The 243,793-nt window shown below is 41.8% G+C and overlaps 1 protein-coding gene across 2 annotated transcripts; it reads right to left on the bottom strand.

Annotated features, from left to right (window-relative positions):
• Window positions 1–1,986: 1,986 nt before the first annotated feature.
• Window positions 1,987–126,981, bottom strand: LOC126281260 (transcription intermediary factor 1-beta). 2 transcript variants are annotated; one of them, XM_049980062.1, is made up of 15 exons: window positions 126,220–126,981; window positions 125,894–126,108; window positions 125,693–125,818; window positions 107,885–108,033; window positions 107,661–107,771; window positions 98,125–98,319; window positions 97,935–98,047; window positions 88,456–89,201; window positions 80,534–80,761; window positions 67,344–67,859; window positions 65,485–65,653; window positions 54,828–54,960; window positions 49,731–49,920; window positions 26,631–26,783; window positions 1,987–4,402 (listed from the first exon to the last, which is right to left on the bottom strand). In XM_049980062.1, exons 1-15 carry the CDS (start codon window positions 126,515–126,517, stop codon window positions 4,241–4,243), a joined length of 3,504 nt encoding a protein of 1,167 aa, XP_049836019.1. In that variant the 5' UTR covers window positions 126,518–126,981; the 3' UTR covers window positions 1,987–4,240. The 2 variants fall into 2 exon arrangements, with proteins under 2 accessions (XP_049836019.1, XP_049836020.1); XM_049980063.1 differs by having other exon boundaries at window positions 1,987–4,399; window positions 126,220–126,962.
• Between the last annotated feature and the right edge of the window lie 116,812 nt (window positions 126,982–243,793).

Here is a 243,793-nt window from a genome sequence, read left to right as displayed (position 1 = left end):
TCATTTGCGAATCAGTCTTTGAAATATACAATAGTGGTCAGTTGAAAATCCACTCTGTTCTCAAAGAGGATAAACAACAACTGTGGTTTGTCAACATAAGATGTGGGATTTCCAAGAAGTGCATCAATGATCATTATTTCATTGATGGGATTCTAAATAACCAAGAGTACCTACCTTTTCCTAATAGATACACTGTTGCAGCTACTGGAAAACATTCGATTGGACAAAAGGCAATTTTTATGGTACAAACATAACTCTGAAATACCATCCAATCTGCACAGTTAATTACAGACACCTCAACAGAACATTTGGAGGCCACTGAACTGGCCATTTTGTAAACAAAAAATTGCCTGCATGCTCACCAGATTCAAAATTTCTGGGTTTCTGTTGGAGGGAAAATTAAAATATGAGGTCTGAAAGAAAACACTGATGACTCCCAAAGACATGAAATGCCTTATAACATGGGCATGTGCTGTGATAAGTCCAAGTTCAACAAGTAGTATAGTCAGTCTGGAATTACTTTACAGCATGTATCAATGCTCAAGGTCAACATTTTGAGCGCTTGGTATGATGGTCAAAACAACAAACACACAAACCATACCTGAGATACATGTTTGCTTATACTTGGTACAGTAGGGCAAACGTTTGTGAGAGATTTTCTCCTGAAAGCTGAACAGTAGTTTGTGATGTAGTTGCCTTGTTGCTAACTGATAAAGTTTTACAAATGATATGCCACTGAAGTCTTCTTTGAACACACTTTCCAACACCATAGAAAAAGAATATGTATTCCCACAAAAAAATGAACAGACAGTATCATAACTTGGCAGCTCTAAACATTAAAAATTACTTGCTTACATCTTAAAATTCGACAAACAGTCTGCTATAACTTAACAAAAACCATACCCTGATATATAGGGTGTACCTAAAGTTTGGGAACACTTTCAGTTATTTATTGCACGAGAACCAAACATTGTACAGATATCATACATCTGTCATTTTGAAGCGAAACTCTTAAAGTTTTTTTCACGTATACCACCACAGCTTAGTTTGATAACTTGTCGATAGTTGGCGCTAGTTGCACACATGGCAAGTTCAGCTGTGGAGCGAGCTTTGTGTGTGTTGGAGTTTGACAAAAACAAGTGTGCTACAGCTGTTTAGTGGATGTTTAGAACGGAGTACGGTAAGAAGCCACCAACAAGGAAGGTCATTTACCACTGGCACAACAAATTCATTACGACAAGTTGCTTGTGCCCGGCAAAGAGAGGCAGACATCCCAGTGTGAGTGAAATGAATGTGGAGTGCATATGGCAAGAATTTGATTATCGTATTGACGTCTGCCAGGTCACTCATGGTTCGCATATCGAATTTTTGCAAAAAAACTTTCAAAGTGTCTTCAAAATGCAATATGTATGACATATGTACAATGTTTTGTTCTTGTGCAATAAACAATTGAAAGTGTTCCTGGACATTATGTACACCCTGTATTTATTTATGCTGGATGTATTTTGAGTGGCCTGCCTCAATCTGTCTGTATTACAGACAGAAAGACATGGAAAGGCAATGAAGGAAAATGGGGAAGACCTGGATGCAAATGGAAATGTTAGAGGAAAGAATTAAAAGACTCACAAGAGATGAGTATATGTTACATGAATGATTGCCTACTAGAATCCAGAGAGTTACAAACCAAGCAGCCCTCAACCGATGTAATCTGCAAAACAAAATTTTCTGTTGTTATTACAGTGTCTACAGCCATTTAATATTACTAGTAATCCTGGGGCAGTTGCCATTCTGTCAATGCAGGAAGCTGAAAAGAATTTGTAAAGGCGTTGATGGATATGTTATAAGCAAAAAGTGGCTCTTCGTTTGGCTGTGTATGTCTTCACAAAGGTAGGGGCTGGATCAGGTTGCAGAGGTGGGGTCTGCGAAAGTCCGGAAATGGGACAGCTCTGGTCTATTACAACAGTAAGTGAATAATAAAAAAGAGACTGGTAAGAAACATATGACTTATATTTTACTGGTCAGGACAGCAATTATAAATCAAACATCTCAGAGAAATAAACTTTCCTCTATGAAAGTAACATACTACAATTTCTTTGTTTCATGACTTAATGGATCACTCGATGTGATCGTATAAGTTAACTGGCAGTGACAACTGACTAAGAATTCTATATTCACATTTATATAAGTACTACAGTTTCCGTACAATTTAATCCTGTGTACATGCAGCAGCCATGATGATGTATAAAATCTTCATACTGAAGATCCTGTAGTAGAAACTGGGAGTGCTGTACGATAATGGGTGTTCTTTGTCTAACACTTTCTTACTGATGCAAAATGCGCAAAACTAAACATTGTGTGCAACCCACAACAAGAAACAACTGTTTCTTATCTCATTTGAATAACACGATAAATGTTATTTTCCTTTATACAAGAAATCAAAGATTAAAAGTATATTTCATTCTGATCTAGACTGGGATTCACAGGGAGAACAGTAAGAACCTCTTTCCCATTATAAATAATGATATACAAGTGAGCTAACAAAATGAATAAATTATGTTTCGTCTAAAGCCACAAGGATACTATATAACATGCTACTGAAAGTGTTGCTATTTTTAAGATACTTCTAGAACTACTGTATGAACTGCAACACTGATTACATTACAAATGCGTAACTCAGAAACCTATATGCTTTAAAACTGGCATACAGTACTGTATATATGTCATCTATACAAAAATTGTTCACTGTGAAATGATAAACATATGTGGACCATTTCCAAAATTAATATCACACAATTCTGTAACAGTAGCATGACAGCAAAACAATTTATCTATATACAATGCTACAGTTAAACAAACTAATCTCTTTAACATATGATTTTGTATACTGTTATCTTTGAAAATATAATAAAATAGCTGCTGTAACATAATTCTTGCCATTACAGCAACTCTCCAAAAAGTGATACACTTCATGAAAAATGAGCCATTACTCTACTCTTGATACAATTTTTCTAAAAGCCACTATATAATGCAATTACGATGCCATGTTTTGTGTGCTGAATACCTTGCACACAAACAGTTTATATATGTTACCTTTGTCATTACTGAATCTACTTCATACAAATCCACTGAATCTACAATTACTGACAGATTATGTAATCTCTTGTATATTTTCAGTTTCATGTTATTTATACTTATTGCTTTAGGGATTAACAAAGGACACTACTACTCCTATGAAAGCCTAATTTATAAAAGAAATAGGCAACAACAAAACATACTTCACTTAAAAGTATCACAATATGTTTTAAAAACAAGTTGTTATCAATCTATGAAGAACAAATAGTACAATTTTGAATGAGACACTAACAAAAAAGATTTACTGTATTGCAATGTTCAAAGCACTTAGCTTTAAAGTAGCTCAGGGTAGGAGGGCAATGCTAAAACGTGCTGGGATGGTAGCCATCAATGTCCTTACATTATATACATTACAACATGCACAAATGCACATAAATAACCACCACAGTGATAGTGGCTTCGAAAAAAAATTTGTACGAGATTCATTTATTTGTGGAGTGCTATTTCCTACAAATATTACAGAAATATATTCCAACAGAGAACTCCAGATGGCAAGACATATTTCAATTATCATACAAGTTATACTATAACACGGACAAATTGTTTAACATTGGTAGTACATTACTTCATAGTCAGTCAACAGCGACAGGGAATATATAATGCTTCTTGAAAAATATTCTACACCGTGTAAGTGGGGGAGTGAGGGAACTATGGAACAATCGAGAGTACAACTCCCAATTAAATTTAACATACAAACAAAATGTTTCACATTAACGACATTTCACATACACATAACAACTGACCAATGGAGCTATTACAGCAGTACCATCAGAATAGAATCAGGGAGAAAATACACATAAGCGCTTTTTTTTTTTAAACATAAAATGGTATTGCTACAATACTTTAAAAGTAGTCACTGTTATCAATATCACTACTGAGCAAATTCAGATTGGTCAAAAATGAAATGCCCAAGTTTTAGTGTTCAACAAATTCACTAAAATGGCTAAGATCTGACTGCATGATTCAATGGAAGTCTCCTATACCATCTTGCATTCCATCTTATTAGTAAACCATTCAGCAGTTTATATGATTAGTAATCACGTTTTTGGAGGGCCCTGCTGTAGGTGTGATCAAGCTGACAACTATATATAACATGCTCAGCGAGCAATCAATCTGATACTATTCGTCGTTGTCTCTTCTGAGGTGGAGATATGCAGTCATCATCAGAGCCTGCTGTTGTATCATATGCATACTGAGGAAGCCACTTCTGCAATAGGCTATCAAAAAATTCTTCTAAAGTTTTTGCATCTTGGTAAACTTGGCTCTCCTTCTGCAAAAGACAAAGAAAAGCATCTCTTCACAATTATTGTTACGTATTAGTTCCAAACAGTAAACTATAGCAATTTTCCAATATACATTTTTTTCATTTGTACAGACAGACTGCTATACACTCAAGTTGAGGAATATTCAATTACTGTTAACAAGTATCTTTTACAAGTCACATATTGGTTTTCTAATGAATACTATAAATTGAACATATGAGAGGAAACACACAGATTATGTGGACTGATCGTAATCTCAAAAGGGTGTGAAAATTTAGGGTGTGAAAATTTAGAATATCACATATTCACTATAACCTAAAGGCTGTAAATTCCTCAAGAACATTTTACTGCAGAGACCACTAGCAAATTAAAAATCCAACTCAAATGGTGAAGCATTGGGCCATAATAATGGCATGTTTGGGAAGCTGATACCATCTAATTATGATTACAAACATATCTAGTGCCATTTTAAGTTGTAAAGATGTGATTAGGAGCTGCATAAATAAATGGTCTGCGAGTACATACAAAATGTATCTGCAACTGCCAGAGCCAGACTTCACACAAGATTCTAATTAGGATACCAATAAATCCTAGAAAAACACTAAGGAGGGAGGATGGTGAGTATAAAGAGTCAGCACATGAGAGGAAGAGTCAGCACATGAGAGGAAGAGTCAGCACATGAGAGGCAGAAAGTATTCCTAAAAGACTCACTTCCAACAATGCGCTCTGCCAGATGATTCAGATCAAGATCCAGTCCTCATGAGGTACCGGTTTACAGGTAACCAATATTAGAACTGAGAATCTGGTAAGGAATATATGGACTTCAACAAAATCCGGTGGACAATGGGAATGTTTCAACTATTCAAGTCACCAGGTCTTTGTTGCAACAAGCAGGAGAGTGATTAATCACACTCCTATGCGGACTGTTTAAGAGTCAGTTTTGGTGCAGTTGTCATTCTTAATACTTGGAGAACAGTGAAACTTGTTTCCAGTATGGAGTCAAGCAGAATGATCATACAAGGCTAAGGACATGAGACTAATCAATCTGTTCTCCTTTCACCTAAAGACATAATAAAAACTGGTTAGCATGCATGTTGCAGAAAGAATGTGATTGAAGTTTCTCTAAATAAAAACCAACACTCATACTAAACAGACACATCACACAAAACAGCACTTCATCAACTTGTTGCAAAAGCACTACATTTCCAGGGAATGACACTCTGCATAATCCTGAATACTGTGAGGGCTCGCAGCAATACGAGCTTTGAACCTATGGTAAGAGTCACAGAAGGGCATGACATTAAGACCAACATAACTAGGTAGAATAGGTGGATTAAGACAGTGATGAGAAGACAAAAGGTCAAAGCCACCATGATAGATGTCAAACTGGTAATAAATACCACTAGAGGGTGTTTGCGAGACGGGATCTTGTCCCTGCTACCAGGGAACCTAGTGGTGAATAGACTCATTAAGGAGCTCAATGCTGGACTATTTTTGCCAAGGATATGCAGATGATTTAGTAATAGTAATATTTGGTACCTCCCCCCATGAAACATGGACCTTGCCGTTGGTGGGGAGGCTTGCGTGCCTCAGCGATACAGATGGCTGTGCCGTAGGTGAAACCACAACGGAGGAGTATCTGTTGAGAGGCCAGACTAACGTGTGGTTCCTGAAGAGGGGCAGCAGCCTTTTCAGTAGTTGCAGGGGCAACAGTCTGGATGGTTGACTTATCTGGCCTTGCAACATTAACCAAAACGGCCTTGCTGTGCTAGTACTGCGAACGGCTGAAAGCAAGGGGAAACTACAGCCGTAATTTTTCCTGAGGACATGCAGCTTTACTGTATGATTAAATGATGATGGCGTCCTCTTGGGTAAAATATTCCGGAGGTAAAATAGTCCCCCATTCGGATCTCCGGGCGGGGAGTACTCAGGAGGACGTCGTTATCAGGAGAAAGAAAACTGGCGTTCTATGGATCAGAGCGTGGAATGTCAGATCCCTTAATCGGGCAGGTAGGTTAGAAAATTTAAAAAGGGAAATGGATAGGTTAAAGTTAGATATAGTGGGAATTAGTGAAGTTCCATGGCAAGAGGAACAAGACTTTTGGTCAGGTGAATACAGGGTTATAAATACAAAATCAAATAGGGGTAATGCAGGAGTAGGTTTAATAACGAATAAAAAAATAGGAGTGCAGGTAAGCTACTACAAACAGCATAGTGAACGCATTATTGTGGCCAAGATAGACACAAAGACCATGCCTACTACAGTAGTACAAGTTTATATGCCAACTAGCTTTGCAGATGATGAAGAAATTGATGAAATGTATGAGGAGATAAAAGGAATTATTCAGGTAGTGAAGGGAGACGAAAATTTAATAGTCATGGGTGACTGGAATTCGTCAGTAGGAAAAGGGAGAGAAGGAAACATAGTGGGTGAATATGGATTGGGGCTAAGAAATGAAAGAGGCAGCCGCCTAGTAGAATTTTGCACAGAACACAACTTAATCATAGCTAACACTTGGTTCAAGAATCATAATGGAAGGTTGTATACATGTAAGAATCCTGGAGATACTAAAAGGTATCAGATAGATTATATAATGGTAAGACAGAGATTTACGAATCAGGTTTTAAATTGTAGGACATTTCCAGGGGCAGATGTGGACTCTGACCACAATCTATTGGTTATGACCTGTAGATTAAAACTGAAGAAACTGCAAAAAGGTGGGAATTTAAGGAGATGGGATCTGGATAAGCTGAAAGAACCAGAGGTTGTACAGAGTTTCAAGGAGAGCATAAGGGTACAATTGACAGGAATGGGGGAAAGAAACACAGTAGTAGAAGAATGGGTAGCTCTGAGGGATGAAGTAGTGAAGACAGCAGAGGATCAAGTAGGTAACAAGATGAGGGCTAGTAGAAATCCTTGGGTAACAGAAGAAATATTGAATTTAATTGATGAAAGGAGAAAATATAAAAATGCAGTAAATGAAGCAGGCAAAAAGCAATACAAACGTCTCAAAAATGAGATCGACAGGAAGTGCAAAATGGCTAAGCAGGGATGGCTAGAGGACAAATGTAAGGATGTAGAAGCTTATCTCACTAGGGGTAAGATAGAGACTGCCTACAGGAAAATTAAGAGAGACCTTTGGAGAGAAGAGAACCACTTGTATGAATACCAAGAGCTCAGATGGCAACCCAGTTCTAAGCAAAGAAGGGAAGGCAGAAAGGTGGAAGGAGTATATAGAGTGTTTATACAAGGGCGATATACTTGAGGACAATATTATGGAAATGGAAAAGGATGTAGATGATGATGTGCGTAAAGAGTTTGACAGAGCACTGAAAGACCCGAGTCGAAACAAGGCCCCGGGAGCAGACAACATTCCATTAGAACTACTGACCGACTTGGGAGAGCCAATCATGACAAAACTCTAAAAGCTGGTGAGCAAGATGTATGAGACAGGAGAAATACCCTCAGACTTCAAGAAGAATATAATAATTCCAATCCCAAAGAAAGCAGGTGCTGACAGATGCGAAAATAACAGAACTATTAGTTTAATAAGTCACAGCTGCAAAATACTAACGCGAATTCTTTACAGATGAATGGAAAAACTGGTAAATGCGGACCTCTGGGAGGATCAGTTTGGATTCCGTAGAAATGTTGGAACACGTGAGGCGATACTGACCTTACAACTTATCTTAGAAGAAAGATTAAGAAAAGGCAAACCTACGTTTCTAGCATTTGTAGACTTGGAGAAAGCTTTTGACAATGTTGACTGGAATACTCTCTTTCAAATTCTGAAGGTGGCAAGGGTAAAACACAAGGAGCGAAAGGCTATTTACAATTTACAGAAAGCAGATGGCAGTCATAAGAGTCGAGGGGCATGAAAGGGAAGTAGTGATTTTGAAGGGAGTGAGACAGGGTTGTAGCCTCTCCCCGATGTTATTCAATCTGTATATTGAGCAAGCAGTAAATGAAACAAAAGAAAAATTCGGAGTAGGTATTAAAATTCATGGAGAAGAAGTAAAAACTTCGAGGTTCGCTGATGACATTGTAATTCTGTCAGAGACGGCAAAAGACTTGGAAGAGCAGTTGAACGGAATGGACAGTGTCTTGAAAGGAGGATATGAGATGAACATCAACAAAAGCAAAACGAGGATAATGGAATGTAGTCAAATTAAATCGGGTGATGCTGAGGGAATTAGATTAGGAAATGAGACACTTAAAGTAGTAAAGGAGTTTTGCTATTTAGGAAGTAAAATAACTGATGATGGTCGAAGTAGAGAGGATATAAAATGTAGACTGACAATGGCAAGGAGAGCGTTTCTGAAGAAGAGAAACGTGTTAACATCGAGTATAGATTTATGTATCAGGAAGTCATTTCTGAAAGTATTTGTATGGAGTGTAGCCATGTATGGAAGTGAAACATGGATGATAACTAGTTTGGACAAGAAGAGAATAGAAGCTTTCGAAATGTGGTGCTACAGAAGAATGTTGAAGATTAGGTGGGTAGATCACATAACTAATGAGGAGGTATTGAATAGGATTGGGGAGAAGAGAAGTTTGTGGCACAACTTGACTAGAAGAAGGGATTGGTTGGTAGGACATGTTTTGAGGCATCAAGGGATCACAAATTTAGCATTGGAGGGTAATAATCATAGAGGGAGACCAAGAGATGAATACACTAAGCAGATTCAGAAGGATGTAGGTTGCAGTAGGTACTGGGAGATGAAGAAGCTTGCACAGGACAGAGTAGCATGGAGAGCTGCATCAAACCAGTCTCAGGACTGAAGACAACAACAACAATATTTGGTAAGATTGCAAGAATTGTTAGAATGTTGGCACACTGTGCTCTGAGTATTGTGTAAAACTGGTGTAGGAAACAGGATTCAAGGGTTAGTATCATTCTTGAGATAGCTTATCCAGACCAAGTACTGGAATCGTCAGCTCTTCAACCAAATTCCATCAGTAGAGGGAGTCAGTGAAGTACTTGGGAGTAGCCCTGAATGTGAAACGTACAAGCACCATCACAAAAAGAAAACTTATGGGGTGGAATACAATAGCAAGAAAGCTGGCTGCTTAGGAGCTCAGGAAGATGTAGAGATTGGCCTACCTAGTAATAATGAGTGGAATTAGCAACACTCCCACTGCCGAGTTGGATACCACACTCGACATGCCGCCGACCTCCCCCCCCCCCCCCCCCCCCTCCTTTTCCAATTAAATCACTGGGTTACAATGAAAGCTGCAGTAGAGATCTTTAGGATTTCCATAAACCCACACTAATATAATGAAAGTGGTAAACATAGCAGTGGTCTGGGAAATGCCAGCTGACTATACAATAACTTCCAGCTGCTTCAATAAACCTTTCTATGTAACCATAGGGAGCATGGAAGGGTGAACCACAATACTGTTCAGCTGATGTAGTCTGGTTTACTGACAGATCAAAAATGGGTGAAGGTGCTGGAGGTGGGGTACACAGTATGCAGCCTCAACTGAAGAGTGAAGTCTCACTAAGGAGGCTGCTGTGGTATTCCCAATCAGAGTATGCGCAGAGGAAAATCTACATAGGCATTACAAGGATTGTAACATGTACATTCATTCAGACAGTCAAGCAGCTGTGAAATCTGTGTCAGCCCCTGGAACAAGATCAAGTATCAGTGCAGAACATCATGAAATCTTTGTGAGGCTAGGGTAAAGCAACAGGGTAAACTTGCTGTGGGTTCCTAGTCACTCGGAATTAGTGGTTATGAACAAGCTGTTAGGCTGGCTACGGCATGCACTATGACTCTCTCAGTTGGACCGGAACTTACCTCAGCCATCATGAAGGCAAAGGTAAAATCTAAATTAAATGGCCAGATCAGGAGGTACTCAGGAGGTACATGTAGAACAGTGGACTACCCAAAAACAATCATGACAAGAAAAATGCCAAAATCATGTTTTAAAAGAAGTTCTGTAATCCTGGGCTTGAACAGGAGGCACATTAAACTCTCATTAGGTCTAATGACTGGCCTGTAAACTTCAGAAAACACCTGCACATGATGGCTACAGAGAAAGTTGCTTTAAGTGCAGTCTATATGTTATGGGGGACGTAACACATTATATTTAATCTTTCAATATGATGCACTGGAAGCCAAAAGACACAAAATATTTGAGCCGTAATTCATGAAGAAACTGTGGCAGCAAAGATGTATTAAAAATACTGCTACAACTCTTTAAGTGTGCTGGTTGTCTTTTCTAGACTGGCAGAGAGATACTACATAATAAACTCAGTCTCAGTGTAGGCAACAAGGTGCTACGACCACCGTTGTTTTATCTACCTGGTTAAATCAAATCAAACCAAACCATATCAGTCACCTGCTCAAATATTTTTTGTTCCTTCTTTAACAATCCATAGCCTAACATCTAATAAAAATTTAACAACATATACAAAGACATGTATGCACACATTGCCGCTGTCCCCCCTCCTCACGCGCGCGCATGGGAAGTCAGAGGGAGGGAGAGGGGGGAGAGGGAGGGAGAGGGGGGGAGGGGGAGGTGGAGAGGGGGAGGGGGAGAGGGGGGGGAGGGGGAGGTGGAGAGGGGGGAGGGGGTAAGGGGGGAGAGAGAGAGAGAGAGAGAGAGAGAGAGAGAGAGAGAGAGAGAGAGAGAGAGAGAGAGAGACTTCATTGATTTTCTGTAGAGGGAAATCATGCTTACAGACAAATTTATTATGGTCAGGTCTTTGTTTCAACACGAGAGGGATACCAGCCTTGTACTACTCCCATATACCAATAAACAGTCTGTAAATTACACAGAACTGATACGGATAAACAAACCCACATAACATAACATTTGTATTGATCTTTTGACATGGTGACTGGTTTTAAATGCGTTACCCACAAAACAAATTTTGAATTACATAGAACCCACACAACACAACAGTTGCATGTAAAAAAAAAGTACTGACATTTTTTTATACATTCACTACAAGTTTTTCATGACTCCAACACTTCAATACAGTAAGAACTTATCTATTATAAAGCGGTATACTATACACTGCTAGGGTTACAGGACATCAGCCAAAGACTGATAATGTAAGCCTCAACACTTTGTGCATAATGTAAACATTTATCAGAATGAAACTGACAAGCCTGATCATACTTTGGCAGTAGATAAAAAAAAGGGGTAGAATGCAAGGACAAAGACAGCATCTCACTTTAAGTACTCTAATAAAGCCCTGTAATTACATTTTTAATAGAGAACAGGAGTGTAAGAATGCATTCTTAAATAGAAACACAAACCTATTCACTTTTCTGGATATTCTGTAACATGCATTATTTTTCACACTAGATCGCGTGTTACTGTGACTGGCAATAATTTCTTTTCTTTTAAAAATAACTGTTCTCTGTTACACTTCTCTTGCTTTGCTGCCACCAAACTACACAGACATATACTTATGCAACCCCCCCCCCCCCCCCCCCCCACTCTCTCTCACACACACACACACACACACACACACACACACACACACACACACACACACAACCAATTCTGAAGCCTGTACACCAATTATCACAGTACACATCACATTAACAAAAGAAAAACCTATCCACACCTGATTTCAGTAGGGACATCTAAAACACTAATACATACATGCATTTCCCATTATTCAATAATGCACAAGCTTTCAAAGAATGCATTGATATGTTGTTGCATTGAAAGCACTCTCCCACTTCATACACTTGTACCGTTAACAGACAACAGATAAACAGCTTAACCACCTGTTAGTGCAACAAAACATGTTCTGTTGAAATGTAAGACTTTTTTTTTGGGCAGGGTAGGTTAGTGGAAATCAGTGAAGTGTTACATTAAGCACATGCACAAAATCTAAAATGCATTCATATTGTCCAATAAGGTAACATCCAGTAGTTTCACTGCTTGCTCTGCCATGGCAAGCCAACATGATTTCCCCTTTTAATTGTGGAGGTAGAAATGAAAAATTATGATGAATATAACAAGAGTCTACACACGCCTCTCAAAATGTCAAACACAGTCTGATGCTGTAATCAGGCAAGGAGGTTGGCATTGCAGAACAGTGTAGGGAGTATCAACAAAAAAGTGAATACACGGACAACTAAAAATTGTGATATGGTGAAGAAAGTGATGCTATTTAAAGAGAAACTCTTTCTCAAGTTTTTTCACAGAAGCAATTACATTAATGTTAACTCCTGGACTGAAGTAGTTACTGACTAAATCTAAGTACTGTGTCACAGATAGTTGTGTAACCCAGACCTTAAATAGAGAAAAAAATGTAGATGGCAAGTGTGAGATTCATACAAATGATGATACAAGGAATACCTTGCAGAACTGTGGAACATCAATATACTGTTACTGGCCAACGTTAACTAACCAAGTAAAACACGTTGGTGTAGCCACTTCAGAAGAATACAACACAAAACAGAACTATATGGTGGTACTTTACTTCAACATACGAGGTAGAAAATGATGATTAGGGACATTATTTACATTTGCATGTTGGCAAAGTCAAAAACAAGGCAGAGATGGCGAAATTTGGGAAATATCTAAAACAAATAGAAATGCTAGAACATTAGGTGGTAGAATGAAATCCCTGATAAAGGGTACATATTTACCTTCTCATTCTTTTTCCAGTCAGAATTTGAAACACAATGGATTTGTAAAACATTCGCATCTAGAAGTCATGGAATCCAGATGACAAAAATAAATAATGCCTGTGCTATTTTCTTGTTTCAAGTGCCCGAAGGCATCTAACAAAATTCTTGCTCTGGCCTGACCTTTTGGCAGCCTCTCAGTCACACATCCCTCTGAAAGCTCAGTTACCTGTGCCTTCACAAGAAGGAACCACAGTTGGTGTTGTATTGAGTGAGCCTATGAAAAGTGGGGCAGTATGCTTGTTCACAGGTTAATCACAGTTTACTGTGGAGTATGTGGCATGCCCCCACCCCTGTCACAAACAGCTAATATTGTGAAATGCGACAAAAATGAAACAAAACTTCCCAGTGCCTGAAAGATTCACAAAAAGGCAGTGAATCACTTGCATTTGTATTTCACTTCTACCATGCAAATGAATAATTCATTCACCATGCACAAGCCTTCAGTATATGTTTGCAAAACAAAAACAACAGAATAGGCATGATGAGATGGCTTCATCAACATAATAACGAACAGCTTCAGTTAAGGATGCAAATATGTACCTCTAAGTAGTCTATATCTACTGTAGGCAGCCTAGGTGGCTTACTATCATGCCTATACTGTCATAAAATTTTAAAAAACATTTATTTTTAGTAGTATTACTTGATTGAAGTCTTAATGTCATACCTTTACAGAAAGTGTCAATACTGATAATACAAGCAATGAATTCATATGTTAAACTTTACTGACTACACTTTGCCTCTCGTATAAATTTTCCTCTCCTTACATGAACATAGAAGTATAATAAGTAGTGTCGCAGCCAATCAATGTGACCATAACACTCAAATCATTATGTGGGGAATGTCTGTAGAATAGACAGGCCAAATACCAGAACCCATAGTCTTTACACAAACAATTTATCTGAATAACAGAAGACAATATTATGAAATGGATAGTTGCTAATCACCAATAGCAGAGATGCTGTATCACAGATAGGCACAACAAAAAGACTGGCAGAAAGTAAGCTTTCTTCGGCCAACAAGGCCTTCATTGGAAACCCCCCCCCCCCACACACACACACACAACCAACAACCACAGTCTTCTGGCTCCTGAGGCCTCTGCCAGTCTTTTTATTGTGCCTATCTGCACTGTATGGTGAGTAGCAAACATCCTTTTCATAATATTGTCATAGTCCACTCTGCACTTTCCATTGTTGAATAACAGAAGACATTTGTTACCAAGAAAATACAAATCATTATTTCCATGAAGATGACTGACTCTGTTAACAGATAGTCCTATCACACAGCACTACACATAAACAGCAAATCAATGTGTACATGCTGTATAGCTGTCGGTAAATATGACCCTGAATATGAAACTCGTAACTTCATAATTTCATTCAAGTCAAAACTGAGCTGCATTTAAAGAAAAAAATCAATTTTTAACCAAATATGCCTTCCAGCATGCACCAGACTCTGCACTGGAACAAAACTTTCTAACAGACTCCCTCTTGCATAATAAAACAAATGTGTACATGGAAAAACAATAAACCATATGCTGACTCTTAAGTCTACATTTTTATACAGAGCAATAGTTAATTTAGATTTTATTACTTCACTAACAATTAGAGTTTTGAAATGAATCAAACAATATTTGTCCTGAAAGTATGAAGCACTAAATAGATTATGCTCACTATGAAGAAAGCATTGTAACTTTTGAGATTATAACTACTGCCAAGTTAATGCTTACTGTTGAACTCTCTCAGTGAGCAGCATTAGAAACAATCTTGTTTTCTGCATGAAACTTCAATGGGGCATCAGAAATGAATGCAGAATGTATGGCATGTATTCTACGGAACATGATTCACTGGTTTCCTTAGTCCCATGAAACCACTTATTGGCTCTTAAGGTCCATAAAATGTGCCTTTGTCAGATGTGTTATAATATCAGAATATGGCTAGTCTCACATAGGGTACAAAAAGGAGGTACTGAGTTGACTAGTGAGGATCCATACACATACAGGGCATTTTCTCATGGGACATACCTTACCAACAAATATACATACTCAAATCAAGTTGGTGCTGTCCCTAAAAAGCCACTTGGGGACTATCTGTATCTCTTTTTGTAACTCTAATTCTCTACAAACAATACATTCCAGCATTATAATGCATCACACCATAGTGGACAAAATGCCCCCCCACCCAAAAAAAAAATTTACATGATGGAGAAATCCCTACACATTAAAATGCCGGAAAAATGTGGTCAACTATGAAAATAACATGGTCCAATACATTATCTATAAGTATATAGTTACTTCATGAATCAGTGTAAGTTTACATTGCTGTACTTTATCAACTGGATTCTCTATATTAATAACTACCTATTCCACAACTTCTGCCCATGTAGTGAAAAGCTTAATCTGTCCTCCTCTTGCATGCCCTGAACCTGCCCCCCCCCCCCCCCCCCCTCAATCCCACTTCTTTCCCTTATTACTCATGTAACTTTGTGTCTGAGTTCTACAGGTATTTTCAAAATTATTTCCCAGCTAATACAAGAGCTCAGTGTTGAGTGTAATGAAGAATTTTGTGGTATGAAACTCTCAGCCAAAACCCTTGTTAGTTACCATTTTTTTAAAGCAGAAGCATTGTTCCTTTTAACCAATAAAGTAGCATAATATGAGCCCCTTTTGTAAAAGCCATAGTCTTCTTGCAGCCATTCCTGTTACATATTGAAAACTAATGCAATTTAAGTGAAATTGGTTATCGACACCAACAAAGATTGCACATAAGCAGCCAAAGGTAACTGGTCTTTAAAGAGCTAGGACTGCAATATCTACCACCACATTGCAGTTGATAGTTTTTTCATGGCAATTAAACAAGACCTTTTTCCAAGCTAGAGCAGCAATATAGCAATATGAATGTCAGCTGCTTACCTTTGATGAAACCGCATTGAGATACACATGAAACGAAACAATAAAAATATTTGAGTGTACACACGTATGCATGACACAGACTTACAAAAATTCTCAAATGACTGTTGATTAATAAGAAATTGCAAAAAAAACTAGAGCAATTCCATGCAACTAGAATTGATCATTATCTTACAGGTGTGTACTGCAAAATTAAACAGAAGTGGTAACATCAAAAAGTAAGTGATAACTTTTATGAAAGTAAGAGACTTCACATGACTGTTACAAAGTGATATTCTATGACACAAATGCAGTGAATAGTAACCATCTGTAATCTGGATGCATGACTGCATTTTTGTCTCATGAGGTATCTAGTCCACAAATTTCAGCTTTGTGTATTGTATTATGAAAACAAATTGTGCACTACTTGGAAAAACTATAAAGCTGACATTTTGTGTAACTCTAAAATTGAATCTCTAGTAATTGTTTCATGCACATCTATTGTCCTTAACTGCAAAATTAAGACATCAGTCAGATGAAAACTGAAATTTTCAAAGCAGTTGTTGGTGATTTAGTTTGGTGTCACTTTAAAGACCAATCTTCTATCTTTGGTCTAAAATAATTCTCAGTGAAAATAATATATAGGCATTAATGGTAATGAAAATTTATATAATTTATTAGGAATATGTTTAGTTGATTTTTTTTTCAATTTAGAAGTGAGCCACACTATGCTGATCTGAAGACAATGGTGCTATCATGTTAATGATTTTTCTCTCTCTGTGCAGTAGAAAAATTACATAATTATCAATGAAAGAGACAAACTGTGGATGTTCAACAGTATTAATTTTTTTTTTTGAAGCGATTTTGGGCTTAGAAGGCCATCTTCAGGCTATTATCTTATTATGCACCATAATTACTCTCCACTGTCTGATAGAATAGCTCCTGGCATAATGCAGCTAATGTAAATAAAGTATTTATTTAGAAAGCGCGAGCAACAAGAATACTGAGCAAAGTAGATAATCACTTATGTTGCAAAGTTCTTTTCCATGAACTTTGAACTCCTACACACAACTTTCCCATACATTTTCTTCTAAATGATATTTATAGCTGATGATTAACGTCAGTTTCAGATCAAATGTGATTAATAGAATTACAATATAAGACACAGAAATGATTTTTTTATATGAAGAACCTGTAATTTTTTAACAAATTAAGAAGAAAAAGAGAGATTTTATCTTACATGTCAGAATAAAATATTTGATTATCTAAATCCAAAAGTTGAAAACTCCTGTTAACAGCCAAACAAGAAATGAAATTCATGGCAAAAGGGCCTTTTTCTTTCATCATGACAATATTAAACAAGAACTAGTAGATAGTCAGCAATAATGTTCTACCAGTGGTCTTTCTCTTGATTTCCTAAGCTCATTTAAAGCTCCTCATGCACAAAGAATAAATGACAGTGAATGAGTAAGAATTGTTAACACAGTGTACAGATGTAGTTCCTGAAGCAGATTCTCTTTGTAAACAAAACAAAACAGTATGATAGCAGGGAAACCTGGAGAACTAACCCCCGCCCCCCCCCCCTCTTCCAAGGAGCAAATAATGTGATCTGGAAAAACCACTAGTCTAAAACAATTGGCTCAGCCTTTGGCACATCCACTACCATAAATGGGGGAATGGTTCAAATGGCTCTCAGCACTATGGGACTTAACAGCTATGGTCATCAGTCCTCTAGAACTTAGAACTACTTAAACCTAACTAACCTAAGGACATCACGCAACACCCAGCCATCACGAGGCAGAGAAAATCCCTGACCCTGGCGGGAATCGAACCCGGGAACCCAGGCGTGGGAAGCGAGAACGCAACCGCATGACCACGAGAAGCGGGCAAATGGGGGGATATAGCATAATAATAATAATAATAATAATAATAATAATAATAATAATAACAGTAATCACAATAGTAAACTCTGTGTGGAACTCGACTAATCTGACATTCCCTGAACATTCTTCATGACACGGTCTATATACCAAAATCAATGTGTGATTAAATGACTGAACTTAAAACAGGTTGCATACAAAAAATTAAAAGTTATTGCCTGTTGCTATTTTCCTTCACCACTATCTAAGATTTCTGTTGCTTAAAGTGTCAAGTTTCACACAATATTATGAAAAGAATAGTTGCTACTCACCATATAGCAGAGTTTTATAAAAAGACTGGCAGAAACTAAGCTTTCGGCCAACAAGGCCTTCATCGGAAACACACACACACACACACACACACACACACACACACACACACACACACACACACAGACCACAGTCTTTGGCAGCAAAAGCCACACTATAAGCAGCAGCAGCAGCAGCAGCAGCAGCAGCAGCACATGATGGTAGAGGCAACTGGGTGGGGGTAAGGACGAAGCTACAGTGGGAAGGGGGAGGGATAGCAGGATAGGAGTGGGTGGTGGTGATAAACTGCTGGAGAGTGTGCAGGGACGAGATGGGGAGAGGGAGGGCAACTAGTTGCAGTTGGGAGGTTAGTCGGAGGATAGGGGAGAGGGGTAGCAGAAAAGGAGAGAAGTAAAATGACACACACTGTGGCCAAGAAACAGCTACACCACCCTGTTGCTGAGCATGCCACACAACACGACATTCTCTGTTTCAATGACCGCTTCACAGCCTGTGCCTCACGAACTCTTCCCACAGAAACAAGCTTTTCTGAATTGCGCAGGTAGGAACTCTCCCTGCAATATATCCTACGTTCCTGTAACCCACATGGCCTCAACCTGTGTTACTCATTGTCCTCACCCATCTTGCCCCTTCCCTGGTCACATTCCAGCACTTACACAGTCCTCTATTCCACCAACGCACCCAGTCTCTCTCTCTTCATTCTCTCCTTTTTCGCTATCCCTGCCCTCCTGTACCTCTTCCTCGCCCTCTGTTTAGCCTCCCGACTGCACCTAGCTGCCCTACCCTCCCTCCACCTTGTACTTGCACACTCCCTAGCAGCACGTCACTGTCCCCCACCCCTATCCTGCTATGCCCCCCCCCCTCCCCACTCTAACTTCCTCCTTACCCTCACCCAGTTGCCTCTCCCATCATCCACTGCTGCTGCTGCTCTTAGTGTGGCTTCTACTGCCAGAGACTGTGGGTCGTGTGTAAGAGTTGTGTGTGTGTGTGTGTGTGTGTGTGTGTGTGTGTGTGTGTGTGTGTGTGTGTGTGTGTGTGTGTCGTCTATTTTTGACAAAGGCCTTGTTGAGCGAAAGCTTATTTTGTGACAGTCTTTCTGTTGTGCCTATCTGCGAGTCAGCATCTCCATTATATAGTGAATAGCGACTATCCCTTTCATATATTGTTACATTCCACCTTGGATTTTCCATTGTTTGTTTCACACAATAAAAGTAGATGTAATATATCTGGTTCTTGACTTCCTTGTTTCATTGAATATATCCATTCCTCAGTATTTTCTATATGGACCTAATTGTATCAGACACTTTCATTTACTTCAAATTAAGAAAGATGGGAGCTGGTGGGGGAAAAAAAAAAAAAAAAAAAAAAATATTGCAAATGAGAAAGGAAGTAGAATGAGCAGAATCCTACAGTGCACCAGCACTTAGAAACATACTAAAAGTGAACCAACTTACAACAAAGGAATATGAAGACGAAGAAACAAATACATCCTCAGTAGATTACCCATTTTATCATCAGTTTACTTATTAGACACCACAGTAACTAACAATAGAGAGAAAATTCTATAACCATTTCAAGACTACTTTCCATATTTGCACAGTTGAAGATATGAATCAAAAACACAGATAGTTAATAATGTAAACAATAATTTCTAGAAATAATTCCAGATTATGTGTTTGCAGGCATTCAAGACTTTAAGAAGGTCCATGGAGATGATAGTGATTCAATAGAAATGATTAAAGACAGAGGTAATGGCATACAAAAGAAGATAGCACAATTGTGTACAGAATATATGCAGAAGAAGCTAATTTTTCAAAATGTGAACAATTTTGTAATTATTCTGCTTCACAAGAAAGGAGACAGGCTAGGCACAAAACTCTACAGACATATCTGCCTCCTCCTACTATTTACAAAGTATTCACAAAAATTATTGTGCACCACATATATATTAAAAAAAAAAATGATTTTGTATGAAGCCAGTCGTCCTCTGAAGTGGATATATCTGATGGTAGCTACTGTTGACTTTGGTGTTGGGTGTTCTGAATCCATATTTAGCATGGGTTTTTTGAATGATAATCCTTCTTTTGACAGATCACACATGAGCAGGTCACGGAAATAGCTAATATCCTGTTGTTTCCTTTACTATTTGTCTCTGATGTCCCACTTGCTCATCAGATACCCAGTGTGGTTGCTATTAATGAAATAAGTTATCCTTGAACATTTTTTAAAAATTCCTGGTGTTATTTTTGAAGTCCTGTTAATATCCATAAGTGAAACATAAGATCGTTTTGTTTTTACGAATTATTTTGGAGGCTTTTCCTGCATCTCTAGGAAAGTCTCCCATCTTTCAGTAGTTCTACATCTATTCCACTGAGTCAGCACTTTGGTTCAGTCCTCCATCATGCTATCACATGAAATGCTTCAGTGACCAACATGGGCATACCCAGCACAAACACAATACAGTACTTGCATATTGCTCTGCAACGCAAAAAATGTGACAGTTTAGTAACAACTGGACGACAGTTGGATATTTGATTAGTATTTACATTTAGGATGTGTATCTATAGCCATTTGCAATGAAATCTGGAAACTATATTGCTGTTCACTATTTTCTTTGTGACCAAAAACACCAGATTGCTCCAACCGTGCTGTACCTTCAATATCAAATGTTTTTCTAATGTTGCTGGCCAATGGCAATAAGCTCGGAAAAAAAGTTAATGCAGTAAACATTTTCATGTATAAAAGTCTCATATAAACCATACTCTCTAAGTTAAGAACATAGTAAATACTAGGTATTTGTGTGAAGTGGTAACACTGGTATATTTCATGATAAAGAAATTGAGTTTCTCAATAATTATGAGTTTTATTTTGTAAGGATCTGTGCTACATTTCCTCCAGCCCTCCCACTTACATGAAACTGGTTTTCAAACCGAACCCTACACCCTAAGTATAGATCCTGTGTGCACTCCAGGTGACCAGTAACTGGGATGAAAGTACCACGATACCCAATACGTTGCATTGACAAACATATATTGATAAGAAGTTGAGGACTCTTTTATGTTTCTTTCATAGTGAAATGATGGCAGTTAAATTGGTGCTCGAATGGTGAGGTGGGTGAGGCAAAGTCAATCAGCTGTGAGGGCAAGAGTTACAATGTTCAGCATATGCTGCAAGCACTTGCCTGTGTGAGGAAATGAGACCAAGTCGGTTAATTGTTGTGATGTAACAAATGGAATTTTCAGTTCATCAACAAATTGAGTAAAATAGTCTTTTCATTTGTCACCCTAGACACTTATTAATAAAGGAAATAAATTTCCTGAATGAGTCTGCAATCATTGCGGATTTTTGAAAAGCCATGTATTTTGCTGAATACATTTCATTACCCATAATATCATTTTGACTACTGCCATCATCAGATAAAAACTTAGAATTTATAAAAGAATATTCAGTGTCAGTTTCAATAAAATCTACAAATTTTACCAAATCTACAAATTAAATTGAATTATAGGCTTCACTGAAACGAACGATGAGTATTGTTTTACAAGTTCTAAGTTTAGATCTTTGATGGTGGTACGCTAAACAATGTCATAAACAAAGAAAAGCAGGGTGTCTGAGTTAAACGGATAATAATATAAAATGTAATAGCTTGAGACACAATCGAGCTATTTATTGGCGGGTTGCTTTTACAAGTACGGTAACTCAAAATGTTGCTTGTGGCAGTTGGTGCCATACGCAAACATGCATAACTGCTTTGTTCGCATAAATGAGCATCAGTAGCCCTTTGTAATCCACAGCAGATGATGTTCCATGTGCTTTCTGTCATGGAGCTAAAGTCTGTGACACTGATACAAAGTCGTTTTTTGCAAAAGTATGGACCGAAATCAAGTGACGAAGTTCCCACTTACATAACAACCAAGAAATGGAGCAAGCAGCTCTGGGAAATTGGGTGTTTACTTTTGATACTGGGCCATCATACCAATCATGCAGTTCCAGAGGCATCTGTTGAATTAATCTGCATGTTCTTCCAGCAGATTGTCAATCTAACAATCTGATAATCAAGTAGGCAGTTATCTGCCTCATTCTAGAGGACATTATGTCATGCATAAAAATTTGCACATATGGGCATACAAACTCCAACTTCATTACAAATACAGATTATATATCTACGTGCTACTAATGGTGCACGGATAGAGGTGTATTAGGTGCTAAAAAAAAGCCCTTTGAGTTAGATTCACATTCCATAAATGATTTTGCACAATAAATCATAATGTTGTGCAATGAGTCATTATACACTCACAGTGCAAATTATTTTTTTTCATATGGTTACTTTCTACATTTCTAAGGTCGTTCCTTTTCTCCCTACATACTACCTTTTACACATCATGATAAGAGAAAGTCTTCTAAGGAATAGGAGGAGATGTCACAGAGAAACTTTCTTAGTTTGTTTTCAAGGACCGACTGTGGAAGATGGCAGGTGAAAGCTACCACAAAAATCAGAGCTAAATTTATAAATTTATCCTTTTGAACTTCTCTTTTATTCCTTATTTTTCTTTTTTTGGAATAGAAGAAACAACTCTTTTGTTCTTTCCTTTTCCTTTTATGAAGTAGAAGAAGACTGTGATCTTTAATTGATTGGTACTGCCGCATCATGTATGTCAACAGTGGCTTCTCAAATTCGATCACACTCTTGTTTTCATCTAGGGATGATGTAGTACAGCATGAAAATCATGCAATTTTAGTTTCTATCACCTACAACTCTAATACATTTTCTTTGCATGGATATCATGAACCATGTTTGTGGTAAATGAATAAAAGACAGAGATAATAAAATATGATGACAATAATGGAGAACACAGTGCTGTAAAAAAAAAAAAATGAAGAACATACGAGAATGACAACAAGAAACATACAATGTGACAGATAGTAAAACCACAAAATAAGGGTGGAAGACTTGGGCACAACAGATTTGGAATTTTTAATAAAAATACATTAAATTTCTGATAAAAAGCTCAGTGATTACTGTGGCATGCTTTATCAACAGCATGTCACATTCAAAGAAGTTTTGAGCTTGCAGAAATTCAAAGTTCATGTGAATGGATGACATTTCGACTGGGCACATGTCAGCTATCCTCAATCGAGACTGAGGAAATCTTCACCTGTTCTGCAATTTACTAGTGTGCTATATGTATTCAGTACATGCTTTAAGATTATGATAACGGACTAACAACATTACCTGGTGGGCAGCACAATCGCTGATGGAATTGCAGAACTCAGACTCCTCAAAGTTACCAGTCACAAAGGCCACTGGTGTACTCTGTCATCGCAGTTTCAAGTAATTAGTGGAAATGATGCATTTCCATGCATTATTCATCAGGTTCCTGCTACCACGAGTCATTACATTTTCCTTAGATTCTTTAATAATGGAGTCTCAAAAGTATGTAGGTGTGGCCAAAATTATTGCATTATCATTCTACACTGAATGTTCGGTGGAGATATAACGTTCAGCAAGAGCAGATTTGGTTGGTCCCAAAAGGATAGTACAGCAATGATGTGTGGTACAGTATTCTTCTACAGTGTGTGAGGTCTGGCTCGTATAAGGCATACCACATTCACTAAGTATTTTCTATAGTCCAGCTTTCTGGAATAACAAATCATCCTTCACCGATTCTAGAAAGTCTGCAACCTTGGACGGTGGGCAGGAAAGCATTATTCTAAGGACATCTGATGTGTGCTGATAAATTATAGGCAGTGGAAATCTTCACCAGTCTTCAATGGCTCACCCAAGCACAATAAACAGGCACCCAGTTGAAATATCGTGGAGTGAAGTGAACTTTGACTTCCTGCAACCATGAAACTTCTTTGAATATTCAGCTTGTCAGGAAGATGTTCCTATAGAATTAAAAACTGATGTATTAACGGGTATGGGGAAGTCCACTTGGGATTGTTACCATTTGCTTTTGCGTTTCACAGTGGATTATGACCTTCAGTATGAATGGCTAGAATATTACTAAAATCCGTAAATATTTAAGACAATGCTGTTGTGTACCTGACAGAAGAGAATTCAACAAGGAACATAAAAGGATGGTTAAATATGTTTTGTTAATGGACCAAATATATGAAAGGAAAGGATATGGCTGACTCATGAAAATTATAGATGCAGGAATGATGCATTAATGTATGGCCACAAACCAGAGTTATGAGTCAATTCGCTTTATTTATCCAAGTATCACTAACAACAATATAGGATTTATCATCGTAATACAATGGAGACAAGTACTTAAGATATACATATGCACAGAGTATATAAGTATGCTTTTACAAGGATAGGGCACTCGTGAAACTGCTCACCTCCATCTGTTGTTGTTGTGGTCTTCAGTCCTGAGACTGGTTTGATGCAGCTCTCCATGCTACTCTATCTAATGCAAGCTTCTTCATCTCCCAGTACCTACTGCACCCTACATCCTTCTGAATCTGCTTAGTGTAGTCATCTCTTGGTCTCCCTCTACGATTTTTACCCTCCACACTGGCCTCCAATACTAAATTGGTGATCCCTTGATGCCTCAGAACACGTCCTACCAACCGATCCCTTCTTCTGGTCAAGTTATGCCACAAACTTCTCTTCTCCCCAATCCTATTCAATACTTCCTCATTAGTTATGTGATCTACCCATCTAATCTTCAGCATTCTTCTGTAGCACCACATTTCGAAAGCTTCTATTCCCTTCTTGTCCAAACTAGTTATCGTCCATGTTTCACTTCCATACATGGCTACACTCCATACAAATACTTTCAGAAATGACTTCCTGACACTTAAATCTATACTCCATGTTAACAAATTTCTCTTCTTCAGAAACGCTTTCCTTGCCATTGCCAGTCTACATTTTATATCCTCTCTACTTCGACGATCATCAGTTATTTTACTTCCTAAATAGCAAAACTCCTTTACTACTTTAAGTGTCTCATTTCCTAATCTAATTCCCTCAGCATCACCCGATTTAATTTGACTACATTTCATTATCCTCGTTTTGCTTTTGTTGATGTTCATCTTATATCCTCCTTTCAAGACACTGTCCATTCCGTTCAACTGCTCTTCCAGGTCCTTTGCTGTCTCTGACAGAATTACAATGTCATTGGTGAACCTCAAAGTTTTTACTTCTTCTCCATGAATTTTAATACCTATTCCAAATTTTTCTTTTGTTTCCTTTACTGCTTGCTCAATATACAGATTGAATAACATCGGGGAGAGGCTACAACCCTGTCTCACTCCTTTCCCAACCACTGCTTCCCTTTCATGCCCCTCGACTCTTATGACTGCCATCTGCTTTCTGTACAAATTGTTTATAGCCTTTCGCTCCCTGTATTCTACCCCTGCCACCTTCAGAATTTGAAAGAGAGTATTCCAGTCAACATTGTAAAAAGCTTTCTCCAAGTCCACAAATGCTAGAAACGTAGGTTTGCCTTTTCTTAATGTTTCTTCTAAGATAAGTCGTAAGGTCAGTACTGCCTCACGTGTTCCAACATTTCTACGGAATCCAAACTGATCTTCCCCGAGGTCGGCTTCTACTAGTTTTTTCATTCGTCTGTAGAGAATTCGAGTTAGTATTGTGCAGCTTTGCCTTATTAAACTGATAGTTCGGTAATTTTCACATCTGTCAACACCTGCTTTCTTTGGGATTGGAATTATTATATTGTTCTCCATCTGTTGGCAGATCTATTTCCCAATGCATCAAAAATATTGCTTTTTCAACTGGTAACTATTCATTTTAAATGAACTGGTAACAATTCAATTTTTGCCAATAAAGTTTTAAATTAATAATTGTTTTGAGGCATTTCATGTTGTACTAGTTATCAAATGAGAAGGATTTCAAAAGCAAATCCATATAATTAATAAAGAAATAAATTATACGCAAATGAAAATGTTAAGTGATTCCAAGAATTTATGAAGTTCCCCAACCCTTCCCAGTAGCTTCAGGTACTTTTAATGCGGTAGATTTCCTCTAACCCCTTCAAACTGCCCACTTAACATTCTGCAATCTTTGATTTTTGGGAGCTAAGCAGCAAAGTTTATGAAGCAACATTTCCCCACATAATTCAAATGCAAGTAAGTTGCAGGAAGAAGGCAATCACACAATTTTGAGGGCAGTATTATAAAATAAATACTCAAGCATTTCAAATCAGATTTTCTGGACAATCTTGACTGTGTAGCCAGTAGTGTGTTAACATTTACTATCTTGGAGAAGAACAGACCCAACTGCAGTGTTCTCTCTGGTTGGTAGTGTCTGCCACATCAAAATTTTGAAAACATCTTACAGCTGAAATGTTTCGTCATGGGTTATAGTTAAGTAAGATCAGCAAATTATCTACAGTAAACAGCAATTTTGTAATTATTTTGCATATAAATACCTTGCAGCCACACAAAATGGACTACTAACATTCACAGAAAAACAAGACTTTACCTAATGGTATTGGATATATTGTAAAGTGGAATTAAGTTACTTACCGGATTGAACAAATATGCATTGTTGAATATAAGACGAACATCAGCAACAAAATCACGCATGCTACTGTAGTGTTCTGGATGCGTCGAATCCAGTTTTCTCCTGATAATGTCTAATGACATTGGTTTTTTTATTTTCTCATGGTACTCCGTCACCTACAAACATAAAAAGCCACGAATAAAACATTTTACGTAGTACAGACATGACACAGGTAATTACAGTCCAACCAAAAGACGACAAAAATGTATTCACCATTTGCTGGCACAAGGCCTTAAAAATCGCTTGTGGTTCTCAACTGAATGCTAGCTTTTAGAGTCTTCACACTCCGTATATTTATTTATTAAAGCAGCATCTCATTTAGTCACACAAAGAATGCTATACAAATGTTTACATCCAATGTTCAGTGTCTCTCCCACAGTAATTCTCTGTACAATACATTTCGACTTTGTGGGTGGTGGTGGTTAGTGTTTAACGTCCCGTCGACAACGAGGTCATTAGAGACAGAGCGCAAGCTCGGGTTAGGGAAGGGTTGGGAAGGAAATCGGCCGTGCCCTTTCAAAGGAACCATCCCGGCATTTGCCTGAAACGATTTAGGGAAATCACGGAAAACCTAAATCAGGATGGCCGGAGACGGGATTGAACTGTCGACCTCCCGAATGCGAGTCCACTGAGCTAACCACTGCGCCACCTCGCTCGATACATTTCGACTTCATGCGAAAAATGAGTGTGCATCAAAGTGTAACAATTACCTAGCTTTCTGAGATGCTGGTAATAACAGTTCTACCACAAAAAATTTACATACAAGGTTTCATGATGGCTGTCCACCCCTCTGTACACCAAAGCTCTACCAGGACTTTTACTTTGTTCCCAGCATTTTTTGATTGCAATGCCCATCTGTGGGGCTACACTGCTGGCCACTGCTCATTTTGTTGGCAAATGTAAACTGCTTAATTGTTTTGTGTTATTTTCCACAGAAAATGTTTATGGTAAGTCAAGCTGAGGGCTTTTGAGATTTGGTGCAGTACAGGCTTGTTAGAAATTTCATGACAAAGTAACATATGAACACTTCTGGTCCCTAGCCAGACTATACCCAGGTTTGATCACATACAAGTAGTATCAGAACTACTCTCATTATTCTGTTGACAATGGCACATAACTCATAATGTGAATGTTCACAGAGTTGCCAAACACTTTCTGAAATGTTTCAAAGACTAACTACATCACGAACAGAAATAATGTGTTTTGTATCCTTCATGAGCAGCTTTGTCATCCTCCTGCAATTGTTTTGACATCAGCAAACGTGTGTCATGTTTATGTCAAAGACGACGAAAGTTATAAAATGAGCTTTACATGGTAACATACAATATTCACGATATGCAATGACAGCATCCAGTTAACAGATGTTTCAAACATAATGGGAGTTGGTGCCAAACTGATCATAATGGGACACACACACAGTTCCTCACCCCCGCCACCTACCCACTATCAATCACGCTCCACCATGGGAGAGGGCAGATGCTCCCTGAGGCCACAAGACTAGCTATATAAAATTGATACAGATGTGGAATATTTAAGGATGTTCTCAAAGTGAGCTAAAAATATTTATGTTTCAATTAATTCATGTTCTGTACAGAACATCTACTTTGGGTGTGACATGCACCAGTCAATTTTTGTGTTCTTCACTGTACTTCTCTCAGCATATGATAACGTTACAGCAGAACACAAAATTTATAAAAGAGGACCCATCTACAAAATGCCTCAATGGACAATTATACACTATGTAAAGAAAAGAACAAAACCTTGCACACACTTTAAAATTAAAAAAGAAAGCAGAGAACAATAGCATGAAACCAGGTCTTTCCTAATTTAGATTTAAGAAGCATAACTGAGATCAAAAATCAGATAGAACTCTACAACGTAATAAGATGGATTAAAAAATTTACTCACCAAGCATCGGCAAAACAGACACATAAAACACAGTTATAATTATGCTTTTATGTGTGTGTTCTGCCATGGCCTGCTGAGTAGATTTTTTACTGTATCCAATTACATTATACTGCCAAAAATTGATTGTTTTCATTGTTAGACAACAAAACTGCAGGTAATATAATGGGGATAACTTACTAAGAAATCAGGATCAAAGTGATGTGCAAAGAGGTGGAAGTAATAGATGAGGTATTAACCCCAGAGCAGGTTTGAATTGCTGCATGAAGAAAACATTTAACAAGTTAAGAGAACAGTTGTTCTATTCATCACAGAAGGAATCATATTTATATTTTGACAGTAGCTATATTTTTTTATCTTATTCAACTGAACATTCCTTAGTATGCTTTGTCAGTCATCTGTGCTGTACTATTTCTGATCTCATAATCTGCATTTTACTGAATGATAAGAAACAGAGAGGAATACAAGTTGCTGAATGTTTGCTCCTTACTGTTCACATCTTACCACGGTGTTTTGTCTTCAGATTTCCTAAAAATTAAGTGACATCCACATTTTTAGCACCAACACATACAATTCTTAAATAACAATTTGATGAGTGGAACACACAAATTGTATAAGTTATAATTTATCAACGACCATAGTCAGTTTTTGAAAATGCAAGAGCTGAATAATGAGAACTGTACGCATGGGCTCTTCTATCCATGATGGTACATCGGAGTGTATAGCCCCTCTCTTATTTCCACTCACAATAATTGGACAGAACAAATTATACGGTATAAGTGTTCATTAGAATAAACTTGACAACACGTACAGGCAGCACGCCAACTGTGGCTCCTGTCTCATCTGGGAGACATACACGCCCGTCCGCTACAGGGTCTCAAAGCTATCTGCCTCGGTCGTAACAACAGTGGCTAATTTTACCTGCGCGCGCAATGGACCTAGAACATCCACTTCCACACGTAGGTTGCAAGGTCTCCCGACAGGGAGCAGACTATACTGGACAGTCTGACCTGCCCAGTTTGGAAGCTGCCAGTAGATGGCTCTTGGAGTAAGAAGCAGAGTCCAAACATACTCCCACTCTAAAATGAGTTCTTTCATGTTTCAAAGAACTATAATTTTAACAAAAAATGGGGGGTGGGGGGGGGGGACAATAAAAATATAACTAGACACAATATCAACGCACATAAAACATGAATACACTAACAATTGGAATGAGAGCAGTTAGTCCACAAGAAACATCCACAGCTTCTCAAGCTGATCTTATGAGTTAAGAGGTTGTTCCAGTAAATGGTAATTTGGCAGTGGTGCTGTTATCATATGCCACTACACAGATCTGAGGGAACACTTGACTGATTCACTGCTTAGGCAGGGGACACAGTTTTGCTATAGGCCTTTTAATCTGCCCACTAGCAGTTTTCACCACACGCATACACTTATCAGGACCGGGAAACAGCTGGTCAATGACACCCAGCCTCCATACCAAGGGAGGCTTGCCATCTAAGCAACCTGTTGGCAGGAACTTCAATGACAGAAGGTTCAGGATGAGCATCAAGGGGCTGTCCAATTAGGAAATGACCAGGAGTGAGAGCAGCAGGAGGATGTAGGTCATCACAGAGAAGACATAATGGTCTTGAATTCAAGCATGCTTCTATCTGAATTAACACAGTTCTCAGTTCTTCAAGTGTCAGTATTGCATTGCTGATGTCACATCTGAGATGCGACTTCATGCATTTAATTCCTGCCTCCCAGAGGATTTTTGTCAAATGATGCTTAGGCAGTATGATAATAGGATGGCACTCATCATATGGTACATCAGCATTCATTAATCTTCCTCCCATAAAATACCTTCGGCATCAACAAACAGGTGCAAATCCTTAATTTGCTATTATGTGGAACAGGGGAACTAGCCTTCAACAAAGCAATCTCATTGCCATATTCACTATGTTGAGTTGTGCCAAATGCCCTTTTGGTAGTGTTTCGGCATTCCTGTGGAGTGAGTGGCTCAGTTATCTAGTCTGATTGTTATTAGTAAACCTCAGTGCATAGGCCAGAAATCTGTAACTTTTCTTGAATGATGAATATTTACACAGCAGTTTATCATCAAGTTTAATGACTGACACCAAGGATACTTGTATTCACCTTCTGTCGGGTGCGTCTTCTACACTAAGTGGAGTGCAGGTGTTGCAGTCGAGGTTGCGAATGGTTAGCCATGACAGACCAGACCACCACTCAACAAGTGAACTCAAAGCAGCTGGATTACTATCATGTGACAAGTGGTCAGCATGAATATCCTCCTTTTTGACGCATCACCAAGTGGCAACTGAACTCAGTTCCTGGATTTAGAGATTCTGTTGGCAACAAAAGTTTTCCAATGACCAGGACTAAGCTGCAGCAAATAGAGAACTATTGCGGAGTTCGTGGAGAAATGAATGGCGCCACTATCTATGATGTCTAAGGCATTGGCCACCTTGTGAATGAGTCTAGCAAGAAGCAGAGCACCACGTAATTCCAGTTGTTTTACAGGGCAACCAGAGATTTGGTTGCAGTGAATGAGACCAACGCATTGCTATTAGGAAGAACACATCTGACGTATACACATGCCCCACATGCCAACTGTGAAGCATCAAAAAAACTATGAATTTCTAATTTAACATACTGGGGGCAAGGAATGATCTTCCTGTTAATCAAAATACCATTTAGGGAAGGCAGTTGCACACAAGCAGCATTCCATTCATCAATGAGGTTGGATGGAAGAGTTTCACCCCAATCAAGGCTTAGTTGTCACAACGGCTGCAAGAACAATTTACATCTTATGACTGCTCGATCTAGAAGCCCCAGTGGGTCATACGTTGATGTTATTGTAGACAGGACATTGCACTGGGTAACCTTTGAGAGCCAATGACTCTTCAGTTGCACATGGCACTGGAATGTGTCAGAGCCAAGGTGTCATAATATCCCTAACGTTTTTATGGCTTGTTCGCCAGTAAGATGATAAGGCAAAGACATTTCTCTGTCCTGCACAGAAATTTTTTTCATGACCTTGTGACTCTATTGGAACACCATTTCATCAGTGGAAACCTCCCAGAAGCAAGTAGTTGAGTGAGCCTGGTTTGAAGTTCCTGAGCTTCAGCTTCCATAGCTGATCCACCTAAGAAGTCATCCACATAAAAGCTAGACATCAACACTTGTGATGACATTGGAAACCTGTTTTGATTTTCCAAAGGCAGCTGTTGAGGTTTCCATTTTCCAAAGGCAACTGTTGAAGACCTCTAGTGGCAAGAAAGGCCACAGGAGCGGTTCCATAAGTTAATTTATTATTTTCTCTGAAATGACTTTACTGAAAGAGGTACTTATAGTTACACACCTTTAATATAATCACCTCTGTTGCGCATGACCTTCTGCCAAAAATATGAAAGGCGCTTATGCCATCTGCACATCTATTTCTGCTGGTGTCGCTTATTGATTACCCTATGGCACGGATAATGTCATCTCTGGTGTTGCACTCGATCCCTTATAGTGGTTCTTTCACTTTGGCAAAAAGATTATAATCGCAGGGACACACATTGGATGAGTATGGTGTATGTTTTAGACTCTCGCACTGCCAGAGGCGCAAGAGGTCCTGAACAACAATAATGGTGTGACAGTGGGCATTGTCAAGCAGAATGATGGGGTGCTGCTCCATGAAATGTCACCACTTTTGCCTGAGCTCTGGATGAAGGTGGTGTTGCAGCAACATATAGTAGTAGGCAATGTTTACTGTCACCCTTGGTGGTAAAATGTGATGACATTACAATGTCACTATCATAAGCCACAATGAACATCACTTTGACTGCACTGGGTGAGCATGCATTTTCTGTGGATGAAGAGAACACTGGTGTCTTCATTCAGTGGGTTGGCATTTCAAGTTTGGTTCATATGAGTGCGTCCACGTTTCATCGATACTGATGCTGTGCTGAAGGAAGTCGTTACCTCTGCTTTGGTACTGGCCCAATTGTTGCACCTTGAACATTTCATGAGGGATCCAATGTGCTGCAGTTTGGTGGTACCCCAGAATGTGGACCACAGTTTTGTTACATACTGCAACTTCTGCTGCTAAAACTTGAGCAGTCCAGCGGAGATCAAAGTCCAACAAGGAAGCAAAGAGTTGAACTGTATTGTACACCACATGGAGTCGTCCTGTAGGGGTGATCCTTCACAGTATCTCTGCCTAATCTGAACACTTTAACCCATCATGTGACAGTGCTGTGGGACAATGCTGCATCACTACATGCTTCACACAGTCCCTGGAAATATTCTTCTGTACGCTAATCTCATGCCAGTTCAATTTTGAGCCAAGAATGTTACTCTATCTTTGTACACACGATGTTAGGGAGGTTGCGCTATTACTATGACATTCAACAGTCTTCATACTCCAGTACATTGAAGAGTTCTGCTCCTGCTTGCTGTACAAACTCTTTTCACAGGCCTCCATTGTGTCAACATAGGTGGTGACTCACCAACTCACCGTCTTGATGTTACAGCAATGTTACGTTGTATCCAGCCCTTGTTTAATGTAATTGGGCAGATAAAAAGTCTACTTCAACAAGTAGTGGTAGTAGGAGAACACACATACAGAGGTATTTCAGTTTTCAAGCTTTTGAGGCCAGTGGCTCCTTCTGACAGAGTGGTGGAAGAGGATGTAAGAGGGGTGAAGGAAAAGGACTGGTGAAGTTTAGAAAATGGGGAGAATTTGCAAAATTCTCCCAGAACAAAAGGACTTGGGAGACTTAAGGGACAGGATGAGAAGGAAAGACTGAGTGTTGGGAGATTGCACTGGACGAGATTTGAAAACCTGAGAGCTTAAAGGTTAAAGATAGGGTAATACACAAGACAGAGATTATTGCCAGAACATCGCGCATGAAATAATAAGATTGGAAAGCTAATTGCATTGTATGTGGTGGGGGAGGGGGATACAGAAATCAGAAAACAAAAGATATAGGAAACTAAAAGGGAGTGAAGGAAGGAATAGTTACTTTGAAGAAATGCTGGGACTGAAGAAATTAACGTAAATTAAAGCCAGATGGATCACAAGAATCAAGGCATGTCGTAACGTCAGTTTTCACTTGCGGAGTTATGAGAAAATGATCTCTGGGGGGAGAATCCAGACGGCACATGTTATAAAACGGACACCAATGTCATGACTGTCATGTTCTAGAGCATGCTCTGCAATAGGATACTGTGTGTTTCCAGTATAGGGTGTATATGTGGACAAGGAAAAGAATTCCTGGATGCACCGGTCAAAAATACACTTTATCCTGTGTGAAACAGCACTTTTTCTGTGTTAAGTGACAGAATACTTTCTGTCAGAACCATAAAACGTATTAACCCTTTGAATGGTTAAGGTTTTATATACAGTCATAGTCTTTTTGCACATGTTAACTTTAATATACATCACACAAATGTGCCAGTCAAATCTTAAATAATACGTAAACGCCTGAGCTTGAAATTCTGCTAAGTGGTTGGTCCTCACATTGTTGAGATTTAAATGATAATCAAACACACTGTGATTTAAGAAATTCAAAGCACATTCGCGCACATAATATAATTCATCTTGCGTAAAATGAAATTTACGTTGAAAGTACGGGTTTTCCACCACCATTCGCAATATTTGCCTGTGACCTGTTAGAATTTGTTTCAGCAGCTGTCAGAGTGTGCAAGAAAAAAAATGTTACTGTGTGGCCACAGAGACAATGATGTAGGAAGCCAACATGTTCATACCTCTATAGCATAGGGAGATCTTACATTATGTCATAAATGAAAGAGAACATCAGAGGGTACTCCAAGAGCAATGGAATTTTGTAAATCTGACTAAAATGCATAATTTGGCTGAAAGTGCACATTCATATGTCCAGGTTAACAAAGAAGTACGCTCCAACCTGATATTAAGCTTTTCAGTGTGATTTTCAGGCTGCAAATTTTCTTGGAGATCAGTACTGTATTGTCTCATATTTGGTCCTTTATTATGACATTATGCCACACATGCAAGGGGATAAAAACTGGCACTTGTAATTCAGCAAACAGTTGACACTAGCCAATAATGTGGAATAAAACACTTTGTTTGAAATAAATTGACTGCCTCTGTGGAAAAGAATATTAAAAGCTAAGTTTCTTCAGGAAATCGACAAAAATAAGTTCAGTGTTCCGCAAGGCAATTAATGCTTGACTGCCAAAAACCTGGAAATAAAATAAAATAACATATTTTAGCCTTTTCTAATTATATGAATTTATTTTAATTCACTTGCTAGATCTCGGCCACCAAAATTCGTTTTGGTTTCATTTGACGTAGACAGTTGTAAACGAAGAAGAAACAGCAAAATCACTAAACCTAAACATGGGTCATGTGGAGACTACCGCCCTCTGCGCTGCTACTTAGACTGCTCTGCACATGCATGAATCTGGCAGCTTGGGCTCGTCAGAAGAATATTTCAGGCTAGTGTCTGGCTGCTTGTTGCTACTGCTGATACAGCCAACAGCCGTACTTCAAGCAGCTCATACGTGACTCAATTGCGCTTGCACACGAGCCTGCTGGGAACTGCTCGAGTGAACCTAATGCAAATTGTTGTGATGTCATGGTCATCAGGAGCAGTTTGTTGTTATTAAGTATTGCATAGTCTTTGTCCTAAAGCCTTTGACACATTTTAGTGTTGGCAGGCACTCGTGTGCACTGTGTTTTGTTGTTGGAAATGGTGCATTTCCTCTGTAACTTAAGTCTATTTTGGTTTTCTTTCCATGGTTTATGTTTTATTGCTGCAGTATTATTCTGCAGTAGCAGTCTAAAGTAATACTATTTGTTAGAGTATCAGTTCTTCTCAGCCTAAATTACAAAAATTTAACTGAAAACTAAAACAATGAAAAATTTCCGGAATTCCAAAAAATTCCCGAGGTTTTCCTGGTTTTCTCCTTGATAAAAAAGTTCCCGGGTTTTTCCCGGATCCCCTGGGGTGTATACATTCTGCGTTATTTACGCTCTGCCTATGTCTGCTCATTATCATTGATAACTTATTGGTAGTCATGCCATTGCAAAAGCCCAAACAGTGTTTATGTAACAACTGATAAGCTGGTAAAAGACGTGTTGCTTCACAAATCACTCTCTCTTAGATAGTGTGTTTTGTCAGTTATATTACTGGATGTAATTACCCAAACAGCCTAGATCAAAAGAAGATTTCATAGTACATCACTCCCAATCCTGGTAATGTTGATCCCTCCAATTATCCTGGTCTTGAATGTATTAATCAGCCACTTCAACGAGGCTATGACTTCATAAAATCAGCCTTGAAATGAGATCCATTCTTCTGACATTTTGCCCAGCACAACTAGAATAGCTTATTGTAGATCTCCAAACCACTGCAGTATCACTGTCAGCCAAGACACTTCTTCAGCACCCATTTCCCTACTGTACAGCTCCTATCCCTGTGACCGTCCCTGCTCTAAGACTTGTCCTAGGCCAGCTGTTACGACAACCTGCACCTGTCCTGTAACTGTAAAAACATGTACTACCAAAGAGAGAGCCACCTGTGAAACGATACATGTTGGTATACCAGCTGTTATGTAAACACTGTTTGGCCTTGGCATGGCAATTACCAAATTATCAGTTAGGAGAATGGGCATAGGCAGAGAGTGCATACTGGCAATACACAGTAACCTGTTGCAGAGTATGCTCTACAACATGACAATCATGACCTCAGTGCCTGTTTCACCATATGTGCTATTTGGATTCTTCCCCCAGACACCAGTATCTCAGAACTCCACAGGTGGGAACTGGCATTACAACATGTCCTTTGTTCTTGTCCCCCACCTGGCTTCAATTTATGTTAATTTGTTCAGTCTCAGAATTTCTTAACATTAACTATTACTTTCCTTACTCCCTTTTAATTTTCTGTATCTTCTTTTTCTGACTACTATATTCCCCCCATCGCCCCTCCTTCCACCTACCACATACAATGCAGTTAGGTTTCCATTCTTATTACCCCATGCATCATGTTTCAGCAGTGCTCTCTGTCTTGTATATTACCTATCTTTCACCTTTAAGCTCTCAGGTTTTCAAATCTCATCCAGTGCAGTCCCCAACAATCCGACTTTCCTTCTCATCCTGTCCGGTAAGTTTCCCCTGATCTGGGGTTCTGGCCAACTTTTTTGAACTCTCCACATTTCCTAAACATCAGCAGTCCTTTTCATTCACTACTCTTCCTTCCCCTTTAACCTTTCAGCCAGAAGAAGAAGAAGCCATTGGTCCCAAAGGATTGTACATGTAAATACTTTTACACGTGTGTTCTGCTGCCACTGCTAGGTAAGTAGATTTTTGTATCTGTCCAATTACATTACAAGTTATACTTCATCATACAAATGGTTTCTTGAAGCGCACACAGGAGCAGAGAAGGTTTAAAGCTTGTTGATGAGTACACAAACACTGATCTCAGTTCAGTAAATATATTTAGCACAGAAAATAATTTACAAGCACACAATGTAGCGAAGAAATTTGATTCCTTTCTAAATAATTTTCACAAACGCTTTGAATCCGGTTTTCAATTATGGGAAGTTAAATGCCTGCCAGGAGAATAGCAGTCTTTTTAACTGTGAAAATTATCAATAATCAAAATATTAAACAACACTACAGCAACACAACAATATCCTAAATTGTCCTCACACAGACTGGTGTTGTGTAGCCTACTATAGGAAATGAAACTGGTATACTACTTCAGCAATATGATGTTTCACACTCTACAAAAAATTTCCATTTCATATAACACCTCTCCACTTTTCTTGGACTGGCACGATAATCATCATTGACATAAGAATTTTTACTACTTCTTTAACACCAACAGAGTAAATGGACTACATAATTGACAAATTACTGGTAAGTGTGAGAAATAAGTTAATGGCTCCACCAGATGAGCAATGTTTTTATTTGGCAAGTACGCAAATAGTTCAAAAATAATATTTTGGATCTTGTTGGAAATTAACTACTTACCACTTGCACATGAAACCTTGGCATAAGTATGAGTTGTTGTGAAATTATTTGATTTTTCTTCATTACAAAGTGTTATTTTGCTAAGCTTCTCATCTCAGATATTTCCAGAAATGCTTAAGATATGCAATTCTATCTTCACATTGGTGAATGATACAAGTTGTCACTAAACAATGTATAGTCTCTTGTGAAAGCTACATTAATTAGATATGTTGGTACCACATTTGCTTAAAAAAAGGGGGCCTAAAGCAATTTCTGTTATTAAGATAACAGATCTCAAAGAGACCAATTTATTCACATTTCACTCTCAAAAATTTGAGTGGTAGTTTCAGAGAAATTAGAATGATTAAAACTTGGGTTTTATTTCTTTTGAATGAAAAATTCATTTCAAATAACTCAGAGGAATGCAGATAGATGATATTGTTGGCAACTGCCAATACTCCGACAGGTGTTAACTCTATCTCTGTTTTTTGACAAGGAAGAGTACAGGATTCCAATACAATTTAAGAATAAACCTTCATCTCTATTTACAAGGTTATTTGCTAATTTAATTTCAACTGCTTCCTTAACAACACTATCCCAACAGCTTGAATCTATGCTAGAATCTCCATGTTGTTATATTCCACAGGATGATCGGTGCCAAGTTCTGCAATAGCCAATTTGCTTGGCTGTTGTAAGTGTGCATCATGCTTAAGATCAGTACCCCAGTCCTCTTTGATCCTGATAGTGTGAGCAATATATGGCATGCCACAACTGCAAGGGTACAATAGACATCCACCTTATGCAAACCGAGATCATTTTTAATGGAACTTGAAAGGACCATAATCTTAGAGGGGGTTTGGAAAACACATTTCACATCATATTTCCTCAAAACATGACCAATTTTGCCAGAAATGCACCCTGCATAATGCAGAAAGACTAATACCTTGATGCCAACTCCTTATTGTCATCATTCACCAAGTGCACAGTTGGTCGATAGTGCAATGCACACCTGACTGGTCTTTCAATACATGCATTCTGACAAAAAGTAAGCTCCAGATGGGTTACCTCAGCAGGAAACTCTCCGGGTTCAAATGATGTGGGTGCTGTGAACGAAGGTATGATGTTGCCCTTCACACTCTGTCAGATGGTGAAAGCTATCAGCCTGCAGATACAAATCACTGTGAATACGCTTCCTCTAAACAGCATGTCCCAACATGTCATTAACCTTCCTCCTGAATAACATATCAAGGAAGGGACGGCATCTATTGTGAAATGAATATTCAGGTGGACTGAATTCAGCTACTATAAAAAGTTGTTCAAATTCTCACTGCCCTGAGGCTAAACATACCTGGGGAAAAAAAAAACACTAAGTTTTCAAAACGGAGGCACATTCCTAAAAGTCTTTCATAAGCAAATTTGCAGTAACAGGTGACAACGAGCTTCTCATCACAACACTATCTGTCTGCTCATAGTACTGTTCACTGAATAAAAAGTGAGTGGAAGTCAACACTTGTCAAAATAGGTTTGTTAATTCAATACCAAACCTAACCTCAACATGACTACATGACTTCCCTGTTTCACTTTCGACTAACCTCAATTAACCATAACATATCAGGCAGAGGAATACGACTGAAGAGACAGACAACAATCAAAACTGATTGGCATATCAGAGTCATTCATCTAATTAACATAAGAAATCTGCCAAGTTCTTACTGTGATACTCAACCAACCAACTAGTGGGTTCAACAGAGAAGCAAGGCGTTTTGCTACACAATGTGTCAGAGCACCAATGTTATTCACAATCAAAGAGGAACCCCTTCTTTGTAGATATTTGGAACGCCATATAACTTCAGGGAAACAGCACTACATATTATGAGTCTTTATAGTTTCATGTGACAAGGAACTTTTCTTCAGAACACTATTAGTCTTTCTCTCGACACTTGTTGTGGGGTTGGCGACACTTGTGGGGTTAGCACCAGTTTTGTGACAAGCTGAATCAGCTAGTAAACACTACATCTTTTCACTGTAATCCTGCTTTTCCACAGGTAACGTAACACTATCTGAATCAGCTCTAAGTGAACGTAAAGCAGCCCTCTCTGCTGCTGTTATATTACTCTTGGGTGGGTGTGCTGCAGTTAGTGTATGGCATGCCTCCTTCTGAAACTCATCTGCAGCCTCAGAAGACAATTTACAAATAGCCTGTTCAACAAACTAATAAAATCAATCACTGGCAAATACTTGAGCACTGGTGCAAAATTTAAACCTTTTCCTAGCATGGGCGAGATTTATGATAGGACACTCAGATATAGTACCCTGAGCCATGGAAATATTCAGACTTCACCAAATGTCAGGTAGTTAAAAAATGAAATTCCTAGTCAGACTGCGAGCATGAAGCAACATCCAACCAATCACAAGAAAAAACTAACACTCTTGACTTTCTGCTCACATATACAGTGTTCAACTCTCTCTCTCTCTCTCTCTCTCTCTCTCTCTCACACACACACACACACACACACACACACACACACACACACACACACACACACACAAAACATTAGCAGCATCACACAAACAAAGATAATTGATGCTAGAATTTCTAACGTAAGTGAAAATTATTAAACAACAGGTGTGGTATCATTAACTCTGTCCCTCTTGTTTTTTGACAAGGGAGAGCGCAGGGTTCTGAGCAGAATTTAAGCAAAAGCCTCCACCTCTATTTACAAGGTTACTTCCTAATTTTATTTCAACTGCTTCCTTGATAACACTATCCCTGTAGCTGGAAGTGAATGCCAGTATCTTCATGCTGTTATGTTCCATAAGATGGCTGGTATCAATACAACGTTCTACAATAGCCGATTTTCTCGGCTGTTGTAAGCATGTGTGACCTTGTGCTCAATAGCCCTCTGCAAACCAAAGTTTTAAATTCCCTTGCATAGCACTTACCTGCTGCAGTTTTGTCTTGAAAGTGAGGGGTGGTCATTCATCAAACTATTGGTGGTTGTCGCCAATGTCACCCGATTTCATTTCCATAATTTATTTGAACATTATATGTGGCAGGAGAAACCCAGGTCTCACGTCAAATTGATTGACGTTCTTATGCAGAAGATCTTGTTATCATACAAAAATGTTGCATTTACCTGATGGGGAACTCCAGCTTCATGAAGCTGATAAGAGTTTCATTAGAAATTTGGAACAGTTGAGAAAAGTTTTCAATTTAAATTGATTCTAATCACACTTGGTTAAAAGTGATTGAACACACACACTAGCCCAAAGGACAGAGCACTGAAACTGAGATGATACAAGTGTCAAGTGTGGTAACAGTTCTGCACATTTCTGTCAGAGCACTCTAATAAATATGACAGTCATAAATTGAATGGATGTGTGAGACAGGAAACAGACATATAAGTATTGTTAAAGAGTACCTTTATATGGGAAAAAAAACTTGGGTTTTGATTCAAGATACACAATTGCATTGTAAAATTACACCAGCAAAACTAACTACAAGGAAATTACATACTGGTCATGAACACTAAAATGCTATTTGTATCATCAAGAGTTCAAAATATCCACCATCAACTGCAACACAAATTTTTCATCACTGGTGCAAGAACTGGACAGTATTGACTGAGGTGGCACAGTGGTAAGATACCAGACAAGCATTTTGGCAGATGGCAGTTTGGATCCCTGTACATCATTCCCCTAACTCATTTATGTAAATGAAGCAGTTGTTCCTTCATAAAGGACAGGGTGATTTCCTTCCCCAATTGAGATTTATGTTCCATGTCTAATGATGTTTTTGTCAACAAAATGCTAAATCCTAACCTTCCTTTCCTGCTCTCCTGTCCCTTTTCTTTTGACAGACTAAAGAGACTCCATCTATAGTTTGAAAATACTGCAAAAATGTGATGTCTTATGCCCTCTTGGGTCATCACAATACATAAGCAGACCTATTCTTTGAGTTTATCACACAAAAAAATTTTAGTTCTACCAAATCTGATAACCGTGCAGATCAACTGATAATTTCCTTCACATGCTATCCCGCAACACGAAAAGAGAGCCGACTGAGTGATTTCCTAGCCACAAGAAAGCAGTGAACTTTAACAGATATTTCCTCTGGGACAGCTGCTAACACTTCGGAACAAAATTATATTTACGTGGTTTCTTGAATGAAGTTACAGCCAGTTACATAATTCCCACCAACCAAGCCAAGCTCTCCCATTCCACAGCCTCTGATGTTCAACCTGCCTCGGCCATTGTAACTTCCACGCAGCCCAATAATGGACATTTCTTACATCCGACTTTCCAGGATTTGTAAGATACACTGAATCAGTAACATAATTTGTTGAAGAAAGAAGCTACAGTCCAGATGTTTCTTCTGAAATTCTACTGGTTTTATCTGCTGGCTGAAGCGGTCCATGATCTGAAATGTGTGTATGTTTGAATAAAATTATGATTGTCATTACTTTTAAATAACGTACTGCATTTTCTTGATTAACCATGCACCTAAACTGCAACTTTTTTTGTACATGGACTGTCTCCCGTGCAACTCTTCTGTGTGGGCATTTGTAGTTTTCTCAATACTCACTTTCTACCAAACAACAGAAAGTCCTTCTTCAAAAATATGCATATACAGACAATTATTGGACACTGTCTCTTTCAGATGTACAACCTGTCCAACTCTGGACATATCTGTCAAACTAAATAATGTAACCTGTTGTGATATTATCCTGAGTGCCATGGTCTTCTCTATTCCATGGAATGCAGCACGTCTCCTAGACGGAATGTCAAAGCATGGAATAAACTGCCAATCCAGCAGATATCACAATGCATAGAAAAAAAAAAAAGTTCTTGCCATCTAATTTTCAAGATGCGCAGCATCCAGACACACCAAAATACATGCACAAATAGAAAAACAAACTTCCATATAGTAGGCCATTCAAAATTACTTAACTTAAAAGAAATACTGTCACAGGTGGCAATCATCATTCATTGGTACTGTAGACATTGTGCAACACATTACTTTGCCAAAGGGATATGCTACACCGCATGGGGAAGTAACACGACTAAGATGAATGCTGTTTGTGCACAACAAAATGCAATCACGCAGGACTGAGTCATTACAGGGAATGATAATATCTCGAGAGCTTACATATAGATTAAGAAGCAGCAGCCACTAGAACATCCATTTCACTTTCTTGCTCGCTGCAGGTTTCTCACTTATGCTCTTTATACCATTCCACTGCCCATTCAATAAATTTTTTTTGTTCATTTACTGAACTGTTATTCTTGTTGGACAACATCTGTCACCCTAACTTTTTAATGTACAACTTACCTGTTCTCCTCACATTCCTTTTGCATAGCCCATAAAGAAGTAAAATATTTAACTTTTCTTGGTTTACACAAAACATTAGTTTTCTCCCTAAACAAATAAGTCCTTGATAAAAATGAACTACAGATAATATAAAGGATTTAACTTTTACAAGCTTTTAGAGCCAGTGGCTACTTCTTCTGGTAGAAGAATTGAAGGGGAAGGAAGAGGGGTGAAGGAAAAGCATTGGGGAGGATTAGGGAAAGGGGTACAGTTCAGAAAAGTCACCCAGAACCCCGGGTCAGGGGGCAGACTTAACAGATAGGATGAGAAGGAACCCCTTCCTTCCCCTTCAACTCTTCTGTCAGAAGAAGGAGCCACTGGCTCCGAAAGCTTGTAAAAGTTAAATCATCTTGTGTGTGTGTTCCCTGCCGCCACTTGGGGAGTAGATCTTTTATCTATCTGTTTATATCATATTATCAATGACTGATTATTTTCATTGTTATATTAGCACATGGAATACAGAATCAAAATTGAAAGCTACAATTCCTCTGCTACCACAGCAGTGCAACACTGTTTACTCCTTATCTGACACAACTTATTTCTTTATTCCGTTATGAAATTGCTGTGTTCATAACTCAAGAGGTACACAGGAACAGTTAATTATGAGTGTGTACGATATACTTTCAGTCATAATGATTAAATCACAGACTTCCAAGACACAGCAAAATTCTTTATATTAAATTGTATCAGGTACATGACTCCAATTCCACACATACGAGTGTCATTCGATAATTAAAGAGACAAACTGGTCTGGAGAAAAAAGTGTGTATTTTTACAAAACAATACTTTTCCTATTTTTCAACATAATCCTCTTGAACATTTGTGCAATTGTTCCAACGGGCTACAAACTTTTTTATTCCGGCTGCAAAGAACTCTGTATCTTGATGTTTGAACCAATATCCCACTAACTTTTTCACATTCTCGTTGTCTTGGAACCTCTTCCCACGTAATGTCTCCTACAGTGCACCAAACAAATCGAAATCACTAGGTGCTAAATCAGAACTACAAGAGGGATGAGGCAGCACTTCCCAGCCCATTATGTCAACTGCTTCATGAAATTTTCACCAGTTTCCAACACTGATGACAAGGAACACAAATTGTAGAATTTTAGAACATGTTTTTTGCTCGCGTATCATGTCATTTCTGGAAACCCAGAATCTACTCTGTAGGAATCAACATGGATTTCGGAAACAGCGATCGTGTGAGACCCAACTTGCTTTATTTGTTCACGAGACCCAGATAATATTAGTTACAGGCTCCCAGGTAGATGCTATTTTCCTTGACTTCCGGAAGGCGTTTGATACAGTTCCGCATTGATGCCTGATAAACAAAGTAAGAGCCTATGGAATATCAGACCAGCTGTGTGGCTGGATTGAAGAGTTTTTAGCAAACAGAACACAGCATGTTGTTCTCAATGGAGAGACGTCTACAGACATTAAAGTAACCTCTGGCGTGCCACAGTGGAGTGTTATGGGACCATTGCTTTTCACAATATATATAAATGACCTAGTAGATAGTGTCTGAAGTTCCATGTGGCTTTTCACGGATGATGCTGTAGTATACAGAGAAGTTGCAGCATTAGAAAATTGAAGCGAAATGCAGGAAGATCAGCAGATAGGCACTTGGTGCAGAGAGTGGCAACTGACCCTTAACAAAGACAAATGTAATGTATTGCGAATACATAGAAAGAAGGATCCTTCATTGTATGATTATATGATAGCGGAACAAACACTGGTAGCAGTTACTTCTGTAAAGTATCTGGGAGTATGCATACAGAATGATTTGAAGTGGAATGATCATATAAAATTAATTGTTGGTAAGGCGGGTACCAGGTTGAGATTCATTGGGAAGAGTCCTTAGAAAATGTAGTCCATCAACAAAGGAGGTGGCTTACAAAACACTCGTTTGACCTATACTTGAGTATTGCTCATCAGTGTGGGATTCGTACCAGATCGGGTTGACGGAGGAGATAGAGAAGATCCAAAGAAGAGCAGCGCGTTTCGTCACAGGGTTATTTGGTAAGCGTGATAGCGTTACGGAGATGTTTAGCAAACTCAAGTGGCAGACTCTGCAAGAGAGGCACTCTGCATCGCGGTGTAGCTTGCTGTCCAGGTTTCGACAGGGTGCGTTTCTAGATGAGGTATTAAATATATTGCTTCCCCCTACTTATACCTTCCAAGGAGATCACGAATGTAAAATTAGAGAGATTCGAGCACACACGCAGGCTTTCCGGCAGTCATTCTTCCCGCAAACCATACGCGACTGGAACAGGTAGGGAGGTAATGACAGTGGCACGTAAAGTGCCCTCTGCCACACACCGTTGGGTGGCTTGCGGAGTATAAATGTAGATGTAGATGTAGATTCAGGAAAAATGAGGCATTGCATATTCACAGAATTATTCTTGTTGCAACAAAGGGAATGAGAAAAAAGAATCAATACTGGCGTCAACACAGAACTAAGCAAGTGTTTTTCCCATTACTTTTGAAAGCATGTTTGATTTTGATTTCTGAGGAACCACTTTATTTTTTACTGCATGCTAATCAGTTTCCTCTCCAGGATGTTTTTTGAGAATTTTGTCAACTGTTCTAAGCATGGCTCAACAGAGGAGCTCATGATGGTGCACTTGGTCAGACTTTAAGAATGAAAGGAAAAAAGTCAACAGCAATTCCAAAATATTAAAATGTCACCACCACCCTTTCTGGAATATGATCGGAAATTTGAGGCTTGAAACAATTATATTCAACACACGGAGCAGCACTCCATTATGTACCACATATCAGCTGACGTAGAAACAAAAGCATTTTCAGTATCATATGCAGACCCCACTGATATTTCAACTCCTCCAGACACTGTCACCAGCCTGTAAACCTCTCCATTCTGCCATTAAAGATATTCTTGAGAAGTATCATGAGTCTCAAGTCCATGTTGTTGCTGCCAGACAGAGGATTTTTTTCAATGTTTTAGGAAGTTAAATCAAAATTATAAGGAGTGGAGTACTCAATTACAGGGCTTAACTAGAGAGTTTAAATTTCATTGTGGAGATGACGTGTTTAAGAAATCTTATGCATATTCTATACTTCAGGATATGCTTATCAAGCACTTCCCTGGTAATAAATTAAAGAAGGGCCTGCTTAGCCTAACAAATCCTTCTTTCCAAGACTGCCATTAATTTGGGCATATGAACAATTGCCTATAGCTGCTGAAACGTACAGTGCAAGGATGCTGATGTGTTCACTGCGAGTCAACAACCAGCATTGGCTAACTGACTGACGAGGACCGATCCAGAAAATACAGAGTGAGTACATTATTTGACTAGAGTGAGTACGTTATTTGACTGAAATAGGCAGTAAACAAGTTCAGAAATGCTGAATTACAATTTTATTCACACTGTGGTGTAAACCACAGAAGGGACACTTGTTTCTATCAGGTAACACATTGCAATTATTGTCAAAATACCAGACATAGGGCAGAGGTTTAAAAAACGAAGCACAACTAACAAAAACATCAGATGCTCAAACATACTGCTGTAGTCAACCATAAGAAGGCAAGTATCGTTCATAATTAACATATGCAAATTCAAAAACTTCCAAAGACAAAGTGTCATGTGAATGTCATATTTTCTGTCAGTAAAAAGTCATTATCTGAGTTGACAATGTGCTGATCAACTTTAGGATTGACAAAGGGTCATCAATTTCTAGTCATACTAGAAATTGGGATCACCAAAGTTAACAGGTTTTCAAAGTTAACCGTTCAGTTACAGCAATCAGCAGATTCCAGAGAAAGAACAATTTACAACAGATATTATATATAGACAGTTTACAAAACAAGCTACAATCTTAGTTCTAAATTCAAATGAAGCAACAAATTTGCTAGGCCTGGATCTCATCTATGCTTTGGGCTTCACCATTCATGAAGAAGTGAATCAAATTCAAACTGATGTTCTGAATGGGATTTAACACATCTGTTCCAAAAAGGTGATATTTTTGTTCGAAAGTAACAAGTAGAACTAAATGTTACAAGGCACACATGATGATGAAGTCAACTGCAGTGGCAAAATTCTGTGAAGCAAGCAACATTTCCTTTCCATTAAAAGATAAAATAAAGCAAAGAAAATGAAGTTATTGAAGCCACAACCATTAGCGAATGGTAAAGTAACAGAACTGCTCATGGTGCAAATCCAGAACCCACTTTATTACTGACTCTTATTCAATTCCCAAGGTGGAAAAAATGATGTCAAAATTAGTTGGTGATGTGCACTTTGCCAAACTGAATTTACAGAAGCATATTTGCAATCCCTTTGGTTGAAGGCACACAGAGATTTACGATAACAGTCGAAACACATTTTTTTAAAAACTAAGTGATCTAGTACCCATTAAAATGTACAAAAACAGGGGTACCTGATACATATACAGAACAGGTTGGCTGTGTACTATTTAAATTTAAATGTTCACGTGGTGTCACAATGGGCCATAAAAATCAAATCAGACTGCACTGCACTCACACGCTTAGAGGGAGACCTCCTACGCTGCCTTCTTTTACAAAATCAGAAGACCTGTATGCAGTCAGCTGTCTGAGGAACCTGCTGATGCTGATGGCAGCCGTCCCACCAGTGCAGCCGGCAATAGTGCCCAGCTGCACACAGCCGGCGAGGAACCGATGGAAGTGGATGCAGTGCTCATACTTCATACAAAAAAACATAAAAATGTTTAAGACTCGACCGGTCACCACCTCACAGTGGTACTGACTAGGTTTTTCACAGTGCCATGGGAAAATGCCAATGGAGGCAAGGTGAGTGCATGCACAGAATTTGCATTTGAATGGAAGCAGGATATTAATGAAGCCATTCAGCTTCGACGGCTTGCCCTCCAGGGAAGGTGATTTGTACATTGCTCAAGGGGTACACAGCAGTAACACAGAAATCCACCACCACACAAAAGCACATCACTTGCCAGCACCTCCTCAGTTCTACACAGCAGCCTTCAAGACTATCTCCTTCTTCCAAACCATGTCCGTCAGTGCATCATATCCATCTGCCGATAGGGTTGCCAGGTGCTATGGAGAGCACTGTCAACTGTGGCCTACTCTGCTTCTGCAAAATACGGGTGCACATGGAGATTCTTTTGCCAACACGGACAGAAGTCGATGCACCACTGACACTCGCTCAGTTCTGTCATAACTCTAACAGTTCCTCCAATTAGGCTATGGAGCATGGTTCTGGCAGTTCCGTTCAGAGGCTAATGCAGTTCCATCTCTTCTATACACAATTGTGAAGTTCTACAGTGATTACAATTCTCATATAGCAACCACTACTTACAGAGCAATAGGGAATAGTTAACTACATGTGTTAGATATAGGACTTCAATGCCATACATCCAACTACTAAAGAAGTTATGTACATTTATTGCAAATTTTCAATGTTAATAAACTATTGCATCTGACTATCCGAGGCTTTCAAGATGTCAAGTGAGGAAACTGTAAGTCGGTTTCCACATGACTGACGTTTTCAGAAGTCACCATGGTTGGTGTGGAAGAGATTTTTCTGCTCAAGATACCTCATCATGTTCAAGCTCAAAATATGTTCTAGGATTCTACAACACACAGATGTTAAAGACATTGGATGGTAGTTCTCGGTATTGGCCGCAAAATGAGGAAATCCACTGGTATAACCGAGCTTGACAAAGGACACAGGAGTAAGGTCCTGGCCCTTGAATGAGAATTTCAGAAACTTTGAAGCTGGTTAGTTATTGATGTGCCACTGTTGAGACAATTTATAGTGAGCGGTTGAAGGACAGCAAAACCATGACTAGTTGACTAGATGTTGGATGTCTATGACCCATCATGGAACATTGAGGTCAGAGGGTTGCCAACTCTGTAAAGCAGGATAAGGAATGATCTGTGGGAGATCTGATTACGGATTACACTGCTGGTGCAAGCACAAGTGTTTCAGAACACACTGTTCAGCGTATGTTGTCGATCAGGATGCTTCGCAGCAGACAATCACTATGTGCTCTCATGCTGACCCATAGACACAGTAAATTATGATTGCAGTGGGCATGGGATAATCCAAGGCTGCACTGTGGGTCAATGGAAACCTGTCACCTGGTCAGATAAGTAATGGGGAGAAGTATTATGCTACGGGGGATATTCATGCAGGCTTCCATTGAATCTGCAGTACTAATGGAAGACACTGTGACAGTTGTGGCTTAAGTGAACTTTCTTACTGATACCTACATCCATTCATGATCAATGTCTTCCCTGATGACAAAGGCATCTTCCAGCATGATAATTTCCATGCCTCAAGACTTGACTCATGCTATAATGGTTTGAGAAATGAGATTGTAGGCTCATATTGATGTCTTGGCCACCAACCTGATCTGAACCCAATGGATAGGAATGCTATTGGGCATCAGCTCGCCACACCTGCGCGCGCGCGCGCGCACACACACACACACACACACACACACACACACACACACACACACACACAGAGAGAGAGAGAGAGAGAGAGAGAGAGAGAGAGAGAGAGAGAGAAATTGGCAATAATTCTCTCTCAGGGACTGAGAAAACAGTATAGAGACAGAATGGAAAAATACATAGAAAGGAAGACCAGTACAGCTCCAAGAGTCAAACAAAAGTCAAACAATTAATAATATTTTTATTTGGCCATAGTTTGTAAGTACTAGCAATTAATAACAACAATTATTATTGTTTTGATAACCGCAGTACACGTAATATTTACTGTACATTTCGGTGACAAAAAGACGGCACTATCATAAACATGGGTACAAGAAAATATCTCACCTCTGGTCCCACAACCTCTCTGAAATGCAAGCTGGGTTCATACTGGCAGTAAAGTTCCAGAAGCATTCTCTCAGCTAGTTTCTGCTCAGATTTCGACAGTTCTCTCCCTCTAGGGTCCAATGAATTCTTCATGTTACTCAGGTAGTCCCTCAGCTCGGTACACAAAAGACATTGCCATGTTTCACTTTCCCTGTAGACAAAAGATAAATATATCTTATTTTGATTGTTTAACGTACACACAATTTTTCATTGTTTGACTACTACAGCAAAAATTTAAAAAATAATTGAAAGAACACGTCAAATGTATTGTGAAATGATTTTTCTAAAGTAAGAACCCAGATATACCAGAGAAACATTTGATGTGTTTTTGAATGATAGTCGAAATAATGTACAGCAGCTGAGACATTCTTACATTAGTGATGTAAGGAGACCACTGAGTGAAATTCCACAACACAAATTTCTTCTAGTACTCATTAAAAAAAAAAAAATTTTATGTTAAATGTGTTTCAAATGTTTCCCTTATCAACCATGATTCAGGCTTTCAGACAAATTACTTCACAAAAATTGGACCTCTTTTTTCTTTCCCAAAAGCTTTTTACTGTCAAACTTTGTTAGGATAGCATGAAATTAACATAAATACCAATCTGCATGACGAATTTGACACTGAAAGACCTAAGTCAGAACAAGAACCTCGAGAGTAGACAACATTCCATTAGAACTACTGATAGCCTTGCGAGAGCCGGCCATGACAAAACTCTACCATCTGGTGAGCTAGATGTATGAGACAGGCGAAATGCCCTCAGACTTCAAGAAGAATATAATAATTCCAATCCCAAACAAAGCAGTGCTGACAGGAGTGAAAATTACCAAACTATCAGTTTAATAAGTCACAGCTGCAAAATCCAACACTAATTATTTACAGACGAAAGGCAAAACTGGTAAAAGCCGACCTCGGGGTAGACCAGTTTGGATTCCAAAGAAATGTTGGAACACGTGTGGCAATACTGACCCTACAACTAATCTTAGATTAAGGAAAGGTAAACATATGTTTCTAGCATTTGTAGACTTAGAGAAAGCTTTTGACAATGTTGATTGGAATACTCTCTTTCAAATTCTGAAGGTAGCAGGGGTAAAATACAGGGAGCGAAAGACTATTTACAATTTGTACAGAAACCAGATGGCAGCTATAAAAGTCAAGAGGCTTGAAAGGGAAGCAGTGTTTTGGAAGGGAGTGAGACGTGGTTGTAGCCCATCCCTGATGTTATTCAATCTATCTACTGAGCAAGCAGTAAAGGAAACAAAAGAAAAATTTGGAGTAGGAATTAAAATCCACGGAGAAGAAATAAAAACTTTGAAGTTTGCCAATGACATTGTAATTCTGTCAGAGACAGCAAAGGACCTGGAAGCACAGCTGAATAGAATGGACAGTGTCTTGAAAGGAGGATATAAGATGAACATCAACAAAAGCAAAGCAAGGATAGGCCTCAGCTAGAGATGGTGATCTTGTGTGTGAGAGTAGCATTTGCATGATGTGTGTGTGTGTGTGTGTGTGTGTGTGTGTGTGTGTGTGTGTGTGTGTGTGTGTGTGTAGTCTATTCCCGATGAAGGCCTTGTTGGTCGAAAGCAACTTTCTGGCAGTCTTTTTGTTGTAGCTACCTGTGACTCAGCATCTCCGCTATATGGTGAGCAGCAACTATCCTTTTCATAATATTGTTACATTCCATCCTGGACTTTCCATTGTTTGATTTCCTTGTTAGGTATAGAATTACAATTACAGCATGTGTTTTCTCAACTAGACTTGAAAATTGTGGGAAAAAGTTTAGATACTCTAGAAATAACAGTTGATGAGCAGCAGGAGCAGATGGGACACTCCAGATACTTACCACATTTTTCTGTTACGACTAGGGACTGGCAAAATTCGTATTTTGCAATAAATGTGAAATAGATGTGAATTTTGCCTCAAAATGTGAAAGCACAAAATTATTTAATAGACAGTATTTTGTACCAAATTGTATTTTCTGCATATAAATATCGAAAATATAACCAATTTTCAGTTACTGGTTAAATCATCTGGCAAACCCAATTTGGAAATATAATGCGTGTAAGAACTTGTTTTCAAAATAGAAAGTGTACAAACGCAATGATGAATCAATGTGCACAATGATCTGGTGTCATTCCAATTGTGAACAGTTGAATGGTCTATTGAAGATAATGTCATGTAATGTGATGTAGCAGTACTCAATTGTGGCACCTAGCATTTTAAAACAAAGAAACCATACATTTGTTTGTTAGCCAAAGTTCAAAAGATGACATGTTGTGGAAACTTTTACTGTATCAAATTAGGTGGCGGATGTTTTGCACTGTGGTCGCATCAAATGCCGCTAGACATTGGATCTGAACTACATCGTTAACAATACACTGCTAACCTCAACAAACAATTGCCCATTGCTGTCTCCGAATGTCTTGTGTCATGCACTGCTTGTGGTTTTCTTATTTTGAAAAATGTGAAGTGACTAATCCTGGTCTATAACATATTTCAATTACCACCCTCACAACACTAGAAGAGATTGGTGATATCTGTAACAATGTCAGTCCCACTAAAGGGAAGCGGGGCTTGTTTCCCTGTATCTCTCCCCTCTTGTCTGACGGTCAAAATTCTGGTTTGTCTAGAAACTCTCTAAGATGGCAACACATTCAGATCACCAGTGAGAAAATGCTGCTGCTCTTCAACAGAACAATCATTCCTGATATACTGAATACAGCCAAACCCAGAAAATAAAGGCCATCTCGGAACAAAAAGTTTTGTGCAGAAGCAAACAATCCAGTCAAAAAGGTCCCAGTCGGCACTTTTTGTAAGAGTCAATTTCAAAGAACTAATGCTTTGTTCATCTTCACTCCATGATAACCTTTTATATTAGTGCATTAAAACAAAAAAGACGAAGGATAAAGTAGTATACGTAAGGAGTTCTAAAGACCAAGATGAGTCAGTATCCTTAAGGAACAGATATTAAACTGAAGGAGGACAAATGTTGCAACCATGGTAGACTGATGTCTGAACTATGTGAAGCTTAGATGGGAAAAGAGGAATATGTATTGGTGGAAAGAGAATAGAATGTATAAGATTTGCTGATGACATGGTATTAGTGGCAGAAAGTGAGTGGACAGGGAATAACATGCTGAAAGATCTGAATGAAGCTTGTGTCGAATATGGGATGCAAATAAACACAGCAAAAACAAAGAGTACGGCCATCAATACAAGACGCAGGCAGTCCAATATTAAAATATGACAATCTACCATTAGCCAAGTAAGTGAATTTAAATATCTTGGAAGCACAATAACTGAAGACTTGAGGTGTCACCAGGAGGTGAAAACTCGAATTGCCATAGCGAAGGAGGCATTCAACAGAAAGAAGGCTTGGCAAATGTTTTGTCTGGAGTGTGGGACCATACATGGGGCAGAAACATGGATGCTGAGACGAGAGGATGAAAAAAGGTTAGAAGCATTTGAGATGTGGATGTGGAGGAGAATGGAGAGAATAAGCTGGATGGAAAGAGTGAGTAATGAAAGAGTATTGGAAAGGGTTGGTGAGAGAAGATGTCTGCTGAAGGTAGTAAGAGGAAGGAAAAAGAACAGGTTGGGACATTCATTGAGAAGGGAGTGCTTACTAACAGATGCTTTGGAAGGATTTGTTTGTGGGGGAAGACAGAGAGGAAGAAAGAGATACAAGATGATAGATGACACACAGGGAAGGGGAAATTATGCAGACCTGAAGAGGATGGCAGAAGACTGGACAGCCTGGAGAACTACCATGTGAAAACCTGCCTTTTGGCAGAACACTGATTATGATGATGATGTGAAGTTCATGTGTCCTATTTCAAGACAATTATTGTAATCACGATAAAAAATGTTTGTTGTAATTGTTCTTCTGTGACTATGTCATGTATTTTATTTCGGGACAAGTATTGTAAGATCATTTTTGAATTCTGTAAATCACAGTATTGTATCTCAGAACAATCATTGTAATCATACAATAATCTTTAAGTGTAATTGTTATACTGTTGTAACTATGGGCAAAATAAAAAAAATAATAATAATAACCAAGTAATTGACACCACTCTGAAGGATAATGCCAATTTTTCAAAGGGGAGAGGCGTCACATCTGCAGCGAAAAATAAGTACTAGTAAAAATATCAGAGTTAACTAAATAAAAACAGAGTCTTAGCATAGGAACAGAAGCAAACACAGATAGGACAAATGACCACATGCTTGAGGTCCTAGGCCATGGACCAGAGAAGACCTGTGCAATAAATAAGGAAACAGATTTAAGGAAGGAAGAGCTAGGCAATAACACAAGAAGCTACGAGACAGATTTCATGAAGGGAATCCATAGATGACAATGGGATAAAAACTTCACTTAGCCTCTGGAAGATATCTGAAGAATAACACATAGCCAATAATGCTATGTGAAGCCTTTGAAGCTATGTCAAGGACTGGTAGGGTCAAAGAGGAAGGCGAACAAAAAGAGAGGACCAGAGCTGAGTCCAGAGCAAAGTTAGAAACATGTAGGCAGATTTGGCCAGGAGATGTACATGCTGAGAGATATGTCAGTAGACAGTACGGGTTAGATGGAGAAGCAGTCACGGACTGAAGCAGACAGAGTGTTTAGCTGAACTTGCTGCAAATAAGATAGTAACAAGGGCTCTGCTGGTCTTAGAATTTATATACAAGAGTTTCAGTAAGCGGACAGAATGGTGATAAAAGTCACTGTCATTGTGTAAGGACATGGCACCCAACATACTACCACCTCAGCTAGGGAAGTTAGCTTTGTAAATAATATTTGGAAATAAATCTGATGTCACTTATCCTCCTCGCTATCCTTCAATCCTGCACATGCGGTTCTGAAATTCTAGTCAGACAATCAGGTCCTCCTTCACTTTGATAAAATCGGCTGAATTCAGTTTATCATGAACCCCTGTTGCTCTATCCAAGATTGAGACAGACACGACAATGGCAAAAAGAACCACAAAAATGCTTTATATTTAAAAATATTTGTTCTTTTTGTTTTTATACATAGCATCACAAAAAATAACTCTTACGCAGGAATTGCTTTGAGATGAGGAATGTGGCAGTTAACGTGGAAGACCTTTGGACATTTGTCACAGCATACTAGCTCACCACCATCCATACACACAGCACACCAATCTTCATTCGGATCATCCTTCTGTGGTTCTGCAAAGAAAAAAAAAAAAAAAAAAAAAAAAAATAGTATAACCAAACTGGAACTATGTCATGAAGTAATATCACATCTTGTCTCAAATATGATGCAAACACATTAATAGTACAGTTCAACAACTGTTATTGACTGCACCTCGTTTCAAACTGTCCTCATCTATGTACTTCAAGAAGCTGCAGAAAATTATCATGGAGCTGCATTCTTTCATATAAAAAATGTTGACTGTTTAAAGCTTTTCAGTACAACATACATGCCGAGCACTATTTTTTGTATCATAATTTCATCTCCACTAAAATTTATAATCAACAGCCTGATTATAACCAATTTTTATGGTACCAATAAGACCCTGATGTGTATGACTATTCATTACTGCCAAATCACCTTACACCAAAACATTCAATGAGCTTACTGAACACATTATAATCACTGCACTACTGATATGAGTTGTATCAAAAATGTGCCCTCACCTTCAACTGGGGGGAAAAAGAAAGAAAGAAAAACGTGAGTTGCACAAAGTGCCATTCTTACTTATACAGCCCTACTTGGGCCACTCCATCTTTACCAGATTTCATACTGTATTTGACCCATACATCAGGGAAATTTTATCCTGACACTTCTAGGACACACAAAAAAGGTGTTTCTAATACTTAAATCTGAAGAGTACATCTGCAGTTGATGTAATATTTTTAGCTGCTATGAGATGTTTTCCAGAAACACCACAACAGAATACTGTTCCGTGCATACACGACTCATGATCTGAGTTTCTATATATTTTAGTGATATGCATAACTTGCTATTCACATTTTCCTTGCAGCAAACATCACACACATAATTAGTTGCAGCAATGCCTGAGGCATCAACTTATTATTCCTATGTGCCTACTTAATCACTGCAGTTTTCATCAACTAGAAATATTTTGAAGTTTACAACACACCCCTAAGGCATCTGCAATCTGAACTCACTGAGTAGTCAAATAAAACTGTCGACAAGATGAAACATGGGGACGAGATGAACATATTTGTTCCATTCGAGAAATATAGAGGCATCCTACAACTAAGACGTGATTTATGTTGTTCCTAAATTATCTGATTTAGTCGAGGAGAATTTGATTCTGCTGAAAGTATGCACAGTCTATAGTCAATGAGATTTGTGATGCACTGCATTAACTGCTACAACTAAAATACTTTATCACCAAGTGTGTTGTGAGTGACAACTGATGATTAAACAACATAGAGAGTTGAAACTCACATGTGTTATTTGTGAATGATGCCCTAGTTAGCCAGTTTTCTATCAAGCAAAGCACCTGAGTGTAACACAGGCTGTCTCAAAACTATCACTGTGACTTGCATTCACAGTCATCCCATCAAAACATTTAATAACTGTAAACACTAACATCCTTATAAGACATAATGTATTTTGCTCCCTAAGTTTTTAAGCTGTTCTTGGAGTAAACAACACATGGAAATCTACATCAGCTAATAGGGAAATTTTTAATTACAAGAGGAAACAGAAATATATGAATATTATAATGTCGTAATAGGTTACCTGAAAAATTGTTAATTAAACCAACAACTATGTTTTGAAGAACAATTAAAGCACCAATCAAAATGACTGTAATCAAAAAATTTAATTAAGTATAGCATTAGAATAGGTTAATGAGAATAGATAAAACTAACTGATGAAATCCTTCCAATCACCACCTACAACACATGCACCATCTATCCCACCAGAGGTGGAAGTATATGTGAAATCAGTCATGTGATCCACAAGCTAAGCTAAACCACAGTGCTGCATTCTATATTGGCATGACAATCAACAAGCTGTCTGTCGGCATGACCGACCACCGACAAACTGTGGAAAAGAAACAGCTGGCCACATAGTTGCTGAGCAATCTGCCCAATACAATGTTCTTCCTTTTAAAGACTGGTTCACAGCCTGTGCCAGCTGGAATGTTCAAATGAACACCAACTTTCCAGAATTGGTGGGAACTCTCACTGCTGTATATCCTATGCTCCTCCCCACCTCACCTAAACGTTTATTAGTCATTGTCTTACATCCACCTATCTCCTTCCCTGTTCCCATTCCAGCATCCCACAGCCCTCTATTCCACCAATGCACCAACAGTCTTTTTTTCCCTCTCTCCTTTTCCACTGCCACCCCCCCCCCCTCCCCCTGTCTATTCTTGTGACTGCACCTAGCTGCCCCATTCTCTCTCCAACTTGTCCCTGTACGCCCCCACAAGCAGTACTTTACCATCCCCCCACCTCTACCCAGCTATCCCTCTCCCTCCCCACCCCAGCATTTTTCTAACGCCCACCATCCAGATTGCTTCCCCCGGCATGCGCTACAGCTCGCAGTCTGGCCTCAGCAGACATAGACTGTGGTCATATGTGTGTGTGTGTGTGTGTGTGTGTGTGTGTGTGTGTGTGTGTGTGTGTGTGTGTGTGCTGTCTAATTCCAATGCAGGCCTTTTTCACCAAAAGCTTACTTATTTGGCAGTCTTTATGTTGTGTACGGTTAGAAAATTTAAAAAGGGAAATGGATAGATTAAAGTTAGATATAGTGGGAATTAGTGAAGTTCGGTGGCAGGAGGAACAAACCTTCTGGTCAGGTGACTACAGGGTTATAAACACAAAATCAAATAGGGGTAATGCAGGAGTAGGTTTAATAATGAATAGGAAAATAGGAATGCGGGTAAGCTACTACAAACAGCATAGTGAACGCATTATTGTGGCCAAGATAGATACAAAGCCCACACCTACTACAGTAGTACAAGTTTATATGCCAACTAGGTCTGCAGATGATGAAGAAATTGAAGAAATGTACGATGAAATAAAAGAAATTATTCAGATAGTGAAGGGAGACGAAAATTTAATAGTAATGGGTGACTGGAATTCGAGTGTAGGAAAAGGGAGAGAAGGAAACATAGTAGGTGAATATGGATTGGGGCTAAGAAATGAAAGAGGAAGCCGCCTAGTAGAATTTTGCACAGAGCACAACTTAATCATAGCTAACACTTGGTTTAAGAATCACGAAAGAAGGTTGTATACGTGGAAGAACCCTGGAGATACTAAAAGGTATCAGATAGATTATATAATGGTAAGACAGAGATTTAGGAACCAGGTTTTAAGTTGTAAGACATTTCCAGGGGCAGATGTGAACTCTGACCACAATCTATTGGTTATGACCTGTAGATTAAAACTGAAGAAACTGCAAAAATGTGGGAAATTAAGGAGATGGGACCTGGATAAACTGAAAGAACCAGAGGTTGTACAGAGTTTCAGAGAGGGCATAAGGGAACAATTGACAGGAATAGGGGAAAGAAATACAGTAGAAGAAGAATGGGTAGCTCTGAGGGATGTAGTAGTGAAGGCAGCAGAGGATAAAGTAGGTACAAAGACGAGGGCTGCTAGAAATCCTTGGGTAACAGAAGAAATATTGAATTTAATTGATGAAAGGAGAAAATATAAAAATGCAGTAAATGAAGCAGGCAAAAAGGAATACAAACGTCTCAAAAATGAGATCGACAGGAAGTGCAAAATGGCTAAACAGGGATGGCTAGAGGACAAATGCAAGGATGTAGAAGCTTATCTCACTAGGGGTAAGATAGATACTGCCTACAGGAAAATTAAAGAGACCTTTGGAGAGAAGAGAACCACGTGTATGAATATTAAGAGCTCAGATGGCAGCCCAGTTCTAAGCAAAGAAGGGAAGGCAGAAAGGTGGAAGGAGTATATAGAAGGTTTATACAAGGGCGATGTACTTGAGGACAATATTATGGAAATAGAAGAGGATGTAGATGAAGATGAAATGGGAGATACGATACTGCGTGAAGAGTTTGACAGAGCACTGAAAGACCTGAGTCGAAACAAGGCCCCCGGAGTAGACAACATTCCATTAGAACTACTGACGGCCTTGGGAGAGCCAGTCATGACAAAACTCTACCATCTGGTGAGCAAGATGTATGAGACAGGCGAAATACCCTCAGACTTCAAGAAGAATATAATAATTCCAATCCCAAAGAAAGCAGGTGCTGACAGATGTGAAAATTACCGAACTATCAGTTTAATAAGCCACGGCTGCAAAATACTAACGCGAATTCTTTACAGACGAATGGAAAAACTGGTAGATGCAGACCTCGGGGAGGATCAGTTTGGATTCCGTCGAAATGTTGGAACACGTGAGGCAATACTGACCTTACGACTTATCTTAGAAGAAAGATTAAGAAAAGGCAAACCTACGTTTGTAGCATTTGTAGACTTAGAGAAAGCTTTTGACAATGTTGACTGGAATACTCTTTTTCAAATTCTAAAGGTGGCAGGGGTAAAATACAGGGAGCGAAAGGCTATTTATAATTTGTACAGAAACCAGATGGCAGTAATAAGAGTCGAGGGGCATGAAAGGGAAGCAGTGGTTGGGAAAGGAGTGAGACAGGGTTGTAGCCTCTCCCCGATGTTATTCAATCTGTATACTGAGCAAGCAGTAAAGGAAACAAAAGAAAAATTTGGAGTAGGTATTAAAATTCATGGAGAAGAAGTAAAAACTTTGAGGTTCGCCGAAGACATTGTAATTCTGTCAGAGACAGCAAAGGACCTGGAAGAGCAGTTGAACGGAATGGACAGTGTCTTGAAAGAAGGATATAAGATGAACATTAACAAAAGCAAAACGAGGATAATGGAATGTAGTCAAATTAAATCGGGTGATGCTGAGGGAATTAGATTAGGAAATGAGACACTTAAAGTAGTAAAGGAGTTTTGCTATTTAGGAAGTAAAATAACTGATGATGGTCGAAGTAGAGAGGATATAAAATGTAGACTGGTAATGGCAAGGAAAGCGTTTCTGAAGAAGAGAAATTTGTTAACATCGAATATAGATTTATGTATCAGGAAGTCGTTTCTGAAAGTATTTGTTTGGAGTGTAGCCATGTATGGAAGTGAAACATGGACGATAACTAGTTTGGACAAGAAGAGAATAGAAGCTTTCGAAATGTGGTGCTACAGAAGAATACTGAAGATAAGGTGGATAGATCACGTAACTAATGAGGAGGTATTGAATAGGATTGGGGAGAAGAGAAGTTTGTGGCACAACTTGACTAGAAGAAGGGATCGGTTGGTAGGACATGTTTTGAGGCATCAAGGGATCACAAATTTAGCATTGGAGGGCAGCGTGGAGGGTAAAAATCGTAGAGGGAGACCGAGAGATGAGTACACTAAGCAGATTCAGAAGGATGTAGGTTGCAGTAGGTACTGGGAGATGAAGCAGCTTGCACAGGATAGAGTAGCATGGAGAGCTGCATGAAACCAGTCTCAGGACTGAAGACAACAACAACAACAACAACAACATGTTGTGTCTATCTGCGATTGAGCATCTGCACTATATGGTGAGTAGCAATTTATCCTTTTCATAATACTCTCATTATTCCATCATGAATTTTCCATTGTTTGATGAAATTTGTGTGTTTGATAACTTATAGGTATGTGAATAACATTAAAAAAGGAAGCTTGGTAATAAATATATAAATAATGTAATTTTCCCAATTGTCAGAAGCATATTTCTTTTTTTTTCCTCTTTTAACTACAGTTGAACATATTGCTTAAAAAGATGCTATTAGCTATGAGAAACTTAGCCATTGCCTTGTTGAATGGGCAGTTTTAGATAGTGCACACTGTAATGCCCTAAAACAACATTAACTTATATTAATACAATTAATGACCTAGTCTGGCTGCGCGAAGGTAGCATTAAGCACAGGTTGGCACAGATAAAAGTACCCCATGTAAGTACAAAGGAAATACAGTGAAATTACAGAAACCAAGAGCTGAACTGGACTAACCATTTATTTTACAGTGAAAAATACATTTACTGAAGACACTGAAAGTGACCTCCTGCCACATCAATACATAGCTATGCACGTCTAAGCATCTACATATATACTCTGTTAGCCAACAAGCGGTGTGGTGTGTGGCGGAGGGCACTATTTGTGATTTGTGCCAAAGTCATACCCCCCCCCCCCGTTCCACTCCTCGCGGATTGCGCAAGGGAAAAATGACTGTCTGAACGTCTCAGTATGAGCTCTAAGCTCTAAGTTCCCTTATCTTTGAATGGTGATCAAGTCGTGATCTGAAAGTTGGTGGTAATAATATATGCTCTACATCCTCAGCGAAGATCAGATTTTGGAATTTAGTGAGCAGCCCCTTCTGTTTAGTGTGTTTTCTATCTGCAAGTGTGTCCCACTTCAAACTTTCTATGAGACTTCTAACGCTCTTGCAATATCTAAGAGTACCAGTCACAAATCTTGACACTCTTCTTTGGACCTTCTCAATCTCTTGAATCAGACCCAACCAGTAAGGGTTCCAGACACACGAACAATACTCTAAGACTGGACAAACTAGAGTATTGTAAGCAATTTCCTTTGTTGAAGGTCTGCATCACTTCAGGATTCTACCAATAAACCACAATCTACAGTTCGCCTTGCCTGTTACTTGTGTAATCTGGATCATTTCATTTGAGATCATTTCGAATAGTTACACCCAGTTACTTGATGGATGTACCGATTCCAAAGATTGGGCATTTATTTTGTACTTGTACATTAGCGGGGATTTTCGCTTTGTTATACGCAGTAGGGTACACTTAACAATATTGAGAGATAACTGCCAGCCATTACATCACGCATTTATTTTCTGCAAATCCTCATTGATTTGTTAACAACTTTGTGTGATACTACTTTCCTGTAGACTACAGCATCATCGACAAACAGTCTAATGCCGCTGTCAATACCATCAACCAGACTGTTTATGTAAATCTTAAAAAGCAGCAGACCTATTACAATGCCCTGGGGCACACCTGATGTTACACTTGTTTCTGTTGAAGTCTCCGCATTCAGAATGACATACTGCTCTCTGTCTGATAGAAAAATTTCTATCCAACCGCATAGTCACCGGGCAGATCGTAAGCGCGCACTTTTTGGAGCAAGTGACAGTGGGGAATTGAGCTGAAAAGCTTTTGAAAGTCGAGGAATATGGCATCAATCTGGGAGCCAGTATCTACAGTCTGTTGTATATCATGCACAAAGAGGGCCAGCTGTGTCTTGCATGACCGCTGTTTCCTAAAACCATGCTGGTTTCTGCAGATGAGCTTTTCAGAGTCTAGAAAGTTCATTATGTCTGAACACAAAATATGTTTCATGATTCTACAATAAATCGATGTCAGTGGAACTGGCCGGTCATTATGTGCATCCAATCTTCTACCCTTTTTATAGATTGCTATGACCTAGGCTTTCTTCCAGTCATGTGAAACTTTCTGCTGTTCCAATAATCTCCGATAGATGATGCTATGGTGCTATATTTGTAGCATAGTCAACATAAAATCTTACAGGAATACCGTCTGGGCCAGATGCCTTCCTGGCGTCTAATAATCTTAACGGTTTTACAATCTCAGATGCACTAAACACTATGTCAGCCATCTTTGAATTTGTTCGATAATTGAAAGCATATTCAGATACACCTGGCAAAAAGTTTGGATATCAATGGGTGCAACTTCACAGTTGATGATGTCTTTCAGTTCCTGTATTGTGTGTGGATTCAGGCTCTTCTAGTGTCCCCATAGGGAATAATCACATGTTGTTAGATCTGGTGACCCGGGTGGCCATAAATGTTTGCTGACAATTCATTCTTCAGTGAAGACATCATGGATTCATTCCAAGGATACCTAAAACATGTAGCATGTTGCCCCTTCTTGCTGGAAGAAGCAGTACCATCTTTCGTATTCAGTGATTAGGATACAAACTGTATCAAAAATTTCCATATATGCAGCTGTGTTGAAGGTAGTGTCAAAAAATAATGGTCCAATGATGTGAATTCCTGTTAGACTACACCAAATGCTGATTTTTAATCATGGATTGGTTGCTGACACACAATGTTAGGGTTCTCCATTGCCCAGTATCTCACGTTCTGTGAATTCCCGTGACAGGCAAAATGAAACCATGCTTCATCATTCACGATGTAAAGGAAAGCGTCTAACAAACCTTCAGTGATGCTATTCAAAAGCCACCTGCAGTAATCTACACTTTCCTGACTGTCATCTTCCCATAATTTCTGCACAACAATCACACAATATCGCTTCAAATTAAGACTCTATGTGTACACTTCTTTGGACTCTGAATGTCTTTGGCAAATGTCTGCAGTAACTTCTGGTGTGCGAACTGAAGGAATTCTTTGTCATTTTAAATTTTGCGCAGATCAGAGGGTGCGTCAGTTTTTATACAGACTTTTATTGCTCTCTTTGCTGGTAGTCCTCTATCCAGATACTCGACAGTTTTGTGAGTTTAATTTATCGAACCTGTTTTCACATATGCTTCAACAATTTCAATTCTTTCTTCTATAGAGAAAGTCACTTTGCAGTCTGCAAAGAGAAATGTATTACTTGACTGATGTAATAAACTGAAATATTGACGTAAGAATGCTAACAATAAATTATTACACAAAACTGTGCATTTTCATTGTTGTTTACTGTATTTCAGAAGTCAAAACATTGCATGCACATTTAAAGGGGGTGGAGTACTTTTAACTGTGCCATCCTGTATCTACAGCCAGGCAACTTATGTGGCAGGCCACTGCATAGAGTTATGAATAAATTTCAGAGAACGAAGCAATGCAAGCAGCGGATGTCAGGAAAGTTGTCTGGAGGGATGAATGTTGGATGTTCCATATCGCATTGGTGTTTGCAGTGACATTTCATGGAAGTAATGGGAGTACTTTGTAACGCAAGTTAACATTTTTTTACCCAATGTAAATACTGTATGTGAATCGTGTGTGTGTGTGTGTGTGTGTGTGTGTGTGTGTGTGTGTGTGTGTGGAAAAAATAAGAAAAAGTCACATATGACATACATGTTTAGCTTGTCTTACAGCACTTCTCTTGAGAAGCTTAGAACACACAGTGCTGCATTGTTGGGACTCTTTGTCACAATTCTTTGTCATGGACTCTTTATGGCAGACTTCTTTGCCGTGTCGTGCAAAGGATCACGCCCACATCAAGGTTTGATTCAAGGAAGGCAGAAAGCCAAAAGTTGAGTAATCTGCTGTACTGCTGAAAGAAAATCCTGTATGTAACTCAAGCAAAGCTGCTGAAGTAATTTGATAATGAGGTGGTTATATCTTCGTAAGTAATCAACACTTATTACAATACTTTAAAGCTGAGTAACTCACTGTCCATTGTATGAAGAACTGCAGTGAATTAAGAGTGCAAGCTGTGAGTGTTAATGCGAGGGAAGCAGTAATTAGGTCTGAAATTGTCATCATATTTCTAAATGTGTATCTACACATCATTGTGATGTGAATGCTAGGTTAAAAGGCATAGTGGGAAAAAGTGATCCACCCGAGATTTGACTCCACGACCTTTCAGTTTCCAACGACATGCTCTATTGCTAGATCAACACACCAGGTGTGAATTTGATCCTGCTTGCTGTGTCCTCAAGGCACTGCTCCTCTCTCGAGTTATGGCAGCTGTTCACTAGGTGGCAATGGCACCATTTTCACAAAATAACTTTAATTCATCACAATTCACACAGTTTTGATGAAATATTTATAAATTACATACAAAGCATTTCTCTTGATCTATTAGTCAAAACCGGATCAAAATCCCTACAGCAGTTCCTGACATCAGCCTGTATATACAGACAGATGCATGCGAGAGACTTCAAAACACACACACACACACACACACACACACACACACACACACACACACACACACACAGAGAGAGAGAGAGAGAGAGAGAGAGAGAGAGAGAGAGAGAGCGCTACATTGTCATGGATGGTAGCCTAATTGTCCTCATTCGGCAGTCACCCACGACAACATAGCCACACGTGTGTGCGTGTGGATTGCATTAATCAGCTCTGAAGGAGGCACCCGTCCAAGCGTTCAGCAACAGACTCAATTTCATTTGTGTGTCTCCCGATCACTAAGGAGGAGTGGTTACCCTTATACCTTCCATTATTTGTACTTTATCCATGACTAGTCAGTATCATATTAAACTTGTAACAGGACGATTAGACAGTCATATGAAATCAGCTCCTCCCAAACACATGCATTTTAGCCACAAGCCCACTTTCATTGCTGACAATGAGTATTAACTCAAAGATCTTGAAAACAACACCCAAAGAGTAAATGCTTTAAAAGAGCTGATGCAAATAAAGCTACAAACAAAATAATCTTACTACAAGTACTCTAAACCATTTAGCACACAAAATTTTTCAGGAAGTCAAGTGTGTGCTAAAAAATATCAAAACAGCAATATTATTACAGAAGTAAATGAAAAATACTGGTGGTTTACAAGCATGAGTTCAGTACAAATAAGCTAAAAGCCTTGGGTAATAATTTTATTTCTTACTCACATTTACAACTTAGTAGCTAATGTGAAGACTGTGTCTAATACAAGTGATTTGAAACTGTTCAATAATTTTTATTATATTTTCTATTTAAGAAAAAAAGAACACAGTGACTTCAAAGTGCTTTTTAATACAAACCTTGCTCAAGACCACCATTTGAAAGTGGCAGCCCAGAGGTTTCATCGAGTCCAGTGGAGCTGTCTACCAGTGGTGCATCATTGGAACCTACTTTCTGTGTCTCAGGCACCACCTCAATACCATTCCGATCGAGCTTTGCTATTGTTGCCATAAGGTCATTAACAGATTCCTTAAAACAAGAAAGATAATGAGTGAAATTTTACACTGAAATGTGGTATCACAGAGAATGGCTAGAACATCAAACAAATACTATAATATAGTTCATAATTAATTTATATACATCAAACAGCCACATTTTTTTTTATACAAAAAAATTACAATCTAGGGAAAAAAAAGAGGGGGTGGGACAACTGAACTTTGCTTACAACATTCTTATTGCTCACTGAACTACATTTTAAGCACTGTACCCATCACAGCAGTCACTTCCACTGGTAACGTTTCTTCCGTTTTTGGAAAGCCTCCTGCAAAACACTTTCCGGGATGACACACAGGTGTTTTGTCACATTGCACACATTGTCCTGAATCTCCTCTGTGGTTTGAAAACAATGTGTTTTTTTCTTTTTTTCAACACAGTTTTAAGGTTAGGAGACAATAAAAAGTCTGCTGGGCCGTGGTATGGAGAATAAGGTGGACTATCAATGTTTTTCGAGATAGTGCAGATGAGGAGTGATGCTTAAGCTGAGGCAACTCAGGCCTGTTCCTCTGCACAGCATCCCTCAAACACATTAAAATTCTTTTGTGTACTTACTTGTTTACTATCTGATCAGGCAGTACAAACTCCTGATGGTAATTACCTTTGCATTAAAAAAAAACCACAATCAACTGACCAAAATCATCTTGATCTTTGTCCAAGCCATGCATACTTTTTGCAAACAAGGAGACTCTTTGTTCACCCGCTGTAAGCAATTGAATCTGCCAGCTGAGGCTCTATTTCAAAAGTTTGGTCTTTTTCTGAATGCTCCTCATGTCTTCACAATTCCCGACATTTTGTAACCCATTAACTTGGTTTAACCCTACAAAAAGAAGCCACAGGGGTTTGTGGGAGATGAACATGTAGTCAAAGGAACTGGCCAGCCTTTATGTTTCCACTGATGCATTAAACTGCTTAAGCACACACTGAAACGTACACAAATGCAATGCTGTGCCTGAAATACATCTTTGTACATACTGCTAAAAGTATGCAGTGTGTTGCCCAAGGAAGATTCACAGTTCACTACTGTATGTTTGTTTAGCAAAAACTGGATTTCAATGAGAAATCACCAACAATGCCAACTCTGATTTGACTGAGTATCTCTGCTGATATGATGTTTGACCATCTGGTCACACCTTTGGAAGCCTAAACATAAGTGGTTCACGTAAGTTATGAGAGATATATGCAAATGTTAACCAATACAGAAACCCAACATTCAAAGCATCTTTCTTGTTGCAATGATGGAGGTTAACTGGGTTCCCATCCGTCAAGCCATAAATGAAATATTCTGCTACTGGTTTTATTACTGAAGTACACAATTACCAACATCTATTCTAGCCTTTAACACAGATGGTAACATGGGTATTAAAGTGAGTGTGTGTGTGTGTGTGTGTGTGTGTGTGTGTGTGTGTGTGTGTGTGTGTGTGTGTGTGCGCGCGCGTTTTAGCTGACTTTTCAAAAAGTTCACTGAATTGCTTATTCAAACGTCATAGTAGCCATAACAGTCATTCTTATTATTTGAAAATTAGGGCTCATTTCTGGGAACAATATTGATTCAAATTCTGGTTAGTTTCAAACAACTCCAAAAGTCTTGCTCACTATTTTACAAACACACCACAAATGAAACAATACTGTGACAGTAGAATGTCCACTAAAAGCCAAAACTCACCTGACAGAGGTTATCGAGGCTCTTCTCTGTATCCTCTGAACGCCCCTGGCTGGGGCTAGGCGTCTTTGGTACAGAAGAGGTTACAGCTGATGACACCCTCCCCGACAGCTCTCCATTTTGATTTTGAGCGACTGCAGGCACTGTACCTCCTGTCACCCTCTGTGCCTGTGGCTGCACCTGTGACTTCAGCGTGATTTTGAAGGACTCGTCAACCGGCCCCTGTGGCTGTGCAGCTCGTGCTACAGGTGGGTAAGCATGTCCGTTGGCATTAGATCCAACGCCCTGTTGTGGTATGTGCCACTGCACACCAGAGTGTTGCATCATCTGCGCACTGGAACTGTGCGGGCTCTGGCCACGGGTGTGCGTGACGGACACTCCTGCTGCTGGCACAACATGCTGCATCCCCACTGCCTGCCGTTGCACTTGTCCTGCAAATGTGTGCCCCACATTCTGTGAGGCCATCCTGTTGTTTGGTATCTGCTGAGGCTGCTGCTGGTGGTGGTGCACAGTGTACAGCTGCAGAGGAAACATTACAGATTCCATGATATAGGCACCAATTTAAGTGACAGAAAACTAGTGGTACAATCAAGTGTGCCACTCTAAATTAGTAAAACAATTACAGCCACACAGGGTTATTGAAAACTTGAAGGTTGTGGATTCATTACTTAAACAAAAAGGGGTTTTAGGGATATAATAAATTACTTCAAAGTACTTACGGGCATATCGACAACTGCCGATATTTCGGCGGATGCACACTCCGCCATTTTCAAGGCAGTTGTCGAAAATTCAACCTGGCTGAATGCCCGCAAGTACTTTGAACATAGTTTACGCCAGGAGAAGCTCAGGTTGCACAATAAATTACTTATTTCCAAATGACAACATAGATCCAAAGGAATAATCTCATCAACACCCCTATCTTGCATAAAAATTGTAGAAGGAAGATTACTTCAGTTATTAATATAAATGGAAAATAAAATGAAATGTAGACACTATAACAAAAAGCCATAGAGGATGCGCTTCTTAATTCCAATGCCAAAACCTGTTAAAGATGGACAAAATCCTATTGAAAACCTTGAAAAAGTGGAAAAGTTTACAATAAATTCAACTACCTTAAACGTAATTAATAACAGTAAAATTTTATGATGTAAAATTATGACTGCAAAATTAACATTTTGCAAGCAAATTACACACACAGCTTACAGAAATTAAGAGTACTTATGGATTAAAATAATCTTCCTTCGTTGCCCATAACAAATTACATTTAAGAAGCAGTTACGATGAAATACATGTCTACAAATGACTTCCAATGAAGAAGAAATAATAATTTAATTTTTAATGCTGCATCATGTGCTAGCAAGGAAGGGCGGGTCGACAGATGGACGAACAGACGGTCACCCATATGTGCTCTTATCTCTCTCTCTCTCTCTCTGTGTGTATTTCCCTCCCCCCCCCCCCCCCATCTCCCTCCAGATCTACCTTATTGGTCATTTTTCTTGAAAATGTTGTATCCTTTCTTCTTTTGTCTGAAATGCATTGATTTAGAAAACTGATAGCATAGAGAAGAGAAAACCTTACACCCCGGAAGCTGGAGGAAATGGACTCAAGATCAGTATTTCCAATGGTAAGTGGGCACAAAATTAATGCCGTTGAACAGATGTATCAAAATGAAGTATTCTTGTAAAATTTTTTTTGCAATTTTTGCCAATTGGATAACACCATGGAGAGGGTAAAGAAGAAAGAAAAAACACCTCAGCTCAGTACAGCCGATAGAGACACAAAAAACAACCGAAAATTTAAGCTCCTAGCTTTCGGAATAAATGTTCCTTCATCAGGGAGGAGAGAGGGGAAAGAAAGGGAAGAAGGGAAAGTGGATTTAGTTACTCACAACCCAGGTTATGAAGCAACAGGGAAAGGAAAACAGGGAAGGTAGCAAGGATGGAGGCATGGTTGTCAGAGGGAAGCCAAAGATGCTTCCCTCTGACAACCATGCCTCCATCCTTGCTACCTTCCCTGTTTTCCTTTCCCTGTTGCTTCATAACCTGGGTTGTGAGTAACTAAATCCACTTTCCCTTCTTCCCTTTCTTTCCCCTCTCTCCTCCCTGATGAAGGAACATTTATTCCGAAAGCTAGGAGCTTAAATTTTCGGTTGTTTTTTGTGTCTCTATCGGCTGTACTGAGCTGAGGTAAGTACTGGCCAGCCCCTCTATCTCTTTGTTAGTAATTGTTTCACATCTTTATATGAGATTTTCCATTAATTATTTATAAAGAAAAAACACCTGTGGACTGGCAATATGCCATACCACCTCCAACAAAAATGTGGGAGATTACTGGCACTACAAAGCATGGCTTGCATTCCTTCATTGATAGTGACATCACTTCTGTCTAATGAGCAGCATTCTGGAGGTACACTATCACAGGTTTCTATAGTGATCTTTAATGTGTTTTTGTCTTTTGTTTAATTAGGAAATGTTCTATCACAGAAGGATTTTCTATGCGTAAGGCAGTTGGAGAATGTCACCAGAGTAACTGACAAGCTTTATGCAGAAAGAGATCAAGATTATACATTTTATCATGACTGTTTTTCAGTGTCTGTAGGCAAGGATTGGAAGTAGTGGTAATGTGTAAGCTTTCAAGCTTATAACTTGCAAGTTAGACTCTGTGTTAGATATGACAGAAGCACAGAGATACTTCCTGCAATAAATCTGAGGCCACATCTTTCCAGAAGAAGAATACCATGGGTTTCTGGAATAATCAGAAGTACTCGAGAACCCTACGCAATGGTGGTTTACTTCTATGTCACGTCCATATTCTACGGACATTAAGCAGAGATGATTTCCAGACTACAATCACATTCTGTAAATGCTTTCTAAATAAAAATGTGGAGTTTCTAACTTTCATATTGTGGACATAATTGGAGTGAACAAGCTGAATGTTGAAAGCAGTTTTCCTCATTGTCTGACAGGGTGATGCTATAGTGTGTACTGCCACTTAATGAGATTTACAATCTCTTCTTCAAGCACATTATAAGAAATGAGACTGCATTTTTTGTGGGAAATATGGCTTTCATGTATGTTCCCTACTACAAAAGCTTCAAGATGCCATATTCCAGTGGGACAATGCTTACGCTTATGCTGTGCAGGTTTTTCCTCATTGTCTTTGAACACTAAAATATTGCCTTTTTTGGGTGGTTCCCCCAGGCCTGATACCCACTGAACATACCTGGGATCAGAAATGAAAGTAATCAGTTAGTTACGTGTTCCAGGGATCACAATAATGTGGAACAAGTCATTTTAAATTCACATCATGAATTAATTTGTACACAGCTACATTATGAACATATCTCTCTCTCTCTCTCTCTCTCTTTTTTTTCTTTTTTTTTTAAGCAGAGATTTGGAACACCAATTGTAACAGTTGTAGCTTGTTTAGGAGATCAATACAGAGCCCTGTGATTCTGTCCTATGTTGAAAAAGAGGAAATTACGCAGTATGTCATCAAAATAAATTCTCATTTAACAACAAAAAGGGTATATATTACAATTTTAGGTGCATTTCAACCATCTTTGGAGCACAATTTAGCATCTGCTTCTCAGTTTTCAGCCTTTCTGCTCCACCACGCAAAGTGGTGCAGAAGTTAACACACTGGACTTTTATTCTGGAAGACGATGGTTCAAACCCGCATCTGGCCTTCCTGATTTAGGTTTTCCGTGATTTATCTAAATCACTCAAGGCAACTACCAGGATGAGTCCTTTGAAAGGATAAAACTGTGAAATCCCATTTAAAGTCACATCACAGTCCGAGGTCTAGGCTGATTCACAGTGTTCTGTACGTCAATATAGTTTAATTTTTGGTGGCAGTGAGACAGAAGGGAGCGCGCGGCCCCCTGCTGTGCAACTTTTAACGTGGTAACACACATAAGTCACAAGCAATGTCTATGAGATATTTCTGCCAGGACTTACGATCACTGACAAATAGGTGCCGAGATGATGCCCAGCAGTCAGTCAACATGCCTAAATCCAATTGCAGCTGACATTTGGGTCTGAGCAGGGTATCATACACTTGCTTACCCAGTCCCTAATCTCCTGTGAAACCAGCAAACAGAGGGCTTTTAAGTACCTGGCATTGAAGAAGTGGTAGATGAGCAGCTCTTTGATTGCTTGTGATAACTACCCATGTGTCTGTTGCAGTCATGCCAAGTCAATAATTCTTCCATCTCCTTGGTCAGTAAATCCACTGTGGTGGACAGCATATCACAAGTGGCCCATGTTATCAATTGTGACAACAAGTTGTTGAACGCCGGCGCCACTGTACTCACTGGTGCAGGCATTATAGCATCGAATATATTGTCAGCTAACTCTGCTACAGTGTCTAAAGGCATGTTGGTTTGCGATGCAATAATGGCTTTCACCTGGGATGCAAAAGACTGCTTCACAGTGTGCACAAAAGACTTACTAAATATTGTGAGGGCCTTCTGTTGCCTGTGTCTTATTGGTTTTGGACTTCTCTGATGTGTTCTTCCTATGAAGTGGTAATCCATTACTTCTCTGATGTGTTCTTCCTATGAAGTGGTAATCCATTGTATCAATTCTGTTTTTAAATTCCCATATGCTTCTGTCACAGGTGAAGTGGTGATCACACCTTCAATCTCCATTATGTACGTATGATCCAGATGGCTCATAATGATTGCAAATTTGGTTGTGTCTGCTGTTATTCAGGCATAGAGAAAACTTGCTTCCACATGTGCAAACCATTAAGCCAGGTTACGTGGCCAAAAGGGTGGCAAACAAATAGTGAGTTGAAACTTCCTGGCAGATTAAAATTGTGTGCCAGGCCGAGACTCGAACTAGGGACCTTTGCCTTTCGCGGGCAAGTGCTCTACCAACTGAGCTACGCAAGCACGACTCACGTCCCGTCCTCACACCTTTAATTCTGCCAGTACCTCGTCTCCTACCTTCCAAACTTCACAGAGGTTCTCCTGCGAAACTAGCAGAACTAGCACTCCTGGAAGACAGGATATTGTGGGGACATGGCTTAGCCACAGCCTGAGGGTTGTTTCTACAATGAAATTTTCACTCTACAGCAGAGTGTTCGCTGTTATGAAACTTCCTGGCAGATTAAAACTGTGTGCCGGGCTGAGACTCGAACTCGGGACCTCTGCCTTTGCCTAAATGGTGAGTTGTCATAACGAAGCCATGGGATCCGTCGACGCACACATCATGTCGAATGGGGATCCAGACTATTAGCCGCAGATATAGCAAAAGAGACTCTTCACACCAGAAGCGGTAGCACTTCAATCAAACACACAGAGAGTTGGTTAATAATAAATGTTACCTTGAGACATTTTACATGGAAGTAGAATCAACCTGAAAATTAGAACACACAATATTCAAAAGCAACTCCGTAACTAATCAAAAGCGAAATAAGAAACTACTCTAAGAGTAAGTGCACAAGCATCATAGATTACAGTGCCTCTGGCAGCTGGTGAAGAAGCACTTTGACAATGTTACAAAATTTTGTGCACAAACCATGTGACTTGCACTGCACTGTAGTGTCACTTCTGCACAACTGCAATTAAATACATGAAAACATAAAATGATAAAATGGAAGAAATTAAATCAAAGTTAATATGTAAAAGTAATTAAAACTACAAGCAAAAGGTGTCCAAAAGCAAAAAAGAATGACTGGAAGACCAAACAAGAACATGAAATAGTTAATACAATGATTAAAATGACAAATGATTAAAAATTTAAAAAATATTATTTATAAAATTACATTTGAATCAATTACTTACATAAAAATAAGTATCAAATTCATTTCTATAAAGATTTAAAAATAAATAACTTTAAAGGATCTGATGAGATTCGAACAACCAACTTTCCGCACACCACGGATGTACCTTTTTAACAAATAAGCCACTTTATGTAGTTTTAAAAATTTTAAAGGTCTAGAGCATGGAGGTCCCACCCTCCAGGACCCATGGATCACATGGAAGCTTGCACGCCTCAGCGATACAGATAGCCACACCGTAGATGCAACCACAACGGAGGGGGAATCGGTTGAAAGGACAGACATACATGTGGTTCCTGAACAGGGATAGCAGCCTTTCCAGTAGTTGCAGGGGCAACAGTCTGGATGACTGACTGGTCTTGTAACATCAACCAGTATGGCCTTGTAGTGCTGGTACTACAAATGGTTGAAAGAAGGTAAAATTAGAGTTGTAATTTTTCCTGAGGGCATGCAGCTTTACTGTATGGTTAAATGATGATGGCGTCCTCTTGGGTAAAATATACCAGAGGTAAAATATTCCCCCCATTCGGATCTCCGCACGAGGAATACTCTGGAGGACGTCATTATCAAGAGAAAGAAAACTGGCATCCTATGGATCGGAGCGTGGAACATCAGATCCCTTAACTGGGCAGGTAGGTTAGAAAATTTAAAGAGGGAAATGGATAGGTTAATGCTAAATATGGTGGGAGTTAGTGAAGTTCAGTGGCAGGAGGAACAGGACTTCTGGTCAGGTGAATATAGAGTTACAAATACAAAATCAAGTAGGGGTAATGCAGGAGTAGGTTTAATAATGAGTTAAAAAGTAGGAACACAGATAAGCTACTGTTGTTGTTGTCTTCAGTACTGAGACTGGTTTGATGCAGCTCTCCATGCTACTCTATCTAATGCAAGCTTCTTCATCTCCCAGTACCTACTGCAACCTACATCCTTTTGAATCTGCTTAGTGTATCCATCTCTTGGTCTCCCTCTACGATTTTTACCCTCCACGCTGCCCTCCAATACTAAATTGGTGATCCCTTGATGCCTCAGAACATGTCCTACCAACCGATCCTTTCTTCTGGTCAAGTTGTGCCACAAACTTCTCTTCTCCCCAATCCTATTCAATACTTCCTCATTAGTTACGTGATCTACCCATCTAATCTTCAACATTCTTCTGTAGCACCACATTTTGAAAGCTTCTATTCTCTTCTTGTCCAAACTATTTATCGTCCATGTTTCGCTTCCATACATGGCTACACTCCATACAAATACTTTCAGAAATGACTTCCTGACAATTAAATCTATACTCGATGTTAACAAATTTCTCTTCTTCAGAAACGCTTTCCTTGCCATTGCCAGTCTACATTTTATATCCTCTCTACTTCGACCATCATCAGTTATTTTGCTCCCCAAATAACAAAACTCCTTTACTACTTTAAGTGTCTCATTTCCTAATCTAATTCCCTCAGCATCACCCGACTTAATTTGACTACATTCCATTATTCTCGTTTTGCTTTTGTTGATGTTCATCTTATATCCTCCTTTCAGGACACTGTCCATTCCGTTCAACTGCTCTTGCAAGTCCTTTGCTGTCTCTGACAGAATTACAATGTCATCGGCGATCCTCAAAGTTTTTATTTCTTCTCCGTGGATTTTAATACCTACTCCGAATTTTTCTTTTGTTTCCTTTACTGCTTGCTCAATATACAGATTGAATAACATCGGGGAGAGGCTACAACCCTGTCTCACTCCCTTCCCAACCACTGCTTCCCTTTCATGTCCCTCGACTCTTATAACTGCCATCTGGTTTCTGTACAAATTGTAAATAGCCTTTCGCTCCCTGTATTTTACCCCTGCCACCTTCAGAATTTGAGAGTATTCCAGTCAACATTGTCAAAAGCTTTCTCCAAGTCGACAAATGCTAGAAACGTAGGTTTGTCTTTCCTTAATCTTTCTTCTACGATAAGTTGTAAGGTCAGTATTGCCTCACGTGTTGCAGTATTTCTACGGAATCCAAACTGATCTTCCCCGAGGTCGGCTTCCACTACTTTTTCCATTCGTCTGTAAAGAATTCGAGTTAGTATTTTGCAGCTGTGGCTTATTAAACTGATTGTTCGGTAATTTTCACATCTGTCAACACCTGCTTTCTTTGGGATTGGAATTATTATATTCTTCTTGAAGTCTGAGGGTATTTCGCCTGTTTCATACATCTTGCTCACCAGATGGTACAGTTTTGTCAGGACTGGCTCTCCCAAGGCCGTCAGTAGTTCCAATGAAATGTTGTCTACTGGGGCCTTGCTTAGACTCAGGTCTTTCAGTGCTCTGTCAAACTCTTCACGCAGTATCGTATCTCCCATTTCATCTTCATCTACATCCTCTTCCATTTCCATAATATTGTCCACAAGTACATCGCCCTTGTATAGACCCTCTATATACTCCTTCCACCTTTCTGCTTTCCTTCTTTACTTAGAACTGGGTTTTCATCTGAACTCTTGATATTCATACAGGTGGTTCTCTTTTCTTTAAAGGTCTCTTTAATTTTCCTGTAGGCTGTATCTATCTTACCCCTAGTGAGATAAGCCTCTACATCCTTACATTTGTCCTCTAGCCATCCCTGCTTAGCCATTTTGCACTTCGTGTTGATCACATTTTTGAGACGTTTGTATTCCTTTTTGCCTGCTTCATTTACTGCATTTTTATATTTTCTCCTTTCATCAATTAAATTCAATATTTCTTCTGTTACCCAAGGATTTCTAGCAGCCCTCGTCTTTTTACCTACTTGTTCTTCTGCTGCCTTCAATACTTCATCCCTCAAAGCTACCCATTCTTCTTCTACTGTATTTCTTTCCCCTGTTTCAGTCAATTGTTCCCTTATGCTCTCCCTGAAACTCTGTACAACTTCTGGTTCTTTCAGTTTATCCAGGTCCCATCTCCTTAAATCCCCACCTTTTTGCAGTTTCTTCAGTTTTAATCTACAGTTCATAACCAATAGATTGTGGTCAGAGTCCACATCTGCCCCTGGAAATGTCTTACAATTTAAAACCTGATTCCTAAATCTCTGTCTTACCATTATATAATCTATCTGATACCTTGCTACTATGAACAGCATAGTGAACAAGTTATTGTACAGAAGATAGACATGAAGCCAACAATTACCACAGTACTGCAAGTTTACATGACAATTAGGTCCACAGATGATAAAGAGATTGAAGAAATGTATGATGAAATAAAAGAAATTATAGAGAAGTTAAGAGAGGCGAAAATGTAATAGTCACGGCGGAATGGGATTCGGTGGTAGGGAAAGGAAGAGGAGGAAAAATACACTCCTGGAAATGGAAAAAAGAACACATTGACGCCGGTGTGTCAGACCCACCATACTTGCTCCGGACACTGCGAGAGGGCTGTACAAGCAATGATCACACGCACGGCACAGCGGACACACCAGGAACCGCGGTGTTGGCCGTTGAATGGCGCTAGCTGCGCAGCATTTGTGCACCGCCGCCGTCAGTGTCAGCCAGTTTGACGTGGCATACGGAGCTCCATCGCAGTCTTCAACACTGGTAGCATGCCGTGACAGTGTGGACGTGAACCGTATGTGCAGTTGATGGACTTTGAGCGAGTGCGTATAGTGGGCATGCGGGAGGCCGGGTGGACGTACCGCCGAATTGCTCAACACGTGGGGCGTGAGGTCTCCACAGTACATCGATGTTGTCGCCAGTGGTCGGCAGAAGGTGCACATGCCCGTCCACCTGGGACCGGACCGCAGCGACGCACGGATGCACGCCAAGAGCGTAGGATCCTACGCAGTGCCGTAGGGGACCGCACCGCCACTTCTCAGCAAATTAGGGACACTGTTGCTCCTGGGGTATCGGCGAGGACCATTCGCAACCGTCTCCATGAAGCTGGGCTACGGTCCCGCACACCGTTAGGCCGTCTTCCGCTCACGCCCCAACATCGTGCAGCCCGCCTCCAGTGGTGTCGCGACAGGCGTGAATGGAGGGACGAATGGAGATGTGTCGTCTTCAGCAATGAGAGTCGCTTCTGCCTTGGTGCCAATGATGGCTGTATGCATGTTTGGTGCCGTGCAGCTGAGTGCCACAATCAGGACTGCATACGACCGAGGCACACAGGGCCAACACCCGGCATCATGGTGTCGGGAGCGATCTCCTACACTGGCCGTACACCTCTGGTGATTGTCGAGGGGACACTGAATAGTACACGGTACATCCAAACCGTCATCGAACCCATCGTTCTACCATTCCTAGACCGGCAAGGGAACTTGCTGTTCCAACAGGACAATGCACGTCCGCATGTATCCCGTGCCACCCAACGTGCTCTAGAAGGTGTAAGTCAACTACCCTGGCCAGCAAGATCTCCGGATCTATCCCCCATTGAGCATGTTTGGGACTGGATGAAGCGTCGTCTCACGCGGTCTGCACGTCCAGCACGAACGCTGCTCCAACTGAGGCGCCAGGTGGAAATGGCATGGCAAGCCGTTCCACAGGACTACATCCAGCATCTCTACGATCGTCTCCATGGGAGAATAGCAGCCTGCATTGCTGCGAAAGGTGGATATACACTGTACTAGTGCCGACATTGTGCATGCTCTGTTGCCTGTGTCTATGTGCCTGTGGTTCTGTCAGTGTGATCATGTGATGTATCTGACCCTAGGAATGTGTCAATAAAGTTTCCCCTTCCTGGGACAATGAATTCACGGTGTTTTTATTTCAGTTTCCAGGAGTGTAGATAGGATGCAAAATGTAGAGTGGAATGGCAAGAAAAGCATTTCTGAAGAAGAGAAATTTCTTAACATCAAGTATAGTTTTAAGTGTCAGGAAGTCTTTGAAAGTATTTGTGTGGAATGTGGCACAATAAACAGTTTAGAGATAAGAGCATAGAAGCTTTTGAAATGTGGTGCTACAGAAGAATGCTAAAGATTAGATGGACAGATCATGCAACTAATGAGGAGGTACTGAACAGAATTGTGGAGAAAGGAAATTTGTGGCACAACCTGACTACAAGAAGGGATCAGTTCGTAGGATACATTCTGACACACCATTTTAGTACTGGAGGGAAGCGTGGGGGGGGGGGAGGGGGGGTCGGAGGGAGACAGACCAAGAGATGGATACAGTAAGCAGATTCAGAAGGATGTACGTTGCAGTGATTACTTGGAGATGAACAGGCTTGCACATGATAGAGTAGCATGGAGAGCTGCAATCAAACTCATCTTTGAACTGAAGACGATGACTACATTCTGAATTATCTTCTTGTCGATTACCCACAAATGAGGGCCCACAAGGGTGAATAGCTGCTGGGTGTGATAGTTGGGACCCTAACCTACACATAGTTAGTTTCAAAAATTCGATCCCACACTGGTGACTTTTCCTAGTAAGACAGTGGCCATAACACATGCTTTGTTCCATGCAACTGGCACTACTACCCCATTCATATGTATAAAGTTGGGCTCAAGCAGCTATCCATAGTCTCAGTATTGTGTTTCAACTTTCCATTGAACCAACTGTTCAAGTTCATCTCCACTACTGTTTAATAGAGCTGCTGGATATTGGAAAACACAGCACACATGTGTGTTAACTGTTGCAATATTTAAAGGGGGGACTGTGAGCCCTCTGTCATAATGTCTGTGGCACTGCGTCATAAAAGCTAGCATCCTGGGCCCATATGAAGCCTACAATAGGCCTCTGTTAAAGCACCAAACCTGCTATGCAACCTACAGAAATATTGATCTTTCCAACCAGAAGTTAAATATATGAGAAACATTCTTAAAAACGTAGCATCTGGTCAAGAAATTACTAAGCAAGGGGTATCTGATAACTATACCCATGACGTAAAAAAATCACAGAATAGTAATTAGCATCTGGGAGAAATATTATGTCCAACCCTGAGAGTAGTATAAAGGTCATGTATAGCTGAGTCAGAGTAAGTTGATCCCTGACAGCAACAGTGGACTGGATATGACAGCTTCATGGGCCTACATCAACCAGCAACATAACATGATTCTGTAAACGTCGCTGTAGCAAGGCCACTGTGTTGTCACAGCTCTGCAGGTGGCTACTGTTTGCACCTGCAGCCATTAGCACGTCATAGTTGAAAGCTGGCAACAGCACTACGAGCTGTCAGGGAACATCTTATGCTATCTCAACTAAAGGATAGTGCAATGCCGTACAAACCAGTCAGCCGCACCTTCTTTTTTCCTTCCCCGATACTTCATATATAATGAAGGGTGCTGCGCTATCACCATAATTAGTGGTAAGGCATCACACAGTGCTCTTTGTCCCCACCACCCCAACAACCACTACCTTTTGGTGGAAGTAGTTCAGAGCATATCTAGAGGCTAAGATGAAACACCCATCAAAGAACAATAGCTCAAATAAAATACGTGTGTGATTGACAGATTACACTGGTGGCAGGCACTGTTACTGGAGTGCAGCCAGTCATACAGCACAAGGCTCTGCATATATATACGAAACAGGCAACATAGCGAGCACATTGTGCTTGTGAATGAACTACGAATGGCTGTGCTCTACCAATCAAATTACACAAACAGCAGCCGTAAAGCTATAATGACTGCTCAGTTTACCGTCCAGTATTTGTCCATCATGACAGACTAAATAACTAACTGAAATCTGTAGTTCTGACTCAGTCATCAGGTGATTCAAGACAACAGCAATTTTATATTTCATCAATGTGAATTTCACATGGTAGTCATCTAATAGGGCAAAACTGCCTTATCATTACAGAAGAACTTGTGCACTGCTGGTATAAGCCAATACTTAAGAGAAATGTTGTGAAATACCATCTGTAAAACAAAACAAAAAGAACTGATCACATTTTACATTAACTGACATAGTAGCAAACACTTACAGGAGACCGTTAGGCCCCCCCAAATCACTTGCAACTGTGCCACGAGGAAGTGCAGATATAACTGTGGTGTTAAGTCAATGGAGGAAAAGAAAATGACATTATATTTTACAAGCAAGTACTAGATAGATGACAACGGTATTATTTTACAGCATCAAGGGTAGGCGCCTTGTCCTACATAAAAGAAGAACGATAAATATTCAATGCTATAAAGACATGCAAGAAGAACAGCACCAAACAACCAATAAAATGTGCTATAGAATGCCTCACATGGGATTACAACTTTCCTTTCAGTAACAAATTTTAAAATGGATGTTAAGACATTGCCCAGTAAGCATTTCAACACCTGTCCACAGTCCAAAACTCTCATCCCACTATTTTCACAACTGGGACAATCTGAGCAACGGCAATCCTGTTAACATTCGTAAATATTTGAAATATTATTTTTAAGCTAATAATTCTTAAGAGATATTTTTTGACAAGTGGCCCATTTCCTCTTTATTTTCCTAGAAGCTTATTAAAGCAAGTAAATATAATACACGGCATACCTGCTGCTGCGCAGAATACCGTGGTGGGTGCTGGTAGGCGTGTCCAACTGGGACACGATAAGCTGCGGGAGCTGCACCAACATGTTGTTGGACAGGTTGGTTTGACACACTAAGTCGTATCACTGGTGCACCACCACCTTGCTGATACACTGGATGTGACAGAAGGCCACGGAGATTAGCATTCACACCATCAGTGCCAAGCTGCTGAGGATGTGTTGAAGATGTAACCTGTTGCAAAAATGACAACTAAATTACAACTGTAGATCTTGGTACTTTTCACTGGGAAATTTAGCAACACTTTCTACTTTTTAAATGAGATTAAAATAAAAATTAACAAAATAACATTGTTGTTATTTCCTATTATGCTTCTAAAAGTCGGGTAGTTTCAGCATCTGACCACACATACCCCTGCCACTGTGTAGTTGTACTGTCACATACCAGCTAGTAAATCACTGCTTGAGCTACTTGTATGTGGTTGGTTTTGGCTTTGTTTTGTGAACTCATTGTACTCTCTAGTTCTGTACCAACTGTCCTGTATATTTATTGGCGCGCCAACACAAATGATCTGAATGAAGAGAAGTGATATACTTGCTTTATAAGCACAACAGCAACAATATTTTCCTAATGTCAGCAAAAACAGATCAGATCTAAGGCACAAAATTGCATATGAGCCCTAAGAAACACCTACTCCTTTACCTTCTGCAAAATGTTATTTTGAAGTTTAAAAAGTGTAATGACTGACAAATTTCTCTTGAAACAAAGGGGTACTGCCTCCTCGAGAGAGATATTTTTGTAGGCACTGTGCAAATCACCAAATTCAAGTATTTCTATTAGTCCTTGGTTCACCTCCAGGACTTCTCTTTCTTCTCTTCCTTTCCCCATAGCTGATGTGTAAGAGCATGCCGAAAAGTAATGACTCCAAATTTTTTATGTAAAACTCTTAATGAACATTATTAACATTCTACATCTTTACTCTTCATGCTGCATATCTGCAACCCTCTGTCACTAGAGGGCTATAACTTGTAACTTGGCGGTGAGTAACATAATTATGTTGGTGCGTGAGAAACAGTGAGCTGTAAAGGAGTTTTTAACTCAAAGAGGATTCTCCATACATGGAGCACCCTCTCCTTCACAATAATGCCATACCGCACACAGGTGCTGTGACCTGCAACAATCCACCGCCTTGGGTGCACTGTTATCGACCATCCTCCATAAAATCCAGACTTGGCCCCATCCAACTTTTCACCTGTTTCCAAATCTTAAAGAAAACCTTCCAACACTTCATTTTGATGATGATAAAGTGGTGCAAACAGTGGTGAGGTTGTGGCTCTGTCAACGAAGCCAAACATTCTGCAGCAATGGTATCGACAAGCTGGTCTCTTATTGGGAGAAATGTGTTCGTTGCCAGGTTGGCTATGTTGAGAAATAAATATGTAGACATAAAGAATAAAGACCAAAATATATAAAGTCATGAAGAATAAAGCCAAACATTCTGCAGTGATGGTCTCTTGTTGGGAGAAATATGTTCGTTGCCAAGCAGGCTACGTTGAGAAATAAAGGAGTTTAGACATGAAGAATAAAAATGTGGAGTGTTAATAACATTTGTGTTATGACTCGCCGATCTTTCAAAGTGCCACCGCGCATTTACGTGCGTCCTCTACATGCGGCGCTGTCTGCCAACAATGCAGCAGCAGCAGCAGCACCACCTAAGTGGCCAGCCAGCCAGCGGCCGCTAGACTTGGACTCAGTTATGATTTGACTGTTAAAGTGTATATACGTCTTACTCTGTTTACTTTATCTGTGACTTTCAAGTATCGCGCCTTCCTTGAAATATATTTGTTCAACTTGAAGTTATTACAACTGGCGACAAGGTAGTGATTTTTCTTTTCCATAGTTTGACCCACGTGTTTCCACGGCTACTTTAGACCAACTATTGCAAGGTCTCATAGAACAGCAAACATTTCTCAAAAATGCGAATCCTGATTTCGTCGCGGCATCAAATGCGAGGCATCTCTCGTTGTTGTCTCTGCCTACTTTTCCTCCTTATGATGACACGGTGGAAAACTGGTTTGATTACGAAAAACGTCATCGACAGCACTCCTTGGCATTCCATGTCGTGGACGAACAAATATGTAAGTCTCTGTTCCTTTCGTAGATTTCACCTCAAATGTCAGTTGTTGTCGCAATTGGATCCTTTGAAAGATCCTGCGTCTTTGTCCTTTGCTGAAATGTGCTTACTTCTGTCCATCTATTTTCAAAAGCAAACGCATGTGGTAGCCTCTCGTGTTGCCTTTTATCATTGTCAAAAACAACCAAATCAATCCTATCGCGCTTGGGCTGCTGAACTTCACGGCGTCCAAGAGAAAGTGTCAATTTGTTACTGAAGTTCACAAAGAATCCTACACCAATTCCACGGTACGGGATGCTATTAGCTGATTGGCGCCTGACATAGAAGTTAGGCAATGTGCCCTTCAGTTGGCAAATCCGACTCTAGATGAAGTTCTGTCCACCGCTCAGTCTTTTGAAATTTCTCGCGCCACTGGAGCGCAAATAGAGGCATGGGCCGAAGTCGGAGAAATACAACCTATGTGCGATGTTGACGTAGCGTGTGGCGTATCCCCGCCGGCCGACGTGGCTGCAGTAAGCTCCCAAGCGCAGCATCGTCCTAATCGTAAACAAACCTCTAAGAAACTGCAGCAAAACCCACGGCAACTTCCTTCATGTCCGTGGTGTTCACGAAACATTCACAAGAAGATTGTCCACAATGTTGGGCCGCGTGTCACAAACGCAAAAAAGGGTCATGTGTCAACCGTTTGCAAATCCGACTGCATACATGATGTTCATGAACATGGCGCTGATTCTGATTGTGTGTTGTCTGTCAGTTGTACTTCTTCCCTTTCAGGGAAGTTATTCCTCACTGTTCAAATACTTGGTCGAGATGTTCGCATGCAGGTGGACACTGGTTCTGCTGCCACTATCATCAATTCTCAAATGTATCTTCAGTTGGATTTTGGGACAATTTGATGCTGATGTACCTTACAAATCTGTCGTTCACATTGTTCCCATATTTATGGTCGACCATAGTAACGCGGGGAATCTTTTTGGTTTCAATGCCTTTCGCGTTTTTGGGTTCTTCATAGATGACTGTCAATATCATCTCTGATGCTATTCCTTATGCTCAGTTGGATTCCTTGTCGACAGCATTTTCGTCCCTTTTTTTCTCCTGGGTTAGGCCGTGCAAACGACTTAGAAGCTCATATCACGCTCAAACCCACTGCTCGTCCTAAGTTTTTTCGGGCTCGGCCTATTCCTGTGGCCCTTCACGATCAGGTCAAATGGGAGCTGGATCGTCTCACTGCTTCAGGGGTCTTGCTTCGTGTCACTTCCAGTGAGTGGTCCTCTCCTGTCGTCATCGTTGCTAAGCCAAATGGTGATATTTGTCTCTGTGGCGATTTCAAAGCCACTGTAAATGCTCAATGCCATATCAACACTTACCCTATGCCTCGACCTGAAGAATTGTTCACTAAACTTGCTGGAGACCAGTATTTTTCTAAACTTGACCTGTCGGAAGCTTATCATAAACTTCCTCTCGATGCTGCGTCCCGGCAGTTTCTGGTCCTTAACATGCCTTTCGGCCTCTATCAATACCAACGATTGCCATTCAGGGTTGCCAGCGCCCCTGCTCTCTTTCAGTGATTCTTGGAACAATTATTGCTCACTGTCCCTGGGTGTATAAATTACCAGGACGACATTGTTGTCACTGGCTCCACCACTGATGAACATCTTCAAAATCTCTGCACACTTTTTCATGTCTTACAGAATGCCGGTCTTAAGTGTAATCTACAGAAATCAAAATTTTTTCAGGCATCTATCACGTACTTGGGGTTTCAACTCTCTCGGGATGGTATTCGTCCGCTTCTGCAAACTGTTGCTGCAATCGATGCCCTACATCTGTTAAGGGACTGCAGGCCTTCTTGGGGAAAATAGCATACTATCACAAGTTTTTACCGTCTGCTGCTTCGGTGGTTCAGCTGTTGCATCGCCTGTTGCACAAAAACGTGTGTTTTCACTGGTCCGCATCATGTGATGTGGCTTTCCAGAAATTAAAGACTATGCTGAAACAGGCCCCGTGACTGACTACTTATCGACCTGGCCAACATCTTGTTCTTGCCATGGATGCCTCTCAATATGGGGTTCGTGCAGTCCTTGTGCACCGTTTTTACGCTGTATTCAGAAGGGTTAGCCAGATCGCCTGTCCGCTAAGACTTATGATCCATTGTGGAACTACTACGCTTTGCGTTACCGCCTCACAGCTAAGGATGGCGTTATCCTTCTTTCCACCAAAATTGCTTTGTCGCATATTGTGCTACCTGCGTCTTCGCGTGCTTCGGTCTTGTGCCTCCCTCACCAAGGGCACTGGGGTGTCTATCGCACAAAATCTCTGGTGCGCCGTTATATGCACTGGCCCAGCATCGACTCTGAAATTTCACACATGGTCGCTGCCTGCGGCCCTTGTGCGTCACAGGCCGCCGCCCCGAAGTCACCTTAGTCACCGTGGCCTTTGCCTGAGAAGCCCTGGGAGCGTATTCATGCTGACTTTGCGGGACCTTTTTTAGGTACTTATTGGCTTCTCTTTATTGACACCTACTCTTTCCTTTCATTGTCTGTTGCACGTCACCTGCCACCACAGCAACCACCAATGCTCTAGCTCGCATTTTCTCTTTGGAAGGCCTTCCCTCTACACTTGTTACTGATAATGGTCTGCAATTTGCCTCTTCCGATTTCGCGTATTTTTGTGCCTGCCACGGCGTCATGCATGTCAAGGCGCTTCTGTTCCATCCACAGTCAAACAGTGAGGCTGAATGACTGGTCCGCACATTTAAGGCTCAGATGAGGAAACTCCTGACTTATTCAGCTGATGATGTGCTTCTTCAATTTCTGGCTTCTTACCGTTTCACCCCCATGGGCGACCACAACCGGGCTGAGGTCTGACATGGCCAACAGCCTTACACGCTACTTCATCTTCTGCGGCCTTCCACCTCACGGCCGCGGGTGCCTTCACTTGGCCGGTTCACCGCCGACGACCTTGTATGGGTACGGGGATATGGCAGGTGGCCAAAATGGAGTCCTGGCCGCATCTTATGACACTGTGGCTGACGCCTGTATGAAATCCAGACAGACACGGGTGTTGCAGTGCGTGGTTCGGACCAGCTCGGCCTTGTGTGCCGGCAACACCTGTTCCAGATGCCGCTACACCCCTTTCAGCTCTACCTGACGCTCGGGATACTGGAATCTCTCATTACTCACAACACAGTCCTCTCACCATCATATCGTTGCCAGCACAAGAACTGACACCACCAGAAGACGTGCCCACGCAGGAACCAGATGACCATCAACTGTCAGAGCAACTCTACTCGTCTCCTCCTCCTACGGACGCGGACACATTGCCCATGTCTCCTGTTATAACAACTGGACTTGCCGCAATGAACAGATTGGTGCACGGGGCCCCAGCAGATTCGACCTCCACGTCTCCTGTCATCTCAACCCATTATCATCGGGGACATGTCTGTCCGTACGGGAAACCTCCTCCTCGAGGCTTTAAGGCCAGTCAGACAACGCCTATGGACGTTAAAAATCTACAGGCTACCTCCATCGAGACCTGTGCAAAAAATTCAAAGGGGGGAAAAGTGTTGTGCCTCGCCGATCTTTCAAAGTGCCGCCGCGCAGTTAAGTGCATCCACTACATGCGGCGCTGTCTGCCAGCCATGCAGCAGCAGTGCAACCTAAGCGGCCAGCCAGCCAGCGGCCGCTGGACTTCGACTCAGTTATGATTTGAGTGTAAAAGTCTATACACATCTTACTCTGTTTAGTTGTCTTCCTTGAAATATATTTGTTCAACTTGAAGTTATTATTTCACAAACATTTACTGTTTTCTTCTGTATTCTTTCTCAGTTCTGATTTGCAAGTTTCAGTGTGGTATCACTTATAAGGCTGATAAGGACACCCTATCATTTAAGGTGAAGTAAAAGGTTGTAAGTGCACTTTAAACCAGCAGCTGCTTGAAATAAACATTCTATTTTTGATCTAGACAATCTGCTGTTGGTACCTTCAGCAACGTTTTGTAGCAAATGTCATGTTAAATCAGATGTGTTTCTTGTTGATACTACCACTGCTTTGTTAAAGATTACAAGCTTGAGTTATGTCCGTTTCTATAACTAATTTTTTCTGCTATTAGCATGAGATTTACTCGTAGTTACTAAAAAGATTCAGCAAGTTAAGAAGTGAGGGATATGTTGAGTTTATATGATGGTTTTTATTTATATATACATCACTTGCACCTCTCTCATTTTTTCTGTTACTTCTGGTTTATCTTTTGATGTGATGAATAGCTGAAAAATATTTTCAGCAGTGGAGATACAGTGAATAACGAAGTCCTTAACTGATTAGCAGTACAGTGGCAGTAAAGAATAATGTACCAACATCAACTCTTATTTGTATTTCATGTTATATGGGAACACAAGATGCTGAAAAAAAAACACACACTTTGAATGAGGACCAAAGGATGGCTGCAGTTAGTGGGTGCTGGATGGACAAGGTAATTGTGCCACTCGGTGTCTATTATAGCAAGTAACAGATGGAACTACAGGGCATGGTGCATGTTCATCAGTGTAGGAGGTGCTGAAATTAAATAAGGAATACTGCCAATACCAGTTTTAATGCGTTTTCAAAACATACAATATTAAAATGTATTACCTCTGTGTAACCAGATGTTACCATATATCACTGAGACACTTCCGTAAGGGGAGAATACAGTTAATTGTATTTTTTATTAAGAAGGTATCAATGAGTCTGTTTTTAGAAGATCTCTCTCCTCTTTGCCTGGTTGGTAAATCAAGTAATACACAGCAATATGTTTCACACTTTGATTATTCACTTCCTTGTGAGGATGAGCCATCTGTCTGATTTACTTAGAAAACTTTTTTTTTATATATATTGTTATATGGGCATTCACATTTAAATATAGGAGTGAGACAGCCTTCACGTAGAAAATTATTTGTTCTCCATTACAGGTTGTAATATTAAACTTGGATGTCGTATGTTACTGCTTCACCAACTTTGACAGACATGAGGATTTTTGAGGCATTCTTTAGTAATAGATTAGGCAATGTGTATGGTTTGTTCTGTTTTATTCTGTAGGGTCAAGTATTCCTTGGTAATCAAATCTATCCGAAAGAAATTTTAAATAATTTTAAAAATGGGAAAGAATTAGTATGACTATTCATGTTCAATAATCAAACCATGATGTTCAAATCTTTCTTGACATTTAACTGTACTAAATTTCATTATAAAAGTCCATTGTTTTTGTTACCCTGAAAGTTGAGAGGTTTTCTGTTGGTGACAATATACACAACCTACCTAGTACGCCCCCCCCCTCCCCCACCCACCAACACAAACACGAAGTAATTACTCATGAAAGTTTTATAGAATGTTTCAAAATATTAGGATTGTTATAGCACTTCATGGCATTCAAACTGATTGGTATTCAGTATGTGAAGATACTGCTTAAGATGAGTGCTACTCAAAACTGTGTAGGCCAGTTACAAATAAAGTGTGTTCCTAACACAGTAAATGGTAGCTGCTCCTGTATACATCACATAACACCTTGACAGTTCTAAATCCTACTCTCTCTGATCAGTTATGTCTGTTGATACCAACACAGTAACATGTGAATTTTGTAGATAATTTCCAATATCGAGCTATAATAATAAAATTTCGAAGCGTGAGATTATGGCAGTAGCTCCATCCAGGACGACTAAATAAAATATCACCTAAGGAAAAGAAGTATATTGTAAAACAACGGGCTGAACATTTACTCTCTCTGAGGTTCCACTTAGCCTTAAAAATACAGAAGCTAATCTAACCTGCTGATGGTGGTTGGTCTGCATAAGTACTGGCACATGTGGTGGCTGCCGCATCATGTTACGACCGGGCGTTGGTCCCACTGGCACACTCTGGTGGGGAGACATTCGGCTGTGTGGGGAAATACGGTGATGGGGCTGTGGGCTGGGTCCTTGCTGCTGCGGCTGCTGATGCTGATGATGCAGAGGCGGCGGCTGAGGTTGCTGTCGCTGCACCTGCTGAGGGGTTTGAGGATACGGAGGAGGATTTCCAAGCACAGGTGGTGGTGCCAAGGGAGCCTGCTGATGAGGAGGTTGTACATGGCTTGACTGCACAGCTGGATGTTGCTGCTGATGTTGCTGCTGTGGAGACTGCGCGAGGTGCAGCGTCTGCTGAAACTGTGTATGCTGTGGCTGTGGAGATTGCTGAAGATGCTGATGTTGTTGCTGTGGTTGCTGCTGCTGGTGTTGTTGTTGTTGTTGTTGTTGGTGCTGCTGCTGCTGCGGCTGCTGTTGGTGTTGGTGTTGCTGCTGTTGTTGGTGCTGTTGCTGCTGCTGCTGCTGCTGCTGCTGTTGGTGGTGGTGCTGTTGTTGTTGTTGTTGCTGCTGCTGCTGCTGCTGAGGTTGGGGCGGTGGTGGTGGAGGTGGTGGCGGTGGGGGTTGTGGTTGCTGCTGTGGTGATTGAGACTGAGCTGGAGGCTGATGAGCTCCACTGCTTCCTGATGTATACATCCGACCATCCACCACTATCCCACCAATACTAGAAACCGCTGCAACAATATATTTGAAAAATGCAATACCCATAATCACTATGAACTGCAACAACATGAAGCACTGGTGGTACTGCAATGTGAGATGTGTTTTTTATATATACATAACAATGGAATTGTTAGAACAGATAACTTTTAACATTTAAAAAATGGCATCTCAGAGTATAAAGTACTTATAATAAGCTAAATATAGACAGAGTACTGATCAGTAGTGAAGGCTAGGGAAAAAACAGTTATGACCATTTTAAAAGGATTATCCCAGCCCCCAAGTGAACTAATTGAATGAACTATTGGTAAACCTACATCTGGAAAGATGGATTGGGAGGGGGGGGGGGGGCGGTTTGAACACAACTTCTCCCAAATGTGAGTCCAGTCTTCACCACAATATCACCTAACGCAGTAGTTTCAATTTTTATCCTTATTCTATGCACATAAAACATGCAGATAGAAGAGTTCCCTTTTACAGCACCCAGCTGCATCTCTCTCTCCTCTAACCCAGTCCTCTTATTCCAAGATGAAAAAAATTCCTCCATTCCAAATGATAGCTTTTGTGTTGTATTTGTATGTAACCCGTCTTTCCCACTGCTCAGCAAGTACCAATTTTTATTTGACTGGGATCAGAATTTTCCACCTAAATAGTTTTATTACTAAGTGAAACTCTGCCAGGGCTTTTCAGCAATACAGTACATGACATTAACCTCTGCACCACTGCATGTCTCGATCTCATTGGTGAGCAGAGGGGAAGCAGAGTTTCACACAATTACTGCTTGCATAGTTAGAGGTAATTTTGATAGAGTAATTTTTCAGTTCTGTTGACTGCAGGAACAGTATAGTCATTATATGTGTACTAAGCAAAGATGTCACTAATCCAAATTTTGGTCTGAAGATTATTGTTGAAGGTGGTCTGCTGTTGTCTTCCTCCGACTTTTGAAATGACTTACTGAGGTAGTTACTGGGGGACCTACATTTTAATGTGGACTCCAAATCGCGGTGAAACTAAGCATTTTCACATCAACAAACACTGTCAGAGGCAAAATATGTGGTCAGTGACAGATAAAAATCCTAGGACTGACTGGGAATAAAGAACAAATTGAATTTGTATCAAATAGCCAGATTAAATGCTCTTTACATAAGCTGAAATAATTTCAAAGCAAACACAAATAAAGATATATCAACAAAAATAATAAATTTTTGAAACCATAATGTAACTGGATAGATAAAAATCTACACATTAAGTAGTGTCTGCAGAACATACATACAAAGGTATTTAAATTTGCAAGCTTTTGGAGCCAGTGGTTCCTCATGCTGGCAGAAGGGTTGAAGCAGAAGAAAGGGGGTATAAAAGAAAAGGACTGGTGATGTTTAGGCAATGGGGAGAGCTCAGAAAAGATGCCCAGAACCCTGGGTCAGGAGACACTGGTCAGGATGAAAAGATAAGACTGATTGTTGGGGACTGCTCTGGACAAGATATGAAATACTGAGAGCTTAAAGGTCGGAGATAAGGTAATAAGCCAGACAGAGATTACTGACAAAACATAATGCACGAGTTAATAAGAGAGAAAAGTGAAGTGAGTAGTTTGTAGTAGATGTGAGGATGGGAAAAAATACACAGGTCATAAAACAAAAGATGTAGAAAATTGAAAGTAGCGAAGAAGGAAATGTTACCAAGAAGAAATTAACGTAAATTAAAGACAGGTGGATAGTGGAAACCAAGGACATGTTGTAACGTGAGTTTCTCTTACCTTTGTAGTTCTGAGTAGTGTCTGGGGAAGAAACCAGATAGCATGTGTGGTGAAACAGGCACCAATGTCACAATGTCATGTTGTAGAGCATGCTCCGCTACAAGATAATGTGTGTCACCAGTATGCACCCTCTGCCTACACTCATTCATTCTAACTGATAACTTGGTGGTAGTCATGCCAATGTAAAAGACCAAACAGTGTTAACATAACAGTTGGTATCTGACATGTTTCGTTTCATAGGTGGTTCTCCCTTTGATAGTACACATTTTTCCAGTTACAGGGCTCGTATAGGTGGTGGTAGGAGGGTGCATAGGGCAAGTCTTACAGTGTGGTTGTTATAGGGATGGAAGCCACAGCATAGGGAAATGGGTGCAGAGGGGAGCATAGCATCTGAGGAGAATATTGTGGAGATTGGGAGGGCAACATAAAGCAGAAAACTACAGTAGGCAGCGTGGGCAAAATGTCAAGACAGAATGGACCCCATTTTAGAGTATGATTTTAGGAAGTCATAACCTTGTCAAAGTAGCTGATTAATGTATTCAACACGAGGGTAATACTGAGTGATATGAGGTGTAATCCTAAGGATGCCTGTATGGAGTCTGCATCTAAACTAGACTCACCCAAAAATTGTGCCCGGCGGGTGCGGCTGCACTCCGCAGGCACAAGGCAGTGTAGTTCAGTGCCCCGTACTCAGCTGTGTGTCACTAGTGTCAGCATAGGTAAAAGGTAGTGGTAAAACAAGCAAACCATTTACTGTTCAGGTAATAATTAGTGTTCATGTGGCAGAATTACAGCACTAAACTTTAAAAAACAATATCCAAAACAAGAATAAAAGAACAACATAGTAGTTTTCTGACCCACAGGTTGATTCTATTAGTATTTCCCATGCGCACTCATACGTACAGTAGATGTCTTCTGAAATATAGATCAATTTCTTAAATGAACTCTTTTCATAAATATTCTATTTTAGAAATAATTTTACATAGGGGATATAGAGTCTCATTCTTCCTATTAGTAGTTACAACTAAATATGTTTGTTGTATTTATGCTACAGCTTTCTTTATCACTTTTCAGAATATAGACATCAAATCCTTAGTTTGCTATTTTGTACGCAATAATTTTAATTGATCAAGTTTGAAAACTTATCAAAAAAAAAAAAAAAAAATAGAATTAAGGTTGTAAAGACCTTTAATCCTTACAGTTAACATTGTTAAAGAAGACCATTAACTTTTTACATGTTTTTATTTTTTGAGGAAATGATTTTGTCTAGGTTTGGTACAATATTCCAGCAGACTGCTAACCTCAAAGAATTAGTCAAATTTTTATCGCTAAGTAGTGAATGGTTCTTAGTTTCAGCAAACTTTAAAAGGGAGAAAAAGTGCTCACAAATATACGTGAAACCAAACACTGAGGGATTGGCAGTGTGCTTGTGCAAAAAAGGGTACTTCACTCACGGAAAACAGCTGTAAAAGTTGTCCAAAGTTTTACACAAAAGAAAGCGGTCCTTCAGGTGGATATCGCACTGCAGGTCAATCAGCTCTAGTTGAAACACTTGTGAGACGTCCTCTGTCCGAAGGGAAAACGGGCAAACAAATATATGTAAGGCCGGTTGAAGCTCACTTATCTCCAAAAATCTGTTTTCAAACTCTTTTCATTCGCAAAAAATTTGAACATAATCTGAAAAATCTACATCTTCTTTAACGCCGTCTAATGCAGAAAAGTGTCCACAATTCTCCTTGTGCAACTGTTGTTGCCCACAAAATATTATTATTATTATTTTTGAAATGGTTGAATCCTCTGCCCTAAATCAACAACAAAGGGATTTTGACCTAGGAGTGAAATGTTCAAAGTATTTAAATGACCACTCAAGTCACTCAAAAATGCCAAATTCACCACCCAGTTAGGATCACTAAGTAATTCTTCTGGATGTCCTTTCATTTCCAACAAGGTATTGATTGTATCCCTCAAGGAGAAAAACTGATGAAGCACCTTCCCTCTGGTCAGTGATCTTGCTGCAGCATGGTAGGGATGTCCGGGTATTCCACTTCGATATCAGCCATAAATTTTTTAAATTGGCGATGTGTGAGTCCATGAGAGCGAAGATAATTAACCGTTGGAACAACTGTGTCCATAATATTTTTATGTTGATAATCTTCGCACAAAGTGTGTCCTGGTGTATGAGACAATGGACTGCCGCGAATAAGGAACAGCTGACTTCAGCCATTTTTGACCTGACGTAACCCAGGAGTCCAGTGCACATCCCTCGTAGAGCAGCAGCTCCATCCATTGTTACACTGGTAGGCGTTCCCATTTTAAACCCACTGACCAAACATGTTTTCCATGGCTAGAAAAATATCCAAACCCATGGTTGTGTCTTTTAATGGTAATGTACAAGGTAGAGAAATTCTTCGGTGACACGCAGATTGTCATCGATGCCCCGAATGCATTTGACGAGCTGAGATATGTTAGCAACATCTTTGGACTCATCAAGAGTGATAGAAAATTTAATGAAGTTTGCTTCTCTCTCCGTTAATTGCTGCTCCATATGTGAGGCCATATCTTCGACTCAGAGAGCAACAGTTTGAGGCAAAAGAGCTATTTTTTCAAATTTTTCCATGAGGTCTGCTGGACAAATAAAAGCCGCCGAGTCGACCAGGTAATCTTTGATGTGATTCCCAGCCACAAAGGGTTTCCCTGATTTTGCAATTCTCAGCGAGCATTTGTAACTTGTGCGAAAACTTTGCCCACCTGTTTCCTGCTCCTACCTCAGCAATAAAAAAAAAAAAAAAACAATTAATTTTGTACAATTCTGTTTTTAAAACACTATTATCATTTTAACATTTTACTGTTTCACTACTTGAAACCCAAATAAACAACTAACAAAAAAAGTTTGTTTTAGGTGCGTTACTCCTCACTTCCTCTGAAAAGCAGTCATAGATGCTAGCAAGGACAGTGGAATGTTGTCGCAAAATAAATTTTTATCTATTGGAATATTTGTGTTTTAATTAATTATAAACATAGATCAAACTACAACATATCTCTCTCTTCCCATCCATCAAAACACAAAAACAAAGAATGGCTCTTAATGTCACTTTGCTGTCCAAGAGAGTGTTTGCGATGGCTTTTCAGAAAGTGGGAAAACGTAATGCACCTGAAACTTATTCTAATGTTTGTGTGACAATTTAATGCAACCCAAATATAAAAATTAACCGAAATGTTCCTTGTTGCTGACAATCTGATATTCAATAACTGGCACATTGCTAAATGCCGTATCAGATTATAAAATACAGTTTTATTTATCATCTTTATAAATAATAAAGAGTCATACGATAGGAAAAACTTACTTCATTGTAATGCAGCTTGAAATTTTCTTTTATTTGTTCAAGCTTCAAATGGCGTTCCTCTAGCGACAAATTTTCGAACTGATCTTTGCAATGGGTATTAAAGTGCCGTTAAATCTAGTATTTTTTTTTAATACAAGTGGTTCCGATGGCATACTAAATATTTAGCATGATTTTCGACAGCAGTACAAAAAAAGTTAATTTCCTAGTCCGGTTTAAATATTCCTACTTTTTTTGTCTGCTGCTGTGGACCATTTATCTCGATCCGCTGTAGCCTTACATCTGTTGACTAACAGCTTTTTGTTGTATTAATGCCTTTGACTGCTGCTGGCGAGGCAGTCTGTCTCCCGTACGAAGCGCACGTACAGCGGCATGGCGAGGCACAGCGGGCAGACCGCACAGTCAGCAAAGCGGCATGGCTCGGCCACTGCCACAGCATACAAATTCACTTGGGGCACTGGCCTCTGACGATCGCGGGAGCTAGCACCCCAGGGGCACAGTTTGCACGAACCTGATCAAAACGAATACTATTTTGCCTTTAAGGGACAAACAAACAGATCAAGAGCACGGCCATGGGAAGCAGAAAGGATCCTTCATACGCCAACCTTTTCATGGGCCACTTGGAGCTGGCTTTTCTGGGATCCATATGCTTTCAGATCCTGGTTTGATTTACACGCATTGATGGCATCTTTGCCATGTGGGCTCATTGTGAGGCTGACCTGTTAAAATCCTTGAAATCTCTAAATACATTCTCCCAATTAAATTTCACACAACCCTATTTCAAATCCCATGCCACCTTCCTTGCTGCAGACCTCATCCTCAACTGAGGCTCAGCTACACTCTACTGTTCACATAAAACAAATTAGGATCACATCTATTGTCACTCAGTATTATCCTGATTTTGAATCAGCTATTTCGACAAGGCTTTGACTGCAAGAAATCATGCCTTAAAATGAGGTCCACTCTGTCCCACATTTTTGCCATCACACCTAGAATAGCTTTTTGTCGTCCTCACAATCTCTGCAGGATCCTTGTCAGACTTTATGCTCCTCCTGCACCCTATCCCATGGCTCCCACTCCTGTGACCATCCTCACTGTAACACTTGCCCTGAGCATCCTTACCACCCACTATACCTGTCCTGTAACTGGCAACAAATACACTATCAAACAGAGAACCACCTGTGAAATAACACATCATGCAACAGCTGCCATGTAAATACTGTTTGGTCTTCTACACTGGCATAAATACCATCAAGTTATCAGTTAGGATGAATGGGCATAGACAGAGGATGTATACTGGCAACACACTGAGCTGTGTCAACTGATATCGATTTCTCTTCCAGGTGACTTCCTCTGCCTGGCTTTTCCCCCGGTCGTCCAGTGGTGCTGCCACCACACTGCAGCCGATGGGCCAAATTTTCGTGGTGCAACACTCATTTGGAAAGGGCTGGGAGGAAGTGCGGGCTCGAACTGAAGCAATCAGGACAACGGTTGGCTGATTGTGCAGGAAGTGTCCAAAGGCTCAGTTCCATGAGAGACTGATGGCTATTGGTTTTCCATCAAAAGCATGTTGCTGCCACTACCTATATTGTTGCCTTCTGTCGAAATGACCTCTTACTAACAAGCAGTCAGTTCACGATTCACTTGCAACCTTTCCCCTTGCATGTGATTTTATCGGGAATGGGAACAACCATTGGTCGGTCGATCTTCTCAGTGGATGACAGTATTGGGTTTTTGGCTGGTTCTGGGTTGTGCGTGCCCCTGATTGCTTACAATTCATCCCTGTTGCTATACAATGACTGGTTTTAGCACACTTTGGATTGTTGACAAATGCCCAATTTTGGTAAGGTGCACTATTTGTCCCTAGTGAACTTTTTGAATGAGCAGTCAGACCGGTTACTGTCTACGTTAATCTAACACTAATATCATGTTGTCAGTTTTGCAGACTGGGCTAGTTAGCCATATTGTATGCCAACCCAGCTGCTGTTTTTGTACGAATGGCCAATAAATTGTCCCAGTGTGCTTCACCGGATAGCTGACTTGGCAATGAGAGAAGAGTGGGAATGGTTCTGGGCAGAGGCCGGTACTAGGACCTCATTGGGACAAATATTCCATGCCGATTTGCAATTGTGGGTCATCAGGCACTTAAGTTCTTATGCTTGTTGCACCACTCAGTCCTGGGGATCATCTTAATTTTCTGTTCATCATTAAATTTGCACTTGCCTGCCTCCCCTCATGGTACCAAGTCTCAAAATTGTGCATATAGGAAGGTTTCAAGTCATGAGACAGTTACTGAATTTCACCAAGTTAAATTCTATTGGTATAAGCATTTATTTGGAATTATCATCAATTTATGCTACTTGCTGTTTCTATTTTTAAATTTATTGTAATCCTGTCAGCCACCATCGTGGCCTAGTTGTTTTGAATCAGGGCATTTACTCACTTAAATTGTTTTGGAAGATTAGTAAAATATCTTGATCTATTTCTGTTAAAGTGCCCCCCCCCCCCCCCCCCCCCCCCGCTTTAAAGGGATAGTTCCAAACCTTCAGGGTCTCTGTATTGATCTTGATCTTGTTGTAGTACTTAAGTACTTAAAAATTTCTAAGCTTTCTGGTGTTGGATAATTATTGATTTTGGTCTTCTTGTAAATTATTTTCAAAGAGAGAATTTTAACGTAATTCTATGCCTCCTGGCACTCTGCCTTCTTCTTCTTCTTCTTCTTCTTCTTTTGGATACATTTCAAAGCATATTTTAAGCCCTTCGGGCACTCCATGATTATTGGTTGTTGTTAACTGGCTTTTTGCTTCATTGGGTTGTAAATGAATGAATGTAAATGAATGTTTTCACAAAATGAATCTAGAGGTTTTCAGCCACAAGTGGTGTTGAATCTGAGGCTTGGCCCTTCCACGAGTTCCTGCCACCACCAATGAAAGTCCATTTTACACACAATATCCTGTTGCACAGTATGCTATATAATATGACAGTCATTACATCGGTGCCTGTTTCAGGCACCAGTTTCTCTTAACTCTGCAGGTGGGAAAACGCGTTACATGTCCTTGTTCCCACCACCCACCTGGCCATACATTAATTTCTTCTAACTAGCTCCTCTTCACTCCCTCTTATTTTTCTGTATCTTTTATTTTCTGAACTGTCTATCTTTTATCTGCCCCCATCTCTACCACTAAAATGCACTTCATTTCCACACTTATTAACAGCTGCATGATATTTTGTCAGTGATCTTTGTCTTGCATATTATCCTATCTTCAACATTTAAGCTCCCAGTTTTACAAACCTTGTCTGGTGCAGTCCCCAACAATCAGTCTTTCCTTCTCATCCTGTCCAGTAAGTTGTCGCTGATCTGTGGTTCTGCGTGACTTTTCCAAACTACCCCCATTTCTTAAACCTCATCAGTCCTTTCCCTTCATCCCTCTTCCTTCCACTTAAACCCTTATGCCAGATGAAGATGCCACTGGCTCTGAAAGCTTGCAAATTTCAGTACCTCTATATTATGTGTATTCTCCTGTCTCTGCTTGTTGGGCAGATTCTTTAGCTATCTAATTACAAATAAAGATAGGGATCAGATTGTACCAATATGAGAGTATTATCACATGAAAAGACATATTTAAAAAAATATTAGAGTGAACGCTTACCTTTAATGAGTTCATTAACTTTCTCAGAGGACAAATGAATTCTAACTGGAATTTCTGGATTAGGAATATCAGCCCTTCTACTTTTAATCCTTTGTAAATGATTTGTGACTGCCCTGCAAGATTAAGACAATTTCATTTATTTTCTGGTAAACCTGAGTGCTTTATAGTATGAAAATAAAAAAAGAAATACCTTTTGCTAAAGAGCAGGGCCATATCACTGCTCTTATTAAGAGCATTTTTCACGAAATCAATGCAGTGGTCTGTTAACTGAGACAGCTGCTCCAGAGCAACCTTTTTATCCATTAGTGTATGCTGCTTATTATCACATATCTCATTCAACTGCAAAATCAATTGCTTTCCTCTGTGATTTATAGCCTTTGTCAGCCTGCACACAAAAAAAACAAATGTGAATGATAAGCTTGTCACTCAAATACAGTTACAGTTGTTTTCAGATATTTCTGATATTATGAACAATGGTGGTTGGTTTGTGGGATTAAAGGGACCAGACTACTATGGTCACCGGTCCCTTGTTCCATAAAAACCAAAACCACCAGAAGAGAATAAAAAAAACGAACAACAGGAAAGACAGCAGACGAAACAGGACATGAAATACTCTGACAGAGACCAGACAAAAATTAAAACACACAGTGTGACGGTGGTTGGCCGACCGTAGAGAAAAAGAGGAAAAGCCAACCACCAAGAACACTTTAAAAACTCAGTTTAAAATCAGAGGCTAAAAGCCAGAATCAACAATAAAAAACAAACACTCAGATTAAAGGATAAAATCCCCCTGCCCGAATAAAACGCAAAACCAAGTCCACCATGGCAGAGTCATCAGATAAAAGACCAGAGAGCGTGTCAGGCATTGCAAAAGTCTGCCTGAGCACGGTTAAAAGGGCGCACTCCGACAGAATATGGACCACCATCAAGGACGCCCCACAACGGCAAAGAGGGGGATCCTCACGACACAGTAAATAACTGTGCGTGAGTCGGGTGTGGCCAATGAGGAGCTGAGAAAGGACAACTGAGTCCCTGTGGTTGGCTCGCATGGATGACAGCCACACAGTCGTCTTGTCCTTGACGGCACGGAGTTTGTTAGGGGTGGTCAGACCGCGCCATTCAGCATCCCAAAACGAGAGAACTTTGCGGCGTAAGACTGCCCGCAAATCAGCCGCCAGGAGGCCAATCTCCAGAGATGGCGCACTGGTGGCCTCTTTCGCCAGGCGGTCAACAGTTTCATTGCCGGGTATACCAACATGGCCTGGGGTCCAAACAAAGACCACAGACCTTCCGCTATGGGTGAGAGTATGCAGGGACTCCTGGATAGCCATCACCAGACGAGAACGAGGGAAACACTGGTCGAGAGCTCGTAAACCGCTCAGGGAATCGCTACAGATAACGAAGGACTCACCTGAGCAGGAGTGGATATACTCTAGGGCACAAAAGATGGCGACCAGCTCAGCAGTGTAAACACTGCAGCCAGCTGGCAACGAACGTTGTTCAGAATGGTCCCCTAGAGTTAGTGCATAACCGACTAGACCAGCAACCATCGAACCGTCAGTGTAGACAACACCAGAGACCTGATACATGGCCAGGATGGAATAAAAGCGGCGACAGAAGGCCTCCGGAGGGACTGAGTCCTTTGGGCCATGTGCCAAGTCAAGCCGAAGGCAAGGGCGAGGCACACACCACGGGGGTGTACGCAGAGGGGCCCGGAAAGGAGGTGGAACAGGGAAACACCCAAGCCAGGAAAGAAGCTGTTTGACACGTACGGCGATCGGACAACCCAACCAAGGCCGACGTTCTGGCAGATGAACGACTGACTGCGGGAAGAGGACACGGTAATTTGGATGCCCAGGCAAGCTAAAAACATGGGCAGCATAAGCAGCCAGTAATTGTTGGCGTCGTAACCGCAGTGGAAGGACACCTGCCTCCACAAGTATGCTGTCCACAGGGCTGGTTCGGAAGGCACCAGTGGCAAGGCTATCCCGCTGTGGAGGATTGGGTCCAGCACCCGCAACGCAGATGGGGATGCTGAGCCATAAGCCAGACTCCTGTAGTCCAGACGGGACTGGATTAACGCCTGGTAAAGCCGTAGGAGAGTAGATCGGTCGGCGCCCCACCTGGTGTGGCTCAGGCATCGCATAGCATTTAGATGCCGCCAACACGCCTGTTTAAGCTGCCGAATATGAGGCAGCCAAGTCAACCGGGCATCAAAAACCATCCCCAAAAACCTATGTGACTCCACCACTTTAAGAAGCTCGCCGTCAAGATAATGCCGCAGCTCCGGGTGAACAGTGTCTCGCCGGCAGAAATGCATAACGCAGGTCTTGGCTGCGGAAAACTGAAAACCATGCGCTACAGCCCAAGACTGCGCCTTGCGGATTGCGCCCTGTAGCTGACGTTCAGCAGCTGCAATGCCAATAGAGCTGTAGTAAAGGCAGAAGTCGTCAGCATACAGGGAAGCGGAGACAGTATTTCCCACGGCCGCAGCGAGCCCGTTAATAGCTATTAAAAACAGACACACACTGAGTACAGAACCCTGTGGCACACCGTTCTCCTGGACTTGGGAGGAACTATATGAGGCCGCGACATGCACGCGGAAGGTACGATACGACAGAAAATTGCGGATATAGATCGGCAGAGGGCCCTGAAGACCCCATCCATGAAGCGTAGAAAGGATGTGATGATGCCATGTTGTATCATACACCTTCCGCATGTCGAAAAAGAAAGCAACCAGATGCTGACGGCGGGCAAAGGCAGTACGGATGGCCGACTCCAGGCTCACCAGATTGTCGGCGGCGGAGCGGCCTTTACAGAACCCACCCTGAGACGGAGCCAGAAGGCCTCGAGACTCCAGTACCCAATTCAAGCAGCGGCTCACCATCCGTTCAAGCAACTTGCAAAGAACGTTGGTGAGGCTAATGGGACGGTAGCTGTCCACCTCCAAAGGGTTCTTCCCTGCTTTCAGAATGGGGACAACAAGACTTTCCCACCATTGCTACGGAAACTCACCCTCGACCCAAATGCGGTTGTAAAGATCGAGGAGGTGTCACTGGCAGTCCACTGAAAGGTGTTTCAGCATCTGAGAGTGGATGCTATCTGGCCCAGGAGCGATATCAGGACAAGCGGCGAGGGCACTTCGAAATTCCCACTCACTGAATGGAACATTGTACAATTCAGGATGGTGAGTGTGAAAAGAAAGACTCCGACGTTCTATCCGCTCCTTAATGGAGCGGAAGCCCAAGGGGTAGTTGGCAGAAGGGGAATTCATAGCAAAGTGCTCTGCCAAGCGGTTTGCAATGACGTCGGAGTCAGTACAAACTGCTCCATTCAGTGAGAGCGCAGGGACACTGACAGGGGTCTGATAGCCATAGAGGCAGCGAATCTTGGCCCAGACCTGCGATGGAGTGACATGGAGGCCAATGGTGGACACATACCGCTCCCAGCACTCCTGCTTGCGTTGGCGGATAATGCAGTGGGCTCGCGCACGCAGCCGTTTGAAGGCGATAAGGTGGTCGATTGAGGGATGTCGCTTGTGACACTGGAGCGCCCGCCGGGGAGCTTTAATCGCTTCAGCGATCTCAGGCGACCACCAAGGCACAGACCGCTGCCGAAGGGACCCAGAAGAACGGGCAATGGCAGATTCGGCGGCAGTAATGATGCCGGTGGTGACCGATTGAACCACTACATCTATGGCATCATTCGAGAGAGGCTCAATAGTGGCAGTGGAGGAGAACAAGTCCCAGTCAGCCTTATTCAGAGCCCATCTGCTAGGGCGCCCAGAAGATTGACACTGTGGCAGTGACAGAAAGATCGGAAAGTGGTCACTACCACACAGGTCGTCATGCACTCTCCATTGGACAGACGGTAAGAGGCTAGGGCTACAGATGGAAAGGTCAATGGCGGGGTATGTGCCATGCGCCACACTGAAGTGTGTGAAGGCACCATCATTTAAGATCGAGAGATCGAGCTGCGCCAATAAATGCTCAACGATGGCGCCTCGACCTGTTGCCACTGACCCACCCCACAGATGGTTATGGGCGTTAAAGTCGCCCAGTAACAGGAAAGGCGGAGGCAATTGAGCTATCAGAGTAGCCAGGACATGCTGCGCGACATCACCATCCGGTGGAAGGTAAAGACTGCAGACGGTAACAGCCTGTGGCGCCCACACCCGAACAGCGACAGCCTCTAAAGGTGTGTGGAGAGGTACAGACTCGCTGTGAAGAGAGATCAGGACATAGATGCAGACGCCACAAGACACCCTTTCATAAGCTGCCCGGTTCTTATAATAACTCCGATAGCCATGGAGGGCGGGTGTTCGCATTGCCGGAAACCAAATTTCCTGCAGAGCAATGCAGAGGAAAGGGTGAAGGCTGATAAGTTCGCGGAGCTCGGCTAGATGGTGGAAGAAACCGCTGCAGTTCCACTGGAGGATGGTGTTGTCCATGGCTGAGAAAGGCTTGACGGGACTGGGAAGGGAGATTACGCCGCTGGGTCACCTGCTGCCTCCAATTCAGCACCTGTGATAGTGCTTTCCATGGCGTCTGATGGACCGGCGATATCGAGGTCCTCAGCGGACGCCAGAATCTCCACCGCATCCTCAGACGCAGAGCTGGAAGGTTGCGGTGGGATGGCTGCCACCGCGAGTTCCTTGGGCTGAGAGCTCTTCTTGGGTTTCTCACGCCGTTCCTTGGGTCACACCGACTGGGAGGGCTTCACCGATTCAGTCTCCGGGACGGAGGAGGATCGTGAAGCCCTATGACCAGCTGATTGCGGGCACTTACGCCATTGTCGGTCGTCAGGCTTCTCGCTGGCAGAAACCTGGGAAGGGAGGGACCCAAGGGACCCCTTGCGAGCGTGAGAAGCCAAAGAAGTTGGACACTTCTCCGGCTTAGAAGTGGGGTCGGACGTCCCCGATGGGTGGGATGGTGTTGCTCCTGAGGTAGGTGGTGCAGGAGCAACCCAGTGGGTAGAGCCCCCCACTGGCGAGGGGGCAGGAGGAGTTTTACTACTTGTCGATCCAGCCACAATTGGAGAAACAGACGGGGCTAGCACAGGTGTTGTAGCAGCAGAGTAGGAAGATGTCATTCTCACAGGATGGCGTCTGTCGTATTTCCTCTTGGCCTCAGTATAGGTTAGTCGGTCCAGGGTCTTGTATTCCATGATTTTACACTCTTTCTGGAAAATTCGGCAGTCTGGCGAGCAAGGTGAATGGTGCTCCCCACAGTTGACACAGATGGGAGGCGGGGCACATGGAGTATTGGGATGTGATGGGCGTCCGCAATCTCGACATGTGAGGCTGGAAGTGCAGCGAGAAGACATATGGCCGAACTTCCAGCACTTAAAGCACCGCATCGGCGGAGGGATATAGGGCTGAACGTCACATCGATAGACCATCACCTTGACTTTTTCCGGTAATGTATCCCCTTCGAAGGCCAAGATGAAGGCACCAGTAGCAATCTGATTTTCCTTAGGAATGCGCCGGACAATATGTACACTTCGGCACTCTAAATTGGCGCGCAGCTCTTCATCAGACTGCAAAAGAAGATCCCTATGGTAAATAACTCCCTGGACCATATTTAAACTCTTATGGGGTGTGATCGTAACGGCAACATCCCCCATCTTGTCACAAGCGAGTAACCGTCGTGACTGGGCAGAGGATGCCGTTTGTATCAGGACTGACCCAGAGCGCATTTTTGACAAGCCCTTCACCTCCCCAAACTTGTCCTTTAAATGCTGGACGAAGAACTGAGGCTTCAACCCTCATACAAACTAAGAAGCGGGGCGAATAACTGCTACTGTCATCCTGAGACTTACGTTCCTCCCACGGTATGGCCAGGGAGGGGAACGTTTTCGGATCGTACTTCTGAGCATTAAACTGAGCCCGAGAACGCTTAGAGACTGCTGGCGGCTGGCCACCAGCGAGAGACGATGTACCACGCTTCATTGCGGGTCATCCGCCCTGATGCCACCTACTCCGACCAAGGGCCCTCCCCACGGGCGCCACCCAGCCACGGCAAGAGCCACCTGGCAGGATGGCCGTTGCCGGGAGTCCCGATACCCCAGGAGGGTAGGTATCTACTTCTTGGCATACGTGGGGAGTTAACGGCGCAGGCATGGCGGCCCCACCACAACGGACTGGCTACCGTGCTGGATGTTAGGTAACATGTGGTCCATGGTCGCCGTCGGTGCAGAAAGAGGCACTGCACAGTGCAAGGTGTTATCTGCACGCACAAAAAGAGTCATGCCCAAGAGATGGAGAGCGGACAGGACTGCAGTTCAACGGTGTATAAGTTGGCGAAAGGTCTGATCGCAAGATGGACACAATGCACCAAGTAAGGCGCCCTTCCCCAATCGGCTCGCTCTTCGGAAAATTTTGAGAGATGGAGGTCAAACCTAACAGGGGACCATAATACAAGGCCGAAAAGTTTGAGACTCCTTTTAGCCGCCTCTTAACGACAGGCAGGAATACCGCGGGCCTTTGAACAATGACAAATCAAAGCATTTGCTGGAACTACAGCTGCAAGACACTGATATCTCAAACAGTTAACATTGCTCTGTTGCTCTAATGACATAAGTGTTTCCTTGAAGATGTGTGGAGAGAAACTAAACTTGAGATACATTCCTATCACACACAGATTATTTTGCTACAATGAGACAACCACTAAAGCAACTACTTCAAGAGACATCAATGTGTTTTGCAACAACAGGAAAGATCACTCTGTCTCCGTCTTTATTGAGTACTGATGTCCATCAGAGTCTTGTTAAATTATGTAAACTTTATCTGAAGAGACCTGCACACTTACAGTAGAACAATAATTGCTCTCAGTTCAACAATAATTGTTTTGCAACTGACAAAGACTGCCTTACAATTTGTAAGTTCTGATCAAATTTATTTGGCCACCAAGGCCATACTGAAAGATCTGACAGGGTCACAAGCAAAATGGCCATTGAGCTTCAACGGTACACTGTCACAACAGTAAAGGAATGTGGATGCAAAAAAGTATGGTATATGCTGCCGAATGCATTTGAAGAACACCTCAGCATAGGTGATTTTCCAGTCACCACATCATTATAGGATATGGCTGCTGAAATATGAGGTATTCCCAAAAAGTACAGAACCTCTGGCTGGCAGAAATATAATTACTGATCAGGAAGTATAGAAACCTAATCTCATTCATCTCTTTGGTAATGCACAAATTCCTGTCAGTGTTCCCACCTTTGTCAGAAGCACTTCTGGAATATGTCTTTTGAATGGTGATCAGTCAGATCGTCAGTTTGCACATGATCTTCTCTTGGTCATACTGTTTTTCTTAAAGGGCAATTTTCAGCTTTGGAAATAACCAAAAGTCACTCAGAGCTGTGTCTAGAGAAGAAGTGCCTGACCAACTACAGGAATGTTGTATTTGGTAAGAAAATTCTGAATCAGACATACTGTACAGCATCAAAAAGGCGCTGAAGGACCTCCGAGTTGTATTCCTTTGTGATGATCTGGCCTTTGAGAGTGTACTCATGATGCACCATTCCATAAAATTTGAAGGAAATAGTCAACAAGACCTTGCTGCAGTCCTAGCAAACTTTTTCTGGCCTCAGGGATGTCAGATGTTTCCACTGTGATGACCACATCTAGGTTTCTGGGTTGAACCTACAAACACCTACGACCAAGCAAGGTGTTAAGAAAGTTGGGGTGACTGCTTGCATTGTCCTGTGTGATTCCAGACAGCTTTGCTTCTGCTCCATTGTCAGCAGCTGGGGTACGAATTAAGCAGATACTCTCCTCATGCACAAGTCATTAGTCAAAATTATATGTACTTCTACAGTGCTTAACCCCACATAATTCAAAAGTTCTCGTACTGTGATATAGTGGTCTTCCATGACCAAACTCCCCACTTGCTCAATGAAATTGTCATTTTGGCTTGCTGAGTGTTTGCCTGAATGTGGTTTGCTGTTGACTGATGTACAGCCATCTTTGAAGAAGTTGTACCACTCTTTTATCCACGTGTCACACATAGTGTCAACCCCAAAAGCCTGTTGAAACTTGTGAAAGGTTTTCACTTAGATATCACCACACTTCTGGCCAAATTTGATGCAAAATCAATGCTGAATTTGTTCCATCATTTTACAACTTACTGGGATCTGAGAAGTGCTCACCATATGTCCTAACTCATAGACTGTCAGCGACTGATCCTTTTAACTGGTAGGGAAAAATTCACAGTAGCTATGAATATGTCCCATCAAATATTCACTGAAGAAAATACCTCGCGCCTCATTGGTTCAAGTGGGAATGAAAAAGTTTCAATATTTAATAGAAGGAGTATGATATAAAATGAAATGAATTAGACTCCAATGAGATGGAAATTGTTCTTTGTCATTCCAGATCTTTACAACCACCATCTCAGTATTTTTATGAAAATCCAACATCAGGTAACTTGGTTTTCTTGCAGAAATTTGACAGAACAAAGTGCCTGCAGGCCTCCATAATCACTTCCATTGTGACGTTAGTTATGATGTTACAAGACATCGCTAGTCTTCATGAGCAAGTTACATCAACCTATCACTTAATCAATCCTCACAAACAAGTGCTGAAATAGCAGAACAAAAGAAGGGAGGCCATTATTAGTAGAGGGCTCTCTTTGCCTGAGCACAAATGAGAAGGAATTACAGTGTACATAATTCTGTAGCATTCAGTACATCATGTGATGATCTAAAACTAGTGTCATAAGTAATTTTATATTGCAACATCATCCACAGGAATGGTATATGGCAACAATCCACAGACATATTTTAATAACATATTCGTGGATATGTCCCTCACATTCATGGAGACTGAGTGGAAAGACTAGCACACACTACAGCTGGTCTTAACATTCATATACAGCACAAGATGGTTGCCCAAATGGAAAAGAAACAAGGGACATCCCATGTCCATTGTCCAATGATAATCAAGAAGATCACATCAAACAGCTCACTACCAGAACTGTAGAAGCAAGAAACCTGGCTTTCATCTGTACTTCATTACCTCACATAAAGGACAAAAGTATAACAACTGCAAACAGTGGTCAATTACGTCACAGCTCAGGTGACTCATGACGCCAATATGGGAAACAGGGTTATTAAAAACATTAAGAAAACAGTGCTTTGGTGCACATAGAAGCCTGTGAAGACATTTGGCATCTGCAATGACTCAATCAGAGCAGTTACCTTCAAACATCACAATAATGGTGGTATGGATGTGACAATACAAGTAGACAATTAGAATTATTAAGCACAGTCGTATTACAAACCTTTGTCAACTTCCAGCCTATATTTTGTAGTGCGTTCCATAACATCCACTGAAAAAGCAGATTATCTATTTCCTGAGAGATGAGCTGCAGCCTGTACATCATCCTGTGTAGTGTGAAAGGTAGAATCACAGGCCAGTGTGCGCTTGTTCTAAATTTACTGAGCCACTGTCAGTATTTGCCATTTAATTAGTAAGTTTTCTTGATGTTTCCAGAAACCACTCATTAACAAAATGTTTGCATGATACAACGAACTCTGTGTCTTTTCACAAACAGGCACACATTCCGTTTAGAAGGCAGTTCAATTTCTTCTGTGCATTTTACTGTGTTTGCATAATAAATCTGAATTCAGTATTAAAAGTTAGAGTGTTCACTGGCAACCCTACTCTTGCACTTTCTATAAAATTCTCTCAATTTTGGCAATATTAATTTATGTACTTACTTGAAGACTAGATTTTTTATTTCTTCAACAGTAACTTTTTTCTTCTCTAAGATTAGTGTTTGTCGATCATCTATAACTTTCATTGCACTTGTCAACAGCACACGTTTGTAGCTGTAAAAGACATAACAAGCTCCCTGAACAAAACTAGTAAACATGAATAATACACTGTGCTAAAATTAAATGCTGGAGAAAGAAATACAGAATGTTCATAGTGTTACAATTACCTGACTTCTGATAGAAGGCCAGATATAGTTTCCCTTGTTTCAGCTGCAATTTCATGTATAAACTTGTATTTGTGATCTCTGTGGTCAGTTAGCTGACAATCTCGACATGTCAACTTGTCACAGGTTTCACAAAACAAAGATAGCCGCTCCTATAAAGATACACGTATTTTGTTACTGCAACCAGAAGAACACATTCACCACACAACTACACTTCAATGCCTGCAATGTTTAATAAAATACTTTGACTGCACTCTACACATATTTCCAGTTTCACACACTTAAATTAACATCCTGTAGCCCCTTTAAATAATCCAGTTACTGGAATGTGTGTGAACAACTGCAATTTTGTGGCCTATATAAAACCACATATTGACATATTTTCAGTTACTGATATTGTACACCAAACATACAACATGTATTCATGACACAAAAGAAAATTATGCTAATTTCATGTACCATTAGTGTATGCACAACTTGTACATATGTATTTAAACAGTTAAGAACATTAACAGTCTCCCCCTGCTACATTAATTTTCTCATAATGTATCTTACTACAAACACAACACTCAAAGGAATAACAACTAAACTATATCACATAGACCAGTTTTGAAGTTTAGCAATGGGAGACAGCAGGTGACAGATTATATCTTGCTTTCTTGAACATTTAACCTAATTATAATTTCACTTTGGAGGAGATATTGGTTTAGCAATAGTTGCGGGTAAGTTATCACCATGAGAAGTCACAATGAAACAAAGAAAAGTGTTACACAGATGCCCATGTTGATTTTTCAGGAAGGAAGAGATGAACAATTTTTTCAAAGAACTATCTCCAGTGCCTGAAACAGACTGTCTACATTTCTCAATCATTTTCAGATGACTCGGAGTTTTTTTTTTTTTTAAATTTTTTATATGACCTAGAGACTAACATTGCTGGCTATTCACACAAGGACCTCAGGTTCAATTCCTGGTGAGAAACTTAGATTTTCCTCACATGGGAATGTCTTCAACTTCAGGTGCCCAAATAAGAAACGTTATAGGTAAATAAGCTGTGAAAATGACTACCACTATGCATCAGACAAGAGAGTGATACATGTTGGGAGCCATATGTACTCTAGTTTCAGAGGGATTAACCACTCACATCAACCTTCTATATCACTGTGACTAAAGTGGTTTCCCACTGCATTCCTTTGACCTTTTATTGAGTGTTTAAGTGTATTCGTATTGTGTGGATGATTATATGAGTCCTTGTGCATTTTTACATTTGTTTTGTCATTAAAGAACAGTACAGAACGTAAGGGGACGTTGTCCGATAGACTACACTTCTTGAATAGCACCAATGGTTCTCCTGAGATTAACGCACCCTTCCATATTGATAGGCAACAATCAACAATGTCACATCCCTTTACTACATGCGATTATGTGAAGAGGTTTGAAATGTAAGCCAGAACACGGACACAAAGACAAGTAATTATGAACTGTAGACCACCACTTTGTTTCCCCTTGTACGTTAAATTGCTGGTTGGTTAGGGGTTAAGGAACTAAACTGTGAGATCATCAGTTCCCTGGTACAGTGTTAGTTCATTTAGAGTTATAATATCTGCCAGAAATGTGATCAGATGATTAAAGTATGTAGGAAGGGTAAAATCGAGGCACTGAAGGTAACACACATGCTAGACCTGAGAAAAAATTCACAGAGAAGTAATAGTATGTAGTCCAGGCCAGTATGTAGGTCAGGGCAGACAGAAAGTATTCCAGGGCTCATCCGTGGCACAGGAAACCCCACCCTAACTGAATACCCCCACCCCAATTCCAACTCAATTAAGGGCACAAATACAGTTACAGAGTAAGGAATGCATTCTAGTCAGGAGGTTTCAGTAATGGACATCAGTTTGCTCATAAATAATGAAACAAGGTACGAGAAATAATTTAGGCAGCAAGTGGGGGGGGGGGGGGGGGGCATCCACCTGTGAGTGTCCCCTAGGACTTTGCATGCGGTGGGAGCTGTGCCTTCCACAGTACTGCCCTCGATCCATTACAGTAAAAGTATTAATGAGTTAAAGAAGAGAACAGCATCCACCGTTCAACAGAAAAAGAGGGTGGGGCAGAAAACACAGGGAACTGCATCTAAAAGTAATTAAAAGGAGTGAAAGGAGAGTGACAGAGGTACCTGGCAAAGGAAGTGTGGTCGGGGTCTGCCAGACCCAGCATGTGGCAGGCAACACCTCAACCCCAGCTACGCAGCCCACATCCTGGAGGTAGTTTGGCAGTTTAAGGGGTTAATTCTGAGAATAAATACCACTCGCACAGAGAAAACAGAGAACCAGTTCAATTGGCCAAGTCATCAATATTAGAGGCAAAGAATCTGGAAGACCACATTTGGAGAATCACAGGAAGTGGTCTTTCCACAAGGATATGTACGAGCTACTGTCTATAAGGCTCCACAACCATATTGTAGGGGTGTCTCATTGCATAAAATAACACTATGAGTTAGTCTGATATGACAGATGTGGTGCAACACAGGACGGTGGATTCGTTAAGGTGGAACGGAAGGAGAAGTGCAATGCAGCAGTAGTCTCCTCTATAGGGTGCAGTTTACCAGAGGGGACATTAGCCCACCAGATGTTCTACCTATGAATGAGGAGAGGCCTTATATGCATCCGCAAATCCACACCTGTTATTGTCAAAATGAATGCTGGGCAGCTAATAGCTTCTCAACCAAATGGTTGACCAGTCTGTTCGCTGGGATACCCACAGGGGCCCAAATCAACTCCTTGTCTCCACTGACTACTCGAGACAAGTGCATCTACTGTGCCCCTGGCATTATATTCCCGTACTGAGTCTTGTTTGCTTTGAGAGGTCACTTTTGATCAAATTGGTAATGTAGTGAGAGTTGTTTGTTGTGCAGTTTGGAATTTGAGTGGTGAAAGTGTGATTATGTGGGACTTTCCTTTTTATAGAAAAATCAAAATGTAGTAACAAACAATTACAACACAGTTTATTAATGACCAAAGCAGATTTCATACTGGAAGTTCTTGTCAACAGTCTTGTGGTAAATTCTCTACTCTCATGAAAACATAAGCAAGAATTTTCTCTAGAAAATACATTCTTGCAAACACATCACACAACATGTAGAACACAGTAAATAGTGCCTTTTTGCTTTACCCTTTGCATCTTGTTTCCCTGCTAAGCGCCAAATACAAAAATTATTTTTTTCGTCCAATAAATCAGACTTTTTCACTACTGAAATAACTTTCATTAAAATAAGTTCATAATTTTACATTTTTATTTTTGTATTGTACAGTTTTATTCTCTGTAAAAAGTAAATATTTTTGTTTTTAGATATTTTCTCTCTCTTGTAGGAGAACACGTGTAGGAAAAAATACCAGGATGTCATGTAACTTTTCAATGTGCCACAAATATAAAGAAAACGACATAATAAGGATTATTTTTGGAACCCAACCTACGACCAGCTTAGAGACAGAAGTGATGACACTTTCTGCAGGACCTGACCATCATTTTGCAGAACAATGCTCAAGCACGTACAGTGCAAGCTGTTACTGATTTGTTTGATTGATGTGGCTGCTAAGTGCTATATCACCTGCTGCACTCCCCTGACTTAAGCCCTCGTAAGTTCAACTCTCTTGCTAAACTGAAGGAAACACTTCACAGCACTTGCTTCAGAACTGCTACAAATTTGTCAGGCAATAGACCGTGCCACTCTAACTGTCAACATGGCTGGCACTTCTAAGAGTATCCTGCAACTTTCACATCGCTGGCAATGGGTTATACACAATGATGATGACTCCTTTGAAAGTCAGTAAAACTTTGAAATGTGTCTATTTTGTACGAGCTGCAAATAAATAGTTGCCACTATTAAAGTTCCAAACCTCGTAGACCACGTACATCAGACATACATTGGTTGCCAATTTAATGCATGCACAAAAGGTGCATGCACTTAGAGTAGTTGATCTTGACCAGAAAGTTGCTCATGTAAAATGGACTTAACATCGACCAGTGGCCTGGAGACTGCTCACTGAGTCACTATGAATTAAGATGTGTTTGAGGGAGTCCTTTTAGTAAAACATAAGGCTATGTTAATGGGGATTGGTTCTGCCATAAAAACATTAAATGTTCCATGCAACAAATCTTGTTCCTGACTGGATGGAGATGGAAAGTATATCAAATACTACCCTTCGTTTTAGAGGTAACAGTGTAAATGACGGCAGCAACTTGATCCTCTAGAAGAACGAAAGGGATAAATGCCACAGGATCATGGAAGTGACTGAAATTTTAAGACCTTGAAACAAATCAATACTAATAGCTGGTCTGGATGCCGAACAGGGGGTTTGGAGGAGGGGGGGGGGGAGGGGGGCAGAAAAACACAGGGAGCACATTCTAAGGGGTTAGGTGGACATCTTGTCAGAGGACCTTGAGGTGGATTCAAACAGGTAATTTCACTCAACGGTGGGAGTCAGGTCACTGAAGCCCCCTTGTAGGCAAAAATAATTTGATAAGTTCGATGATTAAGAAATTGTTGAATAGTGTTGATCCATAAACCTGGTAAATGGAGTCCAATCAGGATGAGACAAGGGACAAGGGCCAAACAACTATAGGCGAGTGAAGCGCTATCTGTACGAATGCATGCTTTCGCGGCAATATCCGTTAATAAAACATTCATGGGTTTCAAGCCACGTCAAGTGGTTTACTGCCCACGAGCTTTCGGCAGAGACCTCCTCTGACATTGTCAAGTGGATGACTGTCGTGTGGTTGTCACTGCCGCTCTTACGTAGCTGCGCTGTCACTCTTGACAAGACTGGTGCTCAATCCCACACCACATGTGCTATGCGGCGCTGTTCAATAGTGCGAACAGTCTGGCCGACATAGAACTGCCCACATCCACACGGTATCTTGTAAACTCCTGGCTTTCTGAGGCCTACATCTTCTTTCACAGATTTCATTACTTTCCAGAGGCCTGAAGATTGTGTCTATTTTATGCCTCTTCAGGAGCCAACTAATCTTCCCTGTTGTCGAACCACAAAAAGGTAAGAATGCAACCTGCTTGGTGTCTTCTTCAGAGGTCTTCTTCCTTTGAGGCTCGGATGACAATGCTTGTGAGATCTGTTTGTTGTCATAATCATTTTCCTTAAAAACTTTGCATAAGTGGCGGAATTCTCTCGGCAAGTTTTCAGCATGTGGGACAGTTTCAGCTCGATGTACTAAGGCCCTCAGAACTGACTATTTCTGTGCTGGGTGATCGAAGCTGGTGGCATGCAGATACCGATCCATGTGGGTGGGCTCTGACCTAGAGACCCATTGGGTTTACGGCGGACAAGCACGTCCAAGAACGGCAGGGAACCCTCCTCCTCTACTTCCATTGTGAAGTTGATGTGGTTGTGGATGCTGTTGAGGTGCTCCAGGAACTCTTCTAACTTTTCTTATCCATGTGGCCAAATGACGAAGGTATCGTCAACATAGCGATAAAAAACAGCTTAGCTTTGCAGGAGCTGTGTCCAAGGCGATGTCTTCGAAATGCTACATAAAGAGGTTGGCTACTACTGGAGCTAATGGACTTCCCATCGCCATGCCATCAGTTTGGTTAAAACATTCTCTATCATGTATGAAATATGAGGACGTCAGAATGTGCTTCAATAAATCCACGAAGGTGTCGTCAAAGAGCTGGGACAGCAAGTCAATAGAGTCTGTGATGGGGACACACGTGAATAAAGACACCACATCAAGCTAACCATAATATCCCCTTCAGAAAGTCGCAGACCTTTACTCCGATTGATGATGTCCGCCGTATTCTTTATATGGTGTCCACAGCATCCAATGTGCGTAGAGAGGAGGCTGGCCAGATGTTTAGCAAGTTTACAGGTCGGCGATTCGATGGTACTCACTATCGGCCTCAACAGCGTGTACTTCTTATGCACCTTTGGCAGACCATAGAACGTGGGCAGTCTTGGTGTCTTGGAGAGGACGACCGATTGAGAAGCTCTGAAGTCTTCGTCACTATTCTGGATTTTTGGTCCCAAGGTAATTTTTGGTATGTGCCTTCCTCCAACATCCATCTGATTTTTGCGTCAAGGTCGGCTCGTTCAATTAAGATGGCAGAAACGTCCTTGTCAACTGGTAGGACGACGGTGAGAGGATCATTCCGAAGAGCATGGAAGCCACTGCGTTCAGCTCTAGTCATGCTTGAAGCTGGTGGTTTGGATTTTAAAAGAACATAGTTTGTTTCTCTACTAATTTCCTCAGCTACATCACTTGGAAACTTACGAAACGCTTGTTCAACACCATTCAATACGTCAGCGAAGGGGATGCTTCATGATGAAGGAGCAAAGTTACGTCCCTTCTTAAGTGCTGAGATGGCATCTGCGTTGATGTTTCTTGCTGTCATGTTGATCACAGCATGTTCCGTAGCTTTGTGTTCTGCACCATGTTGTTGTACCAAAAGCCTACTGAATTTCCCTTTCTGCTTCTCCGTTGCTCTCTGTCTCGATGATGTTTGCTGTGCAACTGTTGCTTTACAGAGTGTTATAAGCTTCCACAAGCAGCTAGTCTTTAGTTGAGTGTGGTCTCAGCTCTCCGAGACTGCAGACGTGTGTGCAAGTTGCATTTATGTGAGTGTGTGTGCGTGCGCACGTGTCTGTGTATGTGTGCCTACTGCTGACAAAGGCCTTAATGGCCAAAAGCTTTGATTGTGTGAATCTTTTTATTGTGTCTATCACGACTCAGCATCTCCGCTATATGGTGAGTAGCAACTTTCCTTCTCTGGTATTGTTACATTCCATCCTGGATTTTCCATTGTTTTCTTTGGTTGATAAAAATAATATGGGGAAGCTAAGTCAGCTTTTCATCACAGCAGTCTCAAAAATTGGGACTGTACAACAACAACCAAGCACTGGGAGTTCTGCGTCAGGATGATTGTTGTATGACAACAGAAAACCATCACCCGCATTTCTGCAGCAGGGAACTGAAAACCGTAGGAAAGGGTACAATTGAGGGCTCTTTGGATGGTGCCTTAGAGCTGGCATTCAGCCAAGACAGCAGGGGGGTGAGCTATGCCAAATGCAAAAGGTGTTAACATGGGTAATTAATGGCACAATGGAGGGCACTAACCAATTGATGGTGATGAGAAACAGTGTGAAGTTCAGCAAAGAGCCCTGTGGGGTGCCATTCTCTTGGATCCTTGGGAGCTGAGCGTTATACAATTTCTAACCTGAAAGAGTAAAAATCAGTAGTGAGCCTCTGAAGTCCCAGTCACAGCAGTTAAATAGAAAGTCATGGTGCCAATCAGTATCATTTGCCTTATGCAAGTCAAAAAAGACTGGAATGGGGCGTTGATATTTAGATAAACCACAATGATGGAGGGCCAAAAGGCTCTGAGATACGAGAACCCCGTATAATTGGCGAACAGTTTGCAAAGCATGTAGGTGAGACTACTTACATGATAGCTGCTGAATGACATTGTGTTTCTGCCTGATTTTAGGATTTGGATGGTGATACCACTCACCACTGTGAAGGGAGTCACCTTCAAACCAAATACAGCCGAAGATCCCAAGTGAACAGAGCCTTTGAGTAACTTTTGGAAGTTGCATCATCTGATTATGAACTGAATCATGGTCTGGGCCTGTAGTGTGTGAGGAGGTAAGAGCCTGAAGCAGTTTCCAGTCAGTCAAGGGTTCATTATATTATTTGGTGTAGCTTGGGAAGGGGGGGGGGGGGGGGGGGAGTGGAATGGTGGACTGAAGGATAAGGAGATGTCCTCAACTAGTTATTTATGCATGCAAAATATAGCCAGGTAACAAGAGGATGCCAATGCTTTCACTAAGTGGGTCACAAGGTGTTCAGTGAGAACTGACACACTGGTAGAAACACCATCCTGAAGGATGAGACTGGGAATATTTGTCGATCTTTGGCAGCCCAGAAGACTACAGAGCTTGGCCCACACCTAAGAGGGAAAGGCATACATTCCCAAGGAGGAGACCCAGTTCTCCCAGCTTTCCTTCTTTCTGTGTTTAATTAGGTAGCAAGACTTAGTGCTTGATTAAAAGTGAGGAGGGGAGTCTGTGATGAAAGATGTCAGTTGAGACATTGCAGGACCTTTTGCAATCCTGAATAGTAGTTACAATGTTTTTGGTCAACCATGGCACCGGCCAATGGCAGATCGGACTTGTAGAAATGGGAATAGCAGTTCCAGTGTCACAGTTGATTGCCTCAGAGATGTCTTCCACAACCTTGTCAATGCAAACTGACAGAGCGAGACTGAAAGTGACAACAGAGGCGAACAACTGCCAGATAGCTCTGAAATGCCCACTGAGGTAACTGGCTCACTAGGGAGTGACAGGATCACTGAAAGATCATTGTGTAGCGGCCACTGCTGCAAAGCCACAAATTTGGGGGAATAGGTTGTAAGGTCAATAGCCAAAAAGGGGCCACAGGGCGCACGGAAGCCATCACTGAGTAGAGACAGATCAAAATCAGAAAGAAGCTAGTCAATCAGAAGGCCCCTAAAGGATGTTGTACTTCACCACATAGACTGGTGTGCATTGATATACTCAAGTAGGACAAAAAGAGTTTGGGCTGCCTTGAAGTAAATAAACATTACAAACGGTGATTGCTGGTGTTATTTGCACATTGCTTCCAATGTGATACGAAGGGGAATCCACTCACAGATGACATCTGTGGGAATCAATGTACAGACCCCTCGACATGTCCTCTTGGGGCCAGTACAGTTCTGACAGAATGCACAGTAATCTTGAAGTGCTGGGAAACGGTCATCAGCAAAATGTGTTTCTTTGAGAGCAACACAAAGTGAAGAACAAAAGAAAACAGGTAACAGCAATATCCATTACATTTCCAGTGGATCACCATGTTGAAGGTGTCCTCATTAGGTGTAAAGGGACCATAAAAGCATACAACATGCCAGGGCCACTGTCTGTCTGCAGTGGGAGGTAGAATGACACAATGAACATTGGTTCAGAATAAATGACATGGGGGAAGCTGGTACCTCCAGAGTCACAGGAGAAGCCTTCACTCGCAATTTCTTCTTCTTCTTCTTCTGCTCCTCCTCTTCCTCTTTTGCAACTTTTGGAGCATCCCTAATGTGAGAGTAGAAAACAGAGGAAGAACAGGCACCTCTCGGACCCAGAGTTCACAACTCCTTCAGTCACTGGCTGATTTTGACCTCTGATCTGTGGATTTCCAGGGAGAGGGGTCCCAAGAGGGAGCCCTACCTCTGGTAGATGCCACAAGTCAAAGCCGTTTCTCTGGCCGGGTGCGGAGAGTGATTCCTGAAGATGGTGTGTCTCAGGAATCATGAGAAAGGAGGGCAGGGGTAGATTTGGGTTTGAACATGTTGAAGTAGATAGGGTGCAAGAGCAATGTTTGCAATGTTTGTCAACTGGATGCATGGTTTAACAATTTTTCCTTGTCTCAGTATAAGACAGGCAGCCAGTTCATTTATATTATTGTATCTTCTTGTCTTTTGCGCAATATAGTAAATGATTTATGTCTTAAGCATAAGCATGAGAAAGATCTCATGGGCATGGGGATTGCATGTCACACTTACACATAAAAACCATAACTTTTTTGTAACTTCTCATCTTTCTGGAGTGCAAGGACTCTGAAACATAACTGCTTATACTGTATTCAAAGTTTTATGTGCAGTAATAGTCACTGGTATGTCACCTAGTTTTTCACCTGTCTGAAGAGGTCGAGATAGTGCAACAGAAGAGACTTTAATCAAGATTGCCCATTTTGCAAATTACTTCACAGTCTTATGGCTTGGGGTAGCTAGGATAGGAAAAGCAGCTGGACTGTAATTGCCTGAATTGAAATATCAATACCAATCTGTTGAAACAGTCAGATAAGTACAGCCATTTTGTTGATTTAGTTTGATGTGTTTCCTCTGCGAAACGTCCATCCCGATACCACCTCCCCCTATGGTTGCCAACCAATCGTAGCAAAGGTCATCTGATGCATGGGGCTGTTACTAGGAGCCCTGATGCCCCAAGAAGATGGGTGTCTACTCCTTGTCATGTGTGGTGCACTAGCATCTCAGACATCAGTAATGTGATCACCGTGCTGTCAGAGATCTCTACCAAAAGGGTAAATAATTACACCACCACGTCAGACTGGCTACCACATTGGCTTTTAAGCACATATGTATGTCTATGTAGTTATTGTACACAGAGCATCTTAACAATGTAAGCAGCAGGTGCTATTTAAGGCATTCTTCCAGAGTTGATCCATACCACACAACTAACAATCTGTTATCTGATACCCATAGCTTGCTATTTTATTGTTTTTGAGGTGAATTTTTATTTGACAAGAGCCAAATGGCTGTAATCTAACATACCTTTTCAACACAACATATAACAAGTAAGCATGTAATCCTGGCTGCCTGTCTGTTATCAGTATTTTATATTTTTGTTTTACTTGGATCTTTTGTAACAATGTGCAAGTTCTAAGTGTCATGCATGCCTCTGAAGAAAATAATTTTATAATTATTGAAACTCAGGTCAAGAGTTCAAATAAACCTGCATTACTTAACTGGTTGGCTGATCTTTTCCATCCTTTCCAAGACTACCACTTTACAGTTGCTGCTAACAGACACATTCATGATTTTAATTAATACTTTGAAAACAATTTGTACCCCTTAGAGGTATCTGACTGAATAACACAGACAGATGAATGGTGTTCCACACTAAATGTCATCAATATAATTTGGTTTATCTCTATGCATGTTCCAAGGGTCAGGTTTACATTTAGCCTTTGTTGTAACATACAGAAGACTTCAAAGAAAATTGATGTACCAACAACTGCACAAAAAAGAATGGAAAACTTTAAAATTGTATGAAAACAATTCTAGATTTAAGACAAATGCATTTTGACTTGGAATACCTATTGATGTATTATAGTCCATCATTCGGTTGTACAAAATAGTTATGAGCCAAAATTGTGGGTTTCATACTCATCAACAATAACACCCAAACAGTATTATTTCTTATGTTCACTGTTCATTTCACCTTCGCTCAGATGTGGGAAACCCAGAAAATAGAAAATTCAACATTTATGCGAATATAAAGTCAACAATGAGCTGATGCTCAAATAGTTACAACAACACATGCATTTCATTCCAAATTAAAACCATATTTTGAAATGATTATTGTGCATCCTAATATTCTGTTATTGAGTTTTAACTTTTCTTGTATCAGCATACAGCATGAAATCAGAACCTTTGACAACAATGCCCACATACAGCAGAAGCAAGAATGTGAAATGTTAAGAACAGCTTTCGGACGGACTGATGGACAGATTGAAACCTGTCGGGCACTTAACACTGTCGTCACCAGCACCCTTTCTCACATTCATGGTACTGGTTCAGCTGTAGTTATTCCCCTTAAAAAGAAAAGCAGACAAAAAAAATTTCACATACAACCTCCAGTATTACTACTCACATACATTAATACCATTAATAAAACAACAGATGGCATTAAGGTGGCTGGCTGATTGCAAAACTAATAGAACAAGCTAGCCACCCAAAAACACATTAAAACCTCTGTCCAATTAAATTGTGTAGGAGTGCTGGCATCACACTTAATGTCACCAATTTTCTTGCTATTGTTTCATCACCACCAAAAATTAAGGGTAAATCCCTCCTATCACCATAAAGAACACAAAGTTAAAACATGGTGCACTGTGCGTGTGACACCACGAACACTGCATTCCAATGGTTCTTCAAACCACAAGAGATAAGCAAGCTTCATTGGACAGTGTACGATACGAAGGTAAGTGAGGACCAATTCATCTCTTATTGGCGTCCAAAATGAAGTGTGCCACGATAACAAGCTGATTTTGACCAACTACAGCTTCTTACAGCCACTACCTTTATCACGCAGCCAACAATCTCTCTGTCACCCATTAAACAACAGTCTGTGGACAGACATTACAGTGAACTGTTATATTTTCCTGGCAGGCTGCTCCTGCTCTCACTGCTCTGTCAGCTTCCTCGTTTCCTTTGATTCCCATGTGTCTAGGGACCCAACAACCTCTTTCCTCTGCCTGTATCAGAGATGGATAGTGTCCTAGACCACTTGAACTATCAAATCTGCAGGGCTGCTGAATAGCCCGTATAACACTAGAAAAGTCCATACAGACAAGAAACTTCTCTCCACCAAGAAGTCTCATGTGCTCCAGTGAGTGCCTTCTTGATGCCCAGAGCTCTCCATAGTACTCCAGAAAGTGGTTCGGTAGGCAGATTTTGCTGACAAAATGTGGAAAGTTAATAGAACGCATGAGATAGTGCACCTACTTTGAGCCATTGGTAAAGACTATCACATGCTCCTGATATTCCAATACAATACCATTAAAAATCCTTTTTTAAACTACAGGTGGAGTAATGAACTTGTGCTCTGTCCTGTCCAGGTTAATAGTGGGGCTGTCACCTATCCAAGGAGGGTAATACTCCATCCAATTTAAGAATTGGTACCTTTATGTCTGCTGCCACAAGTTGCTCTAGATAATCTTATGCACACACAGAAAAACAGTAGCCCAGTACGCAGTAAAGCTTTATCGTGCGGATTGTTCAGCCCCAATATTGACAACAGGATGGTCAGAGATGGCCCTCACTTTGTATACATTGCACCATGAGAAGTTCTCAGCATATGGCAAGTGGTGGCTCACTGGCTACTGCACAGAGGCTAGGAATGGGACTGGTTCAGTACGCTACTGTGGCCATTCTAATGCCAGCATAGGGGACAGAACCCAATATCTTTAAATAGAAAGGCCTATCTGAGCCATATATCACACTGCCATAGTCAAGCCATTTGCAGTTGAAGGTTCTATAGAATGTAAGAAGAGGCTGGTCTGATCCGCTTTCCAGCTCTAATCACTAACACATTTTAAAATGTTTAGTGCCTTCAGACAAACATTTCAGCTCATAGAGGTGACGCAGCCATGTTAACCTCTGATCAAAGACGAAGCCCAAGAAACATACTTGAGGTCTTAAAATCCAAGATGGGCCCCTCAGCCAGAGTTTTAGGTAAATAAAGCACTGAGAGAAATGACTAAAATACATGCAAATAGTTTTTTCTGCGGATAATTTAAAATTAGTTGTATCAACTCAGTCCTCCAGCCTCTTACAGGTCAGCTATAGTCGAAATGTAGTATCTGTGAGACACAAGGAAGAGCAGAATACCGCAAAGTCATCCACAATAAGGAATATGTGGTTGGACGCCTTGCCACTGATTGAAGGGTGTTGTTACAAATGTTACTCTGAGGAATGTCATTCATTTGAAGAAACTGGTTGGAGTTTGTAGCACTGACTTAATACTGCAAATATTTTTCTGTAAGGAAGGACTGCAGCACAATGGGGAGATGCCCATGAAACCCCATTTATGCAGTTGTCAGACGACATTGTGCCTCCAGGTGGTATCATATGCTTTCTCCAGATTGAAGAAGATACCAATAACCTGCTGTTTCTGTAGGGATGACTCTTGAATTGCACCCTTTAATTAGAGGAGATTGTCTACTGCGGGTCATTATTTCCAAATGATTGAACAATCCCTTGGTTTCAAGAGTCCACACGAGGTGTTGGTTTATCATCCACTCAAGGGTCATTCCTGCACAGCTAGTGGGTGCAACACTCATGTAGCTATCCGGAGACAACTTCTGGTGGTGTGCATTGCAGAATTTGAATCCACGCCAGATGTCATGGGCGTTGAAGAGTCATAGAGGTCTCTGGAACACGTGGCCCCAGCGGCCAATAGCGGCGCCCCCAATGGCATACTTAAGCGCCTGCCTCGTGTTCAGCCAGCAGTCTAACATCACGTGCGTCTCAGGACATATCGCCTCAGTCAGCGTACTGGCTTTCATGTTTCTATTCCAGTGGATATGGTTGTCTTGTTTGGTTCGTTACTCTGTTGTCTGTTTTTGTTGTGTCTTAACGTCCTCCGTTGATCGTGTCCGCCCTCTCCTGTTCTGTTGTTGTTCGCGAGCCGCTCTGCAGGTACCACCGCATTTCCGTCACTACTACTCTGCGACCATTCCCGTTGCCGTTACAACAAACTTGTACTTCCATGACTTGAGAATTGGTATCAGACACTCTTCCCATCATGGATCCAAATAGTAGTCTTCAGCCCATATTTTGTTTATGAGGATAGAGACACTTCTTTCCATGCCATGTTTACGTGTTTTAGCATGCCATACTGAATTCTGTAGGGCCTTGGAGCAGTGTCACATGCAGCAGTTAGTGCAGGTTGTAGTTCCCACATGGAGTAAGGACAGTTATGTGGCTCAGAGTTGTTAGATGAATAGTCTAGTCTGTGTCTCTCCATGTGTTCTCTATGTTGGGGAAATCTATGGTAAACGTAATAGGTGGAGGTCAAATCACAAAAGTGTTTCACAATTGTCTGCACTACTTTTGGATGACTATTGTTTAATGTTTTTCTTTCTTTTTTTATGATTATGGTTTTAGGGTGCAAAACTGCTACAGTTGTAGGTGCCCACTGTGTGGCTTAGTGAATGGTGAAAAACCGAAATTTAAATCAGCAGCAATGGGAGCAAAACTCAAGAAGGAGGGAAACTTAAAATGAAGGAAATCTTAGAAAACTGCTAATGAAAAGGAGGGGGAGAGGGGTTTTCCCCCAAAGAGAGCTTCAAATGATCGATGTCATCTCACTGACGCTGATAAACATAAGGACGCAATCAGCTGAGCGCGTCATCTGCTAAAAGGGAAGATATATCCGGTGACAGCTGTAAATGGGCGAGTAGCAGATTAAAATAGGGGCACTGAAGTGAAAGGTGTCTCACCGTCCATGTTGAACGCAGTGGGGACAAAGCAGGGGAGGATCACCACTCAAAAGATGTTGATCGCTAAAGAGACAGTGACCAATCTGGAGTCTAGTTGAAATTACCTCCTCCCAACAAAGAGGCCAGGAGGAAGAGGTTCAAGCACAGGGAAGAAGTTTTACATCCCATAATTTATTATCGGGAAGTGCAGACCAATGTGTGTGCCATAACAGAACAACACAACAGCATAAAATGCTCTGGAAATTGGCAAAGGGAGCCACATGAACAGCTGACTGAAAAAGAGAGACTGCAACCTTTGCCACCATATCGGCTGCCTTGTTTCCGCAGATAGCAACATGCCCTGGGATCCTGAAGAATTCCATAGAGATGCCCCCCAAGTGCAGCATGTGGAGGTAGCCCTGAACCCAGTGGACCAAAGGGTGGATAGGTTATAGAGTGTGGAGGTTCAGAAGAGACCTGAGTGAATCCAAGCATATAATATACTATATCTGCTTATAGCGACTAATGTACTGGACAGCCTGGAGAACAGCATAAAGCTCTGCATTAAAAACCAAACACTGGTTGGGAAGCTGGAATCTAATAGGGGTGTTGACAAGTGTAAATGAAAGTGGCATCCTCCATCAGTGCACATAGACAAGCAAACGCTCGACGATAAACTATAGGGGGGTACTATCCTTGGGAAGCTGGCAAAGGTCGTGGAGAAGGGAGGTCTGGGGACGAAGCCAAGGTGGCACCATACCACCATTTGTCAAGCAAGTTCTAGGACATCGAAAGGAAAGGGAATATAGCAGTTGATGGAAGCAGACTCCCGGTGGTAGAAGAGAGGAAGGGTGGCCTGCACATCCTAAATGTAGACATAGTATCTACTAAGATTATAGAAGTTGAAAAGTAGAGGAGGACTCTAAAAGTGTTAAATGAGGTACTAAGAAGTGAGAGTGAAGTGTAAAATAGATTTTTATTTTGCCAGGAAATATTTAATTATAGTGCACATAAAGACGTATACTACGACAATGAACCATGAGGCCTACTCAAAGGATAAGGGGGATGAACCCAACATTTGCCAAGGATATAGGGCAGGCGTACCTACATAGAGTAAGAATGTCCCGTGGCCTGATAAATAGGGATGTTTTATAAAGAGGTGTACCTACCAGAATGGAAGGAGGAAGTGCACTCATAGGGTCAACCCACATGTAAGGTATAGGTACTGATCCTAGGGGAAAAGGACAGTATCATGACAAGTAACACATTTAATAGGAATTATTCTGGTAAGTTTGAATTTTATACATCACTGGCTTTATTAGGCCTATGTTATATGTGAGTTTACAAGTGTCAAAAAGAACACTTTCAGTTGCTCAGAGTACCTCCAGACTACAAACTACTATAAATAATGATACTATTAAGTACCAAGGAAAAAATAGTACAAGGAATTACCTAGAATAAGGTACTCAAGTGTCACGAACACCTGGAGCTTACGATTGTAAACTAAAGGTTTAGTCCTTACAATTCCTAGATATAAGAAAAACTTCACCATTGATTGAAATGTTCACATTTTATAATTAAAGTAAAATGAAAAAAATTAGGAATAGCTAAATAAGAAGAAAAAGGGTATTCACGGTTATGAAGGGAACAAGGTATACTGTTGAAATATGAATTTTTGTTATATGTGATATAATGTGCATAATGATTGTATATAAAGTATCACGTGTTCGATCTGAGGGGGGGGGGGGGGGGGGGGGAATATGTAGTGCTACATGAATTTCTGCATAAATTCTAGAACCACTTGGCTTTCCTCTGCCGCAAACACATGACATTTTAAACAGAAGTGAGAGAGAGAGACGAATCTGGCCTACAGCATGTTTGGGTGTGCAGATCTAAAAGCAGCCACAAGCGAAATGTGGATGCGGCCGCCAACAAGTACCTGCTGTACGATCCATAGTGTTTCAGTGTATGCATAGAGAAGAACGAGGAGTGTTAATGTATTATTCTGTGCATTTAGTGACTGATGATTGTTAAGGACAAATGAAGAAATGAAATTAGACATTTAAGTAATTCATGTGTTGGAGTTGCTAGTGGCAAGACATGTTCACAAATTACATAGTTGTTAAAGTAACGCTATTGTAAATGTATTTAATCGAGTCTAATGCGAGACGAATCGGTTGACTTGCAAACTTCTGAATATTTATGTGAGAAATGGTGAATTTGTTCTTTGTGGAAGTTGAAATACACCAAGATTAAACTAAAAGTATTCTGCGACTATCCACTTATTTCATGAGGAGAGAGAGAGAGAGAGAGAGAGAGAGAGAGAGAGAGAGAGAGAGAGAGAGAGAGAGAGATATGGGTAAATTCGCTTGACCAGCTTTATTCTGCAGAGGAGACATTTTTGGAGATCGACTATCCAGAGAGGAAGATCAGCTGTGCATACCAAGTAAGTCAACTGCCGTGAGAGCCGATGTGAATTTGCCAAATCAGCTGCACGTCAGCTTCACACGGTCTAAAGCATGCATCAGCGCGGTCCAAGAAGTGAGCAATTATAACATAACCGGTAATAATAAATAAATACAATAGAGCTGTGTAAAGTTATGATAAATTGAGCGTTAGAGAACCTTCTTATGCTGCCTTGACTACACCCCTACACACTGTATTTGTGCTCATTTAAAACTGTCACAGTTCACTTTTCAAAGCTGAATTGGATTATAAGTAACACGTTTTCTATAGCTTTAGGCTAAATATTTTGCTTTCTAACTACAGACACATGTTGTATCTGAATTTTTACTATTATTATTAATATGCTATTTTCGTTGCCGAGATTCATTTATTTCCTTACTTAACAACAAAAGCTGCAGCAGGAAAGAGTTCACTTAAGATTGTCGATGCCTTGAATATATCTCACAAAACACAAATTAAAAGATGTGCGCTGAGCACTACGCGGAAAACTGATATGAAAACCACATATTCATGTGGTTTATAAACGACTTAAATATTACACTCTCATACCTGTCTATGCACAGCACAGTAGAGACTTCTGGGGGCATTCGTAACAGCTGAAGCTTGATTGTCATTTTCAGCCTCTTCCTTTGGCTTTATGGTATGTTCTTTCGTAATTTTTAAACGTTGATGTGCCTACATCAAAGGTTCATTAAGTACATAATATTTCTTCCGTTACACAACAGTGAATAATTAAAAACATATGATTACCTGAACACAACCATCACAAATATATTCAGAGCACTCCACACACCAACTTGTGACAATGGAATTATCTAAACAACTTGTGCACTTCTGATCATTAACTTTAGAAGAGCCTTGGCCATTTTCATTGTCACCCTCTGCTTCCAAGAGAAACTGGTTTTCAATTATGTTGGCAGCATAACAGTGAACACGACATATGGGGCACACCACATTACTATTCTCTGCAATATAAGAACAGCACTTGTAGAAAATTGTTTAAAAACCTAATTCCAAAATTTAAAACGCTATTTCGATTATATACTATGCTGTTGATTAACGTAAACAAATCTTACCAACTACTTCAACGTCAAGTTGCTCCTGTTCGTTAAATTTTAATGACAAGCAAGACGAACAACTAGCGTGTAGGCAATCTAAAAGTTTCGGAGCGTCTCCGGACGATAACACATGTTGACAAAAAACACACTTTGTATTGCACCAAGGGTTTCCAGTTGGGTTGTCACCAGTTGTTGGACTAGGTATAGTATCTTCACTACAGTCGTTCATCTGTTTGTCCGAGGTTACTGATGCATGAGTGTTATTCTCGTTTGCTTCTTGTTTCACAACAGCGATAACTTGTTCTTGCCTATCCATTTCTCCGACTAGAAATCTTCTGTCACGCTACGGTTCAAAATTCGCGACCTAAGCCATCAATGTAAACAACTCAGTATCGGTATGCAGGCCAGTCACTGCGGTAACACACTTTCTACTACTACTCTCAGTTATATGAACGCAAATATGATTTTTAAAATAATTACGGCTTTCTGATACAATTCATAATTTATACGGCATTTCTGACAACAGCCATTTCTCCGTGCGGCCGTGCCAGGGATTTAAGAAGGTCGAATTAGCGTTAAACGCATGGACTTCAGAGTGATTATAACAGCATTATAGACACATAAGTAATCTATGTTTTCAAATTAATGTAAATAGTCGTCCCACGTATCATTAACGCATTCCATCCTGTCAATATCCTACATTTTCATACCGCCAAAACACCACCTACCACCATCTAATTCCTCTTATCGATATATTCCATGGTCGATATAACCGAACTCACTTCCTGCAATTGCAACTACACTCCGACCGTTTCAAATATCGATATTATCGATTAAAACGAGTTGCGATTCGCATGCAGATAATAATTGCGGCGCGTAATTAATCATGACAGGATGTACCACACCGTTATACATGACTGATAGAATGTTATAAAACTAAACTATCTTTAAATTCTTAGCATAATCAAGTTGTTCTTGATTATTTCACTGCAAAATAATTGATTTATTGATTGGAGACGACATTCAGACACTATCATAGCTGAGTAACTGGATATTTCGTTACATGATATGTTAAAAACAAGTCATCATTGATAAAGTGTCGCGCATTAGTATTTCTTTTGTCCATAGTTGATATCTGAAGATACCAAATATTAATAGTGAACAGTGCCACGTGGAGGGCGTTTCCAGCTAGGAATGCATCAGTCAATACACGCTGTAGTTAAATTGTTTTTCGTAAGTGATATGCGATTCTTTCCAAATTTCAAAATTTGTTAGACTAGATATACAGGAAACGTGCAACAAACGCCGTAAACAATATGGCGACAAAACGTGGTGTTATTGGCGATTTTTTCAAATGGGATAAGCTACATATCAGTCTTTCATCACAACCAGATTTATTTAGTTTCAGATTCGTTGACTTCGCCAACTCACAACTATACTGTCACCTTCGAACCTAACTTACATCTCATGCTAAGCTACAGATCAATCTTTTTGCCTTCTAAATTGGTTGGCTTCGCCAATTAACCACAAAACTGTGGACATATGCCCAAAAAAACTGACGTGGCAACAGCCATTAACATTACGTCACTGGCCAAAGCCGACTATTCCTATCGAGCATTCCTCTTCACCCGACATAAAGAGTTCGATGGTTGAACTCCGTAACAGGGGTTTACAAGCCCGAGCCCGCACGCGGTCTAAACTTTAGACTCTAAAGCATTCATCAGTGCGGCCCAAGAAGTGAGCAATTATAACATAACCGGTAAAAATAAATAAATACAATAGACCTGTGTAAAGTTAGGATAAATTGAATATTTTCAGTCTGAAACACCCGCCACATGTTGATATTCTCTGCTTGGTCCATCACGATTTTTTTTCTCGGCGGATATTGTTAGTAGTGTTAAGGATACTACGTGCGGCCCAAAAATACTCGCCTTCTTCGAGTGTGGTCCAGGTAAGCTAAAAAAAAAAGGACACCTCTACTCTAAAGCTCCGGATGGCCTAGTGAGAATGCGTAAAAACTGAATTATAAGGTGTGAAATGTGAATTAAATTGCTCAAAGGTATATCGATTACAGTAATTTGAACTGCTAAGAATCACATTTAGCTGTAGAACGAGCTAGGACGAAAAGGCCGTTTTACAGAAAAAAAAAGAGTTAGTCGGGAGTAAAACAATTTCAGAAGAATAAACAATTCTTAGCAGTTGGAAGCGATCGAGCCTAGTGCAGAGGAATAACATAAAACATGTACAAAGAATGTTTAAAATTTTTTTTCATCGTACGCTTCGCTTTAATGTTAACTGCGACATAAATAATATTGTAAAATTGTGTGCCGCAGGGGAAAATTATAACTAGAAGCTTAGCGAGTTATGAAATAAGTCTATGACACGAGCCTGTCTCGAGACTGTAAAATCAGATAACAAGCCTCCCACTTTTCCACAGCCAGTACTAATGTCTTCGCACAGATTCATAAACAAGCGATCCGTTTTGGCGCGATTGTCTCATGAATGCACGAGAAAAAGTAGCTGCAAATTTTAATAACATTTATGGAGTGCGTTCAAGGAAAGCCACCATCGTTTCCGTAACCAGCAAAACACTCAAGCAATTCTTTAATTTGAGCGCTATCACAAAGCTTATGTGGGAGGTCCACCATACGACACAAGACACACGAATCTGCAAAAAAATGGCGATTTGTATATCTGATAACGGATTGTTATATGTTCGGTTCCCCATGTTCTGAATCGCTAGAAGTCGGAGCGCTTCGGCCCGTTAGCTGGTGTTTTGTCTTCGATCACTGCCAACGTTACGCACGGCAAAGCCATTGGCCGCAGGCTGCAAAGCAATCGCTAGAAATTAAAGTGCAGATGAACCGTTACTGGTCGCATATTACTTGCTTTATTAGTAGTTTCTCTACATAAACGACAGTGTCTTGAAATATTCACTAACCTAATGTCGACATGCTTGCTATATGTTCAAAGCAATCGTGAGCACGAGCTTTGAAACATTAACATACTGCAGTCGGTGCAATGAATATCTAAAGAGGCTCTCTTTTATAGAGACCCGCTGAGGTTTATCTATGCATTAGTTAACCAGTATATTCGGGAGACTCCGGCTTCTATACTGCGTTCATCATAAGAATAAACCTGCTGTAAACGGTAAACATTATCCCATGTATTCCTTCCACGCTTGCTGGAGTCTCATTAGATTTCGTTCCACGTGGAGCGGAAGCCAAGCTGTCTCTAGAACAGCAAAATACGGCAGTAGAGATACGTTTTATGCTGTGCGTTACGCTCACATCGACTGAGCGATAATATACAGTAACGTTTACCGGTGCATTTAACTTGGACGACACCAGCCAGCAAGCTTGTCCAGCTAACCTGCAGTGACGTGGGCATTTGCAATTACGATGTAAAAACAGACGAACAAAGAAACAATATAGCTGAGAGTGTCATTTGATTTTTAAAGAGAACTCCAATACCGCATGCCTTTTAGGGGACCAGACATGCTCTCGTTCTTGGCTAACATCGTATTGTAATTAAAAACAAGAGTGATGAAAATTCCTAACTTAAACACGAGGTAATTTTTCTGCGCGTGATATGTGGATATGTGTGGCGTTACAGCGTATTGCAGGGGTTTCACCGTATAAAAGTATAGAAGCCACTGAATGTATTATTTATAGTAAGTCGTCTGGTAATGTCTGAACGGCTTCCATATTCAGCTTTGCAAAATACATTTTAGGCTTGAACTGTCATCTGCTACACTGATAACGAGTAGGTCAATAACAGAATTCACGAACCATCCAAGCGCCACATTTTCTCCTCTGGCGTGTCGTTGAGTGTCTCGCGAGCGTTAGGCAGTGACTTGCGACAAAAGCTTTGTGCATTATTTCCCATATGTCTGGCAGCTTAAAATGCCTTGTTATTTCATCGCGACATATCCCCCAACTTGGCTCCAGATCAGATGAGTTCTGTTGGGGCCGGCCGTTGTGGTCGAGCGGATCTAGGCGCTTCAGTCCGGAACCGCGCTACTGCTACGGTCGCAGGTTCGAATCCTGTCTCGGACATGGATGTGTGTGATGTCCTTAAGTTAGTTAGGTTTAAGTAGTTCTAAATCTAGGGGACTAATGACCTCAGATGTTAAGTCCCATAGTGCTAAGAGCCATTTGAACCATTCAGTTCTGTTGGGTTCATACTGCAGCAGAACGATAATTTTGATGCAATATGTTATTAGAAACAAGGAGACGTATATTTTTCGTTAAAATGATGGTTAGATATGCGTTAATTAGCATATATTTAACGAATTGTATGTTTAAGAGATTTAGATATGTCAAACTGAACTAAAACGAAGAGAAAACCAAATCGAGATTTGTAACATCGATCCATGACTTGTATCGATTTATCATTCTACAACGCTATCTATTCAGCGACACGTTCGGTTTTCAAAATTCCCTTAACTTTAGTAAATACACTTAGTCAGAACCTCAAAGCTTATCTTTCTGTAAACCAATGAACAACATTTAGAACAACCTGTTTCTCGCCACTTTTTAACCTTTTTCTACACGTATGTTTCACTACGGAGCGGCAAGCATTGTCATCCGTTTTCACAGTACATATGAACAGAACGACAATCAGTGCACAACATTACAGAAACAGAACTGTACAAGATTTCTGAAGTAAAAACTACATATCGAAAGTATGACTAAGAAAAGAGTTGATGGCTTTTAATACATTAGAGTATCGTAAAGTTTCACTTACTGTAACTTCGTAACAAGAAGAAGGACCTACTTCCGAGAGCGAAACAACACCAGTGTACGTGAGCTACGATTGCTAACCAACTATCGCCCAGGACGTAGCAAGGAATTTCTCAAAAGGGGTTGGGGATCGGGTTTGCTTTGTTAAAAATGGCCTTAATAGGGCTCATGCTTTTCATTAATTCTGAAAAAACCTTTTTTTTAATTTTATGTACAAAATTTGCATTCAGGTGGCCTTCATACAAATAGCATTTGGTTCATAAAATGAAGCAACAAAAGCCTCTTTAAAAAGTGTAGCATATACTCTCAACAGTATGTAAGAATACCCAAATGCACAATTTAACATTTCTTTATTTAGAAATATGATAACTTTACGCTATTGCGAAACGAATTCTAAGTCTAATACAATATACTGCCTCTTTACTATCAAAACGCAGCTGAGCCTTCTAACATTAGGTTCACCATCACATTCCCGAATCCCGGAAGCTGCGTGTTAACGGGTGCGACTATCCGTGTGGGTCGGATGAACTTTAGTCATTTGAAACAAATTATTACCATTCGTGCTATATTACAGCATGAGGGAATCTTAGGTTTTCTCGGTCAAGCTTGCATATTTTGATCTTATAGGAAATAAATTTGTGCATACTACATACTTTGATTTTCATATACTTAACTTGCCATATTCTACACTTTAATCATGCATATTAGTCACATTTTTCTGTTTTCAACAAACAGAGATCTAATCTCGTTCCTTATGAGTGCTGTATTTTGGCAAACAACTTAGAAGCAGTCATGCTGTAATCTCCCGTCACCCTCAATTTACGCTCTTCTTCTGTAAATTTCGGTCTGAGTTGAGGAAGTGATCAGGATTCAACGAACGTGATTTTTTTCGGACACGACGATTATTACCGACAGGATTGTTGGAATAAATAGATCTCATATTATTGTGTTAGACAGAGAAGTATAACAGTTTCTGATGGCGAAAATGGAAATAATCTGGAATTATCCAACCTTACAATTTCCCAAACTGTATCATTTAAGTATTCATGTGTCACTTCTTGCAATGGAAAAAAGTCATTTTTTGCAGATAAACGCATGAGCCTAAATGAGGAGGAGTTGGATTATTATTTACCAGTCGGAAAATGCTCCTGTCGGAACGAAAGAAGGGCGAATATGTTCCTGTTTAAAAGAGTCTGAGGGGACTGATGACGTCAGATGTTAACTCCCATAGTGCTTTGAACCATTTGAAAAGAGTCTGGCTGAAAAGTGGGATGCCAGCTGCCACATTCTGTTATCCTCAGCACTTTTAAAAATTTTCCCAAACATTTTGACATGCGAATATACACTACTGGCCATTAAAACTGCTACACCAAGGAGAAATGCAGATGATAAACGTGAATTCATTGGACAAATATATTATACTAGAACTACCATGTGATTACATTTCCACGAAATTTCTGTGCATATATCCTGAGAAATCAGTGCCCAAAACAGCCACCTCTGGCTGTCAAAACGGCCTTGATACGCCTGGACATTATGTCAAACAGAGCTTGGATGGCGTGTACAGGTACAGCTGCCCATGCAGCTTCAACACAATACCACAGTTCATCAAGAGTAGTGACTGGCGTATTGTGACGATCCAGTTGCTCGGGCACCATTGACCAGACGTTTTCAGTTTGTGAGAGGTCTGGAGCATGTGCTGGCCAGGGCAGCAGTCGAACATTTTCTGTATCCAGAAAGGCCCGTACAGGACCTGCAACATGGAGTCGTGTATTATCCTGCTGAAATGTAGGGTTTTGCAGGGATCGAATGAAGGGTAGAGCCACGGGTCGTAACACATCTAAAATGTAACGTCCACTGTTCAAAGTGCCATCAACGGGAACAAGAGGTGACCGAGACGTGTAGCCAATGGCACCCCATACCATCACGCAGGGTGATTCACAAGTATGGCGATGACGAATACACGCTTCCAATGAGCGTTCGCCAAACACGGTGTTGTAACCGCAGAAAAGCCAAGTCTAAATGCAGTTGTTCTCAGACGATACACCAGAAATCATACGGGGAGATAGAGTTAACAGGGGACGCCAGGCGTGTCAGAGGGGTCACAAAAGATAACGACGCAGCCAGATAGCCGAGGCGGCGGTCCAAGGGGCCAGGCAGCTGCGCGTGATAAGCAAGGAAGCAGACTCAGCTATTAAGATAAAAAGGGCGCTCTGGGCAGGTCCCTTAATAAGCAATAACTTACAGTATCAACACTCTTGGCTAGAGGGAGAAGTCTGGGAGCGGAGAGAGAAAGAAAGAGGGCCCTAGGTGGGGACCGCACTACGTCATGAGGAGCCAATGAATGGCTCAGGACGCAGTGCGTGACCATATAGGGAGAGGCCCCTCTACCCCTCCACCCAGCTTCTGAAGAAAAGTACTGAAGTTAATACTAAAACAATCCCTAATAAGGAAAAGTTGCACTCGACGCTACGTCATGCCAAGCGCTGGCGGGGTCGAAGGGGAAGAGCTAACAAAACTCGGAGGCACGCCGCTCCGGGGATCTCTCTCTTGGGTTTAGGCAGCGACGCTAGTCAGCGTGAGTAGCAGCCGACTTGGGCTGAGGGCGGGCTGCAGGCAGACAGCTGGAGATAGTCGCCGATGAGCGTTTAGGCAGCGACCGCGGGACTCTGACGTAGGGTGCTAGTGTGGGCAGCAAAGTGCTGGAAAGTTCTATCAGGCAGCCAGAACGGTGGAAGTCAGTCACCGTCTCTGTAATGGGCTTGGCTATTCTGTAAGTACAATCACTACGCAGTTAGGGTGATCTGTATTCTTTATGAATAAATCAGAACTTTTATAACGTCCATACGAGTTTACTTCTACCAACATCCTAACCTTGTACCTTCACACCAGGGAATTTAACATCTTAGCCAGATCAAAAGTCTCCCTCTCAATTAGGTCAACCGGCTAATTCCCGTTTACGAACCGTGTCGCTCAATCCCTCGCAAAACCCACGCTTGGGACGCGACAACGGATGCGACCATCATGATGCTATAAACGGAACCTGGATTCATCCGGAAAAATGACGTTTTGCCATTCGTGCACCCAGGTTTGTCGTCGAGTACACCATCGCAGGCGCTCCTGTCTGTGATGCAGCGTCAAGGGTAATCGAGGGCACGGTCTCCGAGCGGGTAGTCCATGTTGCTGGAAACGTCGTCGAACTGTTCGTGCAGATGGTTTTGGCTTACAAACGTCCCCATTTGTTGACTCAGGGATCGAGACGTGGCTGTAAGATCCGTTACAGTAATGCGGATAAGATGCCTGTCATCTCGACTGCTAGCGATACGAGGCCGTTGGGATCCAGCACGGCGTTCCGTATTACCCTCCTGAACCCAACGATTCCATATTCTAACAGTCATTGGATCTCGACCAACGCGAGCAGCAATGTCGCGAAACGATAAACCGCAATCGCGATAGGCTACAAGCCGACCTTTATCAAAGTCGGAAACGTGATGGTACGCATTTCTCCTCCTTACGCGAGACATCAAAACAACGTTTCACCAGGCAACGCCGGTCAACTGCTGTTTGTTTATGATAAACCAGTTGGAAACTTTCCTCATGTCAGCACGTTGTAGGTGTCGCCACCGGCGTCAATGTTGTGTGAATGCTCAGAAAAGCTAATCATTTGCGTATCACAGCATCTCCTTCCTGTTGGTTAAATTGCGCGTCTGTAGCACGTCATCTTTGTGGTGTAGCAATTTTAATGGCCAGTAGTGTATTCACGCTCTTTGTAATGCGCAGCTCACCTCCCACTCCCACAAGCTCCCCTAACTGTAACTCGCTCTAAGTTGCTCGTACCCATCGATTCCTAGTTGCCCTTTCTCTGTCACTCATTCAGCCCAACTCATTAGCTCTTCGTGTCTCTCCGTCACTGTCTCCGTCTCACAACCACAGTCCCCTTCATTCCGTCCTACTACTGTTGTCTTCTCTCACTCTCACTAACTCCCACTTGCCCTTTCTTACTGCTACTGTCTCATTTATTTCTCCTCACTGCTGTTGTCTCTTCTCACTGTCATTATCCCTCTCTTCCTCGTTGTCATTGTCACAGACTCTGTCTCTCATTATCACTGGCTCTCTCCCTCTTTCACTTCCGTCCGCAGCTCGTGGTCTATCGTAGCCGGCACGATAGCTCAGCGTATTCGGTCAGAGGGTTAGCTCCTCTGTAGCAAAAAAACTGACTTAATGAATCAACTATGAACTCTAATAAGGGTCGTAGGACGTCCGCCCCGAACAAATACAACGACCATTAACGTGCAAAATGAGATCACCCCAAAAAGAAAAGAAAAGGCTAGCGTTGTTGCCTCTGAAGCACAGGAACCCGGGTTCGATTCCCTGCGAGCTCGGTGATTTTCTCTGCCCAGGGACTGGGTGTTTGTGTTGTCCTCATCATTTCATCATCATCATTCGTGACTGTGTACTTGGGACTTTGTACGGGCTCTGAAGATCACATAGTTGGGCGCCCCACAAATCATACATCATCATCATCTTTCACTTTCTGCTTCCTTTTATTCCTCTCCCACTGTCACTGTCTCTTTCACTCTTCCTAGCACCGTTCCGCCAGTGTGAACTGCGTTCCACTGCCAGTGTGTCCCTCTCTTTTACTCACACACGACATTGTCTCCTTCGCTCTCTCTATGCCACAACCACTGTCTTCTATCTTCCAGTATTTATTACCTTTCCATCTCTCTGCCACTGGCCCTGTTTCCTTCTCTCTCGGCATAAAAAAGTGCGAATATGTTCGAACCATCATCATCATTTATTGCGTTAACGGGCCTTTGAGGCCTACAGCAGAACAACAGGAAAAAAAAACATTACAAACACAAAGACCCCAGTAAAAGGAATGTTTGTCAATCACATGAGAGGAGGTATTTGCTGCAGATGACACTCCATCGTTTTCGGTCTCCAGCATCATCCTCCACGGCCGCTGGTTCCACTTCTTGCAGAATCGTCATCACTCGATCCCTCCATCGCGTTCTTGGGCGTCCTCTCGGGCTTGTTTTCCCGTGGGTTGAGAGTGGAGGACTCTCTTAGGAGTGGATACCTCCGCTCGTAAGATGTGGCCAAACTATTGGAGTTACCCCAGTCCCAATATTCGTCCAATGTGTGGCTTTCCAAACCTCTGGTACAGGTCCATAGATCTTCCGAAGTACCTTTCTTTCAAACGCATTTATTGAATCTGTTGCTGATATCGCCCAAGTTTCACAGCCGTATAAAAGTACTGGCCTCACCAGTGTCGTGTGCAGATGGATTTTGTTCTTCTGAGATATCAGATGAGATTTAAAAAGATTGTTCAGACTAAATAACACGCGATTACCACTTGTTACGCGTTGATGTACTTCTTTCGTCACTTCACTTTTGTTGCTTAATATTGAACCCAGGTACTTAAACTCTTCAACACGTTCGAAGGCATGCTCGTCTACAACAATGGCCGGCCGCTGTGTCCGAGCGGTTCTAGGCGCTTCAGTCCGGAATCGCACTGCTGCTACGGTCGCAGGTTCGAATCCTGCCTCGGGCATGGGTGTGTGTGATGTCCTTAGGTTGGTTAGATTTAACTAGTTCTAAGTCTAGGGTACTGTCGACCTCAGATGTTAAGTCCCATAGTGCTTAGAGCCATTGGACCATCTACAACAATGGTGGGAGGGAGAACTCAACGACGTGATACTCCAAGATATTTAGTTTTGTCCTCGTTCACCTCCAGCCCAATTTCTTTTTCATTTTGGAGTAATAGGGAAGTTGTTGTTGTTGTGGTCTTCAGTCCTGAGACTGGTTTCATGCAGCTCTCCATGCTACTCTATCCTGTGCAAGCTTCTTCATCTCCCAGTACCTACTGCAACCTACATCCTTCTGAATCTGCTTAGTGTATTCATCTCTTGGTCTCCCTCTACGATTTTTACCCTCCACGCTGCCCTCCAATACTAAATAGGTGATCCCTTGATGCCTCAGAACATGTCCTACCAACCGATCCCTTCTTCTGGTCAAGTTGTGCCACAAACTTCTCTTCTCCCCAATCCTATTCAATACTTCCTCATTAGTTATGTGATCTACCCATTTAATCTTCAGCATTCTTCTGTAGCATTTCGAAAGCTTCTATTCTCTTCTTGTCCAAACTATTTATCGTCCATGTTTCACTTCCATACATGGCTACACCCCATACAAATACTTTCAGAAATGACTTCCTGACACTTAAATCTATACTCGATGTTAACAAATTTCTCTTCTTCAGAAACGCTTTCCTTGACATTGCCAGTCTACATTTTATATCCTCTCTACTTCGACCATCATCAGTTATTTTGCTCCCCAAATAGCAAAACTCCTTTACTACTTTAAGTGTCTCATTTCCTAATCTAATTCCTTCAGCATCACCCGACTTAATTCGACTACATTCCATTATCCTCGTTTTGCTTTTGTTGATGTTCATTTTATATCCTCCTTTCAAGACACTATCCATTCCGTTCAACTGCTCTTCCAAGTCCTTTGCTGTCTCTGACAGAATTACAATGTCATCGGCGAACCTCAAAGAACACATTTGCTCTAGAGCTTCGCCAAGGATCACATCATCAGCAAATACAAGAATTGTGTCTGCTCCCACCATCTCCATTTCTCTGGTTCGGCAAGTGTCACGGCCTTTTTTTTCCCAAGGCCAAGTTAAATAATATTGGTGCCAATGGATGTCCTTGTCTCAATCCATGTTGGATAGTGAAAGATGGCGATTGTTGGTTGCCACACCGTACTTTAGAAGTTGACTGGGAGTAGCAATTAGACGGATATATTTCAATGGGATGCCCAGTTCCTCTAACGTTTCGCATATGTGACAGGGCCAATGCTGTCACAAGCTTGCCGAAAATCGATGAAGATGAGGTGTAGTTCCCGACTGAACTCACAGAATTTTTCTATCAACTGCTTCACAGTAAATATATGGTCAGTGGTAGACCGTGCGGGGACGAACCCACACTGATATGTGCCTACAATTCCTTCAGCCAGTGGTTTCATTCGGTTTAGCGGCAGAGTTGTAAAGACTTTGTATCCAATTTAAAGCACTGAAATTCATCGGTAGTTGGACACTTGGGTTACATCATCCTTCTTGAAGATGGGACATATAATTGCTCCCTTCCATAATAAGATATATATGTAAGTACAAACCAAGCAGAACTGAGAAGTTTGATTAAGTTATCCACATACCAATGGCACATCAGTTTGATTAAATGATTTCTATTATTAGCACCTAAAAGAGAATATGGGTAAAGCTCTAATATCTGCAGTCATTTCCCTCAGTTGTTACTTATATGCTTTTTATCTTGTGGACAAGTGAACAGAGTTGCAGAAGACACGTAAATGTTACTGTTATCTACACAATAAACTTTAAATTGTGTTTCCTATGATACATCATCATTGTACTCTCTCAGAAAGCAAAGGAAGTCGAAATACTACAAATGTGGGTTATGTATTTCACCGTCGACGGCGTCAGTCCGAGTAGATTTCGTTTCTTTTCTTAGCTCTTTGAGGTCAACAGCGCGCAACGAATGTTTTTACTATTGTTTCCCTTTTGGCGCAGCATCAACCTCTCCTAATTTCTCTAGTAAAGAATTATAAGCAGCTGCCTTCTTATTTCGATCGGTGTATATTTCCATAAATGTGTGTAACTCCAGTACGTTTCAGTAAATTCAGCAGTGAACTCTATTAGAGCATTTACCTGTGTCAGCCATTTTAAAATTCACAGTGCACAGTGCAAACAACTGCAGTTTTTATTAAATCTCCACCTCCAACTCCCAATTTTGTGCAAATAAAGTATCTACGTAACTCTCCTATTCGTATGCAACGATCTGTCTGGGCAGATGTGACATGTGTTGACAGGTCGTTGCGTGTGGACGGGCTTTAACGAACATAATAAGTGAATCATTAGCATAAGGGAGAATTACCGACCATTACCGACCATCTGAACCGGGGAAGAGTTGAACCTCTGCTAAAGAAAGATAACGCAGAAGACATACAAAACTACCGACCCACTTCTCTATTACCATCATTCTTAAAAATTGTGGAATCAAGTATGAAAGACATTAATGAATTACTTGAAGAAATACAACCTTTTAAGTGAATAACAGTTCGGTTTCAGAAAAGGTAGAAGTACAAAATCAGCGATAGTAGAATTCACAAAAGTTATACCTGATTATTTTGATAAAGGCATATTTTTATATATTTCCAGGATTTTTGACCGTGAGATCCCACTACATTGAAGCGCCATAGAGACTGGTATAGGCATGCGTAATCAAATACAGAGATATGTAAACAGGCAGAATGCGGTTCTGCGGTCGGCAACGCCTATATAAGACAACAAGTTGTAAGGTGTCAGGCAAATCCAACACCTTCCAAGAAAACCCTGACATGATAAACAAATCCGGCAGTATATCACATAGCTCTGAATAAATCCTGACATTAAATTAACCAAAGCAATACGATCAACAAGTGTGCAAATGGAATACCACAGACTAACACAAGAACGCCTAAATGCATGTCATACCTTCGCACCGTGAAACAGACGCAGCTCCGAGGGGAGAAACGAGAACAGAAGCCGAGAGCAGAACCGTGTTAAGCTAGAAGGCCCTATGATAAGGGACGGACCCCACATGGCCTGCCGACAACCAGGACCACCCCCCAGCCCATGTTAAAAGCTAGAGCCCTCCAGAAGAACAGTATACATCTTACGATAACACTAAAAGGGCCTCACCAACTGCAAGTTTTAGCGTGAGACTTTTTCGCGTCTCTGTTACGTTGCAAACGTTAAAAACATTGCCCCACCACGAAAAGTATAATGTTTCTCATTGGGTAGACGGAATTTTTGTAGGCAGAGCTTAAGGTTAACATTGAGACCCTGATTGGTCACTTGAAAACACAGCCAGATAGCTTTTTTTAAACCAACTTCGGTAAATTGTGGTAAGGAGAAGTTAGGAGAGAGTTGCTTTCGAGACGGCGAGGTGCATGGAGCTGTGCACCCGCTGCCCCCTGACGCTGCCTAACCAACGACAAGGTAATGAACACACCTGATGCCGCATAACAGCGCACAAAGCTTCACTGAGAACTGCAGAAGTCTCATCTGTTACACCCCCTTTTTGCGTAATACTAGTGTCGATCATCAATTAAAGCTCATGGTATTCACATTTGCTACGTAAGTTAAAATATGAAACACGATGGTTTTTCTGTTATAAAATTATTGACAAGCCACATCAGCCACTGTAATTTACGACAAGTTAAATAAGTAATTAAGGATAATTGAGGGTCACTGTAGACCATTTTGATAGTTTTCTCTTTTATGAAACTTAACATAAATCTAGATTATAGATGTGATATGGCATAGGTCATCCTTCGATCCATTATAGAACTTGGAAACCCATTCAGGGAATATTCGTTCACATTTTTGTTGGACGCAGTTGGTTTTTATCATCCTGTATTAAAACATTTTCTTTTATCAGTAGTACACATTTATAAACAATGCTTTGTGAGTAGAATAAAATTTCCAATGGTAATCTTAACTGTTTTTTCGACGTTAGTTTACCAGCTAACTAAAAATAGGAAAGCCTTGAACCCCTTCCACTAAATTTAGTTAGTATTAAGATTCTTTTACAGAGTGTGCAGTGGTGCTGACGCTAAAATCATTAAGTATTTGATTATATCATCGCTAGTCTGACTGAACTCTTCTGAACTCTACACGTCATGTGTGGTCTGGCGTCTCCTTACCAGCAACAGGTCCCAGGTTCAAACTAGTCGATTCCCTAAAAACCACGCTCAGAGCGTCGTTGCGCGAAAGTGGTAGGGAGACACGACTTAGAACAAACAGACACCACGCAGAGTGTTAGAAAGCGTCTGGCGCAGTTTTTAGATTAGTTACTGCTGCTACAGTGGCAGGTTATCAAGGTTTAAGTGAGTTTGAACGTAGTGTTGTAGTCGGCGCATGAGCGACGGGACACAGCATCTTCAAGGTAGCAATGAAGTGAGGATTATCCAGTACGATCATTTCCCGAGTGTACCGTGAACATCAGGAATGCGGTGTCTGCCCCATTGGGTGAATGGTCAGCGCGTTGGAATGCCACGCACGGGGGCCCTGGGTTCGATTCCCGGGTGGGGTGGGAGATTTTCTCCCCGCAGGGACTGGGTGTTGTGCTGTCCTCGTCATCATTTCAACCCCATTATCGACGCCCAAGTTGCTCGATATGGCGTCGCACTTTCACTTGACGGCCGATTTTCCCGCCTTGGAACTCACAGCCACTGACGCCATACGATCTTTTCCATTTTCCATCAGGAATCCGGTAAAACATCAAATCTCCGACATCACTGCGGCCGGAATAAGATCCTGCAAGAAAGGGACCAACGACGACTGAAGAGAATCGTTCAACGAGACAGAAGTGCAACCCTTTTCGCAAATTGCTGAAGAGTTCAGTGCTGGGCCATCAACAAGTGTCAGCGCGCGAGACATTCGACAAAACATCATCGATATGGACCTTCGGAGCCGAAGGCCCTCTCGTGGACCCTTGATGACTGCAGGACACAAAGCTTTACGCCTCGGCTGGGCCCGTCAACACCTACAGTGGACTGTTGATGACTGTAAACATGTTGTCTGGTCGGAAGACTCCCGTTTTAAATTGTTTCGAGCTGATGGATGTGTACCGGTATCGAGACAACCTGATGAATCCGTGGACTCCGCTTGTCAGCAGGGGACTGTTCAAGCTGGTGGAGGCTCTGTAATGGCGTGGGGCGCGTGCAGTTGGAGTGATATGGCACCGATGATCCGTCTATAAACGACTCTCACAGGTGACACGGACGTAAGCATCCTATCTGATCGTCCGCAGCTCGTGGTCCTGCGGTAGCGTTCCCTCTCCCCGTGCCCGGGTTCCCGGGTTCGATTCCCGGCGGGATCAGGGATTTTCTATGCCTCGTGATGACTGGGTGTTGTGTGATCTCCTTAGGTTAGTTAGGTTTAATTAGTTCTAACTTCTAGGGGACTGATGACCACAGCTGTTAAGTCCCATACTGTTCAGAGCCATTTGAACCTGTCTGATCACCGTATCTATTCAAGTCCACTGTGCATTCCATCGGACTTGGGCAACTCCAGCAGGAAAATGCGACACCCCATATGTCCAGTCCAGATCTGTTACAGAGTGTTCCAGGAGCACTCTTCTGAGTTTAAACACTTCCGCTGGCCACCACTCCCCAGACATGAAGACTATTGAGCATATTTGGGATGCCTTGCAATATTCTATTCAGAAGAGATCTCCAACCCCTCGTACTTTTACGGATTTGTCGACAGCCCTGCAGGATTCATGGTGTCAATTCCCTCCAGCACTACTTCAGACATTAGTCGTGTCCATGCCACGTCGTGTTGCGGCAGTTCTGCCTGTTCTCGGGAGTCCTATACGATATTAGTCATGTGTACCAGTTTCTATGGTTCTTCAATGTAAATTAGCGACAAGCAGTAGAAACAAGATGCGTAACTAAGGACTGCTTCTAATAATACCTAGCAGAAGGGGTATAAAGGCTTGAGATAACACATAACTCAAATTAGTAAAACACTTGCCAGAACCAAAATGTATTTATACAGGTGTTGCTCAGAGGAGCATATATAGGGCCAAACTGTTTCTAATATACATCGATGAACTGTCAACGTCCGTGGTGAGAAGGAAGCACCGTTTCCATTAAACTGCCGAAATGAAGGCCACCGGTCCGCCAGTACTTGGATTGGTGACTCCACGAATAATCCCCCCGTGTTGTTCACAATTTTCTGTTTCTCTTCACGGCAGAGGGGTCAGGAGTGGTGGTGGAGTTAAGTCTTCGCGCCGGTGTTCTGGATTCAATTCCAAAACCTCTCCGCAGCATGTCATGAGGTGAGGGCATGCTACACTGTTAGTGGCGGTCTGTCCGTCCGTCGAATGGGGACGTTAAGCTCGCAGCTCCCTTTGTGCTATTCGACAGGAGTAGGCTACGTACCAGCGGCGAATTTTATCATCTGCCTTTTGTCATCGCCTCTAGCACGAACGCAACACTACCACACTCGTACATACGCTTTGTGATCAAAAGTATCCGGATACCTGGCTGAAAATGACTTACAAGTTCGTGGCGCCCTCCATCGGTAATGCTGGAATTCAATATGGTAGTGGTCCACCCTTAGCCTTGATGACAACTCCCACTTCGCAGGCATACGTTCAGTCAGGTGCTGGAAGGTTTCTTGGCGAATAGCAGTCCATTTTTCACGATGTGCTGCACTGAGGAGAGGTATCGATCTTGGTCGGTGAAGCCGGCCGGTTTTACCGAGCGGTTCTAGACTCTTCAGTCCGGAACCGCGCGGCTGCTACGGTCGCAGGTTCGAATCCTGCCTCGGGCATGTATGTGTGTGATGTCCTTAGGATAGTTCGGTTTAAGTAGTTCTAAGTGTAGGGGACAGATGACCTCAGTCCCATAGTGCTTAGATCGATTTTCGGTCGGTGAGGCCTGGCACGAAGTCGGCGTTCCAAAACATCCCAAAGGTGTTCTATAGGATTCAGGTCAGGTCTCTGTGCAGGAGAGTCCATTACAGGGATTTTACTGTCGTGTAACCACTGCAGCACAGGCCGTGCATTATGAACAGGTGGTCGATCGTGTTGAAAGAGGCAATCGCCATCCCCGAATTGTTCTTCTACAGTGGGAAGCAAGAAGGTGCTTAAAACACCAATGTAGGCCTGTGCTGTGATAGTGCCACGCAAAACAACAAGGGGTGCAACCCCCCTCCACGAAAAACACGACCACACCATAACACCACCACCTCCGAATTTTACTATTGGCACTACACACGCTGGCAGATGACGTTCACCGGGCATTCGCCATACCCACACCCTGCCATCGGATCGCCGTTTTGTGTGCCGTGATTCGTTTTTCCACTGTTCAGTCGTTCAATGTTTACGCTCTTTGCATCAAGCGAGGTGCCGTTTGACATTTACCGGCGTGATGTGTGCTTATGAGCAGCCGCTCGACCATGAAATCCAAGTTTTCTCACCTCCCGCCAAACTGTGACAGTTCTTGCAGTGGATCCTGGTACAGTCTGGAATTCCTGTGCGATGGTCTGGATAGATGTCTGCCTAATACACATTACGACCTGCTTCAACTGTCGGTGGTCTCTGTCAGTCAACAGACGAAGTCGTCATGTACGATTTTGCGCTGTACGTGTCCCTTCACGTTTCCACTTCACTATCACATCGGAAACAGTGGACCTAGGGATGGTTAGGAGCGTGGAAATCTTGCGCACAGGCGTATGACACAAGTGACACCCAATCACCTGACCACGTTTGAAGTCCTTGAGTTCTGAGGAGCGACCGATTCTGATCTCTTATGATGTCTAATGAGTACTGAGGTCGCTGATATGTAGTACCTGGCAGTAGGTGGCAGCACAATGCACCTAATATGAAAAACGTATGTTTATTGAGGTGCCCGGATACTTTTTATTGCATACTGTACATAACATTCAGATACACATACATGTACAGCTCCCATATTTCGCGAAGTGGAATGTGCTTGCGGGCGCGAAGGATAGGAAAAAAATCTCCCATTAGGAGGCTGAAACTGTCCGTCGGGGTGTTCAAATGGTTCAAATGGCTCTGAGCACTATGGGACTTAACTTCTGAGGTCATCAGTCGCCTAGAACTTAGAACTAATTAAACCTAACTAACCTAAGAACATCACACACATCCATGCCCGAGGCAGGATTCGAACCTGCGACCGTAGCGGTCGCTCGGCTCCAGACTGCAGCACCTAGAACCGCACGGCCATTCCGGCCGGCCCGTCGGGGTGTCCCAGCCATTCATGGTATACGGCTTGTTAGTCATGGGGAAAAAAGTTATCTTTGCCTGCGACAGGAGTTTTATAGTTACTGAAAAAACATGAAAGTTTCTTGCAGAGATAGCAAATGAAATCCTCACAGAATACCCCCGTCGGAGTTTGGAGTGCTCTCTCGGGCTTGGGTGTGTGTGTTGTCCTTAGCGTAAGTTAGTTTAAGTTAGATTAAGTAGTCTGTGTAAGCTTAGAGACCGATGACCTCAACAGTTTGGTCTCATATGATCTTACATAAATTTCCAATTTTTTCGTCACAGAAGTTTACAGCTGGCCAATGTGCAATAAAGTGACTTTGAACATAAAGAAAACAAATGCCATGAGTTTCAATCTGAAGAGGTAAAATGACACCGTAAAAGTAAAAGCAGATGGTCCCTCTAAAGAACGTGTAACAAGCACTAAATTTGCAGAAATAAATATTGATTCTTTGTTGAAGCGGCGTGATTACGGAAAAATACTTGCAGACCGAATGCTATCAGCAATAATGAATGCCTTTTGAGTTCAGTCATCAGTGTATACAGCCATCGTACTTTAGTTACATACTGTTAATGTGTGCACTCAATTATTAACTAAGGCACTCTTTTCTGGGGAACAAATTCTAAGGTGTCAGACAAATCCAACACCTTACATGAAAACCCTGACATGATAAGCAAATCCAGTAGTATGTCACATAGCTCGGAATAAATCGTGACATTAAATTAACCAAAGTAATACGAGTAACGAGTGAGCAAATGGAATACCACAGACTAACACAAGAATGCCTAAATGCATGTCGTACCTTCCCACCGTGAGGCAGACGCAGTTCCGAGGGGAGAAACGAGGACAGAAGCCGAGAGCAGAACCGTGTTAAGCTAGATAAGGGAGGGGCTGGGCACCCACGCCGCGAGCCTACCTGTACGACTATACAACCCGCACGTTTTAGCGTGAGGCTTTTTCGCGTCTCAGGTACGTCAAGGATCACCCCCAGCCCATGTTAAACCCTCCAGAAAATCAGTACAGATCTTACGATAACGCTAAAAGGACCACACTAGCTGCAGGTTTTAGCGTGAGACTTTTTAGCGTCTCTGTTACTTTGCAAACTTTAAAAACATTGCGCCACCACGAAAAGTATAACGTTTCTCATTGGATAGACAGAATTTTTGTAGGCGGAGCTTAAGGTTAACATTGAGACCCTGATTGGTCAGATGAAAACATAGCCAGATAGTTTTTTTTAACTAACTATGGTAAATTGTAGTAAGTAGAAGTTAGAGGAGAGTTGGTTCCGAGACGGCGAGCTGGACGGCTGGTGCGCCGGCCGCTGTCGCCCTGACGCTGCCTAAACACCGACAAGGTAATGAACGCACGCGATGCCGCATTTTTGAGCGCATAAGGCTTCACTCAGAACTGCAGAAGACTAATCTGTTACACCCCCTTTTTTGCGTAATACTAGTGTCGATCGTTAATTAAAACTCATGGTGTTCACATTTGCCACTTGAAGTAAAGATCTGAAACGCGATGATTTTTCTATTTTATAGTTATTGAGAAGCCACATCAGCCACTGTAATTTACGACAGGTTAGATAAGTAATTAAAGATAATTGAGGGTCACTGTAGACCATTTTGATAGTTTTCTCTTTTGTGAAACTTAATTTAAACCTAGATTATAGATGTGATATGGCATAGGTCATCCTTCGATCGATTGTAGAACTTGGAAACCCATTTAGGGAATATTCGTTCACATTTTTGTTTAACGCAGTTGGTTTTTACCATCCTGTATTAAAACATTTCCTTTTATCTATATTGCAATTTATAAACGATGTTTTGTGAGTAGAATAAAATTTCCAGTGGTAAACTTAACTGCTTTTTCGACGTTATTTTACCAGCTAACTAAAATTAGGAAAGCCTTGAACCCTTTCCACTAAATTTAGTTAGTATTAAGATTCTTTTACAGGGAGTGCAGAGGAGCTGACGCTGAGATCATTTAGTATTTGCTTATATCATCGCTAGTCTCACTGAACTCTTCTGAATTCTACATGTCAGGTGTGGTCTGGCGTCTCCTTACCAGCAGCAGGTCCCAGGTTCAAACTAGTTAATTCCCTAAAAAACACGCTCAGAGCGTCGTTGCGCGAAAGTGGTAGGGAGACACGATATAGAACAAACAGACACCACCATGAATGTTTAGAAAATACATAAAATATGAAAAGTTTTCAAATTACAGAGAAGGGTCGTAAGAATATTAACCGTAACTAGTATCTGAGCTCATTGTACAGTTATGTTCAAAACACAGGATTGTAACGACGCCATGCGAGTATATTTATCATTCAGCTGTACACTTCAAAAATAATATTGATAATTACTGCACAAACAGCTTTATCTATGACCATGGAACAAGAGCAGGACTGAACTTACATTTACTCGCATTTTCTTCCAAGGAATACTGTCCAATTAGTTTCCAGAGGAGATCAGAGAAACTATTTAAATAAACTTATTTAAAAATGCTGTTAAAATGTAGCTGTTGAGCAATACTTGCTATTCTTTGAAGCATTACTTAGACAGAGTAGGGACTTGGTAAAAAATGTATGGTAAAAAATAATGGTAAAAAACGATGGTAAAAAAATATAATTTCACGTAACACTTCTACATTATGTTTTTTCCCTTCTTATTCCTCTTGTCTGGAAAAACTTACTCCCAAAGATATGCAATGTATAAAACCAATACCTTATATTGATTCTGAGCTCAACATCTCACTCATTATAGAAGGATACTGCTAAGTGTCAGTTTTTCAGGTTAGTTGCCATGGCCATAACAGCAGCTTACAGCGCGTGTCGTGTTACATCGTGAAACAATGTGTAGCGTGTTCCGCTATTGGGGATGGGAAATGAATGAACAGCGTGGCAGTACCCTTTTACATTACTAAATAGTTTCAATGAAAAACAGTTTTATGTACTAGGGATGACAATGTAAAACAGTTTTATATACTAGGGATGAACTGGAATGAGGTAGCACTGTAGCAGACTGGTATTAAAGGAGGGTGAAGGTCCCACTCTTCTCTCGGCCAGCCTGATTTATGTTTCCCATGGTTTCACTAAACTGCTTCAGGCAAATTCCAGGATGGTACCTACTATAATGCCTAAAGACCGACTACATGTCCCATCCCTGTCAAACTAGGCTCTCAAGCATGTAAATGCTTGTATACGTGAATTACGTTATTTTTGGTGCTCTGTAATACCATGAAATGTCCAATATCCTTGTAAAAGTGATGTGTAGGTGAACAAAATTACTACTATTACTAGTGCTACATAAAACTACCCACAACGGCCTGTGGGCGCGTTGTACGATTCTAGCAGCCATTAGCCTGGATGTCGGCACATCCGGGCACAGCCATCGACATGTTGCAACAATAGATGTGGTCCATTGCTGATTATGACACCATGCGAAATGTGTCCATTAATTCACAATCCAGTCTCGATGATCCGATCATAATACACTCTAACAGAAAAAAAAACTACACAGAGCGAAGGAATTATCTGAATGGGATGGAAATTTTTGGGAATTTGTGGTAAGGTCTTATGGGACCAAACTGCTGAGGTCATCGGTTCCTAAGCTCAAATACTATTTAATCTGACTTAAACGATCTTACGCTAACGACGTCACACACCTATGCCCGATAGAGGGGAACCTCCGACGGGGGGAGTTGTGCGGACCATGACAAGCTGCCTAAGACCACGCGGCTACCCCGCTCGGTTGAATGGGATGGAAATCGGTAGATGGGATATACATATACAGATAAACAAACGATTACAATTTCAGAAAAATTGGATTATTTATTCACGAGAAAAGGCTCACAAACTGAGCATGGATCCACCTCTGGCCCTTAAAACATTGTTTGACAGAGTTTTTGGCTGTCCTCCTGAGGGATCTTGTGCCGTATTCTGTTCAATAGGCGCGTTAGATCGTCAAACTCCTGCGGTGGCTGGGGATCCCAGCCCATAATGCTCCAAACGTTGTCAATTGGGCAGCCAGCGTTTTGCCATGATGGAAGGGTGGCGCAGATGACAGCCAAAACGGCCCTGCTCTGTAAAGAAATGGCACCTCAGGTTGTCTTCCTGCTTACCAAACCCTACCTCGGCCGGCAAAGTCGCCATATCTCTTCCCACTTGAGAACATGTGGAGCATTGTGGACGGAGCCTCCACGCATCTTGGGATTTTGATCTAACGAGCCAGTTGGACAAAATTTGGCGCGAGATACCTCAGGATGACATCCAACAACTCTATCAGTCCATGACAAGACAAACAACTGCTTGCATAAGTGCCAGAAGAGAACGAACACGTCATTGACTTGCTCAGTTTATGAAAGTATCTCTCTTGAATAAATCATCCAATTTTGCTGAAACTGTAATCGTTTGTCTGTACATAGCGGGTAAGCCTGCGAACTCCAGGTCCTCAATGAGGCGTGGGTATCCAACAATTTGTTGTCTACCTGTGGTTTCACCGTTTTTCGACTAATTGTCATAGATGGCCACTGCAGTAGCACGCGAATAGCCGACCACTCTCACCGTTTCTGTAAAGCTCGTTCGCAGACGCTGGGCCATAACAAAAAAAAAAAAAGGTTCAAATGGCTCTGAGCACTATGGGACTCAACTGCTGTGGTCATTAGTCCCCTAGAACTTAGAACTACTTAAACCTAACTAACCTAAGGACATCACACACATCCATGCCCGAGGCAGGATTCGAACCTGCGACCGTAGCAGTCGCACGGTTCCGGACTGCGCGCCTAGAACCGGGGGCCATAACAGTCCGCCCATTGTCAACGTCGTTTATGTCAGTGGATTTCTCCATTTGCGGCCTGTATCATTGTCAGAATGATTGCTGATTCGTCTCTGCTCCACACTTCCTCTTATACAGGGTAATTCACAAAGATATGCAAATATTTTAATATATCCTACAAGTAAAACTAAAGAAAAAAGTTCATATAAACATAGGTCCGCGAATGTTTAGTTACGCAGTTATGACTAATAAAAGATTTTTCCGGAAATTTAGCAACTTCGCCAATATGAAGCCATCGCATTACTGTACGGGGCTAAAGTCAAGCACAATGTCCATTTATTTTGTTGTTATTGCTCTGGTGAATCTAATAAAACATGTCCCAGATGTGCATCTGCAGTAGCTTTCCCGAACATCCAGAGAAGCAGAGATTATTATACAAGTCAATTTCCATTAAGAATGGAAAAACGTTTGTTGACAACCGTTATTGAATTGTTTCAGTCGTTTTCTAACCTTGAAAAGAGTTAGTTTTCTGTATTCTTCAGTGAAAGAACATAATAACAACAGTACTTCTGTGAAATCACATAATAACTATTGTAGTATGTAGATTATTTGTGAAATAGGGAAGCTTTTCAAATTTGTGACAGAGGAATACGCTGATATGGTGTTAATTTACGACAGATGTGATGATAATGCTACAGCTGCATTTAACGAACTCCGCATACGCTATCCAGCTAGGGTTCCGAACGTACAAACCATTAGTGGAGTATTTCGAACGTTAGGGAGACAAGTTCTCTACCTAGCGTTCATAATCAGTACGAGTGCTCGACACGTGAAGACGATGATGAGGATGTTATGGATACTGTTCGTCGAAGCCCAAGTACCTGTACTCGATGTATCTCTCAACGATTAGGCACTTCACAATCTAAGGTATGGCGTACACTCAAGTACAATATCTGTATCCTTACCATAAACAAAAAGTGCATCATTCACATCCTGGAGATCCTGCCCTTCGCTTGGAGTTGTGCAACTGGTTAAATACTAATCGGCAGCTACTATTATACATTTTATTTAATTGGTGAGGCACACTTTACTTGAGATGGTACAGACAATTTACACTACGAGCACGTATGGTCTGAAGCAAACGCACATGCAACAGTGCAACGCAATTTCCAGCAGCGATTTAACATAAATGTGTGGTGTGGTATAATCAACACACACTTTATTGGACCAGTCACTTTCCCAGGACGTCTAATTGGCGAGTCGTACTTACAATTCCTTCAGTAAGAAACGCCCCACTTGCTCGAAGATTGCAAATGTATTTCAACATGACGACGCGCCTCCACATTTCATCAACACAGTTAGTACACATTTAAATGAACATTTTCCCCAGAATAAGATTCCTCGTGGTGTTACACGTCTGTAGCCACCCAGACCGCCCGATTTAACACCAATGGATTTTTGCGTATGGGGGCGGATGAAAGACATAGTTTATGAGGACGAAGTCAATACACTTGAGGCATTACTTGCTCGCGTTATGAATGCAGTAGACAGAATTAAGGACAACCCTGTGAAACTGAAATGAGCAACAATATCTGTTCATACATGTGCAGCTAAATCCATTGAACTCGGTGGAGACGTTTTTGAATGTATGTACACTGTACAACTTCCTAAACATTGAGCTTTGTTTTCCCCCGTTTAATATGAATTCACGTGTGCTATGGTATTAATTAAAGCAGATTATCTGACACATTCATACAGTTTTTGTTAATTTTGTTACCATCATTTTTCCAAAATTAAATTCTCTACAGCTTCTGTTAAAAACTTTGTGCAATTGTCTGGAATTTAAAAACAAATTGGGCCAGGTAGTTAATAAATTAAAAGTTTTATGAAATTACTTCTTTTCTTCTCTGGATGTTTTGGAAAACGATTGCAGATACACGTCTGGGACATGTTTTACTGGATTCACTAGATCAATGACAACAAAATAAATGGAAGTCGTGTTTTACGTTAACCTCGGATAGTTTTGCGATGGCTTCATATTAGAAAAGTTGCTAAATTTCAGGCAAAAAAATAGTCCTAACTCCGTAACTAAACATTTGCGGACCTATGTTTATATGAACTTGTTTCTTCAGTTTTACTTGTAGAATAACATATTACTAATATTTGCATATCTTCGTGAACGAGGCGCGTTCAGTAATAAGGCAACACTTTTCTTCTGAAAAAACCTTTGTTTTATGCAGGATTCCATATTATTTCCCGCTCTTTTGGCTACAAAATCCTATTTGTCAACGTTGAAAGCGACACTCTTACGCCATCTTATTGGGAGGGCCTGTACGAGGGGCGTTTGAAAAGTCCGTCCAAAAACAAAAATTACTTACGTGGCTAAACGTTTTCTTCTTTTTTGAAATAGTCTCCTTTTAGACTTATGCGATTCGTCCAACGCTGTTCTAATTTGTTGATCCCTTCCGAATATTAGGAATTGTCCAAAAGTCTGCAAAATAGCTATTAGTTGCTCCAATCACCCCCTCGTTCGGATAAAATCTTTTTCTGCCTCGTGATGACTGGGTGTTGTGTGCTGTCCTTAGGTTGGTTAGGTTTAAGTAGTTCTAAGTTCTAGGGGACTGATGACCATAGATGTTAACTCGCATAGTCCTCAGAGCCATTTGAACCATTTTTTTGAATAAAATCTTTGTCCCGCCAGCCATTTCTTCAAATTGGGGAACAAACAGTAGTCTAAGGGCGCCAAATCTGGAGAATATGGAGGATGTGAAACGAGGTGGAATCCTATTTCCATTAATTTTGCGATCACAACTGCTGAGGTGTGTGCTGGTGCATTTTCTTGATTGAAAAGGACTTTTTTGCGGCCCAGTCGCGGTTTTTCCTGCAACTCGGTTTTCAAACGGTCCAGTAACGATGAATAATATACACCTGTAATAGTTTTACCGTTTTCCAGATAGTCGATGACGATTATCCCTTGTGAATCCCAAAAGACAGTTGCCACAACCTTTCTGGCCGAAGGGATGGTCTTCGCCTTTTTTGGTGCAGATTCTCCCTTGGTAACCCATTGTTTAGATTGTTGTTTGGTCTCAGGAGTATAGTAATGTATCCATGTTTCACCCACAGTGACGAAACGACTCTTAAAGTCCTGCGGATTCTTCCTCAACAGCTGCAAACCATCCTTGCAACACTTCACACGATTTCGTTTTTGGTCAAGAGTGAGCAATGAGCAATCGCGGAACCCATCTTGCGGATAGCTTCCTCATGTCCAAATGTTTACGCAACATTTTTGTACCCGTTCATTCTAGATGCCCACAGCACTAGCAATATCACACACCTTAACTCTTCTGCCATCCATCACCATACCGTGGATTTTATCAATGATTTCTGGAGTCATAACCTCCACAGGGCATCAATAACGTTCAGCTTCACTTGTGCCCATACAGCCAGTCCTAAAATTTTGAAACCACTTATAAATTGTTCTAATTGAAGGTGCAGAGTCACCGTAATGTTTATCAAGCTTCTCTTTAGTCTCCTGAGACGTTTTGCCTTTCATAAAGGAATGTTTAATCACCACACGAAATTCATTTTCGTCTATTTTTTGACAATCGCTCGACTTCCTTAATTCAAATGAATGCCAAACATAAAGAAACAGACGGCTGAAACATAGTGTGCGTTCTTTCCAAAGATGCTACTAACTAAACATGACCTCGATACGCGCCAGTCGTGCCATCTACCGAACTTTGCACGGACTTTTCAAACGTCCCTCGTGTGTCCGCATGCTATCATTCTGCTGGTCGACTTCGGAGCCACGTTTTGCTGCATCAATAACCTTCCCATCATCCATGTATTGCTTGCCACAGAGTGCACCCTTCATTGGGTCAAACAGTTGGAAGCCAGAAGTTGTGAGATACGGGCTGTTGGGTGGATGAGGAAGAGCAGTTCAATGAAGTTTTGTGCGCAGACTTGTGTGGAGTCTTGCGTTGTCGTGGAGAAGTTCATTTGCATTTTTCTGGAGAAGACCACGCTAAAGTCGTTTTTTCAATATCCTGAGGGCAACTATGTGCAGCCGGCCGGCACACGAGGGATCGGACAGGTTTGCTAGACATTGTTACGAAGATGACAGATGCCTCGCCCAACGACTCACCGTGCTTTTGTTCACTGCCAGGTCCCCGTAGACATTTTGCAAGCGCCTATGAATTGTCTGCTATGTTCTGGTTTTCCACCGAAAGAAGCTTATTGACAGCTCTCTATCTGGAATGCACCTCCGCTGCACACGATATTTTGTAGGGTACGTATAGCACCGTCACCTATCGGAGCTTCATGAAAATGTAGGAGCTGAAGAGAGAATATTCCACGGTGTCCCACTACAAATCCAGCATTTTGTCAACCGAAATAGGCTGAGAAAAAAAAGGTGTTACCTTACTTTTTGAACACCCTCGTTGTTCCCTCATTGAGTCATGCGCTCGCACCACCATCAAAAGGCAGTAGTTACAAAGTTTTGTGGCACGTACAGTATGAACGTAAGGAAAGGTTACGGAGCAGTGTATATCTCTCCTCTCAGGCGCTCGTCACTAAGATCCTTCAAAGCACCGAGTATGTCTCTCCTGAACACAATGATTCCATATTCGCATGACGGCCGTCGGATCCTGAACAACGTGAGTAGCAACATCATGAAACAATAAACTGCAGACTTGATATGTCACGATTCTACCGTTGTAGAATTGCCACACTCACCGGCAGGTGTTTGTCCTTCTTCCGCGACGCGTAACACTTATCTTCTCGCACACAGACAACACTGAGAGGTGATTTTAAAATGTGAAACCTGCTCCGTAACCTTTCCTTACGTTCATACTGTACGTGGCTTTACTCCTACCTGCTTTATGCGGTTGTACTGAAATGCTAATAATTCTCCATCCAAGCATGTTGCACACTTTATGCCAATTTCAAGTTTTTCGCACGTTACTCTCATGAGGTTACAATTTTAATGGCCATGTGTCGACTATCGCGTGGTCCTTAGAGCCTGATCGCGGGGTCTCCTTCTCCCTTATCAGTGTGCTGTCTTAGCGCCTGCGGCTTCGCTCGTATAGACTCATGCTGTGCACAGTTTTGTATTTTGTTACGTCTATCGCTCATGTGTAAATCTACACAAAGAATCGCATTTATATGTGGCATCTATTTTGTCATCGGTAATGATTAGTTTATATACTACACTCCTGGAAATTGAAATAAGAACACCGTGAATTCATTGTCCCAGGAAGGGGTAACTTTATTGACACATCCTGGGGTCAGATACATCACATGATCACACTGACAGAACCACAGGCACATAGACACAGGCAACAGAGCATACGCAATGTCGGCACTAGTACAGTGTATATCCACCTTTCGCAGCAATGCACGCTGCTATTCTCCCATGGAGACGATCGTAGAGATGCTGGATGTAGTCCTGTGGAACGGCTTGCCATGCCATTTCCACCTGGCGCCTCAGTTGGAGCAGCGTTCGTGCTGGACGTGCAGACCGCGTGAGACGACGCTTCATCCAGTCCCAAACATGCTCAATGGGGGACAGATCCGGAGATCTTGCTGGCCAGGGTAGTTGACTTACACCTTCTAGAGCACGTTGGGTGGCACGGGATACATGCGGACGTGCATTGTCCTGTTGGAACAGCAAGTTCCCTTGCCGGTCTAGGAATGGTAGAACGATGGCTTCGATGACGGTTTGGATGTACCGTGCACTATTCAGTGTCCCCTCGACGATCACCAGAGGTGTACGGCCAATGTAGGAGATCGCTCCACACACCATGATGCCGGGTGTTGGCCCTGTGTGCCTCGGTCGTATGCAGTCCTGATTGTGGCGCTCACCTGCACGGCGCCAAACACGCATACGACCATCATTGGCACCAAGGCAGAAGCGACTCTCATCGCTGAAGACGACACGTCTCCATTCGTCCCTCCATTCACGCCTGTCGCGACACCACTGGAGGCGGGCTGCACGATGTTGGGGCGTGAGCGGAAGACGGCCTAACGGTGTGCGGGACCGTAGCCCAGCTTCATGGAGACGGTTGCGAATGGTCCTCGCCGATACCCCAGGAGCAACAGTGTCCCTAATTTGCTGGGAAGTGGCGGTGCGGTCCCCTACGGCACTGCGTAGGATCCTACGGTCTTGGCGTGCATCCGTGCGTCGCTGCGGTCCGATCCCAGGTCGACGGGCACGTGCACCTTCCGCCGACCACTGGCGACAACATCGATGTACTGTGGAGACCTCACGCCCCACGTGTTGAGCAATTCGGCGGTACGTCCACCCGGCCTCCCGCATGCCCACTATACGCCCTCGCTCAAAGTCCGTCAACTGCACATACGGTTCACGTCCACGCTGTCGCGGCATGCTACCAGTGTTAAAGACTGCGATGGAGCTCCGTATGCCACGGCAAACTGGCTGACACTGACGGCGGCGGTGCACAAATGCTGCGCAGCTAGCGCCATTCGACGGCCAACACCGCGGTTCCTGGTGTGTCCGCAGTGCCGTGCGTGTGATCATTGCTTGTACAGCCCTCTAGCAGTGTCCAGAGCAAGTATGGTGGGTCTGACACACCGGTGTCAATGTGTTCTTTTTTCCATTTCCAGGAGTGTAATTTCAACAAAAATAACTTTATAAACATCTATTAGGTCTACTGAAAGATAAGTGTATTAAAGTCTCGTTTCTTTTTCTATGTAATTCTGACAAAGTTGATTTGTCGTGGTGACTGTTAAATAGCTTTCTTTGATTTAGTCCATAAACTGCAACACTTTCTAATCTTTTCGCATTAATTAAGGCCGTAGAAGCATGGTCTTTAATGAAATTTTACGAATGTACTTCTGACCAGAAAGCGATTCCGTTAGCTGGAATCGAAGGTTTTTGTGAATCCTGTCTTTTAAATTCTTGTGGCGATATTTCCATAGAAACTTTCATCCCCTAACACATATTTCTTTAGTTCTAACCGAGAAGTGAAATACCAGTTTTCATAGATGTACCTTTACAAATGCTCTAGAGGTTCTTTAATAACGATTTATTAAAAAAAAAGTTAACTCACTGTTCACCCTCTTACGAGCTGAATTACCAGATATTCTGAAGTACATTTTTTTTATTTGTGACTGAGAAACCAAATACTAATTTTCGCAATTCTAACTTCAAAATTGCCTTAATAGCGACAGATTTTCCAGACCACTTGCATCACGTATTTTATCCCTTAGGGAAGGAATTTCTAAAAATCCCCTCTTAAACCATGCCTACTGCATCAGTCGACACCGTTTCCGAATTTCAAGTTTTAATCCTTAGCGGTCTGGGCTGGGCGATGATGAGCCAGTGAATCAGTCAGGACATTTCTTTTTATATACGGAGATGACCACTATACGTATTAAAATGTATTATAAGTCAAAAATGCTGATTTATGAACATCTATAACCAGGAAAATTTTTCAAATAGTAGGAATAATGTGCTTATTATAACTAACACTGAAGAGCCAAACAAACTTGTATAAACGCGCCACAAAATCCTTTCAACTGTTGACCAGGGAGACAATTCCTGTGACGCAGCTCGAACACTGTCTGCAGAATTTGAGACATGTGCTGCACGATTGACTAAAGCTACAGCAACTTATCAACCACTGCCATGGGAATGGCCCACCTCCCTCTCCCTCCTGCACCATCTAATTCACTTGTTTCTTCAAATATTTTGATCATATTCTTTAGTCCATGTATTGGCATGGGGGCTCTTCGCAGCAGTTTTAATGGCGATATTCCTGCAATGCAGTGCTGCTACAGCTTCTGTTCTGATAAAACATTACCAGCAGTGTGCGTTGTTTCATCTCAACAGACATCACATTTCATATGAAAAATTTCAAACTTCTTTACCCTTTACACCAACAGTCACTTCACAAAAGAACTCAACACGAATCGTCTAGCGAGAAATAGCATACTGATGCCGGACTGGGAAACGTTGCACATCCACTGCTTACAGCGCCATGTTTTCACCTGGCGGCAAAAGTGGAACTACTACACTACTGGCCATTAAAATGCAGATGATAAACGGGTATTATGCTACAACTGACATGTGATTACATTTTCACGCTATTTGGGTGCATAGATCCTGAGAAATTAGTACCCAGAACCACCTGGTTGTTGTTGTGGTCTTCAGTCGTGAGACTGGTTTGATGCAGCTCTCCATGTTACTCTATCCTGTGCAAGCTTCTTCATCTCCCAGTACCTACTGCAACCTACATCCTTCGGAATCTGCTTAGTGTATTCATCTCCTTCTCTCCCTCTACGATTTTTACCCTCCACACTGCCCTCCAATACTAAACTGGTTATCTCTTGATGCCTCAGAACATGTCCTACCAACTGATCTCTTCTTCTGGTCAAGTTGTGCCACAGACTTCTCTTCTGCCCAATCCTATTCATTACTTCCTCATTAGTTATGTGATCTACCCATCTAATCTTCAGCAGAATAACGGCCTTGATACGCCTGGGCATTGAGTCAAACAGAGCTCGGATTGTGTGTACAGGTACAGCTGCCCATGCAGCTTTAACACGATACCACAGTTCATCAAGAGTAGTGACTGGCGTATTGCGACGAGCCAGTTGCTCGGCCACCACTGACCAGATGTTTTCAATTGGTGAGAGATCTGGAGAATGTGCTGGTCAGGGCAGCAGTCGAACATTTTCTGTATCCAGAAAGGCTCGTACAGAACCTGCAACATGCGGTCGTGCATTATCCTGCTGAAATGTAGGGTTTCGCAGGGATCGAATGAAGGTTAGAGACACGGGTCGTAACACATCTGCAATGTATCGTCCACTGTTCAAAGTGCCGTCAATGCGGACAAGAGGTGACCGAGACGTGTAACCAATAGCATCCCATACCATCACGCCTGGTGATACGCCAGTATGGCGATGACGAATACACGCTTCCTATGTGCGTTCACCACGATGTCGCCAAACACGGATGCGACCATCATGATGCTGTAAACGGAACCTGGATTCATCCGAAAAAATGACGTTTTGCCATTCGTGTACACAGGTTCGTCGTTGAGTACACCATTGCAGGCGCTCCTGCCTGTGATGCTGCGTCAAGGGTAACCGCAGCCATAGTCTCCGAGCTGATAGTCCATGCTGCTGCAAACGTCGTCGAACTGTTCGTGCAGATGGTTGTTGTCTTGCAAACGTCCCCATCTGTTGACTCAGGGATCGAGACGTGGCTACACGATCCGTTACAGCCATGCGGATAAGATGCCTGTCATCTCGACTGCTAGTGATACGAGGCCGTTGGGATCCAGCAGGGTGTTCCATATTACCCTCCTGAACCCACCGATTCCAAATTCTGCTAACAGTCATTGGATCTCGACCAACACTAGCAGCAATGTCACGATACGATAAACTGCAATCGCGATAGGCTACAATCAGAGCTTTATCAAAGTCGGAAATGGAATGGTACGCATTTCTCCCCCTTACACGAGGCATCACAACAACATTTCACCAGGCAACGCCGGTCAACTGTTGATTGTGTATGAGAAATCGGTTGGAAACTTTCCTCATGCCAGCACGTTGTAGGTGTCGCCACCGGCGCAAACCTTGTTTGAATGCTCTGAACGGTCGTTGTGGCCGTGCAGTTCTAGGCGCTTCAGCCTGGAACCGCGTGACTGCTTCGGTTGCGGGTTCGAATTCTGCCTCGGGCATGGATGTGTGTGATGTCCTTAGGTTAGTTAGGTTTAGGTTGTTCTAAGTTCTAGGTGACTGATGACCACAGATTTTAAGTCCCATTGTGGTCAGAGCCAATGCTCTGAAAAGCTAATCATTTGCATATTACAGCATCTTCTTCCTGTCGGTTAAATTTCGCATCTGTAGCACGTCATCTTGGTGTTGTAACAATTTAATGGTCAGTAGTGTATTTTTTCCTTCATACTCAGCGAGAACACCGATTAATGAACATGCCTATGATGTTTCAACGTCCTGCGATGTATTCATCCAGCACTGCAGCACTCGGAACACTTCAGTTTAATTATAACAACCAGGTACATTAGAATATGTTTTATTGTAAATATTTAATGTACATACCTGTTTTGCTGGCATGTTCTACGCCCTGGGGGACCTCCTCACTACGGAGCCACTGGAATGAAAAGTAAATCTAATCTAATTTAATCTGATTCGGAGTTGGGAGAACCTTTTCTGACAGGGGACATTGTGTGGCTGTTTCGTGTTAAAATGCGCAATCTCTACGATTCATGCACTCTTATACGAGGCGGGGGGCAGTCGTTCAGATTTCTCGTGCAACGGTCATATGTAGTCCAGTCACACCAAAAATATATGAATAGTCTGATGATGTCGATAAAATATAGATGTGGAAGTTTTCTGTCGAATAGTAGAGCAACAATGAGTGATTCATCAGTCTGTTCATGGATGGTTTGCTTAGCTACACACGAAAACTGTGCAAAAATCAGTATGAGAATATGGAATTATCTTAATGACGGGAACGAATTTATGGGCCAGTGTAATCTGTAACTGTTGCTCCGTTGCTAGACCCTGATACACTGCTGCATGACCGTGGAGAGAAATATACGGGGGTCACTCCAAAAGAAGTGTACACAATTTGTTTTAAACCTATCTTTTATTTAACATGCTTGAAAGTTTTACAGTGTGAAGATACATCCTTTAGGAACAATATTTTTATTTCCCCACATAATTTCCATCCCTCTCAACTGCCTTACGCCATCCTGGATCCAGCCCCTGCATACCCGCACGGTAAAATTCTGGACCAACCTGCTGGAGCCACTGTTTGGCAGCCTGCACGAGGGAGTCATCATCTTCAGACGTTGTTCCACGAAGAGAGTCTTTCAGTTTCCCAAAGAGATGATAATCGCATGGAGCCAGGTCAGGACTGTTGTCCATCCGAGTTTTGTGATCGCTTCCATGGCTGACATGTGGCCGTGCATTGTCGTGCAACAGCAAAACATCCTGCTTTTGCCGATGTGGTCGAACGCGACAGTCGAGCTTGAAGTTTCTTCAGTGTCGTCGCATATGCATCAGAATTTATAGTGGTTCCCCTTGGCATGATGTCCACAAGAAAGAGTCCTTCGGAATCGAAAAACACTGTAGCCATAACTTCTCCAGCAGAAGGTGTGGTTTTGAATTTTTTTCTTGGGTGAATTTGCATGATGTCACTCCATTGATTGCCTCCTTGTCTCTGGTGAAAAATGATGGAGCAATATTTCATTACCTGACACAATTCTTCCAAGAAATTCATCTCCACCATTCTCGTACTGTTACAAAAGTTCGCTGCATACAGTTTTTCTTATTTCTACGTGAGCCACTGTCAACATCCTGGGGACCCACCTAGCACAAACCTTTTTTAACGCCAACACTTTCAGTATTCTGCAAACACTTCCTTCTCCTATCACAACGTAGCGTGACAATGTGTTCACTGTGATGCGTCTGTCAGCAGTCACCAAATCTTTAACACTCTGCCCATTGTCTGGAATGTGTGCAGCACGAGGCCTGCCGCTGCGAGGACAATCCTCGATATTGCCGTGCCCACTTTCATCACGTAACCTTCTTGCCCACTGACTAACTGTACTGCAATCGATAGCTACATCTCCATACACCTTTTCAGTCTCTTGTGGATGTTTCCCACTGTCTCGTTTTCACAGCACAGGAATTCTATGATAGCACGTTCCTCCTGACGAACGTCAAGTGTAGCAGCCATCTTGAAGACATGCTGTGACGGCGCCACTCATGGGAACAGGTTGAACTAAGTTTGAAAACAAGTGGGAAGGATATATGTACACACTGTAAGACTTTCACACATGCAGAATGAAAACTGTATTTTTACAAAAATAGTGTTCATTTCTTTTTGAGCTACCCTGGTAAGTATTTCAACGTCGTTATCAGCGTAGTAAAAGGGTGTGGATCACACTTCGAAAATCAGATTCTCGAAAAAGGCAGGTTCTTTTATGATCATGCAGTTTGCATTTAAGGCTGCAGGTAGTGGCTGCCGATCAATAGCATCACCGTATTAGTAGCACCAATGTCGTTTTCGTCGCCAATCACATTTTTGTAAAATGTATTCAGAAACAAGATTAGGACAGGAAATATTGATAACGTTACACCATGTTAATTCATGTTTAAATCGAATGTAATTATTCTCAGTTGTACAACAGCATCAATTCTGCTATTCGTGCAGACAAACAAGGCGAGGAGAGATAAGTCATACAAGAAGAAGTAGTAGTCATACAAAATTGTTTCAGACAAAAACATTATGAAAAAAATCACAGAGAATATAGTGCCCATGTTACCTGAGATTTTTCTTAATTTTTAATGTCCTATTCCAGACGCTCCTGCATACCCGCCAGGATAGCCGAGAGCGCTAACGCGCTGCCTTCTGGACTCGGGTAGGAGCGCCGGCTCCGGGTCGAAGCCGCCCAGCGGATTAACGACGACGGCCGGTGTGCCGGCCAACCTGGATGTTGTTTTTAGGCGGTTTCCACATCCTACTAGGTGAATACCAGCCTGTTCCCCACGTCCGGCCTCATTTACACGATTCACACTATTTCATGATCTACACTCGACGCACACAGCTGGGGTACGGGGTGGCGGCAGGTAGGGCATCCGGCCACTCCGTAAAATTAAAATTCCAAATCTGGTTAACCATGGCCGACCCTGTGAGACAAGGCGCAAGCGATAGACGATCCTGCATGGGACTGATGTAAGACTAAGGGATGGCTTATCACCTTTACCATTCGGTTGTGTTTTAGAGGGAATGTAAAGATCAGGAGTTTGGAGATAAATGGGCACAAAATTGAACGAACAATTCTAGGAGGATAATCGAATAGAACGAAGGTAAACTGCATAGCTTTTGCAGACTATTTTGCAATATTTCCAGAAAATCTGACGGAAGGACTTAATCAAATAAATCTTCTGTATAGAAAATGCTAATGGAACTGATCTCAGACTTTCAGGTAAAATACCAAAATAATGTCAAATAGAAAAGTACCAAAAAAAATGTAATCATAAGTAGGTAAAGTAGAAGTTGAGGCAAATAAAAGTGGTTCGGACGAGAGTATACGAACGGACGTGAATGTAAGCATATAACCACTCCCAACAGGATGGAGCAACTGCCCATACAGCCAGCCGAACCTTGGAGGACATTTACACAATCTTCAAGCCTGACAGAGTTGTTAGCAGAGAACAGTCTTTTCGAGGCCCTAGCTATTCACCTGATCTGTCAGCGTGCGATTACCATGTGTGGGGAGCCATAAAGTCTAATTTGTATTGCATCAACTCTGACAGTCTTCAAGAAATGCAGCAGAACATTTTGAATGATACTGCAGCCATTCCAGCAGTCCAGCTTCAATCCGCCTTCTGCAAGTTGCTGACCAGAGCCCAAAAGTGCCAAGAGATGAGTGATGGTCACTTTCAACATCCGCTACAGTCAAGTTGGTACCGTGTTTCCTTTTCTCTGCTGTGTTTCTTTGTACCCTGAACTCTGTTGGTTGTTTGGTTCATTTGGGGGAGGGAACCAAACAGTGAGGTCATTGGTCCCATCGGATTAGGTAAAGATGGGGAGAGGAGTTTGCCATGCCTTTTCAAAGGAACCATCCTGGGATTTTCCTGAAATCACCCTGTAGAACGAGTGAGTAAATTTAACTCTCTTGGGGAAACAATGCAAAAGACTGGACTAGAAAAATTTGCAGTAGATGTAAGAGTACAATGGAAAGTGAGTGTGGGTTGACTAAAAATATCTTTGACAGGAAAAGTTAAAGTTAATTATCTTGGGGCACGTCTACTTAATAATGGAGCACAAGCCAATAAAATAAATATTCTTGTATTTCTGCAAAGTGATGTCGAAAGTGGTATGAAAATAACACAAGAACAAGAAAGCAACGATATCAAAGAGTTATAAGTAGTGGAAAGAAACATTTTGAAGATACTAAATTTGGAACCATTTCAAGACAGAAAAAAACAGGAAATAAAGAACAATATGAACAATAGAAAGGAAAAGACAACATGAAGAGATGATGAAGACGAAGAAAAGGAAACAACAAAGAAAGAAGAAAAGTTGAAGTTGTTAAGGAGTCCCAGTTGGACGATACAAAGAAAAAAATTCAACATGGAATTCGTATGGTCAGACTAAGGACACCCTGCATCGCATTGGTGCTCTTTTAGTAGCACATTTCGAATGGATTTTCTGGTTCACAGCTCGCGCCGACAGCAGCCACTGCCGCCGCCGGCGAAAGGTAAACAAGCGCACTCGCGCTACACCAGCAAGTGATATTCAGTTGACACTCGGAACTGCGATCGTCTACATCTCTCCTATTTTTTTCGTACATTCAACCATGACCTGTAGCTAAACATATTCACAATTTTCGAGCTTAATTGAAAGGAAAAAACGCAATATATCCGATCTAATGAAAAGGATTGATCAGCCACTGCAGAGTGCTTTATACTCTGAAGTTATTGAACTGTTTTAATTGTGAAATTATATTTGCAGTGGTATTTACGTACCCTATACAGACTCCATTCATTTTTTGGTATTTTCATTGTGCATTTTAGCTTAATTGATACCCTTGGCCCCAATTCTGTTTAATTTGTTTGTATGTTACCGACCCCCAGACATGATCATCAACCACCTTACTATTAAAGAACCATAGAATAGTTAAAAATTTCGTTTCACACTTGTAAACACCCAGTATCAATATTTTACCATCCTGTATGTATTACAACTATGATAGCTATGTGATGAAGTCATATATAGAGTAAAAATTGAACCTTAACAACGAAAATATAAGATTTTCATTTGTTGCTGACATACAGTTATGACTAAACACATACACTAATTTATGTTAGCGATAACCTTTACTTTGCAGGGACTGTAGTGGAACTGACATTGAGATCATTGTCTGATTACATCACAGTCTGTACTGCTGCACTCTTCTGAACTCTGCATGGTGAGCTGGTGTCTTCCTACTTTGCAAGCCGTCGGTTCAACACAAATTCCTAAAACACCCACACAGCGTCTTTGCGCAACTGTGGTAGGAAGACAGATCAGAACCAGTCTCACACATGTTAGAGGGCTGGGGGACTCAACTGCTGTGGTCAGCAGTCCCCTAGAACTTAGAACTACTTAAACCTAACTAACCTAAGGACAAACATACACATCCATGCCCGAGGCAGGATTCGAACCTGCCACCGTAGCAGTCGCACGGTTCCGGACTGCGCGCCTAGAACCGCGAGACCACCGCGGCCGGCTGTTTCTAACAATATGGCAACTACACCACAAGAAAAATCATTTTGTGTGTTGTAATTTGGGAAAAGCCATTCCATTGATCAAATGCCACGTGTATTCCGCCGTCGATTCAGCAAGAAGCCGCCTCTACACAAGCAGATTTATGACTGACATAGAAAATTTTTGGAAATTGGTTGCATATGCAAAGGGAAAAGCACATCAGATGAAAATATCGAGCGTATCCGAAATGGGTTCACACGGAGCTCTCGGAAGTATAGAAGACGGGCAGGGCAGAAACTTCAGCCGCCGCTACGGTCGCAGGTTCAAATCCTGCCTCCGGCATGGCTGTGTGTGATGTCGTTAGGTTTAAGTAGTTCTAAGTTCTAGGGGACTGATGACCTCAGGTGTTAAGTCCCATAGTGCTCAGAGCCATTTGAACCATTTGAACCAAGTAAAGCTACACATTCAGATGCTGAACGTACCTACACAGCAGGGAACCTCCACCTTTCTGCACTCGCTGGACAGTACGTCTAAGGCGTTCAACCTGACCGGGTTACCTCCAAACACGTCTCCGACGATTGTCTGGTTGAAGGCATATGCGACAGTCATCGGTGAAGAGAATGATTCCAATCCTGAGCGGTCCATTCGGCATGTTATTGGGCCCGTCTGTACCGCGCTGCATGCTGTCATGGTTGCAAAGATTTACCTCGCCATGGACGTCGGGAGTGAAGTTGTGCACCATGCAGCCTATTGCGCACAGTTTGAGTAGTAACGCGACGTCCTGTGGCTACACGAAAAGCATTATTCAACACGGTGGCTTTGCTGTCAGGGTTCCTCCGAGCCATAATCCGTACGTAGCGATCACCCACTGCAGTAGTAGCCATTGGACGGCCTGACCGAGGCATGTCATCGACAGTTCCTGTCTCTCTGTATCTCCTCCATGTCCGAACAACATCGCTTTGTTTCACTCCGAGACGGCTGGACACTTCCCTTGTTGAGAGCCCTTCCTGGCACAAAGTAACAATGCGGACGCAATCGAACCTTGGTTTTACCGTCTAGGCCTGGTTGAACTACAGACAACACGAGCAGCGTACCTCCTTCCTGGTGGAATGACTGGAACTGATCGGCTGTCGGACCCCCTCCGTCTAATAGGCGTTGCTCATCCAAGGTTGCTTACTCTTTGGACGGGTTTAGTGACATCTCTGAACAGACAAAGAGACAGTGTCTGTGATACAATATCCACAGTCAACGTCTATCTTCAGGAGTTCTGGGAATCGGGGTGATGTAAAACTCTTTTTGATGCGTGTATTTTGATGGTGCAAAGAACTGGGGGCAAGGGGGAGGGGGGGGGGCTGCAGCTAATTAAGAAACAAGGTATTTCAAATGGTTCAAATGGCTCTGAGCACTATGGGACTCAACTGCTGTGGTCATTAGTCCCCAAGAACTTAGAACTACTTAAACCTAACTAACCTAAGGACATCACACACATCCATGCCCGAGGCAGGATTCGAACCTGCGACCGTAGCAATCGCACGGTTCCGGACTGCGCGCCTAGAACCGCGAGACCACCGCGGCCGGCAGATATTTCTTATGACTCTTGCAGCCATATGATGACTGTCATTTTAGGATGAAATTTAAATTGAAGAACTTATATTTCATTACTGTTTTATTTAAACGTTAAACATAAAAACGTGATATGTCAATGAATATTACTTATTTTGCTTTTCCCTAAAGGATCAACGTCTGGTATCATTTTTTGAGTAATACTAATTCGAAGCCAAGCTCTTAAGTTGCCAATGAGCTTTTTTGGGCGGATTCCGTTATCTTCATTACGTAAAAAAGCAGCATGTACGTACATGTAAGTCTAAGAATCCACATAATCGTAGCTGCAAACTTCTAAAATCGTGAAACTTTACATTTAAGAAGCAGAAGTCGAGGAGACTAATTTAGCTGTCAAACTATAATCACCTAAACGACACACTGCAGGTGTATAAATTGTAGCTGTAGCGGGGTTTCCACACTGTCAGCATAACCCGAAAACCAGCGAAAGTGCACCGCACTCTGCAAGCCGAAAAGCAGTTGTGGTAACTTAGGCGAACCGCAGATTCATTCGCTGAGTGTTCCTCCACAAAAAAACGAAAATGTATTTTTGTAGTGAAAATGTTGGGAAAATTATTGATGTCTTTATTTCTCTGCTTTCTTTAGTCATGTTGCTTATGAGCGTTTTTTTCCATTTTTTTCACATCAGCTTCTCACTGTTCGCCTTTCAAATGTCCATAATCTTTTGCATGGAAGCTATTGTAATGTTGTTGAAAAACAGAATTTTTTCGTTGGGTTCAATGTTTTGAAGCACATTAATAGAACACTAAGTGAATCAAGATACCATCACATACAATAAACATATAGAGTAGGCTTCCTGAACTGTTATATTGAAGTTGATGTGTCTGCTTTGAAGTTCCTAACCTGACCGTTACGCAACTTTTCATCCCTTTAGAAACAGCCACACTCTGTTTTAAGGGGAGACCCCACCCTAAAACTTTTAAAGTTTTTTTCAAAAGAAATTTGATGATTATTTCGCACCTTTGGAGTGTTTACTCTTAGATCCCAAAACGATTTGGCTTTATTCAGATTACGTCTAGGAAATGTTTGAAATATGGACTGCTAAGGGGGTGTAGCTCGCCGAGAGATGCCAAAGAAAATTGTTGGTTTCTCTCACTATCAAACGGAACTGGCTTTACACCAAACTTGGCATAAACTCAAACTGGGAGAAACAATTTGCACGATTTCCAGGAAAAGTGAAAGATACAGCCGGCAGTCAGTCGTTGGAAATCAGTTCTTTTGCCTGTTAACTGTGTAAATATAAATTTAGGGAATATAATGAGGTTTTGTTCAGTACAATCAACAAGCTCCAAAGAAATAGGCATTGGCTTACGGTCAATTATACCTACCACTGTACCTCCTCAAGAAAACCACGAGTGGGTCGTTGTTCAGAAAATTCAAGAAAAAGGCTATCTTGATCTTGAAATTACAAGAAGAAGCCTCGTATAAGGAAAAAGTGAAAACGTTGTGGTGCTGGTGAATTTTAATGGTTATGTGTCTCGTAGTAATATTCATTTACTTATAAAATTTTAAAATCAGTTTTACGATAAGTATGTTGTTCTAAGTTTAGTGCCATCTTTTTATCGTAAATATTATCTAATCTGAATTAAATTTTTCAGGATGTACTCTTGATGTGTTTGCGTACTCCTATTCATTAATACTATAGGAAATGTAAATTGTTTATTTTGACATCACTTTAAGTATCCATAATTTAAGAAAACTTAGGGCTGAAATTGAAAGAAACGCTGAAATCAAAGTTGTATATATTTCTCATAAAACGAATGCAAAGGACCGTTGAATGTACATTCATACTCAAAAGTAACCGAACAACTTGAATTGCATTCCGCATGATTCGCATGCAACCGGCATAACGCAGCTGTCTAGCACGTCCTCTACTCGCTCCTTGGTACAGTCGTTTGACTACTGAAAATGGTTCCAACAACTCACTACTAGAAAACGCTGCTCTGTATCGCAGTAACTCATGATGTAAAGTAATACCACGATGCTACAAATATCAGGGAACACCTTATCACGGATGAGACTGTCCTTAAGGCTTGTAAGCTGACATTTATTACAATAAATGACATACCTGAAATGTTACCACTCTCATTATTACGACAGGTAGGTAATGCACATAGTAAGTTCGTCGTATTCGTGATTTCCTCTTCAAAGTAACATACGGTACTTATTATATACCACAAAATGATATTAAAAATTTTAGTTATCCACGAGTAGCTAGTTGAGAATATGTATGAACTTCAAATGACACGACGAACCGTCTCGTTCTGCAGATGGATTCAAACCCAGGTCAGGCAGACTAAGCAAAGATTTCGTGACTGACGCAAACTAACAGTCATTCCTGATTAGGCATACAGAGAGTGATATACCTCGATTTTAGACAGTATTAGTTAGCAAATATCAACTTTAATTTACATAACACAAACATTTTTAACGGACGCGATTTTCTCCCTAGCATCTCTTGTCCCTGTTAACGAACTACGAGAGATGTTAAATATTGTTTCTTCACAAGTAACTTACTTGAAATGCCGTGAGGTAAAGTTTTGTGTTGGACAGGGATTCGAACCCGGAACCTAATCGGATTGATATCGAAACACAAACAACTGTGACATATCGGATTTCCTTGCCAGTAGCTAGATGTTTTAACTGAAATGACGAGAAGAAACATTAATTTCTTCCTTCGCAGGACTCCAACCCGGCACCTATCGCTGTTATGTTCTAGAGAAAACGGACGTTAAATATGGGTTTGTTACACCAGCAGCGACATGTGAGCATGTTTGAACTAGAAATAATATGTCGAAGAGTTCAGTGCTCACTGGGAATAGAGCCCCACACATATCGTTGTTGACTACACACAAAGAGACGTCAGCTACCGAATTTTTCTCCACCAGCAGCTCGGAATAACATCTTGAACTTACAGTGATCTCGCAAATAGTTCTGTGTCCCACTGTGAGTCAAAAACGTCAGATATAGTTAGTGTTGACAACGAATGACAAAACATTAAAAATCAAAATTATTATCCACCAGCAGATAGGTGTTCTCATGCTAGAGCTTGATAATACATAATGGATTCTTTAGTGCCAGGCCAGGATTCGAAACCATTCACACGAAATAGGTGGACATGTTGAGGAATCTGCAGTTTTGAACAAACAACAAATTGTAGCCGAGCTGTATTGCCACGAAGGAATCAAATTCCGCGTTAAGGGCGGTCTGAGTTGCAATCTCAGTTCAGAACCAATTTTATCGACATACAGAAGCTCAGATAAAAGATGTAATAAGTGTCCTGTGACTCTACATAGCGTTTGTTTCGTCACTAGAAATAAATAACTAGTATAAGAAAGGCTACTGCTGATAGAGCTTCTACATTTCGCCACTCCAGACGTTATTGTGGTTCAACCTAACGTCTACTTGGCAGAGAAGGAATGACATCTTAAATGTGAATTTCAGACCACACTGCCATTATATCTTCTTCACTTGGTGTAGTCAGAAGAGAATGGAATCTTTCTCTCCCTATCTAAAATCATTGACAGAAGGGGGAATCGAAGATTCGCATTTTTTCCACCGTGACTAATTATGTAAACTAAGAACATCATTCGTTTCAGCACACTCCTGAGGCTGGGAAATGTGGCCACGATGGTCTGGTGGAACCAATTATCACAGTTGCACTGCGCGTATTCAGGAATTTACGTTTAAGAGGCAGAAACAGATTTATTTTATCTCTGGTAACCTCAAGAGAAAGACGTTATAATACATAATCCGCATTAAACATCACGTTCCTTCACTACCAACTGGGCAAGCCGGTTTACGTTGGGAAATGACATAGCGGAAGTCACAGCAAATTGAAATACAGTCGCCAGTAAACTCACTTACATTAGAAAATTTTATTTTATTTGATGAACCGATAGTCATTTAACGGAACCAGTCTCTTATTTTAGTTGTTCTTGATTGAACTAGTGACGTTGAAAAATTTGGTGCTGAACTGTGATTCGAATTCGCGTATCCTCTTTCGAGGATCTGAATCTCTCAGAACAGTACAGTTCAATCATTTCGTTCCTTTTCCCAAGACTGCAATCTTCTCTAGGTCTCCTACAAAGGATCCAGTACAAAAATATTCACAATTTCATTTCAAACGCTATCAAGTGCACACCTACCTGCTAGTGAATATTAACGTGCATTTTTAATGTCTGTTCATGTGTTCCCAACAATCGCAATAGGTGTCGTTAGGTCTGCAGTTCGATTGTCGCTTAGTCACAAAACTTTGTATCCTTATTTTAGATCCAAACACCTCCAGCTCGTAAGAAAAATCGATACGTAACTTTTGATTTTTCTTAGTTAATAATCCGATTACGTGTAGGGTTCGTATCTCCATCACAGAACTTCAAATCTTGCACTTCATCTTTAAATGCATGCACACTTTGTTACTTCAGAATGGAGGTATATCAGACATCTTTCGTGGTTAGCTAACAGGGACGAAAGGGTCTTGGTAGGGGTCCCAGTTTACTACAAAAATTTTCAAGTTTAGATTTCGTTGCTAGTATTGGCAAAAATTTCGGTAATTCATGACTCCTCATGGCTAGTCATCAATATGATGTGATTAGATTAGATTAATTCTTGTTCCATAGATCATGGATACGACATTTCGTAATGATGTGGACCGTGTCATTTTAAATGAAAGATTTCTTTACATATCATGATTCAATTTCTTTACAACAGTTTTTTACACACACTCTCTCTCTCTCTCTCATTCTTTTTTATTTCTCTTTCTCTCCCCCCCCCCCCCCTCTCTCTCTGTCACACGCACACATTATTTTTTATTTGTTTGTTGTGCTCGACTATCGGTGAGGCACGAAAACGCACAGGCGTTTCTTAGTTTTGAGTACACTTGCGAAAGAAATATAAAAACAACTATGAGAGTTACTGATTTATGATGCTTAATTTGCAGTCAATTCTGAGTATTTTTAGTAACTACACTCCAGTCCCTAAACCTAGTTACAGAAATGCGAATCAGTCGCATTACGTATTCCAGGCCGTAGCAGCTACGACTTGGAGTCACCAGCTATGGTCACTTCCCAGTCCGCTGTAGGATCACATCAGTTCGTCTTCTTCCAGCTGGTACTGTAACTGAGATTTGGCAACATGACAAGGTATGTTTGGCAACTCTGTGATCGACGAGTTACTTCCTTGTGTGCACGGAATTAAGCCTCAAAGTTCACTTGATTTTACCTTCGATTCCCCCTTCTGTCAATGATTTTAGATAGGGAGAGAAAGATTCCATTCTCTTCTGACTACACCAAGTGAAGAAGATATAATGGCAGTGTGGTCTGAAATTCACATTAAAGATGTTATTCCTTCTCTGCCAAGTAGACGTTAGGTTGAACCACAATAACGTCTGGAGCGGCGAAATGTAGAAGCTCTATCAGCAGTAACCTTTCATATACCAGTTATTTATTTCTAGTGACGAAACAAACGCTATGTAGAGTCACAGGGCACTTATTACATCTTTTATCTGAGCTTCTGTATGTCGATAAAATTGGTTCTGAACTGAGATTGCAACTCAGACCGCCCTTAACGCGGAATTTGATTCCTTCGTGGCAATACAGCTCGGCTACAATTTGTTGTTTGTTCAAAACTGCAGATTCCTCAACATGTCCACATATTCCGTGTGAATGGTTTCGAATCCTGGCCTGGCACTAAAGAATCCATTATGTATTATCAAGCTCTAGCATGAGAACACCTATCTGCTGGTGGATAATAATTTTGATTTTTAATGTTTTTTCATTCGTTGTCAACACGAACGATATCTGACGTTTTTGACTCCCAGTGGGACACAGAACTACACTCCTGGAAATTGAAATAAGAACACCGTGAATTCATTGTCCCAGGAATAGGAAACTTTATTGACACATTCCTGGGGTCAGATACATCACATGATCACACTTACAGAACCACAGCCACATAGACACAGGCAACAGAGCATGCACAATGTCGGCACTAGTACAGTGTATATCCACCTTTCGCAGCAATGCAGGCTGCTATTCTCCCATGGAGACGATCGTAGAAATGCTGAATGTAGTCCTGTGGAACGGCTTGCCATGCCATTTCCACCTGGCGCCTCAGTTGGACCAGCGTTAGTGCTGGACGTGCAGACCGCGTGAGACGACGCTTCATCCAGTCCCAAACATGCTCAATGGGGGACAGATCCGGAGATCTTGCTGGCCAGGGTAGTTGACTTACAACTTCTAGAGCACGTTGGGTGGCACAGGATACATGCGGACGTGCATTGTCGTGTTGGAACAGCAAGTTCCCTTGCCGGTCTAGGAATGGTAGAACGATGGGTTCGATGACGGTTTGGATGTACCGTCCCCTCGACGATCACCAGAGGTGTACGGCCAGTGTAGGAGATCGCTCTCCACACCATGATGCCGGGTGTTGGCCCTGTGTGCCACGGTCGTATGCAGTCCTGATTGTGGCGCTCACCTGCACGGCGCCAAACACGCATACGACCATCATTGGCACCAAGGCAGAAGCGACTCTCATCGCTGAAGACGACACGTCTCCATTCGTCCCTCCATTCACGCCTGTCGCGACTCCACTGGAGGCGGGCTGCACGATGTTGGAGCGTGAGCGGAAGACGGCCTAACGGTGTGCGGGACCGTAGCTCAGCTTCATGGAGACGATTGCGAATGGTCCTCGCCGATACCCCAGGAGCAACAGTGTCCCTAATTTGCTGGGAAGTGGCGGTGCGGTCCCCTACGGCACTGCGTAGGATCCTACAGTCTTGGCGTGCATCCGTGCGTCGCTGCGGTCCGGTCCCAGGTCGACGGGCACGTGCACCTTCCGCCGACCACTGGCGACAACATCGATGTACTGTGGAGACCTCACGCCCCACGTGTTGAGCAATTCGGCGGTACGTCCACCCGGCCTCCCGCATGCCCACCATACGCCCTCGCTCAAAGTCCGTCAACTGCACATACGGTTCACGTACACGCTGTCGCGGCATGCTACCAGTGTTAAAGACTGCGATGGAGCTCCGTATGCCACGGCAAACTGGTTGACACTGACGGCGGCGGTGCACAAATGCTGCGCAGCTAGCGCCATTCGACGGCCAACACCGCGGTTCCTGGTGTGTCCGCTGTGCCGTGCGTGTGATCATTGCTTGTACAGCCCTCTCGCAGTGTCCGGAGCAAGTATGGTGGGTCTGACACACCGGTGTCAATGTGTTCTTTTTTTCATTTCCAGGAGTGTATTTGCGAGATCACTGTAAGTTCAAGATGTTATTCTGAGCTGCTGGTGGAGTAAAATTCGGTAGCTGACGTCTCTTTGTGTGTAGTCAACAACGATATGTGTGGGCCTCTATTCCCAGCGAGCACTGAACTCTTCGACATATTATTTCTAGTTCAAACATGCTCACATGTCGCTGCTGGTGTAACAAACCCATATTTAACGTCCGTTTTCTCTAGAATATAACAGCGATAGGTGCTGGGTTGGAGTCCTGCGAAGGAAGAAATTAATGTTTCTTCTCGTCATTTCAGTTAAAACATCTAGCTACTGGCAAGGAAATCCGATATGTCACAGTTGTTTGTGTTTCGATATCAATCCGATTAGGTTCTGGGTTCGAATCCCTGTCCAACACCAAGCTTTACCTCTCGGCATTTCAAGTAAGTTACTTGTGAAGGAGCAATATTTAACATCTCTCGTAGTTCGTTAACAGGGACAAGAGATGCTGGGGAGGAATTCGCGTCCGTTAAAAATGTTTGTGTTATGTAAATTAAAGTTGATATTTGCTAACTGATACCATCTAAAATCGAGGTATATCACTCTCTGTATGCCTAATAAGGAATGACTGTTAGTTTGCGTCAGTCACGAAACCTTTTCTTAGTCTGCCTGACCTGGGTTTGAATCCATCTGCAGAACGAGACGGTTCGTCGTGTCATTTGAAGTTCATACATATTCTCAACTAGCTACTCGTGGATAACTAAAATTTTTAATATCATTTTGTGGTAAATAATAAGTACCGTATGTTACTTTGAAGAGGAAATCACGAATACGACGAACTTACTATGTGCATTACCTACCTGTCGTAATAATGAGAGTGGTAACATTTCAGGTATGTCATTTATTGTAATAAATGTCAGCTTACAAGCCTTAAGGACAGTCTCATCCGTGATAAGGTGTTCCCTGATATTTGTAGCATCGTGGTATTACTTTACATCATGAGTTACTGCGATACAGAGCATCGTTTTCTAGTGGTGAGTTGTTGGAACCATTTTCAGTAGTCAAACGACTGTACCAAGGAGCGAGTAGAGGACGTGCTAGACAGCTGCGTTATGCCGGTTGCATGCGAATCATGCGAAATGCAATTCAAGTTGTTCGGTTACTTTTGAGTATGACTGTACCTACAAAAACGGTCATGTGGAAACTGTGCTGAGTGTACCAAAAGTTGGTTTTCAAGAATAGCATTAGAATCATATTAAAAATTCAGAACTCGTCCGCACGGAGTGACCGCGCGGTTTAGGGCGCCATGTCACTGATCGCGTGGTCCCTTCCGCCCGAGGTTCGAGTCCTCCTTCGCGAATTGGTGTGTGTGTTGTTCGTAGCGCAAGTTACTTTACATTAGTTTAAGTGGTGTGTAAGTCTAGGGACCAATGACCTCACCCGTTTGGACCCTTAGGAATTAACACATTTTTTAACTCGAAAACCAGTGAAGCTATGGACTTCAAAAATTCGGTATTGCTACATCCTTACGTAATAGACACTATTTTAAAATTTAGTTGCTATCGGTAACGAAGAAGAAAATTTAAATTTTTTGTGTGGAATTTCCCTTTACTTTGTGCTCTGCCTTATGGTAGGTCTTGTCATAGGGGAAGCCTCGTCAGAGAGGTTCACCACTTTGGCATCTTGGGAAGTGATTCCAGTGGTGGTTTCAGGTTGCCTTCCACTGATGATTAGTAGGTGTTGGCAACACAACACCCAGTCTCTGAGCGGAGAAAATCTCCGACCCAGCCGGGAATGGAACCCGGGCCCTTTCTGGCGTGATAGACCGCCGCGCTGACCACTCTTTTTTTTCTTGTTCGTTGTTGATGTGTTTGGTCGTTGCAGACATCACATGACATCCGCTCAAGTTCGTTGTTCGTTTCATTCAGTTTTTTTATTATTTTTTTATTTTTTTTATTTTTTATTATTATTATTATTATTTTTTTTTTTTTTTTACAGAGGCCAACCAGCACTTTGACCGAACACGCTAAGCTACCTTGCCGGCATCACTCACCTATAGGGGCGGACAATTTCCCCTTATGCACTGTATATTCGTATCTAAGGCTATGCCGAATCTGGTTATGGTCACTCCCGTGAAGCCAGCACATTGTTTGCACCTCTGTTGCGCTACCAAACGGTGGTACTGCGCTACGTAACGACGCCGGACCATCCCATTTTATAGCAAGCACTCACAACAAAGGCGGGGAATGAGGGTGACCGCTCTTGTTTGCCTCGCCGCATTCTCAGCAGGCCTGCAGTGGTCTAAGACGTGTTTTAGAAACTAATTTTAACGTATGTCGAAAGGTTGCAAAACTGCAATCGGTCACGTTTTCTGATAATTTATTTTGTGTTAGCTAATTTCATGCTGCTTTACTCATCTTCTAACGGAGGGAGAAAGTATGAATTTCATTGCATGATATTTGCCTGCGTTTCCGCTCCAAAGATCTTGGATTCGGTGTCCGCCTACACAGATTTTGATTCTAAGAACCTCTAAAGGCTAACGTTGCAATTATTTCTTGGGAAAAGCTGTCTTTGAGGTAGTCTTGACAGAATGTCAGTCTTCATTAGGGAATAGTTCACAAATTTCAAGAGACATTTAGCCGACGTTTTGTCGTTTCCAGGGAACCCCATAAGGAGATAGTCTCTTTTCATCCACAATTTAATTTGCTTACAATATTTGCAAGATTGCTGATGATTACATTAAACTTCTTTTCAGTATTTAGAAATGTTTGAATTATTCCGACGTTTTCTTCCTCATTGTAATTTCTGTGAGGAGGCCACACAAGTCACATATGATTTTAAGTTCCCACCAATTCGGAGTTTCTTTAAAGCCTTTGGCATCGTTTTGTCAATCTTCGTTGCTGACTTTTCTTCTGTTCCCATCAAGGTTTAAAATTAGTCGGTCAAAGTGCTGGCCTCGGTACTTTGCATCTCCTCGAAGATTTTTCATTAGGGAGTAAACATTCGGATGAACTTTTGCCGGCCGGAGTTGCCGAGCGGTTCTAGGCGCCACAGTTTGGAACCGCGCGACAACTACCGTCGCAGGTTCGAATCCTGCCTCGGGCATGGATGTGTGTGATGTCCTTAGGTTAGTTAGGTTTAAATAGTTCTGAATTCTAGGGGACTGATGACCGCAGCAGTTAAGTCCCATAGTACTCAGAGCCATTTGTTAAAGTCGGCGTCCAAACCGTTTGCTCGATGTCTTGAACGTTACATCCACAAAAAACGATTCGAATTTTATAAACACGATTTTCCCTTTCCGCTAGCAAACACCAGTGTTCTGTCATTATCATCTGCTAGTAATAATTTGCTACAATCATTCATCAACAGATTATTTTCTGGGAAGACTATCTCTCTAGAACCGGTGGGATCTCGCCTACTTCCCATATATTTTCGCCTGATGCCGTGTAACGATTGTTTCGCACTTCTGTGCGATGGTAACGATGTTACCAAGTCGTAGTCTGTGTTGAAGAGCTGCCCTGAAATTGATGAAATTGAAACGTCTGTTTCTTTTGCCCCGTCTTTGTGCTGAAAAAACGTTTTCGGCTATCATTTCCTGCTTCATCTGGAATACAAACGTGGTTGCCTTCTCCTAAAACTGTGTTACTTTTTGTGGATAGTCTCCCTTTGTATTTGTTCTTTTTAAAGTTTACACAATACCAGTAAGTCACTTCTTGTTTGTTTGTGTAGTCCAGTATACGGGATGTCCCATTTATCTTGACCACCCTGAATAACTGTTTGTCCAGGTGCAATTTACAAAATGTGTCAAGCAAATGTTCTTTAGCCGTCAGGGGGACATCAATCAGCATGACTGACTTCGTTGTAGCACTTGTTTTTTACACAGATATGAACAGCGGCATGACTTTTTTTAAATGCAACCTGTATTTTTTGTTCGGTAATTCATTTCCTCACCTAAAGACCTATTCAAAATTGTATCACACTGTATCACTCACTCAAACACAACGTTAATAACTAATCGGGGTAATGGAACAAATCCACGTGCTGACGTTGACAGAGGACAAATGTAAACATAAGAAGAATGCACATCCGTCATTCCGTCAACCATCCTCAGTTGAAGAGTTATGTGAGTAAAATTCTAACATTTATGGTGGTGTCTGTTTGTTCTATATCGTGTCTCCCTACCACTTTCGCGCAACCACGCTCTGAGCGTGTTTTTTAGGGAATTGACTAGTTTGAACCTGGGACCTGTTGCTGGTAAGGAGACGCCAGACCACACCTGACATGTAGAATTCAGAAGAGTTCAGTGAGACTAGCGATGATATAACCAAATACTTAATGATTTCAGCGTCAGCTCCACTGCACTCCCTGCAAAAGAATCTTAATACTAACTAAATTTAGTGGAAGGGGTTCAAGGCTTTCCTATTTTTAGTTAGCTGGTAAAATAACGTCGAAAAAGCAGTTAAGTTTACCATTGGAAATTTTATTCTATTCACAAAACATTGTTTATAAATTGCACTATTGATAAAAGGAAGTGTTTTAATACAGGATGGTAAAAACCAACTGCGTTCAACAAAAATGTGAACGAATATTCCCTGAATGGGTTTCCAAGTTCTACAATGGATCGAAGGATGACCTATGCCAAATCACATCTATAATCTAGGTTTAAATTAAGTTTCACAAAAGAGAAAACTATCAAAATGGTCTACAGTGACACTCAATTTTCTTTAATTACTTATCTAACTTGTCGTAAATTACAGTGGCTGATGTGGCTTCTCAATAACTATATAACAGAAAAATCATCGCGTTTCAGATCTTTATTTCAAGTGGCAAATGTACACAACATGAGTTTTAATTAACGATCGACACTAGTATTACGCAAAAAGGGGATGTAACAGATGAGACTTCTGCAGTTCTGAGTGAAGCCTTAAGCGCTCAAAAATGCGGCATCGCGTGCGTTCTTTACCTTGTCGGTGTTTAGGCAGCGTCAGGGCGGCAGCGGCCGGCGCAGCAGCCATCCAGCTCGCCGTCTCGGAACTAACTAACCTCTCCTAACTCCTCCTTACTACCATTTACCGAAGTTGGTTTAAAAAAACTATATGGCTGTGTTTTCATCTGATCAATCAGGGTCTCAATGTTAACCGTAAGCTCCGCCTACAAAAATTCTGTCTATCCAATGAGAAACGTTATACTTTTCGTGGTGGGGCAATGTTTTTAAAGTTTGCAACGTAACAGAGACGCGAAAAAGTCTCACGCAAAAATTTGCAGCTGGTGTGGTCCTTTTAGCGTTATCGTAAGATCTATACTGTTCTTCTGTAGGGCTCTATCTTTTAACATGTGCTGGGGGGTGGTCCTAACGTAACAGACGCAAAAAAGTCTCACGCTAAAACTTGCGGGTGGTGTGGCCCTTTTTGTGTTATCGTCAGATCTATACTGTTTTTCTGGAGGGCTCTAGCTTTTAACATGGGCTGGGGGAGTGGTCCTTGACGTGACAGAGACGCGAAAAAGTCTCACGCTATAACTTGCGGGTTGTGTGGCCCTAGTAGTTAGCTGGCAATGTGGGTGTCCAGTCCGTCCCTTATCGTAGAGCCTTCTAGCTTAACACGGGTCTGCTCTCAGCTTCTGTTCTCGTTTCTCCCCTCGGAACTGTGTCTGTCTCACGGTGGGAAGGTATGACATACATTTAGGCATTCTTGTGTTAGTCTGTGGTATTCCATTTGCACACTCGTTACTCGTATTACTTTGGTTAATTCAATGTCACAATTTACTCGGAGCTATGTGACATACTAATGGATTTGCTTATCATGTCAGGGTTTTCATGGAAGGTGTTGGATTTGCCTGACATCTTACATAGCACCACCCTTCGAACTTAATTTTTGCACTGAATTTAGGCAATGATTGAATCGTTGTCTAAGTCAGTCAAAAATTTTCTAATTTATCTAAATTTTGTTGTTTACTGTTCAGCCATGTTATTCTGTTCTATACTAGTTTGTACTACTAATTTATATTTTTATATTCTTCCACATTATAATTAAAAATGACAAGAGAAATATATCTTTATGCTATTATTAATTTTTAATTATTTTCTTTCTTTATTTAAGTGTGAAATTTGTTTTTAAAAAGTTTGTTATCGAAAGTGAGGAGCCTTTCACATCGATTTTATTATAAATATTGTTTTTATAAATGTAGTAATTAAGTAAAATCTATTCCTAACACATTTTCTAAATATCATGTGCAAAGTAAAATGTTTTTGTTTCTAGACACTCATTTCAACATTGTTACACAAACAAATAAGAATTATTTCCAAGAATTACTTTGACAAAGAAATATATATACACAAGTATTGGGATATTATCCTAATAAATGATACAAATGTTAAAAAAAAGGAAAACATCCAACAAGATAGTTTTTTATTCTTTGTTTTTATGAGGAGAAAATAAGCAAAATATAGTTATTCTTTTATTTTTATAAGGAGAAGATAAGTGGTTTATAGTTTTAGCGTATATTATGCCTTACTTTGTGTTCTTTAAATACTGTCCATTTCAGAACTAATGACTTGTTTTTATCGATAGTCTATTTTTTACTGAAGTCCATAGTCAATGACTGTTATTTTGTGTTTTATTAGCTGTTGGTGTGCTTAACTTATTTAGTTTTTCACATGTTTCTTTTGCACAATTCCTACATCACATAATTTGATTTCACACATTCACACAATCCTATGAATGTTTAAGCATGAGGTTGGCGAATGTTTTTGCACGAAGGTGATGGACTTGAGTGAGATGGATGTGGGCAAGTATTTGATGTACAGCTTCGTTTGTCATTCCTTGTTGGCTTTGCAAGTGTGTTGCTGTTGTGGAGGTCCCATAATGGAATGGAGCTGTGAGTGCAGAATCTCGTGGTTTACTGGCTTTGTCTGCCTGAAAGTCATTGCTATGTGTCGCTGAAAGCGGTCGTTTTTCGTTGTAATACTTCTCTGACGACTAGTTTACAATAGGATAGGGATTTGGGAAGGTATGTCATCTATTCTTCACCCATCTTCTTTCTTGGTCTTAATCTTGTGAATCTTCAACTTCTGTTTTTCCTGCTTTTTCTCTGTTTCTTACTTGCTTCTTGGTTCTTCTCTGGGCAGGATATGGAAATATTTATTGATAACTAGTCGCTTTGAAGTTCTCCTCCTAGTAACAGTTTGATAAATTGTTTAGGCATGTCATTTTTACTTTGTGGAAGTTTTCTTCAGTTTCGTGCATCAGCGTGCTGTTTAATAGCAGTAGTGCGACTTTTACACATATTTTTTGCCCAAGCGGTCTTCTCGTCGGGCCGTTTTTTGCTCGTTCCACTGAGTGGGGGCGCCCCGGGGTTTATGAGCAGCGAAAGTCGGGTGTCCCTGCACCGGTCCCTTCTGATGTTCGGCGTCCCGTCGCGTCCCTGCAGGGGTCTGCCACTGTGCTGCTCAGTGTTCCATCGCAGCAGGGTTCCTCCTAGTGGGCAAATTTATTGCCCACTTTCTATACAAGGGCCTTCTGTTGGTCTCGCTTCTACCTTGTAGGAATCATGTCTCGCTAATTACGTCCTTTTCTTTCTTGATACTTCTCACATTGCAACTTGTGGGTCGTTGCATATCTTCCTTGCTGGAATTTTATACAGTGGTTCTTACAATAAGTTTTACTTATAATCATCTAAGATATTCTAGTACGTACATTGTTTTGCGCCTTCTTAAAAAGCTTTACAAATTTCGGCGCCCTTCCCATGTTACAATTCTAAGATATTTGGAGTCTTAACGTCTACTCAAGAATCCTCAAATTCGTTTTTTATTTTTGTGTAGTGTCGTTGTGTATAGCATTTTAGTATTTCATGCTGTTAGACTATCTACACTTTATCCCTTCACCTTAATCTATGGTAGTGTTGGTGTTATTATTGAAACTACTTTTTTCCCACCTTCCTCTCTCTTCATTCTTCTTTCTGCTGACGATCTTATCTGCAACATAATCTTGCAATATTGTGCTGATTATTTACCAATAATAAAATTAACCTTCAAACTTGTACTGAAAGTGTTTAATACTGCCAGTCTTAGGTAAAAATACCTCTGCTTTATCTCGTAAAATACCCTCTAATTTCCTTTACTGTGTTCCGAAATACCGTCAACTTCTTGCAATTTTTCGTCGATTTCTTTATGGACTTCTAACATGAGTTGAGACGATTCCCCCTTTTGTGCATACCATTCTAATTCTTCATCCTCTTCATCTCACGTGATTCTTAATTGTTTGTTTATAACTGGTATTTCTTCTAATTTTAGCTTTTGCTCAAAGAGAAGTGTGACATTCCCGAATGTTACGCTACCTTTCCCCATATCTATTATCGCTCGTCTCTCATTTAAAAAATCTGCACCTATAATCAAATCTACAGTTAGTTTAGGTATATTCATGAAGTTGGCTTCGATCTTTTGACCTTGACACGAAAGAGTTGACCTTGTTTGTCTCGTAACTTCCGCAGCATTGTTTCTAATAGGAACTCTTACTTTAATCTTACGTGTTTTCAGAACTGGCAATTCCTCATTGGCATTACACTGCATGAATAAATTTTCTGAGATCGCAGTCAGTTCACTTCCGCTATCAATTACAATATTGACTGGGATATGCTTTACCATGCATCAACGAATCCTCCACTGAATCATTCATGTGTCTTTTTGGGAATTTCCCTTGTGAATTCGAACTTTCCGTAGGATAAGCTTCGACTGCTACTTCTCTCTCTTTTATTTCCTCTTCTCTATTTCTTCCTTCATTTACGCTTTCTTCTACATCCTCTACTTTTTCCTCATCCTCATCTATCTTCTCCTTCTTCGTCGCTACTTCCACATAATCGCATCTAAATGCTCTAATTATCGCTTAATAACTTCCTTCATTATATACTTTGGGTTGTGTGCCCACTTGTAACTTATTTTCAACTTCTGTTGACTGCGCATTATCCTCATTGAATTCGCTTTCCCTGGTTTCCAACTCAAATAGCTCTGCAATACTCATTACTTCGTCCTTTCCTCCTACATTCGTTGTGCATGCCTCTGGTAATTCATCTTCCTCGTCAGTATTCTCCCAATTAATTTCGTCCCAACATGATATTGTTACTTTCTTGTTTTCGTTTTCATCTGGTCCCTGCAGATTTGTTTCTTCTTTCTTCTCTTCTCGTGATAAGATTTTTATTTCTCTGTTCAAGGTGCTGCAATTGTCCTGGGTCGGTGAATCATTCTCTTTGGCATGGGCGCTTAGCTGTGAATTCGAACGTGTATCGGGCTTTGGTGATCTTACCTCCACCTCTTCTATCTGTATTCGCTTTTCTTGTTCAGCTTGTTGATAGTGGTTTCTTTGTTGATAATTTGTCGGTCTATTGGTTCTCCAGTACCCGTTCCAGTTGTCGTTATTTCATCTGTAATAGTTGTTGCCGTTCCTGGGTGAATTACAGTTATTGCCATATTCTCTTCTAAATCCATAACCGGTTCTTTGTTGAAATCTATTGTCGTTTCTCGGTGCGAAGTTATCACGTGGTTCGTAATTATTGTTTCTTTGTACTTTTTGCTTTCTTTTTCACTTGCGCTTCGTCTTTTTCTTGCGTCATTTTCAGAAAATATGAACTGTAGTTCCCTTAGAATACCTTTAAATGCTTCGACGTCATTGCCTCCGCGACCTACTAATGATTGCTTGTATTTCAATGGTAGCTTCATCGCGCATAATTTAATCAACTCTCCGTCACTGTATGGTACATCTAAGCATTGATTTTTCTTTGCTATTAATTCGAAAAATTTCACGGGACTCTTCTCTCCTGAATTTTCAAAATATGGGTTCTGTAATAATTCGTACTTCACACTGTTCTGTGCTTCGCTGGACCAATATCGTGAGAGAAACTTCTCTCTGAAATGTTCGTACGATCGGCATGTCGCTGCAACATTCTGCTTGGTTTCTGCGACTGTTCCTGACATGTGTGCACATATAAAGTCTAATTTGTGTGCTAGCGTCCAGTGTTCTGGTAATCCTGCTCGGAATTGATCAATAAAGGTTCGTGGATGTAATGAGTTTCCTTCTCGAAAGTGTTGAAATTTTCTGACTGTGAGGAAATGATCGTTGTCGTACTTCGTCATAATTCCATATGAAATTCGCGATTCTTCGCCACTTTTGTTTCTGATCATTTCTCTCGTCGTTCTTTCCTGTTGTCTTTGATCCATTGGATATTGTCCACTGTGACTGTCGCCTACCCTTGCGTAGTATCGTTGGAGTGGTACGGAATAATTTTCTTCCATCGGTTGTGAACGTGTAGCTGAATGCATCGCACTGTACTCTACGCGACCTGGCTTTCCATTGTCACGTATTGGTTGGGTATCTTGTCTGGCTAACCTTGCTGCTTCATTGCACGATCCAAACTGTCTTGAAACATGCATTTGTGGTTCCGCATGTGTTTGTGATGACGTTTGTTCACCAAGAATTTCGTAACGTGTTTGTTGCTGTGCAGGCTGTCTGATTTCACGTATGTTACTTTCCGCCTGTGATTGGAATCGCAAATGCGTAATATCTTCGTTAATTGCCTGTTTTTCCGCTGCTGTTACAGATACGGATGTGGTTGCAGACTCTGTGCTTGTTCGATCCTGTTCACTACGCTCTTCAATGGTTTGCAACAACTCTGTTTGCAATTTCTGAAATTGTCGCTTCGTTTGCGCTTCTATTTTGAATATGCGGTTATCATATCTTTTCAGCGCTGCTTTTGTTATACGTTTGTGTAACACACTGTTTTCAAAAATTTCACGCGCTGTACCTTCTCTAGATTCTTGGCTTCTCCCTGGGTGTTGTTACGTAATGTTTTGATCTCGTCCTGAATGTCATTACGCAATGTTTGTACGTCCGCTTGTACCTTGTCAATGTCTGTTCTCAATTGATTGTAACCTGTTATTAAGTTTCCTATCACTTTTCGAGATTCTTTTGCGTCGTTTTCAATACGACTTAGGTGTAACTGAATTTTTTTGTTTTGTTCTTTAATCTCACGCATTTGTCTCGTGGTTTCTGCATTCTGAATTTGAATTTGGTTCGCTATGTCTTTATTTTGCCTTGTCATGGTTTCCGTAATTTGTTGTAATAATTCTGCAAGATTAGTGGGTCCTATTGCGTTTTCTTCCGATGTCCTACGCTCTGTGTTTTCGCCCAATTGTTGGTTTGCAACCGATTGCATTGAACTGTGCGGTGACACGTTTCTGCTCGCATTCTTTGTACTCTGTGGTGAGGGAGCTCTGATTACTTGTACTATAGGTTCTTCGTATTCAAGACGCAAGTTAGAATCCTCATCGACTGTCTCACTACTTTCCTGCTCCTCTGTCGTATGCTGACCTAGGTTTTCTGTGCCTTGGCGTACATTATCCTCGTTATGGTGCGTTATATGTCCTATTTCTCGCGATACTGCATCGTCTGTTGTACTGTCCTCTATTCTCTGCCCATTTTCATGCTGGGTCTCTACCTCAATTCGGTCAAGGTCTCGATCTGCCATTGCTAATCTTTCCGAATCCCTTATTTTCTGTTTTAAAAGCGATTCACGCGCCCTACTTCGCGTCAACATGCGCTCATACGATCTCACGCGTTTCATAAACTTTTTGTTCACGCGACTTGACAAACCATTCACTTACTTGTTGGGTCAGAACCAACTTGTCAACTATGTATCCGCCACCTGCGCGCTTGCATTGGAGAGAAAACTTAATTCTAACAATATTAAAATTAATAACTTAATTATGCTATTGTTTCTGCTACAATGTCACACTATTTATCGAATACTTTCTAACCATCTATCGCTGCAGCTACTGATTTCGACTAGGTATAACTTTAGGAAGAAATTTTTTACTACGAAAATTATTCAGCAGGTATTTTTCTGACCTAGTTAGGCATGTGGTCGTCCTTCAGTCATGGTATTTTACCTTCCTGACAGGGTCGCCATTTTCTAACATTCATTGTGGTGTCTGTTTGTTCTATATTGTGTCTCCCTTCCACTTTCGCGCAACCACGCTGTGAGCGTGTTTTTTAGGGAATTGACTAGTTTGAACCTGGGACCTGTTGTTGGTAAGGAGACGCCAGACCACACATGACATGTAGAATTCAGAAGAGTTCAGTGAGACTAGCGATGACATAACCAAATACTTAATGATCTCAGCGTTAGCTCCACTGCACTCCCTGCAAAAGAATCTTAATACTAATTAAATTTAGTGGAAGGGGTTCAAGGCTTTCCTATTTTTGGTTAGTTGGTAAAATAACGTCGAAAAAGCAGTTAAGTTTACCATTGGAAATTTTATTCTATTCACAAAACATTGTTTATAAATTGCACTATTGATAAAAGGAAGTGTTTTAATACAGGATGGTAAAAACCAACTGCGTTCAACAAAAATGTGAACGAATATTCCCTGAATGGGTTTCCAAGTTCTACAATGGATCGAAGGATGACCTATGCCAAATCACATCTATAATCTAGGTTTAAATTAAGTTTCACAAAAGAGAAAACTATCAAAATGGTCTACAGTGACCCTCAATTATCTTTAATTACTTATCTAACTTGTCGTAAATTACAGTGGCTGATGTGGCTTCTCAATAACTATGTAACAGAAAAATCATCGCGTTTCAGATCTTTACTTCAAGTGGCAGATGTGAACACCATGAGTTTTAATTAACGATCGACACTAGTATTACGCAAAAAGGGGATGTAACAGATGAGACTTCTACAGTTCTGAGTGAAGCCTTATGCGCTCAAAAATGCGGTCATTACCTTGTCGGTGTTTAGGCAGCGTCAGGGCGGCAGCGGCCGGTGCAGCAGCCATCCAGCTCGCCGTCTCGGAACTAACTAACCTATCCTAACTTCTCCTTACAACCATTTACCAAAGTTGGTTTAAAAAAACTATCTGGCTGTGTTTTCATCTGATCAATCAGGGTCTCAATGTTAACCGTAAGTTCCGCCTACAAAAATTCTATCTATCCTATGAGAAACGTTATACTTTTCATGGTGGGGCAATGTTTTTAAAGTTTGCAACGTAACATAGACGCGAAAAAGTCTCACGCAAAAACTTGCGGGTGGTGTGGCCCTTTTTGTGTTATCGTAAGATCTATACTGTTTTTCTGGAGGGCTCTAGCTTTTAACATGGGCTGGGGGGTGGTCCTTGACGTAACAGAGACGCAAAAAAGTCTCACGCTATAACTTGCGGGTTGTGTGGCCCCAGTGGTTAGCTGGCAACGTGGGTGTCCAGTCCGTCCCTTATCGTAGGGCCTTCTAGCTTAACACGGTTCTGCTCTCTGCTTCTGTTCTCGTTTCTCCCCTCGGAACTGCGTCTGTCTCACGGTGGGAAGGTATGACATGCATTTAGGCATTCTTGTGTTAGTCTGTGGTATTCCATTCGCTCACTCGTTGCTCGTATTACTTTGGTTAATTTAATGTCACGATTTATTTGGAGCTATGTGACATACTACTGGATTTGCTTATCATGTCAGGGTTTTCATGGAAAGTGTTGGATTTGCCTGACACCTTATAAAATGTACAGTAACGAAGAGAAGGTAGAAATGCTACTCATCTATGGGGAATGTAAGTTAGAGGACAGTTATTACTATACTGTTTTCTTATGTAGGGGTACATTTAGTACAGTAGCTTAGTCCTTTTAAATACTGCTGTGTAGAGTAGGCACACAGTAAAGGCTGTCCTTCATACAAACTGCATCGGCATAACGTTTCTTTAATTGTTGTTGTTGTTGTTGAAGGTAGGCGAAGTGTTACGCACGCAGTGGAACCGTACAGAAACCGATATCCTGACAAAGAACCCACCTTCCTTAAGGATGTTTTCTCGTCTTGTTGCGACACTTCAGGATACGGGAAGTTTCAACCCACGACAACGCAACCGTCGTAGCATTCGCACAGGCGAAGCTGCGGAAATTACTGTTCTCGCTTCTGTTGCTTCGAATCCGCATGTGGGAACACGACAGTTTGAATTCGAGATTGACATTTCTAAAACCAGTGTACATCGTATTCTTACACGTCTCCGGTTCCATCCCTACCATGTACACCTACATCAAGAACTGGATGGGAGTGATTTCCAGAATCGTGTACAGTTCTGTCAGTGGGCACTGCAGCAAATCCTCGCCAACCCGAACTTCTTCTCCAATGTTTTATTTATCGATAAATGTTCCTTCTCAAATAAAGGACAGGTAAATTCAAAGAACATGCATTATTGGCCCAGCGACAACCCACGATGGCTTAGACAGGTAGAATATCAGCGTCAATGGGGAGTTAACACCTGGTGTGGGATACTTGGTATTGCAATTATTGGCCCTTATTTCATCAGTGGTAGTTTAAACGGCACGGCTTATGCCAACTTACTCAGACGAATTCTTCCTCCTCTTCTGGATGAAGTGCCGCTAAGAACCAGAGTGCTTATGCGATATCAACATGATGGATGTCCAGCACATAGTGCCTTGCGTGCACATCATGTTCTATGTTCTGAAACGAACATATCCTGCCAGAAGGATTGGTGGAGGAGGAACAGTTACTTAGCCTGCTAGGTCTCCTGATCTAAATCCTCTGGACCTTTTTCTTTGGGGATGCATTAAAGACGAGTGCACTAGTTTATCGGTGTCCAAGGTCACCACTTTGAGCACCTTTTAATGTTCTATTCCTGGACAATGGTACAGGAGGGTCCATTTTGTGTTATGTTTTTACATGGTTTTCATCTGTTTTATGACAATTCCAGCAAGTGGACGAGTTTGTGATCCTGGACTCAAAGTCAATGTTGTGTTATGTATTTAATAAGGTTGTGTTTCAGTGATTGGTACACTGTGGTATATTTTTGAATAGGTCTTTAGGAGAGGAAATGAATTACCGAATAAAAAATTCAGGGTGCCATTTAAAAAAGTCATACCGCTGTTCATATCGTTGTAAAATATCAAAGCTACAACGAAGGCAATCATGCTGATTGATGTCCCCCTGATGGCTAAAGAACATTTGCTTGAAAAATTTTGTAATTTGCATCTGGACAAACAGTTATTTAGGGTGGTCAAGAAAATGGGACACCCTGTATACTGATGCATGTTGTAAATCAGTAAATGTGTCCCTTTGGTGGTTTCGGTGTGCTCCATTATCTCAGTACTAAAGCACTGAACACAGTGAGAGGTCAACTGCAGTACTCAACTCTGGAAGAAAGCCATTCACACCACGAACTGTTGCGGGGACAGGGAACTTTGCGCAGGAAATGGGCTTTGGCCATCTTCACAATATGTCGCAGGTAGCCGCGCAAAGACCATTATACTCTGCTTCTGGAACATCCTGTCGGCTACCTAACGTCAGCACATTTCCTCTCCGTACAAATTGAAACGTCCCCTTTGAACAAATATACACGACTGTGCTTAAACTGACACACAATAGTTTTTAGCGCAACGCAATCTGACTTTCAATAATCCCTATAAGAGAATGGCCCTGACTAACATTAACCTATATGTTTCACAAATCACTTACCTCACAAAAATCTTCATTACTCGAACTACTGCAATACAGCGAGTGCCACTACTGCCAGCTAACTAAAAGATTCAAACTACAGAAGTCAGTAACTACTGATAGGCACAGTTAGCAAATGAAAGATTTTAATAGAGAACAAACAATGTATTTACCTTTATAGTCATAATATGTATAGCAGTTCATGACACCAATTCTTACAAATTTCAAAACTCCGCCATCTCTCTCCCCACGTCCACCACTGCCGGCGGCTCACCTCCAACTGCGCAACGCTACGCGCCGCTAACAGTCAACTGCCCAACGCTATAATGGCAGACAACAATGCAAACCAGCCACAGACTGCGCACGGCACGGCCAGTGATTTCATACAGAGCGCTACGTGGCGGCGGCATTACCAATAAAAACACCTAAACAGCCTAATTACAAAATGTGTCTCCGTGCAAGCGTCACAAACTCCCAATGAATCACTGTGTTTTTGTTTACTGCCAGATCTCCGTAGACATTCTGCAAGCGCCTATAAATATCTGCGATGCTCTGGTTTTCCTCCAAAAGAAACTCTCCTCGGTAAAACTGCGTTACAGGTTACTTTTAGCGCCGCCACCAATCGGCACTTCATGAAACTATAGGGGCTAACGAGGGAATACTCCATGATGTCCCACAACGAATTCCCGATATTTTCACACGAAACTGAAGTGAAAAAACACCTGTTGCATTACTTACTGAACACTCCCCGTAAATTATAACGTTGATACAGTTTCTAGCTTAATGCAGGGTGTCCAGAAAGGGGCTCCCTGATTTCAAAATTAAATACCTCGAAAATAAAGATCGATAGAGGAATGCAGTAAACGGTACGTTTATTGTGAAAGCCGTAAGAAGTTTATACAGTAGTTTGGAATAATAGTTACAAAAGCTGCTAACAGATGGCGCTGTACGCTGTACAGCTCATATCAGCCTACGTAAGTGAAATAATCGTATGAAAACAATCACATCACAATGTTTTCAAAATGTTCACCATTGGCACTGCAGAGGTGGCGCAAACGAAGAATGAAATTCGCCATCAATTTTCGTAGTGTCTCAACCGAAATGGATTCATATGCCACAGAGATCGCCGATTCAAGCTCGTCCAGCGTGGCAGGATGCTTCGGGTAGACCATGTCTTTCACTGTGCCCCACAAAAAGAAGTCACAGGGAGTAAAATTCGGCGAATATAGAGGCCAATCCACGCCTGCACCAGTAAATTTGGGATATTCCAAAGCAATGACTCGATTCCCCAAGTATTCCTCAAGAAAGCGAAACACTTGTTCGGTCCGATGTGGTCGGGCTACATCTTGCATAAACCATTCAGTACCTGGTCGATACTCTAACGCTTGCTGTGTGGCGACAAATTGTTCCAAAACTGCAACGTAACGTGCACCAGTGACCGTGCCAATAATGCCTCTATTGCATACTGCAGCCCACACAGTAACTTTAGGAGAATACAGGGGTTTCACTTCACACCAGTATGGCTTTTCGGAACCCCAAAACCGCCAGCTCTACTTATTCACGTATCCATTCAGGTGGAAGTGTGCTTCATCTGTAAACCAGATCCAGCCAACATCAAATCCTTCACTATCAATCATTGTGAGCATCTGATTAGCAAAGGCAACCCTTTGTTGCACAGCTCGTACGGGTATGGCCTGGTGCGTTTGAATTTTGAATGGAAACATGTGTAGGCTCTTTCTCAGTATTTTCTGCGTGCTGGAACGCTTCAAACGAGTCTCAGATGCAATTCTACGGACGCATGACATTGGATTTCGCTGAATAATTCCAGAAACTGTGGCGATATTTTCAGGCGTAACTGCGGTTTGCTTGCGGCCAACATGCCCCACTAGATCATCAGTTACGCTGCCTGTTTGTAGAAATTTTGCGAAGAGCGTACGAATGGTTTTCGCATCGGGTCCTTTTGGAACATTAAGTTGTGCTTGAAAACTTCGCCTTGTTGCCGTAGGACTCTCTTCTAACCTGTGGTACTCTAGCACCAGAAAAATGCGTTGTTCAATGGAGTACATAGTTTTAATCTGCTCCTTCGATACGCTAACCTCCTTTCACGTTTCAATAGTGCAACTGGTCGCTCTGGGCTTCGGATCACTATTCATATTAGGCATTACGTATGGCGATTACAGCGCCACCTGTTAGCAGCATTTGTAACAATTATTTCAAACTGTTGTATGAACTTCTTACAGCTTTCACAATAAACATACCGTTTACTGCATTCCTCTATCGATCTTTGTTTTCGAGATATTTAATTTTGAAATCAGGGAGTCCTTTTCTGGACACCCTGTATGAGTCTAATTCTGAGTGTACGCTTTTCAAATTATACATGTCTCTGAATTGCAGTTTCTTGGACGTTGTCCTACAGTGATGTAATCAACTGTAACTGTACACAAACTTTTCGATAGTTCAACAGCTACAAAATGGCGTTCTGAGGACACAGCTATGATGACACATTTGCTACCAATCGAATTCAGGCTATAGATCACAATGAACAACTGTATGTCCTGAATCTTGAATGTGGCCTACGAGAGTGCGCGAACTGACTGGCCGCAGTATTGACGGGAGAATAGCGGGTTAACGGATGGGACGGACAGAAACGCATCCACGAGTTACGGCACGCTTCTCCGCCCCTCGTGTCTTCAGACATTTTTCTGGAAGGATGAATGGCGCCAGAATGTTGGAGGAAAACAAGTAGCGACAAACAACAGCCTACTCACGTTCCCCATTAGGGAGACTGAACACCTGCACATTTATGCCGTCAGAAGTTTCTCCCAGGTGTAAACATACAGCTGCTGTCCGGGTTTTACCAGTAGAAAGTCCACTGCTGTCGCTGTAGGCTTTTGCTACGGTAAACACCTTGTTGTTGGCCGACTGTTTTTCGGCGGTAGGGGTGAAGGAAGGAATGCGATATAACAGTTATTATATACACAGAAAACATTATTACGCCACAGCAGTTGACTGCGTAACAGCTAGTAATACGAACTGAAACTTAATAGGATCGCCGCTTCAAGTACAATATGTATCTGTGAAACAAACAATTGTATTTTGTAACAACAGTGCTTGCTATTGCCAGCAACGGCAATTTGTGCTTTGTCCGTGTGCCTTCTAGACTTGCATATGTGATTGATCGGTAGAGTTAAACTTTATATTTTGTCAAAATTACACTGACAGAAATGGAAAGTGATACACCATGACTACCTCTACCGTACACTACCAAACGGATACTTTAGTACGCCCATGCCTGTGGGATATGCTGGTTAAAATTTCGTTCTTGTTACATATGGAATATGCACATGTACAGATGGAGGTACTACACAAGGTATAAAAGAGCAGCGCATAGGCGGAGCTGTCATTTGTAGGTTTCCGACGTGATAATGGCCGCACGAAGGGAATTAACAGACTTTGGAAGTAGCATGGTAATTGGCGCTAGAAGCATGGGTCTTTTCATTTAGGAAATATTTAGGGAATTCAATATTTCGAGATTCGCAGAGCCAAGAGTGTGCTGAGAATACCAAATTGCATAAATTTCGCCTCATCACGGACAATGCTGTGGCCGACGGCCTTTACTTAACGACCGAGAGCAGCGGCGTCCTTGTAGATTTGTCAGTGCTAACAGACAAGCAACTCTGCGCGAAATAACTGCAGAAATCAATGTGGGACGTACGACGAACCTATCCGTTAGGGCAGTGCAGCGAAATTTGGCGTTAATGGACTATTGCAGCCGACAACCGACGCGAGTGCCTTTGCAAACAGCACGACATCGCCTGCAGCGCCTCTCCTGGGCTCGTGACCATTGAGATTGGACCCTAGACGACTGGAAAACCGTGGCCCGGCCAGATGAGTCTCGACTTCACTTAGTATGAGCTGATTGTAGGGTTCGAGTGTGGCGCTGACGCCACGAAGCCTTGAACCCAAGTTGTCAAGCTGGTTGTGGCTCCATGACGGTGTGGTCTGTGTCACATGGGATGGGCTGGCCCAACTGAACCGATCATTCACTGGAAATAGCTGCTTGGCTACTTACAGACAATTTGCAGCCGTTCGTGGACCTGATGTTCCTTAACAAGGGTGGATTTTTTATGTATGACAGTGCGTCATGTCGCTGGGACACAGTTGTTCGTGATTGGTTTCAAGAACATTTTGAACAGTTCGAATGAATGGTTTCGCCACCTACATCGCCCAACATGAATCCCATCGAACATTTCTGAGACGAAATCGAGAGTTCAGTTCGTGCACACAATCCTGCGCCGACAACACTTTCGCAATTATGGAGAGATATAGAGGCTTCAAGAAGAATATAATAATTCAAATCCCAAAGAAAGTAGGTGTTTCCAGATGTGAGAATTACCGAACTATCAGTTTAACAAGTCGCAGCTGCAAAGTACTAACGCGAATTCTTTACAGACGAATGGAAAAACTGATAGAAGCCGACCTCGGGGAAGATCAGTTTGGGTTCTGTAGAAATGTTGGAACAAGTGAGGCAATACTAACCCTACAACTTTCCTTAGAAGAAAGATTAAGGAAAGGCAAACCTACGTTTCTAGCATTTGTAGACTTAGAGAAAGCATTTGACAATGTTGATTGGAATAGTCTCTTTCAAATTCTGAAGGTAGCAGTGGTAAAATACAGGGAGCGAAAGGCTATTTACAATTTGTACAGAAACCAGATGGCAGTTATAAGAGTCGAGGGACATGAAAGGGAAGCAGCGGTTGGGAAGGGAGTGAGACAGGGTTGTAGCCTGTCCCCGATGTTATTCGATCTGTATATTGAGCAAGCAGTAAAGGAAACAAAAGAAAAATTCGGAGTAGGAATTAAAATCCATGGAGAAGAAATAAAAACTTTGAGGTTCGCAGATGACATTGTAATTCTGTCAGAGACAGCAAAGGACCTGGTAGAGCAGTTGAATGGAATAGAGAGTGTCTTAAAAGGAGGATTTAAGATGAACATCAACAAAAGCAAAAAGGGGATAATGGAATGTAGTCGAATTAAGTCGGGTGATGCTGACGGAATTACATTAGGAAATGAGACAGTAGTAAAGGAGTTTTGCTATTTGGGGAGCAACATAACTGATGCTGGTCGAAGTAGAGAGGACATAAAATGTAGACTGGCAATGGCAAGGAAAGCGTTTCTGAAGAAGAGAAATTTGTTAACATCGAGTATAGATTTAAGTGTCAGGAAGTCGTTTTTGTAAGTATTTGTATGGAGTGTAGCCATGTATGGAAGTGAAACGTGGACGATAATTCGTTTAGACAAGAAGAGAATAGAAGCTTTCGAAATGTGGTGCTACAGAAGAATGCTGAAGATTAGATGGGTTGATCACATAACTAATGAGGAGGTACTGAATAGAATTGGGGAGAAGAGGAGCTTGTGGCACAACTTGAGGAGAAGAAGGGATTAGTTGGTAGGACATGTTCTGAGACATGGAGGGACATGGAGGGCAGTGTCGAGGGTAAAAATAGTAGAAGGAGACCAAGAGATGAATACACTGAGCAGATTCAGAAGGATGTAGGCTGCAGTAGGTACTGGGAGATGAAAAAGCTTGCACAGGATAGAGTAGCATGGAGAGCTGCATCAAACCAGTCTCAGGACTGAAGACCACAGCAACAACATAGAGGCAGCATGGCTCAGTATATCTGCAGGGATCTTCCAACTATTTGTTAAGTCCATGCCACGTCGAGTTGCTGCACTAGGCCCGGCAAAAAGTGGTCCGACATGATATTAGAAGGTATACCATGGCTTCTGTCACCTTAGTGTATTTGCAGGGTCATTCCTTGCAGATGAAGAATGCTGAGAGTTCATGATGGCTTTTGAGTATGTCTAAAGTTACTGTAATTTTTCAGATTGGAGACCGTAACACAGCATGCTCTGAGAGAGTGCATGTACACCTTATTATCACTTTCAAACACTGTGAAGGGACGATTCATTAGGATGAGGATCGCGGAAACATCATACCGACAGGTCAGACGGAAGTTGGCTGTAGTGCAATGATTGGAGAACGTTTGGTGTCGAGATGCACCGAGGATAATAGTGTGGCAAGAAGTATATTCACGGATCCTTCCACAGGTATTCCTCCACAGGAAGGTCAGAAAACTGTTCTACTGGTGTGACGAATAGAATATTGACAACTGAAAACAGGCAGAGGTAATACCAAGAGTGTCACTACGAACTGTTAGGAGATATACGTGTAAACTAATTTGAGATCCTTAAGTGAATCGCGTAGATGTCAAGAGAATAAGCAGATTTTAGCGTAGTTTCGGAATATTTTTATCATTTTTCCTTTACCTTTTTAGTGATGTAGGTACTTATTACGATTCATTACACTGGCAATTCGTCGTCGTTTCGCGTACCGAGGAATACAAGTGAATGGATATCTAACACCAATTTTATTACTTTATTTTGACAAAATTAAAATATTTTACAATGTATAGAGCAGTTGATAAGAAAAATATTAACACTTCATTTTCTGTTTTCTCATTACAACAGTCCTTGTTCATTACGAGAAACCGAGCGAGGTGGCGTATTGCCTAACACACTGGGCTCGCATTCGTGAGGATGTTGGGTCAATCCCGCGTCCGACCATCCTGATTTAGGTTTTCCGTGATTTCCCTAAATCGCTGCAAGCAAATACCGGGATGGCTTCTTTGAAAGGGCAAGGCCGACTTCCTTCTCCGGCCTTCCCTAATCCGATGAGATCGATGACCCCGCTGTCTGGTCTCCTCCCCCAAACACCCCACTGCATTACGAGAAAAATGCCTTTCTATGGTGTCGACTACGCAGGTGACGTGAGAGACCCCTAAATGCCACCAGGCATAGCCAAAAGGCAATTGCTCTGTCCAGTCGCATTAATGTGACCACCTGTCAAAAGCCTGAATAACTATCTTTTGCAGCGCTGACTGGTGCGAGACGTGCAGGAAGAGAGACAGTGAGGTTCTGGAAGTATCGATAGGGACGTGGAGTCATGTCGACTCCAGTACCGTTACCAGCTGCGCTACGTTGATCGATTGAGGATCCATGGCACGAACGCCCTATCGAGGTGGCCCCACACGTTCTCGACTGGATTTAAATCTGAGAAATTTGGTGGCCAGACGAATATGATAAAATGATCCTCGTGCCGAGGAAAAACAAACTGTATGTACGGGGATAGATGCATACTTATGTTGATCCACTGTGCCTTCGAGAATGATGAAATCACCTAGGGGATACGATGAAAGCATTCCCCAGATCATAATGATCTCTCGATTGCTGCAGCATGGTTGCTTTCAGACTTTTCACACTGTACACGCCAAAGACCGTCTTTCCGATGGTGCATAAAATGTGGTTCATCTGAAAAACAAAAAATCTATCGCTACTCAGTGGATGTCCAGTTGCGATACTGACGTGTAAATTCCAGCCTTTGAGCCGATGAACAGTAGTGAGAATGGCTGCATGAACAAGGCATCTCCTGCGAAGGCACCTACGCAGCACCGTTCGCTGAACGGTCGTTGAGAAGACACTGTTGGCAGCCCATTAGTGTTTGAACAACCTGCGTACCACCCCAAGGGTACCGTTATCCAAGATGGACGTGATCCAAGATGGCAGTGATGACGTAATCCAAGATGGCGGCCATGACATCATTCAAGATGGTGGATTTTGGCGGGAAAGTGCCAAGCCCCTCTCGCCCAGAAAAATGAGGGGAAGGTCAAATTCCAACAAGATAATGCATCACACCTAGGAAAATGGCGGGAAAAATGGACTTGTCTTTATTATGTAATCAATTTCAAGTATGTGTGTTCGCCACGAGCTCTCGAGCCCAACTGGCTTAGTTGATATCGTCGCCACCAGAGAGCGCCACTGTGATGTCATCCAATATGGCGACTGTGACGTCAATCAAGATGGCTGCACCCAGTGTATCCACCATGTGGTGTAAGATTGTACACTTGGCCTACCTCCACTAACCTAATCCTCTCCCCAATAAAAATCGCGCGAACTTCAAATTCCAACATGATAATGTGGCACACCTACGATAATGGCAACAAAATCGGACTTGTCTTTATTATCTAACTAATTTCGAGCAGATGTGTTCTCCACTGGGTCTGGACTCCAACTGGCTTAGTTCATATCGGTGCCGCCAGAAGGCCCTCTCCTGACTTCAGATCATGACGCAAGTACCGTTATTTAAGATGGCTGCCATCTTGGATCACGTCATCGCCGCCATCTTGGATAACGGTACTTTCGTGTGGTACGCAGGTTGTTCCAATACTCCCATTGGTTCATCTTGGCAGTTAGTTGCTCAACAACTGTACGTCTTTTCGTATTCAGTAAATATGTACACCAAAACTTGAAATGGCATATGCGATTAAAAATGAAAAATATTTGTCTATGTGTCGTGTTTTATACCTTTTAAATGTTTGTAATCAGGGAAAGACTTCTGGGAACGTGGTATGTAGATTTGAATACCGAAAAAATCGACCACGAGCAACGATTTTTAATGAAGAGTTTGTTAAATTTGGGGCTATAAAAACTATAATATGCTACATAAAACCTGTCTCTGGTATTATTCAACCTCTCCAAATTCCACAACTACAATTTCACTGCGAGTTCGTAAAAAGTCGCTTTGAAGAACAAAAGTAACTTTGTGTGGATACCGACAGCTTCATCTTTTGAGTGAAGAATTATGATCCATAAGAGATGTTAAGCTGCCACCCCAGTTGACCCATTAGTATATGCGGTCGGACAGTATTATATCAATTAACAAAAGACTATTAGCGTGTTGAAAAACGAGGCAAATGGATTGCAGATTGTAACATTTGGTGGTCCTTTATCTAATATGAGATCGTAATAGAAGGATTCAAATGCAACTATAATATGCTACATAAAATCTGTCTCTCACATTATTCAACTGCTCCAAATTCCACAGCTACCAATTTCATTGCGAGTTTGTAAAAAGTCGCTTTGAAGAATCAAAGACTGGCTGATGGTTGAGGCATGTTTGCATGTGGGAGGATGACACACTCTACACGTGGCCGGACGGATTAATTTCTAAGCTAAGTACCTTGTACTCACACTGTTACGTCGATTTGCGAACGCCTTTGAAAATCTAAATGTACTGAGTTAGGAACAACGATTGGAGGAGAGCGTCTTTGTACCACAGGAACTGATCATATATAATGAACACATATTTACGTAGTAATTTTTGAGAACATATCGTTGAGAACAACGGTTTTTCTTAGTACTTCTAAATGAGCATGAACAGTCTCAACCGCAAGAAATCTTTATTTTTGTGGTTACCGGTTTCGGTCAGTTACTGACCTCATACCATGTTGGTAGGCGGTGGTGGTGAACGGATCGGGCCTTACGGACTCCACGAACGTCAAACTGACAACTGATGACCACAAGTTTGTTGTAGCTAGGCTTGATAACATAACAATAGATAAAAATACGCTTGACATCTTTCTGAGAGAAAGTCTACACTCCTTTCAGTTTGACTATGTAAGCGTAGACCAGATGTAGCCAAGATTCAGAGAAATAGTATCGACAGCAATTGAGAGATATATGCCAAATAAATTAATAAGAAATGGGCGATCCTTCATGGTACACAAAACAGGCCAGAACACTGTTGCAGAAGCAACGGAAAAAGTACGCCAAATAAAAAAAAACACACACACACACACGCACACAATCCCCTAGACTGGCTAATTTATACAGAAGCTCGAAATTTAGCACGAACTTCAATGCGACATGCTTTTAACAGTTTCCACAGCGAAACTCTCTCTCGAAATCCGGCAGGAAACCCAAAGAGATTCTGGTCAAATGTAAAGTACACCAGCGGCAAGACGCAGTCAATACCTTCACTACGCGATAACTATGGCGATCTTATTGATGGTAGTGCCGCTAAAGCAAAGTTACTAAATACTGTTTTCCGAAATTCCTTCATAAAAGAAGACAGAGTAAATATTACAAAATACGAATCAAGACCAACTGGAAACATGAGTAAATTAAAAGTAGATATCCTCGTTGTAGCGGAGCACCATAAAACAATTAGTAAACACAAGGTCTCCGGTCCAAATTGGATACCAGTCAGGTACCTTTCAGAGTATACTTAGAAATCATATACAACCGCCAGCTTGTAGAAAGATCCTTACTCAAACACCGGAAAGTTGCGCAAGTCACACCAATACCCAATAGAGGAAATAGGAGCAATCCCCTGAATTACAGACCCATATCACTAACGTCGATTTGCTGTCGGATTCTGGACTTACAGGTACCCTGTGTTTTTAACGCAGCTAGCTCTTTATTCTCACTAAGTAATGAGTGCTACCGACAGGGGACGTCAAATTGATTCCACATTGTGAGATTTCCAGAACGCTTTTTTAACCGTTCCTCACAAGCGATTTGTAATCATATTGCGTGCCTATGAAGTATTTCTGGGCTGTGTGACTACATCTACATCTACATATGCATAGATGCTTTGCAAATCACGTTTAAGTGCCTGGCAGAGGGTTCATTGAATCACCTTCACAATTCTCCATTATTCCAATCTCGCATAGCGCGCGGAAAGAATGAACACCTATATCTTTCTGTACGAGCTCTGATATTCCTTATTTTATCTCTCACTGGATTCGTGATTTCCTGTGAAAAGGATCACAGCTCGTAGAAACTGACGGAAAGTCATCGAGTAAAACAGAAGTAATATCTGGCGTTTCCCCAGAAAGTGTTACAGGTGTTGTGCTGTTCCTGGTCCACGTGAGCTATTGAGGAGACAATCTGAGCAGCCCTCTCAGATTGTTTGGAGATGAAGCTGTTATTTACCGTCCTGTAAAGTCATCAGATGATGAAGGCGAATTGAAAAATGATTTCGACAAGTTATTAGTATGGTGCAGTGACAATAGACTCTAAACAATGAAAAGTGTGAAGTCCACCACGTGAGTACTGAAAGGAATCCGCTAAATATTGGTTACATGATAAATCACACAAATCTGAAGGCTGTAAACTCAACTAAATTCTTAGCGACTACAATTACGAATAACTTAAATAGGAACGATCACATAGATAATGTTTTGGGGAAAAGCAAACCAAAAACTGGGATTTATTGGAAAAATGCCCAGAAAATGCAACAGGGCTGCTACGCTTGTCCTTCCCTGTTCTGGAGTATTGCTGTGAGGTGTGGGATAGTCAGATAGAATTGATGGAGGACATCGAAAAAGTTAAAAGAAGAAGTATTATCGTGAAATAGGAGGGTACCACGGATATGATACACGAATTGTATTTCATTAATTGATGTGCTGTCTTTAAAACAAAGACTTTTTTTCCCTGCGGAAGGACCTTGTCATGAAATTTCAACTACCAACTTTCTCCTCAGAGTGTGAAAATATTTTACTGGCGTTCACCTACATAGGGTGAAATGATCATAGCTCGCGCTTAAAGATTTAAGAGTTTGTGTCCCCCCCTCCCCCCACCCGCCCTGTTTGAGAGTGGCAAGATAGAGAAGTAGTTTGAAGGTGGTTCGATGAAGTCTCTGCCAGGCTCTCAATTGTGAATTGCAGAGTAATCATGTAGCTGTTGCCGCAGATCAATTATAAAATGAGTGACATCTTTAAAGATACTAATTTAAAGGTTCAGCAATCAGATTAGACCACTGTTTGTTTGTTTCAGAAATTACAAACTTAAGAACATATAATAACAATGAAGAAGTGTATTAAATATATCTTATGCAAAAAGGAAGTTTGTAGATTTTATACAGAGGGAGATCACAAAAATATCCAGCTAAGGGAACAACATGACAAAATATAAACAAGGAATGGACTGTGTGATGACATGTGTAAAGGAAAGTGCAAATGAGGTCTTGAGAAAAAAAAGAAAATATTGGAAAAGAAAAAACTTAATGATATGGGACGATGAAATTAAGAAAATAATACGGGAGAAAAAAAGGAGCCTATAATAATACCGACATCAGAAATTCGCGATAAATATAAAAGGTAGCGAAATCAAGCAAAAGATTCTACTAGAAAGTTCATCAACACCCTTAGAAAGTACTAAAATACCTTATTATAACAAAAAAGACACAGTAAGATTAGATATGATTGATGAAGAAACGTGGCAAACTATTACGAAGCGTAGTGAGATCAAGGATTTAAAATATAACAGCGATAAACAAGAATAATAGCAGAATTAAGAGAATCATTAGCAGTGTTTTTTACAAAAAAGCAGAAAAGCTTGTGGTGTAGACCAAATAAGCAGTGAATTTCTAAAATAGGGTGAACTATGGTTCTTACTCTTAACAAACGAATGTTGGAAGAAATGTGACATACAATTTTCATGGCATAGAGCTGAAGCAATGCCTCTATTTCAGAAAGGTGAAAGAAACATATACTCAGCACTGCCTACTCCACGGAAATAAATAACGAGCTTAACGTAATAACTAATATAATATTTACAAACGATAGTATAAAAGTGCTGAGAATTCATCCCAAAGACTCATACGGCATTAATTGACTCCAAGAAAGCCTTCGGTAATGTAAAGAGATCTAGACTATGGGAGATTAGGAGCCTTGGAGGATACTCTTGCCATTCTATTCAAACACTAAATAGGAACATACCATAGAGCTGAAATTTTAATCACTAGCACATGAACTAAAAACGTAAGTTAAGAACTGCTCAAGGACTAAGACCGAAATTATTTAACATATTGTTAAACAATGGATAAAAATTGACTCACGATACAGCAAAATATGTTTTACTGTTTGTATATGATCCTGTAGTCCTATCAAAAAAGAGAAGAACAAATTGTTGAAAAATATAAATTAGAAATTTTGGTACCTAAAACTGTCAATGGCATTTCAGGAAAAATACATAGTCCATTCAAAGATAATCAACAGAAAACACATAGAACAAATCTCTAATATCTGTTATCCAGGAGCATATACAGGGTAACTCAAAAGAACGGGAAGTTTTGGAATGGAGAGTAATGAGTGAGCACAATTACTTTACACGTATTTATTTATGTGAGTGTATAGTACAGAGTGTGCCATTATTGAATGTCACAAGCACTTTTATTCCTTGAATATCGCATCTGAAAGATGAGCTTTCCCTGGGCGCACACATTTCTGCAGCCTGATAGGAATGTTATGCATGGCTCAGTGTAACATTTCAGTAGGAATGCTGGAGATTGCCTCTCAAATTCTTGCTTTAAGTTCATCGGTGGTAGCAGGTTGAGTACCTTAAACAGCGCCATTAAGGTGGCTCCACGAGAAAAAAAATCACACTATGTCAGGTTTTGAGATCTTGGGGGACCATTCAATGTCACCATAACTTGAAATGACTCGGTTAACGAGGGCATGCAGCTTTACTGTATGGTTAAATGATGATGGCGTCCTCTTGGGTAAAATATTCCGGAGGTAAAATAGTCCTCCATTCGGATCTCCGGGCGGGGACTACTCAGGAGGACGTTGTTATCAGGAAAAGAAAACTGGCATTCTACGGATCGGAGCGTGGAATGTCAGATCCCTTAATCGGGCAGGTAGGTTAGAAAATTTAAAAAGGGAAATGGACAGGTTAAAGTTAGATGTAGTGCGAATTAGTGAATTCGGTGGCAGGAGGAACAAGACTTCTGGTCAGGTGACTACAGGGTTATAAACACAAAATCAAGTAGGGGTAATGCAGGAGTAGGTTTAATAATGAATAGGAAAATAGGAATGCGGGTAAGCTACTACAAACAATATAGTGAATGTATTATTGTGGCAAGAAACGTTAGAACAATGTTTTTATTTCTACATAAAATTTGAAGCGTTTCACATTATTTAATACCCTATGTCAATCTTCAGTATCTGCAAAGTTGCACTGGATCACAAGGTGCATTTTCAGGTTTTCCACTGTCAAAGATCTACGGGTGTTGCTGGAGCATATTTGAAGGCGGCCAGGTCACTGGAGTTCAGCTTTGTTTCAGTATCTTCAAATGTTGCGGCATTCCCTTGAAAGACTGTCACTAATTTTGCACAGTGTAGAATATCCAGGATTCCGTTGGAGAACACTTTGGAATTTGGTTTTCACTTTGTCAACCACATGACCAACGAGCTCGACCCAACTCCCTCTGCACATGTTGCACAATACTCAGGGCCTCACATAGCTGAGTGCCAACAGCTTCCAGTCGTCTGATGGCTTTTCATATCACTGAAAAATTGGCCTTGAAGTATGCCAAGTCTCGAGACAATGTATCTGTAAAAACTTCTTTCACAACTTTGATAGCACTTGATTCATCGCTATCAAGCTCACAGAAGATTGTCTTTATTTGGGTGTAGTTCGTGCAGTAATACTGAGCATTAAGCCAAGAACCCCATCGTGTAAGAACAGGTTTAGGTGGGAGGGGCGTTGAAAGCGCTTGTTCCTTGAATTTCTGCAACCGTAGTGGAGTCTTCACACAGATTTTCTTGCCACGTCAGGGTAGTTTGATCGCGCCTTTTCGCCAACTCTGTGCAACGCATGTGCAAGGCAGGTGGCGTACACCATGCTGGGGTAGAGAATCTGAAGCCCTTAGGCTGCTTTAGCATAATATAGAGCACCGTCTGTTACAAGCAGCAAAACGTTGTCTCTTTTCACACCATCCGGCCACAGTAGCTTCAGAGAGTTGTCACACAAAATAGCAATCGTCGAATTGTTTACTCTATCGAGAGTTTCGTACGTTAGTAGGAACATATCTTCAGGGCCATCAACTTTTATAACACCAACAACAACATTTGCAATATAACGTCAACTAATATCCGTAGTTTCATCTATCGACAGCCAGATCTTTTGCCCATCAATAGTAATTCGTATTTTGTTCAGCACATCATTTTAGCATACGGATAAATAGTTCGTTCTCAGTGTAAATTCATCTGGAACTGAATGTGTTGCGTACTTCTCCTAGAACCGTCTGAAGCGTGGATTCTTCAGCTTTTCCAATGGGATGTTGCAGGACACCATCATCTCATACAAATCCTTACAGAATTATTGCATGGTTGACAATTGACATGTCTGTTCAAATAACAGCGTTTGCCTACTGTTATTTTCAGTACTTCGTTTCACACAGCTGCTGTATTTAGCGGTATTACAGTGTTGTTGGACATTAAAGCGCTTTTCTGCACTAACTTTAGCTTCACACAATTTACAAAATAATATTTTGCGATCAGTACAGCCGGCCGGGGTGGCCGAGCGGTTCTAGGCGCTACAGACTGGAACCGCGCGAGCGCTACGGTCGCAGGTTCGAATCCTACCTTGGGCATGGAAGTGTGTGATGTCCTTAGGTTAGTTAGGTTTACGTAGTTCTAGGGGACTGATGACCTCAGAAGTTAAGTGCCATAGCTTTCGTACCTCAGCATCGTGGTACATGCTGTCACCTGAGACATTTGTCATCGAACGTCTCTACAACATTTTCCTAAACATTTGCACAGTAACTCTTGTCACAGGGCAGCCACTCGTTTCGTTCACCTACAACACTCTGATTCCTACAGTTTGCATACATCACTTTCTGAAATATTGATTCTTTTAGGGGCATACACTGGTTAGTATCTGTAGTGATATAACTTTTTATTGTCGCTGACAAGTTGCTGCAACTGCAGATAGTACGTTTGCCCGGTATAACATAGCGTGACCGAGTACCAACATAAACCACTGCAGAAATCTGCATCGACTTATTGCGAAGCTGACGCCATTAACGAGCAGATAACACCACACCATTTTCAAGTAGATGACACCACCTTCCATTCGTTATCCGAGGATTTTCTAAAATTGTCGTTGTTTAAACTGGCACTGCAAAGGCATGCTCACAATAACGTTTATTATCATGGCATTCATTTGTACACAGAGGCAAACGACCTACACCAATTGTTACCAAGGAGATCCTACGGCCGTGTCAGAATTACCGATGCTACACCCCGCCCCCTCCCCTGTCATAAAATTACCAGTTCCAACTTTTTCTACGCAGATTTCGTAAATTTTGTGATTTTTGTAAATCCTTATATATAAAATTCTCGTGTCACAGTGTTAGTTGCCATACTCCTCCGAAACGGCTCTATCGATTTTGATGAAATTTTACATGTATATTCGGTACGTCTGAGAATCGGTAGTAATCTATTTTTCATACCCCTAAGTGATAAGGGTGGCCCACCGCAAATTTTTTTTTGTGGCTTTAAAAAATACACACAACCTTAAATTTTCGCACTTCTACCACCAACCCCTATTTTTAATAGCGATTAAATTAATAATTTTCAATCCCGGCCGATAAGCGATCAATTATCACTTGATCAGTTATCCCCGCCACGTTGTCTACCGGTGATACACTTTCACTATTCGATAGAGAGGTAAAATAAGAAAACGTACCAAAAGCAACGACTCGAATGTCCCTCTTTGAATCGACGTAACTAGACCGATAAGTTTAAGTAGGTAGCACGTGTCATTCGCCAAACCGACATTTGGGCCTAGCGCACACGCATCGATTTTTATCGTAGGGAAATACAGGGTGATTCAAAAAGAATACCACAACTTTAGGAATTTAAAACTCTGCAACGACAAAAGGCAGAGCTAAGCACTATGTCAGCGAATTAAGGGAGCTATAAAGTTTCATTTAGTTGTACATTTGTTCGCTTGAGGCGCTGTTGACTAGGCGTCAGCGTCAGTTAATGCTAAAATGGCGACCGCTCAACAGAAAGCTTTTTGTGTTATTGAGTACGGCAGAAGTGAATCGACGACAGTTGTTCAGCGTGCATTTCGAACGAAGTATGGTGTTAAACCTCCTGATAGGTAGTGTATTAAACGTTGGTATAAACAGTTTACAGAGAATGGGTGTTTGTGCAAAGGGAAAAGTTCTGGACGGCCGAGAACGAGTGATGAAAATGTAGCACGCATCCAGCAAGCATTTGTTCGGAGCCCAGGAAAATCGACTCGCAGAGCTAGCAGAGAGCTGCAAATTCCACAATCAACTGTATGGAGAGTCCTACGAAAAAGGTTAGTTATGAAACCTTATCGTCTGAAATTGGTTCAAGCGCTGTCTGCAGCTGATAAGATTAAAAGAATCGATTTCTGTGATTTTATCCTTGCTCAAATGGAAACAGATGAATCTTTCGTTTCGAAGATTGTGTTTAGTGATGAAGCAACTTTCCACACTAACGAGAAAGTCAACCGTCACAATGTCTGTATATGGGGCACTGAGAATCCGCGGGAAACAACTCAGTGTGAACGTGACTCGCCTAAGGTGAACGTTGAACGTTTTCTGTGCCATTTCAGCCAATAAAGTTTCTGGTCCCTTTTTCTTTGAAGGTGCTACTGTAACTGGACTACAGTATCTGGAGATGTTAGAGAATTGGCTGTTCCCTCAGCTCGAACAAGAAGCACAACAATTCATATTTCAGCAGGATGGAGCGCCACCACATTGGCACTTACCTGTCTGTAACTAGCTGAACGTCAACTACCCGAGGCGATGGATCGGCCGCCAGACAGCCTGTGACAGAGCACTTCATCACTGGCCTCCAAGAAGCCCTGATCTTACCCCCTGCGATTTTTTCTTATGGGGGTATGTTAAGGATATGGTGTTTCGGCCACCTCTCCCAGCCACCATTGATGATTTGAAACGAGAAATAATAGCAGCTATCCAAACTGTTACGCCTGATATGCTACAGAGAGTGTGAAATGAGTTGGAGTATCGGGTTGATATTGCTCGAGTGTCTGGAGGGGGCCATATTGAACATCTCTGAACTTGTTTTTTAGTGAAAAAAAAAACTTTTTAAATACTCTTTGTAATGATGTATAACAGAAGGTTATATTATGTTTCTTTCATTAAATACACATTTTTAAAGTTGTGGTATTCTTTTTGAATCACCCTGTATATCGTACGATCAGATTCTTTTAGTGCAACAAAGAAGTTCCTATGCTCTCCTTTGTTCTTCTAAAAGAACTTATACGTACAATATTTTTACGTACAATAAAAATCGATGTGTGTGCGCTTGTCCTTATTCATAATGCTGGACAACACATTTCGACACGAAATTGCCGCCATGTTTATATGCTCATGGACGAGCCGTGTATCGGCTGCAATTGTTAAATCCACGCGATCTACCGTAGAAACGCTAGAACTAAAAGTGGCCGACACTGTCGAACTCCCCCCCTAAGCTAGGGTGACCAAATTATTTTCGGTGAAAACCGCGACACATTAACCCGGATACCAATGGACACCTCATTCCACACGTACCCAGGTTTCTTAATTTTAAATATTAATGTTTTGTTGATACATTTTGTTAACCTGAATATTATAACTAATAAGAGAATACAAAAGATTGATATAATCTAGATTATCTGTATAATTAATGACATTTAATAAACGTATACAGTAATAAAGAAACGTATTACGATTTTACAAAATTTTACAGCCATTCTACTTTTAATCAGTTAATATTAACATGAGCTTTAATATTACTGAGCACTTGTAGATGGAATTGACTATCCTAGGAGAAAAGGGAATTTTTCACTACCTCCAGCCTTCTTGGCCATGTCTTTGTTCTTTGAGACACAGTGATAAAACTCAGCACAGTCCATTTTGTAGTTGTACAGGATCTGCAGCATTGCTTCAAGAGAGTCCACCTCCATTCTGTTCCTTTCATCAGTCCACTGGATATTCATGAACGAAAATATTCTTTCCACATCGGCATTATGGGCTTGGATTGCAAATAAATACCTTGCAATTATTACCAACTCAGAGTAATGCTGAAGACATTCACAGATTTTTTAAAAAACTCACCCACTTCTCATGAAATTCCAATGGAGTTTTTTTTTCTTCATTCCACTTGTGATGACTTTCTTCAACAAAATTTGGCAGTATGCCGAACTGATCAAAGAGAATGGAATCATCGATTTAAATCTCTTTGCTCCTCAAATAAGAAACTGTCTCTTCAACACGTTCCCATTTTGACACTCTCTTCAGTAACATCCAATCAAATACCGGCGATGAGGGTAAATATGAGGCACTCCACTTGCTGAGATATTCTAGACAAGTGTCATAAAACTTGTTAACTTCTTCTCTAAAACTCCTTTCCGCTGCTTCTGATACTTCTGCTATTTTAAGGACAGATTTAACATTAAAAGAAATGAACTGCTGTTCTCTCCTCTTAGTAACAGTTTCCAGAGTTTTTTTCAGTACATCATTTACCTCTATTACACTTTTTGTGCTTCCCTCAATTTCCTTTATCCCATGCTGCAAAGTGCTAAGCTGACTGTGAATGAACCATGAGTAGGCTTCACTTGAAGGGTTACTGAAAAACTGAACCAGTTTTTTGGGGGCTTTGTCTTCATTTAGGAGGAAATCTTTTAACGGTTCAAACAGGGGATTACTCTTTCAACTGCTGGAAACAGTGATAACCAGCGAGTTTTCGAGTGACACATTATATTCATATATTCAGTTCCCACATAAAATACAGAACTCCTTAAGCCTCTCTGTTCTAACAGTATATATGTAAAAGTGTGAGTATACCTTCATGACGATAGTTCCAACATGACAGCTTAAACTGTCAGCAGATGTCTGCACACTATTGTGTAATACATGTGCAGGGAGCCTGTGCCTTCAATTTTTTCATGCAATGTTGCCTTTAATTTGGTAAATACGTGGCATTTGCCGAGTCTTGTTAAACTACCAAAGTTTGTGTTGGTGTTGTCTCCACAACATTCCACACATTTATTTTTCTCAAGATCAAACATTTCGATAGTATCCATACAAAAAATGAAATTTCATCAGATGTATCATTGGGTATGGAACTCACCTTCAAAAGTTTGGTCTGAATTCCCCGATTAATATCGAAAAACTGAACAACAAACGGAAATATTTTAGTGACCTTATGGTTGCTGGCATCAGTGGGTATCCCGTAGAAAGAAGGCTTTTTGATATATTCAAGGCTTTTCTTTGCACTCTGGGGAGCAATAATTCCTTTCACTAAGGCTGACACTTTAGTTCTTGCTGAACTAAACTTTATTGCAATGCAAGAATCATCAAACATAATGCTGTTAACCTTATTAGTACAATCACTAGGTCTATAAGTTTGGTGATGTTTTACTGTTTGGTAGGCTAGTCTAAGCTCGGCTGCTCGAACTTTCGTCTCTTCACTCGACTGATGATTCACAAAATAATTTTGTAGAGTTTTACTGCGACCACCATGACTTATATTAATAAAACAGTTACATACGGAATGCTCTGCTTCGTAATCAAAACCACCTTTCTTAATGAAATTCCATTCCTTGGAATAACAGTCACTGAACTTGCAGGCACGTTTCGGCATTGCGTTTCACAGTACTGCACTAATAATACCACTAATATGTGAAAAAAATATTGCAGAGTGACGAAACATCAACTACTACACCCTTCTGACAATCAGTGTGTGAGTAAGTGGCGCGACAATCGGACGGTTTCATAGCTCTGTTACAATAATACAACTTACTACTTGTTGGCCAAAGTACCGCTCAAAGTAAATTATTGCCTGAGTGTAGCAATACTGATACTGTGATTACTAGTATGGGACAATGGAGGTTTTAGACAAATAAGCTAAAATATATTAATTTCTTGTGTTTTGCTTCCTTTAATGTAGCGAAATCCCAAAAATTTGAGAAAGTTTCACGAAACTTATTTAAGAACTGAATTCCGGGACTTTTGAGCGTCCCGAAACAAACTGTTGGGACACCGGAACACAGGGATGAAAACCGGGACAATCCCGGTTTACCGGGACGTTTGATCACCCTACACTAAGCCTTTTCTCAATCCCTACAGTTTTCGGCCATTGTTATTACTTGTGTCACGAGCTCCCGTCAACAACAGCTATTATGTTATACGTATACATTGTGTTACACATATACATTACTCTTATAGACTAGAGATAATTTATATGGCAAAACAATGTTTGCCGGGTCAGCTAGAACATACACTACTGGCCATTAAAATTGCTTCACCAATAAGAAATACACATGATAAACGGGTATTCATTGAACAAATATATTATACTAGAACTGGCATGTGATTACGTTTTCAGGCAATCTGGGCGCATAGATCGTGAGAAGTCAGTACCCAGAAGAACCACCTCTGGCCGTAATAACGGCCTTGATACGCCTATGCATTGAGTCAAACAGGGCTTGGTTGGCGTGTACATGTAAATCTGCCTATGCAGCTTCAACACGATACCACAGTTCATCAAGAGTAGTGACTGGTGTATTGTCACGAGCTAGTTGCTCGGCCACCATTGACCAGACATTTTCAATTGGTGAGAGATCTGCATAATGAGCTGACCAGCGCAGCAGTCGAACATTTTCTGTATCCAGAAAGGGCAGTACAGAACCTGCAACATGTATTCGTGCATTATTCTGCTGAAATGTAGGGTTTCGCAGGAATCGAATGAAGGGTAGAGCCGCAGGTCGAAACACATCTGAAATGTAACGTCCACTGTTCAAAGTGCCGTTAATGCGAACAAGAGGTGACCGAGACGTGTAACCAATGGCACCCCATACCATCACGTCGGGTGATACGCCAGTATGGCGACGACAAATACACGCTTCCAATGTGCGTTCACTGTGATGTCACCGAACATGGATGCGACCATCATGATGCTGTAAACAGAACCTGGTTTCATCCGAAAGAAGGCTGTTTTGGATTTCGTGCACCCCGGTTCGTCGTTGAGTACACCATCGCAGGCGCTCCTGTCTGTGATGCAGCGTCAAGGGTAACCGCAGCCATGGTCTCTGAGCTGATAGTCCATGATGCTGCAAACGTCGTCGAACTGTTCGTGCAGATGGTTGTTGTCTTGCAAACGCCCCCATCTGTTGACTCAGGGATCGAGAAGTGGCTGCACTATCCGTTACAGGCATGCGGATAAGATGCCTGTCATCTCGACTGCTAGTGATACGAGGTCGTTGGGATCCAGCACGGCGTTCCGTATTACCCTTCTGAATCCAACGATTCCATATTCTGCTAACAGTCGTTGGATCTCGACCAACTCGAGCAGTAATGTCACGATACGATAAACCGCGGTAGGCTACAATCCGACCTTTATCAAAGTCGGAAACGTGATGGTACGCATTTCTCCTCCTTATACGAGGCATCACAACAACGTTTCACCAGGCAACGCCGGTCAACTGCAGTTTGTGTATGAGAAATCGGTTGGAAACTTTCCTGATGTCAGCACGTTGTAGGTGTCGCCACGGGCGCCAACCTTGTGGGAAAGCTCTGAAAAGCTAATCATTTGCATACCACAGCATCTTCTTCCTGTCGGTTAAATTTCGCGTCTGTAGCACGTCATCTTCGTGGAGTAGCAATTTTAACGGCCAGTAGTGTATAAAGATTTTCAGAGGCGGAACGGAGTTCGCCGGGTATAGCCAGTAAGTTTAATAAGAATGAAGCACATCAGAACCAGTTCTCCATTGAGATTTCATGCACTATCTGGACATTAAAATGTGGTGTGTCCACCCCTCGCCTTTGTGATGGCTTGAACCTTCTGGCGATACTTTCAGCACAGTGCCTGAATTGCTGTGGAGGAATGGTAGCCTATTCTTCCTCAAGAACCAAAACGAGAAAAGGTAGTGATATTGGGCGCTGGGATCTGGAGCGAAGCTGACGTCCTGACTTATTCCAAAGTTGTTACATTGGGTTCCGGTCAAGACTCTGGGCAGGCGAGTCAATTTGAGGCTGTTACTGTCTACAAACTATAGACTCACAGATGCTGTCTCATGACATGCTGAAACAAACAGCCATCGTCTGCGAACCATTCCTATACTATACGCAGTACAAATGCTGTAAAATGTGTTCATATTCATCCGAATTTAGCGTTTTCTTAAACACAGTAAAGGGACCACACCCCAGTCATGAAAAATACCCCCATATCGCAGCACGACGTCATCTGTACTTTGGTGATGGCCACTACACATGATGGCAGTTAACTTTATCCAGGCGTTCGCCATACACAAACCCTTCCATCGGAATGCCACACGGTATAGAGCGATTTATCATTCCAAACCACTCGTTTTCAGTTATCCACAGTCTAGTGGAACCTCCCTTTAAACACTTCAAGGGCTACTGAGCATTGACTGCAGAAACATGCGACTTATGAGGAGCTAATCGATCACTACACCCCATTCTTTTTAACTCCCTATACACAGCCGTTGCGCTAAATGGACTGCTGGTAGTAATTAGGAGCTCACAAGCTGTTCTTTCCGCTGGTTTCACCCGATTTTAACAACCATACTCCGCATGTACTGGAATGTAGTCGAGTTAACTCGGGTGAGGCTGAGGGAATTAGATTAGGGGATGATACACTTAAAGTAGTAAAGGAATTTTGATATTTGAGGAGCAAAATAACTGATGGTGGTCGAAGTAGAGAGGATATAAAATGTAGACTGGCAATGACAAGGAAAGCGGTTGTGAAGAAGAGAAATTTGTTAATATCGAGTATAGATTTAAGTGTCAGCAAGTCGTTTCTGAGAGTATTTGTATGAAGTGTAGCCACGTATGGAAGTGAAACATGGACGATGAATAGTTCGGGCAAGAAGAAAATAGAAGCTTTCGAAATGTGGTGCTACAGAAGAATGCTGAAGATTAGATGGGTAGATCACATAACTTATGAGGAGGTATTGAATAGAATTGGGGAGAAGAGGAATTTGTGGCACAACTTGACTAGAAGGAAGGATCGGTTGGTAGGACATGTTCTGAGGCATCAAGGGATCACCAATTTAGTATTGGAGGACAGCGTGGAGGGTAAAAATCGTAGAGGGAGGCCAAGAGATGAATACTCTATGGAGATTCAGAAGGATGTAGGCTGCAGTACGTACTGGGGGATGAAGCAGCTTGCACAGGATAGAGTATGTTCAAATGCGTGTGATATCTTATGGGACTTAACTGCTAAAGTTATCAGTCCCTAAGCTTACACACTACTTAACCTAAATTATCCTAAGAACTGACACACACACCCATGCCCGAGGGAGGACTCGAACCTTTGCCAGAACCAGCTGCACAGCCCATGACTGCAGGGACGGAGTAGCATGGAGAGCTGCATGAAACCAGTCTGAGGACTGAAGACCACCACAACAAGCAAAACAACAACTCCGCAATACTCGGCGGTCCCTGTCAGCCTGTACATAAGGTCTACCTGGTATTGTTTAGCTGTGGTTGTACCTTCTCGTTTCCAGTTCACAATAACATTACCGAGAGTCGATTTGGTCAGCTTTAGAAGGGGTGAAATGTCCCTGATGGCTCTGTTACTAAGGTAACATCCAGTGACTAGTCACGTTTAAAATCACAGAGATCTACTAAACGACACATTCTGCTGTGTTTGCTTCTCTACTGACAACACAATTCTTCCCGCCTCTCGGCACATCTACTGGCCAATTCCGCACCACATACGAGGAGTGAGTGAAAAGTCCGTGTAAAAATAAAAACTGTTTGGGGTAAACCTTTTTTATTTTCGACATAGTCTCCTTTTAGACTTACACATTTTGCCCAACGCCGTTATAATTGGTTGATCCCTTCCGAATAATAGGAATTCTCCAAGTCTGCAAATTAGTTGCTGCAGTCACCTCCTCGTTTGAATAAAATCTTTGTCGCGCAAGCCATTTCTTCAAATTGGGGAAAAAATAGTAGTCCGAGGCAGCCAAGACTGGAGAATAGGGGGGAAGTGAAACGAGTTGGAGTCCTATTTCCATTAATTTTGCGACCACAACTGCTGAGGTGTGTGCTGGTGCATTGTCGTGATGCAGAATGACTTTTTTGCGGTCCAATCGCCGACGTTTTTCTTGCAGCTCGGTTTTCAAACGGTCCAGTAACGATGAATAATATGCACCTGTAATGGTTTTACCCTTTTCCAGATAGTCGATGAGGATTATCCCTTGCGAATCCCAAAAGACGTTCACCATAACCCTGCCGGCCGGCCTTTTTAGGTGCAGATTCTCCCTCGGTAACCCATTGTTTAGATTGTTGTTTGGTCGCAGGAGTATAGTAATGTATCCATGTTTCATCCACAGTGACGAAACGATGCTTAAATTCCTGCGGATTCTTCTTGAACAGCCGCAAACAATCCTTGCAACACTTCACAAGATTCCGTTTTTGGCCAAGAGAGAGCAGTCGCGGAACCCATCTTGTGGATAGCTTTCTCATGTCCCAATGTTTCTGCAAAATATGATGTACCCGTTCATTCGAGATGCCCACAGCACCATCAATCTCACGCACCTTAACTCTTCTGTCATCCATCACCATATTATGGATTTTATCAATGATTTCTGCAGTCGTTACCTCCACAGGTCGTCCAAAATGTTCAGCATCACTTGTGCCCATATGGCCACTCCGAAAATTTTGAAACCACTTATAAACTGTTCTAATCGAAGGTGCAGAGTCACCGTAATGCTATCAAGCTTTGATTGTCATAAAGTAATGTTTAATTACCACATGAAAATCTTTTTCGTCCATATTTTGACAATCACTCAACTTCCTTGATTCACAAAAAATAGACCAATAAGGCTTAAACGTGGCGTGCGTTCTTTCCAAAGATGCTGCTAACTAAACATGACCTCGAGACATGCCGGTGGTGCCATCTCTCGGACTCATCACGGACTTTTCAAACGCCCCTCGTATGACTGTCTCGATACTTTTGATCAGACAGTGTACAAGACCTACATGAGTTAAATGTTTAGAACAGTGATAAGCAAGGAAACTTCACACTTTATTGAAGCCCTAGTGTTCAGAGTCTCATCCGCGCTAGAATAACGATAAAATACGAATGCTTAATATATATGTAAGGCATACTTATAATGGTCTTACAACACCAGATGTTTGAGTTATGGACTACTCAGGCGGCAGAAATCGGAAAAAATCACAAGACTTTCCCTTAAATCTTCTCTGTATATAAAAGGCAATGTTCTGACTGACTCATTGATTGCCTGACTCATCATACCCCAGCCCTAACCGACTGAAACGTGAAATTTGGAGAAGTGTGAATCTTACACTGTAGGCGTCGTTTAAGAAGGGATTTTTCGAAATTCCAACTCAAAGGGGATGAAATAGGGGATGAAGCGTTTATTTGAAAAAAGTCGCTATTAAAGCAATTTTGTAGCTAGACTTACGAAAACAGACATTTGGTTTTGTCAGTCAAAAATGAAGAAATATGTGTTTTAACATTTTTGGTAGTTTAGCTCTATGGGGGGTGAAAGATTTTTTTTTTTGCAAATGGTTCATTATTAAAGAACTACTACCGTGTTATTAAAGCTACATTTATGAACATTGGTATTTAACTTCTCTGTTACAAATAAAAAATACTTGTTTCTGTGTTTTTGGAAATAAAACTCCTAAGGAGGTGAAATAGGGGGATGGGACTTTTTAAAGAAAATATTTTACAATGCAAGCTTTTTCAAAGGTAAATCTGAAAATTTAAATTTGGCTTCTCAGTTAGAAATAAAAAACTACGTGTTTCACTGTTTTCGGAAATTCAATATCTATGGGGATGAAACGGAAATATTTCACTGTGCAAGCTTTTTTTGAGCTGAATCTATGAAAATTTGTATTTGGATTCTCTGTTAGGAATAAAACAGATGCATGTCACTGTTTCTGCAAATTCAACCCCTAAGAGTGTGAAATAGGGGGTGAAACGCTTTATGAAAATATTTCATTACGAAAGCATTGTTAAAGATAAACCTTTGAAAATTGGCGTTTGGCTTCTCGGTTAGAGATGAAAAGATACGTGTTTTAGTGTTTTTAGAAATCCAGCCTCTAAAGGGGTGCATTGGGGTCAGGCTAATACACTGAATCTACATCGCCCAACCTAAACAGCTAAGAATAGAAACTCGAATTTGAAGAAGGCGTAGTTTAAGAAGAGATTGTCCGAAATTCCATTCCTAAGGGACTGAAACAGGGGACGAAAGGCTTTTTGAAAGTATGTAGCTATGAAAAGAATTTTGAAGCTAGAACGACGAAAACTGGTATTTTCTTTCTCTATCAGGAAATTAAAAAAAACGTGTTTCAGCATTTCTGGAAATTCAGCGACAAAGGGGGCAAATTAGTGGATGAAAGCTTTTTGAAAATAAATAGCTACTAAAGATCTACTATAGAATTTTTAAGGCTACAACTATGGCAATTGGTATTTGACTTCTCGGTTAGAAATAAAAACATGAATATGTTTCAGTGTTTCTGAAAATTCAACCCCTCGGGGAGTGCAATAGGGAATGAAAACTTTAAAAAATATTTCGTTAAATTAAAAAATTTAAAGGTAAATTTATGAAAATTGGTATTTTACTTCTTGGTTAGATATAAAGAAATGGTTCTTATGAGATGAAAGTTGTTATGGAAATATCTCCACATGAACGCAAAAGGCATGATTACAAAAGCTTTGGACTCCAGCTACCAGAATCGCTTTTTGGTCAGAAATACACTCAGAAAAGACCATGCATGGCCTTAATTAGCGTGAAGGGCTTAGAAAGGTGTTGCTATTTGTGAACGATATAAAATTCGATTAAATAAAAACAAAAAAAATCTCTGGGGGTCACGCAGTCTACGTGAGTGAAACAGCGGACGCTAAGCTGGTGGCATAATAATTTGCTTCAGGGCCCATTCACTGTCTTCTGAGATCCTACATACCACAGGGAAGTGGAAGCAATAGCTCAGTTGTTGAATATAAGAGAGCTGTGTCAGCTTCTCCTGGGGCACTGTCTGTGTAAGCGGCGGCTGTGTGTATCAAAAGCACTGCTGGCACAATGTTAACAACAGACATTTGTTGGGCACAAGTCCTTTCTTTATGATGGTAGTTGGGTTAAATGACACAGTAGCAATGACAGGGTGACGACAGCGTGCTTTCACAGTCGCGGACCGAGGCTAGTCTTCTTACCGTAGACAGATAATAGGACTACGACAAGCAGAAAACCTTATGTAGCTGCCGGCCGCGGTGGTCTCGCTGTTCTAGGCGCGCAGTCGGGAACCGTGCGACTGCTACGGTCGCAAGTTCGAATCCTGCCTCGGGCATGGATGTGTGTGATGTCCTTAGGTTATTTAGGTTTAAGTAGTTCTAAGTTCTAGGGGACTAATGACCACAACAGTTGAGTCCCATAGTGCTCAGAGCCATTTGAACCTTATGTAGCTTTCCCGGTTAATTCTGAAGCCTCCCTTTTTTCTGGTCAGTTTTTGCGAACCCTTCTTGTGCCTGCGCCCTTATCGGTGGTCTATCGCGCCACTTTCTCGCTACAGCCATGGTTCGTCTTCTTGAACAGACGCGGAGCATCTGACGCAAGGAAAAAAATATCACGCTGTGGGCATGAAAATAATAGCTCTGAGACGTAAAGATCAGTGGGCACTGACTGCCGTAAAGAAATACGACCTCTAGACGTCGAACTCACGACCTATGTAACAAAAATACTCAAGCAAAACACATCAGCATAGGAGAAACTAAATGTGATTGAGTCGCTAATAGGAGTTTCGAACGTCCAACTACAACCATCATAGATGTGAAATCCGTATGTAAAGAAAAAGAAGTGGGTCTAGTAAGCGGTTTTTGTCACGTTAGCGTAGATACTGAAGTTAAGATTGTAGGAGGACATCGAAAAAGCTCAAAGAAGGGCAACTCATTTTGTACTATAGCGATATAGGCGTGAGAGTGTCACGGATACGAGTATGATATGCGAGTTGATGTGGCAATCATTAAAAAAAAAAGGTATCTTTTGACGCGGCGACATAATTTCACGAAATTTGTCTCCTTTTTTTTTCCTCCGGATGCGAAAATATTTTGTTGACGCCCAACTACATAGGGAGAAATTGTCATCGTAATAAAATCAGAAAAAATCAGAGCTCGCACGAATAGATTTATGTGTTCGTTTTTCCCGTACGCTGCTCGAAAGTGCAACGGTAGAAAAATAGTGTGAAAGTGGTTCGATGAACCCTGTGCCAAGAACGAAAGTGTGAACTGCAGAGCAGCTGTCTAAATGTATATGTAAAACAGGATGCATGCCAACGAACTTAGCAGCAAAACTATATTAAAAAAGAATATGTAAAAAAGCCATGTGTAAATATCGAAATAATAGAAAATTTGCAATAATGCACAAACGGAAAGAAAGTACTAGCACCAGGGCCCGAACTCATTTCAGGTATTCTGCATGAGGAGGTTTGTACGTTAACACTCTCAATAACAAGGAGTGTGTGTATGTGTGTGTGTGTGTGTGTGTGTGTGTGTGTGTGTGTATGTGGAGGGAGGGGGGGGTGCATTGTGTCCAACTTTCGAAAATATTGTAATCTAATCACTTTATTTCTATTTTATAATTTTGAAAAATATTATTGCTTTTTAATGAATTCTGCTGCCATATTCCACAAATATGGTAAATTTTTCTTTTTAATTTAATCCATAAATTTAAGTTTTAGTAGTAGATACAACATCATATTCAATATTTACGCTTTCAGGTCCTTGCTTCTACATGAATATCTCTTTGAGACACAAGCTGTGAGTAAAACTCATAGACACTTACGACTTTTGCTTACTTTTTTTTTTTTTTAATGATGGACGTGAAGTAACTCCACCCCCCCCCCCCTTTCGCCTCCCGTCTGCAGTGGGACTTAACATCTGAGGTCATCAGTCCCCTAGACTTAGAACTACTTAAACGTAACTAACCTTAGGAAATCGCAAACAACCATGCCCGAGGCAGGATTCGAACGTGTGACCATAGCAGCAGCGAGGTTCCGGACTGAAGCGCCTAGAACCGCTCGGCCACACTGACCAGCCCCGTCGGCAGTACAGGTTACTGAAAGTATGTTTCAATATAAGCCAACAACAATTAACGATTTTGTTGATTTTGTTTATTTTTCAGTTTTTTCATGGTGGGTATAAAGTATCCCCTCCCCTCCTGGTAATGAGCGTTGTGAAAAATACGTTGGTGTTGGCCGGCCGGGGTGGCCGAGCGGTTCTAAGCGCTTCAGTCCAGGGCCGCGCGACCGCTGCGGTCGCAGGTTCGAATCCTGCCTCGAGCATGGATATGTGTGATGTCCTTAGGTTAGTTAGGTTTAAGTAGTTCTAAGTTCTAGGGGACTGATGACCTTAGAAGTTAAGTCCCATAGCGCTCAGAGCCATTTGAACGTTGGTGTTGCTATGGTTAATGGGCTACTTACGAATAACTTCCAAAAGCTGTACAAATTAGCGGAAACTGAAAAAAAAATTGTATGTCGTAACTTTCGCAAACCTATTAGGTATAGATCCCCGTGTGAAGGAGAAATCTACTAGACAAGTAAGCTATCACAGGCCGGGGGTAGAGGCGACCGTTAGTGAAAGCACCTCAGGTATTCTACTAACTGCCTGGTGCATGACGTTACAGATGAAGGTAGGTCAATGCACCGTTAGGTAAACTCGCTCGGAAGTCCTAACCATCCGCACATACTATAAGGGACTTCATCACGGTCTTCTTGATCCCTGTTGGATGTGGGTAAAACGTAATTATGAAGAGATTTGACAATATTTGCGCATCAGTATTTGTATTCTACGAATTTTCTTTTCTTTCACCAAATGGAATGCGCTCAAATACCAAGACAGCAATGCGTGAACCCTTCAGTAAGTACTGGAGCAAAGAGACCAACATCTGCATCTATAACTGTACTCCGTAAGCCATCGTGCGGTTATGACCGAAAGTGCGTGGCATAAAGACCTCATTTTGTTCCCCTTCTTATTCCATTCGCGAGCCGGAAGATTGTGGACACCCTTCTGCAGGAGACAGTTTCTCTAGTTCTTGCATTGCAGTCACTACACGACCAGTACGGTGGAAGACGCAGAGGATTTGTTGAGTCATTTGGGAACGTTCACCCTCGGAACTTTCTGAACGTACAACCGGTCCAAAAATTCAAGACATTTTAGCCGTTTGTTAAGATTATCAGCAGCACATAAAGCAGTGTCCTTATACATGTGAGCGAGACAGAAATTAGAAAATAGAAAACAACATAGCAAAAAGCGAGAGGCTCAATTTTGACTTCTAATATTCCTTCGTCCGCTGCTCATGGTCTCGCGGCAGCGTTCTCGCTTCCCGAGCACGGGGTCAGGAATTTTTACCTGCCCCGAGATGACTGGGTCTTGTTTTGTCGTCATCAGCAGCATCATTCATCCCCGTTACGGTTGGAGGAAGGCAACGGCAATCCACTTCCATTATGACCTTGCCTAGTACGGCGGTGCGGGTCTCCTGCATCATTCCCCTACACCCTGTCAAGAAGCATAGGACTTCATTTCCATTCCAATATTCCTGCGCAAAGGGAAATCGAGGAATGTCACCATCATCTTCATCAGTACCCCGCAAGTCATCAGTCGGTGGGTACTCCTGGTGCAACTAACTGATCCCTCCTCCCCTGTTCCAACCGCGAATGATTATCAGTAAGCCTCTATATTGGCTATAATTTCTCTAATTTTCTTGTGGTGGTCGTTTCGCAAGGCATACACAGGAGGAAGTAATATATTTCCGACTCTTCCCGAAAAAGCAACCTCTCGAAGTTTCAATAGTAAATATCTCCGTTATGCATAACGTTTCTCTTATAGCGTCTGCCACTGGATTATGTTGTAGCGCTCTCACGCAGACTGAACGATCCTCTGACGAAATGCGTTGCTCTCCGTTGGATTCTCTCTCTCTCTCTCTCTCTCTCTCTCTCTCTCTCTCTCTCTCTCTCTCTTCTGTCAGTCCTACCTGGTAAGGGTCCCTGGTTAATGAACAATACTCAGTCGATGGAACAATTGCCTAATAAGCCACATTTTTCGTGGATAAATTATATTTCCTTTAGATTTTTTCTATTAATCTCAGTCTGGCATCTGCTTTTCCTACTATTCGTTTCATGCCACAATTCCACTTTGGCCGCTCCGTATAGATTGTCTTACATATTTCCCGCAGTTTGTCGTCAATGGTGTAGTTGTACAGTAGTGGTTTTCTTTCTCTGTGTATGAGCAATATGTCATATTTACTTACATTCAGGGTTGACTGCCAGAGCCTACACCATTTATAAATCCCCTGTAGGCCCTTCTTCAAATTTTCACTGCCTTTTGGTGTTGTTACCTTCTTACAGACAAACGCATCTTCTGCGAACAGCCTTTAAGAGCTACCGACACATTCTGCTAGATCATTCGTATTCACTCATCAGCCAGAACATTATTACCAACTGCCTAATAGCCTGTATGTCCATCTTTGGCATGGATAACAGCGGCGACGCGTCTTAGCATGGAAGCAATGAGACTATGATAGGTCGCTGGAGGGAGTTGGTACCACATCTGCACACACAAGTCACCCAGTTCCCGTAAATTCCGGGAAAAGGGGGGGGCGATGAGCTCTGACGCTATATTCACATTTCAGGTGTGTTAGGTCGGGTTTAGATCTGGCAAACTGGAATGCATGCACTTCAATTGCAACTCGACACTGTGTTCCTCGAACCACATCATCACACTCCTGGCGCATTATCTTGTTGAAAAATGCCACTATCATCATGAAATGTGAGTGTCATGAAGGGGTGTACGTGATCTGCAGCCAGTGTACAATACTGCTTGGCCGTCATGGTGCCTTACACGAGCTCCACTGGACGCATGGATGCCCACCTGAATGTTTCCCAGAGCACACTGGAGCCGCCGCCATCTTGTCTCCGTTCCACAGTACAGGTCTCAAGGAGCTGTTCAGCTGGAAGACGACGGATTCGCACCTTCCCATCGGATTCATCAGACCACGCAAGTCAACGCCATTGCGCCAACGTCCGGTGCCAATGGTCATGTGCCAATTTGAGTCATAGTTGTAGATGTCTTGGGGTTAACATTGGCACATGCACGGGTCGTTGGCTGCGGAGGCCCATCGTTAAGTGTTCGGAGCGCTGTGTGTTCAGACAAACTTGTATTCTGGACAGCATTAAAGTCTGATTGTCAGTTCCACCACAGTTCGCAACCTGTCGTGTTTTACCAGTCTGCCCAGCCTACGACGTCCATCTGTAATGAGCGGTGGTCGCGCAACCACACGATATCTGTACGTGGTTTCAGCTTGGTTTCGCCACCTTTTGAAGACACTCACCACAGCACTCCACGAACACCCGGCGAATTGCGCAATTTCCAAAATATTCGTGCCGAGCCTCCGGGCCATCACAATCTACCCTCGGTCAAACTCGTATAGATCACACTTCTTTCCCATTCTACACACGGGCAGCAAGCTCAATGATACTTCATGCACCACGTGTGTCTCTGACTAGCAGTCGTTAGTCAAATTCAAATGGCTCTGAGCACTATGGCACTCAACTGCTGTGGTCATCAGTCCCCTAGAACTTAGAACTACTTAAACCTAACTACCCTAAGGACATCACACACATCCATGCCCGAGGCAGGATTCGAACCTGCGACCGTCGCAGTCCCACGGTTCCGGACTGCGCGCCTAGAACCGCGAGACCACCGCGGCCGGCAGTGGTTAGTCGCCAGGTGACATTGCTATCAGCTGGAGTGATTTATATAGATAGTAGGTCGGCGGTCATTATGTTCCGGCTGACCACTGTACATTGTAACAGTAGCGGTCCAGTTTAGGGTGCTTCCGAAATTATCACGACATCTGTCGAATATTGTACCCGCGGTGGTCTCGCGGTTCTAGGCGCGCAGTCCGGAACCGTGCGACTGCTACGGTCGCAGGTTCGAATCCTGCCTCGGGCATGGATGTGTGGGATGTCCTTAGGTTAGTTAGGTTTAAGTAGTTCTAAGTTCTAGGGGACTGATGACCAGAGCAGTTGAGTCCCATAGTGCTCAGAGCCATTTGAACCATTTTGAATATTGTACCGTTAAGAGCGACGTGATCACTTCTGTCTGCAAGAAAGTCTCTAATTGCGTCTCTATTCTGGTCCTATCCTCGGTAAGCTCGTATTTTTTTCATTAAACAACAGTTCCGGGCGGTGTTCAAAAATGGTTCAGATGGCTCTGAGCACTATGGGACATCTGAGGTCATCAGTCCCCTAGACTTAGAACTACTTAGACCTAACTAAACTAAGGACATCATACACATCCATGCCCGAGGCAGGATTCGAACCTGCGACCGTAGCAGCAGCGCGGTTCCGGACTGAAGCGCCTAGACCGCTCGGCCACAGGGGCCGGTCCGGACGGTTTCAAATGCCTACCAGAAGGAACAGGCCATCGGCATGAGCGCCGATGTCTACATCGCTGTGGATCTCATGGGGCAGCAGAGCGAGCTGAGATTCGCAAGATCTCAGTTTGCGGAATCCGTGTTGATTTTTAGTGAGGAGATTTTCATTCTCCAAGAACGTGATAATTCGTGAGCATCACCCTTGTTCCATAATTCTACAACAGTTTGACGTCAACAATATAGGTCTATAATCGTGTGCATCTGTCCTACAGCTCTTCTTAAAAACCGGAATGACCTGCGCTTTTCCTCAGTCGCCCTTCGTTTCTCCAGCCACCTACAGTAAACTACTGCTAGAAGCAAAGTAGGTTCTTTCGCATAATCTCTTTAGAATCGCACAGGTATCTCACCTAGTGTTGACGCTTTCCACTAAAAAGCGATTTTAATGTTTTTCTATTCGACGATCATTTATCTCAATATCTACCATTTCTAAGTTTGTACGATGCTTGAAAGGAAGGGCCGTATTACGATCTTCCATGGTGAAACAATGTTAGAAGACCAAATGCAGTATTTCGGCCTTCTCTGTGTCTTTTTCCGTTTTGGTGCCATCATGGTCGCTAAGTGATTTGGAACTACTGATTTTACGTATGAGCCGGCCGCGGTGGTCTCGCGGTTCTAGGCGCGCAGTCCGGAACCGTGGGACTGCTACGGTCGCAGGTTCGAATCCTGCCTCGGGCATGGATGTGTGTGATGTCCTTAGGTTAGTTAGGTTTAATTAGTTCTAAGTCTAGGGGACTAATGACCACAGCAGTTGAGTCCCATAGTGCTCAGAGCCATTTGAACCATTTCTTTTTTACGTATGACTATAGCCTCTTAGAGTGCTTAGTCATAACATCGTTTAACAGCCGCACTGACGCCGAAATAAGTGACATAGTGATGTCGAGAAACAGTGTAAGTTGCTTCGATTCAATAAGGCCGCAAGGACCGAAACTCCAGTTCTATACGGAATGTGTGAGTGCGTGACCTCCACACATGAACATACTAAATGGCGTATCTCAAGTACATGAAAGCGTTTCTCATACCTGGAAAAGAGAAATGATAATTAATCGAAACTCTCATCTGTCAACATGTGTTGTTGAAATACCTCAATGGGGACAGCTAAAAATGTGTGCCCCGACCGGCACTCGAACCTGGGACCTCCTGCATACATGGCAGACGCTCTATCCATCTTTTTTTCCCCTTTTTTTTTGAGTTTTGCATTTTGTTCGTTGTTGATCGTTGTGTTTGGTCGTTGCGGACGTCACATGACATCCCGTCAAGTTCGTTTGTTGATCCTTCCACTCAGGGTTTTATTATTATTATTAATTATTATTAGAGAGGCCAACCAGCTCTCTGACCGAACACGCTGAGCTACTGTGCTGGCATCCATGTGAGCCACCAAGGGCACAGAGAATAGCGCGACTGCAGGGACTTATCCCTTGAACACTTCCCGTGAGATCCACATTCCCTGCTGTCCACAACTTACATTCGTTATGTTCCTAATAGATATTTGCCCATTCAGTCATTACTAGCGCCAACTAAGGTGACGATTCCCGTAAGAGTCCGGGCAAAGTGTGCGAATTCGCACAAAAGGTCAATGGCCGGGTAGCCTTCAGCTATATGAAGATAGTAACTATTCCCAAAGAACAGATACCAATGATGACCGTGCAGTATCTCTAGAAAGAAATGATAATTAATCGAAACCCTCTGCTGCCAACAGGTGCAGGCAGTAGTCAGTTTTAGTGACCGGAACCGTTACTTCCCAATCAAGTAGCTCCTGAAATGGCCTCACAAGGGCTGAGTGCACCCTGCTTCCCAACAGCACTCGGTGGACCCCGACGGTTACCCATCCAAGTGCTAGCCGAGCCCGACAGCGCTTACATATGATGATCTGACGGGAATCGGTGTAACCACTGCGGCAAGGCCGTTGGCGCTTCTGGTTTTCCTGCTGTTTGTCTTATCTGGTCATTCCAATTAAGGTCGCTCTGGATAGATAGTCTTAGATGTTTTACGGTAGTTACTGTTTCCAGCGATTTTTTTGTCAATATTGTAATTGTATGATACTGGATTTTTTTCTTCTCACAGAGTTCCCAATCATCTGCAAACAGCCTTAGAGCTTCCGACCCGACGCAGTGTACTAGATCATTTGTACAGATTGGTCCATCGATAGTGGCCGGGCCAAATATCTCACGAAATAAGCATCAAACGAAAAAACTACAAAGAACGAAACTCGTCTAGCTTGAAGGGGGAAATCAGACGGCGCTATTGTTGGTTCGCTAGATGGCGCTGCCATAGGCCAAACGTATATTAACTAATTTTTTAAAATAGGAACCCCCATTTTTATTACATATTCGTGTAGTATGTAAAGAAATATGAATGTTTTAGTTGGACCACTTTTTTCGCATTATGGTAGATGTCGCTGTAATAGTCACAGACGTATAAGTACGTAGTATCACGTAACATTCCGCCTGTGCGGACGGTATTTGCTTCGTGATACATTACCCGTGTTAAAATGGAAGGTTTACAATTCCGGAAAACGTCGATATCGTGTTGATGTATGGCTGTTGTGATCAAAATGCCCAATGGGCGTGTGCGATGTATGCTGCTCGGTATCCTGGACATCATCCAAGTGTCTGGAACGTTCGCCTGATAATTACGTTATTTAAGGAAACAGGAACTGTTCAGCCACATGTGAAACGTCAACCACGACCTGCAACAAATGATGATGCCCAAGTAGGTGTTTTAGCTGCTGTCGCGACTAATCCTCACATCAGTAGCAGACAAACTGCGCGTGAATAGGGAATCTCAAAAATGTCGGTGTTGAGAATGCTACATCAACATCGACTGCACCCGTACCATATTTCTATGGACCAGGAATTGCATGGCGACGACTTTGAACGTCATGTACAGTTCTGCCACTGGGCACAAGAGAAATTGCGGGATGATGACAGATGTTCTGCACTCGTTCTATTTAGCGACGAAGCGTCATTCACCAACAGCGGTAACGTAAACCGGCATAATATGCAGTATTGGGCAACGGAAAATACACGATGGCTGCGACAAGTGGAACATCAGCGACCTTGGCGGGTTAATGTATGGTGCTACCGATGTTGCTACAAGATGTTTCACTGCAAGACAGAATGACAATGTACTTCCAACATGATGGAAGTTGGCGTGGTATTGAATACATATTTGATGACAGGTGTATTGGTCGTCGAAGCACCATACCATGGACCGCACGTGCACCGGATCTGACGTCCCCGGATTTCTTTCCGTGGGGAAAGTTGAAGGATATTTGCTATCGTGATCCACCGACAACGTCTGACAACATACGTCAGCGCATTGTCAATGCGTGTGCGAACATTACGGAAAGCGAACTACTCGCTGTTGAGAGGAATTGCCAAATGCATTGAGGTTGACGGACATCATTTTGATCATTTATTGCATTAATGTGGTATTTACAGGTAATCACGCTCTAACAGCAAGCGTTCTCAGAAATGATAAATTCACAAAGGTACATGTATTACATTGGAACAACCGAATTAAAATGTTCAAACGTACCTACGTTCTGTATTTTGATTTAAAAAACCTACCTGTTACCAACTTTTCGTCTAAAGTTGTGAGCCATATGTTTGTGACTATTACAGCGCCATCTACACAAAGCGAAAAAAGTGGTCCAACTGAAACATTCATATATCTTTACGCACTACACGAATATGTAATAAAAAATGGGGTTTTTATTTTTAAAAAACCCAGTTCATATCCGTTTGACCTATGGCAGCGCCATCTAGCGGGCGAACCATAGCGCCATCTGGTATCCCCCTTCAAGCTAGACAAGTTTCGTTCTTTGTAGTTTTTACGTTTGATGCTTATTTCGTGAGATATTTGGCCCAGTCACGACCAATGGACAACCATGTGTACATTGTAAACACTAACGGCCCTCTCACACTTCCTTGGGGTACTCCTGAAATTGCCTTTGTGTCCATGGATTTGTTCGTTTAAGAGCGAAATGTTGAATTCTGCCCGTAAGAAAGTCTTGAATCGTTGCAAATCTGGTTCGATGCTGGATAGCTCGTTTTTTTTTCCCCTACTAACCGGCAGTGCGGTACGGTGTCAAATGCCTTCCTGAAGCCGAGGAACACGGCGCCAACCTGCGCGCCGTTGTCTGCAGCAACAGAGCCACCTGAGTTTCTCGAGATTTGTAAAATCCATGTTGATCTTTCTCCAAAAAGTCATAATGATTGAGCGTAAAATATGTTCCATGAATTCTACAACAGATTGCCGTCAACGATATAGGCCTGTAACTATGTGAATCTGTCCTGCGACCGTTCTTGAAAACGGGAGTGACTTGCGCTTTTCTCCAGTCGCTAGGTAGCCTTGGTTGCTGAAACGGAACGACCACATTGGTCCCGTTGTAAGTAAAGCAAGAGCATGTCTCCAATTCATAGCTAGAGTACTTGGATATCGCAGTTTTCCACTATTGATGCCGCGTACAAAATGTACGGACCATACACGAATAGTGGTCAAGTATTTTGGATCATATCGTATCGGAATAACAGGTAACGTTGAGCTATTTGCAGAAGCACAATGGGAATGATTAGAGGTTTGTTTGAATCCCGGGAGATGGCAACAGAACTGTAGAATTATCTTAATCGGAAGATACTAGACGAAGGACATCGTACATTTCATGGAAATCTGCTTAGCAAATTTCAGCTGCTATCTCTCAGGGAAGAAAATACGAGCATAGTGTAACCTACGACATAGTATTTATTTCGAAGATTTCACACAGATGAAATTAACAAAACAACAGCACGTAGAGACGTACAAGCAGTTATCCCTCCCACTCACATTGCGTGGATTGGCACGAGCATAAACTTTAACCTGTGTTACAGTAAAAAGTACCAACTGTCACGCAGTGTATGGTTATTCTAAGTGTATGCAAGGTCTGTCATTGTCGATACTGAAAGGTGACAAGTGTGAAAATTTACGACAGAAGGAAAAACCTTCCAGCAAAAATGTCAGCAGACGAGTTATTTGCGAGGTAATATTGCAAATGTGTGGTTAGGAGCCATCGCTTACTAGCTTTTTGCCTGCAGCTTCACCATCGTACGTATAGGCTACATACTGTATATTTACCATACAAGAGATGGGTAAAAACATGAAAACGCCAAAAACATAACACGCTTAATACGACCTAGGAAAGTCGCTCGCATTCAATATGGCAACCAGTTCTCTCAGAATGGATAAACAGAGGTCCTGTATGGTTTCAGAGGGAATCTTATACCGCTCTTCCTACAAGACAGTGGCAAATTCAGGTAACGATGATGGGGGTGGATTACTATCATGCACCATTCTCTCCAAAGTAGACAACAAAGACTCAATAATACAGGGTGTCCACAATGACACTCCAACATATTAATATCCTATATCTTTCTCTTTTCAGATGGTGGACCTGAAGGGGCAGACAGAGCAACTCAACAAGTTTGTGGTGTTTAATTTGATACGCCAACTGGCCATAGTTGAGCTGCAATCAATTGTTTTAGCAAAATGGAGGAAAAGAAGGAGCGTGCACAAGTGGTCTGGTGGTATGCAGAGACAAAATCGGCGACCCAAGTGCAAAGAAGCTTTTGTCGAGTTTACAACAAAGCGCCCCGTCGTTCAAGACTATACAGAAGTGGTGTAATCAGTTTTTGGCTACTGGGAGTGTTCCGAAAGGGCATGGTGGTGGTAAGCCTGGGATCAGCGAACATCATGTGGAACAAATGCGGCGGTCATTCGAACAAAGTCGACAGAAGTCAGTGCGACAGGCAGCACGAGAACTTCGTATGAAACGTTCAACAGAGCACAAAGTGCTTCATCAGCGATTCGTTTGTACGCATATAAAGTGCAGGTTATGCAAGAAATCAAGCCTGATGATCGGCCAAAGCGAGAAGAATTTGCATGTGTCATGTTAGATCGCATTGCCGCGGACGAGACATTTTTATCACGCGTGATGTTTACTGACAAGGCAACCTTTCACGTGTCAGGTGCTCGCAATCGTCACAATGTGCGCATCTGGGGGTCCGAAAATCCATATGCACCTAGGGAACACATGCGCGACAGTCCGAAAGTTAATGTGTGGTGTGGTTTGATGATAAATCGCATTGTTGGGCCGTTTTTATTTCAGGAGCCGACTGTGGATAGAGCCATTAACCTGGACATGTTGCAACAATTTGCCGTGCCACAGATAACAGGCCTGCAGCCAAATGTGATGTTTCAACAGGACGATGCACCACCCCATTGCAGCCTTGATGTCCGAAAATTTTTAAATGACACATTCCCGCAACGATGGATTGGCCGTGGGGTCTAATTCCTTGGCCGCCATGTTCGCCCGACATAATCCCCCTTGATTTTTTCTTGTGGTGTTATGTGAAAGACCGGGTATACGCTACACCAGTAAAGGACCTGCAAGACTAGAAACAATGCATAAGAATTGTCATCAACTCTGTCACAGAACAGATGCTCCGCAACACATGGCACGAACTCGATTATAAACTTGATATTCTTCGCGCTGCCCGTGGCGCCCATGTTCAAGTGTACTGGACCGTCCACCTGTGTATGAAAACTTGATGAGCTCCTGTATGATTTCCCTGTATTTTTTGGACAATAAATTGTGTTTCCTCTCAGATTTTATGAGTTCAAATGTTGGAGTCTCATTGTGGACACCCTGTATTGAGGTCTGGTGACTTCGGTGGCCATGTAAGAGGCGACTATTCATCCTCGTGCTCACAAAATCAGTTCTGGGCGATGCTGGCCTTGTCGTCTTGTAATAAAGCATCACCACAGGTGGACAAACATCGTACCGTAAGATGGTCCTGAGCAGCCAAAATGGCCACGTAATCCTTGGCAGTATGCAACCTTGCAGAGTAACTATTGGACTCACGGAATACCAGGTTATCGCTGCTCAAATCATCACCGAAATTCCAACATGTTTCGCTCTTAGGAAGTAAACTCGGCCAGAAGTTGGAGAAAGTGAAAAATCAGACTCATCGGATCAAATGGCTCTGAGCACTAAGGGACTTAACATCTCAGGTGATCAGTCCCCTAGAACTTAGAACTACTTAAACCTAACTAACCTAAGGACATCACACAGATCCATGCCCGAGGCAGGCTTCAAACTGCGATTGTAGCGGTCGCGCGGCTCCAGACTGAAGCGCCTAGAACCGCTCGGTCACCTCATCGGATCAATAACTTTATTCCAGTGCTCTACTGTCCACGTTTTGGAACTCTCTTCTCCTGCTAACGGCATTTGCGTCAGCAACTCGTTCTACAGTTCCCAACTTATGGAGCTCCCTTCGTGTTGTTCTGGTGCTGACAAAGTTCACGAGTGCGACTTTCAGTTCTGCACTAACTTTTTCAGCTGTCGTCTTCTTATTTTTCTACTCAATCCTCTCCTATGACCGTCTGTCACGATCACTCAACACACATTTCGTTCAGGTTGTGACGCAACGGATGATGTCTTTTCGCTTTCCCTTTGTGTGGTATAAATTTTCGGTATGGTGCTTCCTGAAACACCAAAGACTTTGTCTACTTTGGTTACGGAAGCACCCACCACACGAATACCAACAATTTGCACTGAGATCCGACGTAATGACAAAACAAATGTTCAAATGTGTGTGAAATCTTATAGGACTTAACTGCTAAGGTCATCAGTACCTAAGCTTACACACTACTTAACCTAAATTATCCTAAGGACAAACACACACACCCATGCCCGACGGAGGACTCGAACCTCCGCCGCGACGTAATGCACTCACAACTACACAGTACACAGAACACTGCTCTGGCTAGGATTCACACTTACAACGTATTGAGGACATCACGTAGGTGCCGTTCGTGGCCACTGCACAAATACAACACTGCAACCTCAATGCTTGGCTCAGCTTCTGCATTTACAGGCATCTTCAAGCAAGCAGTCCTTGCGGTGTTTGTATACTTTTTCCACACCATGTATTTCACGCACATTTGTAACATATTTCATTGGTAGTTAGTTTTGGTTTGCTGTTTGTTCTCAACTCTGAACAAAATTGTCTGTCTGGGTAAGAAGTATGCCAAAAATTATGGTCAATCTTTCTCCTACGTAAGTGTGAAAATGAAACAAACACTTTTTACATTTGTAACAGGGTAAGTGCCAACGACCTTGCCGCAGTCGTAACACCGGTTCCCGTCAGATCGCCGAAGTTCAGCCCTGTCGGGCTGGGCTACCACTTGGATGGGTGACCATCCTGTCTACCGAGCACTTCTGGGCCCCTGTGAGGCAAACTGAGCAGTTACTTGATTGAGAAGTCTCTTAAACTGACATAAGGCCGGGAGAGCGGTGTGCTGACCACATGCCCCTCCGTATCCGCATCCAGTGACGCCTGTGGGCTGAGGATGACGCGGCGGCCGGTCAGTCCCGTTGGGCCTTCCAAGGCCTGTTCGGATGGAGTTAAGTTTTTAATAGGGAAAGTATTTCATCACATTTCTTCACTTTCACTTACATTCAGTCTTTCTTTATTAAATTTTTTTTCACTTGAGTCTGGGCCGGCCGCGGTGGTCTCGCGGTTCTAGGCGCGCAGTCCGGAACCGTGCGACTGCTACGGTCGCAGGTTCGAATCCTGCCTCGGGCATGGATGTGTGTGATGTCCTTAGGTTAATTAGGGTTACGTAGTTCTACGTTCTAGGGGACTGATGACCACAGCAGTTGAGTCCCATAGTGCTCAGAGCCATTTGAACCATTTTTTTGAGTCTGGGTTTAAATGAAAATTCGAGGAGTTTTGAATGTAACTTTATTTCAGTTTAACGAACACCATCCTAAAAAGAAATGAGCTCATGTTCTTGATACATTCTTTGAAGGTTGAGTACTACACCATGCCTTACTCCTTCTACAGACGGACATATTTGATCTACCACGAATTCTTCATCTCCAAGTGGTATAAGTTTCTGTTTGAGGGCGTTGCTAACAGTATATAAGCAGCCTAGCGCGACTCCGATGCTGGTTTATAAGCGGCGACATATAGGCGAGGGATCAGTTGTGTATTCGTGTCTTTCCGACGTGCCTGCGGTAAATGTGTAAACATGAACATTATTACCAAATGCAGCATGGACCAACGTGTTGTTATTCTTCTCTTGGCAGCTGGAGGAAAAATACCGGTAGAGATGAATCATAGAATGAAGAATGTATATGGAGCAGTACGTCTATCGAAAACCACCATTGTGGAATGGTGCGTCCAGGGGAACTGCTGCCACATGGCAACGCACGTCCCCATGTCGCAACTGTCATAACACAGAAGTTAAACCAACGCAAATGGCAGACACCCGAGCACCCCATCTGTAGTCCAAATCTTTCCCCATGCGATTCTTTGCCTTCCGTCCCTTGTTTCACCAAACGGGTATTTTCAGCTTGGTGTGTCGCTAGGATGATTGCCTCAATACTCACGCCTATTTTGCCTATTGCCACACTGACTCTGGTCTGTACGGTCTTCGAACTGAAACTTTTTTGTCGCCCTTTATATACACTACAGGCCATTAAAATTGCTACACCAAGAAGAAATGCAGATGATAAACGGGTATTCATTAGACAAATATATTATACTAGAACTGACATGTGATTACATTTTCACGCAATTTGGGTGCATAGATTCTGAGAAATCAGTACCCAGAACAACCACCTCTGGCCGTAATAACGACCTTGATACGCCTGGACATTGAGTCAAACAGAGCTTGAATGCCGCGTACAGGTACAGCTGCCCATGCAGCTTCAACACGATACCACAGTTCATCAAGAGTAGTGACTGGCGTATTGTGACGAGCCAGTTGCTCGGCCACCATTGACCAGACGTTTTCAGTTGGTGAGAGATCTGCATAATGAGCTGGCCAGGGCAGCAGTCGAAAATTTTCTGTATCCAGAAAGGGCAGTACAGGACCTGCAACATGTATTCATGCATTATCCTGCTGAAATGTAGGGTTTTGCAGGGAGCGAATGAAGGGTAGAGCCGCAGGTCGAAACACATCTGAAATGTAACGTCCACTGTTCAAAGTGCCGTCAATGCGAAAAAGAGGTGGCCGAGACGTGTAACCAATGGCACCCCATATCATCACACTGGGTGATACGCCAGTATGGCGATGACGAATACACGCTTCCAATGTGTGTTCACCGCGACGTCGCCAAACAGGCATGCGACCATCATGATGCTGTAAACCGAACAAAATTACATTTTGCCATTCGTGCACCCAGGTTCGTCGTTGAGAACACCATCGCAGGTGCTCCTGTCAGTGATGCTGCGTCAAGGGTTACCGCAGCCATGGTCTCTGAGCTGATAGTCCATGATGCTGCAAACGTCGCCGAACTGTTCGTGCAGATGGTTGTTGTTTTGCAAACGTCCCCATCTGTTGACTCAGGGATCGAGACGTGGCTGTACGATCCGTTACATCCATGCGGATAAGACGCCTGTCATCTCGACTGCTAGTGATACGAGGCCGTTGGGATCCAGCACGGCGTTCCGTATTACCCTCCTGAACCCACCGATTCCATATTCTGCTAACAGTCATTGGATCTCGACCAACGCGAGCGGCAGTGTCGCGATAGGCAACAATCCGACCTTTATCAAAGTCGGAAACGTGATGGTACGCATTTCTGCTCCTTACACGATGCATCACAACAACGCCGGTCAACTGCTGTTTGTGTATGAGAAATCGGTTGGAAAATTTCCTCCTGTCATCACGTTCTAGGTGTCGCCACCAGTGCCAACCTTGTGAGAATGCTCTAAAAATTTAATCATTTGCATATCACTGCATCTTCTTCCTGTCGGTTAAATTTCTCGTCTGTAGCACGTCATCTTCGTGGTGCAATTTTAACGGCCAGTAGTGTATTTGCAAAAACTTGGCAGCTTCATTAACTGATTCTCGTGTTGAATAAAAGGACTACCGTTGACGAATGATTCTCCGCTGTTTTGCACCAAGCTACTCTAGGGAGGACGTGAAATGTATCTGTGGTATGCAGTCGTAGGACATGATCTAGAACACCGAAAGAAGCTGACAAAATTACTGGCTCACTACAGTGCTAGTTCTAGCTCTCTGGTTAACTCGCTGAACAACAATTAAGAGACTAACTGTTGTTCATAATTGCTACAGTATTCCAAGTCCGTTAAATACAGGAAGCAAATATCAACATTTTGTTTACGAAAATGTTTACATCTCATCCGTTCATGCTCACATAAACGTAACAGCTAGGACCTTTCCGCTTTTTTAACGTTTGTTACCAGCAGATCTCACGCATATTAATTAATTGCAATGCCAATGAAATGTCAACAGCAGTCCTAAGTATAGGCAAATTTAGACACTGCAAGTGTAAAATGTATTTTTTATGCCTCAAGGAGACACTGTAATTAGCAGGAATGTTTGAAATCAAAGCATTTTCTAAAAATCACTAAAACACAATTAAAATCATTGTTTATGGCACATACGTTAAATCTGGTGTTATTTGGAGGTGATGATGATGAGGTCCCATACTCCAAGGAGCGGAGGGACGACTAGGGAAGGTCCTCGCGGAGGTGGTTTGCCATTGCCTTCCATCCGAGCGTAATGGGGATGAATGATGATGATGGAGACACCCAGTCATTTTGAGGCAAGGAAAATCCCTGACCCCGCCGGGAATCGAACCAGGAATCGTGTGCGCGGGAAGCGAGAACACTACCGCAAGACCACGAGCTGAGGACTATTTGGAGGTAACGAACAAAACAGTGCGGGCAGTGGTGGGTCAGACCTAAGCTGTTTTAGCTCCCCTGTTAAAATCAATCAATCAGTCAATCAATACAGGGAGAATTACGCGATTTTGTAATTATCAGATTTTGCGTCAGTGCATTATATGCGAGGCACCGGGGACAGCACTCGGCCAGCAGCCTGACAGCGCGTCTCCACGTGTGTAACCTCACGTGTTTACAAAACAGAGCAGTGGCTTGCTGGGTGTGCTCTCCCCTAAATCCAACTAATTTTACGCCCTCGAGTATTTGAAATGGGGCAAGCCAGTGGCTTGCTGGGCGTGATGTCGACTATGTTCCACTACATCTACATCTACATCTACATCTACATCCATACTCCGCAAGCCACCTGACGGTGTGTGGCGGAGGGTACCCTGAGTACCTCTATCGGTTCTCCCTTCTATTCCAGTCTCGTATTGTACGTGGAAAGAAGGATTGTCGGTATGCTTCTGTGTGGGCTCTAATCTCTCTGATTTTATCCTCATGGTCTCTTCGCGAGATATACGTAGGAGGGAGCAATATACTGCTTGACTCTTCGGTGAAGGTATGTTCTCGAAACTTTAACAAAAGCCCGTACCGAGCTACTGAGCGTCTCTCCTGCAGAGTCTTCCACTGGAGTTTATCTATCATCTCCGTAACGCTTTCGCAATTACTAAATGATCCTGTAACGAAGCGCGCTACTCTCCGTTGGATCTTCTCTATCTCTTCTATCAACCCTACCTGGTGCGGATCCCACACTGCTGAGCAGTATTCAAGCATTGGGCGAACAAGCGTACTGTAACCTACTTCCTTTGTTGTCGGATTGCATTTCCTTAAGATTCTTCCAATGAATCTCAGTCTGGCATCTGCTTTACCGACGATCAACTTTATATGATCATTCCATTTTAAAACACTCCTAATGAGTACTCCCAGATAATTTATGGAATTAACTACTTCCAGTTGCTGACCTGCTATTTTGTAGCTAAATGATAAGGGACCTATCTTTCTATGTATTCGCATCACATTACACTTGTCTACATTGAGATTCAATTGCCATTCCGTGCACCATGCGTCAATTCGCTGCAGATCCTCCTGCATTTCAGTACAATTTTCCATTGTTGCAACCTCTAGATACACCACAGCATCATCTGCAAAAAGCCTCAGTGAACTTCCGATGTCATCCACCAGGTCATTTATGTATATTGTGAATAGCAACGGTCCTATGACACTCCCCTGCGGCACACCTGAAATCACTCTTACTTCGGAAGATTTCTCTCCATTGAGTATGACATGCTGCGTTCTGTTATCTAGGAACTCCTCAATCCAATCACACAATTGGTCTGATAGTCCGTATGCTCTTACTTTGTTCATTAAACGACTGTGGGGAACTGTGTCAAACGCCTTGCGGAAGTCAAGAAACACGGCATCTACCTGTGAACCCGTGTCTAAGGCCCTCTGAGTCTCGTGGACGAATAGCGAGAGCTGGGTTTCACACGACCATCTTTTTCGAAACCCATGCTGATTCCTACAGAGTAGATTTCTAGACTCCAGAAAAGACATTATACTCGAACATAATACGTGTTCCAAAATTCTACAACTGATCGACGTTAGAGATATAGGTCTATAGTTCTGCACATCTGTTTGACGTCCCTTCTTGAAAACGGGGATGACCTGTGCCCTTTTCCAATCCTTTGGAACGCTTCGCTCTTCTAGAGACCTACGGTACACCGCTGCAAGAAGGGGGGCAAGTTCCTTCGAGTACTCTGTGTAAAATCGAACTGGTATTCCATCAGGACCAGCGGCCTTTCCTCTTTTGAGCGATTTTAATTGTTTCTCTATCCCTCTGTCGTCTATTTCGATATCTACCATTTTGTCAACTGTGCGACAATCTAGAGAAGGAACTACAGTGCAGTCTTCCTCTGTGAAACAGCTTTGGAAGAAGACATTTAGTAATTCGGCCTTTAGTCTGTCATCCTCTGTTTCAGTACCATTTTGGTCACAGAGTGTCTGGACATTTTGTTTTGATCCACCTACCGCTTTGACATAGGACCAAAATTTCTTAGGATTTTCTGCCAAGTCAGTACATAGAACTTTACTTTCGAATTCATTTTAGGCCCTCGAGTAATTGAAGTGGGGCAGAACAGGATTCCCTTAGGAGGTAAAAATTCTGGAAAAATTGTTGTTGCCTATAGCTGTGGAGCTTCCCTGGTGGCTTGGACTGAATTTACTCGTGAAATTTGGTAGAAAGGAAGAATTGTGGAAAATAGTTAGATTCACAGACCGTGCACTGGTCGGCACTGGGAAACTGGGTATTTTGAGCTATTTCTAGGGATGTGATTCGCTCGGTAAAGTTTTGGTAGGGGAAACCGGAGGAGAAGAGCGATCTTGCTCGACTCTCTGTCGAGGTCTCCCGGCTTTGGCTTTCGTTCTGAGAGGACGTGAGCCGTGTCAGCTCTTTGATGATGGGAAGATCGTCGCAATATGAGAAATTTACGGACAGCAGTTTGTTGTCCAAGTATTGTACGAGGGTAATCCCAAAAGCAAAGTGTCCTATTTTTTATAAGTACATAGACCTGTTTATTTCTACAATGGTTTACATCAGTTTACAGCTTGAACACTTAGCTATTTTTCGACATAATCACTATTTTTGTCTATGCATTTTTGTAGACGCTGTGGCACTTTTTGTATGCCCATGTCATACCAGCTCGGCGCCATGCTGTTTAGAAAGTTATGAACCTCTTCTTTCACCTCGTCGTCGGATCTGAATCGCTTTCCGGCCAAATGGTCTTTTAGGGAACAGGTGATAGTCACTGGGTGCCAAGTCAGAACTATAGGGTAGGTGGGTGATTATGTTCCACTGAAACTGTTGCAGGAGAGCAACAGTTTGCCGAGCGATGTGTGGACGACCGTTGTCATGGAGAATGTGTACGCCCTTGCTCAACATTCCTCTTCTCCGGTTCTGAAATCCCAGTTTGAGTTTTTTGAGAGTCTCGCAGTACCTGTCAGCGTTAAGTGGTCATAAAGCCGACCAAAATACCCCTTTCTGATCCCAAAAAACGGTTGTCCTGTCTTTACCGCCAGACTGTGTTCGTTTGAATTTCTACAGCTTTGGCGAAGAAGGATGCCACCACTAGCGTGATTGTTGCTTGGTCCCAGGCGTAAAGTGGTATGTCCAGGTTTCGTCATCCGTGACAACTGAGTCCAGAAAGTTGTCCTGTACGGTTGCAAGGCGGTGAAGAAATGCGCGGGAAGCATCAACTCGTTGCGACATGTGATCCTCAGTCAGCAAGCGTGGAACCCATCTTGCGCACACCTTCCAGTAGTTCAATGTTTCCCTTAAAACTCTGTTAGCGGTGCTTCGGGAAACCACAGGAACCAACGTGCAGAGATCATCCAGGGTGATTCGCCGATCTTCACGCATGCTTTGCTCAACCTTCAACAATGTCTCCTCAGAAATTGACGGTCTCCCGCTCCTTTATTTGTCGTGAATTTCGGTCCGACCATGCACGACTACCGTCAATTGGCGATGGATTTCAGTCGGTGCAGTGGCCTTTGCGTTCAGAAACCGAATAATTGCGCGCAAGTCGCACTTTGCGGTAACATCCAACGGGAGCTCCACTCTCAACGGCTGCCAAGCCAAGACTGAGTGTCTCAGTGCGGCGTGTGCATGTTTACACACAGTGCGTGGAGCACTCTCCATAACAGTGTGACCAACTGCTACACAAACAGTTCTGTACTTATAAGAAAATAGGAGACCTTAATTTTGGCATTACCCTCGTAGAAGTGTATTTCCGAGGCGCCACACCCGGATTCCACGGCCGCGCCGTCGCCCGCCGGAGACTGCAGCCGCAGCATTAGTAGTACGGTGAGATCGCTCCCGCTTCTGCCTGCGTCAGGAGTAGCGTTAAATAGCTGGATCACGTGCAATTGCTTTTTCCACCGATGTTTCACGATACTTTGGGGTGTAGTGATGCTTCTTACTTTTCGTTTTGTGTCGATGTCAGTCGGTCAGCCAATTTATAAGAGATCACGTTTCGTACCGATTTTGACACAGTCCACTGCCAATCCCAGCTAGGAGGGTAATTTGTAAATGGTTCATTTGTGTTTTTATTTAGTACTGGTCTGAAGTTGATAAAAAATTTATTAATTCAGTACAGCTTTTATTTTCAGTAATTTGGTCCTGAATTCACCCTTTGCTTTATTTTATTTCTGTGTAATTGTCTGATATGATTGAACCCCCTAGGTGTTCGTTTTGGTTCATGTTTAGAATTAAAAATAGGTGTGCTTTATCGTCAACACTATGACCGCAGATTAATTAGAGGTGACAGATTGACATTTAAGTCTAGCGGTATCCATTCTGGGGTACATTTCCACTCCCGATTTCTCTGTAAGTTGTTTGACAGGGGCGAACACACGCAAAATCCAGACAAGTAACAGGTGGGGTGTTACAGATTAACTGGGTTCTTTATTTATAAGAATGAGAAGTTTACTTAAGATATTCGTTGTGGTACAAGCTTTTCTGTATAGGCCCCGTTAGCCTCACTGTTGGTGAAGTACAAAGTCCGCTATGTTCGCAGTGAGGTTGCTACGTGCCGTCTGCCTCTGAGTTATAGGCGACTGACGACACTGGAACTTAACTCGGTGCGAAGGACTCGAACAGACTCTCACTCCGGTCCGCGGCGTCGATCCTAAATACTGGCGACCAAGAGGACGTCGGCGCGCATTTCCTGCAAGTCTGTTTTTGGCCTCTGTTGATCTTCTTTTAACTTCTATGCCACATGGTGTGGTGGCGCCAGCTTACGCCACCATAATGTAAATGGTTGTTAGCCCCACAGTTCTTCTTTCCATACAGTAACTAATCAGTGAAGAATCTAACACCCCTTTATGAAAGAGCTTCAAACTTCTCATTACCTTTACAAAAGGGTCAATGTGTTAAATATTTGAACATAAGAAGGTAAATGAGTAAAAGTTTAGAAAAGGTTTGATATTAATGTTTGTTGGAAGTCGCCAAGTACTCACATTATCACCTCTGCTTGACTGTGTAATTTGCGCCCTGTTTTAAGAAAACTTAGTTATCAACGCATCTCAGTGTTTATGGCGTCTTATATCTTGAATTATGTGTCGTTCAGTGATATAATTGTACAGGTACATTGCAGCCGCTGTGGCCAGGCACATCAGTCCGGAACCGCGCTGCTGCTACGGTCGCAGGTTCGAATCCTGCCTCGGGGATGGATGTATGTGATGTCCTTAGGTTAGTTAGGATTAAGTAGTTATAAGTCTAGGGGACTGATGACCTCAGATGTTAAGTCCCATAGTGCTTAGAGCCATTTGAACCATTTTTATAGGTACATTACTTGGTATGCGTGGACACTGTATGCAAAATGTGTTGCGAATAGAGTTAGTAGTGAAGAAGTAATAAATGAAAACGTCATGGTTGATGCGGCAGTTTTGCTGCAACAACAGCGTGTCTGTAGTAAGCGATAAACTTTTTTTCTTCCAGAATTTTGTGGAACGGTCCTTGAGAAGAAATTTCGAAAATATTGAAAATTTTGCTGCAGGTCACTACGTGTTCTCATTCTCAAATATTGGATGATAATAGAGTGGGTGTTAGTGTATCATTAGTTACGCTTCTATTGGACTCCATTCCACACCTCTTTTCAGATGGTAAGTGATATACCTACCAAGGTTGCTTCACATCGATCACGTGGTTTCGAAGGACATGTGGAATATACATACATACAAATGAGTACATTTTTATAATCTACATCTACATCCATACTCCGTAAGCCACCTGACGGTGTGTGGCGGAGGGTACCCTGAGTACCTCTATCGGTTCTCCCTTCTATTCCAGTCTCGTATTGTTCGTGGAAAGAAATGTAGAGAGATTGATAGATGTATTTGAAATATGAACTTGTGGATTAAGTCTCCGTCTGATTGGGATCAAATTTCACCGACGACTCATGGTTGGGGAATACGGTACTACACGATGGGACACCGGCACATTTTTGTGCGGATGTAAGACGACATCTAACATCAGTGTGGTCCAACATCGAAAAATCGAGCAGGGCCTGTAGCTTTGCCTCCAAAATTAGTTGATCTTAATCTTCTAGATTTGTCTGGGGTCACCTATAAAGTGAAGTTGCAGCACTCCCGCCGATAATATTAAAAAACAGATGCAGCGAATTATACAGTCTTGTCAAAATTTACGAGGTGATCAAGAAATAATTAAAGGAATTCAAAACTCACTTCGAGGAATAAAGCCGTTTTGCATCAAAATACGAGCAACGGCCCTTTTTAACAGTTATGAGCATACACGAAATAGTAACATATGAAGTGTTGAAGTAGCATTCTTATTAACGTAGACCATAGGTGAAATCAGAGCCAAGTTATATGGCAATTTATTCAAAAAGTTTGCATTTCAAATACAGGGTAATTCAAAAGAACAGATGCAACAATTCGATTTCTCAGCTCTTGTAGAGTAGCTGCCACAGGTGCGCGAAAAGCAGTTAACAGGATCTGGTTGGCCACCTCTTCTAATCCAACGTTGTGGAACGGCGCTGTTAAGAACACTTCAGCTGAAGGTATATGTAAGGTGGGGCTTCGCCACGCATAAAAATGAAATCATTGGCACCTTCGTGAAGTTGAAGAAACAACGAATTTTGCAGCATGCCCAGGTATGACAGTCCTGTCACAGTTTCCTCCACAAAAAAGTAATGTTGTTAAACGTTGTGAACAGAAAACATGTTCAGTTTCGGTCAGTCTCATGTTCGACGAAGACGCCAGGATTTTGCAAACCCCAGGTTCTTGTATTATGACGGTTTGCTTTACCTGATAGATGACTGCGTGGCCGCTTGCGCCGGAGGTTCGAGTCCTCCATCGGGAATGTGTGTGTGTGTTGTCCTTCACATAAGTTAGTGTGTGAGTTTAGGGACCAATGACCTCAGTAGTGTGGTCCCTTAGTAATTAAGACACATTTGAACTTTTGAACCTGCAGGGTGCCGGGGCTAGCAGTGTATTTAACACCAAATTCTTCTAGAATCTTCATATGGCAATGATGCTTTAAGCCCCCCCCCCCCTTTTGTTACTCCGACTTTTGCTGTTGTACATGGATTAAAAAGAAACGCGAACTGACTGTAGTCGACCCTGCAAGTGGAGTAGAAAAGAGTTTGGCACCTGCAATAATTTAATTTGATAGGAATTAATTTGATAAAGGAAAGTTTCATTAACGTAGTCAGAAATGAAAGGGTTGCTCTACCGATCAACAGAGTGAAAGTTTTGTCCAAAATAACAAATTGATTTATTATGACTAAACTCAAAATAATAAAACACATGAAACACGGGAATTTTCCCGCCCAGACTGCCTGGGAACACAAGTCATTCCCACGCCTCGCTGGTAGCCCGTCCTAAAGTGTTTTCACCAAGTTTCTGCGAAGTAATGGAATCTCTAGCCGCAGCCGCTCCTTTAGGCCCCTGTGGGCGTATCACCCCCGCTCTTCTGACAATGTCGGCGTCTGGAAAGCATCCACTCAACTCCCTCACACCCGTCGGCGTAACCCTTTCAAGATCAGCAGAACCCGCCTGTCACCGGACCACCAGAGTGACGAGAGATGCTGTGTGGGAAGTCCGCGTGTGAAGCAATAGCAACTTTTCACCGCATGCAATTAGGGAGGAAAATATTCATAGCTTCTGAGTTCTCAGTACTAGCCTTCTAATGACAATATTCGGCCATACTTCCCCAAATAGAATTACTCACAGTAAGACATAAATATGAGAGGGGGCAAGTCACTGTGTGCATCTAAAGGCATGCCACCTCTCGAACTGTTATGGTCGTTGGATGCAATTGCTGCCGTAACTGCAATTTGCAAGGCTTCATACACATGCATCGTTTCAGAGCACCGTTGTTCGAGTAAATTGAGGTTCCTGGACTGCCCGTTTTGTGGACTTCCGAGGGCTGCGTGTGGACGCATCTCGAATACACTCGACATTTCCATCAGACATTCGTGGCCGGCCAGAGCTCTTCCCCTCGCACATGCAACCAACTTCGTATGCCAGTCATAAACCTGCTTGTGCAGAGGCTGCTTCTTGCTGAATCGTCAGTGGAGTGCATGTTTCACTTGAAAAATGGACTGATTTCGCACAGAGTCGAACACATACTTGATTTCTTTTGTGGTGTGGACGTCATGCAGCTACAAACAAGCTTACAAGCGCCGCTCTGTAAAAATTTTAACCTTCCTCTATCCAGTGACATGCACAATGGGATTTTATCTTATATAGTCTGTCTTCTAAGCAATTGAAATCTGTTCTTTTTGTTGATCATCCATTAGATTTGTGCTAACTAGGGAAATGCATCTTACTGTAGCCAGTGGCGGCTCGTGACCATACAAGCAACTATCTCGGAAACAGCTCGTTTACCGATCAATGTTTATTGGAACTTTTCTACTAAACTCATGCTTATAGATTAAGGATAATTGCTGAATCTGGTGCCACACAACTTGGCACTACACGAAACTGGCGCTAATGGCTTAGCCACATAGGGAACACTCACGACACAGATCCGTAAGTCCACGGTATTGGTGATAAGTTGAGAAAACCGTCCCGAAACACATGCGCTACAAAACGCCACTGTTTCCTGCACATGTACCCCGACATCAATATATGATATGGTCACCATGCACACGTAGACAGGCCGCACCACGGGTTGGCACACTCTGGATCAGGTGGTCGAGCAGCTGATGGGGTGTAGCCACCCATTCTTGCACCAGTGCCTGTC

This window comes from Schistocerca gregaria, chromosome 7 (assembly GCF_023897955.1).
Source record: "Schistocerca gregaria isolate iqSchGreg1 chromosome 7, iqSchGreg1.2, whole genome shotgun sequence".
In the NCBI taxonomy this organism is placed as follows: domain Eukaryota; kingdom Metazoa; phylum Arthropoda; class Insecta; order Orthoptera; family Acrididae; genus Schistocerca; species Schistocerca gregaria.
This window is presented reverse-complemented; position numbering and strand designations above follow the sequence as displayed.

Bases quoted from the DNA above. Each gene is read 5' to 3' on its own strand.
- LOC126281260 (XM_049980062.1), bottom strand. From the start codon at position 126,517: ATGGATAGGCAAGAACAAGTTATCGCTGTTGTGAAACAAGAAGCAAAC. The intron at 107,772-107,884 runs GTAATTGTAACA...TGTCTTTTACAG, and splicing joins GGCCTTCTATCAGAAGTCAG to CTACAAACGTGTGCTGTTGA. The intron at 54,961-65,484 runs GTTTGTATTAAA...TTTTCTTTGCAG, and splicing joins AAATGGTGGTCTTGAGCAAG to AACCACAGAAGGATGATCCG.